This window comes from Onychostruthus taczanowskii, unplaced genomic scaffold (genome assembly GCF_017590055.1).
Source record: "Onychostruthus taczanowskii isolate IOZ18803 unplaced genomic scaffold, ASM1759005v1 scaffold75, whole genome shotgun sequence".
NCBI lineage: Eukaryota > Metazoa > Chordata > Aves > Passeriformes > Passeridae > Onychostruthus > Onychostruthus taczanowskii.
The window spans coordinates 2833677-3109510 of NW_024505339.1; the positions used below are offsets into that span (position 1 = coordinate 2833677).

The following is a 275834-nucleotide window of genomic DNA, read 5'->3' on the forward strand; positions in this document are numbered from 1 at the left end:
GGCCTCTTCCCAAGGAGACCCCATGCCCACAAGAGCCAGCTGGCATTGCCCTCTGCCCGCGCTCCTGCCTTGCTAATCTACCTTCTCAGCCTCCTGAGGCCACCTGTAAACCAAATAATTCCACATTTGGCAGTGTTCAACAAGCATCTGAATTACTGAGTTTTCTGTACATCCCCGCAGCTCTTGGGGAGAGAGAACAAGCACTGTCCTGGATCAGCTTTTTTGTGACTGGCAGTGGATTTGGGGAGCTGTATCCGCCTCAGTATTGTGCACGTTGGCCTGCACACATGCAGCAGGAGAAGAGAAAAGGTCTAGCACAGAGCTTATCAGCACATGGCAGGCATTTTAAGCCATCTTGCAAAGGAAAAAAAAAAAAAAAAAAAAACAAAACAAAACCCATGTTGTGCATGTAAGAGAAGGAAATCCCTAATTGGAAACACAATTGTCTCGTAAGAAGGGCTCCAAAATCAACAGCCACTCCAATTTATATGGTGTTTTATCAAGCCAAATAGCCCCCAAGGGCTTTGCAAGCCGAGCCTCTAATAAGGTTTATAAAACCAGCCCTCTGTTGTAGAGGCTGGGCAGGGAGGGGGAGTAAAAGGTCTTTTAGCATGTGAATTGTGACAGCAACGTCAGCCTGTCAAAGCTCCAGCTAATACAGGCTCCAGAAGGAGCTCCCAGGGGAGCTGCAGGAGTTTCCAGAGCCGAGGGTGATGGAGAACAGCTGGGATCCAGCCCCCGGAGTGGGCAGCCAGGGTGGGGTGTGGTGTGGGGCCAGGAGCACCCCTCACTGACATCCCTTCTCTGGGGCTCAGCCACACGTGCAGACACACTCTCAGAAGATGCCCCCCAGGTGAAGTGGGAAGCTCTCCTGTCACACCAACCCCACCCTTCCCCATGGTTTCTAAAAAGAAGCTGTGCCTTGATCCTGCCCATCGAGACATTGCACAGAAGAATGCAATTTTTAAATTACTTTGTCTTTTCCCCTTCACTGACAGGAGAGGAGAGAGCCTGAAGGAAAAACAGAGGGGACATTTTTATTCCGGCCTTTATGGTGTGTCTGGAAGGCAATACTGCAGCAATGAGTGTGTGACAAGAAACATGAACAGGACAGGGAGTGTGGCTGTAAAACGTGCCTTGACATCCCCTGCAGGAGCACATCCTCTGAGCACATCCTCTGAGCAGCACCCCTCCGTCATCACTGTCCTGCCCAAGTGATGATACACGAGGCAGGGAAAGCAGAGCCAGCCAGCACAGGTCACACTTCACTGCACAGTTTTGCAAACCACACTAAGAAACCCTCAGAGGAAAGAACCAACTAGTTTCAAGTCTATTTTGAGTTGCTCAGTGGGGTTGTAAATACCTTGTTTCTGGCAGTACTACAGTGGTTAAAAAATATATCAAGTAGTCATGGAAAACCCAAGACATAAATTTGTTGCAGAAAGAAAGGTCTCCCTTTTTTCTGCAACAAAGACAACAAGTGCTTTAATTTGGTTTCCATTTTCTGGCTGATGCTGTTTTGTGAGCAAGTCTGTGATGGCAGAGATGATTCCAGAAGGATGTGCCCTGCCCTGCTGGGAAGGTGCAAGGCTGCACATAGCCTGGCTTTAACCAGCACACACACACATCTACCAGTCAGCTGGCAGACTAAGGCTCTCACTAGTTTCAATGCCTTTAGGATTATTTTGCTGAAATTTGGGAGGAAAATATATGTTTTCCCATTTTCTTAGACTTATAAATAACTGATATGTGAAAACCACAGCGATTCCAAGGCTCCAAAGCCTGCCCATCCACAGGGAAAATGTGTCATTTAGGAGCCACACATCAGGGCCTTGAGTGCACCAAAGACCTTGCAATGTTCCCCACACAGGAATCTTTAGGATTCCTCCACAGATTTCTGTCACCGTGATATTTTCTGAAAAATCCCCTTGCCCAGGATTTTCTCCTGGGAAGCTGAGAAGCCTCAGTTTCTCCTGTGTTTTGCTGCTTTGGAATGCAATATGGAGATTGTTTATCCAGCATGTGAATTGTTTTAACTTAATGGACAATCACAGCCAGCTGTGTGGATTCTCTGCCTCAGTCACAAGTTTTTATTTTTCATTCTTGTTAAGCCTCCTGATGTATCCTTTTTGTATTCTTTAGTATAGTTTAGTATAGCATTCTTATAATATAATACCATAATATAATAAATCAGCCTTCTGAGAACATGGAGTCAGATTCATCCCTTCCCTCATCCTGGGGACCCTCACAGACCTCTGGGGGTTTCCAGATTTCCACACTTTGGCACAGACCTGTGGTCCTGCAGGCTCCTGCGGCACATCCCTGGGATGATGCCCTCCTTTCTCCTCTCTCCAAGCCTCCTCGGTCCAGCCACAGAAAAGGGATGAGCTGTCTTTGGTGCTTTGGGTGGCAAACACCCCACCCTGGCACAGCAGTGACCTGGCACCCCTGGGAAGGGACAAGCTGGCTGCCACCCCAGGGACGGCTGTGGTGCCACCACGGATGCAGCAGCAGCGCCTGTCCCTGGCCGTGTCCCTTGCTGGTGTCACTCCCCAGTGTGATCCTGTCTTTGAGATGGTCACAACAAAGAGAAGAACACCATGGATTTGAGAGGGCTTCTCTTTATTTTAGCAGCATGCTGTCTTTTTATACCCCTCACAAAGTTTACGCCTATTCATTGGCCACAATAAATCAACGTAATGTTCAGTGGAGCAAGGTGGTCTCCACCACTGTTTTCTGCCAAAATTCAACTGCAGGCCCATCATTTATCTCTTCATCTCCTCAGTTTCCACACCCACGGCCTTGGTAGAACTCCTTTCAGGGACAAAGCCAACTCTCATCAGCTTTTCTCCTTCATCTCACTCTTTCTGACTCCCAAATCAGCTGTGAGCCCCTTCCACAACCCAGACCTGTCCTGGCACTGTGCATTTGGAGAGTGATTTTGGGCCCTGGTTTTTGTCACTGGAGCCACTCTGCTCTTCTTGCTGGGGGCTGCTGTGGCACTGCAGCACTCATCAGCAAGGTCACAGCTCTGCTTGTTCTGTTGTCACTGTCACCTCCCTGCTATGATCCTGCAGTTCTGCCTGGAGTAAGGAAGTCCAGAGCCAGGCAGGCCTAAAGAGGAGTGTGGCATTCACATTCCCTGAAAAATCTCTTCGCCCGGCATTCTCTCCTGGGAAGCTGAGAGGCCTCAGAGAAAAGGAAAACAATTCTTATCTTATTTGCTTCTCCTGTGTTGTGCTCATGTGGAATGTGTTTGGAGATTGTTTACCCACAGGTGATTGTTTCACTGGATTCTGCTGTGAGTTGTTTTCACTCTTTGGCCAATTATGGCCAAGCTGTGTTGGGACTCTGGAAAGAGTCACGAGTTTTCATTATTATCTTTTTAGCATTGAGTAAGTATATTTTCTGTATTCTTTAGTACAATATTCTTTAATATAATATAGTATCATAAAATAATAAATGAGCCTTCTGACAACATGGAGTCAGATGCATCACTCCTGCCTTTGTCGGGGCATACCCAGCAAATACAATAGAGGAGAGCAGCTTCCTCTGAGAAACACAGCTCAGGTGTGACTGATGTGCCAGAAAGCTCACGGCTCAAGTAATCCCCTGCTCAAGACTTTATCAATAATGCACAATTGGATTGTGGAATACAAAACCCCTGGAACTTAATAAAAGGACTGGCTTAAGCACTGAGCTCACATCATTGGGATTGATGAGTGAGGACAGTTTCAAACAAATTACACCTTGCAGCCAGATAAGACCTATCTTCAGGGATGAACGCTCATAAATTGAAGGGGAGGTTTGTTTAATGATATTTTAAACATTCCAGTACTTGGTAAAAATTTGTTCAAACATGGGAGCTGGGGCCAACAAATGTGACTTATACCCAACCCAGTTTTTCCTGATATGTGAGGATGCCTGTGCTAAAGCCTTTGTGCCCAAAAAATGTCTCAGGACTTTCCCAGGACAAGGTTGTGCTCAGTGTTGTCCTGAGGCAGCAATAGGGTCAGCCCCAGCCCATTACTCTGATCCCAAACAGATGTAGCTTGGCCCTGGAGCAGGAGAAATCTCTACAGGAAAATAGAAAATATGGGAAATGGGACAAAATCAGCACAGAAAGGAAACCTCAGAGGCAGCAGACACATGGGCTGAGAGAACAGGGAACACACACTGGGTTTGGGACAAAGTGGAGCCAGGGCTTCTGGAGGGAATGGATCAAACTGCAGAATGTGCAGAAAGAAGGGAAGAAAAGTTAGAGGCAAACCTATGAAAAGGGGAGATTCTTCAAGGTGCACACACAATTAATTTGTGAGCTGCAGAGGTAAAGCATGCCCAAGACCTGCCAACCAAAATCCCAGCTTCTCAGGTTTATAGGAAGAGCCTGATCCATCCATATCCCAGACCCTGACTGGACTGAGGCTGTTCTGAATTCACTGCCACCATGTCTGTGAGATATCTCCAGTGAATACCCCCTCCCTGGCTGGCTGAAGACCAGGGCTGGCCTTTGGGTTGCATGTCCCTTTAGGATCCACCCTTTCCACTCACAGAGGCTCTCTGGGGGTTGTACAAACTCTCTGTGGTGTCCTCAGAAGCCAGAGCAGGATCAGCACTTCACTGACACCAGCCTGATGCCGCTGCACTCAGTGCCCACACCCAGCACATCCAGCAGAGACCAAGAGCCTGTCAGGAGGGATGAGTCCCACACGCCTCCCTCAACACCAGCACAAACTGACAGGACAGCATGGGAAGCAATTCCCAGGAACACTTTATTTATTGCAATCCAGGCTAAGCACAGAGGCTCTTTGGAGGTTGTACAAACTCTCTGTGGTGCCCTCAGAAGCCAGAGCAGGATCAGCACTTCACTGACACCAGCCTGATGCCGCTGCACTCAGTGCCCACACCCAGCACATCCAGCAGAGACCAAGAGCCTGTCAGGAGGGATGAGTCCCACACGCCTCCCTCAACACCAGCACAAACTGACAGGACAGCATGGGAAGCAATTCCCAGCGCCCACAGCCACACCCAGCAGAGACCAAGGAGCCTGTCAGGAGGGATGAGTCCCACACGCCTCCCTCAACACCAGCACAAACTGACAGGACAGCATGGGAAGCAATTCCCAGGAACACTTTATTTATTGCAATCCAGGCTAAGAACAGCTCATGTGGAGCCAGGCTCCAGCCCAGCTCTGATTGCCAGCTATGGGGAGATAGCTGAAATTACAGTAATGCAATTTCAATATCCTCATGGAGGTAAATGCACTCAGTTGCCTCAAGGCCTCTGTAAACATTAATTATTAACTTAATGTCTGGCTTCCCTGAGGTATCCATTATCCTGTGTATTAATGGCCCTTCCAAGAAGGCAGGGAGCAAACAGCTTGCAGATTACCTGATAGTATTAGTGAAAGTTTGCAAATTGATTTGGTTGGATTGGAAAGTGCTTGGCAGTTAACTGATCACAGAATTTGGAGAAAGAGCAGAGCACAATAAAAGATGTTTTCTTTCCTCACAGCTTTATCTGCTCAGAGAAGAAGAGGAGCCAAGCATGGCAACGCTGGCTGTTCTTTTGGATGCTTCTTTCCTGTCTCCCATCCAAAGCATAAAGAAGGAAAGCCTCAGGCACGGAACTCAGTTGTAGCAAGAGGTAACATTAATGCTGTTCTAAATGCCTCTTCACAAAAGTTATGTCACTCTTATTCCTAACACCCAGCTCTTCACTGTCAGGGGATTTCCACATCCTTATGGGATAGGCCTGAGGGGTCAGATTGACAAAAGGATTTCAGGGAAGAACCTCCAGTCCAGTCCAGTCCAGTCCATCACTGGTATCCTCAGAGCTGCCTAATCCTTTAAATACCCCCAGATCCACACACACAGCGAGGTAAGGGTGTCAGGCTGAGCCTGCAGACATGTACCATTGGCACTTCCTTCTTGCACAAAGCACTGCTCAGCTCATTTTCTCCTCCCAGAAAGCTGCTTTTACAACCCTCTGAAACAGCTCATTTAACTGCAGAAGTATTTGTTCATTAGCACTCCTTGCAGCAGGAAGCACATGTCAGCGTGGGAGTTCAATCCCCCAGGATATGACAGGAGAATTCATTCCACAGCCCAGGGACTCTGCAGACACTCCTCTTCTGGGGCTGCAGATCAGCTCTCGTCCCAGTTCCACCCTGCTCAAAGCACCACAGGCAGGACACACACCCTGCTCACCTCACAGGCACTCAACAAGCAGGACAAACACCCTGCTCAAAGCATCACAGACAGGACAAACACCCTGCTCAAAGCACCACAGGCAGGGCAAACACCCTGCTCAAAGCATCACAGGCAGGGCAAACGCCCTGCTCAAAGCACCACAGGCAGGACACACACCCTGCTCACCTCACAGGCACTCAAAAAGCAGGACTAACACCTTGCTCACAGCATCACAGGCAAGCCACAAGCCGGGCAAACACATCCATGGGCTGCTCCAGATAAGACCAACCAATATTAAAAGCCAGCATCTTCCCCTTGGAAAGATAAGGCAAACCTGGCAGATTCTCATTTTGATTTTTCATCTAGAATGCCACATTCTTTGAGCAGCCACACGCAAAACAAGCAGCAGTCACGTTTCCAATCTGTCGTGTGCTTTGCTGGGCCCCTTGTGCTTGGAGAGAAATCTGTATTCTCTGATTCTATCTGGATGTCAGGGAGTGATTTAAATGGAGGCCAAGTAACAGTCCTTGATAGATTTTAGGTTATGTTGCAGTTTGTTGTCAGGTAACTTGTGTTCTTCAAGCAGAAACACGATATTGCTCTTTCATGTAAATTTATGGAAGAAGTTATGATTTTATCCTATATACTAATAAGGATTCAGCCTTAGCTTTTAAAAGGAGAACCTTGTTTGTGCTGGAGTTTTGTGCCTGTTATTTTATCATAATTTAAAATCAAACTAGTCAGACACTAAATTATTTCCTGCTGAGAAATGTGCAAAAGCTCCCTTTATTCCTATATCCTCTTTACCGCTGGCATCTTGTATTTATGGAGTGTAGATGGAGAACTTAACATCCATGTTTTCTCCTTTAAAGTCTCTCCTTTGATCTAGTTATCCATCCAGGAGATTGCTTTGATCCTTGCAGTTTTGCTAATTCCAAATACTCAATTATGCTTATCTAGTCCTGGAGGATCCAAATGTTTCAAGCTGTCCCTCATCCACTGCTGGTTTACCAACACAGCCCAGCTTTCATCAAAAGGAACTTCTTGCCCAGAGCACTGCAGGCTACAAACTCATCTGCCAGCCTCAAAAACTCAGGAGAGCCTGTTTTTCCATCCTGGCCACATCCCAGGGAAGCATGAGAGAGGACAGGCTGTGGGAGAAGGGCATTTCATGTGCTGAGCAGTGAGGTCAGGGATCAAGTGTCCAGGAGGACAGGAGCAAATGTCCAGGACCTGGAGCAAGAAGTCCAGGAAGGAATGGCCACACAGAGGAACAGAGCTCAGGGCTCTCACACAGCTCCTGGGGCTGGGAGCCTGTCAGGTCACCCAGTCATGCTGCTCTTCTCTCTCTTCCTCCACATTTCAGTCATTCAGAAGCCAGGAACCAAGAGGATGGGAGAAACTGGACATCACAGGCCTTGAGGGAGCTGAACTGAGTAGGGAAAGCAGCAGAAATGGGGAGCAGTTCTCCAAAAACAGAACCATCCTCCCCACCCATCCGCACAAGGAGAGTGAGCTGAGCCTGATCCCAGGCCTGTCTGCTGCTTGTTTTAAAAATCTTCTCCCTTACAATATCATTATGCCACGTGGATGAAGGTTATCTAAATCCTGCATGATCTCTCCCCCAGGGAGCAGGGAGGGAGGCAGAAGAGGGAAATGCCATTATTTCATGATGGGATCTGAAGCAGTAGGGGATTTCCTTTCAGCTTCCAGAGGATTGAAACAAATTGAGATACATCCTCCTAATGCTTCACTGCTCAGTATTTTGACACCACATTACTGCTCAGCACCTGAAACTCATCTGATGAAAGATGTGCCCACAGCCCTGTTTTCCTCCCTGCTGCCAACTCCTTCTGTGCCATTCCTCATTCTCAGACTAACAAAGAAATTAAAATCTTCTCTAACACATTAAAGAGCAATAGGGAAAAAAATACAAAAGGAAGGAGATAAAATCTGAAGAGGCAGCAAGTGGCCACAACTGAAGTACAGCACTGAGATAATTATCTTGTTATAAGAGCCCAGGCAAGGCTGCTGGAGGGGCAAATTTCTCCCATCAGAAGGTGAGTGCAGGTTCCCTTTCCTCCTCATATAAAAGTTTTTATATACCTTATATAAAGGTATTTCTGTTCTTGCAAATTGAAAGCTCAAGTGGCAGATTCTTGCAAAAGCTTCTCCTACCACCAGCACAAGGAAGAAATAATGGCTGAGAATAATGGTTTAGCACCACTCTGGCACTTGCAGCAGCTTTCCAAGAGGCAGGTTACACAAGGAAGGCAGGAGACAAGCTGCTGAATTGTCCCTTTCTATCCTGCAGCCCCCTCAGCAGCAAAGCAAAGAACAATTTTTCACGTTTTGCTTCAAACAAGATTGACAACACCAGGGCAGCCCCAGCAACACGATGTCTGTAAGGTAGCTGAGAGGTGAGAGAGGATTTTATTTTGTCAATTTGCCCTAAGGAGAACTTTGCAGGAGCTCTCAGTAGTTCAGGCAAGTGGGTGACTGAGGTTCAGTGTCTGCCCTCGCAGGGTGAGCCAGGATGCCAAAAAGGGGTGCAAAAAAAAGCCCTGCAGTGAGAAAAGAGCCCTGTTAGTGCTGCTGTGTGCACAACCCTGATACACTGCTCCCCTGAAAACCCTGCCAGGAAAGTTGCAGCAGTGAAAAAAGAGAGTAGGTGGCAAGTGGAGGAGCTTTTCTGAAGCTGGCATTCTCTGCCACACTGCAAAGCTCTCGTGCAGGCAGAGTTTGCTCCCTGCAGAACTTCGGTGGGCACCAGTAGCTGAAGTTTCAGGCAGGGTCACTGAAATCTGCCAGCAGAGCTGTGTTTGGCACACTGACTCTGCTCAAAGCTGCAGCCTTCTGAACCAGCTTTTCCAAGCTGAATTACTCACCTGACATTTGATAAATCTCCGTGAACTCGTTTTTGTTGTATGGGAGAACCTGTGAAATGAATTCTTCTTTGTATTACAGAAATTCCCACCAAGCCCTCCTCTGGAAAAGCTGAGCACTGTGTTTATGCTGCAAGAGGGCAGCACAAACAGGGCACCTTCCTGCCCTGACAGATTTTGGACCATCAGTCCTAAATCTGAGATCTGCCTGTTGCATGTTTCTCAGCTTTACCTATCAGTGCTTTGCCTGGAAGAGATTAATCAAAAGATTGTTCCTAAACTCAGCATGGTGTGAGCTTAAGCTCCCAAAATCATCAAGCATTTAGAAAAGGGGTTTTTATAACATTTTAAGTAACAGGCCTGATATCAAAGTTACACTTTTTGTGACTGGCTTGCAGTGAACAACTCCCACTACTGTCTCAGCACTTCAGTATCCAAAATCTCAATGTTACTGTAACACCTGGCCCTGCTAGGTGAGCCAGATACATTCCAGATTGTTCACTAAAATCTCATCTTAATCTGACGAAAGACATCTCAGTAAGTGATTCTCCAGACATTGCACTGAATTCCATTTAAAATTGTGAATTACAGTACATCGCTTTTCTGTCCTTGAAACATTTGTCTGCACAGGTGGTGCACCTTTGGTGGAAGGGAGTGAAAACAGAGGGAAAATGGGAGTGTATAGAGGTCATGCATCTTGGAAAGAAAAGAGGGAGGAAAAGAAGGAATTGGGACGAGGTACCGTGGAAATACAAATGGTTCAAATCTCATTTCTTTGCATAAAATATAAGAATCAGACAAGTAACATATGTGGTCTGAACCAAATGCAAACACCCAACACGCTCCATCTGCACAAGCAAACAATCCAAGCATATTTGGGATGATAGATGCAGGACTGGCAGGTATTTATCACAGAACTGTCTGGAGATTTGACTAGCAGCTAAACAGGAGCACTGCTAAAAAGCACCTGCCTCAGAGCATGGAAATTTAGAAGCTCATACTCAGGAAGCCGCCCAGATTCAAAAGCTGCTGCATTTGATTTTCACGCCTGTTTTACCATTACTTAAAAGACAGCCAGTTCCAAGCCACTTGACATTTGCTCTGAGAAGCCTGAGCAAACAGCCAAGGCTGGATCAGGGCATCTCTGCAGGGTGAGCTAACAAAGAAATGGACAAACATGTCAAGCCAAAAGCCAGAAGCTCTGGGAAGTGTGCTGGGAGAGGCTGCAGCTGTTAATAGATGGAGGGAGAGAGGCTGTGAGAGTTTCACGTGGAGCACAGCCCTGGCACTGGGCTCCTTATCCTGACAGGCAGCTCGGGCTGGTGTTTAAGGCACCTCCCATGTGGGAGGGGTGGCTCTGCAGGAAAAGGATGTGGCAACAGGGGAAAATTGGAAATTTGGCTGTCTGTTGGGTTCTCTGGGTCTGGATTTAAGGCACTTGAGATGGTAGTTCATGTTGGGACTCAAGTGTTTATTATTTCATTTCAGTAAAACAGCCTCACTACTGTGAGTTCAGCTTTTCATCAGAAGGCACAAAATGGCCAACAATCTCTTGTTACAAGGTCTTTTAAGACTAAACTGTCCAATTAAGAACTGACACTAGATTATTTCCCTTTTAACCCAATAACTGATCCCAAAGAGCCCCAATGTGGACTTTTCCACCCAATTACAAAATGCCACCCAAACCCAAGAAGAAGAAGGAAGAAGAAGTGTGAAGAAGAAACCCAGGACAACACCCTGTGCCCTCCATCTTGCTTCCATCCACAACACACTAAAAATCCCCAAACCTAAATTTCTCACCATGAGAAGTGATACACCTACACTACTCTCTATAATCTATTTCACACTTTTGTGGAATCCAGTCTATCTTGAAGTCTAGGAAACTTTCTCCATGAATGAGGGTCAAAGTCAGTGCTCCCCTGGGGGTCAGGGCACCCCAGAGCAAACAGAGAAATATTCCCAGTGCTTTGGGTTTCCACAGCTTTCCAAAGCATATACCACTCCTATGAAGATGTGATGTGCACAGCTGCCACGTGCACATCCTCCCAAAGCTGCAGCTTCCAGCTGGATTTGGCTGTGGAGATGGAGAGTGTGGGGTTTATATTACAGAGCAGAGACTCCTCACAGCTCTGTTAGAAATGCAGCCTGACCTCTGTTCTAAAGCACTTTAGGGAATCTTTGTCCCAGAGCTTGAGAAAAAGGTAGAGCTGTAAATTAAAATTGCATTAGTAGTTTCTTTGGTGGTCTGCAGAGCAGGCAGGAGAGGGAGCTGGGAAATGTTCTTTGTATTTATAGGAGTTGTATCTCCAAATTATATACAATGCTTTAGCACGGAAACACAGATCCACTAAAAAAATTTAAAATAATGTTTACACACTGTATTGCTCAACAGAGAAAAAATGGAATTACTGAAGAACCTGGTGCATTAATTGCTCTTTCTAGCACTCTTGGAATCCTCTGTGTCTTTGATATCTACATAAAAGCATAAACCCCTCCTTCTTTCTGAAATAATTCTTTCAATGCCATTTCAGATACATGAAATGTACAAAATTTGGGCACTTTTCCTTCTAGCTGCACTATTTCCAGGTGATTTCTTGTTCGTGCTTAGAGAGCTTTGATCTACTTTTAGTTTAAAATCAAGTTATATTCCAGACATTGGTTTTATACTGAGAGGGTAGTCAGAAATTAATCCATAGACACACTATTTTATTGCTTTTGCACTGTATTTCCAGTTTTAATGCTAGATTGTTTTGATGGAAAGTAGCAATCATTTAAACATTAAGAACAGTCATCTTGGGGACACAGTTGTCAGATTTAAGGATCAGAAATTATATAGGCAGCTGTAAAAGGATAGGAAGTGAATAGATCAATATTACGAGGCCCAGTAATTCTTTGAAGTATTAAAGTGAAATGGGGGAACAGTTTGCAAGAACAATTGATGATTTCAGTTATGCAGCAGCTCCAGGGACAGGTGAGAAGCAGGTAGCAACCTCTGTAGGGTCCTAAAAGGGTAAAGGACACCTTGATCTAACAGGGTTTTGCCCTGAAGCAAGGACAGGCTGAGGAGGACTTGGAGAAGGATCCCATTGGGGCTGGAAAACAGAACAGCCCTGGCAGCCACTCCATCTGCAGGAGAGTCCCAGGATTTGTAGGGCAAGATCCCTGAAATTACCCAAGCCTTTGGAGGGTCCTGGCAGCACCCTCCACGTCTCTATTTACATGCAGGGAGCGAGCAATCCATCAGAGAATGAATCCTCCATTTCCAGCACACAGTTCAGCATGTTTATGAGCAAAGCCCTGAGCACACAGTGACATTCTGCTCCACGCCAGTCCTGAGAGAGCCTGGCAGTGTTTGGAAGCATTTGGTCGATGGCTTTTCAGGGCTCACTCTGCATGCAGAGGGGGAGGGAGCTGCCCAGCACAGTAACCACAACGTGGGAGAGAGAGAAATGGAGCTAGAAACGAGTTTCAAAGGATGGCCTTGCAAATCAGACTGGATACTTTGGAGAAATAGAACTGTGAAAGAGGCATTGTAGTGGGACCCACGAGGGGTAACTTTAGATGATTGGTTTAAGGCATCTAGAGCATGGTGTGGCTAAAGCTGACAGGCCAAGAAATGCTTATAATGTATTGTAGGTAATTTAAAAATAGCTTTTGATTGTGATAGTGTGAATTATAACATCTGTATTGTCTCACCCTTCACATGAGACTGAAAATAGAATAAAAGTTTTTAAAACACCTCTCAGTTGCCCCATCTCTGGGTCAGAAAATTACTTAATCCAACATGTGGATATCTGAAAGCAAGCCCAAGATGCCACAACTCCACCAGCTTGGAGATCTGCTGGGAATTCAAATTAATTCAGAAGGAAGACAACTCACAGAGAAATGCAGAGAGTCAGAGCAGACCAAAGCTCAGCTAAAAAAGTTTCCTTTTTTCCTTTTCTAAAGTTTCCCATTCCACTTTGAATTCCAAGCACAGACATGAGAGTGTCACTTGTTGTGTGGGAAGAGTGATCCAATCATTTCATTATTCATCCCAGCCAACTCTAAGCTCGCAGTACAGGTGAGTTAAATTCTTAATCTAAGCTGACTTTATGCATTTCACTGAGATTTCAAAATCCAGCCTGTAGACCTCAGCATTCCAAATGGGTCCAAAAAAAAGTTACTTGGTTTAGTGATTTTTCTAGGACACAGACACTTAAATATGCAGCATAAACGTTTAGAATCTTTAATCATCTTTTGGTTCTTGGAACATGACAAAGCAGCTCCCCCTCACTGTGGAAGTCCAAACCAACTATCCAGATTTCTCTCCCAGTCCCACTTGAGGATGAACTTGGCTAGGCACACTTTTTATCTGCCTTTGGAAAGGAACTTCTTATCAGAAAAAAAAAAAATCTAGTAAGATTATTTAATAAATTAATAGAACAACTGCTTTTTGTTGATTTTCTTGGTTCTGTTATTTCCCAACCAAGTCTTTGTTGACAGCCCATAGCAGGGTCTGCTAAAGCCCTGGATCCCAAAACCAAAGAAAGTTTCAGTTCAGAACACTCCTAAAAGAGATGGGAGTTTCCAAAGCTGGAATGGAGAGTAATGGAGATGTACACTGGGAGGTGGAGCTCACTTTGGGAACACACTCCTAGGGAAACAGCCATGCTGGTTATCCCAGAGAAGTACAAAGGCAGGCTCATTCACCTCACGTGCTGATGCGCTGCCTTCTGGTGCTCCAGAGCCTTGGGCACATCTGAAATTCAAATGGGAAGCCTCTGATTTGAAAGGTTTGTCAAAGCCTTGGTGTGGCTCTCAGCAGTGCCTTAGGCCCAACCAGATTTAAGGCAGCATTTGTAATTCAAAGCATCTCAAGGCAGCGACATAATCCTTACAGGGAGTAGAAACCTTCCTTTCCTGCGTTTCCTAGCAGAAAATGGTATCCTAAATTAGCAAAACCAAGGCAAAGTGTGGAAGGTCCCCGTGGGAGAGAGGTCACCCCGCTTGTTTCAGATTTCAGCTGAGAGGTTCCAGCAGCAGGTAACCTCAGCTCTGGTACTTTCTGTGGAGTGAGCACAGCTGCTTCCAGCGATGATAACTCTCCTCATTTTGCATAATGAGGTCCCATCTATAGCCCCAGAAGTTGTTTAACCCCCAACAGTGACTTATTCCAGGCTATCAGCCAAGTGAATGCTTAAGTGGAATATATGTACAATGATCATCACAGGCTGGCATTCATCTTGTCTCAGAAATTGTTTAGGGCAGAGAGGTTAAGAAGAATAGAGTACAGGCTTGGAAAAGATTTGTTTCTCAGAGACATTTCACTGGATTCATCCAATTTAGTGAAGAAACTAAGGTTAGGGGAGTGCCTTTTAGGAACTATTGTCTCTCTGTAATTTAACATATAGGTTTTCAAAAGAGGACAGCAGTTAAGCAAAGTTGCAGTTCAGTCAGATAAGAAACTCTCATTAGTATGGAATAGATCCAAGCACCTCAGCAGAGCTGTCAGCCCTTCACAAGGCAGATCCCATCCCCCTTCCCTCGAGGCTCTCCAAGCCAAGAGCTTTTCTGGGGTCCTGGCATAGCCCTGACTTACCAACTAGTCTAAAAATACCCCTGGAAGTGAGGAGGGAAAGATCCTGCTCTACATAAGACAATTAGAGCTGGCTTAGAGAAAACTCACTGATCAGACAGGCATGGTTCCACAACAGCACTACTCAGCATTCCCATCCTAAAGGTAAATATCTTCAGGAACAGAACTCCCAGTTCTGACCCTGAGCACAACCACACCCCTCTGTCCAGACAAGGAACCACCAGAGCTGCTTGTGGTGTTTAGAACAGCGTGAGGCCCTTAATTGGGTTAATTGGGTTTCACCTGCAGCAGGTGGGTCAGACAGGAAATGTGACCCTGTGTGTGGAGGGGATGGTTCCCCAAAACACCAACAGCAGATGCCAACCAAGGCACAAAAGCTCTTTAAAAAGGTGTTTTAAATGTGTTTGTTTCAATGTGCTGCTGTTTTCATTCATGTGCATTGCAATGGGAAGGGAAGGGAAGGGAAGGCCGGGTTTTGCCAAGGGGCCTCAGGTCTCTGGAGAAAGGGGCCAGCAGGAACCTCCTGAGTTCAGCAAAGCCCCTCTACTTGGAACAGCTGCACCCGGTGGACAGGGACAGGCTGGGCCCTGATTTTTCCTCCTGTAGGGAAGGATCTGGTAGTCCTGACAGCAATGCAGTGAATGTGGGGTTCTTTGGCTGGAGACACACAGAAGCTGATCCCCAAAACCCTTCAGAAAGAAAAAGGAGCTCCATTTCACTGAAAGGACAGGGATAAAATAACCCAGGCAGCAATAAATCGGCCTCCCCCAAGTGCTCTGAGGAATTACAGAAACAAATAGCCCCAGAAGAAACATTTGCAGATAGGTCAGAGGTTCTGCATTCACTTTGGCTTTGTTTATATCCCATTTCCAATGCCCCAGGGCGACACGGGTGAGGCAGAGGCGATGTGACAACCTCTGCACCCTCCAGAGAGGGAAAGGCAGCACTTTGCCATCATTAGGACTGGCTCCTGCAGGAACCCAAAGCCCTGGTTCCAGCACTGGCATGTCTTTGAGCAACAGCAACAGCAAATAGCCCGTCCCAGGGGAGCTATTCCCTGCATAAATAGCTGCATAAACAGCTCTGCAGAGGCACTCACGGGTGGGCTCTGGCGACTTTTATGTCTCCAGTTTCTAATGAGGACCGGTTTAATTTTTTTTTAACATCCAGTCTCCCCAATAAAAGTCATCTCCAATGTGGAATTGGCTCAGAGGATTGCAGTTCCTTGATCATAAGTGCTTTCAAGTGATGTGGCAGGGTGATCAACGTGAAGGTTGGATTAAGGTTTAGTCTGCAGCTTTTGGGAGTCATACCAGTCACTAATTACACATCCAGCCCTCAGCACAGCAATGGGGAACATCACAGAACTACTTCAGGGAAGATTCAAAGAGAAATAACACAGTTTAGCACTAAAGTAAGAAAGGTCCTGTGACATTAAAAAGCAGAATTTCCCTCCAAGCAGAGGTTTGTCTGTGCCTCCTGAGCTCTGTTAAAACCCAGAGATGACAAATCCTGAATGTGCTGAAGAGTCCAGGCCAAGAGCTGGGGTCTGCAGAAGTCACCATGTAACTGCATTTCCATTTGCCTTCCAAAACATGGTCTTGGGCTGTGGAAAGCCCAAGAAGTGCTAATATTTAATTTAGTTAATATTTCATTCAGCTAAAAAGATCCCTCAGCTTCCCTGGGCAGGAGCAAATGCAGCAGTGTCATTATTGCTCCTCAGGTATCGGGGTGAGATTAGATCTGCAATCAGGCACAGCTCAGCCCCACACCGCAGGCAGCAGGGCACAACCGATATTGGATTTGTTGAGGAGTTTCTTTCATTTCACTTTGGATGTGTGACACCAGGCCAGAGCAGCTGTGGAGTGCAGATATGACAGATGTGGCTTGAAAGAACCTGGGGAAAGTGCACAGCAGCCTGGGACTGCTTTGTACTGAAGAACAGAGATTCTCTGGGACACAAAAAAGTTAAAGCTGCTTGGCCCTGTCTGTTCTCCAGTCATACCCAGCTGCCACTTAGAACAAGGAATAAACAGAGAAGAGAAATTGGGAATTTGAAGCCTGCAAGGTTCCTGGCTGTTAAGAGAATAAACAGAGATTTGGACCCCACAAGCAAGCCCAGATCCGAGGGGACAATGCAAGGTAGGCACCAGTTAATTGCATCATTTTCTTCCTAGTCACAAGTGTTCCTTTGCAGGACTGAAAGTGTTTTAATAAAATGCTGTTTGCATTTAAAAATAGCCTTTTAATGGCCTTGAAGACTTTCCAAAATAAAAAAAAATAATACAAACCCTTTTACAGTCTGTCTTGAAGACATTGATGATTTTCTGAAATTATTTTGGATGTCTCAAAAACATCCAAAATAATTTCAGAATTGGTCTCTGGTTTTAGCAACAGTCATTGCCTGACAAGGTCACTTAAAAAAAAAATCAACTGTGGTTTCAATTTCATTCTAAAGTATTCACAGTTAAAATTTTCAATTAAAATTTTGAAAAAAGTCCTCTCCCGGCAAGCAGAAATGACAAATTAATTTGGGAAATGCTCTGAAACAAACTCCCCCAAAAAATATCTGCCAAGCTTTTATTTTAAATTTCCTTTGTTTCCCAAAATTAGGTGTCATCTTTCAATCAGCACCACCCCGGAGGATGAGATTTGTGTTCACTACCTGGCATGTGTAATGATGCCAGGATAATTCGCAGCAGATGTACATTTGGGGAGAAATTATTTTCCTGAGAATCTATTTGTGTGGGAGGATGAAGTATGGTTATAATGAAGGTGCTGTGGGAGCTGAATGACTTTGCATCTCAAGTACAGGTGCACTTGGGTGTAACTTAAACATAGTTTGCAATCTCTCTAAATGGAGCATTTATAGCCAATTACACTTGTCATTCACCTTGCAAATACCTCTATCTAATTTAACAGCATATGCAGCAAGCAGAAAAATAAAGGATCTTCTATTAGGTGCCAGCAGAATAGAGGTGGAGGTACCAGCTCTGTGTCTAACACACGTTTGGCAGATTTCTGAACTGAAATAGAATGGATTCAGAGCGTGGCCTCCAATGCCCTCCCTCTCCCTGCATCAGAAGCCTCCTGTCAAATGTAATTTCCTCCAGGAAGACACGTATCTAGCTGAGATTTTCCAAAACCTGTCCAAGTGATTTGGACACTCACTTCTCATTAGTATTAATAGCAAATGAGCATGAGCATCTCCTCAGTGCCTTTGGAAATATCTGACACATTTTTATTTTGGTGGCTGTTAAATGACTCCTTGGGCAATCTGCACTAGAAATGACAAATTTCCCATTTGTTTTTCTGCACTCTGATATTCCTAATGTCCATGTACCAAATGTCAAAATTTTCCCTCAAAAAGACAGCTGAGATGTGGTGAGAGGGAGGGCAGAGGCAGACTTTTGCTATGTTTGGATTAAAGGACAAAGTTCACATTCCAAAACTGTCTCCTCCGCAGAGGGCTGCACAGACCAATTTTAGGATAACACCACATTCATTGTCATCTTTTTGTCACTGCCCTAGGCAGGGATGTCACTGCAGTGGCAGCAGGGATGCAGAGGAGCTCTGTGGCTCTGTGTCACAGGCGCTGAATCACGGCAGGCCCTGCAGAACAGAACAGGAGGGAAGGAAAGGTGAATCTCTTTGGGAACACCTGGTCCGTGTCCTGCAGCAGGGAACAGCTGTTCCTCTGAAATTCTTCAAATTTTCACTGGTACACCTTAGATCACATCCAGTCCCTCTTACTGTTCCCAGAGCTGGGACCTGAAGAACAGCAAATTATTTTTTAAACTGACAACAGATTATATTCTCCCCTTTCCCCACCAAGCTGAGGGAGCAGAAAGAGGCTTGGGAGAGATTTCACTCCTGTTATACCCAGCTTCCACTTTTCACCCCCACACAAGGCAGAAGGAAGCCTTGCAAGCCATTTCTCCAAGGAAAACAATGCAAATCCCTTCAGACTGGACCATGGAACTTTTCCTTTCCAAGCCCTTCCTAAAGTCACACTTACCAATGAGCATAAATGCAAATAAGTGACTAATACTGAGCTCTGCAAATCCATTTTACATGGCTTCTTGATCTGTTATTTAACTGACAGATGCCTTCCCTTTTTGCCAAATGTATTTGGTGTCTATATGTCTGTTTCCTATAATCTTTTCCATTTCTCTTATCGCTTGTATTTTAATAAAACCACATGTACAGATTCAGTATCTTCTTTAGCAGCCAGAGAGGGAGATATATTTGTTCATTGGGGTTATTAAAATTCTAAATATCTCCCTCCTTTTATTTGATTTTAGTGAGATTCCAGACATTTTCTCAATACCAAGAAGATTGGATTCATTGGAATATAACTCTGACAGAAGTCTTGCAAGGAAACTTTAATTTTAGTTCAAACTCCATTAATTTAAGATATCCCTGGAAGATGTGGACAAGGTGAACCTTTTTTTATGAACTATTTTCAACCCTAGTTTAAGACGAAGCTACATTTGGTTTTTTGCTTCTTAACACTGAGGAAAAACCCTAAAAGCAAAACTTGAGACCATTATTTTGCTTTCATATATATCTTAATTCCTGACAGAACTCCTGATGGCCACTTGGCTTCAGCAAGGACAGACTTAAACATTTAAATCTGACTTTTTGAGCATCATCTTCTTGGTATTAGTGGAATGAAGTACTTTAAACAGAGTTCTGCTTTCCTGGGGGCCTCTCTGCTGCTCTGTCACTGCTGCCTTTTACAATGAGAGCACATTATGTTAAGAGGCTCAGCTCAGCAATTCCAGTATTTGCTACCAAGGGAGACTCCAGCTCTGATTTCTCCCTGGTTCTTTGCTAAGCAGCAGGGATTTGTCTCCTGGTTTTCCCTCAGTGCACTCAGTGTCCTGTGGTTTTGTGGATATATTCACTGGATTTATTGTTCTTCTCACAGCTGTTTGAAGGTACATCTGGCCAAAGAGGGAGCTGGAGGAGTTTATTTCAACAAGACTCTAAAACCCAAAGTAATTTTAATTATTCCCTTTGCAAACCTTCCCACCCACAATAAGAACAGTGGATTTACATTGCAATTTCAGGGGAAGAAAGTGCTTGCAGGGAACATTTAGGAGCAGTGACCAAAATCAGGGCCTGATAGACCACTTGAAACTTTCTTAGCACTTCTTAATGCCATCTCAGAGCTGTTAGCCACAAAAAAAGACTACAAGATCAAACTGAAAGAGGGTAGATTTACAGCAGATATTGGGAAGAAATTGTTCCCTGTGAGGGTGGGGAGGCCCTGGCACAGGGTGCCCACAGAAGCTGTGGCTGGCCTATCCCTGGAAGCATTCCAGGCTGGGTTGGACAGGGCTTGGAGCAGCCTGGGATAGTGGAAAGGAGTAGAACTCGGTGAGCTTTAAGGTCCTCTCCAACCCAAACCATTCTGTGATTCTATGAAGAAGCAAGTTTCAACTTTCCACCAATTCCTTTAGAGCCACAGTAGAAAATCAGCAGAATTAATGCTCCGGGCTGCAGAGTCTTCACCTCCTGCTCAAGAGGAGGAGAGCTGGCATTAAGAGTGCACCAGCTTTGCTGCTGTCGTTCCCAGGCCTCTCCAAAACAAGCAAACAGCAGTTGTGTGTGTTTCTCAGAGAGGAAATTTATCTAAAACTCCCAGTTTCTCGTGGCAGCCTTCTGCCACCTGCCTGTGCTCGCTGCATCTCTCACTGCCAGGCCATCAATCTCCAGTCCCTGCAGCACTCTGCAGAGGGGCAGCCTCGACTCCCCTCCTGTCCCTGCTGCCATCCAAACCCCTGCAGGCTGAAAGGAGCCAGGAGCAATTCATCTCACCCTCACTGAGGCCTCTGAAATGTTTCTCTGCTGACTGAAGGCAGCCTTTAGTCTGAAGGCTCTGCCTTTAGTCATTTGCTAAAATGAGTTTAGCTCATTTAGCTGACTTTTAGACAGTTAGGACAGCAGATCCCACCACTGCCAGGTTGCTCAGATGCCTTATTTATTATATATTATAATTTATTATATATTATTTAAAGCTGATCGTGATGTGCTGCAGTGTCAGCCTGTGCCTTTCCATTCCTTTTACCAGGCTCACAGTGAATCTCACCATGGTGCCATGAACTCTGTGCTCCCAGCAAGCTCTGTTGAACGCTGCACATCACAGCATCTGAACACCTCATCTCTACCTGGGTTTTGTTCTCTTCCCCTCTAAAATCCCAGTGTTCATACAAACTCTTGCACCCAGTCACTGCTGGTTCTGTAAATCATTTCTCAAAGCAATCTGAACTACTAAAAATCAAATCACATTAAACTCACACATTAAAATTTTAATCTAAGTTGGCCAAATGCATGGTTTTGGAGCTGAATGCACTCAGCCAAAAATCTGGAGCATGGTGGTGGTCTGGGTGCCTTCCACATAAAGTTCATAGCAGGAAAACCTCTCTGAATCCTTCTGCAATTCCTCTTCTGTGACTCAAAGCTCCCAGTTGGATTTGGCTGGGCGACATTGTTTCTCTCTTTGGTTTTGGGGTTTCCTTCACTCCTGGGCCATGAGGGACAGGAAGGTGCATTTCCATCCTGAGATCATGGATTGAATTAATGCCTTTCTGTGAGTAAACACAGCAATATAAAATATTGCAAATGAATGCAGACTCTGTGTTCGCAGCCAGATCCCAGTGATCAGAAATGCCTGTGTCACATTTCATCCCAGTTTTGTGACCGGCCACAATTGTTACACTCCCAGCTCCAAACAGTGTGGTTTGTTTGATGTGCTGGGAAGAAGAGAAGATTGCCTGTAGCTTGCTTTGCAACCAGCTGGAGGCCAACAAAAAGACAGATATGTGGCTGGGGAAGCAAATTCTGTACCTTATTTCTCATACTCTGCCTTTGAGATACAGCAAAGCAGGTCAGAGACTTGGCCATGTCAACCCACACAGCATCCTTTCCATGGCTGAAGGCAGCAATCCAGTGGAGCTGTGTACTGCATCCATTCCAGCCTCCTCAGCAGCCTCCTGGCACAGCACAACAGCACTTCCATCAGAGGAACAGGGGTGGCTGCCACCAGCAGAGAGCCAACAGCTGGACTGCAGGTGTGTGTTACCTGTACTGGGATGAAGGGCTGTCCTCAGGAGCCTGGGGGGTACAGCAGCACCTCAAACCCACACAAACACAGTGCAAAGGACAATTTCGGCAGGTTATAGGGCAGCACTTCAGGCCTGTGCAGGTACTGAGGGCCCAGGTGACATGGCAGCATCTCAAACCTGCACCAACATGGCAGAGCAATCCTGAAGGGGCAGCTTCATGAGGCTGGGGATAAGGCAGCGGCTCAGTGCACAGTGTTACAACTCTTGGAGGGACGGTTTCTACGGCCAGGTGATCCAACAGCACCTCAAAGCTGTGTTAACGCAGCACAGCACTCCTGGTGAGCCAGTGTGGTTCAGCCACGAGCAGGGCACCCCTCACACCTGCCTCAGCTTGGTGCAGTGCTCTGGAAAAGCCAACTTGGGGAGGTCGGGAATACATCATCACCTCAGGGCAGGGCACGCTGCTGCAGTGGAGCCACCCCTGCGGTGGGGACCAGCCATCGCCTCAGGACACAGACCGGGGGCTGCCTGAGGGCAGAGACCCTCCATGGCCTCAGGGTGCAGAACCCGCATCGCCCCATGGCACAGAACAGGCGCTGTCCCGCAGGGCAGTCCTTCCATCGGCTCATGGAGGAGGAACTCTCCATTGTCCCAGGGCGAGGACCCGGTGCCACCTCTGGTCCTGGTCCCGGTCCCGGTCCCGGTCCCGCCCCAGGGCACGAACCCGGTGCTGTCTCAGGGCACGGACCCTCCCTCGCCCCAGCTGCCGTCCCGGCGCCGCCTCAGAGCACGGATCCGGTGCCGCCTCAGGCACGGACCCTCCCTGGCCCCGGGCACGGATCCGGTGCCGCCTCAGGCACGGACCCTCCCTGGCCCCGGGCGCGCTCCCGGTGCCCCCTCAGCCGCGCCCGAGGCGGGAAAACGCTCCCGGCGCGTGCTGGGGGGTGGGGCTAGACGACCCTAGGGGGCGTGGCCTGCGCCCGCCCGCGCCCTCTGCAGCTGTTCGGGCAGGAAGGGGCGGGGCCCGGTGCGCCGCGCGCGCGCGCGCGTGGCTCTACGGAAGCCGGGCTGGCGCGCTCGTGTCCCGGCGGCGGCTGAGGCGGCGGCCCGGGCCTGAGGGGCTGGGGGGGTCCCGGTGGTCCGGACGGGGCAGTGGCCGGGATGGCGGCACCGTGAGGAGCTCGGTGAGCGGCGGCGGGGCGGCCTGGGGCCTGCAGCGGCGGCGGGAGCCGGTGGTTGGGCCGGGGCGGGCAGCGCGGGAAAGCGGCCTCGGGGAGAGGGCCTGGGAGCGAGGAGGGGCCGTGAGGGCTCGGGGTGCGGGGCAGCGGAGCGGAGGCGGTGAGGCGCGGCTGCCGGGCCGGGGGCTGGGGCCACCCTGGTGTCCCGGCGGGCAGAGGGTGCTCAGTGTCCCTGTGTCGCTCGCAGCACGCTCAGCACGGACTGGATGCCCACGGGCGGCAGGACGCTGTCACACGCTGCCCGCGCTCTCGGCAGGGGCACGGCGCTGTTCTGCCCTCACCCGCTGCTCCCCTTGGCCAGACCGTTCTCCCGCTCTGCCGGAGTCAGCCGCGGGTGCTGGTGCCAGCTGCTGTTGCAGCCTGTCCGTGTGCCATCCCCGCAGCAGCGCCGTGCTGCCGCGTTTCCCCTGTCCCTGCTGGTGGGCGGCTGGCTGCGCTCGGCCTGCGCGGCCGCCGGGGACATGGCGGAGCAGCGGTACTGCGTGGACTATGCCAAGCGAGGCACCGCGGGGTGCAAGAAGTGCAAGGAGAAGATCGTGAAGGGCATGGTCCGCATTGGGAAGATTGTTCCCAATCCTTTCACCGAGTCCGGAGGGGACATGAAGGAGTGGTACCATGTTAAGTGCATCTTTGAGAAGCTGGACAAGGCCCGGGCCACCACCAAGAGAATCGAAGACATCACAGACTTGGAGGGGTGGGAAGAGCTGCAGGATGAGGAGAAAGAAACAATCAACAAGTACATCTCAGGTGAGGCACGAGGCAGTGTCAGGGTCACTTTTCTCCTTATTTTCAAGTTATGCCAGAGGTTGTCACCCAGCTTTGCCTTTGCCATGAAATCCTCATGGATTTATTTGTGTGGCTTAGGGACAAAGTGCGTGGTGCTGCTCCAATCCCTGTCTCAGCCCTGCAGGAAAGGGAAGAAATGGTCACTTCTACAGTGACACTCCTTGATTCATTTGTCACAACTGATTGTGGACAAGGCCTAGATGATTTAACTCAAGGGCAAATAAAACCCATGAGGAAGCATCAGTTATTTTCCATTTCCACCTTTTTCTATGATCTTTACTAAATTACATATTCTTCTAACTTTAGGGTTTTTTTCTCCTCCAATTCCCACTTCTTTTAAGGCTTTTTGCTTTGTGAGCTACATACGATGGTGAGGGATGTATGAGATTATTCCTGACTGCCTCTTTGAACCTTTCTGCTTTCCAGAAGCCAATTCCAAGACTGGAGGTACCCCAAAGAAAAAGGTGATAGTGCAGGCAAAACTCACTCCCACAGGACAGCTGACCACAAAAGATCCACCAAAGAAGTTCTCTGGATTCTCTGGTAAAAATTAAGAAACTGGTTCTGGGAAATCAGTTTGTTTTAATCTCAACATCAAGAGGTGTTTTAGCTTGGCTCAGATCAGAAGGTTTTTATCTGTAGATGATTTAGGGGTTTTTAATTCTGGTTTGTCAGAAGCTGTCAGTGCTTTCCTTAGGCTGTCAGTCTCAAAAGAACATCTTGAAAGATATTTGGATTTCCAGTTTTCCCAAGAAAACAGAGGTTCTGCCATGATCCACATTGTCAGGCTGATTCCATCCCTCCATCCATTGGCTCATTCCAGCCAAACTGAAGGCTAAAGTTATCCCATGTGGAGCTCAAAATCTGGAAAAAACTGCTGAGGGATTCTCAGTTGTGTTCATGGAGAGGAAAACTTGTCCTGAGGAGCAGGTGCCTGCAGGACAGTCCATCTGTGAGCTCTGACTGACCTGACACCACCTGGAGCTCCAGACTGCCCAGAGCCAGAAATTACCTTGTGGAAATGTTTTGCTTTCAAGGGCAAAAGCCTATAAAGTAGAAAAAAAATTGATGAAGCAGAGGCATCTGGGAGGAGAAATTCATTTTCACTATGGTGTAGTCATATTTTTCTGGTAGAATTAAGATCTAGGAAATTCTGTTGTGATGTGAAGAGTAAAAATAGTTGGAAGGTTTCTATAAAAGTCCTAAATTTTAGCTCTGAAACTTTGCCAGCGCACTGGGATCGTTCCCACCTTGCCAGGCAGAGGTAACTTCAACGTTTGCTCCACGTGGTTACAAAAACAACCTGTGATGTGTCTGATGCAGCCAAGCCAAAGAGCTCAGAAGAGGCCCCTGCGCAGAGGCCCAGCCTGTCTGCAGCCAGGTGTGACCCCAAGCACAAGGACTGCCTGCTGCGGGAGTTCCGCAAGCTCTGCGCCATGGTGGCCGACAAGCCAAGCTACAACGTGAAAACTCAGATCATCCAGGAATTCCTCAGGAAGGGATCTGCAGGAGGTATGGCTCCAGCTGGGAATTCTCTGCTCCCTCAGGATCAGCTTTAAAGGCTGGACTCAGAAGGAAAGGGGAAATTCAAATCTGATTGTTGTGTGGTTCCAGCCTTGTGCTGTGGTGATTTCTGAGCTTCACTTTGAAAAGTGAACTCTACAAATACCGTATTCAGACAAAAATGTCTCACTAGGGTGTTGTAGATGCCCAATTTAGAGGCAAATTTTGGCTATTTTCCCTACAAATTCCAAGCCCCAATTGTGGGTTTTTTCCCCAGGATTATGCAAATGAACACAACCAACCAGAGCCTGCACATGAAACTAAATCCTCACTGTTCTAATGTGCTTTTTTTTTTTTCCAGATGGTTTTCATGGTGATGTATACCTGACCATTAAGATGCTGTTACCAGGTGTCATTAAAATAGTTTACAATTTGAATGATAAGCAGATTGTAAAGCTGTTCAGCAGGATTTTTAACTGCAACCAGGAAGAAATGGTCCGGGACCTGGAGCAGGTGAGTGCAGACAGCAGCTCTCTCAATTTCTGCTGTTCAGCTCTTAGCTTATGGAAATTCTGTAATGGTTTAGGTTTTTTACTCCTTAGCTTGACTGTTAGAATGGGAGCTGGTGATTTATTTTGGTTTTCCTTGGCTTTAGCAGTTTTCATAGCATTTTCTGCCATCTGGACCCTGTAGAAAATCATGTTTGATGGAAAGCAGGATAAGAATTCACCTGGCACAGCTTTAGAAAGCAAGACTAAAATTATCTAGGCGAGGTGGGCTGCATCTGTTTGTCTAAACTCCTTTGCCTTGCACATTCCTACAGAACCAAGTTATATTACTCTTTTTGTACCATCACATATCAAAACCTGAGATTCAATTAACAGACCTGTCACTGGCAGCTGCAGTTGGTTAATACAATTAAGCTGCTGCAATTGCAGGTGCTCAGTTGTGCACTGAGTCCCTGTGCACAGGAGCTGGTGATTGACTGTGCACCCTGTGATTCACTGCAAGGTGCAGGAATGGGCTGAATTGGGTAATAAAGGTAATTTTTTCATCTCTGTTCATTGCCTTGCTGTGTACTGCCTTCTAGTGACATCACTAGCCTGTCCCACATCCTTGGATTTACAAGTGGATATTCATCCTGAGGAAATAAAGGGTCTGTGCTGCTGCAGCAGTGAAAAATAGAGCCATGAGATGATGCTGGTACTCTTAATTACCTTTCTTGGCAAATTAAACAGCTGAGCAGCTTTATGTGTCGTGGCAGCTTCCTTAAGTGTTTGATTCCAATTTCTTCGTGCAATCCCAGCATCACTCCTGTCCTTTATCCTTACTGAAACCATGCAGAATCCCCAGTGGCACTGCCATTCTCTGGCCATGCCTCTCATCCACATCCTGCTTTTGTTTTTGGAGACAGGGAGATGTTTCTGAGACCATCCGGATCTTCTTCGAGCAGAGCAAGACGTGTCCTCCAGCACCCAAGAGCCTCCTGACCATCCAGGAGGTCGATGAGTTCCTCATCCAGCTGTCCAAGCTCACCAAGGAGGATGACCAGCAGAGTGTCCTGCAGCAGATCAGTCGCAGGTGAGGGAAGGAATCAGCCTCTGAAGGTTTGCCCAAACACTGGAGTGGTTCTCTACAAGCTGGAGTGGCTGAAAAATGAATCATGAGCCACCGAGACTGAACTTAATTAGCATCTGTAAGCTGCTGTTAGTGGTGTGATTGAGACACCTGGACAGCAGTGGAGAGCATTTATGGCTCTTGTTCATGCGAGAGAACTTGTCCCTGCCTGTCAGGACACTTCAATCTAACAACTGATTTGCAATGACACCCTAATGGTGCTTAGCTGTTAATTAAGTTGCTGTTCTTAAGCATGTTGGGAAAAGCCTTCAAGTAATTTAGACAAAGATTTTTGGTCTGGCTCAGTTTGTGTTGATGTGAGGCTGAGGATTTTCTGATCAGTTACTCTTGATGCATTAATTAAGTAAATTTTAGAAGGTGCATCAACACTGAGGCAGAGTTAATGTTGGCATAAAGATGCTGGAAAGCTTTTTGGGTAGTCCCTTGTGTCTCTGAGGTGCCACTATTAACATGATTGGTTAAACCCTCTGCAAAGGAAGGGCCTTTTTTTCAAGAGACCTGGATGATTTTCTTCTTTTCAGCTGGAAAGTTCAACTCACACCTTTGCTGAATCTTCTCTTCTTCAGGTGTACGGGCAACGACCTGAAGTGCATCATCAGGCTAATTAAGCATGACTTGAAAATGAATGCTGGAGCAAAGCACGTGTAAGTGACACGAACCCCGAAGTGCTCATTTCCTGAGGCAGCAGCAGCGCTGAGGCTGATCCATGTTCCCCCTCTCTCCGTGCCTTGCAGGTTGGATGCTCTGGATCCCAACGCCTACGAGGCGTTCAAGGCCTCGCGGAACCTGCAGGACGTGGTGGAGCGGGTGCTGCAGAACCAGCAGGAGGCTGAGAAGGTGCCAGGGCTCAAGAGGACCCTGAGCGTGCAGGCCTCACTCATGACCCCAGTGCAGCCCATGCTGGTAGGTTGGGCCCCTCCTGGCAGCCAGGCATGGACAGAGACTCCCAGCTGGGAGAGTCAGGAGCCATGGCAGTGGCTGTGTGCAGTGTGGGCTGGCTCTCAGGGCTCAGGGTTGTTTATCCCCCACATGAGAGGGTCAGGAGCCAGGGCAGTGGCTGTGCAGTGTGGGCTGGCTCTCAGGGCTCAGGGTTGTTTATCCCCCACATGAGAGGGTCAGGAGCCAGGGCAGTGGCTGTGCAGTGTGGGCTGGCTCTGCAGGGCTCAGGGTTGTTTAATGCCAGTTTAGAAAGCATCTCCTACCACCAGGTCAAGTATTTGATATACTCAGTACATGCACCTTTAGTGCCAAGCTAAAACCTTGCCTTGCTCTCAGACTTTAATATTTGTTTGCTGTCATTGCAGAAGTTGATCCTTCCTCTGGAAAGAGTGTAAGCTTTCCAGTGGATTAGAGATTCAAATAAGTCTGGCTTTTTGTGTGAACAAAGCAGAGTTAAATATTTACTTCTGGGCTGAGCACACTCCTACAGAAGGCACATTGCACATTTTAAAGCATTTGGAGAGGATAAGCACTGAAAAGCTGTAATTATCTGGGCATATGCAGATATTAGTAAGTGAATAATTAAGGCAAACTCGGACTCACTAACAGAGGTTCTGGACAAAAAGCTCTACCAGGGGGTTCACTGCAGCTCATTCATGAGCTTAGCTAAGAGTAGCTTTATGTTCCTCGTGTCACCGGGGTTTTGGCCCCCCTGTCCCCAGGCCGAGGCCTGCAAGTCCATCGAGTACGCCATGAAGAAGTGTCCCAACGGCATGTACGCCGAGATCAAGTACGACGGCGAGCGCGTGCAGGTGCACAAGAACGGCGACCGCTTCAGCTACTTCAGCAGGAGCCTCAAGCCCGTGCTCCCCCACAAAGTAAGCACCTGGGCACTGCCTCGCCCCCTGTGCCAGCTCCTCTGCATTCCCAGTAGTTTCCTTCTATAGGCAAGGAGGATTTCTTCTCATTCCTAATTTATATAGGCGTGTAGAATGTGGAAAAGCAGCACTTAAAGCTAATAATTTCATTCTGGTGCACGTTAAGAGCTTGGAATTAAATTTCGTGTCTGCTGTAGAATCCTCTCTTTGCCCTGCATTTTGGGAGCCTTGCTGCCAGCTGGGTGACTTGGTTCTGTTCATTAAAGCCTCATTTTTCTGTTTGTAGACTGCTGTGGGTACCATAGAAGTGCAGATGTGCCTCATATACTTGTGGAAAAACACCTGCATTGGACTGAATCCCTCAATCCCTCTCTTCAGCTAGTTATTTTTCTTTTTTTTTTTTTTTTTTTTTCCCAAGGTAGCCCATTTTAAGGATTTCATCCCCCAGGCTTTCCCTGGTGGGCAAAGTATGATTCTGGATTCAGAAGTTCTCCTGATTGACAATAAAACTGGCAAGCCACTTCCTTTTGGGACTCTTGGTGTGCACAAGGTAAAAAAAAAAAATAAATAAAAATGTTTTTTGTGTTTGGAGGCTATTACACTGCTGACTTAAACACAATCTGTTATCACAGGATAATTTCAGAGCTCTGGTGCTTGTTAGAGCATCTGGGGAAAAAAATAAGATTATTGAGAAGGCTGATATTGAAAAGCTACTGCTCTAATACAGTAGATTTGATATTAACCTGTTCCCTGGCAGGACATTAACAGAACTTAATTTCAATAATACTAAAAAAATATTTGGAAAACCTTACAATTCTGTCATTGTTTCTCATGGCTTGAGCAATGTATGGCAGCCTGGGGGACCACAGGGATGCAGTGATTATTCCATGCAAATGTTATGTAGTGCTTGTGTCTAGACTGAGTGGGGGTGAGGAAGAGGACAGGAAAATGAAAATTAAACTATAAGTGCTTAACTTAAAAGTAGCCATTAATCTGCTGTGTGTAGAATTGTGGTGGATTTTTTGCAGCAGTAGTGACAGATGTTGCATTGCCCAAAACCATTAATATTTTTAGCATTATTTTCCATTCCTAGCAAATGAACATTTTTTGTGTTCTTAGCTTGTGCTTGGACACATTCAGTGTAAATCCGAATTCTCAGAATGATTCTTTTAGAAGAGTCATAAGCTTATGATACCTAAAATATTACAGAGATAAAAATCCATCCCTTTATTACTTTGCTAAAACTGTTTGCTGTGACTGCAGAATGCTGTTAATTGTGTTTCAGAAAGCTGCTTTCCAGGATGCCAACGTTTGCCTGTTTGTGTTTGACTGCATCTACTTCAATGACGTCAGCCTGATGGACAGGTGTGGCTGCCAGGGGACAGTGGCTGGGCTGGTTTCCTGGGATGAACTGGAAAACCTGGGCTGGGAAACCCCACTAATGCAGGCAGACCAGTTCACCTGGGCTGTCAGACTGGCCACTCACTGGGAAATCAGGGCAGTGTGGGAGGGACCTTGCTGTGCCAAGGAGTTTTTCTGTGGAGCTCCTCTTGCTCTCCAAGCACTGGGATTAGCTGCATCTCAGCTGCTCATCTCACATCCTCTAAACACACTGTTAACATTGGAATTTCCATCCTATCACTTCCTGGAGGAAAGTAAGAGCTAGTTGTCCTCTCTGGAGCTCTCTGGGATGAGTGATTTAATGCCTTTAACAGCTTTTCTCAATGTTCCTGTTGGGATTGCTGCTTGTCCCTCACTGTCCCTGCCCTGCTCTAGGCCCCTGTGTGAACGGCGAAAGTTCCTCCACGACAACATGGTGGAGATCCCCAACAGGATCCTGTTCTCAGAGATGAAACATGTCACAGTGAGTCCAGTGTGCCCCTACAACCCTAACCCTGCTCCTCCAGCACTTGACTTTTTTATATTATTAACTCTTCAGATTCACCCTGGCAAAATGGTTCTCCTGCTCTGTGTGCAAGGCTTCTTGAGCCAACATTGTATTCCCATCTTCTCCTGGCCCCAACCCCTTCAGTATAATCCTGACTTGCATACCTCAGGTTTTCTGGCTTGTTAATGATTTAGCCATTGTCACTCTGATCCTCTTAGGAGGAGTTAAATTCTGCTGCCACTCAGTGTGTGCTGTGCAGTGCAGCCTGATTGAAGGGAGCCAGACTGCCACTTCCCAAACTGACAGCTTCAAGTGCCACACAGCCTTGAGACATCCTGGCTGCTAAAATCTGCTTTTAGGCAGCAGCATGCTGGGCTTTTCCTTTGATTGTGCACAAGCCTGATGTCCCATTATTTTTCCCCATTGCTGCTCATTTCTGTGGTACCTTGGCTTTGGTGGAGAATGCTTGGACATTTGGGGCAGAAGGTGGTTCTTGGTCCCAAGGCAGTTGGATGGAGAAGGAAGCAGACACTTCTGGCTGAGCAAATCTGACATGTGACATACTGGGACACAGCCAGTGGGGCAGCCACGTCTCTGAGGGGCATTTTTTAAGCTTCTCTTCTGGGGACATATTCCCAGCTTAGTCACTGGGTGTGCAGCAAAGAGAACATGTACAGGATCCTCTTTGGAGAACTGTTGTGAAAGTACCTCTTGCTTTCTCTGCAGCTGCTTTGGGTTTAGTGCACCACTGCTCCAAAGACAGAGCCTGAAGAGCTCAGCCCTTTTTCCAGTCCTGAGCTAACCATGATCCCTCTCCTTTGCAGAAAGCTTCAGATCTGGCAGACATGATCACCCGGGTCATCCGCGAGGGGCTGGAAGGGCTGGTGCTGAAGGATATAAAGGCAAGTTCCCTTTCACTCTGTACTGGTGTCAGCTGGGAATTTTGGGAATGACAACAGGGTCAGCTCTGAGGCAGGATCACACATGGAGCATTCCAGAAACATCGCTGGGTTCCTCTCAGTGCTGACACCCAGTCCAAGCTGCTCCTCCTGCTGTGCTCAGGGGCTGCTGAGCTGGGTAAAGGCCAGAGCTGTCTCAGGAGCTGTGCCCAGCAGGGGATCTCTCTGAGGGGGCTCTGCCTTCCTTTGCACAGGGTAATTATGAGCCAGGGAAACGCCACTGGCTGAAGGTGAAGAAGGATTATCTCAACGAGGGGGCAATGGCTGACACTGCTGACCTGGTGGTGCTGGGGGCTTTCTATGGACAAGGCAGTAAAGGTAGGTCTGGAGCTGGCTTAAGTCAGAGATCTGTGTGTACAAGGAACTCCCAAGGTTTTCCCATTCCAGGCCTCCAGGAGGGTGGCTGGAGCAGTGCTTACCTGCTGCAGCCCATCATGTCCTCGCTGTGGCTGTGCTGTGGGCTGGTTGGCTCAGCAGAGCTGGAGGTGTTGGGCTGGGCTGGTGCACAGTGCAGAGGCTCTGTTCAGCTTTCTGAGTGGCCCTGCAGCCATCACAAGCCCAGGCCCCGTGGACTCCCAAAGACACAAAACGGTTTTGGCTCAGAAGAGCCGTGGCTTGTCCTGTGCAAGGTGTGAGCCCTGCTGTCCCTGTGCAGGTGGGATGATGTCCATCTTCCTCATGGGCTGCTACGACCCCAAGACTGAGAAGTGGTGCACGGTGACCAAGTGCTCTGGTGGCCACGATGACGCCACCCTGGCACGTCTGCAGACAGAGCTGGACATGGTGAAGATCAGCAAGGTGAGAGGGGGAGCCAAGGGATGCTCAGCCAAGGGCTCAGCTGCCCTTGAGGTGCTGCTGCACTGCAGGGTGGAAATGCCCTGCCAGGAATGAATCAGAGTTAAAGCTCATCAACCACTTGACACAAGTGAGGTGTCAGAGCAGCCAGCTCCTGGAGGAGGCACTGCCTGGGATCTGTACCCAGACACTGAGTGGGAAGCCAGGCACCATCTGTTTCCTGCTAGGACAAGGTTTTGTTGGGAAGATCCCAATTTTTTATCTGGATTTTTGGGCACGTTGTGATTGGCAAAGGCAGTCACTAGATGGGGCTGTGGGAGGGAAGTGCTTGGTCAGGTTCTGGTCTGGTGGCTCCATAACCTGGGGTTGGAGTTAAGATTTCTGTCAGTGATTTATCTTGCTTTTCAAGACTGGGCAAATAAACAGCTAAATTTTAATATTACCTTGACATCCTGAAGGCCATTTGCATCAAGGTTGTAGAGCCCTAAAGAAAAGGAGTAGCTTTCCATTAATTACAATTGGATTAACTGTTCTTGTTTCACACACAGAATGACAGGAACTGAGGGCTGTGTTTCAGGCAATATTTGTGATTTTCCAGATGAGGCTGCAGATCAGTGCAAGTTCCATCCATGCCAAGGCACTGTTATACCTCTATGCTGATCTACTTCTAGGTTGTGTTTCAGCAGTTTCTGTTGTATAATTAGGTTTATATGTAATGATATGTGTCAATTATTTTAATTTTGTGCTTTTAATTAATAGGATCCTAGTAAAATTCCAAGGTGGCTAAAAATTAACAAAATCTACTACCCAGATTTCATTGTCCCAGATCCAAAGGTAAGTGCTCTCATAATCATTTCACATGTAACATTTCCCAGCCCTTATTCTGCAATCTTCTATAAATCTTTTAGAAGGACAACTTAGAAGTTGTCTCTGTTACAAAATAAATCCTCATACTTGGAATGGGAAATTAAGCACAAGTTTTTATCTCTCAATCTTGCAGGTGCATTTGAGGCTAAGAGCTTCATGAAGAAATCACACCTGCAGCAGTTTTGGGAAATATTCTTGTGCATTAAATCCCTTCCAGAAGTGAGCTTGCTTTAAATTTGAGATATGAGAAATCTGACTTTAAAGGGTTGAAACACAACTGCAACCCAAAAGTTGCTGTTGTTGTAGGGAATGTGTCAGTATGCTCTGTATGCCTGAAGGAGAAGGTGTTATTTAGAAACAGAATTTTGTGTTAGTGAACTATTGTCAAACAAAGGTGACTCCGATGTTGGTGAGGGAGAGAGAATGGTGCATCTGACTCCAACAAAACACAGGCGACTCCAGTGTTGGTGAGGGAGAGAGAATGGTGCATCTGACTCCAACTTTTCAGAAGGATAATTAATTACTTTATTATACCATACTAAATACATTTCATCTAAATTGAATCTGCCATGCACTCTTGCTCACAACTGCACAGAACTGCACTCAACTCTGATTCTCTCGTGACAGTCCTGACACACACTCAGCCCGAATAGGCCAAGGAAACAAAACATCCTCCCTCTGGATAAACAATCTCCATATTGCATTCTACCTTGCCACAGCACAGGCACAGCAAGTGATAAGAATTGTCTTTTCCCTTTCTCTGAGGTTCAGAGAATGTGGAACCAAAAATATTCTTGGGAAGAATTGTGCCTTGCTTTTCTCCATGAAGAGAATGTGGCAACAGTGAAGGGTCTCTGGCTTAGAGAAAAAGCCGGTTTTAACAACGAGGGTGACAGCAAGGTCACTTTGTGTTTACGGAGCTGCGCTGGGGTGGAGGGTGAGTGGGGGGGGACACTCTGAGCTGGCTCCTGAGGGAGCCCAGGGGTGTGACGTGGCTTCCTCGCTGTGTTTAGAAGGCCCCGGTGTGGGAGATCACGGGGGCCGAGTTCTCCAAGGCCGAGGCGCACACTGCGGACGGGATCTCCATCCGCTTCCCGCGCTGCACCCGCATCCGCGACGACAAGGACTGGCAGACGGCCACCAACCTGCAGCAGCTCAAGGTGGGTCAGCAGGGGCCCTGCAGCTTCACACTCGTCACAGCATGCGCTGAAGGCGCCTGCTGCCTTCGTGGCACCTTCCGTTTTCCCTTCATGCCAGACTCGGGCTGGGCTGTTCTGCTGGAGGCCTCTCAGGGCCCTGGAGCTGTTGTGTTGCTGTGCCTTGTCAGAGAGGTCTCTGTGGGCAGTTGGTTCCATCAGCTCTTGTGGCAGGGTGAGGAATTGCCTTCCTCAGAGGTGATCACAGAATGAATTCTGTTGGAAAAGACCTTTTGAGATCACCAAGCCCAACCTATGACCTAACAGCACCTCAGCAACTAAACCATGGCACTGAGTGCCACGTCCAGGCTTTTTTTAAACACGTCCAAGGACGGTGACTCCACCACCTCCTTGGGCAGACCTTTCCTCTCTCCGTGCTCACTCAGTTTCCCATCACTTGCTGAGACTGGGAGAGGCATTTGGGAAGTGCCCGTGGGTATCCTGGGGCACAGGGGCCAAGTGACACTGGCCAGAACCCCCAGGCTGCAGCCACCCCAGTGCCAGCCTTGGGGGAGCTCTGTGCTCAGGGGAGCTGCTGCAGTTTGGGGCTGGCAGCAGCTGCCAGGGCTGCAGTGCCATGGAAAGCAGGAGTGATGCAGCCCTCAGGGCCTGCCAGGATCCCCATGGGGAGGAGAGAGGAACAAATCCCTCTGCAGATGGGCCCTTCCCACAGTGAGCACTGGGCACTGCTCATCCTTCAGGCTCTTGCTCTGTAGGAGATGTGGATGTGGCTTTTTTGCTCCTCCCTCTGTGGCTTCCCTTAATGCAGGAGAGGGGTGGAATGCAGGGAGCTGGGACAGAGGTGACAGGAAAATGACTGCAGAGGGATGCAGGAAGAAAAGGCTTTAGAGCAAACACTTCAGGGGGGAGAACACCAGAGCAGTCTGTGCATCACAGCTCGTGTCCAGTGCCAGACATGATCAGTGCTGTTTCTCTGGCAGGAGCTGTACCAGCTCTCCAAGGAGAAGGCTGATTTCAGTGTTACAGCTGGGGAGGAAGATGAGTCCACAGCTGGCAGCAGTGGAGAGAATGATGGGAATTCCAGATCTTCCACACCTCACAGCAGTATTAAGAGCCCCCCAAGCAAGTCACCTGCAAAAGCCCAGAAGGCAGAAGGTAAGATGATGGTGCTTTCAGGAAGGAGCCTGGGGCTGTGTCCTCTGTGCTTGGGACAGGCTGGCTCTGGGCCCTTGCCTTCTGAGAGGCTTGATGATCCCACCTTTCATGTGGATCTCAGGGATAATGGGCAGAGCTGTTCAGATCCTTGGTTTGGCCTTGTATGAATTGAGTAGGCACAGCTCTGAGATGTCCTGGGAAAAGGGATGGAAAGAGGGATGGAAACAGCCCTGGTGATGCTGTTCAGGTTGGTGTGCACTGCTCCCATTTCTGCAGGTCACAGCCCTTTGGTGTGACACTGTTGGCCATGAGCCAGTGTTTAATTTGATTTGGATGGAATTCACGTGCATAAAGGGACATGTGGCTGGAGGTGATTCCCAGGTGAATTGAGCTGGAACGTGAAGCAGATTGCTGAGCAGTTTCACAGAGGACAGAGTGGTGACAGCATGGAGGGCAGGTGGCAGCAGCAGCCTGGGAATGGGGCAGGAGGCTGCCCCACACCATTTCCAATGAAAAATGTGTCTCACTAGCGAGAGTAGTTCATGGATTTTCCAGAAAGAGGGGAGGAAACTTTTCCCTTCTGCTCGTTACTCTTTCCCCCAACTAATACACAGCCAGTATCTGGACAGAGCACATGCATGAGTCAAATTTTTGTTTTTAGACAGCAAAGGAGTCACTGGATCCCCTCAAAAATCCGAGGAGAAACGAGGGGAGAAGAGAAAAGCATCTGAGATGGAGGACAACGGGAAGAAGGTACAGTCAGGGGGGCAGGACAGTGGCCACAGCAGGGTGGGGGAGGCTGGGGCAGCTGTGGCCTGTTCACCTCCATTCCAAGGAATGCCTGTTCCCCTCCATTCCAAGGAATGCCTGTTCCCCTCCATTCCAAGGAATGCCTGTTCCCCTCCATTCCAAGGAATGCCTGTTCCCCTCCATTCCAAGGAATGCCTGTTCCCCTCCATTCCAAGGAATGCCTGTTCCCCTCCATTCCAAGGAATGCCTGTTCCCCTCCATTCCAAGGAATGCCTGTTCCCCTCCATTCCAAGGAATGCCTGTTCCCCTCCATTCCAAGGAATGCCTGTTCCCCTCCATTCCAAGGAATGCCTGTTCCCCTCCATTCCAAGGAATGCCTGTTCCCCTCCATTCCAAGGAATGCCTGTTCCCCTCCATTCCAAGGAATGCCTGTTCCCCTCCATTCCAAGGAATGCCTGTTCCCCTCCATTCCAAGGAATGCCTGTTCCCCTCCATTCCAAGGAATGCCTGTTCCCCTCCATTCCAAGGAATGCCTGTTCCCCTCCATTCCAAGGAATGCCTGTTCCCCTCCATTCCAAGGAATGCCTGTTCCCCTCCATTCCAAGGAATGCCTGTTCCCCTCCATTCCAAGGAATGCCTGTTCCCCTCCATTCCAAGGAATGCCTGTTCCCCTCCATTCCAAGGAATGCCTGTTCCCCTCCATTCCAAGGAATGCCTGTTCCCCTCCATTCCAAGGAATGCCTGTTCCCCTCCATTCCAAGGAATGCCTGTTCCCCTCCATTCCAAGGAATGCCTGTTCCCCTCCATTCCAAGGAATGCCTGTTCACCTCCATTCCAAGGAATGCTTTGCCCAAGCTCTGTTTCTCCTTCCCCCCTCAGCAGCCACTGCTGGACATTTTCACGGGGGTGAGGCTGTACCTGGCGCCCTCCGTGAAGGACTTTGAGCGGATCCGCCGCTACTTCATCGCCTTCGACGGGGACCTGGTGGCAGAGTTCGACACGGCCTCGGCCACGCACGTGATTGGGGACATTGATGACAACCCCGGGGCGCAGCGGGTGACTCCCCGCTGGATCTGGGAGTGCATCCGGAAGCGCAGGCTGGTGGCGCCGTGCTAGCACAGACCAGCTGGGAACTGGGGGGTGGAGGGAAGGGAGATCCCTCCATGGAGGTGTGGGTAGACTGGAAGTGCCCTCAGAAGTAGCTACAGAGATCCAGAGCAGCCCTATGGAATGAATTTAAAAAGTCCTCTGACGAAATGTGACTGCTGAATCCTGGTTTTCTGCCCACACTGTAGACCACCAATCCTTATCCAGGTGCTGGTTTAGTCTCCTTGGGTTTTTAAAGTTTGGGTATTTTTATAGATAAATAAAACTGAAGCAGCTTCTCCTTTGCTGTCAGGACTTGTTTTCCAAAGGTTCTTCTCTTCCTGTTCAGGAGAACAGCAGCAGCTCCATGGGACTCTTGGCTGTGGTGCCAAGGTCATTTGTGTGTCAGGTAATTTTTTTCCCCTCCACCTCTTCTGTCCCCCTCCCACTGACAGCATTTCAGCAGCTGGGATCCCAATGTCTGGCTGAGGTTCAGCAGTAGCTGCAGGATCTCTGCTTGTAACAGATTCAGAAACAAAGTTAACTAAATCACAATTCAACTTTATTATAAAATTATAAACCAAACTTCTGTACCAAAACTAGTAAGTTGAACTGTCATAGTACCAGAGGATTTAATAGTGAATAACATGCCCTTTCAAGTAGAATATTAAGTTTTAACATCTTTAAACAATGTACAGTGTACATAAAGCACATAAATATTTCCATTTACTTTATTAGTTCAGAACATTATATTCCTTTGGATCATTAATCAGTTTCCTCCAGGTTTTGATTTTCCTTTAAAAGTAACTCACTCCTATCTCTAAGTAGAGAATCCATTTTTACAAGGGAAACAAGAAGAGTCCTCCCTTCACAAAGCACATTTTGGAGTTCAGGGTGGGTGGATCTTCTCATCCCTAAAATTTCAGGCATTGATCTGCAGCTTGATTTAACTGCTGTAGAAAATAAGCCTACCCTCTACAAGGAAAGTACATCTATCCATAGGGGAATCATCTTCTTCCTGCTAAATTCCCCCAGCCCTGAGTTTACTGAAAAATATGACAACATGAATTTTCACAGTGGATTTCCTAAATGAGGCTGTTCAGCACACTGTGTATTCCTGCAGCTCTCTGAGGTCCCAGTGCTCTCTCCAGAGCAAACAGAATCACTTCTCACCTGCCCTTTTCTCTGTCAGGATGCCCTGACTTGTTCACTTTGTTCTCCTGCTGGATCTGTTAAACCTTAAGATTAAAGAACAGCCTGACCTGGGACAGAGGTAGGACTCAGAATGCTGAGTTCAGTCAGTGCAGCAGCTGCTGCAGTTCTGTGGAATTCTGAGATCACCTCAGTGAGAAATCCCTGGCTCTCTCCTGCTGCCTCCTGAGCCATGGCTTTCTCATCCCAGGTGCTCTTTTGGCTGCAGCTCCCAGAGCAAAGACCCTGCACTCGCTGCAGCTGAGCTGCTGCTGGAACTGTCCCTGTGCAGAGCACACCAGGTGAACACACTGCTGCCATCACTGCCACTGCACAGGAGCAGCTGCACTTCAGTGCCCCAGGAGCTGAGGGCAGCCACTGCAGAGCCCCTTCTCTGCTGGCAGCCAGGCTGGCACACAGAGCCAGCCCCTGTCCCAGAGCAGCCAGGACAGCCTGTACAGTGAGGGCACAGTGCCATGCTGATGGACAGCGAGGGGAAAATACACCAGTTACAAGCACCTCCAGCAAGAACTGCCAGACTGCTCTAGCACTTCTCTTCCAGCTGAGCACACTGCCCAGCAGAGCTGTCAGGGATCAGGCCACAGCCTCTCTCCCCACCCTCACCAGCAGAAAGGACAAAACTGCTTTTGGTAAGCAGTGCAAGGTAACAGAACTGTAAAACTGAGCCCTGGGGAGGATGGGGGAAGCTGATCTGCAGTGGAGATTGCTCATGGATCCAATGGAGACAAAGGCTTTCTTCCATTATTCCCTTCTAAAAAAAGAAAAAGTCACCTGTACTTAAATATGATTGTGTAGCAATGCAGTCCTCACTACTCTGCAGCTCTGTGGTTCCTCACTAAAGCCTGGGCAAGACTCAAGCCCTGGATTTGTAGCTCCCTCAGCAAGTGGGGGCAGTTCAGCTTGAGCCCCACCCCTGGCACGTGCTGTGAAGTCAAAGTCCACAAAATCAAACCAGAAACCTCCCTCTGGCACAGAAACAAAAACCCAGCAGACAGGGCAAGGCTGAGCCTTCCCAGCCTCCCTCCCCAACAGTTTTCAATAATACAGAGACAACCTTGATACAAAATTACACGTTTTTCCACAATTGCACTAGGCTGGAATTAGGGAAAGCAGGGAGGGTCTGCCTGTCCTGCAAGCATAACAATTTTACATTAAATTAAAAATAAAAGTAAAATTAACAAGCACAGTGAGATTTTAATCTTCGAAAATCAAGTTGTTGCTGGGCAGAGCCTGAGCAGCAAAACAAAGGACACTTTTTGAGACCCCAGTTCACTTTTATTATTCAGAGGGAAATACAAAGCCTCTGGAGCTGATCTTCCTGGTGGAAAGCTGGGCATCCATCTGCCCTCAAATGATCCTAGGATGGAGGTGGTTAATGACTGCTGGCAATGAGCTCCAAGGAGTCCAGGCACTGTGGTGTAAAGCACAATGGTGGGATGAGCAGTCGGGCATGGCTTGAGCAGAGCACTTTCCCCAGGCTTCCTCTTTCCCTCTCTTGCAGCAGGGTCCGTGCTGATCAAGGTAGCTGTTGGCAGGGATGTTGGCCCTTTCCCTAAGAGCACGGAGGCTTTAAGGCACAGCAGCCCTGAGCCCAGAGCCACCTCTATGTCCTGAAGACGTGCACGGCCCTGATCACGTACTGGCGGCAGATGGGGCACTCGCTCATGCGCTTCCCGCACTTGGTGCACGTCACCATGTGCCCGCACTCCAGCAGCACGCAGTCGATGGCAGCATCCATGCAGATCCTGCACAGGTTGTCCTCGGTGCTGGGGGGCCCAGCACCACCTGAGGGGACAGGAGAGCACGGAGGGGTCAGACAAAGGGAGGTGTGGCGGGTTTGTGCATTCCCAGTTGGCTCTGCTGAAGGGATTCCCTAAGGGACAAGGTGTGCAAAGGAATTTCCCTTGTGGTTGCTCCATCAGCTGGCAAGGAGCAGAAGTTTTAGTTTTTACACAGTAATTTCTGTGAGATGGAAACAAATACCACTGAGATGAGGCAAGTGAAGCAACAGGGGTCTCTCTTCCCAGGTAATAACACAAGAGGAAATTACCTCAAGTTGTGACAAGGAGGTTTAGATAGTACCACTGAGATGAGGCAAGAGAGGAAATTACTTCAAGTTGTGACAAGGAGGTTTAGATAGAAATTTTTCCTGATAGCCATTTTCAAAAGGGTTGTCAAGCTCTGGAACAGATTGCTCAGGGCAGCGGTGGCATAAACAACCCTGAGGGGAGGTAAAAGCCATGTAAATGTGGCATTTGGGGACATGGTTTAGGGGTGGCCTTGGCAGTGCTGGCTGGACTGGATCTTGGGACGGTTTTTCCCAATAAACAACTCCATGATTAAGGATCTCACTCACCAGTTTGATCGTCAGTGTCCAAAACTGCAATAGAAGAAGAGAGAGATTTGGTGAGAATCTGAAAAGCTGGGAGAGAAGTGTTACCAGGCAGGGGCTGAAAACCCTGAGGGAGTTGCTAAACCAAAACTGCTTTGTGCTGATCACCATGGGAGGTTCAGGCTGGGCTCTGATCAGGACAGGTTCAACAACTGACAAGAACTTTCTCCGATACTGAGCTTGCAGAACAGTTAAAGCTTCCCAGAGATAAGGGATCCAAAGGGATGTCTCAATTTTTAAGACAGCCTTGGAATGTGTGCAGAGTTTGGTTTCCCAGTGCTGCACCTGCAGCAGCCCCTTGTGCCAGCTCCTCTGCTGTTACACAATCACCAAGTGATTGAACAGACACAGAGTGAGTGAAAGAAAAGGCTACATTGCATCAAAAGCACAAGGTAATGAAAGAATGTAACCCCAAAACTGCTGTCTTAAATCTTGCATCATCCATACAAGACAAAACCTAGAGAGATGCGTTTAAGAAAACAACACTCCTTTGGACAGCACTGAGAAACAAACATATGAAATCAAAGCGTTAAAGTAAGTTTCTCTTGTAAATAATTTACAAATATGTGGTTATTTTAAGAAATCCCCTCGAAGTGCAAACTGGCACCTGGAAAACCAAGCCAGATATATTCTCTACACACCCGTGTCCCCTCACAGCCACCTGAGCAGGCCCAGGAACACTGGTGGTAAGAGAGTGAAACCCCAGCTATCCACAGCTGGGCAGCCCTGGGAGCCACTGCTCTGAGCACATGCCCTGAATCTCCCAGCTGCTCTTTGGTGGCAGTTTCCTGCCTGGGCAGGGCATTTCCCTGCTGGCTTTGCCAGGTACCACAAGCCAAGAGATAAGAGCTCAGCATATCCAGTCGTGTACAGCCACCCACCAGCTGCTGTGAGGGTGAGGCGGTGCCCAGTGGGATCTGCTGGGGGCATGCACAACACCAAGTGTGAAGGATACACAGCCCTTGTGCTGCTGCTGCAGGGCTCCCACAACTCTCTCCTCAAACAGCACCAAGGAGTGGTGAGCAGAGCTCAGCCCCTTTCACTCTGCACAAACACTCCCCCCTCCTCCTCACTCTGCTGCACCAGAAACGTCAGCTAAGTTCCATTTCCTTGTCAGCTGTCTGTAACAAGGCTAAACCTGGGGAACAGGCCCCTGTTTGCCAAGCCTCTCACCTAGGTGTTGAAGGTCCTTCTCTCTGTAGAGGCGAGTGACCCTCTCCAGCAGCTCCCACTTCTCACAGCAGCCTTTGTAGTTGACGAAGTTGCGGGCGAGGATTTCCTTCAGCTGCCGCACGGAGAGCGCGCTGATGTCCCCGACGCTCGTCAGGTCAGACAGGGAGGCCTTCCTGCCCAGCACCAGGTTATCCTCGGAGTCACTGGACTGGGGGGAGCACACAGGGAATTATTCATGCCCTCAACACCTGGAACTATGATATCAATCAACTTCCAGCATGTGTTAGCAGGAATTCAGGTTTGGATGTACAGAGAAGTGGCTGCTCTGAATTCATCTACCAGAAACACAAATCTTGAGATAGAACTTAATCATTTCTGCCATGGTGCCCAAGTGGCATCAGTTCTTTCTGTATGTGGAGGACAAGATGATGCCACAGAAGGGGTCGATTTGGTTTGGTCATTCTCAGTTACTGTTCATGTCCAGTAGCAAATCCAGCCCAGGAAACCTGGTATTCCCTGCCATCCACTTCCAGGACACACAAACCTGTATCTCATCCTCTGCTGCTGCTTCTTCTGCTGCATTCTCAGCTGCTGTTCCACAGGCTGGGCTCGGAGGCACATGACCATTGGCCTGGAAGAGGAAATGAAGCTTTCACCATTTGTGGGTTTCTGAAGGGAAATCAAGTCCAGGACAGTGTCACTGCAGTCCCTGACCTCTGGAAGGACACAGGCAGGACAAGGCACAAGCCAGGCACACTCACAGAGCGTTTTCCCTGTGCAGCACTCACACAAAGTAACACTTACTGAAGCTGAAGCTTTAAAGCCCCAGTACAGAACTCCAGGCTGAATCAGGAGGAGACCAAATTTATACACCAAATTTGTAATGCATATGGGCAGTCCTTCCCTGAGGGTCACACTGTGCTGTGTGTGATGTCAGAGCTCTCAGTGCAAGGCTCTGCAGAACCCTCCTCTAACAGCTCAGATCTTCACAGGAACCCAGCAAACACCTCCTCAGATGGGGTCTGGAGAGGGCAAACAGGAGACAACGAGCGAGGGAGCAGCAGTGACAGGGCTGGAGGAGAAAAGCTGGGCAGTTGCTTTGAACACTTGATCAAATGAGCAGTGTAATTTCAGCTGACTCACCCCCAGCAGCCACTGCTCCCTCTGGTTTCCTACTGACAAAGAGACTGTAATGTTACCATCCCACTTATCCAAGTGGGGACTTGTTAATATTTACAGAGCCCAAGAGTAACAAACAGGATCAAAGAGCCTGAACTGCAGCACCACGTCATGCAAGTCAAGACAAGAAACTGAAATGTATCACGGGGCAGTGAGGGAAGACAGCAGAGCTGGTAAAAACTGGAATGGCAATATCCAGAAAACCAGGGAATGAAAATGCCTTTTAATGATTTGTAAGAAACATTCTCCCAGGAGAACTCTTCTTTTGAACTAAATAAATCTGCTGAGGAAGCAGAAGGTACACACATTTTCACAGCTCAGGCCCACAGGGAAGTGAATACACCCATTAACTTTGTAACCGGACAAGGAGCAGATGTCAAACACTGAGTAAACTTTCCTTAGCAGAGAGCAGAAAGACAAACAAAGCAAGGTCAATAAAAAATAATTAAACTCAAATGCCCCTGCTGAGGTTCATCAGAACTGCAGGTTCATCATAAACCAAGACTTGGCAACAGACTCAGGGTTTGTCTTCTATTGATCTGAGTGCAGGAGACAACAAAAACCTCACCCAGCCCCCATCACCTCAAGCTCCAAAACTGCTTTAGACTGCCCTTGTTATTTGGCACAGGAATTAAAGAACGGTATCAACTATTTAATTACACCCACAAACGCGTGCCAGAAGCCATCAGCAAGTACCAAAGGAAGCAGTCACGGGAGCATCTTGTGGCAAGGGAAGTGTGGACCAGAGCACCAGAGAAAACACAACCCAGAGCAGTGATGATGTTCTGAGAGCGAATGCTCGAGATATTCAGCACTGCCTGCCAAATTCAATTCCATCATGAACAGCACATCATAGTTAGTGACAGCAAGTCACAACTTTACACAGCAGAACCACATCCTAGCAGTTAATCCAAAAACAGAGGTGGATGAGTTTGCAAAAGATGGTTCTGGCCAGAGATTGTACCTGTTGGTGCTCCTGAGCTTCTGAACTTGAGATGGGATCTGCAGACACTGAGGACTCATCATGTGAGGTAGGAGAGGCCAGGTTGGTTGGGGGGTGACTCACAAAGTCCTGCTGTTCATGAGCACTGGTATTAAATGTGTTTGTTCTTATCTGATCTTCCTGGGTAATTGCAGGCTGCTGGCCAAGGATCAGGAATACCAGGTCCTCCTTTTCACGACAGAACTCTGTGGAAATCTCATGGAGGGCCAAGTAATCTCGCAGATCCTTCACCTTCATCTTGATCAGCTCCTCCCGCTGAAAGGCCGTGGCTCGGAAGCGCTGGCAGAGGTGGCAGAGCAGGGGCCCACCCTCGGGCTGGCTTGAGCACGACGTGCAGAAGTTCTTCTTACAGTCCAAGCAGATGTGCTGGGAGAGAGAGGGGAAGGAGTCAGAGGCAGCCCGTGCCCTGTGCCAGCAGCACGGCAGCGCAGCCGAAGGAAGCAGCAGCTGCTCCTAAAGCACAATCAAAACCCTGCAATCCACGAAAAAGTGCCAAGTGGTTACTCATGTTCCTAGAGGAGGAAAAGGATTGATCCCTGAGCAACCACCCAGTCTTAGAGAAGCCCCATTCCCACTCCATTTACCCAGAATGAAACGTGATATCCTGACAAGATTCCCTCACACGACAGGAATTTTCTGCACCTGCTCATGCAGTTTAAGCCAGAGGCAATCAGCAGATTGAGGCAGCAGACTTGTGAGTGAATTCCAGCTAGCTGTGCACATTGTGAATTCCAGCTAGTTGTGCACATTGCTCTGTGCATTAACAAGCTCCAGCATTGAAGGAACTACTTAAAAACATTTCTCTTTCATAAGCACCTGCTATGAATGATGTTCCTCCCTCCAATCTGCTGCAATCACAGAAGGAATCTTTCACCATAAGAGGGACAGGGAACAGCAAGGTCTCACAGACATCAAATAATCTGACATTTATTTACACAAAAATAGCTTATTTTGAAAACAGTACACACACTTTATACCAGTTAGTGCTAGACAGAAAGTGTTGGAAGTTTTGGAAATATTATGCCCCAGACAGTTAAAAACTTTACAGATTGAATTCTGTTGTTAAATGTTTCTGTCTGATACTGGTTCTGATCTTGTCACTCAGGGCTTGATTTTCAGAAGTTCCAAGCACTCACAGTCCATGCTGACTTCTGCAGAAACTTGACTGCTCGACCCTTTGGAAAGGCAAACTCTACATTTTCCAATAGGAATAGCACATTATGTGCCTGTTAAAAAGTCCTGAGGGAAGAAAGAAGTGGTTTCAGTGCTGTTAAAATGCCAATTCACCATCTCAGAGGAGCCAAGCACCTCTGTGAAATTCTGATATCCTGATCCTTCATAGCTGTGCAAGGAAAAACACACAAGTGAGTTGGAGAAGTAATAAATACAAACTCAAAGACAAAAAAGTGGTTTATGAACTGCTCCAGTGACTGAAGAACATCTCTGTCTTCCCAGCTGAAAGAAAGCAGATGTTTTACAGGGTGTAAATACACTACTTTCTTACAAAAGCTCTTTCTGATGCCCTTTTCAGCCTGAAACCCTCCCTGCTCCCCAGTTAACACCTCCAGGCCTCTCATTTAGAGCCTGCACTACACTCACAGTGACACTTACTGGAAAGAATCCCAATTTCCTGCGCAAGCATTTTAAGACATTAACATTTCTACCACAGAGAGAAACTCTTGAAACCTTATCTCAAAGCTGCTGTCTGGGGGCCTGCCAAGGAAAAGCAATTTGCACCAATCACAAAGCAAGGCAGGAAGGGCAATTTCCACAGAACATCCAGTTTGGAGGAGTTTTCCTTAACTTCATCACCATAAAAAAAATAATATGTAATTGACTTTTTGTGACCCTATGATTGCAAGAGCAATCCTGTTCCTTGGCGAATTTTCAGGGTAGAGACAGGAACTGATGGCTGTGCATGCCTAGAGCAGGGGAACAAAACAAATCCACAAAGGTACAGAAGTGGAAAATAACCCTGTTGGTAACACTTAACCTCTGAATCCCTCATCTCTGACATGGGAGCAATCAGATGAACTGAGATTTAAACACCCCAACAACACAAAAACTGCACAAAACAACCCAAAACCCCAAAGGAGCCCCATTTTTCTCTGGCAGGGGAAGCCTCCCCATGGCCTGCAGGTTCCCAAACTGGCTCCAAAGGGACCCCCTGTATTGCCAAGGGCCTTCCACCAGCCAGAAAACCCCTACTTGAGCACTCCCACCTTGAGGTATCACAAAGCAAACAGCACAAGGGCTGTTCTATCAAACATGTTCTTGCAATTAACAGCAATCCTGCCTCAGTTATCAAAGGACACATTTGGGAAGTGAAATAAAGCCAGGCATGTCTCTGACTTAGCAGCTCAGCACTAGGATTTATCTTCAGAGAAAAAAACAACCTCCCCAGCCTCTATCTGAGCAGCAAGTGTTTAAACATGGACATTTTGGCTACATCTCAGCATCAAGCAGCTCTTACAGCTTCACTGAACTCTGACTGAAAGGGCATTAATTCAAGGCACTGTGTTCTTCAGAAAGATTAGTTTCAAATGCTGTTCCACATTAAAACTTTCCTAAAAGGTCAGGCCACATCTGTCTGCTGCTCACTGACAGCACAGTCAGCATGGTCACATAGCCCTGAAATGCTTTATGTGGATGGGTTTTGTTGATTTGTTGGGTTTGGGCTTTTTTAAAGCCATCTAGGCTATCCTTATGGTCACCAGTGCAGAAGGAATTAATTTTTATCCCCTGTATTTTAGAAGAAACATAACTGGACACTGGAGTTCCAAGGTGCTGCCTCTCCCAGGAGAGAATGCAGTTTTCCATGCTGTCCTTGCAGCACTGTGAGATTTCATACACTGCTCCCTCCATAGCAACAGCACTGAGGAATTCCCATGGCTCACAAACACAGCAGTGTGTTCTAAGGGATGTTTTCACTCCCTCACACATGATGGGTGAGCTCTGGCAGCCCCTCCTGCTCCAGCATTCCCACCTGCAGCACGGGGCTCCAGTCACCCCCAGAGTCACAGCTCAGGAGCTGCACAGCAGGAAGGTGGGAGGAGGCTGGGGACCTCCTTTGGAATACAGAATATAAACTTCAATTTCCCTGACAGCCTGGAGCAGGAGCAGCTGGACACGAGCACAGGTACAGACAGCAGATCCCACAGGAAAAGGGGGAAGCTGCTGAGGGCAGGAATGTTTTCAACAGCCTTAGCAGCTCCTCTACAATTTGTGCACCTGAGCATTCCCTCTCCTGTGTGAGTCAGCTCAGCTGGAGCCACTGATGGCCCTGTCCAAGACTCTGCTCTAAGGGCAGCTCATACAGAACATGTATTTAGGAGATAAAACAGGGCTGTGCCTCTGCTGTTGTGCTCACAGCTGCCTGAAATGGTTCCATTTCAGAATTCTCTCCATCCACTATTCCCAATCATGCCCAACAGCAAGTGCTGGGTCCAGGGTAACTCTCTCCACAAGTATTTGTGAGGACATGTGGCTGAATGAGGAGAATGTCAAAGACAGCATTACAGAGTCACGAGCAGGGAGGGCCCCACTGCAGCTGACCCAGCACCAGGAGGAGCCTCAGCACACTCACACACCCCACAGTACATCACCAGAGTTTGACTCCTGAAGCAACTGCACTTCTCAGTGCAAAAATGCACCAACATCCCTGCTGCCCTGGGAGTAGAAAGCAGCAGCTTTGCCAAGACTTGCCATTCCTCAGATGTGTTTCCTCATGCATAAATAAAAAGTGCAAGGAAAACCAATTTATGAACTTTCCCATATAATCTAAAAGGGCTGTGGCCAGAATTCACCATTAGTTTTAAATTCTCACATACTTAAGTTCAGTAACTATAGATCAGACACTTCTTAAGCCACAGAGTGTGGACACAGAACAATTTTCCTCACTGGAACATTTTCAAGCAGCATTAAAGGACCCACCAAGTCCAAATAATGCCCCAGGCAGGGTTGCTGTCGAATTAAGTCTTGTGGTACCAATTATTTTGGCATTTATACACCCACAAATCAAGTTTACAAGTAAGATAAAATTGATCTGGGGCTATTTATGCTCAGCAGTTCTATACACACCCTCAAAAAACTTCATTGGCTTTTACTTTGAGCAACAATTGTTTGGAAAACAGGCAGGAAGATCTCCCTTTACTGAAAACACAAACATTATTAAACTTCTTGCCACAATATTTATTTTTAAAGGACATTAGTGCTTTTAAATAAGAAATTTAATACCTTATGCTCAAGTTAATGCTTTTTTAAGTGATTATCAGCAGTTTGGCCTTCTCATTGAGGAAGTCTGCTGAAGGATTTCCAGTCACATTAATTGTGCCAGAATGGCTGAAGATGCAGAGCCAAGGTGAGCTGTCTTCTGCCATACGGGACGCGCAGATCTGAGGATACGTGTTTAAAATGTGTGTCTGTAACTAAATGAAGCAGCTGGCCCTGGCAGGGCAGGCTCAGGACTCACCTTGCTGGAGGAGCTGTCGAAGTGCAGGCCACAGGCTTTGCAGCTGTGCTCAGAAGCAGTGGGAGAAGGGAAGGAGCTGTAGCCGGGGTTGGAATACGCCTGGGCTCGGGCTGCCGGCGGCGGCTGCATCTCCTCAGGGGAGCCATCCACACAGAACCAGTTACAGCAGCTCGCCCACATAGTGCCTGCCAGGGAAAACACCTGTCAGAGGGGCAGGGACAGCGCCTGCCAGCTGAGGGGACACAAAGCAGGACATGCAGGTCAGTGCCCTCCCGTGGTTCATTTTCAACAGCACGTTTGTCAGGTTTGATCCTTCCTCTGACACAAACCCCACACGGCCAGTCCAGCGTGATGCAGCTTTGGTGAGAAGGGACAAACAAAGATCAAGAGAACTTTATTACTGATACTTTATGGAGTTAAGAGACTACAATGAAGATAAGATAAAGTTTATGTTCCACTTGGCCGTATCAGATTCTGAGTTTGCTGTAACAGGCTGTTTCTATTTCACATAAGCTGCAATACTTATCAGGATGTAATAAGGCATCAGGAAAAGAACACAAAAGCTCAAATTATTTGGAACAGAACAGTTAAATAAAATCAGCAGCAGGATCATAGATGGCCATTCCTCAGCTTTATCCTAAATCCCCCTACAGATTTACAGCTACAAATCCAAAAAGATAAAATAAAAGCAAGGACAGCCGAGCCGCTGATTTCACACTGCAGTTCTCGGCTGAATTTACAGCATTACAAGGCTGAATCATCACACAGCAGGTCAATGTCAGTAATGTAAGTAAATCAAATATTGGCTTTGGTAACTTGCTTAGGAAAACAACTGCAGCTGAGACACAAAATCACTTGTTTATTTTTTCAAGTCAAATTTTATATGTATACACACATATACACACACACACTTACCAAAAATCCTAACACAGTCCAGTGCAAAATGCTCAGTTCCAAAGTCTTCTCAGACCACCTCTGCTGCAATATTCCAGAAATACACTGCTATAAACTTGCTTTTGGGAGTTTACAAAGAAATCTGAATTCATCTGGGCATTCAGTTTCTGGAGCACACACCATGTGTCATCACTTACGGGTAAACTGAATACAAATTGCCTCCTCTGCATTTCTGCTCTCACATGGGAGTTCCTGAACTGTTTCTTTTATGTCTTAAAAATCAGCTCCCTCACTGATAGTGTTCAGCAACTGCTTGATTTTATAAACTTCTGGAAATAAAACATCTCTCAGCTGTACAGCCAATTCATTGCTTGTTACTCAGTAAGTATTGCCACTGTGAAACTCCAGATTCCCAAGGGAACAGGGCTGTGAAGGGAATCCTAATGGTTATTGGGTGTAGTATGTTCTTTTTTTAAAGCTGTGCTGAAATTTTGGGGCTGATGTACTTGAACTGGGAAGTTTTTGCACTCTGGTGCTGCTCCAGTATCTGTTGCTTCAGTGTTATCTTTGATCCTTTCAGACCCTGGCTGAATTTGGCTGCTCAGAGTCCCTGCTGTCCTGGATGGATGCCTTTCAAAGGCCACAGTGTGAGCTCAGCCAGGAGCCCTCCCTGCAGGCTCAGCACATTGCAGAGTTAAATACAAATCTACACATTCACTCCATGGATTCGTGCTGGAGCTGATGTGCTCCTTGCTGCAGTGGGAATGACACCAGATCTCAATAAACAGTGTGGACTGCACTTAGGCTGGCAATGAGATCCCAATAAATACAAGGAGGAAAGCACTGCATGAACAGAAATAATCTATCATCCATCTCTATTAGCTTTGCCCTGCAATCAAACACGCACTTCAGATGGCACAGATGAAAGAAACAATTACCCTTTTCTTCTCTGCACGTTAATTTCCAAGCTCTCTGTCCCACTCAGAAGTTAACAGAGATTTTCTTTTGCAAAAATACAGAATTTCTACTGGAAATCACATTCTTTGGGAGGTTTAATTTGTTCCTAGGAATCACAAATCTAAACAACACAAAGCTGCACAGTCCAAGAAGCATTCACAGCCTCCACAGCAGTGGAAAACTGCATCCAGAGTTCAGCTCCCTTCCTGTTTCAAGGACCCCTGCAAGCTGAAGGCCACCCACGATAACAGAATACACAAATGCTACTGCCTGCCCCCAAAAACTTTGTTTTCCTAGAAAAAGACAGCCTACTAATTCACTCTGGAACGTTGCAACATGTCAAACATTGGGAAGAAAAACACAAGGCAGTGCACAAACTGGGATAAAATAAGACAGAGCTCAGCATTCAGCTGGGGTTGTAGCTCTGTGATTGCCAGGAATTAAAAGGCCAACAAAAAGCTCAGATGTTGCTTTAGAAGAGCCTTAATCCTGCTCAGCTACAAAAGCATAGAAGGGAAATGCCCATAAACAAACAACAACCAGGACTGTCCTCTGATCCGTAACATTTTTCCAAAGGTATAAAAAGGAGCACACATGTAAAACACCTCTGTAGCTGCCTACAGCTGCACTAAGGCAGCAGCAAGCAATACAGGTAATATTCAGCAGCTGCTTCAAGAGGGATTTTCCATTGTTCTGGACAGGATCAGCTTTAGAGCCAAGGAAATGAACACTGCCACTGATAGAGGACTCCAAGTTACAAGCAGAATGCCTCAGTGGAATTTCAGGATGACAATTTCCTTGATAGCTCTACAATGTTTGCAACAGCAAAATTATTCCCTTATTTATTCTCTTACCCATCTGGAGGTACGTGGTCAGCACAGTCCAGGAACTGCTCATTTCCTGGATGGATGGATGGATGGATGGATGGATGGATGGATGGATGTTACAGATGTGGCAGTCTGAAGGTCAGAACCACAGATCCTGTCAATTCCCTGCAAAGGAGCTGCTGTTCTGCACCCAAGGAGCTCCACAGCTACACCAAAGTGACAAATTAATGCCCAGACAAAAGAACTCCCAGTGGAAAGAGCTACTTCTGTGTTGTGCTCCAGGGTTGGGAAAATACTTACAGTAACTTGGCTAATAACAGTGTGAAAAATAACAGCTTGGAAAACTTAATGACAGCATGGATTTCAGGAACATCTTGAATAAAAGATGCGGACTTACTGGCATAGCTGACACTACAGGCACTACTGATAGCAGCATTATCCTTGGACAAGGTGTCTCTACAGCCTCCTGGAGCCACAGAAACAACTGCGTGAGCCACACACAAACCCAGCTGAGCTGGGTTTGGCAAACTGGAAGCTCCATGGCAGGCACCCAGCAGTGTCTGCTGGCAGCCAAAAAACACCTGCCCTAAATCCTAAGTGCACGTTGTGCTTAGAGCATCTGCCAGGGCAAAGGGAGAGGGAGTTTCATCAAGGGTGGAGACACAAGATCAAACAGTCTATCCTGGACCTGCAAACACATCCACCCACATGGCAATCAGCACCCTGGGAAGGGGCTGTTTCATCTTCTTTCCTCAGCTGCTTCAAGGAAAACCAGAAGAAATCCAATAAATGGCAGGGAGGATGCTTGCCATGGATAAAGTGGTGCCAGCACTCCACCATGCTCTGCTGGACTGCTTTTATTGATTATTTATTTTTCCAGTATGAAGCTGTACATGCCATGAATCTCTTGACTGGATTTAAACAGGAGACTTAAATTCAATTCATCACCAGTTCATTAACACGTTCTATACAACGCCAAAAGTTCTGTATTGATTTAATTCTGAATGAAATGCCAGTGATGTCAAAGTTTTCCTCCCATACATAGTTGAAGAAGGATTCATAATACAGGCCTGGATTCTTTTACTTCCTATCTTCATTTAGAAAAGTGTTTGAACTCAGGTTCTCACTCCATATGCAGTATCACTGCCATAACCTTGCTAGCTGGAGTACCAGGGATCACAGCCTCCACACAGGATTTATTACACATGCTGTTTGGATTTCATCAAAGGCTAGGCTGTGGCTGCAGAGGGAAACTGTGGTTTGTGTTTGAATATAAAATCTGCCTTAATTTTCCTAAGGGTACAAACAACAAGGGACTAGAGCAAGCAAATGAACATCTCAGAATCAATGAGCTTCCAGCTCTGTATAATAAAGCTCTCCAGGACTGGGTCTGGCTCCTTTTCATGACTGCTCAGGAATTCAGCAGCTGGAATGCAGCAGCATCAAGGAGACACTTGAATCAAGGGATCAAAAGGAAATGAGCTCCCAGAAGCAGCTGATTCTACTCCCACACGAGAAGAAACCACAGCAGCAAGTAGTTCTGCTCCTGAGAGGCCTTCAACCACTGGAGCAGCAGGGCTGATGACCCTCGAGGCTACTGCAGATGGAGCTGGGTGCCAAAAAGGGAGGGAGATGCAAGAGAGCAGCTCTGCCAGGGCCAGCATCCCGCAGTGCTGTTTGCCCATCAGCCCCAAGAGCTGCCTCACACCTCCTGAGCTCAGCACAGTGAGCTGCTTCTCCATCAGCTCCCTGAACCAGCCAGCTCCTCTCTGCCCCCATCCACTGAGGAACACCCTCCTTCCTTCCCATTCAGAACCTTCCTCCAGCCTTCAGGACTGCAGTGAGCAGCTACAGATGTCCTACACCAACACAGACCGTGTGTCCTGCACAACACCAGTAAGACAACTCTCAACACAACACACCAACCCTGGCATAATGCTGAGCACAAAATCATTAGTTCCTGCCACTTCTAGTAGCTTGAAGACCAAGGAAATTGTTCAGGAGGCCAGAAAAAGGCAGTGTGGCTTTAAAATACTCATGTAATGATAGGTCTTTTTAAAAATTACTATTTTTGTTATTAATCCATGCTGTAGCCCCTGCAAAATGGATCAGATCTCACTTTGACAAATGCTGTTTGAAATGGTTGAAGCATTTAATGAGTTAATCACCATGGTGTCCCATTAATAGTGTTGCACAATTGCTCATTGTTACAATTTACTACTTTTTTTTTTAATTATTTCAACAAACCTGCACTGATAAGAAATGCCTTGCTAAAATTAGTTTCACTAATGACCTACCACTTCCAAACTGAATTCAAAGTAAGGTCAAAAAAGCAGTATTTGCTTGATAACAGAGCTATAGAATAATCTGCTCAAATACCACTTATGCACAAAGTATTATTTTTATCAGCCTTTGTTCCAGGCACAGACCTGAATTATGATAAATGGGAGCAGCCATATGTTGGGACAGCTGGAAAAGTCAGCTAATGAGCCACTTGCAGAAGGGACAAGGAAAGGAAGCGGGTTGCCAGTCTGAGCATGACATTTGCAGACATGGTGTCTCAACCAGTACAGAGCAGGAGAAAAGGAAGAGATGGGACACAAACCTGTCACAAGGAATGTACATCTAATTTACTGGATAAAATAACTGCACTGAAACTGTCAGATTTTTATGTAGGGATAGGAAAAAATATGAGTAAAGCTACTACTTCACCTGCCCACGGTGACAGTATGCACACCTTGAAAAAAATGAGTAAATAAATACCAGCACTGGATCACAGCTAGAAACAGAAGTGTTCAGGTGGGGGAGGCACAAGAAATTGTGTTATGGAAGGAGGAAAGAAACACTTTTCCATTTTGTTCTGTGCCCTCCAAAAGCCTGGAGACATTTCCCATCTCTAATCATCTAACATCATGCAACAAAGACAAATATTTAATTGCTCACCAGTCTGATCAGCAACTTTGATGTCAGTTTAAAACTCTTCAGGTGAGGCCCTGGTCAGCTACAAAGGCAGAGAGCTCAGGTCAGTCCACACAGAACAGGGTGTCCAGGACTTCTGTGTCCCTTTGGTTGTGATCCTGTGCATCCAGGAGTGCCTGTACTGCCGGGCACATCAGGGGATGCCCTTGAACAGCACCCACATCCTCATGTCCAGAGGCTGGCCAGAGCAGGCTGGCACTGGCACCCCATTCCAAACGCTGCCTACACCTTCCCCACGGGACGCGCACAGTCCCTGGCTGGAAGGGACTGCACCCACCAGCAATAATCCATCTTCAGCCCCTCTTCAACACAGCTGCACCTGTGCTTCTCCACGCTGGAGATGCCTCCAAAAGCCTCCTCTGTGTGTGGGCTCGGCAGCCTCGGCAGATCCCAACAACGCAGGCAGGAGCAGATCCCGGAGCGTGGCACACAGCTGGATGCGGCAGCGCCGCTGCTGCGAGCGTGCGAGCCCGAAGGAAGGGAACCTGGCCGCGCACCAGCATTTTAATGAAGGAAGTGACATCCATTTAGCACAGAGCAGAGAGTAAACAGGGCAGCCCGCTGGGGCAGGGTGCAAGGCAGAGCAGGAAAAAGCTGGAATGGGGCCACAGGCGTTCAGCACAGCCACACACGGCTCTGCTGAAACGCCAGCGCCTTCAACTGCTGCTGAGCCCAGAGAAGCACCAAAAATCACTTCCCACTTGCGTGGTACAGAGGAAACCATCGTGCAGACAAAGCCCCTTTTATGCTGCTGTAACCTGGTTTACATTGAGCAGACCATTTGCCAGGTAAGCCCATGGAAAATTGGCTTAGCTGAGAGGAAAATTACGAGTTCTTATACACACGACAAAAATCCAGCAAGTATTCCAAGAGCATTTTGCAGCTGTACCAGTATTATCAGTACTGCCAGCAACACCTGATGATGTTCAGGAGGTTTACAGACAGATCTCCACCTGAAATCCCACCAGCACTGTTACAAGCACAAAGGATCTCAGCTTCAAGCACCTCTTTGAAACTAGAGAGCTGCAATTCCCATTTGAAATGGAGAAAACCGTTTTAGAAAGCTGTGGGATTTATGGAGCATTGAGAGAAAGCTAATTCCAAAACAGACGCTTTCTTACTTGACTCCTAGCTTTGCACCTGGAATTGCAAACTCAACTCTCACCCATCTTCCCTCTCCTCTGTAGCACAAGTAACACCAAATTCCCCCCCACTTCAACATGAGAAGCTTGGAAATCCTGTTTTGTAAGGAATTGGATACCTGGGATGAGTATTATTTTAATATAAACTGTTTACTTTGAGCCAAAGTTGCATTTTATATACTGAAAAATATTTAGATAAAAAGTTCTTTTTGCTATTAACTGTAATTAGGTCTCGAGACATCTGCCAAGATGGAAAGTCAACTGTCTTTTTCTTTTGCAAATCAGTGACATTCTCCCAGCAAGTTAACAGAAACCAAAACAAAGTGATTAATGAAATCATGTGATTTTAGAAAATTATTTTTCTTACCCAGTCTGTCTCAACTCCTTAGTCCCATACCTGTTCCCAAGGGACAAACTGTGACCTCGAGCTTATCTCCCTTCCGCTCTCCTGTTACGCCGAAAAACAATTCAAAAACCTGCTGTGCTCTTTCACACTGCTTTGATATTCATCAGCAAGGCTGAATTAAGTCAGTTGTAATTATAGCATGAACCAAGTCAGGAGGAGAAGAAAGGACACTCTGGAGAAGCAAGATTCCAGAGTACTGTTTTGTTACCATTCCCAGAATCCTGCATGGCTGGATGTGTCTCTATCCTTAGTCTCACACCCAAAAGTGTCACTGAAAGTGGAATTTCTCCACCAAAATGTCAGCAAGGAGCAGTCCAGGAATCCTGGACTATCTCCTCCCAACTCAACCAGTCCTTTTCATGATGGAGAAGAAGCTCCACGCTGGATTTTTCTCTCACAGGTTTTCACCATTCCTCACAGGTTTTCTTGGATTCAGCTGCATAGGTCACTGCTAAAACTGTAATTCTAATAGACAGCAATAAATTCTCAATGAAAACCTGAACATTTAAATTACTGTGCAGCTTCCCTAACCAGCCCTACTCCAGGAAGAGTCCATCCCATCCAGATTTCATCTCAAAACCCACCTCAACCACTCTTCCATGACAGCCACGTGGCAACAGCTGGGGGAGGTTTCCTGGATCTGTGCCCACCTGGAAGTCAGAAAGAGGCTCCAAAGGCATAGCAGGAGCTTTTCAGGGAGTCCTCCTCCTCTCCACACTACAAATACCTCCCTCTCTCAGCACATTTTACAATGCCCAGAATAGAACCTTGCTGAAAATAAGTTTCTGCTGTGCTGCAAAACACTGCTGTGGACCCAGTGACTTCAGTGTTTGGGTATTGCAAACAAACAGGAGCAGATCCACAGTTTAACCAGGGAACAGCCTGGAATTCCCTCTGCTGGAAGGTGATTTCACCACGGGAGAAGGTAACCACTGTCAGATGGTGTAATGATACCCTTCTCCTAAATGGAGAAAAAAAGGGGAGGAGAAAGGATATCAACCGGGGGAATTCAGGGAGCTGGAGAAAAAAGGGGAGGAGAAAGGATATCAACTTTTATTTTCATCATATCTCAAGTTCCCTACTTCAGGTAAAAAGAGATCAAGCTATTTCCATTGGAAACCCTTGCACAATTACACATCTTGTTTCATTATGACAACTGCATAAATTACATATTCACCAACAGTTTAGCTTTGGAATGAAGCACAAGCATATGGGGGCAGTTGAAAGGAGAAGAGAGAGGTGCATTATCCCAGATACAGCTCATCAAATTTGGAAATGGACAAGACTAGCCAGAATTACATTAAGTTTCCCTGAAACTGGGATTACAATTGGCCCTAAAGCTCCACAGACTCAGGGTTATCACTGTGTCTCAGGCATCCAGAATTGAGAGTGTTTGCTGATAAATTACAACATCAGTTGGAAATCCTGGAAATTATTTGTCATGCCAAGCTATGGGTTTATTTTTAACCAGTAAACTTCTAAATTTCACCCCTCTAAAATCAAAATATAGTCTCAAAATTCCTCACATGCTAAACCTACTCTTCTCCCGACCTTATTCCAGGAGCTGCTGGTAGAAAATGAACCTAAATTCCATGGAATTTATACAAGTGGAAAAGTGTACGTGCAGTAGGACTGGATGCACCACAGCTCTGTGCAGACTGGCAGGCAACCTCTAACCTATTTAACTGCAGCCTGAAAAAAGATAATTTTTATTTGGCTAGACTGAAACAGATCTGGATGTATATAACTGAGGCACATCATAACAAGTACAAACACTGCAGACTCATTTCATAGCTATGCCTATTCCAAATTAATCTGAATTCAAATCCAAACTAGGTGCTGAAATAGAAGAAAATGCAGCTGCAGATCTTCTCCTTCAGCACACACGTACAAAGACCAGCTCACACGTCACATCTGACACAATGTGGGAAGTTCTGCCCTCCCAGGCTGCAGAAATACTTAGAAATTAGTCAGCAGTTAAAAAAAGGTCCAGGATGTTGAATACAAACCTGATGACTGGTTTTGTTCCTGAGATAACAAAAGATAGCACGATAAAAAAGTGAGTTTGTTTATGGTTTAGTCACCTTATCTGTGGACAAGGGAAAATACCCCACTCTCATCTGAAGGAAGTGAATACAGGTGGAACTTTGAGAGGGACTTTGAAGTTGTTCTCTTAAAGCATTTCCATAAATACTATTATTGTGCCAATCTCCATTTAGCACGGAAGCATTTGAAATTCAGAATTGCTTACATGCAGCCCTGGAGAAGAGCTTGGAAACTGAGGGAAAGTTCAAGCCTTAGCACCCAATGTGTGCCAGCAGGACAAGCATGAACTCTCTACAGCATTCATGGGACAGATGTTGTGGAAAAGTCCATTTCCAACCACCTGCAGTGTTTGTTTCTAGAGCTGGAAGGTTCTACATGGGCTCCTTCACCACCATCCTTGTCTGACTGCTGTGCCTCTCTCCCTCCAGCCTCAATTTCTGCAGAACATTAAGGACTCAGAAATCCAAAACAAAGCAGCCCGAAATCTGGCCTTTATACAAACACAAACATGAACAAACACAACAGCCATCTGGTCCCATGGTTTGCTGACTTGAGGGGGCACATCTTGAGGAGATTCTGCAAGAGCTCACACAGGGACTCACCAACCATTCAAGTAAACATTGGTCTCTGGGAACTAAAGCCATGATCCAAAAAAAGGTAATTCTTCCTTATTGCCACATCTCTATACATCAATTATGGCAGAACATTTCAGTTCTTTGTCAAGCCTTTTAATCACCTGTGTGCAGCACCAACAGAGGCAGGATGGGCATCCTTTGATGGCAGAGATCACCTAAACCCATCCAATTCATGGGATCAAACAAAGTGCTGAACGTGGAACCCCAGTGGGATCCAACCCAGAGAATGCATTTTCACAGAAGACTGAGAGGACAGCAGGTAAGGAAAGCTTCAGCCAGGGACCTGCACCTCCTGGATTCCCACCTTTGTCACACAGGGAAATGTCCCATATATGGCCCAAGCCAGCAGGGTCACATTTCAGTGCAGGCTTCTGGCAAGCCCAGACATTCAGACATCGTGAGTCAGTGCTCCAGAAACCACTGGAGTTTAGATACCAATAAATCTACTTCATTTTGGCTGGGTTTTTAAATTCACCTTCTGTTGGGGATTTTTCTTCAACCTCTGCAGTACTCAGGCACCATCACACTTTCATTTTGCTTCTCTGTAACTGGCAGAAGCATTTCTTTCCATTCTGGGGGCTTTCTGCTTTGTAAAATGACAGACAAGATTTTCATATTAGACTAAATCCTGGCATTGGGGCATGAAGAATAAAACCAGACCAGCTACCATGGAGGCTGGGAACATACTAAGTATTCTTGTAATTTCACACAGCCCTCTAGCAACAAAGAATACTTATTTTTTAAATAAAACCTCAAAACATCTTCACTTCTGTCCTCAGATCCCAAACAAACAACAACCTATCTGACATTTCAGCACAACCAGACAGGACTGCTGCCAGTAAGAAGCTCCCTATGACACAATCTTTTCCACCACTGACCTGATAACATCAGCATGACCTTTCTTCTCTTTTAAACTCTACTTTTCTCAGTTCAATAGTTCAGCAGAAACGGATCCATTTTTGATTACACAAACAAAATCAGATACCACATATTCCTATTAAAAAAAAAATTAAACTCCAAATTTCAAAAAATATAATTGGCTAGTTATTTTCAGATTAGTAATGAAATAAATGTGGGTCAATTCAACGTGAGGATTTTTTGTTTCAGTTTCCAGCTCTGTGAGTCTGGGCCACTTCAGTTCTCTGTGTTTGAGTTTTCCATAAGCAAAATACAGATACTGCCCCATCAGGGAATGGAATCAATATTTCATTTCTTTAAAGCAGTACTGCATTCATAATGGAATAAATACTTTCAGAGAACTACAGAGCTCATAGAAATGAAGCACTTAAGGGAAGAAATGTGAGTGAACAACCTCCTTGCAATTCTGCAGAGCATACTAACAGTTTTACAACACAGAATATAAAAGAAAAACAGGACAAAACAAGATGATTTTGAGGCCAAATTAATGTTTGACACAAGTGCAACAGACAATGCAAGTCCTGTTCATTTTTGGTGGCTTTTTTGTTTGTTTGTTTGAACTCTTTCCCAGTTCACAATGAAAATTATGGCCAATGTGCAGAATAAAGAAGCTTGTTTTTAATTAAAGGGGCATTTCAACTTAAAAGTTTTACTTACAAATGTGGCCTTAAAAAAAACAAAATACAAAACAAAAAAGACAAACGTTCTTGGGACTTAAGGTGTGAAGAAGGCAGCATGCTGTCAAACTGCAGGCTACAAAAACATCAAGGATTTTTGATCTCAGATCTTTTGTACATGTTGTAAAAAACCCTTTTCCTTAGAGGTTTAGAAGGTTTTGTCAATACCTTTAGATTGTTTCCTCCATTATCAAGGATTAAGGCTGATCAGTCAAGCACACAGTGGGCAGTAACAGTTTACACCCTTTTCTTCACATTTTCTTTCATTAGGGGAATTTTTAGGAAATACTACCATATATTAGATTTAATGTCAAACCTGCATCTCTTATTCCTGCCAGAGCACTGACAGCTGTAGTTCATGTTATTAAGAGCCACATCCAGAAGTCAAAAAGCAAGCTCAGGCCTCCAGAACAATGTCTCACCAAGTGAGTTTGGCTTTGGGCAGAGCAGCACTGAGGGAGACAGGCCTCATTCCAAGAACGATCATCTTACTTCCCTCAGCCAAAGTAAAGCCTTTCACGACCCAGGCTGGGCTCTGGCCTACATTCTGCTGGATGAAAAGGCTTCATTATATGCAGTTGAACACATTGTTTGAAAACCTGACAGAAATGGCCTTTAGCACAGCAAGAGCTGAACAAACTGAGATCATGCAACGTTAAGGGTTCCAAGGGACCAAAATAGCAAACCTGTATTAAATGTGTTGTGTGTTCTCTCTAAAACACACAACTGAAACCCTGAAATAGGTTTTCACCCACGGCAGAGTTCAGAGATGGTATCAGGGTGATCAGATAAGGTTATTTGCAGATTTAAGGTGCCTCTTTAGGCAGATAAAAAGAAATGCTGCAAATGTTTTGTTTCTAAGTGTGTTATTTTGCCATACACAAGCAGTCATTTACAGGTGCTTTGAATTCCAGCTGCACTCTCCCTGCACAGCTTGTAGGCATTCCAAGTTACTCCTGAAGCCTGGCAGTGAGCTGAACAACATATTTCAGTTCTTTCCAGGAATTCCTTCACTCACAACAAAGAATGAATTCCTTAGGTATTTCCATTGCAAAAATCTGTCTCTGATTTGTATTCAGGTCAAAGGAAAAAGTAACAAATAGTATAAATAACAGCAGGAATAGAAAAGTATTTTGCCAAAAAGGACAGTGATGGTTTGGGCTTTATTTTTATTAAATTCACGTTTCAACTCCCTCCTGTTTCTCTGGTGCATAAGAGAAATCTTGCTCCTCCTACCCCAGAGCCCTCTGCACAGTGACAGATAGGTCTGACTGAGCTGACAAGGAATTCCATGATCCCCTCCAACTGATGGATCAGCCTTTCCATCTGAGAGACATAAGGCATGGATTATGCAATGTCAGCCTCTGTCTGACTGGCAGGAACCCGGGCCCTGAGCTCCAAGAGCAGGAAACAGCCCCTACATAAAAACCAGCTGAGATTTCTACTCTTTGCATTATACAGTCAAAGGGGACTTGGAAATCTACATTTTCCTTGGAATCTGAAAAATAAACTGTTTCCAAACTCTCCTGCAATGCTTGTGCAAGGGCCTCAGGACAGGCAGGGATCTGGCCAGCTGTGCCACCAGCCACAGAAGCTGCATTTTAGAACTCGCCCTTCTGTGGAACAATTGGAACTTTCTCCAGGCTGAAGTCTGCACACAGAGCTCAGTGTTTCCCTGCAAGCACACAACAGCTCCATTATTGTTTAACTACCAAAAACCAGCTCCAACAATCTATCAGGCTTGACATTCTATCCATCTCTGCTGCTAGCCCAGACTGCTGGGCATACATATAGGAAAAGGTTCATGGATTCAGTAATAAAAAAGTTATTTTATTAATCTAAACAGAGATTTCCCCCTTTTTAACCATTAATTTGTCATTTTAAAAACCATTCAGGAACAGAGGCCTGTTTTTCCTCAGATTATCAAATTCAAGTGTCTATAAAGAAATCTATTCCAGCAGATGAATAAAAGCTCCTTTTTAAGACACATACAAAACAAATTCAAAGGCAATCCCACAGAGAAGGAGTTGCTCACTGCCTCAGAGCTGCAGCACCAGTTGTGCTCCCAGCCTGGCAACGATTATTTTAACACCAAACTACAGCAGAGCAGGAAGCTGCTGCTTATCACTCTCCATGCCCAGGGACAGCACTGCTGGGCAGCTTTCCAGGTAATCATGGCCCAGGCAAAGTCCTGGGAAGCACCAACACTTCCATGGAAGCAAACTTACTAATGCATGATGCAACCCCTTGGAGGATGACCTCAAACACAGGAACTGCTCATCTGAGTGATGCCAGCAAGCCAAGTCTCTGGGGGAAGGACATCCTCTGGTGCCAGCAGTCATTTTGCTCTGAGCAAGGTATTTTGACATCAACAAAAAGTAGCATCACATCAGTTTCGGTCTGGAATTCTGTGGGATGCAGTTCCTGACTCATTTGGGTGATAGCCAAAGCAATAAAAGCTCAAGTGGTGTGGATTCAGTGATGCCACTTGTGACAATGCAATTTGAAATCATCCACGTGTATATATAGAATATATAAAGCCCAAAGGAACCATCCTTCTTGCAGCAGAGGTTACCACGCAACAAGCTACTCCCAAAAGAGAGTATTTTAAATTCAAATTACATTTAATGAGTTTCAAATCTCACTTAACATCAGCCTAAACTAAAAGATTCAAAGCATATGCTCCTTAAGTATATTCTTATAAGCACATCCCACAACCATCTGAATATAAATAAAAAGGTGGCAGCATTAAAAAAAGCTGATGTTTAATGAATATTTTAGTCTCCACCGAAATAAAATGTGGAAATTCCTATTCCAAGACTATTTGGCAAAGGAGCCAGAGGGCATCAGAGAAAGAAGCCTGGTTAATATTTTTGAGTAAACTGAAAACCTCAAGAGCAATTAATGTGAAGAAGTTGTAGATTTTACAGACACTGAGAAGAATTAACAGCATCTCAGAACAACAATTCTTTCTAAAGAAAGCCCCTTATGGGAGCATAAATTGAACAAGCCAAAAAGGCCTTTCAGAGGTTAGAATGAGCCATCTCAGTTCTGGGAAAACCAGCTGAGAGAGAAGGAAAAACCTAATACAAAATCTGAATTCTTGATTTGACAGTCATACTCTTGGTTTCTTAAAGAAAAGAGTAGTTTTTCAACCTTGTAATGTTGCTTGAACACTAAATAATCAACTTTAGAGGCACCTACCAGCAGGGGGTTTGAAACCTTTGCATGCAGGTGAGTCCTGGTCCTGACATCAGCCCAGCAGTGACACGACTGGATTGTCCCCCTGTGAAACAGAGATTCCACTCACTCACCCCTGCAAAGCATTCCCTGCTCCCTCAATGCCAGCTCAGGGAAGCTCACACTCCCAAGCCTGGCTTTTGTAAGGACAGTCCCTGGGAAGGGGAGGAAAGCAGGCTTGGGAAACCACAGAGGGATTGCCAGGGACAATGACTGGAATCACTCTGGGGAGCAGGAGCCAGGCTGGGGTTTCACAGTGGGCAGTCAGGGGAGGGCTGGGGGAACATCCAGGTAAATCCATGGAAGTGCAGAGCACAAGGCACAGGCAGTGAAGCAGAGAGCTCAGCAGGGCTCTGGCTGCGCCACTTCCAGAGCTCAGTCCAGACTCCAGCACCCACACTGCCAGCAACATCCAGGTAAAGCTGGGCTGTGTCTGTAGCCAGAGCTGGGACTAGAGGGAAGAATCAACTTCTCTTAACTGCCAGGTACCCAGAGGCTCCCTCTCCCTGCTCAGCAGCAGGTCACACACAGCTGTGTCCAAAAAAGGGCCACGTGCACACGCCTTTCTGCAGCTCTCACTATCCTGCTGCCCACGGTGTGTTTCATCAAGCTCAAGTACTTGGTTCAATGTATATTGATTTCTTATCTTCAGATCAGGACTGATCAGAAAGTTTAGAGAAGAGATAGAGCCAGGGGATCTTTAATTAGGAGCTCAAGTACTTGGTTCAATGTATTTTGATTTCTTATCTTCAGGACTGGTCAGAAAGTTTAGAGAAGAGATAGAGCCAGGGGATCTTTAATTAGGTGAACTTTAAGAGCCTTCCACCCAATCCACTCTGTGATCCCCTATCCTGGGAAAACCCACTAGAAGGGACAGGAAAGCAGCCTAACCCTAATTAAACACCATTTTTCCTACAGCAAAACCAACGCAGCCTAGGTGAGGAGAGCATTTTACCAGCCAGACCTGAGGACACAAACTGCAGTGCTGGGTCAGACAGCCTGCCCAGCCCCACTGCCCCTCTGGGCTGGCCCAGGAGAGGCACACAGAGCAGACACACCATGGACATCTGCTTCCACCCCTCCAGGCAAAAACTGGTTCAAAGTCCAAACTACAGGGTTAATAACAGCACTGGCAGCTCAGCTCAGCTCATGCTCCAGCCTAATTGAAGAGTTCACAATCTCAGTTGTTACTAACAACAAACCGTGGTGCAAAGTTGCACAAGAAGTGAAAATTACACCATTTAACAAGCAAACAAAACAACACAAACCCACACTGAAGTCAACAACAGCAAACAGAAAACTGAAAATGTGAAGAAGACAGATTTCAGTCATAAACTCAACTAGTGACCACTAACCTCCCAAAAACTCACATTTTGATTCCTCTGTACTCTCAGTGCAGAGCAGGGCATTCAGCTCTGATTTTAGGAGCCAAATCACATGGTACCTGCCAGTGAGAAAGACTGAGCCTCACTGGAGGCCATCCTACTTTTCCTACCCTACAATTAAACACAATACTTCTGTGATGACTTCAAAACTATCCCAATTCAGCAAAAACTTGAGCAATTAAGCATTAACCCATGAGCACCACTGCCAAGGCACTCAGCCTTTAATTAAAGCTTCAGTTGCTACAGCTGAGTGGATGTGCAGTCACAGAGTCCTGCAGCTCCAGGATTCCCAGCCCCCAATGGGAAACACAACAGCCAAAGGTGATTGTTTTGGTTCATTAGAGCCAATTGTGCCACCAAAACCAATTGTGATCACAGAGAAGGACTACAAGATCCCCCTCTCCATCACTGTGGGCACTAAGGAGTTAAGGAGATTCAGTATTCGATGGGTGGAGGTAGATAAACCAGGATCTGGGATTGTAGGAAACATTTAAAGCTCATCACAGCTTTCTGCTTCACTCCTCAGGTCTGGAAAAATGAGGGAACAGTGGGAAAACAAAGCATTAAAACTCTTTTTGTTGATACAATCATGTACATGCCTTAATGATAATCTGTCTTAAAATCTGAGCTTCGAAGTGTTGAAATACAGCCCAGAGTGTAAACACAATAAATTACCAACTTAAAATGCACCCATCATCTCCCATCCTAATGATATGGAGAGCTAAAAAAGCTCCTTGCAGATCTGCTAAGCTTTTCACCAACTCCACAGTGAGGCTGGAAAGGACAGAAGTCCCATCCTAACGATATGGAGAGCTAAAAAAATCTCCTTGTAGATCTGCTAAGCTTTTCACCAACTCCACAGTGAGGCTGGAAAGGACAGAAAAGTGCCACAGGTCCCTGCACTGCTGTGGAGGAGTTCTCCCCAACCAACATCTGAGCTGACATCCTGTGCTCCCCACAGAAGACATGCTGTGTCAGAGAGGAGGAAGTGAGCTCAAATGAAACACACAAATAAACCCCTTCTGCCTCAGCCAATTAAACACTACCCTGAGCACAGCTTAATCCAAGAAGAATAAAATTAAACCCTTCCTATCCACCTTTAATGCTGCACTTGACTAAGCACGCCCAGCTGTCATTCCTTGCAGGGCTGGAAAACTCCCGAGTTTTTTCTGCAGTGTGACTGCTTCTCAAACACTGAGCCCGTCCATCCTCAGCCTTTCCACCTGAGGAGACTCAGGCAGGACTCTGCTCTCACTGCAGAGCTGACATTTATTAACCTGCAGACACCAAAACACTGCTAAGAAACCTGAGAATGAGTCAATACTTTCCCCACAGGAAACACCTTGACCTGCTTACAGGAACAAACTGCTCGGAAGGACACTCGAGGACTTTTATTTTCTCAACAACTTTTGCCTTCTGCAGCAAAGGAAGGACTTGCTCAGCTCTCACTTTGCACTACGCCCCCAGTTTTTGAGCAGAGAAGGAAATTTTTTAGGTCCTTAACGTCAAATTACACTTTGGACATGCTAAAATGCAAAGAGACAATAATTTAAGCAGAGAGCTCTACAGAAGGCTGGTGCTTATCCAGAATTCCTCAGCTCTCATAGCAATTTGAGCAGAACAACCTACTGAACCACAGAGGCCCTTTGGGAGCAGAACTCAGAGAGGGAAGAGTTACTCATCACCCTCTTAACATAAAAAAGAGGCTGCACCAGGGTCCCACTCCCCCTCATTAGGGAAAGCCTGTGAGGGAGCCCTTTGACCCCATCAGCCCAAACCAAAACCCAGGTGCTGCAGCTGCCCCAAGCCGAGCAGCCCCATTCCCCGTGCCCTGTGCCCTCAAGTCCTGGCAGCCCCTGTGCCCTGTGTCCCCCTACACTTGCCAACCCCCCACCCCAGAGCCACGGAGCTCCTGGCTAGCCCTCAGTGACAGCTCCACGGCCTCACGGACTTCACCTGCCCCCCTCCCCTGCGCCATCCCCCTTCCCTACCCTGGCAGCCTCCTGACTGCCCCACACCCCCAAACCCTGCCAGCTTCTCCAAAACCCTCAAACGCTCCCCCCAGAGCCCCACACACGTCCCCAAACCCGCCAGCCCCCTCTGCGCCCCAGCGCTGCACGCTCCCGAACCTGCCAGCTCCCCTCAGCGCTCCACCCCTGTCAGCCTCGCCAGACCCGCACACAGCCCTCACACCTGGCAGCCCCCCGAGCCCAGCCGAGCCGCAGCCGCCTCACCTTCCCCCTGAGGAGCCGCGTCCCGGGTGGCGGCGGGGCCGGCGGGCCTGGAACGGGCGGTCCCGTCCCGGTGCCTGCGCTCGGCGGCGGCGGCGCTATGGCAACTGCCCGCGGGGCCCGGCGGCCGGAGCGGCCCCAGGGCAGCCGGGCGGGGCAGCAGCGACTCCTGGCGGACAGGAGGACTCCGCGGGGGCTCCGATATCCGCAGGTTCGAGACCCGCCGTGGGCAGGTGGGAGGAGGAGGAGGAGGAGGAGGAGGAGGAAGAGGGGGTACTACGGGGTTCCTGTGCGCTGGGGGAGTCCCTGGGTGCGCACGGCATTGCACGGGAAGGGAGCATACAATGAGAGATCACAGAATCAATCGGCATGGAATACATCTCATCGGCCAGCCATCCACGAGCACCCCACGGATGGTGACCCCACCACCGCCCGGGGCAGCCCATTCCCATGTTTAATCACCCTTCCTTCCTCCTCGTGTCCAGCCTGAACCTGCCCCGGCACGGCGTGAGACTCCTGTCCTCTTATACTGAGATACAGAGACACGGACACACAGCCCGTACATACACACACAAATGTGCACACTATTCGTGTAAACACACATTTATATGTGAATTTTATATGTAAAAATATATATACAAATAAATATACAAATATATATAATATGTTTATATATATATATATATATATATATGTTTTTATATATTAAAAAATATGTACAAAAGGACAAATAAGCCCTTAGTGCCAAAAGGCATCCCTGATGCTCAGAGAGGTGCCCTGCCTGCCCTGGCATGGGATTCACTGCCCTGCTCCAAGCCTTTCCAGAGGTTTTCCAGCTGTTTTGGGCATTGGGAAGAGGCAGGGAAAAAGAACATCCTGAACTCTGCATTAGAGAGCTGCAGGAGTGCCTGACTGAGCATGGAGGGGAAAGGCTGAATGAGGATATTTAGGTCAGAAACTCCTTTAAGCCTGATTTTACTATACAAATTTAGGGCAAATCAGCTTGAGCAGGAAGTCAAGTTTTTCCAGATGGGGTAAGAGATTCCCTGAACACTCCTGCTGTCCCCACACTGTGAAACAGCCAGCAGCCAGAGCTTCCCTGCAGCAACACAGCCAGAAATTCAGCCCTGTGAGCTCAGAGCACACCTGGGAGCAGAAGAGCTGCCACACAAAACCCAGCCAGACCCAAATCACACCACCCTCCCCAGATGTTTCCCAAAAGGGAAAAAACTCCCACAGCAGCAATGAGCTGAATGCCGAGGAGAGAAAATCCCCCCCAGTCACCATTATGCCAATGAAAGCTGGGGTGGGAAGCTCTGAAGGAGCCCAGAGCTCACACCATCACCTTTCCTGACAGACTGGCAGTGTCCCTGTTGAGTCACCACCCCGTGACTCCCTGGGGACTGAGCGCAAGGCTGGAATTTCTCCTGTCATTTCTCAGGGATCACACATGGTTGGTCTCACGCTGACTCTAACATTTTGTTCCTCTTCTCGTCCTGTTGGTTAGGGGAAGGAAACATCTGGAAAGCCCTCTTGGTTCAAATATAACCCCAGAGGTTTCTGCTTGGCTCTTCCCTGCTCCACACTCCCCCACAAGAGCTTTGCTTCCCCTGCAGAACCTGAGGCAGAGAGATAAATCAGAAATTAAAATGTGTGTGCACCACCCCTTTATCCACAGCTCCAAGAGAGGAGCTAGCAAGGAATTAACTAACAAGAAATTGGCTAATAAGGTAAATTTCTGCTTGTAAATTCCAGCCACGTCAGCACAGGTCTCCAGCAGACAGGAAAACCATCCTCTTCCTCACAACCCCAACAACCAGGCTGCAACCCCTAGAGCCAAACCTCCCCTCCTGAGCCTGGAGAGCCCAGAAATGCAAATAAATACACAGCTTTAGAAAGTTTTCAGTAAAAAATATGTATTTAATGTGTCAAGCACAGCCTTAGAGGGCTCCAGCAGCTGTGGTGCTGTGTCATTAGTTTAATGAGCATGCCCTAATTAGTCCCAGCCCCCAAATTCTCCATCAGCTGCCTTGAAGTGCAAGCCATGGCTCAGCTCACCTGCCAAGGAGGTCTCTTAAACTGAGGGCATCTGAGACATCTGGGATCAAGAGGAAACTCCACATCCAAGCCTCCCTCTCCTCAGGAGGTTGCCAAGAGCACACAAGAGCAGCTGGAAAGCACTGGAGCAGGGCAAGATTATTTTAAACATCACCACATGCAATTGAACAGGTCCTTGAGCATCCAGCAGGGCCAGCTGGTGCCAGCCAGGACCCATCTGCCCCAGCTAATCCAGACCAGAACCTCCATCAGTCAGCAGCAAGGCTTTACACAGCCCAGCTGTGCCCCAAAACCACCAGCAGGTCCCCACAGCGCCTGGTGTTCCTCTGGGGAGAAGGGAAGATCAAGGATCTCATTGTGTCCCTGCTCATCAGCAGCCTGTCCCACCCCAGGCCTGCTCAACATTTTAATTAAGTTCAGAGCAGCTGTCATTAACTGAATTCCAGCTCTCAACAACCACAGCCATGTGAAACAGCTTTTTTGTTTGTTTTATTTCTGAACCAAGCCCACTGTGGGCCCAAGGATGATCAGAACTCCAGAGGTCAAGGAGCCATGGGGGAACAGAACCAGCACAGGGGATTTGTGGGGTTGTGCTGATCCCAAACCTGAGCACAGGGCTGGCTCTGGGGGGTGAAGACAGCAGAGGACAGGACCTGGCTGCCCTCACAGCCCAGCCACTGCAGGCACAGAGGTCTCCAGGGAACCCACATTTAGTGTTCCCACAAGAGATTTTTCTTGTTGGTCCTTCCCAGGGCTGCAGGACTCTCAGTCAGTTTGCAAAACCTTCAGTGCTTGCCTGCTTTTGTGCAGCTCTCTTGAACCTTGTGACATTTGCTTCTCCATCCCATCAGAGTCCCTGTGTGGCTGTCACCAGGCTGGGTTCCAACACGTCACCATTTCCAATGTCCAGCTCCACCTGGATCCCTGTTGGCTGCAAGGAGGAACAGAGCAAAGCTTATCCTCACACTGCTGGGCTCTTCATCTTTCCATCTCCTGTCTCAGAGCCAAAAGTCCCAGTTAATCCCCCTCAGGATTTCCTGCTGCTGGTGCCCCTGTTTTAACTGGGACTGCTGAATGCAGAGACACAAATAGACAATGCAATTTAGCAAAGAAAGAACATCTTGCTCTGAGACCTCCCCAGACACACCACCATTTAGCACATCCAGGATCCATTTCACTGCCTAGCACACCACCAGACCCAAATCTGTCTGGATCAAGCAGCAGAGAAGGCTCAGAGCCAGAAGGCTCAGGCAGGGCTGAATGGGGAATTCAGTAGGAATGTGCCCTCTGTTGACTGAGTGACCAAACTATCCTTTGTCTCCTTAAAAAGGAAAAAATGCCCAGAAGTTTCTCTCCTCAATTAGGTAAAAAGACATCTCATAGGACCTTGGGGACTTCACCTCAAACTTAAGGATAGCCAGTTGGACAGAAGACAGAAAGTCCTGCCTGAGCAATTCACTAGAAAAAGAAGAGAACAAAGGAAAAAATTGCTTTTGTGAGGTGTTTTACCAGGAGCAAGAGCCTCTTGCTCCTGGCTCTGGTTTTCTCTGTAAAAAGCTTTGTTATTTTGCCTTTTAATGAAACTTTTCTGTTTCCAACACTACCACAAAAGCCATCCTGTCGATTTTATGCCATCTGAGGTGGCTGAGCTATCTCAGGTGTGAAATAGATCTCCAAGAGCTCATAACACCTGGCTCGAGGAGACCAATATATCATGCTGCCTGTGCACAGGCAGGCCTCAAGCTGAAGTCACCTTTGGAGGTGTCAGAGCCATTTCCACAGGACCCTCACTGCCCACACACCATCAGGAGAGTGAAACCAGCACCAGGAACACAGCGACCTGGATTGGAAGTGGTTGCCATGTGGCATTCACATTCTCTGAAAAAATCCCTTCACCCAGGATTTTTCTCCTGAGAGGCCTCAGAGAAAAGGAAAACAATTCTTATCTCATTTGTTTCTCCTGTGCTGTGCTCATGTGGAATGTGTTTGGAGATTGTTTACCCACAGGTGATTGTTTCACTGCACTCTGCTGTGAGTTGATTTGACTAATTTTGATTTGGCCAATTAGGGCCAAACTGTGTTGGGACTCTGGAAAGAGTCACAAGTTTTCATTATTATCTTTTTAGCATTCAGTAAGTATATTTTCTGTATTCTTTAGTATAGTATTATTTAATATAATATAGTATTATAAAGTAATAAATTAGCCTTCTGAGAACATGGAGTCAGATTCATAATTCCTGCCTTCATTGGGACATTCCCTGTAAATACAATAGTGCCACTCATTTATCCTCCCTAAAAACACCAGCCCAGGCTGCTGGGAACAGATGCTCTGCTCTTCTCCTCTACAGCACCCAGCCAGGCTGCACAAGCTGCTCTCCCACTGCCAGGCTGGGGAAGGAGGGAGGGAGGGAGGGAGGGAGGGATGGATGGATGGATGGATGGATGGATGGATGGATGGATGGATGGAGGGATGCTCACCTGCCGGGGTGACTTGGCCAGGGAAGCTGCACGTTGTGTGCTGGGTCTCTCCCAGGAGCCTTCTCTGCTCTCCAGCAGCACCCGGGTGCTGGGCACGAAACTCCAGGAGCGGCCAAGGGCTGGCTTCAGTGGGCCACTGCTGCTGTCCCTTGTCACCTGGTTGGTCACCTGCAGCACAAACAGACCTAGCAGTGCCACTCGGTGTAGTGACACACTGGAGGTCACCAGGAAATCCTGGCCGTGCTGCTGCTTCTAGGAAGGTTTTCCCTTCTCCTTCATCTCCTCTGCTATCCCCTCCGAGCACAGCCCAGGTAATTGCCCAGAGCAATGTCAGGGAGTTCTCTGATATCTGCAAGCTGCATCTCTCCTGGTGCTGAAATCACCACAAAGTTTAACTTGGGGCCTCCAAGTGTCCTTCCAGACACACTGTCCTTGTCACTCTACCAGAAGGAAAGGCAGGACTGTCTCAACACCCTCCAGAGCCAGGCTCAGCAGACCACCATCCTCTGGTGTGACACTCCCTGCTCAGACACATTAACTGTGGTCCCACCCACCTGCCTGGTGCACTGGCCAAAAGCTGGCAAGGCTAGAGCAGGCCCTTTGCAGCTCCTGTGGGGTGATACAATGCCCTGCAGCTCCTGCAAGGTGACCAAGAGGTCACCCAGGAAGCTGGCCAGCCCCTCAAATGAACGGTGTTGTATAAAAAATAAACACAACCAGCCTTTCAACCTGCCTGGACTTAACTCTGCCTTGCTCAACCCAGTGAACGGCTGAGGACAGCAAGGGCAGGAGGCAGCACATCAGCCCAGGTCCTGCCCCATGCTTGGAACAAGACATCTGCAGGCTGCAGAGATGTCAGGGAGCAGGGCACTGTGGGGCTCAGGCCTCTGGCTCCCTCTCCCACAGGCTCCAGAGCCTCCCTGTGGCTCCTTGCCACACACCAGCACACGAAGGACAAAGCACAGCAACACTCACCACAACAGCAAGGCTGAACTCCCTAGCCAGGGTCTTCAGCTCCTTGGAGAGCTGCATCATGAGGGCCAGACCTGGAGCAGGACAAAGCATCTGGCTGTCTGGGGATCAGCCCCCAAAGTGCACCCTGGAAGCAGCTGACATCTGGATTTGCATGAGCATTGGATTCAGGGCCAGCACTAGTGCAGTTCATGGACACCTTCACTGGACCATTCCCCATCCTTTCTTATCTTACAAGGCCCAAAAAATCCTACAAAAGCATCAGGAGCTCCAGACAAAGCTGGCCAGCATGATTTAGCAGGCACAGGACCCATCCCTCCAGCTCACAGCTTAATTTCCTACAGCCCACAGCTGTGAGGGGACCTCCTGTGACAGCACTGGCTGCCACTCAGCTGTGCAAGAGCCTCTGGAAGGTGTTTGAGAGGGCTCCTTGGCATCCTCATTTCTGATTTATGGTCCTTTCTAGCATAAAGGGCCTCAGAGGAGCCATGCAAACTGTGCCATGATGTATTTCTGACACTCTGAGAGAAGTTTTCATTTATGGGCAAAGAGTCCAGTGCCTCCCCTGGATGGGTTTCAGACCAGGAGTGGCCACAACCAGCTGGAGTGTTTGCTGCTAACACTGCAAACACTCCCCTTTTATCCAATCCTAAGGGAAAAGCTGGGAGCACTCACATCCAGATCCGTCCTGCCCCAGCCCCATTGCAAGCACAGCACACACGGTGCCCCAGCTCACCCTCTGACTGCCTGCCACCCAGCAGAGGGTAAATCACAGCCGACACCGAGTCCAGCACCACCACCTTGAGAGGTCCCACGGAGCTCACGACCTGCAAGGAGGCACCAGGAGCAACGTGGAGTCACAAATCCAGCAGTTCTGGAGGCTGTGAGCTGCACAGAGGCTCCAGCATCCCCAGCATGAGGCAATCTGGAGCCACCTGTCAGGCACACAAGCCCTGCAGCTCTGGGCAGGGGAGAGGGGCCCCAAGGCTCGCTCCTACCTGCTGGGAGAGGCGATCCCGCAGCTCCTGCAGGGCACTCAGCACCTCGTAGATGTTGAACACACGTTCCACCTGCACCCTCTGCAGAGCCTCCAGCTGCAGCACAAAACCAGCCTCAGTGTCCCCAGGACCTGGCCTATTCCTCCTGCCCCAGGACTTGGCCTATTCCTCCTGCCCCAGGAATTCTCCTATTCCTCCTGAGTTCCTCCTGCCCCAGGATTTGTCCTGTTCCTCCTGACCCAGGATTTCTCCTGTTCCTCCTGCCCCAGGGTTTGTCCTATTCCTCCTGCCCCAGGAATTCTCCTATTCCTCCTGACCCAGGGTTTGTCCTATTGCACCTACCCCAGGATTTCTCCTATTCCTCCTGCCCCAGGACTTGTCCTATTCCTCCTGCCCCAGGGTTTGTCCTATTCCTCCTGCCCAGGTGCCACCAGCTCTCTGCACTCACACCATGCCACAGACCCTTATTCTTCCACATTTGCCTCCACCCCATTAACACCATTGCCCCTAGGACACTGATGGAAAAGCAACATGGATTGAGCTTAGGGAGCAAAGTCCTGCTAGTCCTGTAAGTCCTTCCCTTCTCCCAAGACAAACAACAAATAACAGAGTCTGTCCTGAGCATGGCACCCACTGGGCCATGGAAGGTTTGGACTCAAAAAAGAAGTCCTGTAAGTCCCTCCCTTCTCCCAAGACAAACAACAAACAGAATCTGTCCTGAGCATGGCACCCACTGGGCCATGGAAGGAAAGGTTTGGACTCAAAAAAGTCCATGAGGGCAAAGGCAGAGCTGGAAAGACAAACCATCTCTGGGGTTTCTTGCAGGCAAATGAGCAAAATGAGTTTCAGAGTAAGCAGAGGGACCAGCTCCAGGGGAACTTGCCTGCTCTTCCTCATCCTCTGTCTGGGCTTGGAGCATCTGGCAGAGACGGGAGGCAGTGAAACCCCCCGTGGAGTCGAGAAACAGGACGTGCTGCTTGAGCCCCAGGGACACACTGGCTGCAATGCCCAGGCACACCTGGGGGGACAGGGACAGGGTGTCAGCCAGCCCTCACATGTCCCTCTGTGGGACATCTTCGCCCTACCTGTCCTCTCCCCTGTCCTCCACCCCACTCACCTGTGTCTTCCCAGTGCCTGGTGCTCCCATGAGCTCTGTCACTTCTCCCGTGTACAGCCCTGAGTCCAGCAGCTGGTCCAGGCTGTGGGATGGACACAAGGGGGGATTATCAACACCCCTTTAGCCAGAATGGCAGGGGCACCAGGAGGCAGCAGTCCCCAGATATTTGTCCTTAAATTTCCCTTCCCGAATGCACACAATTGCATGGGGATGGTTTGGAGAATGAAATTCACAGCTTGTGCTGGCATGCACAGCCTTGTGCAGCAAACCCAGCCCCAGACAGAGCTGGTGGGGGGGTGAGGTCCCCACCTTGGGCTGCCAGTGGGCAGGATGGCAGTGGAGCTCTTGAGCTCCTCGTAGAGGTCAGCTCCATTGGCAGGGAAGGCAGAGAACTGGGCCAGGAGCACACGTCTGACTGCAACCAGCGCCTGGGGGCAGAGGCACGTCTGGAAATGGGACTGATAACAGCCAGCAGCTGCTGCAGAAGGGCCCCCCAGACAAGCCCATCCTTGTCCCTGAGCCCAACATGAGCTCTGAGCTCCCTGGTTAGTGTACCAGGAGTTAGGAGTAGAAGCTTCTACCTTGTAAGACAGGGAACACTTTTGGGCAACATCCTCCAGGTCTGAAGACACAAAGTCCACAACTGCAAATAACATGAGGGACAAGAGGTTGGAAGCCAAACACGGTCACACCACAAACACCAGAAGACAACCAGCTTAGACAAAACCTGCACCAACAAGCAAAGTGGCTGTGACCTCTGTCAACACTGTGAGTGGAGGAGTGTGTCCTCTGAGATGGCCCCATCACTCATCACAGAACAAACTGTTTCTTACAAAACAGAGTAGGGAGAAAAGCTGGTAAAAATTTTCCCTGTTTTGCTCAAGAGCTGCCCAGCACCTTTTCCTTCCCCTGTAAGGGCAGGAGGTGCCCAGGGAGCAGCATTCCAAGAAGTTGGGCATTTTTCAGAGGGAAAACTGTACAAACCCTCCTGAAATACCATTAAAAGCCAGAATTGATCCATCCTCAATGAGCCTCTGCAGGGATCTCTTACCACATCCTTACACTCTCCTGCTCCTTTGGAGAAGTCCTTACTCACAGTATCCACCCAGAAGGACCCAGAAGAAATCCAGCAAGGAGGACACAGAAGGATATTGCACCACCACCACCCTCCCAGGATGTGGGATGACACAGGTCCACCAAACACACGGGGGATGATGTTCCCCAAGCCCAGACCCCGATGCCACCCTGTCACCCGTCCTGATGCCATTGGCCCTGAGGAGCTGGATCATGTCTTCAGTGAGACCAGGGCAGAGCCCAGCCCGCAGGACCACCATCTCCACAGCGAGGGAGAAGAGCAGAGACCTGCAAAGGAGACGGGAGAGTGGGATTCATGGAATCGTTAAGTTTGGAAAAGACATCCAAGATCATCAATTCCAATCCTCCACCCTGCACTGCCAGGTCCAACACTGAGCCACGGATGGGGCCTGAAGCCGGGGAGAAGCCACCCAAGCTGTGTTTGGGATGGGTGGGTAACTAATTCTTCTTTGGGGTCAAACAGCCCAAAATCCTGCAAGGGGGCACCGCTGCGCTGGGGATGGGGGAGCACAGCGGGCGGGGGGACTCCCTCCCGGGGCAAGGGGACCCTCCATCCCGAGCCACCTCCATCCCGAGCCACCTCCATCCATCAGCCCCACGATGGTCACCCACCGCCCGGGCTCCCCGCAGCCCTGCCCGCTCCCTTCCTGCTTCCTGCCGCCGGCGGAAGGGACGGGGCCGCTCCTCTTCCCCGGCCCGCCTGTCCCATCCCGCTGGGGTTCCCAATCCCCATCCCGACTGTCCCATCCTGCAGGGGTTCCCTTTCCCATCCCGACTGTCCTATCCCGCTGGGGTTTGCCTTCCCCATCCCGCTCGAGTTTCCTTTCCCCGGCCCGGCTGTCCGGCCGTCCCATCCCGCTTGGATTCCCTTTCCCTATCTCTGTTTTCCCATCCCGCTTGGGTTCCCCATCCCCGTCCCGACTGTCATATCCCGCTTGGATTCCCCTTCCACATCTCGGTTTTCCCATCCCGCGGGGGTTCCCCATCCCCGTCCCGCCTGTCCCATCCCGCTGGGGTTTCCTTCCCCCATTTCGGTTTTCCCATCCCCCTGGGGTTCCCCATCCCCGGTCCGGCTGTCCCATCCCGCTGGGGTTTCCCATCCCCGTCCCGCATGTCCCATCCCGCTGGGGTTCCCCATCCCCGGTCCGGCTGTCCCATCCCGCTGGTGTTCCCCATCCCCGGCCGCTCGCCGGGATGAGCACAGCGCTAAGGTCCCTTCCCACCCAAACCATGCCGGATCTGTGACATTCCCCGGGCTGGCTTTGTCCGGGCTCATCAGCCAGGGCTGCCCGCTGGGAAGTGAAAGCGCACGAAGGGCTGGGCGCCTTTGCTGCCCTACAGGTGTTGGGAACTATGTGTCCCTTCTTAGCTGCCTTGGAGGCTTCTCCTGGGAAAGCTATTTTTGCGGGTATTTGTTATTATTATGTTTTTCTTTCCAGCCGAGGCCTGAAGAGGGCTCTCGGCACTCGCTGCTGAGCCTGCCCTGCCCTGCGCTCTCAGCTCTCAGCAGCAGCACCTTTGGGTTTTGAAACTCAGTTACCTGCAGTGCTGCCGCTGTGACAATGGAGCTGTACTCAGCTCAGGCTGACGTGAGAAAGGCAGTGCTATAGCCCGAGTGCTGATATTTCAGCCAGATGAGCCCTGCTGAGTACCTAGGATTTAGGAACTGGAAGGAATGTTGAAGGAATTTCTGGTGTGTTAATCCAAATGAATGCTGGAAAAGCCGCTGCACTGAGTCTGTCCAAGGCAGGGACAGCATCTTGCACTTTCCACAGCTGTTGTCCTGCTGCCTTGGACCTATTCTCCAGCAGGTATAGATGTGGGAGCTGCTCTTGATGGAGCTGCCTGCAGCTGTGGTGTTGATTTGCTGTGAAGGGATTTGCTGGGATTTACAAATTGACTTGGAATTGCCTCCTGCCCAGATACCAGGGACAAGGTAGTGCTGCTGCTGGTCGGTGAATAAAACAGAAGCCCTGGACAGGGAAGTTCTGTGCTCATTCTTGCTGCATAAGAGCCACAAGCCACAAAATAGATCACACAATTAAAGGCAATGATATTTTTGCTCCTGGCAATGTCTTGGTCAGCCCATGCTCTCCTCAGTCATTTCCCCATCCTGCCAGTCCCTGCTTTGCTTTATAGCTGGGATGCTGGTAGGTACACTGGGGAAGGCAAGGCCTGTGTTGCGGGGAGATAAATCAAAAAGCAGAATTGATTGTGACTGCTGGGTTGAAAGGCTCAGTTGTCTTGGAGCGGGGGAGATAAATCAAAAAGCAGAATTGGTGATTGTGACTGCTGGGTTGAAAGGCTCACTTCTCTTGGAGCTCAGTGCTGCTCTGTCTCCTGGTGCCACTCAAACTGAGCCACTCATCACAGCACTTCCAGTACATTCCAGCCCAGACCTCTGTGTTAGCCCATGTCAGAGTGTTGCTGAATAACCACATGTGGGGTGGGTGGCAGCACCAGACTGGGGTGGGATTTCAGTGGGATGGGCTCCCAAAGGCCCTGCAAGGAGGAGGCAGTGCTAGGTGTCAGTCAGCTTTCCATCCCAGGGAATTCTGGAAGGTGCTGGGCACTGCTGCAGCTGCTGGCCTGGGGCCACTTGTTCCCGAGGCTCAGCTGTCTCATGCTTCCCTAAATAGAAAGGGAAAAGGGTCTGAGCACTGTGACAGGGGTCAGCCATCCCAGCCGTGGGCTTTTTTGGCATGAACCTCCCCCTTCCTGCTCCCCACACCCTTTGCAGCTCTGCAGGCAGCAGGGAGCTGGGATTTGCCCTGGCAGGTGGGAGAGGATTCCCTCTTGCTGCAGAGGGGTGCTGCCTGCCTGCAGCCAGGTGCCCCCCGAGCTGGCCCTGGGTCCCAGCCCTCACCAGGCGTATAAAGCACCAGGGGACAAGGAGGGGACAGGCTGTGGTGACAGGTGACGCTGACAGGCAGCAGGAGCTGCCAGGTCCTGCCCAAACTTGGAGTGGGAAATGAGCTCTTTCCTGAGCCACACAGACTCTCTGTAGTGCTGGCAGATTTCTTTAATTCCTTTTTTTTTTTGTTGGTTGACTCCTAAGGATCTACATTGGTGGGAAAAGCTGAGAAGTCACAGCCTGGAGGAGCAATTTAGGTCTTCATTTTCGAAACTCTTTGGCCTGGTAAGCTGCTTTTATTAATGTGTGTTAATTATATGTCAGTCTCATGGTGGAACTCAGCTTGGGGGAGTAGGCAGGTGACCCAGGCAGTTGAAAATGGGTCACAAATTGATGTTTTTCCTTCAAGCTCTCCAGATGGAGGACCCCATTCAGCTGAAAGAGGAGGGCAATAAATATTTTCAGGCCAGTGACTATGAGAAAGCCCTTCAAAACTACACTCAAGCCATAAAGCTCAACAAGGACAAGGCGCTGCAGGCGGTGCTGTACAGGAACAGGGCAGCCTGTTTCCTCAAAAAGGTGAGAACAGCTCTCCTCACCTGGGCAGTGCTCAAGGGGAGAAGAGCAGGAGGGCAGCCACGGGCACTCACTGGCTGTTGCCTGGGTGGTTTGTCCATTTATTGAATAGGGTGTTTCCAGCTGGTCTGAAATGAAATGTTCTGGGCTTGTGCTGGAGCTTCGCTGGGGCATCCCCCTGGGAAATGGAAACAGAGAGGTCCCAATGTCCATCACTAATGGGGACATGCCTTGCTATTCCATGGCTAACAAATCTCTCCTTTCTGGTTTAACAGGAGGAATACGCCAAGGCAGCCTCGGATGCATCTAGAGGTAAGGAGGTGGATACACTTGCTCAGCCTGCTCTCACATCTGCTTTTGGGACACTGTGGCCTTATTCCTTGATGTCCACTAACACCCAAGTGCTGAGGCCACAAGGGAATTCCTGGAAGTTCAAGTGATGTTCCAATTTGTTGTGCTGGTGCAATCAGTGCTAATCAAGCACTGCTTGATGCTAGTAACAAAGCAAATCACAGTTTGCACAGGCCACTTCCAAGCAGCAAGCTCTGATGCCTGCTGTTTTGGATCCCTTTCCCAGCTATTGACATCAATGCTTCGGATATCAAAGCCTTGTACCGGCGCAGCCAAGCCCTGGAAAAACTGGGCAAGTTAGACCAAGCATTCAAAGATGCTCAGAAATGTGCCACCCTTGAACCCCGCAACAAAAACTTCCAGGAGACCCTGAGGAGACTGGGGGCCAACATCCAGGAGAAGGTAAATGCCAGGGGAACAGTGCTGGATTCACAGACCAGGGGTGGGAAATCCTTGCTGTGGGTTACATCAATGGATTGTTGGTCATATTGGAAACTCGTGGCAATATAGGGGGATAAATAGGCTCCATTGACTGGAAGTTCATACTTGATGTGTGTAAATCTGAGGATTGGGTTGATTGGTTAAATTAAAAAGTGTGGCAGCTTCCTCCTGAGGCTGGCCTGGTCCTGAGTGTCTTGGAAAGATCTTGGCAAGGGTCTGGACCAGTTTTGGGCTGGGTCTGGCAGTTGCCACATTGCTACAGTTGCCTTTGAAGAAATCCTTGCACCACTACCTACTGTGAAGTCTCAGAAATCAAGGTTTAGAGCTGGTTCTGCCTGTGCCCATGAGATTGGTAATGGATGCTGATTGCTGAGAAATTCTATCTCCTGTTATTCAGCTTAAACTGCCTGTGGTTTGAAGGGAGGGAGTATTCTTGAAGCAAAAAAGGAAAGCTGCTCCTCAGTTTTCTCCTCCTGATGCTCTGTGCTCTCTCTTGGCACAGCTGCGCATTCAGTTCTCCACAGACTCGAGGGTGCAGAAGATGTTTGAGATCCTGCTGGATGAGAACAGTGACAAAGAAAAGCGAGAAAAGGTGAGAACTGCCCTGGACTTGGCAAAATGGCTGTGTGATGTCAGAGGCTGCTCCAGGGAGCAGAGCCCTGTGTTCCCTTCCCCACCTCCCCCGGATGGAGGATGAGGGAAGGACTGGAAGGGGAACTGCACTCAGAGAGAGGGAAAATCACCCCTGTGCTGAGGGAAGGTGGCCCAACCTCCCAAAATACCAAAGGTGGGATCAGCCTGGACTTCTGCTCAGGTCCTGCCACCCTCCAGATGTTCTTTCCAAGTAGTGACCCACTCTTCTTGGGCAGAGCTGAGCTGATCCATAAATGCATCTGCATTAACTGTCTGGTGGGGTCTGAGCTGATCCGCTGTATCTGTCAGGAGATGGTTCCCACCAGGATCTCCCAGAGCTGCATGGGGATGTTCTGGAGGCTGGGCTGTGCCACTGACCCCTGGTTCTTCTGCCTCCCCACTAGGCTGCAAACAACCTCATAGTCCTGGGAAGGGAGGAAGCAGGTGCTGAGAGGATTTTCCAGAATAATGGGGTCAACTTGCTGCTGCAGCTGATAGAAACCAAAAATCCTGAGCTGATCCTGGCAGCCGTGAGGACACTTTCAGGAATGTGCACAGGACATAAGGCTCGGGTAAGGACAAGGTGCTTGGACCTTCACTGCTATTGCCTTTTGCACCTGGGGAGAGGGAAATTGAAAATTGAAATTTGTGTTGTTTGTGGGCAGTCGGAGAAGATTAAAACTCTGACTTCAGGATTCACTGAGGAAAATAATTTCTTTGTCCTAGCTGAGCTGAGAGGACACAGGGAGGAAAGGCCTTTGCTAACACTGTCCTGCTCTCTCCTTCCTGGGGCCAGGCCACTGCCATTCTCCATTACCTGGGCATCGACAGCATTTGCATGTGGATGTCGGTGGACAATGAAGAAATCTCCCTGGCTGTCTGCAACCTCCTGCAGACCATCACCGACTGCCTGCTGGGCCAGGGGAAGGAGGAGCACCACGGCAAGGAGGAGGCTCTAGTGCTAGGTAACAGCACATCACCTGCTCTTCATTCCCTCTGCCCGCAGGAGGAGCGGGCCCAGCAGGGAGGGCTCTGCTCCTGGGATTCCTCCTTATTCCTTGTTCTGTGCTGAAGTGGGGACTTTACCCTTCAGCTGTACAGGAGGACAACCTGCACACAGCTCTTCTCCTCATGGATGGCTTAATACTTCTGTTCCAGCCACACAATGGCTTTGAATGGTTTTGACTGAGCTCACATGCTTTCAGAGGTAACTTCTTGTAACTGGCTGCTACTGTTTTGCTTCTGTGTAGACACCAAGAAGGATTTGAGGATGATCACGATGCGTTTGCTGGATATGCTGGTCAGTAAGAAAGTGTCTGGGCAAGGGCGAGACCGAGCCCTCAACCTCCTCAACAAGAACATACCAAGGAAGGACCTGAAAGACCATGACAACAGCAGGAGCATCTTTGTCATTGACAATGGTGAGTCCTTGCCCACCGTCCTGTTCTGATTTGGGAGATGTGGAGCTGTGTGTTCTTGCCTGAGTACTTGTAGAATTGGTCCTTCCTATAAAATAAATCCTCTCTGGCTTTTTTTTGGTGCATGCAAGCCTGGAGGAAAGTTAGACTTATCAGCAGTGAAGAGTACTAAGAGGAAATAAACTGTGTATGAGAACAAGAATTTTTGAGTTTCTAAGGGACTGCCTAATATCTCTGGCTAGTTTCTTCAATGTATTTGCTAATGTTAGGAGGATTTGGATTGGATAAATTGTCTGCTTTAGACAGGATGAGATGAGCACCTGCTGAACTTGGTGGACCCATAAATTGATCAATTGTAAAACTAAACGAGGGTGAGGAAAATGTGTGCTGTGTGTTTTTATAGTAATTCCAATGCATGTGTGTGTTACCATTTTGATGGAAGTTATTTAATAATAATTCAGCAAAAGGAGAGTTAAGTCATCCAGAATCACTTGAAAGTGGCTGGGTTTTCCTCAGCCAGAGTCTCCAGCCTTGGAGGTAGGTAGGTTTAATGTCTCCTGACAAAAATAATAAATCCAGCCAGGGACCTAATGCAGTTCTTCTTATCTCACTCTGAGAACTGGAAAAAAGCCTGATGCTGCAAACCTGCAGAATCACCTCCAAGTAATCTCACCAGCAGAAGCTCCTCCCCAGTAAATATCTGAATGTCTTTTTTACTTAAGACTGATGTGATTAGGCTCCAAAATAATTGAAAACCATCCCAGCTTTCTTTCCACAGCAATAAAGTAACAAATGGTATCTTGAATTTTGCACAGACACTCTCCCCTCTGACAGCCATATCATGCTATCGTTTCCAGGCTTAAAAAAGATACTGAAAGTGGTGGGCCAGATTCCTGAGATGCCTGACTGCCTGCCACTGACAGAGAACACCCAGCTGACTGCCTCTGTCCTCCTAAATAAGCTCTACGATGACCTGCGCTGCGACCCGGAGCGGGACAACTACCGGCTGATCTGCGAGGAATACATCAAGTGAGTCAGGGCTGGGCTGGCCCAGAGGGCAGGAGCAGGGCTTCTTGAGGGTGAGATCAGGCACTTGAAGTCAGCTTGGGTTCAGAACTGGGGCTCTGGGAGATTATGTCTTGCTTGAGATCCTGCTGGATCACAGTTTTGCAGGAATTTGCACACCCAAATATCCAGTGTGATTCAGCAGCACATCTGAGGGAGGACATTCTCTTCCCACTACTGTTCAATATCCTACTCCCTCTATCCCATACAGGAGTAAAATCGACCCACAAGACATGGATAAGACACTCCATGCTGTCCAGATTGTGTCTGGTGTTCTGCAAGGGCCCTTTGACTTGGGCAACAAGCTGCTTGGCATGAAGGGAGTGATGGAGATGATGGTTGCCCTGTGTGGGTCCGAGAGGGAGATTGACCAGCTGGTGGCTGTGGAAGCTCTCATCCACGCTTCCACCAAGCTGAGCCGAGCCACCTTCATCATCACCAACGGGGTGACACTCCTGAAGGAGATCTACAAGAAGACCAAGAATGAGAAGATCAAAATCCGAGCTCTGGTGGTAAGGATGCAGTCCCACCTCTATTGCCTGCCAAACTCGGCAGCTTAATCCAGACTTGGGAAAGGAGGGAGGTTCTGGGGATGAGAGATGGGCTTAGGCTGTTTTGGGGCAGCAGCACAAGAGGATTAGTGAGCCTTTCTCTCTGGTACATCCTTTTTGTCCTCCTCAGGGTCTCTGCAAGCTGGGCTCAGCAGGAGGCACGGACTATGGCCTGCGGCAGTTCGCTGAGGGCTCCACTGAGAAGTTAGCCAAGCAGTGCCGAAAGTGAGTGACTTCACTTCTTCCTTCAGTTATTCCAATCTTTGCAAAGCACAATATGTTCCTCTCCCACGAGATCCTGCCCACACATTGCCTTCATTTCCTATGCTGCCTGCCAGCTGACAGTGCCCCCAGAGCCATTGCACTGGGACGTGGAGCTCCTCTGTGCCTGAAGCAGCCATGTGCTCCTCCTGCCTCAATATCCAGAGGAGCCTTCTCCCTCCCTCACTGCCCATGGGAGACACCAGGCCTGGTGCCTCCCTCTTTGCCAGAGTGGCACTGCCTAATTAATGCTTATCTTGAATATGCACAAATCCCCTCTGAAGGTGAATTTGCCAAGTGGAGTAACCAAGGAGGTGGGATCAAGTTAGGAAGTGACTGAATGGGTGGTCATTCCTGCAGGCATCTCATGTTTTGTGGGATGGAAAAGGCAAAGCAGTGCTGAGCAGCATATAGATCCCACAAGTTGGGCCATGGAGGGGAAGGTCATGTCTCAAGGGGAAGCATCCCCAGTGTCAGGAGCTGCAGCAGCACCTGAGGAAATATTTGGGCCTGAATCAGCCTCAATATCTGTTTTTCCTCTGTCTTTTTCCAGATAAGTTAGTTCTGGCTCCCGAGATAGAAATGTGAGTGTTTTTCTCTCTTCCAGGTGGTTGTGCAACACCAGCATTGATGCCCGCACCAGGAAATGGGCGGTGGAAGGGCTCTCCTACCTCACCCTCGATGCAGACGTGAAAGATGACTTTGTTGAAGATGAGCCAGCCCTGAAAGCTATGTTTGATTTAGCCAAGGTCCATCTCCTTTCCTCGTTCCCTCATTCCTCTGGTAGCATCAAGTTCTCCCAACTCTCCAGCCCTACACTGTGCCCCAGTCAGAAGGAGCTGTGACCCCAACCTCTCACCTCTGGTTCAGCAGAACCTCAGTTTTGCCTGTGCCCCAGAGACATCTCAGGGCTGCCACCATCCTGTTCCTCTCCCTAGACTGAGGGAGATTGCTCCTACCTTCACTGTCAGCAACTGCATGAAAACCAAAGGCACCGAGGTGTTGACAGCACCTGATGATGTCCAGCACCTTATTTGACCATGAAAACTTTTCCACTAATGAAAACATCATCATGGCAGTCCTAAGGGACCTGTTTCCTTGCTGTGCCCTCTCACCCTCACACAAGCTTTATTTTCCTGTGCAGGCAAGTGACAAAACAATCTTGTATTCTGTGGCTTCTGCGCTGGTGAACTGTACCAACAGCTATGACACCAAGGAGCTGGTCCCAGAGCTGGTGCAGCTGGCAAAATTCTCCAAGCAGCACGTGCCTGAGGAGCATCCAAAGGTGGGTTGTGTCCAGCTGGAGATGCTGTTCAGAAAGACTTTGTTTGGTGTATCCATTGTCACAGACTTCAGGTCTCCTGTCTCCAGACTGAAGTTGTTTGCTCTCCAGCCAGGTTTGGCTGTTAGGTGTCTGGATGGCCAAATGGCAGCTGCTAAGGGCTAATCCTTTCCCAATATTTCCTCCTCAGGACAAGAAGGATTTTGTGGTGAAGCGGGTGAAGCGGTTGCTGAAGGCTGGAGTTGTCTCTGCCTTGGCCTGTATGGTGAAGGCTGACAGTGCCATTTTGACTGACCAGAGCAAGGAGCTCATTGCCAGGTGCCTTCACTGCAGTTCTGGGAGCTGGGAGTGCTGGGCAGCCCCTGTGCCATGGGGATGGACACCTGGGGTGGGGCATTCTGCCTGTGGGGGAGCGTGTGAAGCAAAGATTTAAAACCAAAGGTTTTGTTCAGAGTTGTCATAAAAATTCATGTCCTGACCTTCAAGCTGTCTTGCTGGAATGCATTTTTGAGTTCTCTGCGTTGGTTCTGGCTGGAATAGAGTTCATTTTACAGACCTGAAAACCTCTTCCTATGCTGTTTGTTGCCTCCTCATAGAGTGCTGTATGCATGGGGTTAAGCACCTGGAATTTACCTGGTGGCTCTGGCACTCCTGCAAAACCTCAGCCCCCTTCCATGAGGGCTGTTGGCTGCTGCTGTGCCCTGTGGCTGTTTCACTGAGTGTTCTGTGCCCCTGCAGGGTGTTTCTTGCCTTGTGTGAAGACCCCAAGGACCGCGGGACCATTGTTGCTCAAGGTGGTGGGAAGGTGATTACTTTCATGTTCACAGTTCCTGATGTGCTGTTAATGTCTGCTGGGAGCCTGGGGTGCTCTCCCGTGAGAGAAGAGCACAGGTTGTCCCCCCTGGGGCCATACTGACACTGCAGTCCCATCTCTGCAAGGCTCCAAAGAAGTGATGTTCTTGGAGTGACTGTGTGAGCTACAAGCTCTGGCAGTGCCTATTTAATAAAAAAAGCAAGACATCACAGAGGGCTATGGGATATTTTTAACTTGCTTTAGTCTGTTAAGGCCGTCCTGTAAATCTTCTTAGAACACTGAATGCTTTTTCCTGTGTGTCTCCAGGCCCTGATACCTCTGGCTGTGGAAGGCACAGATGTTGGCAAGATAAAAGCTTCTCATGCTCTGGCAAAAATTGCTGCTATCTCCAATCCAGACATTGCATTCCCAGGGGAGAGGGTAAGCTTAAAAAATAATAAAAACAAAAACAGTGATCCTTCCTTTAGCAAATGAAAGTTGCTAATACAGGCCTTCTCTTCCAGGTGTACGAGGTGGTGAGGCCCCTTGTCAGCCTGCTGAACACAGAGAGAGATGGCCTCCAGAACTACGAGGCTCTGTTAGGTCTCACAAACTTTTCAGGAAGAAGTGATAAACTTAGGTGAGCTTTACTGCTTTTTAACCTTCCTTCTTCCCCAGGAGTGAATGTGAGTTACTTGTTGGACTATGAAGACTGGACAGTGTGAGCTACCTTTGGCAGAGCTACAAAGGTCTCAGAGCTAAAAGACTGATGAGATAGGAAAAGGAGAGTGGCATATTTTCCTCTAGAAACAGCAAAGACATGAACTTCGTCTGCATTAAACAGGGAATGAACCACATCTTTAGCTCCAGACACTGATTTGTTTCAAGGCCTTCCCTGCAGTTAATATTTGATAAGTTGATTACTGCTTGACCTATAGTGTGGGGTTTTTACTGCTCTTTACCACAGGTTGAAGATAGTCAAAGAGAAGGCCCTGCCAGATATCGAAAACTACATGTTTGAGAACCACGACCAACTTCGACAGGCAGCCACTGAGTGCATGTGCAACTTGGTGGTGAACAAGGAGGTAAAATCCCCCCTGGGCATGTCCAACCTCACTGCATGCACCTGGTCTTGTGAGGAGCTGTCCCTAACTGTGCTGCCTCTGGGTATCTCTGGTTTTTTAGGTTCAGGAGCGGTTTGTGGCTGATGGCAATGACCGGCTGAAGCTGGTGGTGTTGCTGTGTGGTGAGGATGATGAGAAGGTTCAGGTGGCAGCAGCAGGAGCCCTGGCCATGCTTACAGCAGCACAAAAGAAGCTCTGCTTGAAGATGACTCAAGTGGTGAGGCCATAACTCTTGACTGTGGGCAGTGTGTGGGATGTACCCTGCAAGGGTCCTGGCTCAGATGTGAAGGAGTCTCTCCAAAAGAATATGCAGTTTACTAGTTCAATACTGAGGAATCTAGAGAAGCTGGGACCTGGGTGTGCATCCTTTGATAAATAACCTGAAATCCAAACCTTGTTACACCAGAAATGAGAAGAGCTTGACTGATAACCTACTGAGCTTTAGAGATCCCAAAGGATGTCCCTTCCCTGCACAGATCTGTAGGCTCTGAGAACCCAGAGCCTGCATGGCTGAGTGTCTGAAGAGCTGTTAAGAACTCCTGAACCCTATCTTGCTGCACATGTGATTGGACTCTGGAGCTCATTAAGATAACATGATTAATCAAGCCAACAGAGAAGCTCAAGAAGGTTGGGGTGGGGGAGTGTCCTGGTCATCTCAGCTGTGTCAAGACTCTGGTCAGATTCTTCTCACAGAGATTCTCTGTGAGAAGAATCTGACCAGAGTCAGATTCTTCATTATATTCAGCCTGAATATGAAAAATGTTCCATGTTGTCCCAGTGCTGTGGAAGATTCTGACTTAGGTGTAAGAAAAATTGGGTTAAAATGTTTGGAGTCAGGTTTCCTTAGTTAAAAAATTAAATAACGATAAGTGACATGAGTACTGCTCTTCCTTCTGCTGAAGGAAGCCAAAGTCATGCTCTTGGTTGACATCTTCAGATCAGTACTAATGATCTCTCTTCCCCTTGCAGACCACCCAGTGGCTGGAAATCCTGCAGAGGCTCTGCTTGCATGACAACATGGAGGTCCAGCACCGAGGACTGGTCATTGCTTTCAATTTAATCAGCTCTGACAAAGAGCTGGCGAAGAAGCTGGTGGAGTCAGAGCTCCTGGAGATCCTGACGTACGTCGGGAAGCAGGAGGATCACCCCAAGAAACAGCACATCATTAGTGTGGCACGTGATTGCCTCACCAAGTGCATGGATTACAAGCTGATCAAACCTCTCTCTCAGGCGTGAGGGAATGAAAAGCACCAAAAAAAGGCTGAGCGTGGGGGGAAAAAATGGAGAAATATGGAAAAGTGAGAGCCATGAGGAGAAGCTAGTGCCATTGTCAAGGCACTGAACAGTTTGGGGACAGCTTTGGAGGATCATAAGCTGTATGAGGAAAAGTAGGGAATTTGCCTGGGAAATTTGGGACGTGTCCATCTGAGTAATTCCCAGATGGTGTAAATCCTTTCTCTGCCCCCATTCAGCTGATAATGATGAAAGCTTCAGCTCTAAAAGACTCGGTTGTGTTGGAGACGTGTCAGGAGGCTGTTGGAAGGAAACTCAACAAAGATAAAATTGGTTCTGCATCCACTTCCAGCTCCTGGTACTTCTGGAATTCCCTGCAATGGTGGAACAGGGAGAGTTAAGTGCCTTCTATTCTGTAGTCAGAAAATAGGATTTTAGTTGTGTGCCTTTTTGTTCATTTATTGGAAGCTGTGTGCCCAAGTGTGAGGATGGTGGGTGAACTCTTAATAAATTCACTACTTTGTTCCATGTGGAATTCCTGTTCTGATTTTATTAAGCAAAAGGAGAATTTAAGGCAAGTCTTGCATCACACCTGGAAAAGTGGAATAATTAGTAACACAGGTTGAATTCTCACTCCTTGAAAACCATCCCGTGCTCCCAAATGTAGCAGAGTCACAAAGGTGTCACACCAAGGCACAGGGAATGTTGAAAATATCCCATTTATTAAAAAAAACCAAACAGAATGAGAAGCAATCCACCAGTCATCATCACATTAAACTTCATTACATAAATATTTTCATTCAAGCATAGGTTCTTAATGCAGGCTATGGACAACACAAAAATCACAGACTGTTGGTTTAGTTCCTGGGGGAAAGTCCCTAAACATGTAATAAATATAATCTTACTCAATAATTTAAATATTAATTCAAACACATTAAAATATTTCTGATAATACTAAATATTGGTGATGTTCACAATAGGCATAGCATGATGAAAGGCTGAAATTTTGGAAAAAAAAAAAAAAAAGAACCATGAGGATAGTTTTCTCTTGCATGCTAAGGGAAAAAAAAAGAAAGTGTCTCTAGTGTCCTGAATTTGGAAAAGAGTGAAAATTTTAAGCTAATAGGTTTGATAACCTGAAGGCAAATTTATTTGGAAGGTGATTCCAGCTGTATTGAATGAACGTAATAACTTTCAGTTAAATCGCTGGTGCTTTATAATAAATCACAGCTGGGGGATATCAGGCCATTGTTCCAAATCGAGGGAACCACAGTCTGTGGTGGGAAATATGGTTTGTTTTCTACCATCCTTCAATTTTGTATACCCATTTTTAGGGCTTTTGAACCTGGCTTTCAAAAGTACTTTACCTCTGTGCACGTTTACCTAACCAGGATCTCTGACACCAAGACAAAATGCCATTGGTATTGAAGGGCAAAGTTTCCCTTCTCCCAAAGTTCCTCTTTGGAGCAACCGCGTTCTACTAACTGACTGTTGCTGAAGTTGAGTGGGGAAATACCTTCTGTAAAAGCCATTTATTGGCATTTATTTTAGCTAAACATGGGCGGAACACGAGTTTTACGCTACCAGGGACCACCCGCTCCCTCAGGCTTCCTCAGGGCGGGAAACGCTCGCACCGCCCCCAGCTCCTCTAACGCGCCTTCCTATTGGCTGCCAGCGGTAGAATCGCGCGCTGTGATTGGTTATTATCAGCGGAGGGGTGGGGCGAAGAGGGCGGCTCTGTCCCGGTGCTGCCGGGCCTGCGGGAGCGGAGCGGCGTGAGGGGTGCGGGACCGGGGACACGGGACACCGGGGGATCCGGGGTACCGGGGGATCCAGGACCGCGGTGGGGCAGCTGAGGGCTCGGAGTGTGCGGGGATGGGGACAGGGAGGGTGAGGGGACGCGGAAGCGGCTCTGGGGGCTGGTTGAGGAGCGTGCAGCCGGCCGAGGTGTAGGGTTTACTGAGGTGCGGGGAGGATATCTGGGAGCTCCGGGGATGTTGGATGGGGTAGGGCGGGCACGGCGGAGGAACTGGGACTGAAGAGCTGCAGGGACCTGGTGAGGAGAATACAGGGAAGGAGATGGGGAGAGAGTGTAAACGTGTGGCATGAGGGAAGGGAGGGGTGCAAACAGGCCTCTGGAGCCTTGGAGAGACGCTGACTGCAGCAGCGTTTATAGGTATGACACGTTTTTTCCCTCTTGGGTTTGTCTGGTACTGCTCTGCTGACCTTGGAGTGCCAGTCTGTGACCCAGCTTCTGCTCGGCTGTAGGAGGGGTGTCTCCTCCGTCCCTGTGCTCCCTGCTCCACGTGCTTCATCCTCCTCGGGAGGAGGAAACCTCCCAGGCCCCGGCTTGGGAGCGAGCTCCTTATTGAAGGCAAACAGATTTGCCCAGAAGCAATGATGAGCGAAGTATAGTCTGAACTGGTATTGCCGAGACTCCGTGTCTCGGCTCTGACCAGGGCATGATCACTTAATCTTCTCTCTGAGCTACTTCAGGCTAAGCTCGTCTGCAGGGAACAGCTTTGCTGTTCTTGAAACTTTGATGCACCCTAAAAAAAAATACTGAGAATTTTTAGCAATTTAACGTCAGAAAAAGTTTTGATTTGAAAAGGAACCCAAATACTCGTTGCTGCAGCATTGTGTGAGCCTGCAGTGAGGGGGGATGTGGGTTTATCTCCTGTGTGTGCCATGGATCACAAACTCCAGATACTCTGCCACTGTCTCCTCTGTAAGTGCAATGCAGACTCTGAGTTGTCTGTCCTGTAGAAGCTCATTAGCAGTTAATTCAGCTGCATTCTCATTTAGTGCTTGCCAGCAGGGAGCCAGGAGTATGAAGTGCAACCACTTTGGGGTTGAAAGAAGGGCCCAGGAAAAAAGATGGGGCTATTCTCTAATTCACTTTTTTTTTTTTTTTTTTGTTCTTTTCCAGATTCTGATGACATCTTTGTATTGATTTCTCTATCCCTGTGGAGAAGGAAGCATCTGTGAGGAATATACCTAGGAGAATATTTCAGTGGTTTTCCCTTAACAGGAGAAGTCACTTTGTTTCTGTTGAGGAAATAGCAAAAACTTGGTTGCTTCATGCTCTGATTTTTCAACACTGCCGAGATGAGCTGTGTATGTGCCTTAGCTTCACTAAAGAATTTTTAAAAGACTTGCAAAGTCAAGTCCTTGCAGTGGATACTGAACAACTCCAAAGCTGCTGTTAATGTTGATGAAATTGTATTGAGCAACACCAAAGCATCCTGAGGGATTATGTGGTACATGATTCTGTAGTAGAAATCACAAATTAGTATCTAAGTCCAAAGGTTGGTTTAATAAAGTTGGTGCTCCCTGGAAAAACTGCTCTTGTCAATCTTTAGCCCATTGTGGTTTTAAGAATACAGTTAAAAAGCAGATAAATTGGAATTTTTCTGTGATCCAAACTGGTTTTGTAGCTTAGTTTTAGAGCAAGAAACATGACAAATGAGTATTAATGGGTTGCTAAGGACAGGAGGTTTCAAAGGAGTCAAATCCAAGTTGACATCCTGCAGCCATCTCCAGGAACAGACAAAATCTGCCAGGTAACTGCTGAGCCTGTCACCAAGGTGGGTTTGATGCTTGTCACTCAGCTAAGCTTTACAGGATAATTTATAATTTATAATTTGTAAAAGAGTAATTACAGCTGCTCAGAACTGGGAGGCTTCAGTGTGGGTGGTTCTGTGCAGGTGCTGGAGTTGGCCAAACCCGAGTTTGGCAGGGACAGGGGGGTTGTGCAGGAGTGGAAAGCAGCCAGGGCCTGGCAGGTGGGCATCTGCTGGGCATTCTGGGGAGAGGAACAGGCATTAACCCTGGGAGAAGGAGCTGGAGAGGCCCTGGAGCAGTGTGGTAACTGTTGTGTGTTAGTGAATCCTGCATCAGAGGGAGGATGAACCTCCCCAAGAGCTCTGCAGTGCTGGGGGTCAGTGTTCCACGCCTGCCCAGCTTCTCCCTGAGCAGCAGATAAGTAATTTGGAAAGTATAGGAAGGATTAAAGGAAAATAAACCTATCCTGAAAAGCAATCATCAGTCAAATGCTTATTTCAGTCAGCTGTTGCACTGGAGTCACCAGGACATTAACAAAAAGTAAAAAGTGATTGGGAACCTCAGAAAACCTCACACCTTGGTGTGATTTGTCTCCCAGTAAGATGTGTGTGTTCTTACTGCTCTCTAAAGGAAAAGAAGTATCTTCATGGACCCCATTGCAACTGGAGAAGGAAATGAGACAGTTTTTTATTATGATTCCATAGTGGCACAGATAGAAGGGTCAGGGAGGTGTACAGAGATAATAAAGCATCAGGAACAAATCTCATTTATTAGGTGTTTGGGGAAGATGCAAATTACTGCATTTTCCCACATTATTCAATAACCTTACTCTCTTGCTTACAAGTGAAGGAGGATATTGGAGATTTTTATCTTCTGAAGCAGAGCTAAAGTGGAGGGAAAATGAGATGCCTGGTTCAGTGGATTAAATGTTAGAAGAATCTGGAAAGACCAGAGTGGGGTCTGGACTTTGTGCAGAAACTTTGCTCTGGTATTCTCTAAGCACTGTCACTGTGATATCTGGAGCACTGCTGCTCCCTAGAGTCAGGAAAACAACCTTCCATCCTGAAAAATCAGGTGTCAAGCAAGAGCCAGCCATGTCACACAGCTTTTCTTTCCTCCTCTGTTCAGTGGAAGGATGTTTTGTTCTGATATGAATGTGCTACATGGCTGGGATTGGAATAATTGCATTGTAATGCTCAGACATGAAAGATCCTCAGCCTACAAAATGCTAATCTTACATCCACTACCATCACATGGAAAGATGAAAGCAGCTTTAGTCTTGTCTCCCTTATGTAAATAGAGCCCCCAGAGGAGCAAACTGTTTTTCCAATAACCAGAAAAGAATTAAATTAGGTTCTCAATCAAGAAAGAATTTTGCTTTATAAAAGCAGATAATAATGAATGCAAAGACTTATTTGACAATAAACCACTCTCATCAGTTGGGAGTTTCTTTTAATCTGGTTTGTCATTTTCTCTCTTGTGCAGAAAACATCACACTCCTCTTGTCTATCTTGTTCCTTTAAAGAGTCAAAAGTCTTCATTTAGAACCGTTGATAAGAATTAGGAGGGTGATGTTCTCAATTCCAAGGTGAAGAGCAGAGGTTTAAGCCTCTCTGACAAAGCCAGAGCTCACCCTGGGCAGCACAAGGGAATGGGAAGCTGCCCAGGGAAGAAAAACCTGCCTAGAAAATTTCCCTACCTCTTTAATTTGCTGGCTCATGCCCTCAAACAGCACCAGTGCTGCTCTTTGATCCTCACATCTGCATTCCTCTTACCCAAATCCATGTTTCCTCTCTTTCAGCTGGTCTTTTAAGGCATTTCTGTGCTGGCTGACAGGCTGGAGCTGTGATACCTCTGCAACTGCCAGGATGTTTGAACAGCTTCTCAGCAAAGGGCAGAGCATTGCCAGAACGTGCAAAGGCAGCAAAGCTGACGAACCACCGAGTTCAAGGGCGCTGCAGAGCCCACCGAGGAGCTGCGGCAGCCTGAAGCCTTCCACGGGATGCACAAAGAGCTGCTGGAGGCTCCTGGCAGCCCTTTCAGCTCTCAGGGGAGTAGAGTTTGACCAGGTGCTGCAGCTCTGTGGCGTAGCCCGTGACTGGGCAGCGCTGGTGAGCCTTCACATAGGCGTGGGCGCAGCGGTAGCAGAACACGAAGCCGGAGGTGGCCAGCGCCGTGGCGTTGACGCGGACCTTGCGGCACAGAGGGCACACGGTCTTCAGGCTGGGCAGGAGAGCTGAGCCGGGCTCGTGCTCCAGGTGCACAGGGGGTGGGGGCGTGGGGAGGGCTGTCAGGGACTTGATGGTCTCCTGGTTTTCTGAGGAGTACCACCAGTCCAGGAACTGGAGGAAGAACACGCTGACGGACAGGCCGGTGGACAGCGAGAAGGCGATGGCACCCAGAGCTCTCCTCAGGGCCGACTGCACTCCAGAGGTAAAGCTGCAGCAGAGGGAAGCAGGAGAGATGGTTACTGCTGCACGTTTATCCACCTGGAAACCATGGGAAACAGCACCTGGGGAGTGGCTGCTTCACACAGCTCCTTAATGCTAAGTTAGTTGGTCAGTGTGTCCTATGTTTGCACTTACTAGGATGTTTCAGATTCTTTTTTTATTTTAAGGAAGAGCCAAATCCTGGGTTTTTTTTCAGAAGTCTAAATCAGAAGATTTTGGATTAAAGGATCCTGGACCACAGAGTGTTTCACTCCTGGATCACCATTTCACAGGGTATTCAGTGTGCCCATGACTAGCTGCTGCTTAGGAAAATCAAATAAATAAGTTTCAATCCTTTCAGCAACATTGCTGCAGCTGCTGCCTCTCCTTTGCTGGAAAAGTGCAGGGGAAGACTGAAGAGAATGAAGGTTTGCATGCCCAAAAACAGCCCTAAACTCTGAAATTTTATTACCACAAAATCGTTTCAAGCTAATCCCTGCTACTGGTTTGTTATTTTCACTTACAACACATACACCCTTTTGGAGCACATTTTGTCAGTGTGAACTTTCATCTTGAATTTTTAGAGAACAGGGCACTTTTACTTGCAGCATCACCTCTAAATTTACACAGCCTGGTGGGCAACACCTGAGCCAGGCTCTGCCATACCTGTGTGTTTGACTTGAGGTGCTTTCAGCCCATTTCTTCTCCAGGGCCTGGATGTCCTCTGCAGTCAGCCTAACCAGGCGGACACCAGCCAGCTTCAGCAAGGGGGAATGATGCTCAGCCTTGCCCAGGATGTAGCACATCTGCTGGATAAGAAACCAGCCCTCCCAGGTCATGTTTACATAGGGGTAGGCAGCTAGAAAGGCTCTGTAGAAGCGCTTCCAGGATGATGAAGGAGGGTGGATGGAGTACTCATCCTCTTCCCTCAGGCTGGACACCAGTTTCTCCAGCTTTCCTTTCAGGTAAGGAACAAGAACCAGCAGGAGCAGAGATTTCCAGTGCTGCCTCTTTGGCAGGCCAGCTGTGGCCAGAGGTTGCTGTCTGCCATCTCCCATGGGGATCCTTTTCATGCTGTAGAAGTTCTCAGAGAAGGAGGCGCTGCACCTGGCCAGGTAGTGCTGCTGGAGCAGCAAATCCAGAAGGACGTAAATCTCATCAAACCACTGCCAGAGGAAACCATACCGGGCAGGATTGGACTCAGCAAGCACCTGTTGCAAAAAGGACACAAAACAGGAGGAATCCGAGCGGTTTGGGTTGGAAGGAGCATTAAAGATCATGTTGTAAAGATCATTCCACCTTGCACTATCCCAGGCTGCTCCAAGCCCCGTCCAGCCTGGATTTGATCACTCTTACGGATGGGGCAGCCACAGCCTGTGCCAGGGCCTCCCCACCCTCACAGGGAAGGGCCTGAAAGCGGATAAAGTTCTAAATTATAAATCACAGCAGCTATAAACGACGCCTCTAATTCTCCACACAAGCCAGGCGGCTCACAACTGTCCCGCTGCCGGCGAGTGCGGCCGGAGTTACACGCCGGCTCCCCTCCTCTCCCTTCACCCGCGGCCCGCCTGGCCCTCACCTTGACCAGGTGCTGCAGGGCGGGTTTCACGGCGGCCATCAGGCTGTCCTGGGCCACCGCCTCGAACACGGACGGCCGCTCCTCGCCGGCCGGGGCGGCCGTGAGGTGAGCGCCCACCTCCGCCATGACACCGCCACACCGCCCCGCCGCCGGGGGGCGCCTCGGCCCCGCCCAGCCGAACGCCCCTCCGCCACGCCCTCCGGAAGCGCGGGCCGCCGGCGCTCCGCCCGCTGCCGCCGCTCTATGGTGGCGGGGCGCGGCCGCTCTGGGCGGGGGAGGGTTTGATCTCGCTGCTCGCGAGTCCGCCCGGCCCCTCCGCTTCCGGTTCCGCCGCCGCCCCCGCAGCGGTGAGTCCGGTCCGTGAGTGGGGCCGGGGCTGAGGGCGCGGGGAGCGGGTCCGGGAGGGCTGAGGGGCACCGGCGGGACACTGCGACAGGGCGGGTAGGGGCACTGCTGGGGAGTCAGGAGGGGCTGAGGGGGCGCTGGGAGGGCATATTGGTGAGGTGAGGGCAGGGGTGGGGTGTTGGGAGGAGGTGTGAGGTACTGGGGGGAACTGGGATAAGGCGGGGAGAGAAGCTGCTCAGGGAAGGGCTGGGGGATGATGGGAGGGCGCTGGGAGGGGATAGCGGGGGGGAGACCAGTAGATGGAGCACATGACTGCAGAGGTACAGGGTGGGAAGGGATACTGGGAGAGGTGGGGGGCACTGGGAGGGACACCTGGGATAGGGTGGGAGGGGGCACCGGGGGTACTGGGAGGGGGAACTGGAATGGGGTGGGGAGAGTCGCTGGTGAGGCTCTGGGAGTGGCTCTGGTGATGAACTGGAAGAGGATGGGGGCACTGGGAGGACTGGGCAGGTGTTTGCAGAGGAGACGGAGGGGTGGGAGTGAGGAGTGGGGCCAGTGGGTCCTGGAAGGAAACACTGGTCTGGGGGGAGGATTGGACTGGGATGGGCCTTGGTGGGATGGGAATGAGCACGGCAAGATACTGGGATACTGGTGGGAGCAGGCAGGGATAAGGGCTGGGTGCTGAGAGGGACTGGGAGTGCTGGGGAGGGGAACTGGGATTTGTGGGGAATGCTCCTGTGACTGGGGGGAACTGGGAGAGAGCTGGGGAATGGTGCTGATCTGGGGGCTCGAGGGGGTACTGGGATGCCAGGCTGGAGTGTGGGTGGGTGCTGGGAGTGCTGCTGGAGCTGTGGGAGGGGCTGCCAGCAAAGCTGGGATGGGGCTTCCTGGGAATGGGGACCACCAAGGGGCTGTTTGGTCCCCAGGATGGGAACAAAATCCTTGTGCCAGCACAAGTTCAGGGCTGCAGGCACAGCTCTCCCTCTGCCATCCATGTTCCATTGTTCTGTTTATCTTCCTGGCACTCCAGTGACCCTGGGCCACGCTTGGGCTGTCACACAGCTCCTTGAGAGGCTTTCCAGGAAAAATGGGTGGCACCACTTCCACTGGAGTTAAACCAGGGATCACTTGAGAGATTTAGGGATTGATGGTTTCAATGCCCAGGAGCTTGCCTTAATCCCAAGGCCCTTAAACCTGCCACCCTCCTGTGTGGGATCAGTGCTGGGGGGCAGGTCAGGCTGACTGCAGTCATGTGTGGGGTCAGGCAGGTGTTGGTCGGGTTTTCTGTGTGGGTTTGGGCTGAGGAGGCTTATCCTGCTTTGGTTCAGTCTGCACTGAAATGTCAAGCCACTGTTGGTAGCATTGAGCATTACTGGAGCTTTCTGGAGCCATTCCTCCCTCTCATCTCTTCTCACTTGCTGGGGTTGGATCAGGAGGAGCTTTTGCTGTCAGCTTTGAACACCTCTTACCTGTTTCCATCTCAGCAAGTGCTGGGCACAGAACATTAGTGAGGAGGGGGCAGTCTAAAGTGGATATTTCTTCTGAAAATACAAGGCTCTTCATGACGTTCCAATTTACCTTGGCTCTCCGGGTTTGGATTTGTGTACAAGGAGCTGGCATTTTCTGCAGTCACACAAACAGCAGTGTTTTAAATATCTGCCTCCATTTGCTGTAAAGCATGCTGAGGTTGTTAGTGATGAGATAATACCCAGTGCTGCTGGCAGGCTGTCTCTGAGCAGTGTGCAAAGCAAGCTCTGGCACACACGAAGCAGCAATCTGTGTGCTCCTGAGAAAAGGAGCTTTATCCTGTGCTGCACGTGGAGTAGGGCAGGTTGGTTATTGACCTAAGGCAGCTCTCTTTACATCCATCAAAGCAGGCTGGAAAGGCATGAGCTGTGCTTGGCTCTGTCTGAGTGTTTCTAGGATTTTTCATGTTTCCAGGTGTATGAAAGGAGAAAAACAACAATATCTGAAAGGAGAAAAACAAAATATGCTGCACTTGGGGTTTAATGACCATCTCTGAAATCCAGCAGGGTTCCTTTCTCTCTGTGTGTAGCTTTATTGAATTGGGCTGATGTTTGCAGTGTTTGGGTTGGGGTTTTTTTTCCTCCCCCCTCAGTTTTCTCTTTAATCTGCTGCTCTGGCCCCAGTTAAAGCTGCATTAGAGTAGCTCAGCTGAGATGTGACCCTGGATGACAAATCCCCACATAATGCAAACAAAGAACATCAAGGCCACGTTCAGTGCTTTTTTGCATGGCACTGGGCCAAATACTCTGGCAGAGAAAAACATTTTAAGTTTTCCTTTTAAGCTGAGCTCAAACCTGAAGGACTCTGTCAGCAATAATATTGCAGCTGAACACAGACTCTGCTTTTAATTACAAAACAAGCTCCACAGCAGCCTCTGCTTTCAGGAGGGGTGTGAGATTTTTGCTGGAAAAATTGCACTCATTGTGGCTTTCCCAACCCAGCCTCTGTTTTGGAAGGAGGTTAAACCTCCTCTGCATGAGGAATGTGTTTCCAGAGCTGTCTCCAGGCTTGGCAGGAGCAGAAAGGGAGGGAAATCAAACCAAACCCAGTAATTCGGCCTAATTGGATGAGGTGGAAACCAGGCAGGCACAGGGCAGGCAGCAGCTCCAGGAAACTGGGAAAAGCAACAGGTTGATCCTCATCCAGATGTTTAGCAACTGGACAGGATGATCCCATGAAAAAAGGGTGGAAATTGGGGCATTGTCCCTCAGCAACTGCTGGGAATTCAACTGCTGGAGTGTTCAGGTGGATGGGGGGAAGTGGAAAGGTGCTGGCATTGGGGTTGGTGAAGGGGTGAGGGAGGAAAGGGTTAAGGAAGAGCAATCTGCACTGCTGGGCACTCCTGGAGTCAAAGCTGTGCTGGTCCTTTTGCTGCTGAGCCAGCAAGACCTGCAGGGTTTAGAGGCAAGACAGGCAGCATTTAGGGAACAGATGATTTACTGCTTTGCTGGCAGCCTTTAAGGTCATGGAAGGATGTGTAAGTGAAGGGGAATTGGGGCCAAAAAGATAGAAAAAGGAGGAAAGAAATGATAAAATCCTTTTTGAGATGGTTTTAGGGTCATAGTTCCTAGCATTGATACAGACTTCCATCAAAAGCAGTAAAAGTGCCCACTCCTCTGCTTGTTTTGAAAATTACTTCATATTTGTCCCAGAGCTAGCAATTGTAAGAATAAAATGATGGATATCCACATATGTTTGGGCAATCCCTGTATTCCAAGGCATTCATTTAGTTTTGTGGAGCAAGAGAAGTGCTGGTGAGACCACACTCATGGCTCTGCTGAGCATTTGCTGCTCCAACAGCATTTTTCCATCCTGTCCACAGGGAAAAAAAAACCCAAAAAAACAGAGCAGCACTGAAATGATGAGCTTTGTGTGTGTGTCTCAGAGGTGGGATGTCAGATCTTGGCAGAGAAATATTTCAATTTCAGGCTTGAGAGAACTGAAAAGTAATGGCTTTTCTTTTCAAAAAAAAACCACTGTTTTGCATCTGCTGGGAACAAAAGGAGGGGAAGGAATGAAAGGCCTGAGGGTGGGTGTTGCAAGTGGGGTTAATTGTGCCTTCCATCAGATGCAGCACAGGCAGATATCGTTAGGGGGAGATGAGATGACAGTTTCCTTTGTCTGAAACGTGGACTTCTCCCTGCCAGGCGAGACACTGGATGTGCTTTTCCTTGGAAAATGAATCTGTGTACCCAAGAAAGACAGCTGCAGAGCATACCAGCATCTGCTGGTTTTAAGGAGTTCAAAAAATGCCTTTTGCCTGCTGAGACTGAGAATTTAGGAAGCTGGGCTGAGCACCACTGTTGTGTTTTTACCAAGCCCTTTAAATCCCTGGCTTTGCCAAGTACAACCAGCAGCAGGTGCAGGATGAAGATTGGGGAACTCGTGCCTGTGGATGTGAAGCTTTTGCTTCCTCCTTCACTCACCAACCGTCCTTGCTCAAGTTCCTGCCTCACAAACTGGCTGTTGCCACCAAACAGCATTTGGAGCTGACTTGTTCTTTTTTTATTCTTCATGTTCTCAGGTGTTTTAAGGAGCTGGAACCATGACGGACTCCAAATACTTCACGACCAATAAAAAAGGTTGGTGTTGAGCTGGTGCAGTGGATTGGAGGTGGTGGGTGGCTATTTTTACACAGCTTTTTTAACTGCATGCAGGAGAACTTGTGCTTTTCTCGTAGCTCTGTCCCTGTTTCTCTTCTTAATCATCCAGGGAGAAACTTCCAAAGTAGGTCACATGGTGACAAAAGACAAAACTGGGGTATTATACGTTTTTATGATTCACAAAATGACCGCTGCTCTTTCAAGGATCAGAAAGCAAAGCAATGGGATTTGAGTCCAGATCTGGCCAAAGTTTTGGTTATGGGCTAACAAGTGTCATACTAGGGATGGTTGTTCATTTGGGCATCACAGGATTAAGCTGATTTGAGTAATTTAATATTTTGGATATATACATCAAGCAAACATGATGGGTTTTCCTGCTGCCATTTTCTCCAAAGCTGCAGGTGCTCTGTTGGACTTTCCTCTGCCTTTACTGCAGGTGTGGTGGTTACCTCACCTCAGGACAAGCTGCTGCCCTTAACAATGGGAAGCCTGGAAAGGCTCTTTGAGATCACTTTACTCATTCAGCTGTTTCAGGGCAGGGCTTGTTCTGCTGAGACTGTCCCAGGCAGATTTTCTAACCTGTTCTTGAACAAAACACTGTTGCTGAGTGCAGTTTAAGCCTGATCATTCTCCAGCAGATGTGGAAAATGGTGTGCATTAAATTCTCCTTTGCAGAATGGCTGAGTGCTTCCTCTGAATGCCTGCCAGTGAAAAAACCCACACTGTTGATGTATTTATGTGTCATTAAGCTTCACAATGAGCTCATAAATGAACCTAATACAGTTGACATCTTTTGAAGGAGCAGCTCTGAAAGTTCAGAGCTGAAGGCAGGTTTTTGTGGGCTGGCTGCAGGGAGCCAGCCTGGGCTGGGTGAGAGCTGGAGCTGTCTCAGCTCTGCTCCAGGGCAGGAGCTCTGGGTGAGTAATGCCAGGCTCTTCCTCAGGCAGGAGGGATGACGAGTGGTCTCTGCACTGCAGCAGCTTCTCTTCTTTTTTGGAGTCCCTGGCAGTCTCTCTGTGTCAGATTTTAATTAGTGCTGCTGCTCTGAGCAAGTGTAGGAATGGAAAGTTGGTGCTAGAACTTGTCAGGGATATTTGGATATTTGTAATGTGTGCTCAGGCTGTGGCTCCCAGTGGGAATGCTGCTGGCTGTCCTTCCTGAGGGAAGCTGTCTGTCTGTCTGTTGGGAGCATTATCCTTGTCATACCACTGGCTCTGTCTGGAACAGGCCTGATAAACAGCCTTTTGCACATGTTTTATAACTTGATTGCTACTTTGGTGACCCAGCCTGAACTGGCTTTCTACACAGTCATCTCTGGAGGAATTAATGCTGTGGAAAAGGCTGCTTTGGGAGCCTTGGAATCCAGACAAGCTGTGTTACATGCAGCTTTCGTTAGTGGTAGCTCTGTCTTTTTAGCTTTTTTCCACTGGACTAAACACATGCTGTCCTGTTCAGGAACCACAGCATTTGGGCTCCACTCCAGCTTTCTCAGGAAGCTTTCAATGATGAGCAAAACTTTAAAAAGTCTGGGCAAAATTCCTAGCTTAGTTTGTTTCTTGCAGGCACGAATCTGGCATCTCCAAGTATCTTTTCATGCTGGTTATGTAATGGTTGCCTCAGAGAAACAGATGCTCCAGGGATGTGATTTGGTGTCCTGGAGGTGGGAGAGCTGCCACACGCAGCATGGTTCTTGTTTGTGGCATTTTCCTCTGCAAGGTGGAGTCACATCAGTCCCTTGAGTGTTGCAGCTTTGCTTCTCAGTGAACCATGTTCTGCACAAGGTCTGACAGCTTCCAAGTGCAGCTGGGCCAGTTTTATGGGAATAAAGACAAGAAAGCAAAAATTCACTCTTGAATTACCCTCTAAAACAAGACCCTTTTCTTCTCCTGAGATTTTATCTGGTTTTTTTTTGTCTTCTGCCAGGAGAGATTTTTGAGCTGAAGGCTGAACTCAACAATGAAAAGAAAGAGAAGAGGAAAGAAGCTGTAAAGAAGGTTATTGCAGCCATGACTGTGGGGAAGGATGTCAGGTAAAAGCAGTTTGCACCTGTGGCAGCTCAGGTTGTCCTGGGGCTCAGGTGGGGTGACACGTGTCCATGGAACAGCTGGGGATGGCTGTGTCTCTGTCTGTGCTGTGCCTGAGTCACAGGTTTCTCAAACTCCTTGCTGTCACTGAGACAAGAGAAACAACTGTTTTCAGTGTGGGTTTATCTCAGTGCCAAGAGCCCTTTTTGTTTAAAGCATATCCAGAATTCAGCCATTTTTTATGTCACTTTAGGTGATGTTTTCTTGCTGCTTGCTGTCCTGGGTTTTAGTGTTACAAAGATAATTCCAAGTTTTTCTTAGCCTTATCTGGCACAGCATAAATTTAAGCTGCATTTTAAAATGGCTGATGTTAAAATGGAACCTGTGTCTTACTGCAGCCGAAGGACACTGGCATTTACTGTCCCCAGTACTGTTTTCTAAGAGAACCAGAAAAACCTGTTGGGATGAATGCTTTCTCCCTTTCTCCCTGCTGTTCTTGGAGCCTAACAGAGAGTCAGGAATTCTGGATTCACAGCAGCCTGGTCTGTTGCCACGGAAATCAATATCAGCTTGCAAATTCAGCATCATGACTTCATCACAGAGTGAAGGAACATGTAAACTGAAAGGGAAAAAATCCCCTAATCTTTTCTGCCAGCAGCATTTACCCATCACCTTTAGATCCCCACAGCAAACCTGGGAGCTGCAGAATCTTTGTGTAACTTCCTGTGTTATTCTGCAGTGCTGTTTACAGATGGCTGCTTGACATTTGAGTGAAACCCAGCTTGCAGTGTTTAAGCTTCTAATCACTCTGGACTTTGCTGGTCTGAAATCTAGCAGGTTCTTCATAGGTGTCCTGCATGACCAGAACATTTTAAAGCAACATTTTTCCTCTTGTGGTTCATTTCCAGGCCTGGCATGGTAGAATTTCCTTTTTTGGTGAACTCCCCAGTTGAAACACATTTAGGAAATTATAATAGTTTTCACCTCCTCCTATGTTATAGCCATAGAAGAGATAAATGATTATTATAAAAGCCATTTCAAACTGCTTTGAAAGGGAAGGTGACCTTTCATTAAACAGCAGGATGCTTAAAGTGGAACTCCTGCTTTTCTGGCTTCCTTGATATTGTTACTATCCCCTTTGCATGCCATGCAACCTCTGTTTTTTATTTTGTGGGTGGGAGTGTGGATCTGCTGGAGGTCAAGAATGCTCTGCAGGGAGATCTGGGCAGGCTGAGGCCAGAGGTGTGAGGCTGGGTCACAACAACCCATGGAACACTCCAGGCATGGGGAAGAGCAGCTGGAAAGATGGCAAAGGACCAGGGTGCTGGTCAGATGTGGCTGAACATGAGCTGCTGAGTGCCCAGCTGGCCAAGGGAGCCAATGGCAGCTGGCCTGTATCAGGAGCAGTGTGGCCAGCAGGAGCAGGGCCGTGATTGTCCCTCTGTGCTGGGCACTGGTGAGGCCACACCTCAAATCCTGGGGTCAGTTTGGGGCCCCTCATGACAAGAAGGACATTGAGGGGCTGGAGCATGTCCAGAGGAGGGGATGGGCTGGAGCACAAGTGGTAAGGAGCAGCTGGGGGGGCTCAGTCTGGACAAAAGGAGGCTCAGGGGGGATGTTCTCACTCTCTGAACCCCCTGCCAGGAGGGTGCAGTTGGGGTCAGTCCCTTCCCCCAGGTGACGAGTTACAGGATGAGAGGAAATAACCTCAGGTTGTGCCAGGGAGATTCAGATGGGATTGAAACAGGCAGTGGTGGAGTCACCATCCCTGGAAGAGTTTCAGAAGTGTTTAGTGTGGCACTTGGGGACGTGGTTGTGGCAGTGCTGGGGGAACTGCTGGCATTTCCTAACCTAAACAATTCTCTGATTCCATCCTTGCTTGTCCTTGTGTTGTGTGTCCAGCTCTCTGTTCCCTGATGTTGTCAACTGCATGCAGACTGACAACCTGGAGCTGAAGAAGCTGGTCTACCTGTACCTGATGAATTATGCCAAAAGCCAGCCAGACATGGCCATCATGGCTGTCAACAGCTTTGTGAAGGTAACCTGCTCCCCTGGCACATCAGGAAAGGGTCCAGCACAGTGGCTGCCAGCACATCTCTTTGTCCACCAGCCTTTGGGGGCTTTATCTCTGCTTTGGGGCTGGGCTCATAGAGGAGGGTACTGAATCCACTAGATCTGGGTCCTTTCTCTCAGTTGTTCCTTCTGGTTATTGCAGAGGAGGTGACTTCAGCAGCCCTGTGAGTGGCTGTGAGAGAGCCTGCTCCAGGGAAAGCTGCTACTGCTGTTTTACCAACTTCTGGTACTGGAAAACAGATTTTATCTGTTTCATCTTTCAGCCTTTGTAGTATCTGAGACATGGATATCAAACTTCCTGTTTGAATGTTCCAGCTGTGCTCTGTGTGGAAAACCTTTATCTCTGGTGAAACTGAGAGACAGTTCACTGGAAAAACAACAGCCTGGTTGCTGGGTTGCCTTTAGTTCTCTTGTCAGGTTGCCTCTCCTTATCTAGGAAATGTTATTTCAGTCCCATGTTGTGCAAGATAAAACCCAGTGCTTAGAAGTTTGAGACTCCTTGCAGAGTGTTGTAAAATATGAGACACTGGGGAATGGGATTGAGTTCCAAGTTTCTTTTGTGGTCCTTGAGGAAGGAGGTGAGAAGATCTAAGCTGAGAGATCTGCTCTTCTGGTCAGAGAGGATGTCCCTGTCTTCCTCTCTGGGAAGAATATTGTCAGTCTTTAAAGTGCAATTCTGTTAGAATGGACTAACAAAATGATATTTTCCATCTCACACCCTGCAGAGGAAAGCCTGGTGTCCCTTTTGGCAGCTTGAGGGACAGGTGTTAGTGAAGGGCAAGTGTTGACACTGGTCTGCACTAACCCAGCACTTTCCAGTTCAGGGTGGGGAATGCACTGGTAGGATGTGTCACTTCTCTTGCAGACTTTAAATTAGTTTTTCAGCTGCAGGAAATTTGAACAGTGAAAGCTAAATGCTTTTGTAGGTAGCCATCCTTTTACAGGCTGATTTTGGAGGAGCTCAGAGATGTATTGGATGCATGGAAAATTATATAGGCTTGGAGTAGGAAATGTATTCCTGTCTGTCTTTCCTTTTTCCTCTTTAGGAAAGCACCTCTAGAGTAGCCTTTTGCTTAGTGCTTCATGTGTTGTAACTTAAGGGATGTTTGTGTTTGGCCTTTAAGAAACAGACCTTGATGACTGTTGCATTGTGTTTAGTTTTCCCCATTTTATTTCTTGCTCCTTGAAACCAGGAAGGTTGGAAATCAGTAAATTACTTTGTCTGTGGTGAGATTTTGGATGCTGAGAGCTGCCTCTCTGGCTTAGCTGTTGGATCATGTTGAAAGCAGCTTTGCTGGGAGAACGAAGGGATGCAAAACATCTCGAGGCAGTGTAAAATATTTCTGCGAAGCAGCAAGCGCCCTTTTATCCCTGATCTGAAACAGTTGCCTGGCTCTTAGCATGCAATCAGAGAGATGCTGCTTAGGTAAGAACAGCCTGGCTGCAGGGAATGCTGGTGCAGGTGTGTTTGTGCTCTGGTGCAGGACTGCGAGGATCCCAACCCGCTGATCCGCGCCCTGGCCGTGCGCACCATGGGCTGCATCCGCGTGGACAAGATCACCGAGTACCTGTGCGAGCCCCTGCGCAAGTGCCTGAAGGACGAGGACCCCTACGTGAGGAAAACTGCGGCCGTCTGCGTGGCCAAGCTGCACGACATCAACGCCCAGATGGTGGAGGATCAAGGGTTCCTGGATTCCCTGCGGGATCTGATTGCAGACTCCAATCCCATGGTAAGGTGTTCCCAGCATGCTGCTTTATTGTAAATTCACGGCGAGCCCCGTGGCAGGGAAGAAGGATGCATCTGACTCCATGTTGTCAGAAGGATAATTTATTACTTTGTTATACTATATTATATTAAAGAATACTATACTAAAAAATACAGAAAAGATACTTACTCAATGCTGAAAAGATAATAATGAAAACTCGTGACTCTTTCCAGAGTCCCAACACAGCTTGGCCCTGATTGGCCAAAGAGTCAAAACAACTCACAGCAGAATCCAATGAAACAATCAGCTGTGGGTAAACAATCTCCAAACACATTCCACTTGAGCACAACACAGAAGAAGGAAATGAGATAAGAATTGTTTTTCTTTTCTCTGAGGTCTCTCTCTACCTTTCAGCTTCCCAGGAGAGAACCCTGGGTGAAGGAATCATGTTCAGAGAATGTGAATGCCACATGCTTGAGTTTATGTTGTTTGGAAATCACAAACGTGAAAGGTTCTCGGATGATTTTGATTAGGGAACACTTGTTGCCTCATAAAACAAGGAGTATCTTCTGTTGTTAGTTCTCTTTGGGCTTTTGCCTGTTCTGAATGCTGCAGAAGTGTAACTTGCTGGCCAGGTGAGTCAGAAGAGCAAGAAATATGTGATGCTGCTGCCTTGGTGACAGCATGTAGCTCTTGCTTCCCTGCAGGCTTTGGCTGTTCTTGGAATAAGAGTTTGGATGAATTAATTTGCTAATGTAGATAAATCCACTGGCTTGTAATGAGTGGAGAAAATCAATGCTAATGTTTTTAATAAAGTTAAATGAGTTGTCAGAGTAGAGGTGGAGATCATGACCAAGAATTTCACAGGAGTAAATTACTTACTAAATCAGCATTTAATTATGCTTGATGAAGGGTCCACTTCCAAGCCAGGTGTCTCCTGCTATTATCTTGTAACTAAAAGGTGGTGGCCAAGGAATTGAAGTGTCCCACTGCATCATCCTTTCATTTAGTACTGTTCCCTGCTGGAATCCAGGGAGCATACCAATATCAGCCTGACCCTTAGCAGGGAAGAAAACTTCTGCAGCTCAGTTTAACTCAGAGTTTAAGAATGTGACTGCTACTTTTTTAGCTCTTTTAGAGAATGGACTCTGCTTAAAGAAATAATCTCCTGTTACTAGGGCAGGTTTAACAGCTCTTTCTGTGGTGCATGAGTCAAACCACAGAATTTCTGTCCTGCTGTAGTCTTTGGGCACCTGAGATAAACCAAGTGCAGGTGATAAGGTGCCATCCCCTTTAGCAGGAGAGTGAAGGCTGCTGATTGCTCTTTGTAAGACTTTGTAGAGACAGTAAAACTCGAGGTGTCTGACTGTCACAGGCAGCAGTCTGAGTGGTGGTGTCTCTCAGGAGATACAGACACCTCTTTTCTCTGATATCCAGCTCTTTTACAACTTGTTGTTTTTATCTGCCTCCCTGATTTTTTTTTTCTTAAAAAAAGGCTTCGTGAATATTGATGACTACTTGAAGGTGCTTTCTTTGTCTAGGCAACTCTGAGGCTGGTAGAGAAACACCTGCTGTTCCAGTTCAGTGTGGAGGGTGTGCCTTGCAGCCTCTGAAGGACTTGCTTGGGATTCTTTAGTTCCACTTCAGTGCTGGCCCTGGTGTTCAGCAGCTCCCAGGCAGCAGTGGAGGTCAGGGACAGAACCTCCTCTTCTCCCAGCCTTGGTTCCAACTCTTGATTTTGTTCTGATTGCAGCCACATGGATATAAGGTGAAGAGTTCTGGCTGAAAATATATGGTACTTCAGGACAAATAACATGGTTTTGCTTGCCCTTTGTGCTTGTTGATCTCTGTGGGACTCAGTGGTTTGGCAAATGAGCCACCGGCTGACAGGAGAGCACAGATATGTATTTAAAAAGTGCATTAACTTAATATAGACTTAAATGAATGGTGAGAAGAAAAATACCAAAGGGCAGTGTGTGTTCCATTTGCTAAATAAACCTCCAAAAGTAGCACAGGGCTTCCTAATAAAACATCAGGAAAACTCATGAGCTCCTGGGTGGTGATGAGGGTGGGCTGGGACAGCTCTCCTGAAGCTGTACCTGCCTCATGTTGTACTCACTGCTCTTTCCAAAACTGAGGATTCACATCTGGAAAATGGACTTTGGGGGAGTGGTGGCGATGAAGGAGAGCCTGGGGTGTGTTTTCAGGTCTGCAGGCTTTGAGAGGATTCTGTAGCTGGTGTTCTATGTACTGGTTTCCCAGCTTTTACTGTAGATGGGGCATAATATTGCTGCTTTTTAAGGGTGCATGGGGAGAGGTTTTATCAAAGGCTTGATGCTCTTAGAGCTGATGATTTAATACAATATTTAATCTGGTTACAAGTTTAGTAGAAAAGGAAAAGAAATCTTAGACAAAAGAAAGACATTTTAGCAGTTAAATCAACTAACCTTTTAGTTAAGTTGATCCTCTTTGAAATTCCTTCCTGTGTGGCACAGTGGCTCCCTCAAAAGTACAGGAGTTATCCACCCCTAATTAAGGTTAATCTTCCTGGTCAAACCATCCACTTAATTGCTGCTTTCTCCATGTGAAACTTCCTGATTACCTTGAATTGTGTTTGCCAAATAAGTTATATTTGTGTGCAAGTTGATATTTATGAAGGTATTTTTCCTTGGAATGCAGTCCTGCCTGGAAGGTCTTTTTAAGTAGAATGTGTCTATCAGTATTGGCCATCAAAAAGAAAAGATTGCTGGAAGCAATGGTACAGATGGATCTGTTCTGATGGCCTATTCCTCTTAAATGCTGCATCTCAATCATTGCAACCTGTTAGCCAGCTCATTCATATTTATATTATAAATGTTTCTCCTCTTTTGATGGCTTGTGGAAATGGGCAACATTAGATACTTAATGAAGCAAAATTTTTGAGATGGGAAATCCACACTTATTCTCTCTTCTGAGAAATGAGGATTTTGAGCAGGAGCTAAAAAAGACTGCAGCTGAAAAATAGTCTTCAAGAAGGGTTTTATTATGGCTTTGTAATTGGTTGCCTCTAGCACATGAGCAAGCTCTAAGCATTTTATCTGGGTGTTGGTAGAGGAACATCTCCATCTGTGGTTCACTAATTGCCTCATAAGTGTGCAGGGATCAGGGTGCATATTTCTCTGGGCTCAGATCACCTTCATTGTAAGGATGTCTAAGCTGGAGGTGACCATGTCAGAAACATTTTGGGTTTGTTCATTTTTTTTCCTTATATTTTTGGATTAATGGCATTATTCTGTGTTAATAAAGCAGCAGCCTTTGGGGATGTTCAGGGTGTTGAGGTGCTGTAGGTGCACAGCCAAGGTCCTTTCCCCTTTATCTGGGTTTTTTTTGGTCAGGACATGGCTTTAGGTCACATGAAGTGATCTTCTGTGCAGGTGCACCCCCTGGGTGAATTAATTCAAACTTCTAATTGAGATATCTTGATAGGGATGTATCTGGTGAGGTGGGTATCTGGTGGCTTTTGGCATGACAGCAGAGTTATCTGAGTTGTGTTGTGCAGGCCGTGGCCCAAAACCTTTCACAAGGGCAAGGTTTAGTTGCCCTGCAGATGTTAGATTGTGAAGAAGTCTTTAATCTCAATTTACAAATGGCTCTGAAGTGCCTGTGGCTGCCCTTTTTCACTTGGGATCCTGCTGAAGAGGATCCTTCCATAGAGGGATCCCTCATTTCTTCCCAAAGCTGTCTTAAGGCAAATCCTTCTTTTTTCACCCTGCACTTTGCAGATGAAGCTCAGCAGAAGCAGGACTGGAGCAATATAAAGCTGGGGCCTGGCTCCCTTGGGCTGCTGCACTTGCTCAGCCCTCAGCACCTCTTTTGCTGTTAACCTGGGTGAAATGCAACTCAGAAGCCTGTTCTCCCATAATCCTCATGTTGTAACAAAAATGTGGTTCCAAAATGAGATTTCTGTGCACTGCTACTGCAGAACGCTGTTCACAGCCAGCATAGGTAACAGTGAGGGGAGTGAGGTGGGACTGTTTCACACCTACTGGTGGCCAGAGCTTCTCTGAACTCATGGAAAAACCTTCTTTTGTTATTTTTTTCCTGCTATTGTCTTGTTCTGGCCTTGCAATGACTGCTCCTCCTTGGAGCATTGGAGGTGCTGAGCCCAGGAGAAGGAGAGCAGACCACGAGATGGCAGCAGCTGAAAGCAGAACCAAAGCTGACTATCTTTAGACACTTTATTTTGTAACTACTTCCCTCCTGGTTTTTATCCCTGCACTTGGTTTTCTTCAGGAATGTAAATATTAGCAGAAAAACATGAGAGGAAATCCATCTAAAACCTTACTGGTCTTTTAATATTTGAATGGAACAACCTTTCTCTTCAAATATTTTCAATCCTTGACCTTCTAAGGTAACTTTTAACCCATGGAATAGATTACCTGCCAATCTCTCTGTTATCTGCATGGCTTAAGTTAACTGATGTCACCTTCTCCCTGCTATTTTCTAGCTTTATCCTGTTCAGGAAATTCCTTCCTGTAGCATTTCTCCTTCCTCATGCTGGATCCAGGGTTTTTCAGGTGTGGCTGTTCTGTGTTTTTGTGGACTGTACAGACTTTTTGTGCTGTGTTTTACACCCTCTACATCACAATTTATTGTGAGAAACATTCTTGGGACTCAGCACAGAGTAAGCTGAGATCACATAACTGATTAGTAAATGCACCAAGTGTGTGGAGTGTAATTAAACTCTCTTGTAGCTGGGAGTTTTTTGCCTTTAGCATTAACCAGACTAAGAGAGGAATCTGAGATCTGACAGCTGGAGGTGGTGAGGTCCAGCTTGATCTGATCCAAATTCCCTCCAGCAATATTGAGTTTCCACAGCTCACAGATGAGACTAAAAAGGTGTAGAGATAAATCAGAGTGTTCTCATGCTGTGCCTGCAAGGGATGTGGGTTCCCTCTCTGCCAGAACTTGAGTGTGTGTGGGAGCTTCCTGGATGACCCTATGGAGGAAGATGATCTTCCTTTTATTTTTCCTACTAGCTAGCAAGCAGAATGTCTCTGAGCTGATGTCCTGAGGAATGAGCCTGTTTAGAAACAAAAGGAGCTTTTGCCTCCCGGGCCTGTCTCCTGCAGGAATTTTATCCTTCTGTTTCTATTAAAGCTGAGAAAAGAACCCCTTGGTGAGAAACTGGTGATCCCCTGAGTCCCAAAAGGACTTTGTGGGAGGCAGTCAGGGATGTGGGAATTGTCTTATCCAGCGTGGAGTGGAACACCACCTTCTCCCTGGGCACAGGACATCACTTGTTCCTCGTGGGGACTCTCCCAGCCCTGTGTTTTCCCTCTACAGTTGGTGGTTTTTTCTGGTGGGAGGAGTGAGCTGTCACTGCTGGATGAATTCATGATTCCTGCTCATGAAGGTTGTAAGGACTTGAAAATCCACATTGCAGTGTGGAGCTGAATATTGCTGGAAGCTGTGGGTTCTGCAGCATCTCATCAGCCCGGGGCTGCTCCAGGATACCCTTTCTGTCCTGTGGGCAAAAAAATATCCCTCTTCTTTTCAAGCCAAGTACTGCAGATGTAGGCTGGATCTTGAAGTCCTCCAGCCATGTCTGAATTTGTCCTGTGTGTGGTTTGGGGTTTTTTTTGTAGTGTTTGTGTGAAAGTGGAGATAATGTTTCCTTCTGGGAGACACTTGATGGCATTTGTGGGTGGAATTTCTTTTACCCAGTGATGGATATGTTGCAGTGAATGAGAACATTGCTTGGGGCTGTTGAAGAGTGGTGGTGCCACTTTGGAGCTCTCTAATGGATGCTAGTGCTGTTTCCATGAGGCTGTCCAGAAGGAAAAGCAACACTTTTGGTAAACTGTGCAGTCAAAAGCAGCAACAAGCTGGGAGAGAGATGGGGAGAAGCTGTGGAGGAGCCTGTCTGAACAGTGGCTGTGTTCATGTGTGGTGGGATGCTAGAGAGTGGAAATGTGGGGGATTGCCTGGCACTGCAGAAACCAGCTGTGTGTGTGGCAGCAGGCACAGCAAAGACCTAAAGTAGGGAGGAAGGGAGAGCTGCCACCTGTGACTGCTGGCACAGCTTCTGGTTCCCCACTCTGATCCCTTGTTCTGCTGCTGAAACCAGCTTTGGCTTTGGAATGAGCTCCTGCAGGGGAATTTCACTTAATGAGCAGGTATTTTTATCCTAAAGGGGTCTGAGGGAGTTTCAAGCATGCGTGTGGGACTTGAGTTTTTGTTTGGTTGGGTTTTGGTATGAAGGATACAGCTCTTGAGCATCTTCCCTCAAAGCTGTGTGTTTTCCCTGTGTTTTCAGTACTGGCAGAGAGGTGAGGAGTTGGATAATTTGTGAATTTCCATGGCTCCAGAGTTTGTCTTACCAGATCCCTCATTTATAAAGCTTAATTGACAAATTCATCCATCAGAGACTTGTCTCCTTCCAATTACAGCCACCACTATGTGCCTAATTTCTTAAGCATTAGTCTTGCTGAACAGATCATTCCAGGATCTCTAACATCAATCAGTGTGCTGGGAATTTTGTTGACATGTGTCTACATGTTATTTTCCATTAGAACAGACACTTCTAGCTATTGACAAGTACCATTTGTCAGGTAATGTTGTGGGTGTGATGTTTTGTAAGTCTGCACCCCCCTTTTTAGGGCTCTGTAAGGTATTTGGTGCTTAGCTGGTCCTTTTTTCTCAGCTCAGAATTTGCCACTGGATGGTGCCAGCGAGAACCTCTGCAAGGAAAATAGCAAAAAATAAAGCAAACCCTTTCTGATATGTCTGGTAGGTGCCTGATCCAGACTGGGATCACACCACAGTGATTTATGGAAGGGGAACAGTGAGTTGCAGACCCTCTGTGGCTTCCCATGGAGTTTAATTTCCTGCACTGAGGGCTCAGCTGTGCCAAGAAGCCCCTTGTGATGGAGCCATCCCTGAGCAGCTTCTTGCCCACCTACCACAAGAGTTTCAGCAGCTGGGGGAAGCTTGTTTTCCTGCCTTACAGCTCACACATCCTGATTTTTGCAAGGATATGAGAGCAGGAGTGATGTTCCAGTCTGCCACAAAGTGCCATTTTTCTGCAGGGAAGTGCAGAAAAAAAAACCCAGTTAGGGCAAGCACACTGTGGGAAGTATAACACTTAACTTCCCTCTCATTGCCACCTTCATAAAAATTCAGCCCACTTGCAAAAAGCGAGCCAGGAGGTCTTCCCCACCCAGGCAGTTTTTGGGATGTGATCAGGAACTGGGAATGTGTGAATCTCCCAGAGCTTTAATTTATATCTGTACATATAAACAAGCCTTGGCAGTGTGAGAGGCTCGTGAGGGCTCTCTGACTTGCATGGTTGAGCCATTTCATAGAATCATTGACTCACAGAAGGGTTTGGGTTGGGAGGGACCTTAATGCTCAATTTGTTCCATCCCCTGCCATGATCAGGGACACCTTCCACTATCCCATATTGCCTCATTCAGCACTTCCAGGGATGGGGCAGCCACAGCTTCTCTGGGCAACCTGTGCCAGGGCCTCACCATCCTTACAGGGAAGAATTACTTTGGTAAAGTAAGAAATGTTAATGGTTCCTGGGCTAGGGAATGGTTCCTGTTTCTAGGGAAGCAAAATAAGGAGGGCTTGGAGATGAAAGTGGTGATGTGAACAGGATGAGGGGTCGTGTTCTCTGGAGAGCCCCTGTTAGGGACCTTCTGGGCACACAGTGTGGTCATAAAAATGAGTGGCCCTGTGAAATACCCATCCCTGGATGCTCTGAATCTCCCACCTGGGAGCCAGGGGAGCCTGTGCTTGTGGACGTACCCTGCAGGCCCAGAGGGCTCTTTGAAATGTCAGCACCTCTCCACTCTCAGAATCATCTCCTGCAGCCTTGAGGCTCCCTTGAGAGCAGGAGCCTCCAGCTGTGGAGGGAGCACTGCCTTCCCCCTCAGCACCTTCTCCGAGCCCATTCATTTTTCCCCCTTTTCTTCATTTTCGCTTCACTTCAGCGGCATGGCGAGCCAGAGGTTCCTGTTTCAAGCAGCAGAACATTGTATTTCATTAGCTCCATTACACACTTGGTTTAATTTCCAATTAGCTTGGGATGCTAGGGAAATAATCTGATTGCTTTGACTGGTTGGCGTTCTGGATGTGCCGAGCTTCCCTCCTGTCCCCCCAGCCCCTGCAAAGCTTTTCTGTGTGGGCTGCCAGGCAGACATGCAGGTTTTCAGCCACCCCCTTCCCTCCCTGGAGCTGTTTGATACCATTTGCTCTGAGCTGAAGGTTTGAGCTGCCAGAAGGAATCACTTGGAAATCACTGAGCTCCTACCTCTGCAGCTTCCCTTGAGGTCAGGTCTGGTCTGCCTGGCTGCAGAGGGAGTTTGTCTGGAGGTGGATTTAAAACTGTTGGGCTCTTCTTAAAGCTGGGATGTAGATTTAAGTGTAGAGGTTTGGGCTTGGTTTCTTTTTGGTTTTTGGTTTGTTTTTTTAATTTTTTAATAAGAGCCTGGGAGATTTGTTTATCCTCATCCCAACCACGCTTCTCCAAGAGCCTACATTTATTGGGAAATTCCAATAAATTCCTCCAAATTTGTCAATAAATTCCAATAAATTTCCTCCAATAAATTCCTCCAAATTTGTCAAAATTCCTCCAGCCAAGAGGAGGTTTATTGTCATTCAGCTCATCCATGCTCCAAAGGGATGTTGCTGTGGCTGCATTTGAATAATGTCATTGTGTACCCAGGGTAAACTGATTTACATCAGCCAGCCAGGGACCTGTTATTGTTATTAAGTATTATTAATTCTTCAATCTGTTCTGCATTTTCATTTTCTGGGGGATTTTTAAGCAGATATAATTTGGTAGCTCTTAGCTTAAAGTTAGTATTATTAATTGTGAGTCAAATGAGGCATTTTCCAGTGGAGTTAGCTTGGAATTTTAAAAGATTTTCTGTTCATTAGCTGTTTATGCTTCCATATCTGTGGCTACTGGGTTGACTTCTGTTTTTTCATTATTTTTGAGAACTCAAGACTACACCAGGTGTTAGTTTTATGTACTTTAAGTCTGCTTCTTCCAGTCTGTGGAATAAAGTGTACAACTCATCAAAATTAACGTGGGGCATGTTTTGAAAAGCAGAGAACACTTTGTTTGCTAAAGAAACTTAGGGGTTTTTGCAATCAGCCTGTGAAACTTGTCTAGTTCCTTGGTCCTATACCACTTGTAAAGCTTTAGCTTACTTCTATGTCCCCCAGCAATTCCCTAATTTTTTATTTTGAAGAGAAAATAACTTCTTGTAACTGATCACTTTGTTCTTGCTGTTTAATGTAGTTGGGCTTCCTGATGTTGTGTTGCTGTGTTAAGGGAGAAGTGTTAACCGAGCTGAAGACTTAAGGTTCAGCTTTGATGTTGCAGACTTTTTTTAATTTTTTTTTTTTTTGGGCCAAAACCCATCTTTCTAAATGTTTCCCGTGGCACTTCCTTGGGTGCCAAAGCACACAGTGGATTAGCAGGTGATGTAACACCAGAATTGGTCTTGAGTGGTTCTTTATGGACTTTTTGCCATACCTGAGTGAGAACTCTTCGTGGGGGGTGCTTCAGTCCCTGGCCTGACCTCTCACTTGGTGGGAGCAGTTGGCAGAGCAGGAGCTGTGTGCTGGAATTGTGCAGTGCTGTGTTCCTGGTGCTGCCTGAGGCACTGGCAGTGCCAGGGAAGAGGTGAGGCTGTGCTCCAGCCAGTGTTTGTGTTGGACTGTTTCCTGAGAGCTGTTTGCCTTTCAGCTGTGCTGGGGCTGTGTGAAAAGCCTTGAAGATGCTGATTGTTTTTGTTGGCATAGCACAACACCATAACACATCAATATGTTCAGTGCAAATCGCCAGCAAGTCCTTTTTTTAATAAATATTGTTTGAAGTTTGCATTTATTCCCCACCCTTTCCCTTATCCCCTTTGCTTCAATTATCTCCTTGTCACTGGTGCTGAGGTGGGAGGTGAGGACCAGCTTTAATTGTGGGCTGTAGATTGTAGATTCCAGCTCCTCTGGCAGGACTGAGCTGCCACCAGCTGTTTCCCAACCCCTCCCAGTCCTTTTCTAACACTCAAGGAGACCACAGCCCACGTCCCTAAGCCCATCTGACCTTCTGCCACTTCCTCATGGATTCTTTGAATGGAATGATGAGAGGATTGCCACGTGCTGTCCCATCCTCAGCTTTGAGCTGGACACTTGCATTTTCGCTGTCGGGAACCCAAAAGATGCTGAGAGCAAAAGTTCATTCTCAGTTTGGTCTCTGGGTTGGAGCTGCTGCTCTCCACCCATGGGAGCAGCATTTCTGTGCATCCTCTGCCCTTGGCAAACACGGAGATGGACTCCATGGACCCTACAAGGAAGGGAACACGAGCACAGGGTTTAGGATATCCTGGAAGTGCCCAAAAACATCTGAATATGGCACCTGAGGATATGATTCAGTGGTGGGCTTGGCAGTACTGGGTTAATGGTTGGATTCAGTGATTTTGGAGTTCTCCAGTCTGTTTTATTCTAAAATTCCCTATTAGTTACTAATTTATCAATTACTGCAACAAAGTGTCTGGCAGTGTGAGTGCAGTTGCCAGAGCTCCTGTCCCTCTATGTGACTGACAGGTCCCTTTCTCTGATGTTTTGGCTGTGTAATTTTTTTTTTGTCAATTCAAAATTTTTTCCCCAAAGTACTGTCATTTTATAAGCACTTTTTCATAAGGGTTTTGAACTTTTCAGTGGCTTTTATGATTTGTCTTCACTGGTAACTTCAAAAATACAATGATATTAAAAATCTTTTACTTCAGTTTTATGCTGTGTCACATTAACCATTCAGGAATTAGGCAAATTAAATAATGAGGAGGATAAGCAGGCTATCTTAACAAGTTCCTCATTAAAACAGTACAAGAAGACAGCAGCACTGATTGCTAATGATTTTGGTGACAGAAGGCTCATTCAACTAATGAAATTCATAAAATCTTGGATCTAAATCCTATCTCTGACCTCTAGGTGTGAAATGCAGAACAATCAACATTACTGTGCCTGTGCAATGACTTTGGAATATATTGGTTTAATGACAAGCAGGCATGGGAACAAGGCAGGGAAGGTTCTGGTTGTGCTGTTCTTGTTTTCATTGTACTGCATCAAAAGCATCTTTAGCCATCCAGACAATCAGATGATTTTAGATAAGATGTTTCTTTGCCTTAATCTTATAGAAAATAACACCATAAATCTTCATTTGAGCAGGTATTTACTGGGAGTTGGGCTGGACATGACGTACATTGTAAAATGTCCTGAAAATACATTTTCATAGGGGATTTCATTTTCTGTGTCAAACTCTGCTTAAATCCCCTTTCCTGTTAGTTTAACAAATAAGACTTTAGTCTCATCTGCAAATTTTCTATTTTCTCTCTATGTTCTGCAGTTCTTCTATTTAAAAAAAAAGTCTTCCCATGGAGTCTGTTGGAATAACTGTTGAATTTGGGTATGGAATTAAGAGTTAGAAATTTATGCTGCACTCCCACTTCTGTTTGTGTCAATCTGGACCCTGGACCTCCTCTCTGTGTGCTTCATTTCATCTGTGCTTAAAAAAGAGAAGACCTTATATAGTCCTAAATGCAGCAGGAATATTTTCAGGGATGAGTTGTGCTGGAGTGCTTGCTTTACCATGGCTCCATAAAGCAAAAGGATGTTCTGGAGACTGAAACTGAAATATAGGTTATTAAAAATTTAGCAGGAGTTGCCCATTTTAGAGAAATGGTTTGTTTGCTCTCAAACTGTGTGACCTGCCAGTGCTGCTGCAGAGCTGGAGCCTGCCAGGCACCTGCCAGCTCATTTCTGGATCACTGCTAAGCCATGTGCCATGGGGAAATTGGGCAGGAGGCACACATTCCTGAACAAATAGGGCAACTGGAGGTTTGGGCATCTTGATTGTAAAGCTGAGCATCCCCTGGAACTTGGGGAGGATGTGGAGCCTGCAGGGAGGCAGGGTGGTGGCGTTCCCTGTGGATGCCACAAAGTCTCTTGTCCTTGTCCTGGGTTCCTGTTCCTCCCAGTGAAGCTTTGGGCTCTGCAGGTTGGTTATGAGGTTGTGCTGCATCCCAGAAGGCTCAGATAATTGCTGTGGCAGCTGAGGGAGCTCCAGTTTGCTCCCTGTGTGTTCCCAGCCCTGGCTCAATCCCTGCCAGCCCCTCCTGCTCTGCTAACAAGGAGCTCTTCTTCCCCCAGGTGGTTGCGAACGCCGTGGCCGCCCTGTCAGAGATCAGTGAGTCCCACCCCAACAGCAACCTGCTGGATCTGAACCCTCAGAACATCAACAAGCTGCTGACAGCTTTAAATGAGTGCACAGAGTGGGGGCAGATCTTCATCCTGGACTGTCTGTCCAACTACAACCCCAAGGATGACCGGGAAGCTCAGAGGTGCGGTGGCTTTTTGGTGGCGCTTGGGGGCTGCTGGGGGTGGTACAGCTCTGAAAGGATTTCTGGTAACAGGCCACTGTGGCAGCACAACTAAGACTTGATAAACTAGATCTAAAAGCAAAGCTACTTTTGGTAGCTGGGATTGATGTTGGAATCCTGCCCCTTCCCTCTGCAGAGCAATTTTCTCTGTTTATCTTTATTTTCTATTTAAAAGCCTGGTTCTAGTGTGGACTGGCACTACTAAGAAGGGATCAGCCCAAGACCAAACCTGTATCAGTGGAAGCACTGTTTGGAGGATTTTCTGGTTTAAAGCAGACCAGTGGCTTCCTATTTGGTTTTGCTGCTTTGAGAGGCAAGAAGCCTTTATAGGTTTGTGAGTTTCCAAAGTACTGCAGGTCTGGAATATTTTCCAACTGAAAACTAGTCTGTGATATGATAGAAGTGAAAACAAAGGTAAGAAATTATCTTTCTTACTGTTCCAAATTCACCTTTGTGCTTTTACCTTTAACTGTGATGACTAAACCTAAATAGAATGACTTTGGGGTTTGAGTAGTGGGCTGTTGGTTTGTGCACTTCAAAGCTCTTCCTCATCTGTCTCCAGAATCACAAAAAGCCAGATTGTGTTCCCAAGAAAACAAGGATTCAGCCAGAAAAGTAACTTGGAACAGGGAGACTCTGAGATGATGTATTTAATGCAGCTGATGTGGGGATGGAGGGGGAGGAAGGATCACAAGCCCACGTACAAAATCCTGGCCAGGCCAGTTGGAATTTGATGGGTTTCTTCATTGACTCTTTTTTTGATGCACTGTTTCTAAGAAGCTTCCCTGTAGTCTTGCTGTTTTTTTTTATTATTATTCTCTTGTATTCTGTTTCTGTGCCAGAAGCAGCTCTTAATGAGTGCTAGAAACCTGCAGAGATCTCCAGGCTGTGAGCCTGGTGTTATCCCAGCTCTGTCAGAGGAACCACTGGTCTGAGCACCTGTGAACATGTCCCAGTTTCTCAGCTGCAATTCCTCTGAAGAGTGATTTCTCCTTTTGCTCCTTTGTGTGGAGTTTATTCCCTGGAATCAGACAGCACTGGGAAAGCCACCCTCCTTTCCAGCAAAGTGGCACTCCTCTGTGCATGGGGAAACTGAGGCACAGAGAGAGGAAGCAGCTGGCACATGCAGGTGACCTTGGGCAGAGGCAGCTGGGGTTGCCCTAACCCTGACTTGGGTTTCTCTGCTCTTCACTGAGCTGTGCTGCTTCCTTTCCAGCATGGCTGAAAGCAAATCTTGCAGGAAAAGAAACTTGAGGAGGCACAGATGGGAATAAGATTGTTCTGGGTTAGCAATATGCAGGAGGGAGTGGGAAGAAACTTGACAGATGCTCTAAGAAAGACCATATGAACCCCAACTTCCTTTCTTTTTGGGATGGGCTGTTTAGGATGCTGTTTGACTACAGGATCCATTATGGCAAGTGGGATTTGGGAGGATATTTAGGTCACTCTTTTCTTGTGTATTCAGAGGAACAGAAATCTTTTTCTGTTGAAGTGACAGCAGCCCCCCAGCAAGTCAGAAGCGTGTATCACTTCTGAATGGTTATATGGAGGCTAAAGTGTTTTCCAGTAGCTGTTTTTGTTAAATTTATGTTTGTAAGCGACAGACAAGATCACACAAATAGAAAATACCACCAGGAAAAAACAGGAAGTGTGGAATTGTTCCTGAGCTGACTGTGGCAGGAGAGAAACTTGAAACTGTGAGAGAAGTCCCTGTTTGTTTCCTGCTGCTTTCAGGAAAACAGGACTTTGCCCGTTCATTGTGAACAAAACCAAATCCAAGCAGTGTCTGAGAAGCTATGTGCGGTCTCCTAAGTTTAGATTTGAAATATTTGGCACTCTGAAATCCATTTGAACCCTTTGTTGTGCCTCTGTCCCCAGCATCTGTGAGCGGGTGACCCCCCGGCTGTCTCACGCCAACTCAGCAGTGGTGCTGTCAGCAGTCAAGGTCCTGATGAAGTTCCTGGAGCTCCTTCCCAAGGACTCTGACTATTACAACATGCTGCTGAAGAAACTTGCCCCTCCTCTGGTGACTCTGCTGTCTGGAGAGCCTGAAGTTCAGTATGTTGCCCTGAGGAACATCAACTTGATTGTGCAGAAGAGGTAAAGGCTCGGGGGGTTTAATTCCTGTGTTGTCAAAGGCCATGTGGTTATCTCAACTCTTCAGATACTGCCACATGCACAGAATTTCTTTTAATCCAGGCTCGGATCCCTTGAGAGCCAGGTTAAACACTCTCATGACTCTGGTAGCCTGAACTGATTTCCTTTACAGCACACTTGGAATACCAGTTTCATGCAGTATTTCTTTACATGCCTCTCTTCACCTTCTCTTTATGAGTAGTCAGAATTGGCCTCTATAAATCAAAATGGCAAGCAGGAACAATTCACAGTGACCTGCAGGATCTCCCTGTGCCTGTATTACTGTGTTCAGCACAGAGCCACAAGGCTGGTGACATCCTGGTGCACAGTGGGTTGGGGTTTTTCTCACCACTTTATTCCCATGTTCATGTTTTATTGCTGCTGATCCTTGCTGGAAAGGTGAGATAGCTTGGATAGCTCTTTGTGATTATATTAGGGCAGAGTTACTGTGCACTGGCGTCTTGCAAGTGAAAATGAATTTGTGGGTTTTGCATTGAGATAAGGATGTTTCTGTTATTCTTTCACTGAAAATATTGTTGTTCACTGCCTGTTGTGGTTGGTTCAGCAGCTCAAATAGAGGAAGCAGAGATGTGGCTGTAGAAAGACTTGAATTATGCATTTTTGCATCTAAATAATCTTTTTGACCAGACTTCTTTCTTCAGATTGGTGTTTGCACATCCTAGGCATAAAATCAGAGTCAGAGAATGGTTTGGGTTGAAAGGGACCTTAAAGATCATCCAGCTCCAACCTCCTCTGCAGGTTTCACATTCCACATTACTGAGAGTCCTGTCCAGCCTGGTCTTGAACACTTCCAGGGATGGGGAGTCCATGACCTCCCTGGTCAACCAGGGCAAAATGACATCATTTGCTTCTCAGTGGATATTTGGGGAGATTTCTGAAGAAAAGATGCCTGTTGTTAAAATAGTTCGGGTTTCTTACCACTGTTGTGTGACAACACTATGTTCCCTGCAGGCCTGAAATCCTGAAGCAGGAGATCAAAGTGTTCTTTGTGAAGTACAACGACCCCATCTATGTCAAACTGGAGAAACTGGACATCATGATCCGCCTGGCCTCCCAAGCAAACATTGCCCAGGTCAGCTGGGGCACTCCTGCTGTGCTCTGGGAGGGGAAAGCCCTGCCCTGCTCCTTGTGTGAGGGTGTTTGCAGCTGCTCCTGGAGTTGGCATCACTTTTAGGCATCACTGTGCCTGGTGGAGTGCTCTGTGAGTTCTCTAATGGGAGGTGGTGGAGTTTCCCCCAGAATTTAAATGCTAAGAGCGTGGCATGGATGCATCGTGACCGTGAGGTGGATCTTGTTTCACTGATGACAATTCCAGGAGGAGAACTCATGGATCCTGTCAAATGAGTCACTGCCAGTGCTGAGGTTGGAATGAGAGCCTTGTTTCAAGTGAGAGGGGTGTGCCTGTAAGGGAGACATTCAGAAAGGCCAAACATTATTGAAGTGTGAATTTCAAGTTAGTGAAATTGTTATAACGCTTGCACAGGCACTCTTCAGAGCTAAAAAAATCCTGCTTTTGCTTAACTTGCTTCCAGAGTGGGAATAGCACAAAACTGAAGCTGAACTGAATTGAGATTGACTTTACAGTGTAGATTCTTCTTGTATTTGATGTTGGTTTAATGCAGACCCCTTCCTTGGAGGAGGTGTTCTTGAGTACATCCCTGGCCATGAGGCCTAACACTAATGCAGAATGATTAATGCCTCTGGTTAGTGCTATTATTGTCCTATCCTAATTGTCACAGAACAATTTCATTTCATGTGACATTTTGAAGCAGCTCCTTCAGCTCTCTCCTGATGGTTTTTAGAACTGAGCAAAGTAATTCATGCCCTTTTTGTGCTGGGGGCATAAAAATCAGTTTCTATGTGAACATATTCAGAATTTTCTCTTTACTTTTGGTAGACTCCACACCAATTTGAATTTATAATGTTCCAATAATATGGGCTGTTTGCATGAAAGGCAGTGGTGTCTGGAGGGCAGTCTGAGATCTGCAGACTAATGAATGAATCTTTCCAGCTTCTGAGAAGGCATTCATAAAACAACACAAGCATTAGCAGGAATATGTCCTGGAATGAGACCTGAGAGCAGCTTCCACCCACGTCCTCCTGTGCTGCTGGTGGAGATTCTCCACCCCTGTGCCCACCCTGGACCAAGGCACCAGGGTGGATCCAGCCCAGGCCTTGGGCAGTGTTTGGGAAGCATCAGCTGCTAAAGGCAGGTGCTCCAAGTGCTGTGCAATGTAGATCATCCAAGGAAATAATAAAACTTCAAAACACAGATGTCCTGTCTCCTCCTTGCAGATTTATCTGTCTGCAGTCTGGCCCTTCATGGCCTCTTTATCTTGTCATTCTTCTGAGCAATTTGCTTGGATGAGAGATTTTTCAAAGGACTGTCTGGCTTTGTGCTGCTCCTCTCTCCCTCACCATCTATTTGTGACATCACGATTAAATCCCTGATGTCATGTTTGGCATGAGAAACTGAAATAAATTGAGCTTTTGAGGGAATATAAATTATATATGGTCTTTTCTTGAAATAATTTTATGTAAGCTAAGTGATTTAAGACAAAGCTTTTTAGTTAAAGGTCTGTAAGATCCCAGCAGATCCTGGGTTTAGCCCTTCATCGGTTTCCATTAGCAAAAACACTGAGACAAAATAATAAATCTTAGTTTTACAAGGGGAAGTATCTTCATGCTGTTATTAATCTGTGTATAGATGTTCCAGGATGTCCTCAGATCTCCTCTGCATCTTCTGTCTGGATTCACCAGGGATCCAAAGGTTCATCTCAGCACAGAAAAGGAGAAATCAGAAACGGTTGTTGCCGAGAGCTTTGCACACAGCAAATGTCTTTTCAGTGTAGGAAGGACTAGAAACCTTGTAGTTTGGTAGGGCTGATTTTTCCTCAGCTCTTGTTCAGCGGGGTTGAAAATAATCAAGACCAAGCCACCTTTTGACTTTGTCCAGCCTACACCAAGTGTAACCCACACCAGTTTGGATTACACACCGGTGTAACCAAACCAGGGGGCTGATGGCAGAGTTTGGCTGGATGTGTGTGGCAGCTGTGAAAGAATATCCTGCTCATCTTCTGGTGCCCAAGCAGCATCACCTGTGAGGGTGGGCTGCTCTCTGAGCATCCCCAGGGGCTGACATTGGTGTGGTGTCCCCACAGGTCCTGGCAGAGCTCAAGGAATACGCCACCGAGGTGGACGTCGACTTCGTGCGCAAGGCCGTGCGAGCCATCGGCCGCTGTGCCATCAAGGTGGAGGCAAGTATCTCACCCTGGAGGTTCTCTGTGGTTCCCTGTCTTCAGAAACAATGATGGGCTTTGCCACCTCATTTCCATGGTGCTGCAGTTTCGGTGGTGGCCCTCAAGTGGCCTGGATGCATCCTGGTTATGGGCAGGGCAGCACTGAGCAGGGTGTGAGCTGTGAGGACATCATGGGAGGGGTGGGGTGCTCCTCTCATCTTGGAGGCAGAGCAAGGCAGGTCATTCATCCTTGATGGAGTATTTTACTGCATTTGCGTTAGTGGAGCAATGACCACTTATCCATCCAAATCCTTTGATAGCTGTGGCCTGACCTTTTGAAGGGAGAAGAAGAAGATGTTGTATAGAGAAACTCAGTATTATGAAGCATTTTGTGTCATCCCTCCCTTCTATATCAGAAGAACAGAAGACAGAGGCAGAGAATTGCAGAGATTTGGGGCACTTAAATGCAATTTTTACAAACAGAGTGACTACTTACGTAAATCCATATAACTTGTGGCTTCATTTGGAGTGTGCTCTCTTTTACCTCAGTGCTTATGCAAACAAGTTCCCAGGAACCTCTGCAGTTATCCAAAACAAGTCTGAAATGTCCTCTGCCAGTGGAACATCCACCTAAGTGCTCATAATAGAATATTGTTTTTTTAGTGATGTCTGTTAATTTTGCTGTAAGTGAATCTGAAATGCCTGTCAGGAGCACAGAAATCCTGTGAAGAGGGGGAAGATTTGTGCTGTGGTGTTGGTACTTTTCAGTAAACTGATGACTGAGTGCAAAATGTCACATAAAGTGCTCTAATTTCAGCTGAGCTCATTTAGCTTTTGCTCAAGTGTGTTCCCATGAGCATTGCCTGACAGCAGATTTAAATAATAACCTAATCATGCCTGGCTTAGTGTGGTGTCAGTGCACAGGATTCTCTTGTTTCAGCTAAACCACTGCAAGCCTGTGCACAGGGGACACCAACTTCTGTCCTCTGGAGAGAATCAACTGCCCTTCTGTGCAGCTCTCTCTCCCTTCCTTCAGCTCTCAAAGGTTTGTCACTGCCAGGGGCTGTCTTTGAAGCATGGCCCCATGGAGCAGGGGCTGCTGCTTCTATTTCATATCTGCACTTCAAAATACCAGAGCACTCCTTCCATGCTGCATCCAGGCAGGAACCTGTCTGGATGGAGCCACAGCTGTGACTGTAGAAAACCCCCCTGAGCATGGAAAAGGGATACAGAGAAGTTTAAAAGGAGCTGGTGACAGTGCTTTTTGTAGCAGTGCTGTGCTGGCAGGGTGGGAATTTGTTTTAGTTCTCAGCAGGGACTTTCTCACTAGGATTTGGCCCTGTGCCTGTCCTAGTTGCACATGGAAGGTGGTGTATTCCTGCAGCATCAAGGTGTTTCTAGAAGTTTTTACCCTTTCCTGCCCTCATCTCCCACATTTTTCCCCATCCCTGATACCACAACAGTCACATTTGATAAGCAAAGGACTAGTTATAATGCCCCAATGACCCTCAATTGTAATTGTGCCTCTCCACTAGTAATTTTAACCTTGATTTTTGGCACTGCTCCACTGAAGATGCTGCTGCTAAGGGTGAGGTCTGTTTCCTGCTCTGACAAGAACTAGATTTAAAGAGATACCATGATAGTTGTTCTTCATCCCTAGGTTAATCCCTGTCCTCAGTGCATCTGTGTTTACTAGAGGCTGTTTACACTGTGAGTTATGACTAATGGGAGAGCATCCTCACAGCCATCAGTGTCCAAGTTCCCAAAGCTCAGAAATCTCATTTTTGACAGGGGACACAGCCAGTGGGAGCTGTTGATGAATGAGGATTCACAGAGCACCTCAGCTCTGCCTTCAGGGATCCTATCTTTTTTCTAATTGTCACTCCTAGGAGAGTGAGACAGAAATAAATTTGTCTGCTGAGAGGTGCACTGCAAAGCAAATGTGGTGTTCCCTTTGCTCCAGGTGCTGGTTTGGAACATGGAACCAACACCCACACTGAGTAGCAAGATTTTGCCCAGGCTTGAGCAGTCACATTGTTTGGGGGGATGTCAAAACATTTTGCATGGGTAGGGCTGGGTTATTGATAGCTGAGCTCAGAGGTAGCTTGGGTTTTTCTACAGCAAACTGTGGTGCAGCTACACTTGTCTGCCTTGTGGATTGGTTTGCTCCAGTGGCAGCATCACGAGAAGCCATCATGCCATGCTTTGGTTTTCAGGAAAACAAGCAGCACTCCTGTGGGAAAAGGAAATGAAGTGGATGCAGTAAAGATAGGGATTCCTCTGGAGCAAAGGAGAAGCAGAAAGAGCCATCTTACAGGGATATTTGTCTCGTTTCCAAGAGATTCTGCCAGCAGCCTGGTTCTTAGAAATCATTGAGGCTTATGGCTGAATGTGCTATGTGCTACTTCAATAATCTTGTGGGCTTTCATTTGGTTTCTGCAGAAAAATAAAGCAATTTTGACATTGGTTGCTTGTCCTTCCTCACTCCAACTTAAAAGCTGTTTGAGTTGAGGCACTCTTTCATCAGTTTGCAGAGCTCTGCTGTCCCCAAGGATGTTCACCTTCACAAAGCAGTGTGTTTACAAGGAATGGGGTGAGCTGAGATGGGTTTGGTTAGAGGGACTGCTCTTCTGGGCTTGTGCCCACCACTGCTCACTTTCCAAGGGACTCTTTGGCTAAAAATCATGGCTGTGTGTTTCAAAGTGGATGTTTTGCTTTTCCTGGAAGAAATTATTCTTCAAAGCATCTAAAGAAAAGAAAGCTAAAGTTTAATTTGCTTTTTCTTGAATTGTACAGTTCTTAAAGCTCTGTTAGTTGCAGGCTCTGACAGGGCTGCACTGCTTGTTGCCAGCAGTGACTGGTGCTGTAGATTCTGCAGAATTGATGTGGCACAGATTTACCCCCATCAGGTCACTTGTTAAAATATCAGATGAAAGCTACTGAGATGAAGAGCTGAAATTTGAAGCTCTGAAGCATCTCTCTTGCAAGGACTTTGAGCAGGGCTCCCACTGTGAGCCAGGTCAGTGTGTGGAGCCAGGTCCATGGTCAGTCCTCATGAAGTGCAAGTGTCTTCCAGGTCACAGCCTCAAATCCCTTCTGGAGCAGAAGGGATCAGAGCAGGACATGGTCAGGTTGCCATTCAGTGCCCCTGTAGTGCCATAGTACCCATAAAGCAGAGCTAAGGAGGGAGAGGTATCATAAAAGAATATTACAGCAATCACCCATTTTTATGTGATGCCTCTCTGACACCAATTGTATTGGATTTTTTTTTCTGTTTGATGTGAATTTCAGGGGAGAGTTTTATGACTTTTGCCAGTTTGCAAAGTGTTGGTTTGTGGTGATCCTCCCTTGGCTGATCATCATGTCAGCCTGTTTGTGCTGACAAGCCCTGTGTGAGATACCCAGAAGGGCAGGAAACTGCCAGAAGGTTTTAGTCTCTGACCCAAATTTCTGAGGTTTGTCCTTGAGATTTTTGCCCATTCTCAAAGAACCGATTCCTCTGACTAAAATGCCATTTCACTCCTCCTCCTCCTCCTGCCCAGCCTTTAAGTGCTCTGTAAGTCAAGGGAGCTGTTAACTCACTGGAATTGAAAAATCCACCTACACTGCTGTTGTTTGTGCCCCACAGTGTTTGTCTCCAGCCTGAATCCTTTATGAGTGTTCCAAAGGCAGTGTTGGGAGCAGTCTGCTTCTCACATTAATCACCAGCTGTGTAATGAGGCTTCATGTGTGCTCTGCTAATAACCAAATCACTGCCCTTATTTGAGACTCTGCTGCTGGAGTTGGTTGCTCCTGTGTTGTCCTGCCTCGCTGTGCTGTTTGGGAATAGACCTCCCTGAATTATCTGCCTCTAACTCCACTCCTGGTTCCTGGAGCATGACAGTGTCTAGTCCTTGTTGTCTTGCAGTGCCTGTGAATTCAACTAATTAATTGAAAGCTGCATTAGGAGCAGCTGAATTTCTATTTTTAGCTGTACATTTCACATGTTGTTAGTGACCTCACCCCAAAAATACTGAACTGTTGCTGCTGGGAGCTGCTTTTTGCTGCTGGTTTTGACAGCACTGTTTTCTTTTGGCTTTGCTAGAAACTTTCCTGTAGTCCCTGTCAGAGCTTTGCCAGCTCTGATTGTCTGGCATGGGAGGGCCCAGAGAGCTCATTCAGTGGCCTGTACCAGCCCCAGAGTGGTACAAATAGCAGTGTAGATGATGTTCTCAAGCTTTCTCGTGTGGTGACCCAACTTTCTGCTGGCACAGTTGCTTCTCTTATTTTCTAGAGGAGCTGGAGCCAGCTGGTGTCCCCACTGTAACAACCTTTTGTTCCCCTGTAGTTCATTTCTGGACAGAGTTTGTAGCTCTTGTCCTCTGGGCCTTTTCTCATACACATACCCTGTTCCTCAGCATGTGCTGTGGGAGCAAGAGTGTTTCTTCAGCTTTTTTAATTGTGTTTTTCTGCTGTCTTCAGCAATCTGCAGAGCGCTGTGTGAGCACACTGCTGGACCTCATCCAGACCAAGGTGAACTACGTGGTGCAGGAGGCCATCGTGGTCATCAGGGACATCTTCCGCAAGTACCCCAACAAGTAGGTGGAAGTAGCCTTAAGTTTTTTGGGAAGCACTTGACTGCCATCATCAGAATAGAGCAGACCTCAGCTCAGCAGGGCTCTGAAGCAAAGGTGGAAGCGGTGATCCCACTCCTAGTTGGTAGGATTCAGGTTTTGGCTCTAAATGAGGTGTCAGCTTGTGTTGTTGTTAGTTTGAATTGAAAGGTTTTCCTTCCCCACCACTCTATACTGAAGCCTGGATCAAAAGCCAGTAAAGTTCTGGCAGAGGATGCCAGAAGGAAAATGTGGCCAGATTTACAGCATCAGGCTATTCTGGTTTTAATCCCCTCTAGAAATCCATGAAGTGTACAAGTCTCCTCATACAGGGCTGTGAAAGTTCATGGCTCCCATGGTCTGAGATCCAGTCAGGTTGTGCTGAACTAATCAGTGCTGGCTTTTCCCACCAAGTGTTCCCTCTGGCTTGGGCAGAACTCAGCTTGTCTTGGTTCTGCAGTAAGGTTTTGTCTCCTCAGCCACAGAACTGCAACAGTGTTTTTCAGCAGTGACTTCATGATCACCTAAAAAAATAATATAGGACATCTGCATGCTTCCCTGGCAATTTCTGCTGTCAGTCTCTGCTTGTGGGGCTACCCTCACATGGGAATAGGGGAAGCTAAATTAGTGTGGGATATGGTGTGGTTTACAATAAAGCCTTGGGGGGAATGGAGTACCCAGTTTAGAGTTACCAGGCTGGAGCCTCCAGCAAGGCTGCAGGATCTGATTCAGACTCGTGGTTTGAACTGTTGGATCAAATATTCCCATTAGCAGACAGAGCAGAACAGGCAGCTTTATCTTGAACTCCACATCTGGGTGGTCTTGCTGATGGATTAAACTGCAGTGACCCTGTGAGATCTCAGTGCTCAGCTTTGGGAGGAAAAAAAAGTTGAATGAAATGCTGCTTGTTGTGTGGAAACACAAGACATTACTTCAAAGCAGAATTCTCTGCAGAATGATGTGGGCAGAAATGGAGTGAAACAAGTCCAGTTCACCCCAGTGATCCACCTGTACTCTGACAAACCAGGTATGAGAGCATCATTGCTACTCTGTGTGAGAACCTGGATTCCCTGGATGAGCCAGATGCCAGAGCTGCCATGATCTGGATAGTGGGTGAATATGCTGAAAGAATTGACAATGCAGATGAGCTGCTGGAGAGTTTCCTGGAGGGTTTCCATGATGAAAGCACTCAGGTAAAAGTTGCAATGTGCATTTTATCTGTAGTGTTTCGTGCAGTGTGTTTATGGGATGGACAGTAAATGTTATTGCAGTAGTCAGACAATACTTGTGAATAAAAGCTGCAATTTTGGGCTAAAATCAAACTCTTGGGAATATGCAGTTTTGCTTTGTTGTCTGTATCTCCAGAAATTCCCATCTTGGAAGGACAAGAGGGGGTTCCAGAGGTTGCATATGTCTTGGGGGAATGGCTGTCCTGGGGACCAGAACTTAGACAGTGATGGGGTATGACACAAACCTCAGCCTGCTGCTCAGGGACTTCTCTGTGAAAGTGTTTTGCAACGGACAAGAGTCAGTCTCATTCTGCTGGGTTTCACTGGCAAAGAGCAGTGTCATGCTGTGAGGAAACCGAAGAAGCCATGTTTAATATCAGTAAAGGAATTTCTAATCTCTCCTGTGCCACTCTCTCTTAGGTGCAGCTCACCCTCCTGACTGCAATAGTGAAGCTGTTCTTGAAAAAGCCTTCTGAGACACAGGAGCTGGTGCAGCAGGTCCTCAGCCTGGCCACACAGGTGAGCCAAGGTATCCAGTGACCCAGAGCCCTGCAGACACTCTGCTGGCCTGCTGTGTGGTGTCTCCCAGCTGCCAGGCCAGGCAGCTTTGCAGCAGATCAGATTCAAGGGTGTTCCTTCTCTCCCAAAGAGACTCTATTTAAAAACTGCTCTGTGCCTGTTACCATCTGGAATCTGCTTTCTTCTTCTTAGCTCTTGCTTTATCTTTATTTTATTCCTTCCCCATTCACTCACTGAATGGCAAGTTAGGGACAGTGTAGAATTATGAAGAAACCAAAATTCCTTCTCCTTGAAGGTGGCTTCCAGTTAAACATCTGGAGCTATAACAGAGGCGAAGAGCCTGGCAGAGACTTTGTTCTGTGAACAGCAAACTTTAAGCAGTGCTATGAAAAAGAAAGAACTGAGGTTTGGGTTTTTGCCTTTGTACTTGGATGCTGTCAGCCAATGTGGCAGCTTTGCTGGAGGCTGTAGCAGTGGGTTAAGATCATGGATTCATTATGCATGAGATGCTGAGTTATGAGCTCAGATCACTGCAGGCAAGGCTGGGCTCGAGCTGGCAGACACAGCTGCTGTAGTTCTAGAGGACAGAGGTGATGTCCTGGTGGCAGGGCTGGGTAAGAGCTCAGCTGATCTTCCTACGCTCCTGGGCTGCAGTGACTGGGGTAAAGTGCCCAAAAAAGCCAGCTCCTCTCCAGACCTGCTGTGTCAAGTGATAAAAATAGTCTGCCAGCTGAATGGGCTGTGATTGTTTCTGAGCAGAAAACCTGGAGTCAATCATCAGCTGGCCTTTTTGATCCTCTGCTGCAAGAAATCATGGCTGTGGATTTACTGCACTTAAAATTTTTATTCATTCGTTTGTGGAGTTGCATTGGTCAGCAGCAACAAACCCATGACCTGCTTTTTTTGTTCAAAACCTGCTATTAGGCAGGATCTGAGCTGCTTTTCAGGGAGGAGTGGGCCAAGGGCATGCTGTATCATTTGCCTGAGCCAACAGAAGAAAGGTACTAAGTGCTAAAACCCACTGTGCTGACTCACAAAACATTTAATGGCAACCTCAGAATATAACAGGCGTCTGGGTTTGTTTCTCTGTTTGTCACAAATGTTGATTCAGTCTGGCTTTTTGTATTTTATATGAATAATAAGTCAGTGTAGGATAACTGGCTGTAAAACATTGAAAAACCTTGTGCTTCAAGGTCTGATTTCTAGGTAGAGATGGTGTTTTTCACTTGAGTGGGAGAGTAATTACACGTGTGTTTCTTTCCCCAGCTTAGGTATTGTGGCACTTTGAGTGTCTCGGGGCTTGTCTGCACAGCAGACTGCAGGTGGGATTGTAGCAGGAGCCAGCTTCATCCAGCCAGCTCTGGTAAAAATAGCAGTGGAGCAGCTGGGGCTGGCAGAAACACAGGAATTGAGGTCTCAGACCTCTGCATCCCTATTGCTGATGCTTGTGTGGGGAGCTGGGCTAGCCAGGGTTCATTGTGTTGCTCCACAGGTGTGCATGCAGACCCTGGAGAGGAGAGAAATTGAGAGAGATTTGAGCCTCTTTTTTCAGTAGGTTTACGAGTTTCCAGTGTGTTTTTTTGGCTGTGAGAAGAAACAGTCAGCCTTGAACCTGTAGGTGCCTGCAAGTAGGAGAGTGTAGCCTTTCATGTGTACCCTTGCAGAAGCCCTGCCTGATCCTGAGTGCAGAGTCTGGGAGGGATTGTTAAAGTGTAAAGAGTCCACAATTCTACCACCAAACCAAACCAGCTCTGCAGAGATAATGTGTGAGACAACAGAGAGATTAATTTAGGTCCTTACGAGCAAAATGAGCTGAGCTCAGTCTCATTCCAAGACGAGGTTTGAGAATGTCTTGAGGCAGATGGCAGATGCAGATTCTAACAGGGCAGCAGTGAGAGCACAGAAGAGAAAAGGAAATGCCAAGAGAAAGGCTAGTGAGGTGTACAATATTTTGCTGGAATTTTATCAGTGGGAAAAAAACCTCTAACATTTCTCCTGCTGTTCTGCTGATATGAAGATTAAAAATCTGAGCTCTTGTTTCCATGAACAATTCACTACAACATAAAACCACAGCACCTCCCTCTCCCTAGAACATTATCAGCAAACCATCCCCAGTCACTTTGCTGCTCTGGGCAGAGCTGCTCAAAGACGAGAGAAATAATTAGCACTTCATGCAGAGGCAAAAGTATCTGCAATAAAACAAGGGTATTATTGACAGCTGGAGAACTGATGAAGTACCCTAAGTGTGTATCATTAGCATCTCTCCATACTTCATTAGATAACTAAAAGGCAGGATAAATTAAGATCTCTTTTGCTATAAAGAATATGGCTTATTAAGATGTGGCTCTGCAGCATCTTTTTTGTCCAGCAGTGCCTTGGGTAAGTCATATTTCCAGGAATCTTGGATCATTATGCAGTTTTGTGTGTCTGCTCTTAGTGTGCACCAGTCATTGCCAGTCATGCTCTTTTCTCTGGATTTCTCCTAACACTTAGTGGCAGTAAAGTTTGGAAGGAGTTGCCAGCTCTGTGGTTTGGGCCAATTGTGGGGTGTAAATCCTGGGATTTCTCGTCCCTGGCCAGCTGAGCAGGAAGCCAGGCATTAATACTTTAGTTCTCATTTTTAATTTTAAGATGTTCATCTCAACAAGCAGTTTGTAACATCATTTTGAAATTGGTAGCTGTGACTGCTGGCTGGTTGGGGATTTTTAATCCAGAAGAATAAAGTGATTACAGATTTAGTTGCCTTGAGACCTGTGAGTGATGCATTGCTTTGTCTCAGGATTCTGACAACCCAGACCTGCGGGATCGTGGCTACATCTACTGGCGCCTTCTTTCCACGGATCCAGTGACTGCCAAGGAAGTGGTGCTCTCAGAAAAGCCACTGATTTCTGAGGAGACTGATCTGATTGAGCCAACTCTGCTGGATGAGCTGATCTGCCACATTGGGTCTCTGGCTTCTGTGTACCACAAACCACCCAACGCTTTCGTGGAGGGCAGCCACGGCATCCACCGCAAGCACCTGCCAATCCACCCTGGGAGGTGAGCTCAGGCAGCCCTGGGGATCATGGGCAGGGCTGGTTGTTTCTTTCTACCAAACAGTCCAAAAGATGCCAAGATCTTCTTCTAAAAGATCCTAGAGGAGTTTTGTTGATAGTTTGCATAGGGGCTGTTTCATTGAAGAATGTAATCCTGGCTATGGAGTGTCCAAGTTCCTGGGTCAGAAGACACAGGAAGTATCAAAGTTCCTGGGTGAGGAGCAGCTGGGATGTTTATTGAGAAGACATGTGGTCTTGACATGAATTTGAGTGCAAAAGCAGAAGCTTTGGATGACTGGTGCAAGGAGGACTAGAGTGAGAGCAGGCATCTTTCAGAAGAAGATTTTGTAGGAGCTTTGCTTCAGCAGCAGCTCAGCTGTATGAGCCTGTCTCCTGGAATGCAGCATCACTTTCCTGGAACAGAAATTACAGGGCTCCTTCACTGCTGCAACATGCAATGGAGAAGGATTGGTAAAACTCCCTTTCCCACTTGGTGCCTGTAAAGCAAAGGAAGTGCAAAAACCATCTAAGCCCCATCACTGTTAGGGCTCAAAAAAGATGGGTAGACTGACATGGTCTGTCTGACCTTTGTGAGGTGGGGGAAATGCTTTGGCTCATTGCCTGGTGCTTCAGTGTCTCTCTGGGATCACAGTTCTGGCAGCAGGTCAGCTCTGCAAGAGCAGGCAGTGCCTCAGTCCCAGCTGGGCTGTGGTGCTGTTGGGCCTGTTCCCATGGTCCTTCATTCAGGTGAACAGTTTGCTATTTGCACTAATGGTATTAATTACAAAAATGAGTGTATTTTCCAGCAAGAGGCAGAGTAGCCTGGCTTACCTCTTAATAATATTCCCAAAGTGACATTTGGAGTGCTATTTTTTGCTGTTGCACTGATAAATCAGTGCGATGCTGCTTCTTTTCTATTTTCTGACACCACTTCTCTGCTATTCTTAGCAACTAAAGCTATTTCTGTGGTGGCTGGCTTTGGGAAGCTGAGTTGTTTTCTCCCTGCCTGAAATCAAGTCTGGCTGCACTGACCTAGAATCAGCAAGTACAAATGTACCAGTTGGGCAGGAAAAGCAGTGGCCACTTTCCTACCTTTCCTAATCAAAGATTTATCTCAAAAATCAGCTGGTTTTTGGTGTTACCAGCCTTCCTGTACACTGTTGTTCCAGGTCACTATAGAAAATAGCATTTTAGGGGATTTAGCTCAGAGAATTCAGCTTTTTGAAGGAGCAGTTTATTATCTTCTTGCGTGTAGTGTCTCTGTGCTGGACTCTCGTGGCTCATGCTCAGTCTGCTGACCTTAAGTATTTTCTGACTTTGGCAGAACCATTGCTTCCAAAAACCTCAGAAAACAAACCTCCAGGCCTCAGGCAGCAGTGCAAGCTGGGGGAAGGTCTGAGGGATGCTCAGCAGAGCGTGCTGCACACTGATCATACTGATGCAGTGATAAATTTAAAAATGAGTGGGGTTAGTTAATGGCACACCAGGCTTCTCTGGTGGGAGCTCACCTCAAGAGGCCCCAATATTGAGGTTTTCTGCATCAGTTTAAAGCAAGTTAAGGGTGCCCAGTGAAAGATAATTACAAACAGTGAAATGATTTTCTGTACAACTCCTGCACTCCAGTGACCCTTCTGGTGGCTGATCCTTGTGGTAGAGACTGATGGGAATGGGGAGATGTCCACAATGAATGTGGTTTAAGAGGGTCAAGACAGCACTGCCTTGAGTGGTGCTTCCCTGGGTATAAACCCAGCAGGAGTTCTGGTTGGCAGAATACACTACATGGCATTTTCATTGATTCATTTTCCATTCAGAGCACTGTAGGGCAGGTTTCTTGCAGCTCTCAGCTGATGGGAAGACCCATTGAACAGCTCCCAGATGGTGAAATGTTCCTGCCTCTCCAGCGAGCCCAAGTGTCACAGAGCTGCAGATGTATCCTGAGGGTGGGGAGAAATCTGATGGCTTGGCAGTGTTTCCTCCTGTGGTGGCTCCCACCACCCCTGCTCAGCCATAATTCAGCTGGAAATTTGGGGAGATGTTAACAGGGCTCCTGGAAGAAGCAATTCTGATTAGACTTGGGCAGGAGTCACTATTTCCCTGTTTCACAGGTGGCTGCAGAAAATTTTTGATTCTGGTTCAGGCTGTGCATCCCTTGTGACTCCAACAGCTGGGAACTGCTGGAAGCTGAACTCACGGGGCCAAATCTCCAATTCCCATGGCCAAACCCAAGACTGTAAGGGGGAAAGCTTATATCAAGTCTTTTTGCCCTTTTTAACCCACATATTTATTAATTTATTTTCTTTCAAAGACAATCCAGAGTTGTTTATAGGAATCTCCTTAAAGAGATTCTTTACAAATGGAAGTCTGGGGTTTTGCTTTTTTCAAACAAACCAACTGAGCTTTGTCCTTTCCTAATTTCTTGTTGGGCTTTGGGGCAGCAGCAGTTACACAAGACATGGAGGGACTTCTGTGTCTCCATCAGGAGAAGGATGAGTAAGTGTTGAAGGGGTGGAGTGTTGGAGGGATTATATCCTGGGAAGGAGCTGAGTGGTTTGTGATGTGCCTCTCTGAGAGAGACTGTTCCTGTTCCAGCCTGGGGGTGGGAGTGGATCACAGCCACCACCTCTCCTCAGGAATGCTTCATGAGCACTTCAGCACACTCAGCACTCTCCCTGCTGAAGGCAGCAGCAGAAAGGACAGCTAATATTGGTGCTACTGGGGCTCTGAAGCTTTTAATGCAAAGAAGCTTTCAAGCCTTCCTGCTGCTGCCTGGTAACTAATTCACTCTGCACTCCTTATGCTCCATCTTTTCCTCCTGGCACTGGCATTGGGAGCAGCTTATACTCTGTCACTGAATCTTTCCCCTCAATAGCTGAATGAGGATAAGAGAATTTTGGCTACTCGGAATCAGAAGCTGCAGTGCTTGCAGAACAGCCCCAGTGTTAAACACCTTGTCAGGACACTAATTCCCTCAGCAATTGGGGGCACTTACCTGCTGGCTGCAGTAACAGCTGTGAGCTAGAAATCATTTTCTCAGTTACTGCTGGAAACAGGGTATAAAATAGATTTTAATTATCTAAAATATGAGCATCTCTGGAGTTAAAGAATAAATACATTGTAGTGAGTTCTCCAGGAGCTACAGTTATTTTTTACCCTCTCCTTGTTATCAAATTCAGTGACAAATGGATATAGAAGATATAAAAGGTAGCCAGACTGCATATGATGATAAATTTTGGAAGCTGTATAATGAGTGTTTCTAGACTAGTAATTAGCATGCCTGCTAACTCAGAGGAAAGGAAATTATTGATAGAAGGGAGGAATCAATTTTGGATTGAGTTTTTCAATTAGGAAAGACTCATGGACCTTGCTGCTGGTCAGGAGAAGGTGATTAATCTAGATCTGAGGGAAGTGGTGGACTTTGCACTGGTTAGAGTAAGGGCTCAAGGGTTTTATCAGTGTTAGATCTCTGAGAAAATCTGGATTATTTATTTTTCCCTGTGTTTTCATGTCATTCTCATTCCCAGTGGGCTGGAAATAATCTCTTTAGGTTTATTCTGAGGTAGGAAATGCTTCTTTTCAGTTCTGTAGCCCATGTGGTACCCATGGCTCTGTTTTGGAGGGGGTCTCTGATTCTCAGGTGGGTAGTATTCACCCCTTGCAAGATTCCATTTGCTGGGCTGAAAACCACATCCAATGCAGGGAAAACCTTTGTGCTCAAAGTGCTGAAGAGCCACGTGCCATAGCCCTGCCTGGTGCAGGACAGTGGCCACAGCAGCTGCTGGCATCACCTTCTGCTGCTGAGCCACCTCTTGCTGTGTTTCCCCGTGCTGGGAGCCTGGAGATGGAGACCAGAGGTGACTGATATTTGTCTTTTCTGCTTCTTCTTCTCCCCCCCACAGCAGCGATGCTGGTGACAGCCCCGTGGGCGCCACGGCCGCCACAAACCTGGAGCAGACACAGGTCATCCCATTCCAGGGTGATCTCCTGGGTGACCTCCTCAACCTGGACCTGGGGCCCCCTGTCAATGTGCCCCAAGTGACCACCATACAGATGGGTGCTGTGGACCTCCTGGGAGGAGGGCTGGACAGCTTGGTAAGCAACACATCCTCTCTAGCTGATGGGAGATAATTGGAGCTGTGCTTATCTCTGCAAAGCCTTGATCATTTGTGCTTTTAATGCTCAGGGAGCTGAGCTCCCAGTGCTGAGTCCTGAAACTCCAGGAGGATTTAACCAGAGTTATTGTACCAACTTGCAGCAGGCTTTTCCTGCTCTACAATGAATGTTGCTGCATGCTGTAGGATCCCCATGGTCAGTGGATATATTTGTTTTGTGCTTTTTCTCTCTGTAGAAGAAAACCACAAAGTTGCTTTAAGGATGTAAAAGTGTTTTGCTGCTTTCTATTTGAATCAGGCTCCCTTTCAAGAAGACATTTATTCCACCCAATTTCCAGCCCTCCTGAATTTCAGTGCTAAAGCTCTCAGGCTGTAACCCTGTGTCTTCCCATTTATGTATTCTCCAGAGCATGCCATGGTTTAATATCAGTGACATTTTAATTGCAGTGAGGTCAAGAGGGAGCTCTCTGTGCACTCCTCCCTGTGCCAGAGCTGCTCACCAGGCACCTGCCCTGGCACTAACAGGGTCATGCTCCAGTGGGAGCAATCCCACCTCCCCTCTGCTCTGGGGAGGGAGCTGAGCATGAGCTGCAGTGAGAAATCACTTAGCAGGGAGCAGGAGCAGGGCAGTGCTGTGGTTTGAGGCAGTGAGGAGTGCTGACTGCAAGGGTCAGCCTGGGAGCACAGCACACACATGCCCAGCTCCCTGCTGGCTTCCCCACAGGGGGAAGCTTCCCTGGGTGTATTTGCACCATGTAAATCAAGAAAGACTGCTCCAGGGGACATAGTTGGGTGTTTTTCAGACTTAGAGTGGGTTTGTGTTGCTTGAGGTTTGGTTTGTGGTGGTTTGGGCTGGGTTATCTCTGCCTGGTTCAGGTGCACTTTTCAGTTCTGAGTCAAGCTCTGAATCACAGAGGTATGAGGCAGCTGGATGAACCAATCCTCCAATTCAACAAATCCTTATTAGTCAAATACGTAATTTTTTAAACCACCATAAGCTTACTAAAGCAAATGTTAAACATTTCCAGCTCCAGTGCTTCAAGGCATAATGAGCTGGAAACAATTTAACCCTTAATGGCACTGGCCCTCACAAAGGGCAGAGGTGCTGTGGGCTCTGCACTCTCTAACCACAGGTGTTTGGCTAGCAGGGACACTGCTCTTACTGGGAATTAGCAAAATGGTCAGGCTGGACTTGCTGGGAAAGCAGGCAGTGAGAGCAGAGCAGTGAGCTCTGCAGCCTTTCCCTGCACTGCAAGCTGTGCCTCTAAAAGCCTGGCACTGGGAGTTAAGGAATGAAGGCATTGCAGAAGGTGGTGCTGCCTGTGGTACCACAGCATGGTTTGCACATAAATTCCTCTCTGCTGCCTTCCAGGCCTCTCACTGTAACCCTTTGTTCCTCATTAGTGTCACACAAATAAATGGACACAGTAGAAGTAAAACTCGGTTTTGGGAGAAGAGCTGTCTCACAGCTGGCATTAATGGGCTTAATTTAGTGACCTGCTCTGACAGTGGAGCTGTTAGTTGAAATGGTAGCAGGCTTTTACTTAATATTTTTCTCAAGCCTTAAGCTCATCCATGGTGTTATGGAGTGTGATCTGACAAAATGATCCTGTCTGGATGGGGAGTAGCTGTGCCTGGGACTGCATGGCCAGTGTCCTTTCAGCTGAGTAGATGGGGAAGCACTAAAAAAAAATCTGAATCCTGGGGTGGTTTTTGAAGGTGGATGCTTTCTGTTGGAGGGCTGTTGCATCAATGCTCCAGCTTTTCCTTCCTTTGGTCAGTCTCTTTTCTCAGATAACAAGTGACAGGATAAGAGGGAATGGCCTCTACTTGTGCCAAGGGAAGTTTAAATTGAATATTGGGAAATTTGTCTTCACCAAAAGGGTTTTCAAGCACTGGAATGGGCACTAGGGCAGTGCTGGGGTCACTTCAAAATCGTGTAGATGTGGTACTTGGGGACATGGTTTAGTGGTGGCCTTGGCAGTGCTGGTGGAATGCTGTGGAGGTCTTTTGCAACCTAAATGAGCCTAGGATAATAAGCTTAATTAGTGAGTGAATGTGATCTGTGCGTGTGTTTGTTGCTGTGGGCATGTGTTTAACACGTCCCAAGCTGGGTTAACCCTAACCTGGTATTACCCAAATTGCTGGGAAGTGCCCTGGGCTGCAGGGCTTGCCAAGAGGATTGGCATTTGGATCTCAGGCTAATATTAAACCACATTTGTGCCATGCCAAAACCACTCTCAAACTGCAGATCCCACAGGCCTGATTTCTGTGTGTGGGAAGGAGGTGAGACACATCCCAGTGTGCCCCTTAAAGAAGGGCTGAGATCTTCACCCTTGACCAGGGATCAAAAACACCTGGGGGCCAGCAAGGCCTGAATTGTTCTGCTTTGAAATTTCCCTTTTTGTTACTCCTTAAAGTTTTTTGGTTTTTTTAATGCATTTCTTCCCCTGCTTTGTTGGGCAGACTGACACACACTGTGATGGGGACATTGCCTCAGTCCTGTGAGTGCCTCAAAGGCAGCTGGAGGTCTGCAAGAGGCCAGTTTGTCACACCCACTCAGTGTCATCTGCTGATCCCCTCTTCTGCCCCCTTGTCTTTGGAGGGGCTGTCTCATCAGAGGGATGTTCTTGCAGTGAAAGTCCCAATGGGACTGACCCAGAAAGACCAACAGTCTTAACTTCCATGGAAAGTGCCATTCTACTTCCATTCCTTAAACTGTGCTTTTATTTTTCTTCCTAGCATTTAAATAGAGATTGAATGGTGTAAAACTGCACAAACACCAAATTAATATTGTTCATTTGAATTGTCCTCAGCACTGCCAGATATTTATGTCCATGACTAGTGAGACTCCAGCTGCTTGCTAGGTTAATTTCTTTAGTGAGTAAATCTTATTTTATCTCCATAGTGAGTTCTGTAATTGGCATTAAATGTAACATGCATGCACAGATGCTGAGCATGTGTTAACAATTAAAAAGAAGAGAAAAAAGACCTTTGGTACAAGAGCATTGCTTGTAAGCAGAGCAGACTTGCTGTAGGACTTCTGGAGAGCTTTTTTCTAGGGAACAGGTTGGGCCCTTGTTTGCCACCATGGGCAGATCTTGTTCTTCTCTGCTCAATTTCCTTTTTCTATAAAATGGTGACTAAGCCCACTTTACAAAACAACCTGGGATCTCCAGCTCCACAAGGGAGAAATAAAACATGTGGGAGAGCAGATTGCTAGGTGCAGAGCTGTTCATCCCAAGAACTGGAGTTTGATGCTTTTTTCCCTCAAGTGGCTGAATTTAATGCAGGTTACAGTCACTCTCCCAACTCCTGTGCAATGGTGCAGTGCTTTGCAGGGTGCCTATCGGTGCTGACATGACATTTCTGCCTTTAAACCTTTTTTGTGTTGTTCAATTGTTCTGCAAATCCACAGAGCCCAAGAGCCCTGTGTGCACACTGTGCTTCCTGGGAGCCCCTGCACTGTCTGGGAGCAGGGCACTGTGGCCAGGAGCCAGGAAGGCTGGCTTGAAACCCGGGGGCAGAGCAGTAAATCTGCAGCAATGGACAGCCTTGGATTGTCTGTTATGTAAGGATTTTATTTAATGCTCCAGCCACTCATCTACAAGAATATTATTGATTCGAGACTGGCAGCTGGTCAGGTTGATTTATGTCCTAAACTGAAAAGCTGTTTGATAAACACTGAATATTCACAGTTTTCTGTAATGCCTGCACTGGTTTGGGCTGTCACAGGTGGGGCTGTGCCCCTCTGTGCGATCTGGCTGGAATTAGGGGGGTCTGACCCCAAAATCCCAAGGGTCTGTTCCACACCATTCAGGGCTGTGTCCCATCACTGCAGTGGGATGGAGGGTGGGAGCTGAGCACCAGCTCACCCTGAGCTCTGGGCACCACAGGCTCAGCAGTCTGGGGGGAAATCCCTATTCCAGCAGTCTGAAGTGCCTGCCTCATCCACAAGGCTGTGAGCAGGGGCTGCTGGTGTCCCTTCCTCCCTGACTGACTGCTTTCAAGTGGAGAATTCAAGGTCTGGCCTCAAGGGACAACACCCTGGAGTGTTGGGGTTGATTAGGGACTCACCAACGTTTTATAAAAAAGCCCCAAAGTGACCTTCAGTCTGCCCTGGGGTGCCACATTCCTCTCCTGGCTCTGCAAGTGATTTGCTGTGTATAATCTTAGGAAAGTTACTTCATTTACCTTTTCCTGGCACTACAGTGTGAGAGTGGCTGTGCCAGGTCAGCCCCAACATCCATTTATGCAGTGGGTGTGATGTTCCTTTCCCAGAGTGCTCCTCCAGCCTTTGACAAGAAGCTGAGTGACTCCTTTCATCTGGGCTGTGGAGGTTTGATGAGCTATAAAGGAATCTGTTAAGATTTCTGACAAGGGACACAAATCCATTGCTGGGGCAGGGCTGGTGTGGCAAAGGAGCTATTTTGGTGGATCACTCATTCATATCTGATTCAAAGCTGTTGTAGCAGTCATAGGACTGCTAGAGCTTCGTGAGCAGCTTGTTTTTTACACTTTGGAGAATGAAAATGGTTAGGACGCAGTTTTGGTTGCTGGTGGAAATCTCTCAGCAGGACAAAGCATTAGCAGCAAGTGCATGAAACTGGTGACTGTGGTATTGGCAGGGTGACCTGTCCTCTAGCAGCTTTGACACAGCTATCTCTGGTTTGGAGAGCAGCCCTTGTGCTCTGCCACCCTGGCTTGGTGTGCAAACAGACACAAAACAGGCAGCAAACAAGGCACGGAGCTGCCTCTGTGTGAGCCACAGCGGTGTCTGCAGTGAGATCCCTGCAGCCCAGGCACGGTCTGGCTGCAGCTCAGGGCTCTCACAGGGTTAGCCTGCACCAAGGGGGCTGCCAGCAGCTCTGCTCTCAGCATCTCACCCCATTCCTCTTGGGGAGATGCCTTGTGTTCCTTGCTGCTGTCTTACTGAGTGCAGGCAGCACCTTGAGCTGGTGCTTGACTCCTGCTTTGTGGTGTGAGGCAGTGAGAAGGCAATTGTCCCCTGTTAAGCCATGAACTGTGGTCCAGGAAATGCACAGCTGCACTGGAAGCCCTGATTATGCTGTGGGCACAAGGCAAGGCAGTTGCTGAGCAGTAATTGTTGATGCTTCTGTCCCTGGCTCCACCCTCCCTGTTATTTTTTGGTGCTCCAAAAGCCTCACGTCATTTTGCAGAAGTGATTGTAGCCCCTCAGGATCACATGAACACTTCAGCAGAGTCACTTCATTACAAGCTGCTCTTAAGATGCAAATAAACCCTCCTAATGCAGTAACTCCAGCACTGCTACACTTCATAAGTCAGCATAACTGCTTCCACAGGGCTGGAATTGCAGGGCAGAGGCTCTCCAACTGCAGAGCAGCTGCGGCACCGTCCAAGCCAACTTGGGCAAAGTAAAGGTGCTGATACAGTTTGGGAAAAGGTGCTGGCACTGCTTTTATTGATGCAGCCTCTTCTTTAGACCCATGTGGCTGCTTGGGTGCTGTTATGGCAGGATAGGTCTGGAGGGAATAAAGGGAATTCCTCTTTGAAGAACTTTTATGTCTCTGGGGGCTGAGACTCCCTGTCCATCCTCTGCTCATCTGCTGAAGCTGGCAGCTCTTCATCCTGAAGCAGAGGCTTTGTGTTCTTCATCAGGAGGAAAAGCTGCCAACTTTAGGATCAGGATCAGGGGTTTGCAGTGCCATGAACTCCCTTGGACCATCAAGAGCCAGCCCTTGTCCACCACACCTTCACAGTGAGTGGGGCTGGCAGCTGTAACATGGTCCTCTCCTCTGGGGGGCTGTTCCTGACTCTCCTGTAAGGCAGATCCAGGTTGGCCTCCTGGCAGAAGTGTCTGTCTGCCCATGAGACAAATGGAAATGGTTAACCAGAGCTGCCAGTCCTGGGGAATTGCTTCAGCAGCACTTCATGCCTGACTAATATCTGTTTCTTTCCTTCTGCACTCTGCCTGTCACTCCAGATGGGAGAGGACACTCTGTGGGTAATTGGTTCCTGTTCCCTCTCTCTTCCTCCTTCCCTCTTACTCACACACATCACTGTTACAGTCTCTTCCATCACTGAGTTTGGAATAAAGTTATGATTTGGGCATCCCACAGGAGGAAAACCAGACCTGAAGTTCCTGAACGGGGAAAGCATCAGTGCCATGGGAGGGTGACAGGCAAGAAAAACAGAAAAAGAGACTTTATGCTGCTGCAATGGGAAGTGCAGCCCAAATCTGATGTGGAATTGATCAGTTCTTTATTAACTTCCCCCCTGTAACTTCTGGTGCAGTAGAAATGCTGCTTCTCTCTTCAGTCAGGGCAGAGCCAGCTCTGCCTGTAGGGACCTGGAGGAGCTGCAGCTCCTTGGCACTGGCTCTGCAGCTCTGGAGCATGTCTGCAGTGCTTGGGCCCAAGCACAGGATCCAGGAGAGGCTCAGGCTGTGCTCTGCAGAGCCCTCCAGCCACTAAAGAGGGGCTGCAGCAGCTCAGAGCTTCCTGCCGTGGAAAAGAGATGTTGGGTCCAGTCTGAAAACACACAGAGTCTCCTGGTAAAATCTCTGAGCCAGTCAGGGTTTTTCTCTCCTTTTTATGAGAACTGGAGTCTTAACTAAAGCAATAGATCCACATTCTACTTTTCCCCCCAAAGGCCTGACATTTAGGGAAAATGGAAGGCTTGTGGATAGCTCAAGGAACCCCAATATGTCATTCCCTGTCCCTTGCAGCCAACATCAGTGTAAGAGCTGCTTCGAGGTTGGGTTCCTGCCCTGCAGCTCCTTCTGATGAGTGTAGTAGGAAATGGTAGAATAGTTAACATCTGGCTTGATTATGCAGAATTATTCAGTCATTTCCATAATACCCTTTGTAAAATGCTTGCTGCTTGATAAACCAGCCTTTCTGCTGCTGCAGACAACAGAACCAGAAATCCTCTGTGCATACAATAATACCTGGGAATGAACTGGATTCTTTCTTTTCCTCCAGACTTCGCTGCCTGTCAATATTAAGCTTGAAGTTCATCTGCATGCAAGACTATGAATAGGGATGAGGTGTAATAGTTGCATTTATTACTCCTCAGTGAGCCAGTAACAAGATGTAAATGATCTGATATATTAATCTAAACCATGGCTTGGCTTAGAGAGCAGTCAATAGAACAAAACTCTGCTCTGTCAGGCTGTTTCAGCGGGGGAGACTTGACAGTGTAATAAGCCTTATTTTATAAGCTCAATATTAATTGGATTTGCATCCTCTAGCTGGCTTCCTTTGGTCTCTGACTGAGCCTTCTTTTGACTGTGGAATCACTCACTTTTATCTGTTATTTCTTAAGTCAGCTAAGCAAAACTGGACAGCCAAAGCCTGGGCTGCTGCATGGAGAGGCGGCTGTTGAAAAAGATCAGGAATCTCCTCAGCTTCTACCATGGCCTCAAGTAGGGATAAACTGAGTCCCACACAGGAAAAAAGCTCTTAAGGCCTCTTAACAAAAAGCAAATTGTGTGTGATTTGTTCTTTCCTAACACCTACTTAGAGTGGTTAATGTTGCTCCTGTGAGGACTAGAGGAGGGAGATGTGCCTGGGAATAGGAGAGATCCAGGGAAGCACAGGGATTTGTCACATTCTACAGGTTTTATGGAGGCTAGTTATCATCTGGTAAGTCACTGTCTTACACCTTTGCTGCTCTTCTCAGGGCAATTTATCCTTTTTATCTGTGCTCTGATGGAGAGAGGTATGAAGTTTTATGGTATCTCTTGACCAGCATAAAACACATTTGCTGTGAGATCTCTCAGGGAACAGGCTGGAGGGGATCACAGCAAAGTTAATTTCCAAGTTTTTTGTGCAGAGGGAAAAGGTCAGAGCCTTTTTGGCTCTAAGCACAGGCAATCTTGGAAGCTTTTGCTTCAGCTATGTGGTGCATTTGTTCAATATTCTGACACACCAGCACTTATTTGAGCAACATCTCCAGAGCCCTTGTTGACCCAGTTTGTCTCATGCTTTTTTAAAAGCAAACTAACTCCAAACTAACTCCCCAAACCCTAATCAAATGGAAAGGCAAAACCATCTCTGGTGAGCTGTGATGTAATGGTCTGCCAGTCCAGCCTTTTCCTAATGGGGCTGGCTCTTAACTCACCCCTACATCATCCTCTGTGGATGTTGTTAGGTCATGTTCCTTGTCTGAATGTGACCCCAAAAAAACCCTGTTCTAGGCAAAATAAAATTACCCTGGTCTTCAGAAGAAAAGCCTGGGACACAGATAAGCCTGGAGATGTCTCTGCAGTGAATTAACCACTGCAGATCTGTGCTTGTTTCCTCCTGGTTATCTGTTAAGTGCATTTTAAATGTTCACAGGAGTGATGTTGTACTTGCAAACAGTGCTTGTAGCCAAGCCTTGGAGCCTGTCCTGACCTCTGAATTCTCCTGAGCATGTAGAGTCATGTGGAGGTTTCAAAAATGGGTTTTGTCACTGGGAATGTGGTCTGGGTGTTTTGTGAAGGGAACTTGTGAGGGCAGAGCTTCTAGGTGGGCTGCAGAGGGGCCCCAGAGAGGATTTAGTGTTTCTGGAGGGCTGTTTGGGTCACTTCAGATGTGACTGTGCCACTTGGCAGAAAATGGTACTGAAATAGCCTGGTGCATTGTGAGGTCTCTTTGCTGTTGGAGTGCATATTAGATGATGAAGCTGTTTTTTCCCTGTCTGAGGGAGGGGAGCATCTTCAAAGCCCCCCTCTCTGAGCTGTTGTCAGAGGCAGCACAGATCCCATTCTCTTTCTTCCTCGTTGCTGGAGGGAGCCGCGTGTCGGAGGAGCACAGCCAAGATGCATTGTGTTTGCCGTGGTTCATAGCTGTTCCCTAGAAAACCAAAGCTTTCAGGAAGTGAGCCTCCCTGTCAGTTTTATTTTTATGCCATTTCACAGTTACCCCACTGAGTTTTGTGGAGCTGCTTGGGACCTGCTGGCAGCAGCAGGGCTGAGGGAAAAGCACCAATGCATGAAATGTGAAGAAGGGAGGTTTTGGTGCAGACAACAGGCACAAGAAGGGATGGATTTTTGTTCTTATTAACAGTGAAGGCATGTGGTAGTTCTCCAGGTAGCTCTGCTCCCACAGCAGCAAGCAGCCCCTCTGTTCCCTGTGCTTTCCCAGCACTGCATTTCCTTCTGTCCTGTGCAGGAGCGATCCGTGCTCGCCGTCTGACACTTGGCTGAAATGATCTCGGTCTTCCTCTCCTCTCTCTCCTTCTCTCTTTCAGCTTGGCAGTGACCTTGGCGGGGGCGTTGGAGGAAGCCCGGCAGTAAGTGCCATTCCGTTTTTTTCCCCAATTTCCAAAGCTGCTCAAAGCTCAGGGTTTTTCAGTGTAAGCTCACCCGTTGCGTGCTGGAAGGTGCTTTTTAATGCCCTGAAGATGTTTGAAAATGGATAAATGCAACTGGAACACACAGGTCCCCACCTATGTTGATTTGGGTCCAGCTGCCACCTGGGCTTTCCTGAGAGCAGCCAGGGCCAGAGCTGTTCACTCTCTCTGCTTAGCTCTTCTTCCTCAGAGCTTTTAGTTGGAGCAGCAGCGTTAACCCTGGCAGTGCCTCATCCTTGTGCAACTGTTTTAGCAGCTGAAAGGCCAAGGATGCTTATCCCTACTCACAAAGCCTGCTCTGTAACCCTAACCCAATGTCACCATACACTTGCCTGAACTCTCAGTGCTTTCTCCTCCCAAACTCCACATAAATTTTTGCCTGGACATCAGGGTCAGGTGCTCTGAGCTTTCCTACTACATGTGGTCAGTGCTGCCACTGGCCACCTCCTCTGTGCCTGTGCTTTGGGGATGTCCTCCTGCCTACAGCTCTTGCCAGGACATGGGACAGTTTCAACCTGCTCTTAAAGCAGCCTTGGCTTCAAGTTCATTGCAGCTTCTTCCAGAGAAGTGTGGAAAGGGAATGAAACATGGCTTGGAGATGCAGTGGACATGAAGGGAGTGTGCTTCCAACCCACAGCCAGAAGTGGTGTCCCCTAGAAAGCTGCAATCCCTCTTCCCATAACCCTGTATCCAGTAATTCAGTGAGGAAAGCATACTCAGTTCTGGAGGGAGGGCTTTTCAGAGACCCTTGTTAAGGCTGCAGTCATTCTCTCTCCTCCTTTCCCTGCCAATCTGGCATTCCTTCCTTCCTTCAGCACAAGGGCAGAGGAGAGCTGGTGGCACAGAACACCTTTACACCCATGCAGCTCACAGCAAGACGTGGGAGATGGTTCCCTGTGGTGAACATACCTACAAAGCCAGGTCTCTGTCCTCCTGGGCCAGCAAAAACCCACCAGGCAGTTCTGTCCTGGTCACTCTGCCTGTTTCTGGGCTGCTGGCTGGGGAATCCTGTTCTTAAGCACAGAATTCATCCTGCTAGGAAGAGAATTTGGGAGTGTAACTTGAGTGCAACTGTCCCATCTGAAGCTGGGCACCGAAAGGTTAATATTCCAGCTTTGGTGCCCTCATTTAAATCCTAGGAGGGAATGATTGCCCTTCTTGCAGGAAGGTTGTCCTCTGGCAGACTCTGCTTCATGTAATGAACCTTTAGGGCCCAAGTGCTGGGAATGCAGAGCTCTGGCTTTGGGTGGGAGTAGACAACATGGTCATGACTCCCTTGCTGTCTCTGGATATGCAAAATCTTGCAGATTCCTGAAGACTGACGTAGTTGGGGGAAGATTTGAAGCATTTTGCTCTTTTGCCTGGGTTTTGTGTAGGGTAGATCCACAAAGCATATTGTCTTATGAGAAGGAGATGTGGAGAAGAAAGATTCCTCTACAGTGGGAATAGATAACTGGAGCTATAAAAAATGATCTGGAAGCTTGGTTGAGGTGACAGCCGAGTGTAGGGATTAGCTGCCAAGAGCTTTGGAATTCAAATGCATAATTTAGCACTATTGATAAATCAGTGGGGAAGCTGCAAATGGCTTTAAAATATTTAGGATATTGCCCGAGTTCATGGTTTATTTAATAAGCAGTGCTCACACGTGTTGTTAATGATTGCCTGTTCTTTCTGACTCCTCCAGGTGGGACAGACCTACATTCCCGCCTGTGTGCCAGCCACCTTTGCCCCTTCTCCCACCCCTGCAGTGGTCACCGCTGGACTCAACGATCTCTTTGAGCTCTCACCTGGCATAGGGATGGCTCCTGGAGGATATGTGGCTCCCAAGTCTGTACGTAAGCAGACACAAGTCATCCCCAGTTTCTTGCCTTCTCTTGAGCTAGAAATCTCACATTGCTCACTTGTCCCATTTATTGTGGGTTTCTGGTGCTAAAACTTCAACTCAGTCCCATTAGGGGTGCCCTGGGCTTTTCCCAAGTAGAGTAACCACATGTTGGAAACCATGTTAGTTATTAGTTACAGACTTCTGGCATTTTAGCAGTTCCTTCATTTTACCTGTGACAGCATTTCTCTAAAGAATGGCTTAGATAAGGTCCCAGACTTTCAGTTGTGTGAGAGCAGCTTTCCTGCAGTCCTGCTTCTTAACAAGCTTCCCCAGAAAACTGAGGGCAAGACAGAATTTGCAACAACTTTCCCAGCAGGTTTGTTTGTTTATGTGGAGGAATCCAACGTGACAATGGAGATAAAATCATGTGGTTGGGATGATGGTACTGCAGTGGAATGCAGAGAAATGTTCTGGTAGTGACAGAGATCACAGAGGCTTTGGCTGAAGCACGGAGTTGGGAGGGAACATGAGACACAGAACATGGTTCTGGAAACTGGCTGTGGAGCAGCCACAGGGAGCTCAGGCTCCTGAAATTGAATAAACAAAAATTAGCACTCAATTAGCACTCCATGGGTGGATAATTTTAAATCATCCTCTGAAACTGAGGATCTCAAGGTACTGCAGATAGTACTCAAAGTTTTTGGTCCTTGCAATTATTGCACCTTATATTGAAAAAAAAAAAAAGGTCCACAGTAATTTTGAGCTAATTACTGGCTCGTTTTGCACCACTCAGATGTGGGTCTAGGTTTTTCCCACTGAGGTGATTTGGGAATCCAGAACCCAACAGATAATAGTATCAGCCCTGTGATTTTATTTGGTTCAAACTTTAGTGTTGTCCTGCCTCTAATAGCCCAACCAGGCCTTGGAGAAGTCCAGCAGCAGACTGGGTGAGTCTCACGTTGCTGTGATGGACACAAGCTGTCCCTGCCCTTGTGCACACTAATGCTGTAGTAATTTGATTTCTTCTGTGGGTGCTGTGAACAAATATGGATTAGGAGCAGCAAGCTTATTCCTCAGTGGTGAGCTCCATCCTTTCAACACCCCGTGTCCCATCTTCCCTGCAGTGTTTCTTTAGCCTTTGTGGGCTCAGTGTGCCAATCTAAGTGGATTTCTGAGCTCAGGACTTGTGTTTATTGGAAAACTCTGCTTGTTTGTTATCTTCAGGCCAGGCTGCTCACGCTGAATGACATCTCTTGTGTTCAAGGTTTGGCTGCCTGCAGTGAAAGCTAAAGGACTGGAGATCTCAGGCACATTCAGCCACAGGCAGGGACACATCTACATGGAGATGAACTTTACCAATAAGGCTTTGCAGCACATGACTGACTTTGCCATTCAGTTCAATAAGAACAGGTAAGAAGTAATTAGCAATGTTCAACAGATTGAACACTCCTGGGAAAGGAGTTTGTGCCCACACTGTTAAATTTAAGGAGGGCTTGTGCTTAGGTGTATAACGCAGTCTTGGAAATAGCTTGGATGATACAGCCTGACCTCTCTATAACACCAAAATTGTGTGAAAGGGCTGAAAACACAGACTGATAAATCTGAGAGGAAACAGGCAGCAGACATTGCCATCCTTCTCCCAGCTCTGAAACAGCATCTGCCCCATTTAACCTCAGTGGAGTTTTCCAGCAGCCTCATGAGCTGTTAGGCAGGTTGGTGGGTTTATAGCCAGTAAGTGCCCTGGGCAAAGCAAGAGCACAAAGGGCAGGATCTGAGCTGCACAAGTATCAACCCATGGTGCCTCTGCCTCCTGACTTAATTGCTCTGCTGCCCCTCAGACTGTCTGGAAGCACAGGACTCTTTAATAAAGCTGCTTGTCACTGAAGGAGCTGCAAGTTAGGAGCCTGTGGCACATGTTCTCCCTGTAACAGGCAGCAGAACAATTTTGTCAGAAGCAGCAGCCACTTGAAGATTCAGAGCTTGGATGGTAGAATTCAGATTGTTCTTGGAAACCCATCTCAGCCAAAGGACATGACATGGCAGCACAGCCACAGTGTCTTCCCACAAATACCCTTTCCAGAGAGCTTATTCTGTGGTTTGCTGTGTGTTATCTTCAGCAGGGACCAGGCTACTTCTTATCAAGACTGCAAAGAGTATCTTGTGACTGACATGTTCTCCATATTCCTTAATATCACTTCACTGGAAAAGGCTTCTCTCTGCTGAAGATCCACTGAAACCATCTCTTTAATCTCACTGCTGCAAATTCAGGATTTCTTGGGACGAATAAGATTTACTTAGAAAAGTCATTATGCTAAATAAGTCTTAGTAAATGTTCTCCCTGGACTGCCATCTTTTCTGGAGAGTTTTGCTAAGCTGCTGTATGCGAATGTTTCATGCAAATTAACCTGGAACAAAAGGCATTTTATGATTTTTTTCCCCCCATACATCAAGCTATATTTTAGCCACACCTGCTTTGAGGATGTAGAAAGTTTAAATGCTGTACAATAAACCAGCAGTTTTTCATCTTGCAGCACAAGCTCCATATACAACCTACTACTATTTATTTACTCTCTTACAAATGTTGTTCTGCCAATGCTTTCCACTATGCCTGCTGCATTAGAAAGAGCTTCAGAAAGGGCTAGTTCTTTTAAGTGTAAATATTAAGGTTTGTGATTGGGAAGTTTCTATTGCTTTTCCCTCCTTTCCTGCTGCTGCTAATGATATTCACTGCAGTCTTGGGATAAAACATTAAAAAAAAAAAAAAAAAGCTAAAGCTGTGGTGTGCTGTAATACCACAGCCTCTTAGTAACCAACTGCAAGTTTGGTTCCCCTCTGAGTCCTAGAGAAAACACGAGGGTTTGTGTCCAAGGTGAAATGGCTGCAGAAGGCAAATCATGTGGCTACGCCCTTGCTAGGAATATTCCTGTTTCAGCTTCCTAGAGCTGAAAACTAATGAGAAGTCTAAGAATGGGGCATTTATTGGTTTCTGAAAGAATGACAAACCTGATAAATGTGGCTGACTGTGCAGAGACAGCATCAGGCTTTTAGTGAATAAAATAAAAATACACACCTGTCCATCCTGCAAACACCCCGAGACCTCTGAGCTAATGTGAATTCTGCTAAAGAGAAATGCATTTATGAGTGGACACCAAAACACCTGGGCTTCCATCTGCCTTTGGAAAGCAGCTGGTCCATAGTCCAGGAGTGCTGTGTACAGTGTGAGATGCTTTCCCTCTTCTCCATGCTAAGCAGAGGTGCCTGTGGAATTCAGTGTTCCTTGGACTGAGCAGGCAAGTAAACATTGCTGGGACACATCTCCAGTGAAGGAGCCTCCAAGCAGGCAGCTGGGCCAGGTGCTGTCATTCAGGACCAGGCAGCTGCATGTGTTGATTCATTTGTTCTGCTGTGCTGTTCCAAGCCACATGTTCCTCCTTGGCTGGCTGTTTGTTCTGTGCTGGCTCCAGGTCCCTCTGCCACTGCAGCAGCCATGCAGTGAGTGATGCACCCTGCCTGCAGTACTCTGCAGCTCAGGAGCAGAGAAACCACACCTGGCTCTGAGTCCAGGTCATTCCTTGCTGGGCAGGCTGGTGCTCAGCACACAGACCTGTGCCACGTGGGTAATGGCAGAGCTCCCAGGAGCTGGGCCCTGGGGCAGGGTGGTGAATTTATCAGCAAATGAGTGAGTTTGCCATGCCTTGTCCTACTTTGTCTACTCATTTGAGCTGTGTTCCTCCCAGGAGCAGCAGCAGGGGCAGCTCAGGAGTAGTGGGAAGATGAGGCAGGTGGTGCTTCACAAAAGGAACATTATATTTTGGACTTACTTTGGACAATGCAGGGCTGCTCTCATCACCCCTGTTTTTCTCTTCCCCAGCTTTGGAGTCATCCCAAGCACCCCCCTGGCCATTCACACACCTCTGATGCCAAACCAAAGTATTGATGTCTCCCTGCCCCTCAACACTCTGGGACCAGTCATGAAAATGGAGCCTCTGAACAACCTCCAGGTAAGGATTGTCTCATTCTGGGCAGGGGGGAGCTCAGCAGGTGCCCAACACAATGTGGTGGGGCTCTAATCACACAACAGCATGTGTAAACAGTCAAACCTCACGGATTTAGGCCTTGAGTCTGGCCAAAACTTAGTCTTCTTCCTTTTCCAAGCTTCTCCCAGAAAAAGTGAAATGGAAACGTGTTGAATTTTATGACTTTTCAAACACCTCAAACCAACTGCTTGCAACTGTGTAGATTAAGGGCTTTGTTGCAGTAGCACTGCTCTGTAAACTGGGCATGAGGTTTGGCTGGACTTAAGAAGTGGAGCAGATCTGAACTGAGAAAACACCCGTGGTGGAGCAGGCAGAGCTTGTCAGTAAGAATTAAGGCAATTAAAGGAATTGCAGGGAAGATGGCAACTGCTGAGTGATTAATATTTCTCTAGTGCTCTTATATTCCAGGGTGTTTCACAAAGGCACATCCCTGCCCCAGATAGCTTAATCCAAGGTAAACTGTGTGTTCCAGGAAAGGCAGAGGAGAAATGATGTGAGCAGCTAATGTTTCATTAATGAGGGTGTTGGTGCATAGCAGGGACAGCACTCCCTGGGGGAGCCTCTTTATCAGATTGGGCTGTCAATCTGATAAAGACAGGACAGACCCAGGGAGATGTTCCCCTCTGCTTTGGACCAGAGACTGTCTCCAGTGGTCTGGAAATCATCAGGCAGACAATTCTCCCTGGAAGGAGGCTGTTCCCACTGCTGCCATGCTGTGGAGTGGAGGTCAGCAACTCCTACTTCTGCTCTGGAGTTAAATACTACTAAGTATTTATAACCTTTGGGTCCTCCAGGGTGATTTTCCCAGTATCCCAAAATGCAGTTAACTTGCACTGCAGCTGCTTCTCTCACCTCAGGTGTCCTGGAGGTGGAACTGGGCTGGGTTCCTGCAGTAGCAGCCCATAGAGAGGAATATTTTGAAGCAGCTCATTCTCTTTTTAGTTTAAGAGAATGCAATGGAGGTTACTATTTATTCTGCCTCAGCAACTGTTTTTTCCCCTTCTTTTGACTTCCATTCTGGGCCTTATGACTTATTGATGAGTCTTTGGGCTAACAGCTTGAAATAGTTTCTCTGGCACTCAAAGGAGCAGTCCCACACTCGGGCTCCCAGCGCAGTCATGCAGCAGAGGAACACAGACAGTGAATGAATTCCATGGCCTGCCTTCCACCCTCTTGGGCCCTTCCAGCCTCTGGCAGAGCTGCCTTCCCTCTGCAACCAGGTCATGAAGCTGAGGTGGCATTTGGGTCAGCTGTGGTAAAATCTGGCTCCTGCTCTGAGGGGAATGTGGAGGTGACAGTCCCAGTCAGCCTCCACAGCACTGGGGACTCTTAACAAGGCACTCTCAAGTAGCTGCTTCCTTTGATCAGGAGGGAAGTGAAGTATTTGGGTTATTAAATCTCTGAAGGGCTTGGAACACAGTTTGTTTCTTGTAGCATCTCCTGCTAGAACAAAGCTAAGAGGAAAACATGTGAGGAAACCTCCAGCTACCTTCTATTGAGACAGTGGAGCATTCATTAGTGCCAGACTCAGTTGTTAATTTGCTAACGCTCTCATTGCCATAGAAGTTGGCTGCCCTTTTACAATTGGGGAAGCTGCCATATGGAGTAATAGTATATTTCTCTGCAAAGAGTTGAATCATGATAGCAGATGCCAAGTTAAAAAGAGCACTCCCCTTACTTTTTTGACAGCAGTGGGCTTGATGGAGATCTATCAATGCCCTGACAGCCAAGGCTCTGGTTTTGTTTTGTGGCTTCATGTAGAAAGGATTTGTCTTGAAATGTTCAGAAATCGCCTTGGTGACCTACTTAGGGAACAATTTATAGCATAATATAGGATAGAGAATACAAATGTTCCTGGATTCGTTGAAGAACCAAAACACTCATCAGGTTGAATTTATTTAATGTGTTTTTTTCCTCATCTAGGGAACGTTGAAGCAGATGTAGGGCTGGTTTGAACCCGAGGACCTTATGTTCATCTCCTATTCTGATGGGAGTTTTTTGTTTTTAGTAACAAGAAAAATAAGTCCTGAAGTAACCAAACTGATAGCTTTCAACTTTTTGTCATGTTAATTATACACTTCAAAGACTAGTTGTACATTCCTTAGGCAACTATTTCAGAAGTGATGAATTCATGTCTTGTTCAGGTTATTTTTATTACCATTTCTAATCTTTCACCCAATACAGCTTACTTAATCTTGACATTTGTAATCATGGAGAGAAACTAAAATATTTGACAAGGTAACAAAAAAGACATTTTTGCAAGAAGATGAGGAGGGCTGAAATATTTTCAGAGGCTTACTTAGGTAAAATATAGCTGAAGAGTCTTGTGTTTGCTAGTCACCTTGTATCTTGTGATACTGAATGCCAGGCTTCTCCCCTGCATCCCAAAATAATCATGATCATTTTCATGACTTGTTGACTCAGCTTTAACCCCCAGTCAAGCAGAGATTTATCCACAGGGTAGAGCTAGACTGGACACAGCACTGTAGGGCTTAACAAACCCCAATCCCTGCTCTCTGGTTCATCTTTTTAACTTCTGTCAGATTAAAAAGCTGCCTTTGGAGTGTGCCTGTTGCTAAAGAAAATCTGACTTAGTTATTTGTGTGCTTTTGATTTCTGGTGGAGAACACCCTTGCAGTGCCTTGTCAGCATTTTTGTCTGGTGCTGTAGTCAGAGCATGGCACCAGTAAATAACAACAATCCCTTGCCCAAAGGTCTGTGAGAGGCTGTGTTCACCTTCCTGGGTGTTTGATAGCCGTGGAGACATCTCTGGGAGTTGCTCAGGTCTCCCTGGCTCCTGCAGTGTTGCCTTTTCACAGTCAAAGCAGTGGTGACACTGCTGGTGACATGTGGGCTGCCAGGGCCATGCCAGGTGGGACAGGTGGGATGGGTGAGGTATCTTTGGCACCATGTGTGTGAGACCTTGAGCCCTCAAAGAGGAAGGTGCCTCCTAAAACAGGGATTTGCAGTGGTGGGAGTATTAAGTCTTTCCAAATAGTTCTTCAAGTCAAATTTGGAATTAGAAAATGCCTGGGCTGAGAGCCTTTCTATGCTAAAGAGAGCCACTGTTCCTAATAATTGGCATTTTAATAGCTAGGAAATGCTGTGAAATTGGAATACCCACTGCAGCACATGAGAATTGCTCCCCTGATCCTGGAAATGGGTGAAGTGGAGCCAACCTGCAGCCAGAGTTTCAGAGTTCAGGCCTGCCTGTCATGGCACAAATATGATCATCTCTTCTGTGAAATTATAGCCCCTTGCAGGAGACAGTGCAGGTGAAAATGAGCTGTAGGCACTGCTGGAGCAGCAGCAAGTCTGCCTGAGGCTGGAGCCACTCTCCTGGGATCCACGTTCAGATTGCACCATCAATGTGTCACATCCTGCTGTCAGCTGCCAGCCCTGCTTGCTGCAGCTACAGAGCATGCAGCTGAAAAAAACTGGAATGTTTCAAACTGGTTTTTTTAATTTAATTCAGTAAAATTATCTGAGTGTGGAAAGGGAAGGATCTGCCAGCTGCATTTCTCCCCGAGGAGGGGCACTTGGAAACACAGACTTGCTGCTGGGCAGCGTGAGGTGCAGGACACTGTCAAAACCTTTTTATAGAGACAGAGGAGGAAGGTGCAGCTTCTTCACTGAGGAAATATCAGTGTTCTAATGCAGTGGATGATGCTTATCCTTCCAGTCTCAGCTCTGCTGTAACTCATCACCTGTGCTCCTCCACCTCTCGCGGTGCAGAACCGCTGGAGCTCTCATTCATCAGAGCTGTTAATGTATCTCAGGTTACAAACACAGCACTCAGAACTTGCAGACAGATTTCACACATCCAGCTCTCTGTGGGAATCGTTGTGAGCAGCAATTCCAGCCAACAGATGTTCACCCTCCAGAGCCTGCTTGATAAATGACACAATATCTGCCTGTGTGTGAGAATCCCTGACCAGCCACCACACAACACCTGTGGGTAGCTAGATGGGGAAGATGCTGCTTGGGTTTGTTGCCTGGGATTCTTCAACAGTCTCTGCTTGTGAGAGTCTTATTTCAGCAAAGAACGCTCCTGGGAACACTCTGAATTAAGGGCTTGGATCACAGCTTGGCATCTGTGGCCAGTTCCTCACTCAGCTGTGGAAAGCTGTTGGTTTGGAGGTTAAGAGCACGTCTGCCACATGGTACAGCACATTTATAAATTGGACATTTTGAACTTGAAGTGCAGCAAGGCACAGGAGAGCACAACCCTCCCAGTAACTCTGTGTTCCCTGACATTGATGTAACCCTTGCTGTGCCTGCACAGCTCCAGGCTCAGCCCTGTGGGAAGAGCACATGGCTGGCAGAGGCTGCAGGCACCCCTGGGATCCTGAGAGCCCTTCCTGTCACACAGAATGAAGTGGAGGAGCAGCATTCCCTGGGGGCAGAGCAGCAGACTGTCACAGAGCAAGCCATGACCTGGTGAGGTAAAAAAAGGCTCTGCAGAGGAGAGCTGTTCTTGCCTTAACAGTTTGGCTGTTAGCAGGCTCCAAAGCAAAACCCAACTTAAGTAAATCCTTAATTTAGTGTAGGTGCTAATGGGATTCCAAGTGGGTATGTTGTGTACTTGCTGCTGATGGAAAGCATCTGTGTTGCTTTCAGACTTGACTTTGAAAGTCAATTCTGTTGCTCAAGTCTGAGATTTAAAGCATCAGAAACCTACACTACTGAAGAAAATAACTTGACATTGTTCCTATGAGGTACTTCTTCCCCAAAATATCATGTTTGGGCTGTCAGAGAGCTGGACTGCAAGAACGCCCTTCAGAAGGGTGTTCATGCTGGAAGGTGAGCAAATATATTCCAGGGGTTATTTCTAGAGGTGCTGCTTCCTCTAGTCAGATCATGAGCAAGACATAAGTGATTTGTAACCCTGAGCCAATTTTTAGTGGACTCACACCTTTTCAACAGTCAAGCACCACACGAAAATCTGACACCTTTGACTTCTATCCCTCAGAGCTTTGTAAGCTTCTTGATTAAATTCACAAGGTACTAATATTTTTTTTCCCTTTCTAAAAGATCACAGATGGAAAACCATTTTTATTAAAAATGCTTCTGTTTCAACTCTGAAATGTCTGAAGCTAAAGGTCTAGCTAGAGATTTAATAGTTCATGTCCAGGTCAGCAGGTTAAAACAGAGCTGTGAGCAAAGTTAGTCTGGACTGGAGGATTTGTTGAATGCAAGCAGAGGTTCCTTTACAGGCATGTCAAGCCTGGAGAGGCTTCTCAGCTCCTGCTATCACATCAGATGTCATTGTCTCAGGACAATGTTCCACCTGAGGAGCACTGGAATTTTTTGGAAAGTTGCTGTTATTACCTGCTCAGCTTCTTGCAGGTGCTGCTGTGGATCTGCTCTCTGCCTGTGGCTGCTTTTGTAGCCTGTCAGATGGCACTGGGTGCTCCTGATGTGGAGCATGACCTTGGGAAGCTGTTACCAGCTCAGGGGGGCCTCTTCTTGGTGTGAGTTTTCCCATCCAGGTGTCTGCAGGTGCCTTTTAATGGACCAGATCTTGTGGAGCACAGTTTGGGGAAAGTGTGTGGTGGTGAGCAATGGAAGCTCCTTTTGAGGAGCTCCCCAGTCGTGTCCCAGTGCTGTAGGTTAAGGAGAGCTTTTTCCACCCTGTGTGCAGAAGTTATTTGTGACAGCTGATTCCTGCATGATTACAGCTGCTTGCAAGGTGACGTGTGATGTCATTCCTGAACCCAGTGATGCAGTTTGGGAGGAAGGCTTCCATGTGGCTTGGTTTTTCTTTACTGGGAAGAAATTGCACTTCAGAGCATCTTAATTGGGTGGCTCTCCAGAGATAGCCAAAGCAGCTTACTCAGTGTGTTTCTGCAGAGTTGAGAAGCAGGTCAGCAGATACCTTTTTATAGCATCCTTATAACTACAGGGACAGGGCTGGCATATTAATTTGGAGTGTGCCTCTAGAACCGTGACTGGAGAGAAGGAGCTGCTTTCCAGCCCCTCTTGTAAGAAACTGCTGTTGTATGGCAACAACAATTAGCTACAAAAGCTAAGTAATCTCTGTTGTTCTAAGGCAAGGCAATTAATCATTAAATCAGACTTGGAAAAGATCTTGGGTCGTGCAGTGTAGTCCCTGCAATGCTTTGTTGTTTTCCTACAGTTCCTCTTATTGAGAGCATTGTCAAGGCTGATTTTAAGTATAAGTCCAAGTACTGAAGCTTCTCTCTTCCTCAGAGGAATTTAGTGCTGCTTAATAATTCTCACTGTTGGTTTTCCCAGACATTTAGCCTAAATTTTCCCTCTTCTGGCTCATCTCCATGACTTATATCCAAGCACAGCATCTGGAATGGCTGCACTGCTGTCCCTCCCCCAGCTCTCCCCTCCCAGACTCCAAGGTGCATTTTTGGCTGCTCACCCAATGTGTTCCATCATATTTTGCAATGGTGAATCACTGAAGTCCACCCACCAATCTGCTTTTACCCCTCTGGTTCAAACATTGAACACTCCAACTCGTGAGCATGATGCCAGCAGTCAGAGCATGTAACAACTCCCTGTTACAGAGAACCAATCCCAATTTTTTCCTCAGTTGCACCATCATTTACGTGTTTTTAGTGGGCTTTAGCCTAATCCCTTCTTAAGCTGGTTTGCACTGTGGGAATTAAATATAAGCTGCTATCTTTAGTGATGGCTGAAAAGTAGAAACACCACAATTGTCACATTAACCTTTCTGCAGTTCTTTGCATTTCTGGGACCTTGCAATTGCCAGAAGAGTTTGTCTGGGAGCTTGATCTCCTTCCATTTATCTCTGTCTTGCATGCATGTTTGATCAGCTGACTGCTTTCTTCCCCTTCCTTTTCTATCCACAGCTGGTTTTTACCAACATTTGTGGGTGTCCTTCTCAACTTGCCCCTATGGGACAATAGATTTTCCTAGTAGGACATCAATATATGTAATTATTAATGTCAATGAAGTTAGTCTTGCCACAAATCTTTGTAGCAGCAAATTTATTCCTTTGGCTCAGCATTTAGCATGGTCTGCTTTGTGTTTCAGGGTGACAAATGGGAGAACTCTCTCTGAGATTTTTCAAACAAAGTAAGAGCTCAAATGGCTCCTGAAATTCCCCACACAAGCCCAATTGTGGCTCTTTCTTACAAGGCTTAAGATTCCTTCCTTGCAGCAATGGCAGGTGTCTGCTGAGCTGTGCTCCCATGACAGCCTCTCACTGTGTGGGCTGACATGGGGAGAGCACGAGAGGCATGGAAATAAAGCCCAGAGCTGCCTTTTCCTGAGCTGTGTTGTGACAGTGCACCTCTCAGACCTCCTGCTTGCTCCTGCTTGTCCCAGCAGCTCTCAGCCTGGGGAAAACTGTTAGCAGAGATTAGTGGGGAACATGGCAAGTGTGTGTGATAAAGGCAAACCAGATAAGGGCAAACTCCCTGGCTGGTGGAGTTTAATGACACTGAGAATTAAGTCTTTTGTCAAGTGATGTTTTGTTTACCTGATTGCTCTCTGGCAGGGCTCTCTTCTTCCAGGAATCAATACCCTGCACATATTCCCTATTTTTATTTTACTGAGGGAAAGGGAGGAATCTTGGGAGATGCTGCAAGGAAGATGCAGGCAATGGACCTACTTGAAGCTTTCTAGAAAGTGTCTGGACTGAGACAGGACTAATCAAAGAGGTGAAAAATAAGGAAATGAAGGTGAAAATGAAGAATACTACACAGGCATTTGGAGCTGGGGAATTACAGGAGTGGGTGATGAAGCAGCTGATGGGCAATGTGACAGACATGATAGCAGGTGTGGCAACCAAGAGGTTGGGATGTAGCTGTAAGAAATGAGGAGAGGGAGAGACTGGACAAGAGCAGGAAAGAGCCAGGATGCTGCTGTGAGCCCCTGAGTGGAACTGGCTCTGAAGCAGCACAATTAAAGGTTCACAGGAGAAGTTTGGGCAGCTTTCAGTGAAGATGGAGCAGGGAACTGGTCCTTTCTGAAACTGCCCAGGAGCTCAATACCATCCCATTCAGAGCTGGCCTCTGCTCAGAGAGAGCACTCCAGCATGATGAGACTGTGTGTGATCCCTTTGGTTTTCCAGCTGAGAGAGACTCTTTAACCTCCCTGTTTTTTTCTGTGACAGGTGGCTGTGAAAAACAACATTGATGTCTTTTACTTCAGCTGCCTAATCCCCCTCAACGTGCTTTTCGTGGAGGATGGCAAAATGGGTGAGTGCTCTGGGGTGTGTGCTGAGCCTCCTGCAGGCAGGCTGTGCTCCCAGTGCCCAGCTGGCTGCAGGTGTCTCCTGGCTCTGTTTCACCTGTGCCATTGCACCTCAGCTGCTCTGGTCTGGTGGCCTGTCCCTGTTGTCCTCCAGCTTCAGTACTTGCCAGAACTCAAGTCCCCTCCTCATTCTCTCAGCCAGACATTCTTCTCATTCTCTTATCCAGGTGGATCTGTTTTCTTTGAAGCTGATTTTTTTTTGTATTTGTTTGGGTTGGGGTTGTTGTAGTTTTGGGGTTTTTTGATGGTTTGATTCACTTGACTGGGTCTAGGATTTTTCCCCATACCATTTTCACTGGAATTTTTGTGTTCCTAGTCACTTTTATTAAAGTTTTGTTTGAGTTGGCTGGAAGTTGCTAGAAAAGCAGCTTTCACTAACATAATCCTAAATGTGTGGATCTCCTTCCTTCTTGTGAAGTCCTGCATGTTCTTGGCTTGTAAACAACTCATATGGCACAGACTATCTCTCTTTTGGGGGAGGCCCAAATCCCTCAAAGCTTCCTGCTTTTACAAAGAGACTGAGGTTGTTACAGGAGTAAATCCTGGATCTGTTCCCAGCAGGGTAAAAAGTTACCAAAAGCCCATTTGTGTGTCTACTTTGGAATATTCTGTGTGTGTTAATTAATGCTGGGTCCTGTGAGGATCCCACAGTGCTGAGGGGTTTTTTTCTTTCTAGAGCGCCAGGTCTTCCTTGCAACATGGAAGGATATTCCAAATGAAAATGAGCTTCAGTTCCAGATTAAAGACTGCCACCTGAATGCTGGTGAGTAGCTTCATTCTGCCATGCTGAGAGCACTTTGGATGTATTGCCATTAAAAATCACCTTATTAATATCACCTTAGTAAAATAAGCTGATGGCTGATGAAGATGTAAGTATTGCACTTCTGAATAGCACAGCCTGGGATCCTAGGGCTTGTTTCAGTCAAAAACTTCAGCTGGGTCCCCATAAAAGCACATCTAAAATCCCAAGTCTTTGATTTGACCCATCTGTTTCTTCCTTTCATTCTGGACCTTGTATTCTTGTTTTCCCTTTTATACTTTGCTTCCCTGCAAAGCTGCTCTTTAAATGCAGCTGAATATGGTGTTGGGGCTGTTCAGCAACTCTGTCCTGCTGCTGTGAGTTCTGATCAAAGTGTTCCAGCCCTACTGCATCACCCTGGGCCACTCACTTCACCTTTTGGCAGCTTCTTTCTTCTTCCTTTATGAAAGATTTAACCCTACAGACACTGCAGGGTGTTGGGTGTTTGAGGAGGACAGGCCATATGGGAAGGGTGTGCTGTGTTAGCTGAAGTCTTGATGCATTTTGATCATGTTTGGTCCAGTTCAGTTTGTTTGGCTGTAGAGTTGCCTCTGTGAGCATCTTGTACGTGTGACCTTACTACTGCTGAAGGATAAGGGAGTGTAGAAGAGTGGAATGGGGCCAGCTCAGCAGCTCTGCTCCTGTTCTGGAGGTTCTGGACAGGAGCCAAGTGATTCTACCAAAAGCTGCTCTGTTTCACAGATGAAAGAAGTGTCCCTATTGATTACCAACCCTGTAACCTTTTTATTCTCTCATGCCTGCTATTACACAATGAACACCCTCGTGCTTCAATAGCAGACAGAAACCATGGGTCTCTTTGTACTCATAATTATTACTATTTTGGAATATAAAAGCTGGAGCACGCAAGAGGAGGGGAAAAATAGCAGCTGTTGGACCTCATGACTTGATTTCACTGTGGGGTTTCAAATGAGAACAACCTCTGTGCCTCCCCCAGTCCTCCCTCTGCTCCTGACTGAGCTTGGCATTGCCTCTCCCCCTGCACTGCAGAGCTGCTGCTGCCTTCTGCCCTGGCCGTGCCCTGGCTGCATCCAGGGCTCTTTATCTCCAATCAGAAACACTGGGAGCTGCTCATTTTGGTGTTGAGGGGCTGCCTGGAAGGGGATGTGGCTGGGAAAATTGGCAGTCCTGCAGCCTGGTCTCCCCCTCCTCCCTCTGGACGATGATGTTATGAAACATGGAGTGACAGAATGCTCCCCATTCCAAAAGGGTTTGCCAGCTCAGGGCCAGACTGCTCACCCAGGCCTGGGATGCTCAGGGGAGAACAAGTTACCAGCTCTCAGGGAGAGCAGGGAACACCAGGCAGTTCCTCTCAGTGGGATCTACAGCCTTTCCCAGAGAGGAACGTGGCTGCAGAGCCTCTCCAGAGCACAACCCATCCCTGGGGGTGCTCAGGGGAGTGCAGGACCTGCCAGGACCTGCCAGCCTCTTTGGCTGAAAGTGGGTCTCACCTCATAAACAGATTCCAAACACTTCTAGCCACTGAGGCTTCTCTTTCTGTGTTTCTGCGGCCCTCACCTCCTCCCTCTTGCAACTCCTCCTTGACCAGGGCTTGGGCACAGGGCAGGCCAAGAGCTTGCAGGAGGGAAAACCAGGGAAATCTTGTGTGCTTGCCTGAGCCCCTTGTATTCCTTCTGCCAGTGCAGCCCTGACTCAGCCTGCTCACCTTGACTTCCTACAGGCAGTAAGCTCCTCCAGCTCAGACTGTCCTAAGAGGTCCAAGCCTTGCTTGCACAAGGATCAGCCAAATCCAAAACCCATGGATGCTGGGGTTCCAGCATCCTCAGGGGTGCAGATCTCCCACAGCATGGCAAGTGAGACACCAGGGCAGAGGCAGAATAGGCTGGGTGAAATCTGGCAGGAGCTGAGTCCATCTTCTAGCTTACACCAGAGCAAGGGTGTGTGCCTGGCCATGTGCCTCAGTAGGGTGATAATTTTTAAAGATTCACAATTTTGATTGTTTAAATCCAGTGAAAATAGGCTTAAGACTATCCATTTTCCAGGAAGAGCAAGTCTGCATATGAAATCCTTAGGAACTCGATCCTTGTGGAGGAAGGGCTGGTTCCTGTTCCAAAGGCTCTCCTATAGGAGATGTGTAACCACAATAAAGCTCTCACTTTGGGCTATCAGTGGTTGTGGTGTTTTTGCAGGTTTGCAATGCACTCTTGGCAGAGCTGCACAAAACTCCGCAGATCCCAACAGCTCCTCACCAAACCTGGGGAGAGGCTGAGTTTGTGCAGCCCTCCAGCACAGAGAACAGCACTGCTGGCTCCTTGGAGTGAGCTGTTATCCCTGCTGGGATCTGCTGGGATCAGTCATTCATCCCTAGGCTGAGCCCACCCACCAGGTGGTGAGTGCTCAGAGCCACCATTCATGCCTCAGCTCACTGATCCCAGCCCAGTGACGCGAGTGCAGCTGGAGCTAAAAATACTCAGCTCCCAGAGCTGTGCCCTAGCACAGCTCCAGCAGCCACTCAGAGCTGTGTGGAGCAGCTGGGCTGGGAGAGGCTGGTCAGGAGTGTGATCCCTGCACCTCGGAGCCTGGCTGTCCTGCTCCCAGCTCTCCTGCTCCCAGCTGCAAACAGCCTTTGCTTTCCCGAGTTCTCACATCTGTGCTGTGTGAGGAGCAGGGCTGAAGTTCTGTGCAGACATCCTGGAGGCCCTGCAGAGCAGTCAAGCAGGGAGTGCTGCTCTTCCTCAGTGGAGAAACTGAAATTTGAATTTCTTTCTCTCTAAACACCCAGCACTTATTCCCTATTTAGATTTTACTGAGGAAAAGGCAGGAATCTTGGGAGATGCTTCAAGGAAGATGCAGGTAATGGGCTGACTTGAGGCTTTCTAGAAATTGTCTGGACTGAGACAGGACTAATCAAAGAGGTGAAAAATAAGGAAATGAAGGTGAAAATGAAGAATACTACACAGGCATTTGGAGCTGGGGAATTACAGGAGTGGGTGATGAAGCAGCTGATGGGCAATGTGACAGACATGATAGCAGGTGTGGCAACCAAGAGGTTGGGATGTAGCTGTAAGAAATGAGGAGAGGGAGAGACTGGACAAGAGCAGGAAAGAGCCAGGATGCTGCTGTGAGCTCAGGAACTGGCTCTGAGGTGATTTAGGCTTGGAACAGGGATTTGTTGGGGGCTGGGATTTGATCTGTCAGAAAAGCAGTGTGTGAGTTTCTTGTACATCCAGAGCTGTCTGTCACAGTGCAACAGTCACCTTACAGCACCTCCTGTGCAAACTGCAGACTTCTCTCCAGGTTATTGCTTTTCTTCTTTCAAACAAAAAGGAGATAAACACAGACAGCAGAGAACCTTCTGGGGGAATCTGTGCTCCCAGGCCTTTGTAGGTAAAAGATCCATCCTGTGCCCACAAAGCAAGCAAAATAGGATTGGTTTGAGCTTTGGTGGCTTGCAACAGGGATGGCAAAAAAAGTTCTTGTCTCTGGCAGCTCATCCTAAAGCACTGAGCAACCAGAAAGTCTTGGCTGCTGCAGGTAGCCCAGAGCATGGCAAGTGAAGGCAAGGATAAGGTGCCAGGCTGTGGGATGGAGGAGCAGGTCCCTCTCAGTGGGAAGTGGGGTCTAATCTGTGAGCTGATCTGTGTCTCCACCATCTTTGCTTTCAAAAAAAGCAAATTCTGGACATTTGAAGGTATTCCCACCATTCCCCAGTCACTCAGGGAGAAATGAGTGCTTAATTCTGGATTTGGGGCTCAGGTTCCCAGTGGTGAGAGATGGACCTGGCCTGAGGCTGTTCCTGAGGGGTGTGGAGGAACAAATCCCTCTGGAGCTGTATCATGGAGCCAAGGTGTGCTTGGGATGCCCTGCACATCTTGAATTCCTCAGAGCTGTTCCATGCATCAGCCTCTTAGGAAGAGGTTGGGAAAGTTCCCTGGAGAAAACCTCATTCAGAAATAATGAAGACACAAGGTCATGGTTATAGCCCAGCATTCTCATCTCTTATTAATCCAGTGCTAAATTAATTGATTTGGGTTTTTTTTTAATGAAAATACACTAATCTAGTGCATGAAAATAGATTCCTTAACTGTTATAGCTCAAATATTCTGGGTGCTGTTGGTGCAGCTGAGGTTTCCCCTGTAACTGAGCGTGCACTGAAGCTCAGTTTGCCTTGTTTACACTTTTTTTTTTCAACATGCTAAGTTTGACTAAATTCTAAAGGATCACTACATTAGGATATACAAATCAGATGAGCTAAATGTTTTTCTTTTTCCTAAACACTGCTTACCCAAACCCACAGAGTGAAAGAGGATGAGCTGACTTGCACATGGAGATTTCCTCCCATTTAATGGTACTCCGTCAGTTGCTGTGCTGTTCAGCACAGGAATTTTGGTTTTACTTGTTTATCACTGCTCCACAATTTGGTGTGAAACAGCAGCTTTCATGTTTGGAGTTGAACATGGCTTTATTGGTATGCAGTGGTCACTTTGTTTTTCTCCCCCAAATAATTTGCTAATGCCAAAACAAAGAGAAATTGGATTTTTTTTGATGAAAAAACCTGGGGGAAAATCATAACACAAGCTTGCATGGTGTGTTGTTTTTTTCTGTATGTGCAAATCTTGTAGCTGATAGTTTAATAAATTACAGAACTGGTGCATATTACATGTCTTGGAAATGAATGTAGTGTCAGAACATTGCCCCAAGTGCCTCCCCACTGGATCAGCCTGTGCTTGGTATTTGAATGCAGCTCTTGGCTGGATGCTCAGAACCATTCAGGTGCTGCTAGAAATGGCACAGGGATGTTCTGGGCTAACACAGCGTAAAATATAAGCATTAAATTGTACTTTCTGCTACAGAGTGCTTGGAGCAGATTGCCACAAAGGTCAGACAAGGTGTATGGTCAGTGGTGGCTCTGAGTTGTGCCTGTCCTTTGTGCAAACCCCCTGCCAGGTGCTCATCTTGGCTCTCTGAGTTCAGATGTGAAGTTTTTCAGCTGGTAGGCAGAAGATTTAAGCTCATCCTTTGCTTTACCCAGGAGAAGAGTGCTGTTAAAAAAGTATTGGGTCCCTTCAGGGCAAAGGGGGAGACCCTGTGAGCTGTTCCTCCCTGTGTCCCTGTCTCCGTGTGCACTGCTTGGCTGTGGGACTGAGGGAAAGAATTCTGTTTAGGAAGGAAAAGACAAGGAAAACAAACCAAACAAACCAACCCTGAAAGCTGGGCTGGTGTCAGAGGCTTCCCTGGCCTTGGTGTGGACCAAACCTCTCTGTGTCCTTCCCTTGTGCTTCAGGAGGGTTCTGAGAAGAAACCTTGAGACAAAAGAAAGTTGCTGTGCAAGGCCAGCTGTGGCCTGTGCTGCTTTGCTGAAGGACTTGTGTGCCCTGCTTTGCAGAGTCCCCAGAGTCACCCAGCCCTGCTCCTGCCTCCCTGGGCTCTGGGGGCCCAGGCTCAGCTCCCTGCTCCCAGCAAGATCTGCCTGGGTTTATTTTATTATTTTTTTAAGGCTGTGCTGTCACATGGCATTAGCGGTCCTGCCTTCAGCCAGCCACAGCCTGCCACTGTTGCTTAGCAACTCTGATGATCTCCAAAATCCAAATTGCTGATACTCCAGAGCACAGGAGGGATGAGAGCTGCTACCTGGGGGGAGAGGGGCTCAGCTCTCCCCAGGCCTCAAATCTATGCTCAGAGAGGGGGCAGGAGGGTCAGGCAAGCCAAGCATCAGCTCCAGCCTGCTCACCATTGCTCTGGCTGAGGCAGGACATCTTTTGGTGGGGCTTTTTGTGCTCTTCGCAGGATAACTGAGGTCAGGGGAGCAGAAAATAGGCTTCCTAGGGTTTGCCCTGCCTCACTTTCCCTCCCTGTATCCCCCTACAAGCAAATTCCTGCTCTGAAATCTGCCCCTCAGCAGAGGCTGGGGATGTTTCCATGGCAAGAGGAGCCATCATATGAAGATTTTGGTGTAAGAGCAGCTCCTTTGTGGCTGTGTCTCACCTGCTGAGCTCCCTAGACACAGCTCTGCCATCACACCCTGTGCTGGGGTAGCAGCCAGAATTGCAGCTTCTCATTCCAATCCTGCATCCCTGCTCCCCAGGGAATTCCTTTACTCCAACAGCACCTCCCAGCAGAGGGGAGGCTGCTGTGGCAGGTGTCAGGGTTGCTGGAGAAAGTCCTTGCCAGTAGTTCCACCTTCAGGGTGCACATCCAGAGAGGTGAGGTTTAACCACAGCCTGTCCAAATGGGGCAAACAAAATCCCATTTAATACCAGCAACCCTCTCAGACAAGGATGTCCTGTCTGAGCCTGTGCTTGTGTTGGACACTGTGCCTTCACAAAGGCCTGCCTGGGGGCTCCTCGTGATGGCTTGGGAGCATGAGAATATGGGAACTGGGGCTTCATTGCTGGTGGTGATGTCCTTTCAGCATGGATTAACCCCAGCCTCGCTCCCTGTGAGCAGGGGACTGCTCTGCACTGCCTGTTTCCCAAGTCTGGCTGAGTTTATTGTGGAGAGGAGGAGTATGGGTGGGAGGAGGAGACAGGCAATGAGGGGTTTTAAGCAAAAGATCTCATTAGTAACATATATCAGCCAGTTTCCATAGTAACTGGGGAAGAGAGGATGCCTAAATCTGAGTGTGTCTGGGTAGCTGCATGCCTGAACCATCCTGGACCTGCAGGGAGCTGCTCTGGAGCACAGGGGTGCAGCAAAGGGTCCAGGCTGCCCTGGGGAGAGGCAGTGCATCCAAGTGTCTGCATCAGGGTGAGGATTTGCCTTTTGCTTCCTCCTCCCACCATTCCCTGGTGCATGAACAGGCTCTGCTGTCCTCTCTCCAGTCCCTCAGCACAGACTGGTGTCCCTTCTCGGATCTGGCACCCTGTGGATCTCTGTGTCTGTAGGTGCAGGGATGGGTTAGAGCTGCATGGTCACTTTGTGCTGCTCCTCTGCTGCTGTCCTGCTCCCTGTGCTCCTTAGATGGATCCCACATTTCCTGTCTCTGACCTTTCAGTGCAAGTTGGTTTAAGGCTGTTTCTCTCCCTCACTTTTGGTCAGTAGTGCCCAGCCTGCTCTGAATGACCCAGCATAGATAAAGTGTTAAGTTTCTCCTGCTGGGCACCGGGAATGGGAATTTGCCAATGATGCTTTGGGATCTTCCACCCAAAGTGTGACTGTGCCTCTTTACAGGCATCCACAGCCTGATGTTTGCTCTGTGCTGAGGAATCCCTTGGCATCCAGGGCTGCTGGTTTGGATCCTGGTGTTGTATATTTGTCTGTTTTGCTTTCCTCAAAAAGTCCCTGAGAAATAACGTGTGTGACAATGACACCCATCCAGGTGTGCAGATGAAATCACACCTCACCTGCAAGGGCTGAGGTCAGGCTGTGTGTTAAAACTGTACCACAGCCCTGTGATGTCTAGAGACAGTGTCTGAGGGGTGGTTTACCCTTTCAAGTAATTGCTTTTTTAAAAAGGGAAAGGATTTTTACTACCTTGTAGGACATTGATATGGCCAGAAGTGTCTGTGTGTGAGTGAAGTAGGAGGGAGCTCTTGTGGCTGGGACAGGACCTCAGAACCTGAGCAAGCCTCAGGCTGTGATCTCTGTTCTTTTCCACTGTGATCTTTGTTCTTTTCCACCGTCATCTTCTGACTTTTTGGCTGCCTGGAGGTGGGTGGGGGTTGTAGAGAAGGCAGAGTCCTCTTCCCCTCTGAGCAGCTTTTAAAGTCTCACCTTGATCAAGTCCTGAGTGATCCATGGCAGTGAGAGCCCTGTAAAATGGGCAAATACTTACCAAGAGATCGCCTTGATCAAGTCTGAGTGACCCAGGGCAGTGAGAGCCCTGTAAAATGGGCAAATACTTACCAAGAGATCACAGCCTGAAGGGAATGAGGTGGGTCCATGGAGAGAACTGGATTTTTTTTCTCCTTGTGTCATATGTGCTCCTGTCCCCAGGGAAGGAGCCAGCATTTCCCTGTGCCCTTGCATCCTGGGAATGCTCCCCAGGGCCCTCCTGTCTCTGCAGATGATGGATCTGAACTAACAGATGTCTTTTTTTCTCCCTTCCCTCCAAAGACACTGTCTCCAGCAAGCTGCAGAACAACAATGTCTACACCATTGCCAAGAGGAACGTGGAGGGCCAGGACATGCTCTACCAGTCCCTGAAGCTCACCAACGGCATCTGGATCCTGGCCGAGCTGCGCATCCAGCCCGGGAACCCCAACTACACGGTGAGGGCTCACAGCAGAGGGCACAGCCTGGCCTCCTGCTGCCTCACCCACACACTCAGCTCTTCCTCCCTGCCCTTCCTCCCTCCCTGCTCACTCTGTGTTGAGGGAGATGCTGTTAATTTGGCTGGAGGGGTGAGGAATGCTTAACACGGGAAGAGTGAGGAGCAACAGAATTGCCCTGCTCTGTCACCAGTGAGCTGGGACAGTGCCTGCTCAGCAATGAGCAGTGACTTGCCAAGGTTACCCAGAGATAAAGCCAAGAGATATTAGCAAGGAAGCATTGCCAGGGTGCCCTTCCCCCTCTTATAGACAAGGGGAAATTTATGCCCCGCCGTGTTCCCGGCTGTCTGTGGCCCTGTGCTGGCACCAGCCCGGGACTGGTGGGAAGCTGCTGTCTGTCCTGCTTCATGCACCCCTGTGACTCTTCTCTTTGACTTCACTGCCCTTCTGAGGGACCTGTGTGTCTCTGGTATTAGAGGATTTATCTCCTGTTGGAAGCTGTGCCAGGAGTTCCAAGAGAAATCTGTGGTCTGGGGAGCTGCGGAGTGAATGTGAGCGTTGGAAGGTGATTTAAAGTGTTTGCACAAGGTTTGATGCTGCAAGCCTGGTCTCAGCCTGATCTTTGCTTTAGAGAGGAGTGACAGCCAAGTTTGTGTCCATCAGGACTGAGCAGCAGCTCTTTAGAAGCCCTTGGGTTTAGTGCTGGGATTTGCAGCCTGAGGACAAGCACAGGTCCCTTGTCTCAGTTTGGGACCATGTCCCCTTTTTCCTCCTGCCTGTGGGGCTGCCTACATTTGCTGATAATTTGGGAACCCCACAGTGGGAGTCTGCTTTTATTTTCCTCCTGCTTTCAGCAAGCTCTGAAAGGGCAGTTTGAGGTTGATGATGAAGAAAGCAGGAAAAATATTCTGTGTGATTGTCAGCAGCCACGTCCTGCCCATTCCCAGCTGCCCCTGTGGCCGTGGCAGGAAGCTCCAGCACTAACCTCTCCTTTTCCTCTCCTCTCCACAGCTCTCCCTGAAATGCCGAGCTCCAGAAGTGTCCCAGTACATCTACCAGGCCTACGATGCCATCTTGAAAAATTAACAGGAGGTGGAGCCTGTGCCTCACCCTGCAGAAGGAGGGGGGGAAAAGGGGTCCCCAGAGCCTCCTTCACCGCCAGCGCAGGGAAAAGCACTCGCAACTGGAAGCAGCTGTATTCATGTGTAGGATTTCAGTCAAAGGCACTGATTCAACAAGGTAGCAATTAGTATCCACGTGCTAACGATGATAGGGAACAAGCCCCTTTGGTATTTTTAGTGTCCATGGAGTTTGTAACCACTGCTTCAAACTACTCCCATGTGCCCCTCGCCCCTCACTCATCCGTTCTCGTGGGCTTCTCTCCATTTTGTGCCAATGTTCAGTGTTTTCTAAATGGCTTTAGGTGTAGTTTGGATTTTGTAAAATAACTGCTCATTGGAAAAACAGAAAAACACCGAGCAAAAACCACACATCTGCTCATTAAAACAAGGCAAAAGTGTCGAAAACATAACACTGCACTTTATTTTATATTTTTATACTTTTTTTTTGAGGTTTTCTATAGTAATTGGCTTAAAGAGAAGGTGATTGCAAGGAAGTCTTGGGAGCCCTGCAGGGACATTGGGCTCTAGCAGGGTGAGCACAGCCTCTGGGAATTAGGAACAGAGCCATCAGTGGGGTCCTAGGAGGGGGATGGAGCCCTAAGGAGGGGTTTTTATTACTCTTGTGCTGGCTTCAATGGTGTTTTCACTGCAGCCATCTCCCTGCCTCATGAGCTGGTGATTTGAGGAGTGAGGCTGCTTTTGTGTGGGGAGGAGTTGCAGGCCTGGATGGGAACAGGACAGGGGTGGATGAAATGAAAGAGCTGAGCCTGCTGTTAGAGCAAAAGGCTCATGCCAGAGCTCCTGGTGTGGTCTCTGCATCCTCACCCATGTGCAGCTCCTCTTCCTCCCATTTTTTCTGTGCCTGCTGAGGCCAAGCTGCCTCCTCAGCCATCCCTGAGCTGTGCCCCCCTGTCCCAGTGCTGGCCCTGGCAATTCCCAGGCTCGTGGTGGCACATCCAGATGTGGCACTGCCACTTCCCCAGTGGAGCTGCAGTGTCAGCCAGGCCCCCACAGAGAGGGGCTGCTGCTGGCAGTGCCCCAGGATGCCAGGGGAGTGGAATGGCTCTCCCTGTTGCCATGCTGCCCCCAAACCCCAGGCTGGGCATGGTGGGAGGTGTTTTGGGCTTGGCAGTGTTTGCTCCCTGCCTGCCTGGGGCACTCAGCTTCCAGCTGGGCTGGGTGGAGCAGCTCATGGAAGGGTTTCTCCCGTTGGCAGCTCCACTCTTTGTGCCCAGAGCCAGCCAGGTTCCTGCTCTGAGTCCCTGTCCCAAGCAGCCCCATGCCCTGGCCCCTCTTTTCCAAGCTGTCCCTTAGAGCCAGGAGTGTTTCCCTTCCATTCCACAGCTGTGGAGTCACCCCGTTGCAACCACTCAGTGCTGCAGCAACAGCAGTGAAAGCAAAGCCTCCTGCATGTCCCTGCTCCATCCATAGCTTGTCCTGCTTAATGCAAGCCCCAGTCCAGATCAGCCTCTCCCTCCCCAGCATGCTTGGGCATCTCCACCCCAGCTAACAAAGCTCTTGCGTGTCGCAACCCCCCTGTCGTCCTTTTAGATGCCACTTTCAAAGTCAGTAAATGTTTCACGGTGGGAGATCGTCCATCAGGGCTTTGGCACTGGCTGCAGCCAAGAAACCAGTGCTGGGAAAAGGTCACAGTGTCCTGGGAGAGGCTCCAGCAGGACCCAGGAGCTGCACGACCCTGAGGAAGGTGGTGTCCCTGTGTAGGAACCCCTGTGCTCTGCCTGGGGGGAAGAAAGTGGGGCAGAGCTGGAACAACCCAGCCCTTGAGCCTTGCCCACGTGTGCTGGGAGGCGATTTGCTCCAAGCCCTGCGGGTTTAGTGTAAAAATCATTAACGGAGCAATTAAGGAAGCGCCAGTGGCACTGATGCTGTGTGGGGCAGGGAGGAGAGCGCAGCCTCGGCGTGGGGAGGGGTCGCTGAGCCCCCCCCTTCTCTGGCCAAATTCCTTCCCAGCCTTTGGGATGGGTGTCTCAGCCCGGGGCGGAGCCGGGGCTCATCGGTGGCGTTCCCTCCGCCCCTGCTCGTTCGAGTGTTCCCGTTCGTGTTGCTCTTCAGGCTTTCCCTGCCCTCCGTGTCAATAAAGTCATTTCCACGAGGCTCTGGCTGCGTGTGGCTCTGTGGGAATGGGGAGAGGAGCCATTCCCCTGATGCTGGCTCTGCCCAGGGGAGCAGCAGGGCTGAAGGCTGCATTTGGTGGGAAGGAGACTGTTTGCTCACCAGGCCCTTCTGCAGCACAGCACCCCTAAATTTGGGGCTTGCAGGAGGAGGAGGCAGCAAGTTTCCTTGGTGCTCCAACAGCTGCTTCTCCTCATCTCAAAGGGCAGCAGGGACAGATTGAGATGTGGAGCAGGAGATGGATGTACCCATTTAGCCCTTTTGGGGCTCCAGGGGGGCTGTGTGTAGTGTGACCTGTTTTCCCCGTGGTGAAATGGTAAAATCCTGGGAGTCAGTGATGTGTTTGGGTTGCTTTGCACTGGTGCTGCTGTTTCTCAGAGGGCTTTGCCATCTCTGGTCCCATCTCAAGCAGGATGGGTTGGGCTGCAAAACCTCTGTGCCAGGCCAGAGCCGAGCTCAGTACCTGAAGTGGTCAGAAATCCAATAGAACAAGCAGCAGGTTTGGGGGGTGTTGCTCTGAAGCAGGGTAACCTTTTCCCTCACTCTGCCCAGCCTTGGCTGAGCAGCACCTGGATTTTTGGGAACTTCCACCCTCTGTGAAGGGCAGGTACCATATCCACAAGTGTTGCCCTGCACTGGATGGTTTTGTGTTGGAAGCAGGTGTACGTGTCAGGTAACAAAAATGACAGGCTGGCTTGGGGTCCCTGATCTTGCTGTTGTGTCCCTTCCTGCATCCCTGGTGTGCCTGGGATGGGATCATCATTCCCTGCTGGAGATGGGCCTGGAGCAGCATTTGGCCCCACAGGAACCAAAGCTGCTGTGGGATGCTCGGGGCTCTGCCCTGTGTGCTGCTGTCCCTTCCTGTCCTGTGGCAAAGGAAAAGGTTTCATCCTCCCTCCCTGCTCTGCCAGAGGCTCCTGGAAAACAAACTGGTCTTTGCTGCTGCTGTGGATTTGCAGACACTCTGTGCCCTGTCAGCAGGGACACCCAACCCCCTGGGAGCTGGCTTTGTCACCCGTGGGGCTCAGGGGACACAGGTGGTGCTCCCTGAGCTGGGAACTGCCGGGGGGGATTGGTCCCCAGAGCCTTCCCTGTTCCCACGCTGTGGGACAGGGACCTCTGAGCTGTGCCCTGCTGCTCTGGCTGGAGCTGGGGCAAATCCCACTGTGCTGGGTGGGCTCCCCAAAATCCTGCTGCTCCCGCCGGCCTCACACCCATCCTGCTCCGTGCCAGTGCCAGCAGCTCCCTGAGCCCATGAAGGGCTGTGGGGGAGACAGGGACTCAGGGGAGGAGGCAGGAGCTGACCACAGCCACCAGCTCTGCCCATCCCCTTGCTGCCACCTGCACATCAGGACGCAGGAACTCTTGGATGGATGATTTTAGGTTTGCCTTGCGCTTGTGTCGCTGAGACTGGGATAAACCTCCCAACCAGCAGGGACATGCCGGGATCCAGCCCCACTCCCCTCCCCCCCGTCCTCGTGTATTAAATTTCACACATAAAACTGCAACTGAAGAGCATCTCGGAGGGAACTTCTAAAAATAGCCCCGAGGCTGGAGCCTGAATTGTGCAGGAGAGTTCATGTGCAGCCCGATCCCTGCGCTCTCCCGGCAACATTCCCGGGCTCGGCGCTGCTTTATGGCCATGCGGGGATGGGAGCAGCGTCTCGGGCTGCCGATAACCCCAGGGACACACAAATACTGCCCTGCTGCGAGCATCGGGCAGCTCTGCAGGGAAATAACGCCCCGATCTCTGCCAGCCCGGGTGCAAGGCGGGACACGGCGAAGGGGCTGTGACCGCCTCTGCCTGCCGCTGCTGCCAGGGTGGCACAAAGGCTGTCCTTGTGCCCCCCAGCCGTGGGGCTGTGTCTGCCGTCCCCTTGTCCCCCAGGAGGGATGTGGCATTGTGTTTCCCCCTGCACCCCCTCCTCCCCCTGGAGAGGAGCCCCCGGAGATGATGTTTTTTCCCAGCCGAAGGTGCTGACGAGGCTGGGGGGAGCCCGGCCGAGCTGCCGGAGCTCGGGCTCAGCCAAGCCCGTGTGTGATCGCCGCCAGACCTGTGCAGACACCTCGGTGCTCGCCGGTGTCACAGGCAGCCGGAGTGGGGTCTGGGGGCTGTTCCGAGGAGCAGAGGGGTGCAGGGATTCCATCAGCAGCGTGTCCCGGGGGCCTGGACCATGGTCCTGGAGGTGCAGGCAGCATCTTCCCTCTGTCCAGCACGCAGGTAAAAGCTCCGTGCGGGGTGACCCAAAAATGCAGACACTGCAACAGGAATGTCCCTCCTTTGGTGGGGCCTGCGGCCAGCCTGGGCTCAGGGTCCCCCCGGGCACAGAGAAGCCCCCAGCCCCTCCAGGGGCCGGCACGGCAGGAGGTGAAGCGATGTGCCCCAGAGCACAGCGAGCAGCGGTGTCGGAGGAGGGAAAGACGCCCTGGGAGGGCTCCTGCCCACCTCCCCCGAGGGAGTCCGGCCCGTGGGACTCGTCCGGGGTGGGCATGAGAGCCCAGATGCCGCCGGGCGAGGGAAGGGGTGACGCCGCTGCACCCAGCACACTGCAGGGGGGACATGGGAGGGTCTTTTCCCATCGGCGCCTCCCCAGAGCCCCGGGAGAAGCCGGTGTCTCTGCTGGATTCCTGCGGCTCGCTCTGTGCATTCCCTGCCCCCTTTCCCGGGTGCTGCCTCCTTCCCTCCAGGGCACTGCCCGCATCCTTCCCGGGCATCCTCCGCATCCCTGCCTGGGCAGAGCCTCCTTCCCTCCCCGGGCGCTGCCTGCATCCCTTCCTTAGCTCTGCCTCCCTCCCTCCATCCCTCCCTCCATCCCTCCCCAGGCGCTGCCCGCCTCCCGCCTGGGCATCCCCGCCATCCCACCGGGCTCCGCCGCCTCCATCCGTGCCCGGACACCGCCGGCCCCCGCCGGGGCTCGCCGCATGGCTCCGCCGCCCGCCGGGGCGCCGCCGGCCCGGGCCGCCGCTGCCAGGTACGGGGGATCCGCCGGGAAGGGAAGGGAAGGGCAGGACGGGGGGGCAAAGTTACCGCTGGGCAGGGCCGGGGGTGGCTGGGATGAGGGGACGAGGGGGAAAGTTGAGCGCCGGTGCTCTCCGCTCCCTTCTCCAGCCGGCACGGCGGGTGCGGGTGTCGTCTCCCCTCGGCATTCCCCGATCCCCTCCAGCCCCAGCGACCCCGCGGGCCGGGGGTGCTGCGCTGCCCAGCGGGGCCGGAGCATCCCCGGGAGGGTCTGGATGCGGGGGGTGAGGGGAACGGGGGGTGCGGGATGTGGGGGGGAGGGATGTGGGGTGAGGGACTCTGCTCCCGTCCTACGGAGCTCAGGGGTTGCTCCTTCCAGTGCCCCAGGCGTGGCAGCGTGGCCAAGGTCGCAGCGGGGGCCGGATCCACCTTTCCCGGAGCCCCCTGCGAGCCCCCGCCCGGCCCTGCAGCCCGCGGAGCCCGGCCTGGTGCTGAGCGCCCGAGGAGCCGCCAATGGTCCCTGCCCCACCGCCCCACCGTGGGGTGCCCCGAAGGCTCCCCCCGCTGTGCCTCAGTTTCCCACAGTGGCTGCTTGTAGGGCCGGGGACCATCAGGTCGGGCTGTGATGCTTTTGGGGTGCAGCGTCCCCGTGTGCCAGCACAGAGGGCGGTGAGGCTCTGGCGGAGGCAGAGCGGGGCTCAGCCCGTGCCCCAGTTCCAGCGAGCCCTGCGGGCACTGGTTTCCAGTTGTGTCGCTCCATCACGCTCCGGCCCCGCAGAGGAGCTGGGGCCGCTGCTGGAGGAGGAAGGGTCCGTGGGGACGGGGCTGTCCCTGCAGCAGAGTGGCCCCTGGGACCTGCAGTGACAGTGCTGTCTGCTGGCGGATAAAGGCCCTGGCAGGGTCGGGACTGGGGGCTCCTGCAACCCCCATTTCCCTGCATCTGGCACAGAAACATTCCCACTGCGGGGCTGGGGACAGCCAGCACCCCGGGGGACAGTGCCAGCAGCACGGGGGGACAGGGTCCCCGGTCCTGGCGTGAGGGGGGTGATGGTGGTGTGAGCCATGGCCCAGGGAAGGGATCCCGGGAAGCTTGGCCACTCCAGCACCCAGCAGTGGGAACCGCTGTGCCCAGGCTCCCCCCGGGGTAAATAATCTCCATCAAACAGGCACAACAGGGTGTTTGAACCTGACACTTTCAGCTGCTGCCCTGCACTTCGGGGGTGGTTTTTAGGGAAAATGGGCCAGAGCATCAGAAATTGGTCAAATCATCCACATTTTGGGATAAAGCACGAACTGCTTCCTGGGGATGAGAGCCAGTGGAAGCGGGACCCATCCCCTCGCCCGTGCCGTGCCCATCCCAGCTCCTGGTCGGGAGCCCGGTGCCAGCGGGTGTTGGGACTCCTCAGGCTCAGCTCCCACATCCCTGTGTGTGGGTTATCCCCCCGTGTCCCCCCCACACGTGGGCCCGGCCCCGGGGCCCTCCGGCCCCAGCACAGCGGCGGCTCTGGGCTCACCCTGTCAGCTGGCTCGCAAATGATTCCCCATCAAGTTAATTGCCCAGGCGCTCAAAGCCTGAAACGAAACGTTCAAGCTGTCGCTCGCAGGCGCACGGCGATCTCCCCCCGCCCGCAAAAGGCAATTCCGGCTGTCCAAGGCGAGGGAAGATGGATTCCCCGCCTTGGGAAGCACTGGGAAGGAGCAGCTGGGGACGGTGGCCGTGGGTTGAGTGCCCAGCACAGCCTGGGACCCTGAGCAAATCCTGAGCTGCAGACAGAGCCTTTCCTTGTTCTGCTACTGAAAGGGCTGAATGTGCCTGGGAGAACCTTCCTGGAACAAAGTTCACCCAAATCCTGCCTCTCCTTGGCCGCTGGGCTGGGAGGTTGAAGGGAGACCCTGAGGTCCTGCAGTGCCAAGACCGCCGGGTGCATCGTCAGCTCCTGCTCCAAAAAAACACCCCCTGAAGCACCACCAGTGCAACTCCGGGGTGTCTCTGACCAGCTTCCCCTTGGCCTTGCAGTGACAGGGAGCCCCGGAGGGGAAATGCATCCTGAATGGGGCTGAGGCCCCCTGCTCGGGAATATGCAGCCTCGGCACCGCGGAGGCAGCACCAGGGCAGCGGCCGGCGCGCAGCGGGATGGTGGCAACCTTCAAGATCGCCGTGCTGGGAGCCCAGGGCGTGGGCAAGAGCGCCATAGTCCGGCAGTTCCTGTACAACGAGTTCAGCGAGGTCTGCGTGCCCACCACGGCCCGCCGCGTCTACCTGCCCGCCGTGGTCATGAACGGCCACGTCCACGACCTGCAGATCATGGACTTTCCCCCCATCACCGCCTTCCCTGTCAACACCCTGCAGGTAGGGGGGCACCCGAGGGTGCCTCCATCTCTGGGGGTCTGTGCTGACCCCCCCTGTGGTGGGGTTTTGCTGTTAAACTCTGTGGGGTTCCAGTTCTGTCTTTTTGGGGGATGCTTCTCCCTCCGTGGCAGGGTTTGGCTGGTGATTGAGGGGTTGTGTGCTCATGGATCCTGCTGAGCAGGTCCAGGATGAAGTGTGTTCTGAAGTTTGGTGACAGCAAACACAAGAGAGGTGGCATCCCACTCCAAGGAGCGTGGCTCTGGCACTGCCCACAGCTGGGATCCAGCTGGGTCCTGCAGCACTGGGATCCAGGCCCGTGGCTGTCAGAGCCAACAGAACATTTGGGTGAAACCCAGGGGTTCCTGGAGAGCCACAGCCCCGAGGCACACACTGCCCAAGCCAGGCAGAGCCTGTCCCCTCCTGGGAGTGGCCATCACCCTCTCCAGCACTGCCTGGGCTTGTTCCTGGAGCTCTGAGCCCACCAGCTCCTCCTCTGCCCCCTCAGGTGCGTCCAAAGCACCCCCAAAAGGCAGTGTGGGGTTGGAAAGTGTTGCCACCAGTGCCAACAACTTCTGGGTGGAGTTAATGGGGAAAAGGGGATGTTAAGCTCACGCCATAGCCCCAGTCCCAGGGGCACAAGTGGTGTCCCCACTGTGGGGAAAGGAGCTGTGCCACCAGTGGGGCCAACTCAATTAGCCAGTGTCCCTGTCCCCAGCAGGGATGGGGTGACAGGGGCTGTGTAGTGCTCCAAGAGTCCCTGTGCCATCAGGCAGGAGGTGAAATGAGCACTCCAGGGGCGAGGAGAAGGTTTAAAAATTAATGGGTGAGTGCAGGGAAGGAAAGGTCAGCATGAGAAGCAGCCTGAAATAGCAAAGGGTAATTTATTGACACGGCAGCCGATGCTCACACACTCCATTAACTCCCTGCCTTGCTGCTCTCCAGAGGAGGTGGCCAGTGGGAACAGATGGAGGTTTCCAGGGAAGAGAGGGTGATCAGAGGGATGGCTCTGAGGAGAAGGAGAGGCCCTTGGTGAGGGATACAGCTCTGTCTGCTGGGAAACATCGCGGGCTCAGCTCCGTGCCAGGAGAAGCATCCCTGCAGTGCTGTCCTGGAAGGGGAGCAGGAGCCAGTGGCTCTCCGACATGCTGCTCCTGCAGTGCAACACTTCTCCAGCTCAAGCATCCCAGAAAACCTGCACTGCTGAGGAAAACCACCCTGACATGGCAGAGCTGGAGCAAGCTGCCCCCAGCACGGTGAAATAGCTGCAGTTCCTTGTCTCCTTGATTTATCAGTACTCAGAGGAGCCCAGAGGCTGCTGCTCCACTCCTGCATCCCAGACCCGAGGGTCTCCCCAGCATCTCCCCTCGGTGGGCAGGGAGAGGCTGTGTCCCTCTGCTCCCTGCCAGCTCCTTCCCCTGCTGCCCTCTGTGACAGGGATCAACCACATCCCAAAACTCCCCTTTCCCCACCTCATTCTGATGATAAACTTGGGAAGGGCTGATTCATGGCTCTGAAGGGGTTTGCTGAGGGAGAATGATGCCTTTCCCCCCTGGAGAGCCTTTCTCCTTTCCAGAGGCACCCAGGAGGGATTTGCAGTGCTGCCTGCAGGGACTGCCATTCCCAGTCCCACTGCTGGGATGGGAAAGTGCCTGAAGTGAGGCAGACTTTCACTCATAGCATGGAAAAAAGAAAAAAAAAAAAAATCATCCAGTTGTTCCCTGAAACCCAACGGTTTCCTAAGAGTATTAATTTCTTCCAGCTCCAGATTTTGGCTGTAGAGAGGCCTCTCCTGCCTGCCTCTGCCCTGGATCCACATCTTGCTCTCACAGACTCAGTTCCTGAGCAGCCTCTGCTCCTCTTCTGTCCCCATGTCCCCCGGACAGACTGGCTGTCACCTTCCCCCTCTGACCCACAGAGCTGCTGGTGCATCACCCTCAGAGCTCAGATGGGGCTCAGCATCCTCCTCACCTGCCCTGCCCCAAAAACCAGGGTGCATCCTCATTAACACAGCTAATTAGCAGCTCTGGAGGATGAAGCTCTTACACCCAGAGCAGGGGGCTGCATTCAGCCCCATGCCCAGCTCAGCTCTGTGCTGTAATTAGGCTGCAATCCTCCCTCAGGAGTGGAATTGGGGCTGACAGATCCTGTTACCTGTCCCCTGGATTGTCGGGGGGGTGAGGGGTCTCTGGAGGTGGGGGGTGGCTGCAGAGCTGTGGGGGCACACACAGAGGGGTCAGGGCAGGGCAGAGGTGGGTGCTGCCTGTTGGGGCTGGGGGATTGCACAGCCCCCTGCTGCCACAGCATCCTCCTTGGGATGCCCACCCCAGAACAGGGCAGGGCACCCCAGGCACAGCAGCTGAGCCAGGATTGATCCCTCTGTGCTCCTTGCAGGAGTGGGCAGACGTGTGCTGCCGGGGGCTCCGGAGTGTCCATGCCTACATCCTGGTCTATGACATCTGCTGCTTTGACAGCTTCGAGTACATCAAAACCATCCGCCAGCAGATCCTGGAAACAAGGTAGGGAGGGGTGGCTTTGGGATGGTGCATCCCCACGGTGGCAGAGCCCCTGGCTCCTGGCAAGGGAGTTCAGCACCGAGGGGGTACACCTTGGCATCAGAGATGAGATATCAGACTGGCACAGAGCCCCTTTGCAGGGATGGGAGCCCAAAAACCAAGAGAGCAGCAGGACCCCAGGCAGGCTGCTCTGAGCCAAGGGTGGGCTGGAGGATTCTCTGCTGTCAGCCCCAAAAATGAGCTGCAAAATGCCCAGCAAAGGCTCTGAGCAGAGGGTCACAGCTCCTGCCTCATTCCTGACAGAATTCCCAGGATAACAGGATTGGCTGCCCTCTGTAAGATTCCACACCAGCAGCACATCCAGCACCCTTCACTTCACATGCACACCTCTCACTCTTACTCCAAGAGAGAAAAACAGGGTCAAGGTTGGCAGAGCTTTGAGGAGCCTGACTGGGAACTGCCTTTAATTCTGGCTGTTGATTGTGCATTAAGGTGCCAGGCGGGTGTCCCCTGTGGGTGAGCAGCTGCAGGTGGCATGAGGGGTGGCCGGACACAGAGAGGGACAGGGGGACAAGGCAAGCCTTAGCCAGGAGCCCGTTTGGGTCGGGTTGAGCTCTGTGGGCTGTCCCTGTGTGCTCCGTCCCCTGCCGCCCTGCCTCACCGCCCGCCCTCCCCAGGGTCATCGGCACCTCGGAGACGCCCATCATCATCGTGGGCAACAAGCGCGACCTGCAGCGGGGCCGGGTGATCCCGCGCTGGAACGTCTCCAACCTGGTGAAAAAGACGTGGAAGTGCGGCTACATCGAGTGCTCGGCCAAGTACAACTGGCACATCCTGCTGCTCTTCAGCGAGCTCCTCAAGAGCGTGGGCTGTGCCCGCTGCAAGCACGTCCACACCACCATCCGCTTCCAGGGCGCGCTGCGCAGGAACCGCTGCACCATCATGTGAGCCCCTGCCCGGGCTGCCCAAACCCGGGGGTGGTTCTGCTCCCCGGGCAGTGGGAGCTGTGCTGGAGGCACCTCCGGGGTTGCTGAGGTGACATGTGGGGACGGGGCACCTTGGGCAGGGTGGTGCAGGGGGTGGCCAGGCTGCCTGGGGATAGTGAGGGGTGAGGGATGTCCCTGAGCTCTCTCCAAGCCTCCAGAGCCTGAGGCCAAAGCCACCCCAGGGGGTTGTACACGGCACTGGAGGGTGGAGGAGGTGCCACCTCTGAGGTACCCTCGGAGTGTGTCCGGATTTTGGCTGCCAGTTCATCCTTGCCAGTCCCTGCCCTGGCAGCACGGGGGCAATGCCTGCCTGCCATCGCCTGCTCCTGGAAGGGAATTATCCAGCCCCTGTATCCCGCTGTTCTGGGGGTGTTCTCTCTCTAGGGCATAGGGAAACAGGAGTTCTGCTTTTCCCCTTGTGGAGCTGGGATTTCTCCCTGTGGAGAAATCCGGGTTACACGGGCTGTCTCTTGGCTCGGTCGGGTCAGACTTCCAGGTGGAATTTCTGGATGAAAGCAAGAAAGGGGGAAAAAAGTAAGTTGCAATCCTGCTCCTGATATCCCCAGGAGCCGGGTTCTGCCTTCGCAGGGCTCTGAGCTCCCCTCTGCCCCAGCTCAGCCCCGGCACAGGAAGGCTTCTCCTCCCCCCAGCCCGTGAACACCAAATAATCTGGGAACACTCCTTGCCGGGCAGGTCACCCCTCTGCTACCTCTCGTCCTGGGCTCAGCAGGTGACCGGCTTTGCACGGCTTCACCCCAGCCCCCGGGGTGTCCCCTGTGTCCCCCTGTGCCACCGGCAGTGCCACCAGGTCCGACCCCGCCGGGTTTCCCCACAGGGATTTGCCTCGGCAGCAACAGGGAGCTGGAGCAGCACTTCCAGCTGCATTCTTGAGTTTTTGTTTTGTTTTGTTGTTTGGTTTTTTTTAATCTCTCTGCACATCCCTAATAGGAAAGTGAGCCCTCCATTTTTTTTTTAATTATTATTTTTTAATCTTGTGGTTTGTGTTTGCAGCAGAGCTGCATCCTGCCCTGCAGGGTGGGTTGGCAAAGGGCAGCCCCTGTTAGGAAACGATGATGGGGTGGTGAAGGGAGAGCAAGAGGCTGAGAGGAGCGTGGTTTCTCCATGGCTGGTCCCTGTGAGACACAGGGAAACACCATCCTCATCTCCTGAGGCAGGATCTGTGTCTGATCCATCCTCCAGCAAAACCATCTCCATGATTCCTGCTGTCACAAGGAGCTGGAGGGGCTCAGCACTGCTCTGGGCAGCAAAACAGGACACCCAGCCCTCCCTGCCAACTGCAGCCAGGTGTCCACGGCCCAGCAGCTCCCCTGTGCTCTTGGAATTGCTTCCCATTAAAGGCAGCTCCAGCTGAGCTCCAGTGCCTCTGACCACCCTTTCCCTGGGCCAGGGCTGGGGGTACATCCTGCTCCCCCCTCCCTGCTTGGGGAATCAAACTCCTTGCTCCAAAATTATTAAAAAAAAAAAAAGAAAAAAAAAAAAAAAAAGGGAAAAAATTAGGAAAGGCAATGGGGGGACATGGGTCCATCTCAGCCAGGAAGGGCCGTGGCACTTGTCACCATCCCCTGCCTTCATGGCAAACCTGGCTCCCCTGTCCAAGCTCATCCTGTCAGGATTTATTAACACATGTAAGTCCACTTATCGATCTCTGGCTAGAGCTTTATCCCTCCAAATTGTCTGAGAAGGAAATTCCTTGGTAAATGCTAATAAAAAAGCATTTATAAAGTGCTCCGACGTACACATATCAACAACTAAGCCAATACATTGTTTGTTATAACCCTGTAGCCTGCAGTTTATAGCACAATTAGTTACAGGTTTTTATAGCATCTATTTAGTATTTTGAAGAAAAAAAAAAGAAAAAAAAAGGTTATAAATATAATTGTTATATTCTATTGTACTTTATAGACAGAGGAAGTTATATTAGTAATAATAACAACTCTCACTGCTTTGACAGCATTTCCCAGCTCCCAGGAAAACCAGGGCTACAAAGAGCTACTTTCCCAAGAGCCCAGGAAGGGGTGGGTGGTGGTGGTGGCACCCTGGGTGCAGGCAGGGGACCCCAGGCAGGAAGATCCGAGGTGTCCAGGCGCAGGGATCGGAGCACACGGCAGCAGCCACGAGCGCCCCGCGGCCCTACTCACACCTTACCACAGATTTACCACTCACCCAGCACCACCCTGGTCCTGCTGAGAGCAGCCTGGGCCTGCCACAGCCCGGGATGTCCCCACTGCTGTGCCCAGGGCAGTGCCAGGGCTCTGTCCCCGTGCTCGTGGAGGTGATGCCTGGCTTTGGATCGGCCCCACCAAGGATGCTTCCCTCTCCCCCTCCTCCTCCTCCTGCCCCACTGAGCATCCCAGTTGCCTGGACTTGGCTTCCCTTTCCCCCCTGGACTCCTTGTTGGAGATTCCCGAGGTGTCTATACAGCCTGTGATGCCCTGCACCTCCTTCTTTGAAATTGAATTAAAAATCAGGTCTGTCCCCCTTGTTCTGTACCAGCCTCAGGAGTGTTTTTGCTGGCAGGTTTTGCATTCCCCGAGTCCCAGAACTCACATTTGCAGCTCCTCTGCAGGGAAGTGGGGCTGACTTCATCCTCTCACAGAAAATGAGACTCTCCTGGGCATTGTGGTGTTCTCAGAGGGGCGTTTGCTGTGCCCACATCAGGATTTTCCTCTCTCCCTCCCCACCCACGCAGAAAAGACGTGGAAATAGAGGAGCTTTGGCACAACTCTATTGCACAAACAGCATTGCTGGGGGCTCGGGTGCAGCACTGTGACCCTCGGTGTACAGCACTGTACAGCAGCACTGTGACCCTCGGTGACATCCAGCATGCCAGAGGGGACCACGGCCACCACAGGGGTCAGCAAGGGTCCCCTCGTGTGACCCCCCAGCTGAGTGAGCCAGGCACTCACGGAGGCTCTTGGAGCTGTCAGACCCGAGCTCGCTGGTCCCGTGGTGCAGATGTGGAACACTGAGGTGCGAGATGGTTTTTATGGACGTCAGGGATGGGGTGTCCCCTCTTCAGGGGGGCTAAACCCTTCCTCCTGCAGAAAACATCCCGCTCTCTCAATCTGGGGCTGGATTTTTCCACCCAAACCAGTGCAAAAAGCGCCTGCTTAGCAGGATTACAGTACAGAAAAAATCCATTGGGAAGAGGGAGGTGCGGCTGAACCCCCCGGGCTGTCTGGGAGCAATCCCACCGCGCTGCCCGGGGACACCTGGGACATTGCAGCTCCACCTTCAGCTCCAGCCCCGCTCCCGCCTGTGGAGGGACGGGTCCGTCCGTCTGTCCGTCCATCCGTCCGTCCCCACGGGCTCAGACCCACGACTCCTCATCATCCTCGGTCAGCCAGGTGCCGCTGTCAGCCAGGGGCGGCTTGGCCGTGGGGCGTGTGCTGCCGGCCTGGGGGGCTCGGGGGGGCGCCGGGGGTCGGTGCTGGCCCCGGGGGGCAGGGGGGCGATGCCCCAGCGGGGTGGGGATGCGGGAGGGCCGCTTGCCCGGCCTGTGGTCCCGCCGGGGACGCACCTTGGGCCGCAGCTTGAGCTTGTAGATGGAGGGCACACGCTCGGGCTTCTTCAGGCACCGCCGGGGCTTGGCGGCGTTGTTGGCCCGGGGTGCCCGCGGGGTCTGGCCCCCCACCCCCGGCCGCTCTGCCTCCCCCGGGGCTGCGAGCTGCGGGGCCGCTCCTGCGGGGCTTTTGGGGACCTGGCTCCACATCCCCGCAGGGCGCAGCGGCTGCGGCCCGCGGGAGAGCTCCTCCAGCACCCTGTCATAGCCGGGGGGCTGCGTGTTCCCGCAGCACCCCCGGAGCCCCCCGGCCCCATCGCCAGGGCCACAGGCTCCCCCGGCTTCATCCTCGGGGGCCCGAGGTCCCTCAGCGCCCACAGCCCTTGTATTCGGGGCTGGGTGGCACTGCCGTGTCCCCTGGGGACCGTCCCCCGCGGCACAGACCTTGCACCCCCCTGCAGAGCGCCCCAGGGGGGTGGGGGGCCGGGGGGCGGCCGGGCTGGCTTTGGTGGGGGATTTAACGCCGCTGTCCGGTTTCGGGGGTTGGCTGCAGGAATTTCGGGGTGAGGGCTGTCGGCCCCGGCCAAGGGCTCCCTGCCGCCCTTCCCGTGGGCTCTTCAGGCTCTGGGAGTCTCCCGGAGCATCCCGGTGCGAGGAGGGGGCGCAGACCTTTAGGGGACTGGGGGCACGGACCTTTAAGGGGCTGGGGGCTCGGTGTGTCGCTGTGGTGGGTGTCCCCGTTTCCTGTGGCCTGGCAGCCAGCCCAGATGATTTTCCTCCTTGCTGGGCGCTTCTCGGAGGTGCCGGTGCCGTCCGTGGGCCGGGCGCCGCGGACCCGCCCCGTGCCGGTGCCGCAGGGATGGGTTTCCCCGGGCCGGTGCCCTGCGGTGCCCGGGGCACCCCCGCGCCGTTCGGGAGGCTCAGCCGGGAAGGGGTGGCTGCCCGGCCCCTCGCCCCGTGCCCAGGGGAGCTGGACCGAGCAGGTGAGCGGGATGGTGGCGGCTGCCTCCCCAAAGCGACAGCGGGTGGCTCCCGCATCCTGCAGGGAGAGACAGGAGAGGGGCCAGGGAGCTGCTGCATCCCCCCCGTCTCGCCTGGTGCTGGGCACATCCAGAAGAGAGGGGGGAAAAATTCCAAGGATGCTCCAAAACCTGCTCTGAAGCCAGGCATTTTGGGGCACGAAGCATCTCTGCAGCACTCACCTGCCCGAAGGGACCCTCCGGGGCTCCGGGTGAGGGCTGGCAGCCGGCTGGCGACCTGGCGAGGGGGTGGCAGGGCACCGGGGGCCAGGGGGGACACGGGCCCCCCAGGTGACAGGGGGCAGGGGGCTCTGGGAGCGGCTGACCAGCAGTGCGGGCTGGGGGCTGCGGGCGGCCGGGCACAGCCGCACCTCGTGCTGCACTTGCTGCTGCGGGCTCCGGGCTTTCCAGGCTTGTTTGTGAGCTGTGGGGACAACGAGGGGGGCTCGGCAGTCCTGTTCCCTTCACCCACCCCAGAGAAGCCCACCCAGCCGTGGCTCAGCATCCAGCCCCCCGCGGGTGCCGGCAGAAAGCTGCGCTCCCTGCAAAGCGGCTTTTGGGGTCCGGCTCCATCCAAAAGTCTTCCATGACCTCTAGTGGCCACCAAAGCCAAAGAAAGTCCCCAAAACCCGACATTCCCCTGCAAAACAAGTAGGCATGGCAGTACCAAAGCCTCCTGCTAATGAAAACATCCCCGAGAAGCATCGAGACCGGCCACAGACCGCCCCCCCCCGCCCTCAGCCAGCCGCGGGGTTTGGGGAGCGGGGACTCACAGAGCGAGGTGCAGCGACACGGGTCGTGCTTGTCCAGGTAGTGCTCCAGCGTGTCCCAGCCGCCCCCGACCCGCACCATGACGTGCTCCCGCAGGACCTGCACGGGAATGTCCATGCCAGGGGACAGCAGCAGCCTGGGGGTGGCACGCTCGGCCGGGCCTCCAGAGCTGTGGCTTGCCCTAAGTGCCACCAGGTGTCCCAAAGGACGGCCGCGTCCCTGGCCCAGCTGTTGCGGCCGTCCCGACAGGTTTATTTTGTCACCACAAAGAGGGTGAGGGACCCTTATGGAAAGTCCCTTTGTCGTGTGCTGAGTTCTTTGGCCTGGCTTGGGGATGGATTCAGAGCATCCCAGTGCTCCCGTTGCTGGGTGAGAGCAGGCTGTGGCTCTGTGGGATGTCAGGTTTTGTCCCACACACATGGATGGTTAAATCCATACCAACATCTGTCACAGGGCTGAGCTCCCCTGCTGCCCTGCTTTGGGAATAATGATCAGAACTCCCACATGGGCCCCTTTTGGGGGATTGTGGAAAAGGGGTCATGGCAGCAGAGCAGAATTCCTGATGCTTTTCCCCTAAAATCAGGGGTGAAGCAGACTCACCCGGACAAAGATGAGGGTGTCAGAGTCCCCCACTTGGTATTTCCCTTCGGAGATCTTGATCATGGGGAACTGCACAGGGCAGGTACAGCGGCTCACCAGGTGCTGCACCTGTGGGTGGCAGGGATGGATCCTCACCAGGGCTGCTGGGAAAGGTCCTGGGGTGGCCATACCCACCCTCATCCATCTCCATGCCACCCCATCCATGCCCATCCCCATCCAATCCACCCCATCCATCTCCATGCCCATGCAATCCATCTCTATGCCCATCTCCATCCGCATGACTCTCCACATCCATCCCTCTCCATGCCCATCCCCATCCCCATTCGTCTCCATGCCCACTCCTATCCATCCCCATGCAATCCATCCCCATGCCCATCCCCATCCATCTCCATCCCCATCCATCTCCATGCCCCTCCAATCCACCTTCATCTCCATCCCCATCCCTCTCCATGTCCATCCATCTCCATGCCCACTCCTATCCATCCCCATCCATCTCCATCTAATCCATCTCCATCCCCATCCATCTCCATGCCCATCCAATCCATCTCCAAGCCCTCTCCATGCCCCCATGCCCCCTGGTACCATCTGGTCGAGGTTGTTGAGGTCCCGTGCTCTCCTGGGGGCCCGGGGCAGGGTGGGCTCAGTGGGAGGCAGGTCCAGCCCCTGCCGAAGCTCCTCCTCGATCTCCTCCTCCATCTGCACCAGGGTCGGGGCGCGCATTCCGAAGCGGGAAGCGTGGCGCGCCAGCTCCAGCAGGCACAGCACGAAGTTCTTCTCGTTCTTCCTCAGCACCAGGTCCTCTGTCTCGAACATCAGGACATCTGGGCAGGGCAGGGCAGGGCTGAGCCAGGGCTGGCACGTGGGGATGGGGGGCACAGATGGAGGAGGCAAGACCCACCCAAAAGGGTGTTCTTCACTGGAGCCATCCCACCAGGAGTATGGCGGGGTTCAACAGGAGTTGGGGTAAGTGATAAAGGGGGAAGAGCCTTTCCTTTTGGGCATCTACAGCTGTTTCATGGCATCCCAAAGCCACAAAACTCAGTGTCTGAGTGCCCTGAGGATGTCTTGCTCTGTGCCACTCCCCTTCCTGGGCATCCATGGTGGTAGGACAGGGTGGCAGATGCTTTGCTCAGAGCCAGAACTTCTCCTGCTGTCCTTAGGGCTGGGATCATGCCGTGCTGGCAGGGACACACTGTGCCATCCACCCTTTCCTTTGCCATTCTTCCTGTGCATATTTGCACCCAACTGCAATGGTGCCAGCACTCTGCAAAGCTGCTGCCAAGCCTGGAGGACCTTGTACAAGGGATGCCAGCTCAGTGATGCTGGCACACAGTGCTGTCCCATGCGCTGGCTTTGGGGGACACATGGCAAAACACGGAGTGGCTGGAGGGGACTTGAGCACAGAGACATGGGACAGCTGGAGCCTGGCATCCTACCTTTGATATCCATCTCCTTCCTGCACCACTGGATGAAGTTGGAGACGTTGTCCCTGGCCTGGAAGGTGCCTGGCTGTGCTGTGAGGTTGCAGGGGACACCGGCCATGGGCAGGTGGAGGCGCTGGGCCACCTCGGGGCAGGCACGGGCGAACTCCCCGGCCACCTGGGTGACGTGGTTGGCGTGGGAGCACAGCACAGCCCCCGTCTCCAGCACCTCCAGGAAGGTGCCCACCTCGATGTCAAGGTCGTAGAGCTCCTTCAGCCACTCTGCCAGGTCCTCCTTCATGGCATACAGGTACTGCCCGCTGGACTGGTAGGGACGGATGCTCCGTGCCCGCTGTCCCCCACATTCTGCCATAAGACTGGGAGGAGGTCGAGGGAAAGGGATGATGGAGACAGGGGGAGCTGCCCCAGCCCTGTCCCCAGCACACCTCCGGGCAGCCACACTCACCTGGTGCCACACGGGCTGGTGGCAGTGTCCCGGGGGTGCCCAGAGCCCTGCTGGGGTCCCAGGGCTGCAGTGCTGCTGGGGAGAGGAAACCACCCTCCTGGGCAGTGGGTGTTTTGTTTCCTTCCCAAGTGCTGATCGCTTCTCCTTGGTGACAAGGGACTGGCTGCAAACACTCCCTGTTAACCCTTCAGCACCTGCTCCTCTCCCACAGCCCTGCTCCTCCCCAGCCGTGCCAGGGGTGGATTTTCCCCCCAAGGGCCCTGACTCCGGGGCAGGAAGGAGTCAGAGAGCAGCTCCTCAGCGCCCAGGTGGCTCCCAACCACACGAGGGGGATTTTCCCCCTTCCCCAAACCCCCACACCCACCTCCACCACAGGTGAGGTGACCTGGGGGTCACAAGGTGCATCCTCAGGGCAGCCTCAAGGTGAGGAGGGTTTATTTTCACACCCACCTTTGGGCTTGCTCTGCTCTGTGCTCCTTTCCAAACTCCTTCCCTCACTACCCACAGCAGTGAGGTCTTTGGGAAAAGCCAAGCTCCTGCAGGGATGGAGTGACTCCAGGAGTTGGGGCTTTAAGGAAAGAGCTGCACATGAGTGGGCACCTCTGGGAATGTGGGATACTCCCTCCCTAAGCCAGGCCTTGCAGAGCTGCCCCAGCACCCAGGTACTTCTGCAAAAAACAAACCTGCCAGGGAAGTGTTCACGCCTCGGGGCCAAACCAGAGCCTCTCCTGGGCTTTGAGGGGTTCCCTGCTGTGGTGGGGGACCCATCCTGTCCCTGCAGCCAGCTGCTGATGTCACTGCAACTCAGTGTCCAGCCAGGGTCATTTTGGGGGAGGGAATGCAAGAATCCCAGCTATTCTGTTTGGGGAATGTGTGGCAGGCCAGAGGAATCTGAGTCTGATGTGCCCAGCCAGGGAGCCCAGCAGGAGAAAAGAACCCTTGAGAAGCTGGATTTCCATCCAGGGCACCCAGGGGGGTGGATTGAAAGACTCAGGGTGTGAGTTCACCTCCCCCAGACCCCCCGGACTGATGGGGTACAGGGGACACAGTAGAGTGACCCCAGCTGCCCCTGCCAGCAGTGCTGAGCTCAGCCCAGCCCTGGCAGCATCACAGGGCCCCAAAACATCCCACAGGACACAGCCCCAGGAAACACATGGCAGCAAGCCAGGGAAGAGATGGAAAACCCAAAAAGGGGAGAGGATTTGAGGCGGTCCCACCCTCAGCCTCCAGTCACACAGCAGATGGGATGCCTGGCTTTCTGCTAAGGGGACAGGAAAAGGGATAATGAATGAATTCAGCCTGGGCAAAATACCTATTAACACATCCCAAAGTGTGGAAAAATCCTCAGTAATTCGGGGATGAAGTAAGAAAGAGAATTCCCATGTTTCCATGGCCATCAGTGAGTTTTCATTGGGATCCATCTCCCCTCTTTGCCAGCATGAAAGCTGAGGCCAGATTCAGCAACCCCCCTTCCAACCCCAAACACCCACAGGCATCTTAAACACAGCCCTGTCAGGAAACTGGAGATTTGCTTAAAAAAACCAACCCAACCCCAAAGCGTGACATGAAAACAAGCACAAACCCCAATGCCACAAATCCAGAGGTTGGTTTTATTTGCTGTCAGGTCTCCAAGCCCTTGGGACTCCCTGCAGGCCACGTCACCTCAGTGTCATTCAACTCCTATGACAATGTGTGTTTCTCTGGCAACGTGGAAAGTCCCCTGAGGTTTTGGGCAGATGAAGACCCTGTGTCTGTGTCTGCACATGAAAGGCTCACTCACAAGGTTCTGGAGAATGGGAGGAGTGCTGGCTCCCCACCCACAGCTCAGCTGGCATCGGGCAGCACCGAAAGCCCTCGGAAGTACCAGCCCTGGCACCCTGCTTAGGGCAAGCCCTGCTCTGCAGGGAAGGTCTGGAAAGGGCAAAGATGAGGGAAAGAGGAATCCTGGAAGCTGCTGGCATCAGGAGGGCACCGCAGCACAGCACCCTGACAGTGCAGCAGGACCAGAGCAGTGCTGGGCTCTGAGTCAGGCAGAACCACCGCATAAATGGTTCCAATAAATCATTTCATAAAGCTGAGCCCCGTCTTGCTCAGCACCAATGCCTCAGAATTCCAGCCCTGGGAAGCTGAGGTCCATCCCCAGCCCTGGGACACAATGGCCCTTTGCAGATATGGCTGGGGACCCTGCCCAGGAGCCAGCAGCGTTTCCAGGTGGGGAGTCTGCCTTGGGAAAGGAATGAGGAATATGCAGCCACACAGTCCCCGGGAGCCTGCATGCACAGACATGTCCCTCTGTCCTGCTCACCCTCTCCTCTTCCCCTCCTCCCCCAGTTATTTGTCACCCCCGTTCATCCGGGTGGGGCCCAGGGAGTCAGGAATTCCCTGATCCCGTGCAGAGGCAGCGGAGCACAGGCACCTTCTGTGCACACAGTGAGGGCTGCCAGGTGAGCACAGCTCTTGTCAGACATGGGAGACCCCACCCAGGCACCCCAAACCCATCCAAGGCAATTCTCCTGCTGCCTGTGAGCTGCAGCTCAGCTGAGGCCCCCCTTTCTCTCCACCCCAAAGAGGCTCCTGCACCAAACCCCGCTGCTTTCAGCCCAAAATCCCACTGTGGTTGTGTCTCCAGCTGGTGCCTCAGCAGAGCACTGGGATGTGAGCACAGCCCAGCAAACATCCCCAACCCTCCATAGCCCGGGGTCTGAACACACAGCAGGGGCAAAGCTCCACACCGACCCAAATTTTTGTCCAAATGTCTCCTTTCTTTTGGTTTTAAGCAGGAGACATTTTCAGTCTGTTACTGAAAACCATCCGAACCCCAAAGCAAGCAGCAGCGAGACACTTCTGCCTGATCGTGGGAAAATGACAGGTATCAACAAGTATCAACAAAGATATCAAACAGCATCACCAAACCCCAGTCCTGGCTTGAAAAACGTGTAACAATATCCTGAAAGTAAACAGAAATGGGTGTGTTTGCAGTCCCCGTGGCTGATACATTTTTCTGCAGTCTGTTATAAAAAAAACCACTGTCCCAAAGGCAGCAGCCACCTGGCTGTGCCACACCTGTCCCAGCTGCAGCCGAGCTCTGCTGGGTCGCTGCTCCACGCCTCCAACAGGCAGCCAGTCCCTGCCCCAGCATCCCGACAGGAACCCGGAGTCACACCGGAGGGATGCAGAGCCCCGCTCCATCCCATCCCATCCCACCGCGCTCAGAACAGGACCTGCTCACTGTTGGCATCCCAGCAGCCCATCCAGGCGAGCTGCGTGGCCCATTTGCCGGTGGCCACCACCTGCAGCTTCGCCTGGTCGAATTTCCAGTAGCGGTCATCCCGAAAGAAGTAGACGGCGCGGTCGCGGTGGGCGAGCGCCCCGGCCGTGCCCGGGGGCAGCCCGGCCCAGTCCCGCAGGCTGCGCGGGTAGTAGGGCTCCACGCCCAGCGGCTCCTCGCCCACCACGAAGTACTTGGGGCCTTTGAAGAGGACGAGCCGCCGGAGCTGCTGGAAGTAGAGCGCGGTGTCCGGGTGCCGGGGGAGCCCCAGGGCGCTGCATTTGCGGGGGAATCCTGCCTCCAGCGAGGAGCCCGCGTAGCGCCAGCAGCGGCCGCCTGCGGGGAACGGGAGGGTTAGAGCCCCACGGGACCCTGGCAGGATGAGCTCCAGGAGATGGGGACAGGCTCGGCCACGAGACTCGGGACCAGCCTTGTGAAGTGTCAGTGACAGCCATCCCACTGGTGACCCAACCGGAACCACTGCGGGGCTGCCCCAAGGACCAGGCTGGGGGGAAACTGAGGCACGGCAGCTCAGGGGCTTGAAGGAATTGGAAAGGGACCACCAGGGACAGAGCAAGGCCACCACCATGCTGCTTCTGGCAAACCTCCCCCTGACGCTGCACAGCGAATGGGACAGACAGAAACAGATCCAGCCGAGGCTGGGGCATCCAAAACCAGCACTGCAGCAGGAATTGCGATGGGGACTGGTGGCTTGGCTGTCCCCACAGCACCCTGTCCCCACAGCAGGGCAGACAAAAGCCCCTTTCTGCTCACAAGGCACAGCCTGACGCAGCTCTGGGGAGGATGGAGGGAGTGGAGAGGGCTGGGGAGGCAGAGGGGCTCTGGCTCTCAGCCAGCTGCAGCACAAAGCCCCTTTTCTGAGCCACCAGCCACTGCTTGCCTTTAAAAGCTGTGGCTGACCCTGGCAGCCAGGCTGCCTGGTGTGACCTTCCTGTCCCCATCTGGCTGCTGGGCAGCTCAGGGATGGTATCCCAGCTCCTGGAGCAGTTCATGGATGGTATCCCAGCTCCTGGGGCTGCTCAGGCTCCAGGAACAGCACAGGGATCCATGTGCACTGTGAAACTCCCATGCACCCCCCTGCACCTCGTGTTTTGGGGAGCAGGTTCTCCCCAAGACCCACCACTGCACCTGGATTTGCTTTGACACTCCTGATGGGGAAACTGAGGCACAAGGAGGTGATGTGGCTGCCAGGGCCATGCGGTTCACCCCTGACAGGGCACCGAGCCCAGGGTTTTGCACACCCAGGACGCAGCAATGCCCCAGCTCTGCACTGGGAGGGGACCAGCGGGAGGGGACACAAACAGGAGTGGTGTGGCTCCAGCCAGACCTGCACAGCCACACCGGCAGGAGCAGTGGCAGCCCCGAGGGGGGTCCCCTGCCCGGGCCTCACCCACCTTTGAAGAAGTAGAACTTTCCAGTGAGCTGGGACCAGGCGCAGGCGTCGATGCCGGCGGGGAGGCCGGGCCAGCGTGGCTGCAGTGGCCGCGGGTCGCTGGCATTGCCACTGGCTGACACCACCCAGTAGTGGCTGCCCTTGAAGATGTAGAGGTTGTGGTCCCCGTCTGTGCGGCAGAGGGAGGGTGCCCCAAGTGAGAAATGTTATTGAACCACCCTCCACTGCTACCCAGACCCCCTCTCCTCCCCGTGCAGCCCCCTGGTGTTCTGGGGATCCTCAGGGTTTGGATGCTTCCTCCTGCCCTTCCAGCCACCCCCTCAGCTTCCAGAATCCATTGCCTGCCCTCCAGGCGTGAGAGGATAAATGCTGGCCACAGATCAAGGCTTATCTTGCACAGCTGAACTCCTGCAGTGATTAATCCTTGCCATGGCTCAAGTTTTAGGGCATTTTCCCTATTCCTGACACATTGCTGTGCTCTCAAGGTGCACTGTGCTTCAGTGATGCCACCAGTGCCAGCAGCTGTGGACCAGTCAAACCCACCTTTCCCTCCACTGGGAGCTGCAGCAGCACTGGGACAAGGGCTAGGGGTGCACGTTTTGGGAGGGGGTCACACTGGCCAGCACCCACCGGCGGTTATGGCGTCGAAGAAGGAGTGGCAGTAATAGGTGCTGAGGCTCCTCTGCTGTCGGTCCCTGCCGTAAAGGTCTGTGTTCCAGTCCTGGAAGTGAGTGAAGACCTTTCCTGGGAGCTGGACGGCCGAGCCCTTGGAGGGCTTTCCTGGGATGGAACAAGGGGTGATGAGTCTGGAGAAGGGACAGAGAAACAACTTTTCCCAAAGCACAGGGCTGGGACTCCCAAGACACCAAAGACTCCGAGTCCCAATATCTGGCTCCTACCCCACTCTACATGATGGTGGCAAAAATCCCTTGGTACCTCATAAAACATGCACAAGCAGACAAGTGGGTAGCAAATCCAGCCTTCCCTGCCCTGGAGGCCCTGGCACTGTCCCACCTCTCCTGCATTTTCCTCCCCAGCCACACAGAGGAACGGAGCCCACGTGACTGCAGTCCTCTCCCTGCTCCCATCCCTCCTGCTCGCTCTCCACCCCAGAGAACCATCCTGGAGGAACCAAGGAATGCTCAGGGAAGCCAGGCTCACCATACAAATTCTGGATGGCCAAGATGTCATCCCAGCTGAGGACAAAATCCTTGCTGAGCTTCTTGTAGTAGGGGGACATCAGGGCGCTCTTGACGGGCGAGTGCTGCAGCCCCAGCGTGTGCCCGACCTCGTGGGCCACCACGATGAAGAGGTTGCGGCCCTTGCCGCTGTGCAGGGACCAGCGCTCGGCGCTGTCAAAGTGGGCTTCTCCTCGCCGGGGGAAGAAGGCGTGGGCCAGGGCACCTCCTGGGGACACGAGAGCCATCAGGGACCGCGGCACAAGCACCTCTGGTTTGCCCGAGTGCGCGTCAGTTTTGGGTCTTTTCGGAGGAGCTCGTGCTTGGAGGGTGGTGTGGGGCTCCTTGAGGAACATCTCAGCCGCCTTGCTGGCGGCCCTTAGTTGCAGAGTTTGGAGGGGAGACCCCAAATCAGACAGCAAGCTGGTGCAAACTGGGCTGGAGAGGCTGCAGAGCCTCCATCACCCCCAGCCCACCACACCCCAGCCCTCCTCCCTGCGGGGGAAGAGCCCACGTTGTAAAAGAGAAGCTTACGAGGGGGAAGCGACCAGCACCTGGCCCGTCGAAGGCGTTGTTGAGCCCGTCGTTGTGGTCCCCGTGGAAGAAGGTGAGGCGGATGTCGGCGGGGCCCTCCTGGGCCTCCCAGAAGAGCAGGGAGGACACGTTGCTCCAGAGCTGGAAGGCGGCTCTGACGGCCAGGCGCACCTCGTGCTGCGGCAGGTAGGACGGCCAGTTCACCACGCGGTACCGCAGCTGCCGCTTCGGCCAGCGCCCTCCTGCACCCCAACAAGGCCGCCCCCCAGAAATTATATGATGAGGAGGACTCCATCTCATCAGAAGGCTAATTAATTGCTTTATTATACTGTATTATTGTCCCAGATTGCATGGCAAGGTGTGTTCTATTTGCCGTCTGTATGGCAGCTGTTTTCTGTTCATTGGGCAGTTTTCCTTATCTCTTCCACAGTCAGTCCTCCCTCGGGGGACATCTGCTGATAACAGGCTATGGAATGTCACTGCATGGCTGATAAGAACTACAGCATCCCATTGTGGGATGCTCCACCCAGAGGGAGGAGCCAAGCATTCCTAACTGGATATAATCTGAGATTCTGGAACACCAGCACGGCTTCTCCACTGGATTTCCCTTCCCCTGGATCTTCAGAGGAAGACTCCACCCTTCTACAGGACCCCTGCTCCAGCAGAACCACACCTGACACTCCAGGAGGGCTGAGCCACAATTCCAATGGGACTGCTGCCAGCACCCTGACCCACAGGGTGTCAGGCTGTGCTCTGACTCTGTCATTGTTGTTTGAAATTGCTGCATTGTTTATTTTATCCTTTTATTTTCTTCCCTATTAAAGAACTGTTATTTCCTGCTCCTATATTTTTTGCCTGAGAGCCCCTTAATTTCAAATTTATAGCAATTCAGAAGTGGGGAGAGGTTTTTATTCTCCATTTCAGGGGAGGCTCCTGCCTTCTTTAGCAGTCACCTGTCTTTCCAAACCAAGACAATTATTCCATCTTATATTACATCTAAACTGAATCTGCCAAGCACCCAAGTGCACTGAACTGCACAGCATCTCGTGACTGTCAGCTGACAGTCCTGACACACACACATGGATTCAACTGGTCAGTGAATCAAACACTCACACCAGAATCCCTTCAGGTAAACAATCTTCCACAATGCATTCCACTTTTGAACAACAAATGGGACAAGAATTGTTTTGATCATTCTTTTCTCTGCTTCTCTCAGGTTCAGAGAATGCGAATCCCACACACCTACCACAGGATGGGCTCAGAGTGGCAACTTGGGCTCATCCTTCCACCCAGGGGCTGCCTGAGTGGAAGAAAACTTCATGGAAATGTCATGGTTGGGCCAAGGCAAAGCTGGAAGTTGAGGCAGCTGCAGCACCACGATTAAATCTTTCTGAAGGTGCCACCACTAGAGCCCACCCGAGGCTGGAAACCCTGAAACCTCTCTGAGGAGATGAGAAGTTGTGGCACCAAGTTTGAACTCAGCCTTTGGCTCACAGAGCCAAATCCAGCACGGGTCCCTGCTAGGAGTCTGCTGCCTGATGCCAGCCTCAAGGTCAGGGCTGGATTTCAGGGAGAGCAATCAAAGCCACCTCTGAAAAGATGGGAAAAGGCAAAGGAGTGGGAAGGGCTCTCAGCAGCACCTTGGGGGCACAGCTTAGTGCCCAAGGCTTCCTGAAAAGCTGTCAGGGGAGACAGAGCCCTGATGCTACAAGGACAGCTGGGGACCAGCATGAAGGGAACAAGCACTGTGACTCCCCCTAAGCTCCCCAACCCCCCTACCACACAGGAGGGCAAAGATGAGAGTTCACATAGTTGCTGAGCAGCATTACAGCCCCTTCCTCCTCCTCCTCCCCCTCCAGCACCCCTCGGCAGCTGTGGGACCCCAGAGCCCTGGGATTACATTTATCTGGAGGCATCTGGGAGCAGGACAAAAGCCGTGGGGCCCTGGGGGGATGTGGGTGCCAGAGCTGGTGCTGAGGCGTGGGAGTGGGGCCAGACCACCAGCATCTGCCTCTGCTCCAGATGTGCAGGCAAACAGGGGGAACAGAGCCGGCAGCACACGAGGGCTCACTGCCCTGGCTCTGAGCTGAGCCTCCCTGGCACACATCCCACCCCAGCTCTGCCTCCTTCTCCCCACGGCTGGGGGCACTCTGGGCTAGCTGGTCACACTCCTGGGGACAGCATCAGCTCCCACTGCTTGTCAGGGCAGTCATGGCCTCCAGCTCCAAAGGGATACAGAGCTTCCACTCTGCACAGCAAAAGCTAAAAGCAGCCCTAAAACAAAGCCTGGCATCCCATCCTTCCCTCCACAGGAGCAGAGCATCCACCACCAGAGGAGGATGGGCAAGGCTGGCTTAGCAAGGCTGGCTCTTGGGAAGAGGAGGGCTTGGCTTTGCCCCCATGCTGGGCTCTGAAAGCCAAGCAGGGTGAGGGACACAGGGACTGCCCAGGGGAGATCCCACTGGGAAAGGGTGGATAACAAAGCACAGCTGCCAGGGTTTCCTGCTTCAAGCAGGATAAACAGCACAAAGCCCTCCCCAGCCTTCCTGGCCGGTGCCACCAGCCCTGCAGCACCCCTGGTGCCATCCAGCCCGTGGGTACAGATGTGGTGCTGTCCCATCCCTGCTGCCTGTGGCATCAGATCACCAGAGCAACAACCAGTGCCACACTGAGCCCTTTCTGCCCTTTCCTTGAGCCATTGGGCATCTCTTGCCACCCACCCACTTTTTGTGGTGCCCAAAAAGGAGCCCCATGAGCCACAGGGCACTGGCTGCTTCTGCCTGCCCACCTCCTGCTGTATGTCCTCGCTGCTCTGCTCACTGCCCACGTGTCCTGGGCTCCTGCAAGGGACGCATGTTGGGGCTTTGGAAGGAAATCCAGAGGCTGGAGGAGGATAACAGGGCTCTCCTGGGGCTGTCCATGGCCAGCCCTGCCAGATGCACAGACAGCCTGACACGGCACAGAGCCTTTTCTTAATCTCCCCTTCGTTTTTCCCATGTCCTAAGCACAGCTGGCCCTGGCCCTCTTGCTCTCTAGGAATCCAGTTACTCATCTGCAAGCCCAAAGAGAGCTCACAAGGGACGAGAGGCTCAGTCCTGGACACACAGGAGCACAGAAGGATGCTTGGAGCAGAGTTAAACCCCTCAACATGGGTGAAATGACTCTCGGGTCAGGCAGCCAAGTGCTGGCAGGTTTTTGGTTACTGCTGTGTCCCTAATATGCATGACAAGTCCCAAAGGTCAGCAAAACCTGGAGATCACTGTGTGCCTTCCCCTGCCCTCCAGATCATGCCAGCCCAGCTGGGTGTGGGGCCACGGTGACCTGAGTGCTCTCTGGGAGATCTCCTGGCTCCCACAACAGCAGTAAAACCACTCCAGAGTGCTGAATTCCCCAAAACTGGGAGTGGAATCTCTAACCACAGCTGCCATCAAGCCACACTGACCAACTGAAAATAAAAGAGCTTTAAAAATAAAACCTCCAGGCGTGTCCTGGGCTGGACGCTGCACCAGCAGGGCTGCACCTCCCACCCACAGCAGCTTCCCCACGAGTGCAGCACGGGAGAGCCGAGCCCCCAGACCCCAAAGGCCCCCGGGAGCCCCGGTGCCCACCGTGCTGTGCCGTGCGCCTGCGGCGCCGGGCGGGCGGCGCCCCGGCGGCGCGGCTGTGCCCGTCATCCGTGCCACACCTGGGCAGAGCCATCTGATGGAGCGTGGCGGCATCCAGCACCCCGCTGGGCGGCAGGTGGCTCACCCGCTGGAAACCCCTGCAGGAGGAAGGGAGATATCAGCAGCCACATCCAGGCCCCCCGCGGGGGGTTTGGGTGTTTTTGTTCGTGCCGGGGGTTTGACCCGAGCCAGGATTTTCACCCTGCAAGCGTCACACCCCGGCGGCAGAACTTCATCCAGGTGGCAAAACAAGAAGGATTTGGCTCTGCAACCACAGCTGACCTGTAAGTCACCTCCTAGCAGGGCAAAGGAGCCTAAAAATGGAGCCTAAGAATCACCTTTTCCAGTTTTTAACCCGTTATTTGACTTCGCATTTAATTTTGCATTTGGCTTTGCACAAGGACGCTCCCAGAGCCGAGGTGATGTCCTTAGGAGAAGCCCAGGCAGGAGCTGGCAGCTCGCCCCCCCTGACATCTCCCAGCCGTCCCCAAGCTCGGCCTCCCCGCAGATTTTATTGCAGGCGAGCTCCGGGCCATAAAAGGCAAATAAAGCAGCGAGAGCCCGGTGCCAGCAGCCGGCACCCAGCTGCGGGACCGGGCCCGGACCCGCCTCTGCAAAAAGGACTGCCTGTGCTTTAGCATCAGACCGTGAGGCACAGAGCCTCCAGCTGCGAAAAGACCCCTCTGGCTGCAAAAAAAGCCCCTCGGGGTGCTGGCAGCATCCCTGCAGCTGGAGCTGGCGAGTTCGGAGCGCAGCGTTGGATGAAAGGCTCCTACCTCAGCGCCCTGGTGAACTCGGCGGGGCTGTGTGTGCCGGGCCCCCGCTCCCTGAAGTAGCCGTATTTCTCCAGGAAGAGCTGCAAGAAAAAATGGGAAAGGTGCAGCTCAGAGCACGTGTTGGCTTGGGAAGGGGGGGAAAAAGGAGATGAGGCGGCAAACAGTGCTGCAAACCCAAACTGCTCCTGGGAGTTCTGCACCTCAAGCAGCCGTGCCCGTACAGTTCCTGTGTCTCCTCCCCATCATTTCGGATGGCTCTGGGGGTTTTTGGCCACGACACAGGAGGGAACGAGAGGCATCAAAACCCTCTGCTGCCATCTCATCCTCAGCCAGAGGCGGCCAAAGGCACAGCTCTGATGGCCCCGCTCAAGGCAGGGACTCAAACAAAGGCCGAAGAGCCGTGCGGGGTGAGATGGGGTCAGGCTCAGCCTCCCCCGTCCCCTCGCAGGATGCGCTGCTGCAAAGTGGGGACTCTCCGGGCGCAATTTGCTTTGCCAAACCATTCTTCTTCTTATCGGCCGCTGACACGGACGGAGATTGCCTCTCTGAACTTGCTCCAGCACTTAAATTGTATGTTAAAGAAAATAAACGGCTCGGGCTGCTGGCCGGCTTTTGGAGGAGTTAATAGCCGGGTCACAGGAATGCTCCACGCCCGCCTGCCCCGCCGCCAGGGATGTCTGCGGGAGACAAACAAGCTGCCCAGCATCCTGTTAGTGCAGCAGAGCCGCAGTTACAGCAATGAATAACAACCAGAATAAAAAGTGAAAGTGGCGGCTTCCCCTCCCCGCATCCCAAAGGAGAGGTGTGCTGAGCACCAGGAATGCCGCGGCTGGCCCAGATAGCACGGCTGGTGCCCTCGGGGTGCTTTTAAAGCTGTTTCCCTTCCGGCTCATCTCGGGGGCTGGAAAAAGAAGGGGTTGGAGTGATGACCTCCTCTCAGTGCTGCTCCTGGCTGTGGGTGACCCAGCTCTCCTTTATGTCCCTGCAGAGGAGGCAGCAGCGCTTCCTCCTTGTCACCTGGCAAGGAGCAGGAATGGTTTGTGGATGTGGCAGTCCCGAGCCGTGCCAGGGCCTCTCCCTCTCCTCCTCCTGCCCAAACCTTCTGCTTGCCATGAACAGTCATCCTCATGTCATCCCCAAACACGTCACTCCTGCGTGGGCAGGCACACCCACGTGTGCTCTGCAGCCCTCACCTCCTCCAGTTTCACCTCCTCCACTTTCATCTCCTCCTTTACACCCCTTCCACCTGGAGCATCCCCCTCCAGCAGAGGACCAGCACAGATTCCTGCCTGGACACGCTCTCTACCCAGCCCCACACAAAGGATTTGGCTGGTTTTCCCACCAAAGCTGCCTGTCTCAGCTGGAGGCACCAGCAGCTCATCCCAGCAGTGCCAGGCTGCAGCAGCAAGAGCCTGAGCATGGCCAGAGCCTCCCAGACACCTCACAGTGGTCAGTGAGTCAGGATAAATCAGGCAAGTGCCACCCTGGCAGGGAGGGCATTGGTTTGTTTGTCAGGAGAAGCCACAACACCTCTGCCCAGGGTTTAGCATCCAGCCTGGGCTTGCCACTCCCCAGCCACACCGGGATAACCCCACCCTCCCAGGGGTACCAGGAGGCCAAACCCAGCAGCAGCTGGATGGGCATGCAGGGATGGAGGAGCATCCTGGGTGGCTTGGAGCTCTCTGAGAGTACCTGGAGAGGAGAAGGGATCTCATCCTTTTCCCCTGTGCTTGTATTTTTATAAAGTTCTCTTCCAGAAGCACACAATCAAAAGTTACATGGTGAATCACCAGTTGGTAAAGATGCCAGTGGTGACATCACTGCAGGTAAATGTGAGCTGAGAACACCTGGGTGGAAAGTCCTGGCTCTCACATCACGGTCTGAGCCTTTTCTAACACGATTTTGCATTCGCTCAGCACAACCTGAAGCTCTTTCCTCGCCTGTAACCCAACACAATCCTGTCATTAAAGCGTGAAAATGGTTTCTCCTCACCATGATCTCATGAAGGCTTGAAACCCCATCTGGACACGTCAGGGTGCACAGTGAAAAAAGGAACCCCTGTCCCAGCAGCTGCTCTTGAGCAGCACCAGAAGGCACAGAGGCCACTGGCTTTATCATTCCTGCCCAGAGCTCCTTGAGCTTTGCAAGTCCAAGCAAAGCAGCATTTTCTCTGTGGTTTCTGACCTGTGTCAGATTGAGGTTCTCACACACAGGCACTAACTCTCCAGCTGCAAAACCATCAGGAGAATTTCTATTACATTTTCTAGACACACCTGCTGTTAGCTAAGAGTGGTGGTGGTCCCGGAAACACAGAGCTGCAGGAGAGGGATGTGCTGATCCCTGTCAGGTATTTATCCAAGCACAGAGCATACAAACCCAGGGACTTTTTGGGGTCCAGGGGAACCCAAGAACCCCATGCCACAGTGTCCTGTGCCCAAACCAGTGCTCAAACCAGCACTGCACAACCCCCCTGAGCCCAGCCAGGCTCTGGCAGGGCTGGCTGGAATCTGGCACCAGCCCATTAAACCTCTCCAGAGGCTGCAATGCAAAGTCTGGCTGTGCTGGGAAACCCCCTCCCTCCTGCCCCAGACGGGAAAAATGCTCTTTTCCATACAATGGGAAAAGAAAAACAGCAGGAAACCAAGAGAAACATTAATATGAAATATGCCCAGCTCCTCCTCTGCACGAGGGAGGGAGAGGAGCGCGGCTGTGGCTGCAGGGGAGCCGGGGCTGGGGCAGAGAACCCGCGGGGCTGCAGCAGGGACAGCAGCAGGAGGCTGCGGGACACAGAGGGGCCCTCCCCACCTCAGAGCTCTGATGTGGAGCCTGTTACAACGCTGGAAATCATCTCTGCCTTGGCTAAAGCCAAGGAAACACCTTGCCCTCCACCACAGGCATCCCGGGTGGAAGGCAGCCAGCGGCAAACACAATCAGCGCTCCCAGCCTGGAAGCCGGGATAAGGAGAGTGCGAGACAGCAGGCTCCGCTCCTGCCCGCCCTCCCCTCCAGACACAGCGCTGCTGCTGGCTCCTTTCCACCAGCTGAGTGCAGGGCAAGCCTCGCACAGCTCCTGCTGGCCGTGGTCCCTCTGCTCTGCCGGGTACAAACCCCATCCCTCCCCTCCATCCCCGGCAGCGCAGGGAAGGGATCCCATCCTGCCAAAGGCCAGGCCAAGAAGTGCTTATAATGTATTGTAATTAAGAAATAGTTGGCTTCTGACTGTGATGGTGTGGATTATAACATCTGTGTTGTCTCACCCTTCGCATGAGACTGAAAATAGAATAAAAACACCCCTCAGTTGCTCCATCTCTGGGTCAGAAAAGGGTTTAATCTGACACAGGTGTTTTGTATCATGATTACAGGCAGTGCCACCACAAGCTGCACCATTAAGGGCTTTTGTTTGAAACCACGAGACAGCCCAGGTGGATCCTAAACCCTGGTTCCAGCATCCCCAGGCTCATCCCACATCATCTCACCGCCTAAATGGGCACAGTGGCTCCTGCTTTCAGCCTCAGTTTCCCCCAGCACACACACACGAGCAGAGCCGGCCCGGGGCGTGTTTTGGCGTGGTCACAGAGGGAGCAGCGGCTCCTCCTGCCCATCGGGTCCCTGCCGCCTGCGAGCTGCCTCCAGGAGATGTCACAGCAATTAAAAACGCTCATTTGCTTCCGCTCATCCCTGCAAAGCCTCAGGCAGAGCCCCCGCGCCGCTTTTGTTTAAGTGTGTGTGTAAGTATGTCTATAAATATTCCGGCTATGGACACGGGGAGACACACGAGAAGGGGCATTAGCGAGCACAGAGCCTGGCTGTCCTCCCCTGGGAAAGGCAGGGGAGCCTCAGATTCTCCGCCGGGGATGGAATGGTTAAAGCCCCAAGCACCGCCTGGATGCTGGGATTGCCCTGCTGCGCCCAGCCCGGCCCTGGAGCCACCTCCAGTCCCGCCTACCACTCCCAAAATCGACTTTAGCAGCAAATAACCCACCTGGCACTAAAGATGTGGAGTTGGGGTCTTCTAAACTCCTTTTATTTTCACACTCCATCTTCTAAAGCTGAGAAGCAGTAAGCCTGGTCTACCTAAAACCCCTCCTGGTTTCACCAGCCCTTTGGATGTGCCTTGGAGCAACTTGGGCTGGTGGAAGTTGTCCCTCCCTGTGGCAGGGGGTGGAATGAGATGAACTTTAAGGTCCTTCCAACCCAAACCAATCCATGAATCAGCGCTAACTCGTTGGGAAGCAGCTGGCAGCTTTAGGCACCCCCAGCACCCACACCCGAGGGGCTGCAGCACCAAAACTGCTGAACGCCACCCAAAGCTCTCGGGGAAAGCAGGGAAGATGATGGGCTTGGCCAAACCTTCCCTGCGAATAGCAGAGCGGCTGACAAACCAGTTTGGTCACGCAGACCGGCTGTGCTGCCGTGTCTAAGGGGAGAAAGGAAACGAGTCCTGCCCTCCAAAAAGGGAGGCTGCGAGGGGGGAAGGCGCCGTCCCCGCTGCCCTTGCCCGGCGGGAGAGATTTGCCCTAACAAACAAGGGGGGATTGTTTTGGGGCAGAAGCAGGAAGAAAGCCGGGCTGTTTGTGCTGCGGTGACTCACGGGGTGTAAATCACACCGCGGATCGCGGGGCACATCCGCGCCGGCGGCTCAGAGACGCGGTCTCGGGGGTGATGCAGAGCCCGGCGATGCCTCAGAGTGAGGATTCCCCCTCCTCTCCACCTCTCCTTCCATCGTGCTGAGGCTGAACAGCGGGAGCTTTTTGCAGGAAGGAGGATTTCTCCGCCTTGTTTCAGAAGGAAAATGTGGGATGCTCTGTGCCCCGGCTGAGCTCCGAGCCCCACCGGGTCTGCGTGGAGCCTCCCTCCACCCAGCTGTGCTCAGCATCCTGCATCCATCCCAACAGCGTCCTGCTCCTAAAGCACCTCAGAAACGCTGGAGCATTTCCCAGCCCAGAGCCCGAAATGTTTTGATAAGGGGAAGAAATCAGTGTGCACCAGATACTGCAAAACGGGAAGGAGAAGGGCAGGACAGGGGGGAAAACATTGATAAAAAAATCCAAAATGAGAATTATTCCATCAGCTCTCTGTTCCCATTCCCTGTTTTTCTCAAATTTCTCCTCAGTTTTTATGTCACCAAAACAGACCTGGAGCTTCTCACACAAATCCCTGCACGGACTTCATTGTCCTTTGTCCAGCACCTCACCGTGCTCCTCACTCCCACCGCGGGCTGAGATCTCATGCCCCGGGTATTTTACACAATTCCCTCGGGATCAGGGAATTTCGGGCATTACCAGCCCCCAGCTGCTGTCTGAGCACAGCCCAGCCAGACACACTCTGAAAACAATGTGCTCTCTTACACTGGGCCCTCTCCTGTCTGTAGATGATAAGATGATTTCACATACAAATGTTTCAAATTAAATTTTCGAATTTTCCTTATTTTTTAATGTGGTTTTGGGCTTTTTTTTTTTTTTTTAACTGCAATTTGTACAGATGCAGTGAAAACATGGACACCAGCCAGGAAAAGCACACAACTGGACATTTGACAGTCTCATGCATCTAAGTTTACACAATATATTGTTGCTAACTATGGCTTTTTAAAAAGAATAATAAAAAAAATTAAAAAAAAAAAAAAAAAACACTTTAGAAGCAAAGCCTGGAAGTGCTCTGAAAGCCACAAATCACCAGAACTATTTGATGTTATGTGAGAATTTCAGCTTCCTCCTAAAAGAAAATTAACTGCTCAGTTTATTTAGATAAGTTCCACACCCCAGTCTCTGCATTTCCATTGTGTGTGTGTTGTCCCAAAGTCCCTGAGCAGCACAGCACATCCCCTTGGGGAAACTGAAGCAGGGAGACAGGAAAGTCCCTTGCCCAGCACCCCCTCAGGAGGGATCTGCCACAATCCTGGGATCTGTTCTGAAACTTCAAGGGAAAAGAGCTCAGAAGTCAGTAGTGAGGGGTGGAAAGGCAGTTTGGGTTGTTAAACCAGTTCTCAATCAGTTGGTTTTCTTTTAAAGTGAATTTTAAATTATTGGTTTTCTGAGCATTAAAATCTGTGCAGATTTATTTTCTCCAGGTGGCAGGAGGGGCTGGGCTGAGGTTTGTGCACAGTGGGAAAAGCACAACTATTAATGACCTCTCTGAAGAAGCATCTCCCCGCAGAAAGAGCCTGCACATCAAAACAAGCCTCTGAGCATTCCTGTGTCCTTCTCCTCTCAGAGCATGTGTCCAAAATCCCAATTAATTCACCAGGACTTTCTGCTGGGGTTGAAAAATTAAGCGTTTGTACAAATGTACACTGGATCGATGCCTAAACAAGAAAAAATCCCCAGTATGAACCTTTGTTCACCAGCCAGATCTCACACCTCGTCCTTCCAAAACAAACAGAATGGATGGTGGCACGGGGTGACAATGACAGCAGGACAAACAGAAGCAATCCCAGCACAGGTGATGGGGAGAGGCAGCCAGGGGAAGGACTGGCTTTTGTCCCCTCCTGGGATGCTGGGAGATGGGAAGGTGTGCAGGTGAACATCACCTGTGGGCACACCTGGACACGGGCTGGGAGAGCTGGGGTTGTTCATCCTGGAGAAGGCTCCAGGGACACACAGAGCCCATCCAGTGCCTAAAGGGCTCCCAGAGAGCTGGAGAGGGACTTTGGACACAGACAGGAGAGACAGGACAAGGAGGAATGGCTTTAGGCTGAAATAGGACAGACTTAGATTAGATATTGGGATGGGATTGTTCCCTGTGAGGGTGGGGAGGGCCTGGCACAGGGTGCCCAGAGCAGCTGTGGCTGCCCCATCCCTGGAGGTGCCCAAGGCCAGGGCATGGAGCAACCTGGGGTAGTGGAAGTGTCCCTGCCCATGGCAGGGGGTGGGATGGGATGAGTTTTAGGTCCATTCTAACCCAAACCAGTCTGTGATTCTCTGCCACAGCTCCACACAGCACAAGTGGCCACACACCCTGGCATTCCAACACAAGCCTATGGCACAGCCCTGTCCATCTCCAGCTGGCACTGCCACACACCCGTGCCACACACACTGTACCCAGGGCACACGTGCCAGGAGCTCAGGGGCACTCACTTGTGCTGGGGAGGTACCTTGGGGACACACTCATACCCATGGCACAGACACACCAGGGACATGGTGACACCTGGGGCACAGACACACCTATGGCACAGACACACCAGGGACATAGTGACACCTGGGGCACGGACACACCTATGGCACAGACACACCAGGGACATGGTGACACCTGGGGCATGGCCACACCTGGGGCACAGACACACCAGGGACATGCACACCCAGGCCAAAGCCACACCCACGGCATGGGCACACAGGGATATGCACACACCTGGCAGGACATGGGCACACCAGGGACAGGCACATCTAGAGCGTGGGCACACCTATGGCACAAGCAGAGGGACATGGGCACACCTAGGGCATGGACTCAGTGGGGACATGGGCACAGCTGGGGCACGGGGATGTGGGCACACCGGGGACACACACACACACAGCAGGGACACGCACACCGGGGACACAGCAGGGCAGACACACCGGGGACATACACACCGGGGACACACACACCAGGGACACAGCAGGGACACGCACACCGGGGACACGCACACCGGGGACACGCACACCGGGGACATACACACCGGGGACACACACTCCAGGGACACAGCAGGGACACACACACCGGGGACACAGCAGGGACACGCACACCGGGGACACACACACCGGGGACACGGCTACACGGGACGCGCGCACACGCGGGGGACGCGCAGCCAGGACACGCTCCCGCCCTCCCCGCCGCTGCCGGTGCCCGTGCCGGTGCCCGTGCCGGTGCGGCGGCCCCAGCCCCGGCTCCGGCCGAGGGCCGGGCTCCGCCAGCAGCCCCGAGCGGAGGGGCTGTCCCTGCTCGGCACCCCCCGTGCCACCCACCGGGGATGACCCCGGGCGTGCCCTGTCCCCCGGGAGCATCCCCGGCCGGTGCGCGTCCCCTTCCGCCAGGTGGGAGAGTGGCTCTGCCCGGTTTGAAGCTGTGGAAACCGGGAGAAAGCATTCCCAGCTTTTCCTAACCCTGTGCTCATCCGTGGCCCAGAGGATGCAGGGCTTGGAGGTCGGGACCAGCGCTTGCCATGAGCTCAGCAGCACAGAATATGGGCAGCAGTGCAGCCCCTCTTCAGGGGCTCTGGCAAAATCCACACATCAGAGCAGTGCCCTCTCAAGCTTTACACAATAACCACACACTCCGGGTTGTGATTTGCACCCTCAGAGTTGTGATTTACACTCTTTCTGCTTAAATTTCCCTCCCAGGCATGGGATGTGGTGGCCCATGGGCAAGGAGGAGCTGCTTGCTGTCAGTGGCAGAGCTCTCCTGCAGCTCACACACAGCTGATGATGTCGAGGGTTGCAGTGACAAGTCAACAGCTCTGTTTACTCACAGCAGTATTTTGTTTGACTGTTTTGTTTTAATTTGACTAAAGCAAAAGGATGTTTTGATTCTGCTTTAGTTCAAGGGGAAAAAAAATAGGATGTGACTTGTATCTGCTTTTGTTTTCATGCCAGCTTCAACCCCACACCTATTTTAAAGCTCCCAGGCTCCTTCCTCCACTTTTTAATCATGCCAAAACCTGAAGTAACCGAAGCATCTGTTGAGTTCAGCTTGAAGAGAGTTGCAGAGAGTCTGTGACACTTTGCTGCACAGCTGGACAGGGATGCAGGGAAGGGAAGCAGAATTTGAAGGAGAGTAAAAGCGATCCACATAACATAGTAAAATAGAGAAGTCGCTAAGCTTTGGGATAAAAAACATGGGAGAAATGAAGGTTTTGTGGCTGGGCCAGTAAGAACAGACTGAGGAGCTGCTGGAGAGCACAGTGGGCAGTCGGCACAGCCTGAGGAATGGTGTGAGGGGAATACTCGGCCCTGGCAGGAGGGAGAGCCAAGGGACGGCCGCTCCTCACACAGGTCAGCCTCACGCTTCCTTTCAAAACAAGAGCAGCTCTGTCTGCAAACGCATCCGTGTTTGCGTCGTATCTAGGAAGCAACTGATCCATCTGCTCTTCCACTTAAGAATATGGATGATGAGAAAGTGACTGGCTGGGCTCCAGCAGGAGCAGGAAACTCCCTCCTCTGCTCATTGTAATGTGGGGAAGCGTCTGGGAGGGCACCTGCAGCCCCCGGAGCCGCCAGCTTTCCGACCGGGCATTTCCCGGGGCTGCTGCCTCGGGCCTCGGGGGCTTTGGCATTCGGATGGAGAAGAATTCAGCCCAGCCCTGGGGATGCCAAATCATAGTTCTGTGCAGACTTTTGGCTGGGAGTATAAAGATGTTTATGCAGCTGCTGTGATCAGAGAGGTATCAGGAACAGATATTCTGTCATCTCATGGAAAGATGAACAGATGTCCGTCTTTTACGGTGTTAGGTGGAAGATCAGAAATGGGGAAAAAAATAAAGTTTCAATCCGTGTATCTTCTACCCCAAAACTGAAACCTGACAAGTCAAGGCTGTGGCAGAGAACTAATGAATTATTTTAGTAAAACATTCACTAAGAGCATGATAAATAGATCCCTACAAGGTCTGGTTGCCTAATCATTCCTGATTTCTTGGGTTTCTAGAGAAAATCCCTCCTCCCTTGAGTTTAACTCAAAAGATCTCAGTGTACTCACTGAGCTCAATTTCCAAACCCTTTCCTAAAAACACCTCCCAGCTCAGAGATCCTGTGTTCCTAATTTAATACCATTTGCATATTGACCTGTGAACATCAGAGAACTAAATGCCATTACCACAGGCGTGGGGTCTGCAGTGGGGAAGGCTGGTTTGTCCACAGGGGCACACCAAGAGCAGCTGAGCACTGCAGAGAGAAGAGCTGAAGCACCAGTGGATCCCTGTCTGAGGTGAGATCCAAGAGCTCATAAACCAACATTATGAAACAGCTCTTGTGACGTGAGCTTTCTCAGAGCAGCTCTGAGTGTTTATCATAACAGATAAGCAAATAGCAACCCCATTACTCCTCTGTGGCAGCTCCTACCCAAGATGGATGTGATGCACAAGAACCTACCATCAAAAACCTTTAAAGCTCTGCACTGAGAACAGGTTCAAGTTGTTCCCTTTCTTCCTCTCCAGAACAGCCATGCTTCAGATGTTTGCTGCTGTACAGCAGCAGGATGGCTCAGTGTGTGCTGTGCCAGGCAATGTCCAAAATCCTCATCTGCTGCTGGAAAGTGGCCAGAGCCAGGACTTTGGTCAGACAGGCACAGTCATTGCTTTCCCTCCCAACCCCAGGCTGCAAGAGTCAAATTCTTTACCAAGGCATGAGCAGCTTAACGTTCCTTGGGCTGTCACAAGAGTGAAGCTTTTCTGCTCAGACACTGTTTTCTGGGTACTTCATTCGTGCACAGTAACTTCTCACAGGTCAAAGGACTTTCCTGTGTCCTTTAAATGTGTTAGAAAGCCTGCTTTGCCCAGTATCCTGTCTCAAACAGAGCCAAGAACAGACACTTACCACAAGGATGTTAAAGAGAAAATGCAAAGTCTGCACAGACTTCCCTTGGCTTTACCTTTTGTGTGTGGAGTTCCTGGAAGTCGATGAGGTCAAGAAGCTGCATCCAGCTGATGAGGCCTCCCACAAACACACCAATTTGCTGGAGCAGTTTGAGTCTCACTGTTGTTTGCTTGGCTAACAGCCAAAACCATGCATCTCTTTCTAGGATCAGGGTGGCACCTGAGTTCCAGCAAACATCATCACCTTGTTATGAAATTTGAGTTTTAAGCAGTTTTGAGTGCATTGTGGCAGCTGTATTTTATTACAACAGCTTTACAAGCAACTGCTACAGCAGCATTAGCAACATCATCTACTGGGACACCATCACACAGGCTCTGTTACCCTGGATATGGGAATTATCAGTTCTAGATTAGGCAAAGCAGTGCTGGCTGGATCCTGGCCTCAAACCCCTGGAGACTTGAGAGATTGGCTTCAGTCACTGCCTCCCCCCATATCTCTCTTTAGGACTTTGGTATTTGAGCAACTTAAAGTTGCATTTCTTCTCAGGGTGAGGTGGGTTTGGCTGCAGAGGCTCAGCATGGAAACTATTTGTCTGTCTCTGAAAATGTTTAGCTGTTATTTTATAGAGGAGTGGCATTTCAGCTCTCTAAGGATCACGTGCCACTCCTTCATTGGCATCTCTCTTTTCTCCACCAAGTCCTTGTTGAGCTTGGCAAGTGCTAGACCTGTTTTTATAAATAAACCACCAGCATTCCACACAGGACGGATTTCCAAAATGAAACCCTTGCCACTAAGAAAATGTATTATTGGAAGATGGAACACAAATAGAGATGCAGGCAGCAGAGCAGAGCTGCTCCCAGCTATGCTGAGAACCCAAACTGCTCCTTTCTGCTGAGATAGATTCTCCTGGCTTTCCACTTCCTGACAGGACATATGTACTGTCCTATCTCTCCTTAGTCTGCAATTTTTTGTAGAAAATCCTACCAAATCCTCACACTGCAGTGAGAAGAACTACAATTCATTCAATCCTTAATATACTGTATTTTAAAAGTTTTTTACTTTCCTTTTAACCTCAGTTAAAGCTTGTCCTGGCAAACTTTAGGCAGCTCTGGAGAAAACCTGCAGAACCCAAGGACTTGGCAGAAGCAGTTGGAGGGCAATGACATAGTTAAACCAGCATAGTTAAATCAGCTGGGTTTGTATTTTTTAGAGAGCATCTTCCCAGGCCTCTCTGAGCTAATTTAACTCTCACTGCACCAAAGGCAAGTGAAACAACCCATCAAGCCAGTACAGTTTCTCTGTCCTGCTGATTTTCTGAAAGACCAAGCAGCTGCTGAAGACGTCTTAAAAACCATGCAAGAACTCAGGTGGTTTTGCCCCAGTGCAGAACAGAACATAAACAAGAAGTGCTCAGCATCACTGCCAGGCTGGAAAAGCTGAGAAGGTGGTGCCAGCTCCAGCTTTGTGGCTCACTCGAAGACTCATCTACTTGGTAATCCTGGGCAGTGACTGGAGAGGAAGGTGCTTTTAGCCTGGGGGAGAAAGCAGGGCTGGAAGCTGGGTTGGCATTAAAGGCAGCTGGAACTGTTGCTCCCAATGCTGGAAGCACCAGCTGCTTGAACCAGGCCCTTCTCCAGGAGGGAAAAGCCACAGCCCCACCAGGGAACTGCAGGGAGCAGAAGGGCAACGCTGCACCAGCCCTTCCTGGGCTTTGCTCAGCTGAGCTCAGCTCAGCCATTCCCAGCTCTGTGCTCACCTCTGAGGGCTCCAGCTGCACCCTCAGGAGCTGTTTGTGCAGTGCAAGGTGTCAGCTCTGCTGGGGAGCAAACCTCAGCAGGGACACTGAGGCTGCTCTCAGTGGCTGATTCCTGCTTTCCTTCCATCCCATCCAGCTGGCACCATTCCTGCATCTACCAGCACAGCAGTGGCAAGAGCACCCTCTAGCCTCTTCCCTCCAAACAGTAATTCCAGCTTCAAACCATCAGCATCCAACTTTTCTAGGCCAGCAAAACAACAGATGCTGAATTCATCAACTTTCTGAACCCTCACATGCCCTACATTGGATTTTATACTGTCACTAGTACATATATACCTCAAATTCCACTGTTTTAAGAGGAACAAGCTGTCCATAATCTGTGATAAATGTCTTTTCTAACACAGCAGATGCTTTCCAGGAGAAACCTGAAGACGGCCCAGCAATCACATTTACAACCCTGGGTAATGCTGGCTTGAACTTTGTTACCATGACCATCAATGCACACCAAGCTGGGGAGGTGGCTCATAAACCTCCACAAAAGCCATTTCTGCTCATTTCCCAGTGAATATGGCCCAGCTCCATGCCCAGTTGTAACCACAGCCCCCAAGGACCTGTATTTAAAGTGCTGCCCACTGGAATACTGGACAGCCAGAGGTTCTCTCTCTAAGGCCTGTGATGCAGAGGCAGCACTGCCATGACCTGAGTGGGGCAGTGCCACCCTCTCACACTGCTCACCTCTGCAGTGACCTGTCTGAGCAGCAGGGATAATTAATCAGGGATAATTAACCTCCCTTCTTTCCTCTCCCCTGGCTGCAGAGCTCAATCCCAAATGCTCACAATGCACCTACTGAACCTCACCTGCATCTGAACTCCAGGATGAAGCAGCTGCACACGCTTGTTTCCATCACCCACATTCCAAAGGCAGCAAGTACAGCAGGATGTAGCAAATCACTTTTTTTAAAGCTATCCCACCTCGGATTTTGAGCTGTTCTGCCCCCTGGCAGCAGCAGAACACACTCACATTGCTTCTGCCTGCTCCCCTCAGGGTGCAGGGCAACCAAAGCAGGTTTGCAGGCACTACAGGAGGGAAAAAGGAAAGGAGAAGGGGACAAGTCTGCAAATCCAGGACAGAGGGTATGGATAGCAAGGAGGTTCATCACTGACCTGCCTGCAGATTCTGTGAACACACGGAGTTCAGGTCAGAGCTGCAGTGCCATTCCAAACAAGTGCCTATTTACTCCTTAAGCCATACCACAGGAACACTGGGAATAGGTAAGGAAATGCATGCAACTCAAGTAATTGTGAAACAGTAGGATTTCACAAATAAAACAATCAGCATTTATTGTTGTATTACAAAACACTTCATATTTTGGCAATATTTTACAGTTTATCTTTTCCTTCTTAGGGCCGGTTGAAAAGGTATGGGGAGGGGGGAAGAAAAGAGGAGAATGTGGAAATCAGGATTAAATTTCAATGTCTTGCTTAAAAAAAAATCCTCCCAAACCACCCCAGTCCCTCCCACCAAAATAAAAATCTAGTTTCACTCAATTCCACTATCGAAAGAGGCCATGGGTGAAGCTGCAGGCAATTTCACTATCAAACGCATCGAGAAGACAAACAAAACATTCACAGTGGTCTTCAGTATGGTCTGTTGCGTTGATCATTTCTGAAATCGTTTCTGGAAAGGGAAAGAAAAGGTTCTAAGCAAGTAATAAATGAAGCAAATAACAAACAGTCCCTCCAGTCAAACATTTCTGACGTCTGTGTGCTGCTCTGTGTTTATAGAGAGCCTCATCCAGAAACATTCACAAAACTCAACAGACTGAGTGGCTCTCTCTGGAAGCTCCTGTCTGCAGTCAATATTTTCATGGCAGTTGTACTTGCACATATAAACAACACTTTTCCCACAGTTCCTATCAATCCCAGAGCCAAGCAAGGGCAGAGGCTCCTCTTACCTTCCTCCCATCTTGCCCCCATAGCCACCTCCCCGGTCTCCGCCTCGGCCGCCGCGCCCTCGATAGCCCCGCTCTCCTCCGTAGCCACCTCTACCACGGAAATCTGGGGAAAAACATGGAAATCCATCAGTTTTTTCAGAAAGATGGAGATGATATGAACACTTGAAACATTTAAGAGGTGTAGCTGGTTTTGCACACCTCCTGATGGACGTGAATCTTCTGGTCTCGGCTCCCCACACTGGTTGCAGGAATTCCTGCGAGCGAAGTTCATGTTGCCACAGGACCTGGAATAGACAAGGATTCCCCAGACTGAGCTGTGAAGGTGAAGCACACATGAAACATCCCATCCCAATTAAAATGACACTTACGGGTTAGGACAAACCCAGTCACCATTTTTGGGTTCCCCACTTCTACCCTGGAAGCCCCCACCTCTTCCATAGCCACCTCGTGAACCTGCAGACAAAATGACAATCAGAATAAAGTTGTATGAACTGCACGTGACAAACAGGTATCAAAGATTGTCACTGCCTTCAGACCCTCACTGACAGACTTTTCAGGTGGAAGGAGTGTTTAATATATTCCCACTATTTATTATAAATTCTTTTTCAGCAGTAAAAGGAAACCTGATCTGCTTGAATTGCCACTGGGTAAATACAAACCCACTACATGCATTAATAAAATTTCTGAAAGATTTAACAAGGTGTAAGATCAGTCACTTATGGCCACACTTAGGCACAGAACAAAAATTTAACAATAAAAGAAGTCTGTATTAATCCCAGGATGCCTCTGACAACAGGGACAACATTCTTGCTTTCTGCATCACAAAATTAAGAACTTTTATACCACGTGAAGTTGTTGAAGAATCCTTTCCCATCAGCCTACAGAACTGCCTGATTTCAGAACCAGAACTGGTTGACAGTCACTGCCCAAAGCATGATTCCTGGAAAATGGTAATGAATACCCAGTGCATTACTGACAAAACTGTATATGCAGATAACCAGGGAGATTGATACAGCCTTGATTAAAGGAATCAGAAATCTAACTGCTGCTCCAAGTCAGCAGCAGCTGAATTATGAACCCTGCTTAATCCCAGCTGGAAAGAGAGCATCTCAGAGCTTTGCTGTAACAAGCAAATACTCACTGGGAATTCCTCCTATATATATGGGGATGGTACAGCTCAACATCCCTGTTGCACTTTCTCTTTAAAAGTAAGGATGAGACAAGATCTGGAGACTTTCCAGGTCTAAAGGAAAGCATAAATTCTGTGCTGTGCAGAAGAGATTACAGATTTCAGTTTACTTAACTGGGTTCAATCCTTATTACTCCCTTTCCTGGCAGAATCCCAAAGGCTCATATATTTGATGAATCACTGCTTCAAAGTCAACTTCTCTTTAATAAATCAATCATAGTGAAAAAGCATGTAACTGTGCAAAAAACAAGGATTCTACAGACTTCAGTCCCACCTCGACGCCCGCCACCTCCACCTCCTCTCATGAATTCAGGTCTTCTGGTTGCAAAAGAAACTTTGATAACATTGCCATTGAATTCCTTTCCTGTGGGAGGAGAGAAAGGATCACTACAGCTCCCAACAACACAGCAGCAAACCCAGCAGAGCAGAAGTGCTTTGCACACCCAGACTGAACACAAAACTCTTGAGACACAGGGAAGCTGCAGAAATCTCTTGGCTTTGAAAGCACTGGTCCAAAGGTGAGATGGAAACCCTGCTCTACTTGCTAAACTCTCCACAAACCCACAGATATTTTAGTTTAAATGAGATCTGTAAGTGGCAACATAAAGACTTAAGAATGTAAAAAAAATTTTTGGCCATGCTCATGGGGAAGTAGTTTGGATGTTTGAACTGTCTGTAATTCCAGCAAGGCAACAAGGCTTTTGTACCACTCAATAGCCAGCCCAAAGCCTAACTCCCAAGAGTATTTAAATAAAGTTCGTGATTTTCAGTGACTGGATTCTTCATAGATGCAATGTTTATCACACACAAACAGCACTGCACATGTGCCTAATACAGTCATATTTGCCTTACCCTCTTAAACAAAAGTAAATTTGCATTTTATTAGCAAATACAAACATCAGACAAGCACGCCATGCCAATTTTTTAAAGCAGTAACATTTCCCACCAGATGCATAGCATGACCTTTTGTTTCTACTCATTACTAAAATTCTGTGAACACACAAGGTGCCAGGAGAAGGTACTTTTCCCTCACCCCCTTGAGTTTATTACTACAAGAGTGTCACTGTATTTCCTGCAGTCTGAGGAGTTTTACATCAATATACTTCTGAGATAAATCCATAATTTTAAAACCTTGTTTTTCACTGTATATATACAGAGCACTCAGCACAAGATTGCCACAATCATTCCCAAATTCTAAGAAAACTACCACAACACTAAAAATATCAATGGCACCCTGTAGGGAATCCCTCCAGCTGCTAACACAGATTACAGCCCTGTTGGTCTAAACAAGAAGTGACACAAACACCACCTCTCGTACCTTTGCATGACTGGGGCAGCAAACCCTCAGTTTCACTGCACATTTTCGGTCTAAATCACTATCTGCTGTTTAATGAAATGAGAGAAATCCAATACACACAAAAAACCTATGAAATACAGGTCTTTGTTTAAGGAAAAAAAACCCCAACTATAACCCTAATCAAAAACCCCAAGCCAAAATCTACATAAATAGCAGCATTAGGCCTCCAAAAAGGTAACTGATTTGCTTCTTCCACTGCATGTTGATTAAAAAATGGCCAAAGGAACAGGTAACTCTCACCCACCATCAAACCAGTCGATTGCTGCTTTAGCAGAAGGAGGGTCATCAAAAGATACCGTGGCTTCTCCCTTTGGCTTGCCAGTATCCTTGTCTGTGTACAGATTTATCATGGGTTTGCCAGTCTTTTTGTTGGTCTGAAAAGAAAGGTTGTACACTTGGCATAGCAGGAACAGTGGTGACATCAGCTCAGAGCATAAACTGTAACACTAAGTATCTTTAGTGAGAATATTCTCCTGGAGCTGGCCTGCAGAAACAGAGGGATTTGACTGAAGGACACTGACTGGCTGTTCTCCATTAAGTAACGATGGTCCAGCTTTAACAAAAAAATGAGGTCAAGTGCACCAAATCCTAATTTAGAATTGCAGAACCAGAAGCAGCAGGCACAGAACAGAGGCACACGTGCTGCAGTACGAGGGTGGCACAATGGATAAAGTGTCAGGACTACAAAGACTAAAGAAGAGACACAATGCAATCTAAATGTCACTAGGAGAAAGGTGCCAGCTTACAAATGAGCTGTCAGCTGGGAACCCAGATAAAATATTATCTACAACTGCTGGGGAGTCAGAGAGAACTCTGCCTTGAATGATACCAGTACATTTCCAGTACACCAGCTCCACCAGTTCCCTTCCTTCTGACCCACGATTTCTCATTTCACATACCTTTATGATACCAATCTGTTTGAAATAGTCTGCCACCTGATCTGTTGAAACATCCTCTCCGAGTCCTTGCACAAAGATGGTGTTGTTATCAGAGTTGTCAGACTCTGAATCTGTGGAAAATTAAGCTACATTTACCCTGTGTTTTTGAGGGAGCAACCACAGCAATACTTTGAGCTCAGTTCTGTGCTAACCAGTAGCACACCCTTAAAATCCCAGAAGCATTTTATGTCAAATAAAAGAGGAGCAGGGAGTTTAATTTTGAGGTTAACACCATCAACTGAGTACACTGGACAGCTGACCTGCCTTCCACCCAACATTCATGAAGCTGGGCATCCCAACCCACCAGAGCAGTGTGTTTTAAATAACACAAGCTTAGCAGAAGTGTGATGGCAGTGAAAGCAGCTGCTTGGCTCAAGCACATTCAGAATTTAACAGGAAATTCTTACTTGCTGCATTAACATCCAAAAATTCACATGCACTTTAATTAAATATCTTTCTTTCAAGGAAGGCATGCTTTAGCTAGGTTTCTCTTGGGTCATGGGAACTGCAGCCATATCCATCTTTCCAGACAAACATTTTAAAAGCAATGACCTAAGAGCTACAATCCACTCCCACTCACTACTTGTTTCCTTACCAGCATCTGATCTCGGTCCATAATCCCTTTGACCTATGATACGGGTTTGACCAAAAAAAAAAAAAAGAAAGAAAGAAAGAAAGAAGACTATTTTTTCTACAACACATTCAAGTGACTTTTTTAGCAACAAGAAAATATACAAAGAATGTATGCAATGCATCTAAGATCTAAGACATTCACCAGAGATTTAGAGAATATTTAATTTAAACGTTCAACAGAAGGTGTCTGTAGGACGTTAACGTGTTCTTTAACTTGCAGCACGTGGCAGCTGCCACACTGATGCTGTGCTGGTGTTTGCTTGCAAATGCTGGTTGTCACATCACCAAGCAGTTTCCCACTTTTTTTTTTTTCTACCTCTAGTACCTTTCTAAGAAGCATTTGTAACAAAAATTAAAAAAAGAAAAGAAAAAATAATCCGGTGAACGTCACTGTCTCCACAAATTCTCTCATGCAATTTGACAAAGCAGAAATCCAGTTTATTGCTACAAGTTTGGCTATTAAAACTCATGAACACACCAGCCTCACCAAAACTCTATAATGCTTCTACTAGATAGTAACAAGATATTGGTGGCTTTTAGATTTATAAAGAATTTCCACTGAAACATTTTTGGATACTCGGCACTTACCACCGTAATTTTTGAAGCCACCACGGTCACCACCACTGCAGAGGAAAAATTGAAGAAATGATTTCTTCCTTAAGTCTCTACGTGCTGAGCCCAAGGCTCAATCTACAGTTAACTGATGACAAGTTGAGAATTACTGTCTGGCAGCTAAAGCACCATGTCTATGTTCTCCTCACTACCCATTCATGTTCAAAGATTAAATTACAAAAAAAAGAAAAATCTCTCAGGGTGTTGCAATGGAGAAGACAAGCCCTAAGGAGTATTTTAAACTAACCCATACACATGTGGTTGGTTCAATACTTTCTCCCATCCCATCAGCCAAAATAACAGCTATTCAAAACTGGGGTTTAAAACAAAAATGGTATTTTCATGAAGATTAATGTGGGCTTTAATTGTAGATGTAATTGCTACTTTGGAATAATTAGTACTTTAGTACTTTCCTAGAAGTCAAAAGAGCTAAAATTAATCTCTATTGTTATGCATTCATAATAGTGGGGATAAATTAGCAGAATGAGCCATTCTCTGAGCAAGGGTCTGTGGGGACCTACTGTACTACAGCACTTGGCATTACAGAGAAGGTGTGTGTGTATGTGAGCTTCAAAAGCAGAGGCCGTGAAGTTTTATTTCATTCATTCTGAAACCTGTGGCACAAAATGTAGACCAAGTTAAGAGAATACACACATCAATTTTCAAAGGTCAGAAGGGGATTTAAAACAGGTTGTTATGCCTGCAATTATGTGCATGAAAATAAACCCTCACTCTTTTTTCACTGGATAGGTTTGTACTGCAAGGATTTTTCACAGCAGCATTTTTAATTGCATCCATGTTATGAACACAATAATCAGTACTCGGAGCTGTCAGAAAAAAAACACTGGGTTTTTTAGAAAGTCAATAACCAAATGTCAGAAGGACTTTCATACTTCCATGTACAACTGCCTGCTTGTCCTCCTTGTCCTGAGGGACACAGCTGCCACCTCAAAATCAGGCAGGATCACCTAATCCCAAGAGCTTTCTCCCATGATAAAGCCAGTGTGAGCTCAAACCCTGCTGCAGAGAAGTATCTCCAGCCTCTGGAGCTATCGTGCCTCTTCACCAAAGGACTCTGTGACCAGAATTCACTGCAGGTGTTAATTCCATCTGTCTGCTCACACATCAGTCCAAACAGGGCACACAAGCACTCACCAAAAGGCAATGGAGTAAAATTAGGAGTCATTTCTTTGGCACTCTGTCCATCTGTTACAGCAAATGGAAAGTCATAAATGGAAGGTGCTGATACTTAACATTTATGAGAGAAAATCTGCTCAAAGTGAAAACCAAATAAGGTTTCAACAGGTTATTATCAAACCTGGATTAGCAGACACTCCCTGGAGGGTGACTGACATCTGGGACTGTTTGGCACACCAGACAACATCACTTTTATTGGGACTTTTCTTAAAATAAATTTTTGCTGCAGATTTTATTGCTGTTCCACAGAAGAAATTGGAATGCTAAACTGCACTGTCATTTATTCATTAATTCACTCTGCTCATTAAAGATTTTGCATGCAGCATCAGTGCTGGTCTTTACTCAAGGCTGTTTTCAAGGACTGATGATTAAAAACACAATGGTGACAAAATTTACTGTAAATACCTTTCTGCCACCTCCAATTCACTTCAGCTAAAAAAAAAACTTAATTACGACATAATTTTTAGTAGGGCGCCTGTTTTTCTGGGATTTTAACTCAGAAACATCAACAGTAAATAATATCAACCATCTAAATGTTATGAAAATTTTCCAACTCCAGATTATCAGGACACCAACATCCAGAACAAACATACTTTCTGATGTGGAAGTGTATGGCAGTTAGAAAACCCAACAATCTAAAAACCACACAAAGTAAGTTTGCTGGAAGTGAGGGTTTTGTAGGATGCTGGGGTAAAAATGTGTGCACCATAATCCTGAAAAGGAGGAGTTGAATACATAAAATGTAAAGGAAGTCACAGTCCAATGCCTTAATTCTGTGATACAGCAGTTCTGCACTCTGCACTAATGAGTGCAATCAATAATTTTTATTAGTTTTTTAATTAATGTCCACAGAAATACATTTTTGCCCAAGTATGCCTCAGCATGTTGTCTTCTGCTTAGTCACACATGACCAACCCAACAAAAATCTGGAACAATCTCCTGACAGACACCTTTGACATGGATTAATGCTTTCCTACATGTTTATGTGGCATTTGATGTGTGATTTAGGAAGCTGCAGTTTGTTACCTTCCTGTAATTGCTGGGCAAAACCAGCCAAGATTCCCTGGGATCAGGCAGATATCCTGCAGCAAGTCAAACACAGAAACTGCAAGCAGCTGATGCCACAGTCTCAGATTTGCCCCTCACTGAGACCCAAAATTCAACCTCAGCAACTGAATTAGCTCCCACATTGCCATAAAACATGTGGAAAATAGAACTGCAGCATTTCACAGCCCACTGCTTTACCAGGCCTGCACACAGACCTCAGAGATGTGCGACCAGATGGATTTTGGGTCTTAATGTCCTGTGTTAGAAACATGAACAGGCAGTTAAAATTCAGCAGTGCCACCACTAAGATAATAATTAAGAGGCTGAACTGCAGGCAGCCAGAACATGACAAGGCACCACTCAGTGTGTCAACTTGGTGCCTCAAGTCCTCAGTTGTTATTTTCTCCCATATTCAATCATAGATTTATCATCCCTTACTAGACTGTAACTGGACTTCATCTGGATATTGCTTAATGCAGCTAGGAACAGCTCTTTAATTTAAAGTACAGGTGCTACAGGGAGCTCAACATACAAGAAATGCATTTTATAAATAACAGATACTGGCAGAAGCAGCACTAAGAATTCAGGGACCAAATTTCAGCCTGCAACGTGTATCTGTCTCACCAAGTGTGTCCCTAACACTTAAAAGTGTATTTTACAAACAAGGAAGGAATATTTAGTGCACCAACAGTCACTGACAGATGGGTTTTTTCCCTTGCTTATATTTATTGCCTCTGTTCACATTTTTCCAAAGTCTCCATAAGGCTAAGCTCAATCAAATCTGTCACAAGTCAAAATATCAATTCTGAACACAAACCACACTTGTAAAATACATCTGCACTATGCTGCAGTTTCTCTATATCACACTAATTCCCACTCCTAATAGCTGATAAATTAAGCTGCACAGGTAGCTTGTATTTATAGTAGATCACCACAAATCTGCACAAGAGAGAAAAAGTAATCTCTGCTGAGCAAAGTCAGGATTTCTGTGACAATTCCTAACACAATGGCAAATCCTTTCTGAACTGCATCTCTGTGGCTCCCCCAGCACAGTCTGTGTGAGGAGAGCCAAAAGCAAAGCTCCTCTCACCTGCTTTGTTTGCTCCTGGGTTTCCCACTTACAGCCTTAGCCAAAACAATCCAGTCCCCAGCCACAACAACCATTAAGTCCTTGTTTTTTTTCAGATGGGGACTCTAAAAATTGGGGGAATTTCTTAAAGTAAAACTCTGCATTCTCAAGACCTGCTGTTCTTACTTTCTAACCAAAAGATGACACTCTTCTACTATGAAGAAAAGGGAAATATTTTACTTGTTAGCCAGAATAATAATTAGTGAGATCATCAATTTTTCAAGCTTCAGAACAATAGGGTGGGGAAATTCTACTAAAATCCCAAAAGATGCAATTCAAGACCATAAAAAAAAATCTCAAGAATCATTCTGAAACCCTAAGTTATTAAAACTAAAATGAGAACTTCTGACACATGACAAAATGAGTGTTCTTCCCTGGACTAATATCAGCTAAGAAATCTGAACAGGAATTTCTCCAAAGACATTTTCTTCTCAGTGCTGGGTGATTTTGCAGAGGCACTAAAGAAAAATGAGTGTTGAAAGCATTCAGTCCAGGACATGTCCAAGTCCTTCTGGTTCTCAGAACAAAACTACACCTCTAAAGCTTCTCCCTGTGTCTAAATGTCAGTCAAGGAAGAATTATTATTAGCTAAGAACACACAAGAGATCCATTCATTGTGGTCTCACATTTGATACTGATGTGTTTGCAAAGTCAAGGAGCAATTTTTACATGTTATTTTCTAAGCACTGTCAAAGTCAAAGCCTGTTATTATTCCATCCCCTGTTCAAGGCCAGGCTGGATGGAGCTCTGAGCACCCTGGGATAGTGGAAGGTGTCCCTGACCAGGACAGAGGGTGGGAAAAGTTGATTTTTGGGGTCCCTTCCAACCCAAAAGCATTCTGGAATTCTGTGATTACAGCATCATTGAAGTATCTGTGCAGACAAGATTTTTAGATTATCTCCTAATGGATATGGAATTTTCATGGTTTAGCATTAAAAAGGGATCAGAACAACTGAAAATGGTGGCTACTGAAGATCAACCTGATATTCCTACACATATTCTCCCCAAGAAATAAACATCTAAGTAAGAGAAACCCAGGAACATAACTCCCCCCAAAGAACCCCTACCCTTAAACCCCACATTTTCACAGGACTAAACATGATTTCTTACCTTATTACAAGTTATTTCCCCTTCATTATAGAGTTTGTTATTTAATTTAACCTTTTAGACTTCTCTAATAAGCATGTCTTGTAAAATACATATGCCAGAAGGAGAATCCTCTGTCACAATTATGTAAAAAGACTGAATAAAGATATATGACACTGCAGATCCAGAACATTTCCACAAAAATACCATTAAAGCCAACATCACTTAACAGAAGCAGACAGAATTCCTAACAAATGCCTTCCCACTTCCCTGAATTTTCCTCCACTTCTTCACTCACTTCCCCTCTTTCCCTTCTTTTGGCTTCCCAGTTCAGTGAAGCTCCATGATCTACATGGATGTGTGAGCAAAAGTTTCCTTACATTTTGGAAAAATATGGCAAGAGGCTTTATTTTCACAGACATTAATACATTTGACTTCATCTTGCAAAGACCCAAGTTTGTTTCAAAGTGAAAAACTCTATCAGCAGTGTGTTTTTTGAAGCTCACATTCATTGCTATTATTGGAAAGGGCTAAGCTATGAAATTTTTTTAAAAAACAGTTTTTATCACAGGAATGTGGAAAGTCCTCATTCACAAAGAAAATCTAATTTAAAAAATCAGTTTTAACTGAAAATTAAAATAAACTTATAAATTATTTGAATTATTTTTGTTTTATGTGAGGTACTATATATTAGAGAATTCTTTGTTATATATATTTATGCTTATTTATAGTATATACATTTGTGTTTATTATAAAAAATATTATGGAAAAATGCATTAAGTTTCTATTATATAAAACCCCAGCAAACATGAAATAACACTAACATGATTTTCTAACTGTGCTACCACACCTAATTAGAAGTAAGATCCTCCTACATCATTATAAACAAGCCATTAAGTACAATTTAGGAGCAACTCAGAAACAGACAGCTTTTAAATACAATTTAAAACAAAATACCTTTAAAAGTAACCAAGCAGTGGATTATTTTATTTAAATCAGATCAGTTCCAGATGAAAACACTGTATAATTATAGTTTTTCATCTGGAGTTTAGGAATAAGCCAGAGCTGTGCAGCCTTTTGAAGGGTAAGTGGTGCTGACAAGCAACACCTCAAAGCTCTCTGGAAGCTTCAACATTCCTGCATCAGTGAGCCCTCTGCACCTCCAACCACCCAGAGGGACACAAAGGGGAGCCAGTTGTGTGAGTTATTAATAAATAATATGTCATATGTTTAATTCAGTAGGCTTTAAAGCCAAGATCCCAATTGCAGACCTCGGCATGAGATCATCTGCAAGCACAGAATTAAATATGTGCATAAATTTTCTTGACAGTGCAGGGCCTAAGGCAATGGGGAAAGGGATGACAGCATTGTTAGTATTTCAGATCTACCCAAAATAAACGTGTTCAGACTGACAAATAAATCAATAATAAAAGATGTGTATTTTAACAGAAGTTTATAACTGAAAAAAAAAAGCAATAAAGAACACATAATGTTACTACTAAATTATTCAAGGCCAAAATACTTTCCTGGTAAAATGTGAGCTACCTTAGGTATGAATTTCATAATTTTTTCTCAGTCACTGGCTGTTGGTTTTCTCATCACTGAAAACAAGTGATGGACTGGGGCAGTTTTTGTATTGCAACTCATGCAAATAAAATGCAGCTGTGTGTCAAAACAATCAAATGCCTGGTCTCAGTCTATGCGAATCTAAAAGCTGTTCCCCTAGGCAAAACCCATTTCTGTGCAGTGCAGAAAGGTTTAATTTTAGAAACCTTCCAGTTTTGGAAATCTAAACCTGAACCACCTTAGGAATAGACACATAATAAACAAAAATGAAAACCAGCTAAATAGTAGGAAACAAGGGAAAGGAGCTGCAGGCACTGGAATGAGATCACTTACCTATATCCAGACATATGACCTCTTCCATCCATGTCATATCCCCCTCTACCTCCTCCCTGTGACCCGCCATATCCTCTATTATCTTCTCCATACCTGCTCTTTTCACGGCGATCATCTGGGAGGAGTCAAACCAAACACAGTCAATTGTAGTGCAAAGTGCAGCACAGTGAAAATTCACACCCTGGAATTCCCACCTCCTCTTCATTAACTGTGCCATTTACATCTGAAATGTATCAACTCCTAAATCTCTCTGGCATTCTCTGAGCCAAAAAGGGAAAGAAAAAACCAACCAAACTTTGCTCCATTATCTCCAGGGTCACTGAGTTTATCAAAATGTAAAAACCACTCTGTAATTTCACTCCGCTTTCCAAACATTAAACACATATTGTCTAAAATACAATTTCCATTTGATTTCCATGCAGTCCTCCCAGCTTGCAAAAGACATCACTGAAGACAGAACAAGGATAAATAGAGTGGGTTGTGCTGCTGGTGTGAAGTTAATGTAAAAAAAAGGTTTCATCTTAAACTTCTCCTTCTATCTCACAATTCACCTACACAGCATAAAGCTGGAATGTGAAGTGCAGAAGCTCTTCATGACTGATCAAGACATGTCACCCTCGTGCAGGAAAAGGGTTCAAAATAGCTTGGGAAAAAAAAAATCCATCTACAATTTGCAGAACTCAGAGACAGAGTCTCTGCATTGCTGTTCCAACATATCTAAATGCAACCATTTTGGGGTCCCGAGAGATTTTATTCTCCCTACAATGTTTTGAAAGTCTTAACAAATAAAACATCCCCCAAGAATATCAACATGGAAAAGAATTTAAGTATCCATCAAATCAGCTGCTTGCAGAAGGAAAACCAACCATTTCACAGAGCTGCTGGTCAATTTTATTAGCCATCACTGAATTCAAGGTGTCAATTTTACCTTGGCTGTTGTGGCTATAGCTTCCCTTCTGAGACTGGTAGGATTGCTGGGAGTGCCCATATGAGCTTTGGTGCTGGTTATAGCCTGACTTTTGGTCATAAGAACTCTGGTGGCCATAGCCCGACTGCTGGTCATAGGAGCCCTGGTGGCCATAGCCCGACTGCTGGTCATAGGAGCTTGACTGCTGGTCATAAGAGTCTTGGTTTTGTCCATAGCTTGACTGCTGGTCATAAGAGCTTTGGTGCTGACCATAGTTTGATTTTTGTTCATAAGAGCCTCTTCCACTTAAAACAAACAGAATTTGAATTAATAGCTAAATGTTCAGAGAACAGAGAGCAAAGTAAGGGCTGAAAATGCACGACATTGTTAAATTTCCTAATTGCAGTTACATCATTACATAACTCAGCAGCATCACTCCTCTCACGTGTCCCAGTCCAACAGCTGCTTTCCCCCCTCTCCCCAGTACCATCAGTGGCTGATGGAGAGCCTGTGACCTGCTGGACCCAAATCCTCCCTCTGGACCTGCAGGGCAGAGCCCCAGTGCAGCTGAGACTTGCTGCCTAAAAAATCCCAACATTTTGCTTTCACTGAATTGTGACCTCTCTTCTTCTGGGCATTCTAAAATTTATCAAGAATTTTTCTAACTGTTCTGGTCGTCTGTAACATACCTGTGGTTCTTCTCATTTCAGTGCCATCTACACTATCCCAGCAGCCCTCATCAGAAACACTGACCAGCATCACACCCAGGATACTCCAACACAGTGCAGCTCTACATTCCAAGAGGGAGTCATAAATCTTCTCTAAGATTAAGATTAATAACTTTACAGCAACCACAAGGGAATCTCACCTACACCACGCTTGCCTAAGCTACATCAGCATCTGAAGCAGAAACTGAAATATTTTGAAAATCTAGATATATGAGACAATAGTTCTCTTAGCCTTTCATGACAAGGCATAATACAGATTTATGAGAAATAAATTGCATCCAGGGAACACTGGCTGTTACTCATTCCTTTGTTTCCCCCAGGTACTTAGTTGTGCCTTAGCTGTCTTATTTTTTCAGTAACTGAAAAGAATTTCTGACCTCTACCACCTTTTCTTCCCTTCCCCCTCCCTGCTTCCACTCTTTTTTGAAGGATGAGGCACTAGATCTGCTCTCTCCAGTCTTTGGCAATTCTACTTGCTAGTGAAGGTTATCTCAAAAAAGGGGAAAAAAACCACAAGAGCCTCCAGGAAGTTTCCACCAGCTTTCCAAAGCACTTTCAGATGTAGTGCATTGGGTCTAACCAATCCCAAAATATCCCATCTGTGTAAATACCATTTAATCTGCTCTCTCCCACTTCTAGCCTAGATCTCAGATTTAACCTTGCTAATCCCAGTGCTAAACAGCTTGTGAAGATTTTTGTTATTATCTTCACTTCAAAAAAGTCAGCTCTGCTTTAGCCTTTGCACCTTTACCACCAAAGCATCCACTATTTGCTGTCTTCCCTTCTCCAGGATGTGACAGCTACAGTTTTGTGGCCACCCTCTTCAAAGCTGCAACCATTTAATTTCTCAGTTTCTCCTTATTTGTTACAACCCTACACTTCCCTTCAAGGCTTTTTCTTCATTTGCTAGATCACAAACTTGCTGGAGAACCTATGTGCTGTATTTTTCTTCTACTGGACATCAAAAGAGTTAAAAACTACATTATTACTTCAGTACAGTCCTAATAAATACTCAGAAGACAAAGCAGAACAGAACTTAACTGTGTACCTGCCTTTGTTACAGAAGTAAAAGTGACATCTGAGTGAAAGCACCTATTGCTGGCAGATTAAGATTTTTTTTAATATTAAAACGTTTTATAGTAAGAACTACAAAACCAGAAACCAAGTAGAGGTTTGCTCAAGTCCAGATTGTTTTATCACCTTGCAAAAAACACAAAGCCATTTGGACCTTGGACACAAGAATGAGGGCTAGTACTCAACAGAGTATTTCAGAGAGGTCACATGATCCTCAGTAAAGCTCCACCACAGGCAGTGACCTGGGGTGGGGGCACAAAGCCTGTAAAGCAGACAGCAGAGGTATTCTAGCATTAAATGGCCTTTTTAGTCATTCTGGGAAGTTGGGTTGTATTTACCAACATACTTTCAAAGCTGTATCATTAATCCTTCTGAAACTGAATCCAATACAACATCACAAGTAAAATACATTTGCAATAGCACAGAGTGCAGCATGCATGTGCACATTTAATTTCCTGATGAGGATATAAACCCACCATGTTCTGAGAACTCTACTTAGTTGGAAAACCAAAATATATTTCTTACATGACATTTCTGAATCCCTTCTCTTTCAAGAAAAGGTATTCTAAGCCTGATAAGCAGTCTGCAATCTGAGAGCAGCTAAGAGTTCCCTTGCTAAGAGCTTATTTGAAGTTAATAAAAGAGCACTGTAAGTTTATACAAAAGAATGTGATTGGAGAGGGATTTGATAGGTTTTTCTCCCAACCAAAACACTCTGCCAAGTCCATTCTTCATTGTAGCCATGATCCAAACACTTTCTAAAGTGCATGTCCCCCTACAGCCTGACTTCAAAACAACTACACCCATCCTTCTCACATAAAGAAATATTCTTCCTGTACCTCCTACCAGACATTAAACATGTTTCAAGGATGTGGAACTTCAAACATTTGTCTTTTTCTCAGCAACGTTAGCAAAAAATATGTTACAGCTCTAGTTAAGAATGTACAACTACTAGACAATACTCCAAATAGATACTGATAAGCTCTGCTTCCTTACCCTCTGGATGACCCTTTCTGCTGCCCCTGGCTGCCATAGGACTGCTGGTTGTAGGAGCTCTGATTCTGATTTTCATAATTGGATTCATCATCGTATCCCTGGGAATCTTGTCCATAACCTGGAAATGGAGGAAGAAAATTTTTAGTCAATATTCACCTTTTAAATCCTGCCAATGAATGTAACAAGCTAGCCAAACCTGATTGATTCTGTCCATAGTTCCCATGATAGCTTCCATAGTTCTGTCCATAGGAGGAATTGTCTCCACTCTGCCCATAACCAGAATATCCCTGTAATTTCAAGAATGTACTCAAATAAGTGTAATTTCCACAGCAGTAAATTACAGTTTTCCTTGGCTAGACACAACTGCAAACATCAAGCTGGAATTCTTCCTGGCCCAGGAACAATTTTTTTTCACTCAAGGAACATCTGCTTTGAAAGCCACAATGTTTTTTTTTTTAACATACCTGTCCTTGTCCATAATTCTGACTGCTCTGATTGCCATAGGACGAGTAGCTGGAAGAGAAAAATGCATTTAGGAAATGCTTACAGGGCCCTCCACACAGGCTGGAAAGTAAAAGTATTTTTGGTGTCTCCAAGTTTCTCTTCATTCCAAAACAGGTGTTTAATCCAAGTACTGCAGTTCCAGGCATATTAAAACTGCATCAATGAATTAATGTTGACTGCCAGAAGCCAGAAGAGCTTATTTTAATTTCTGCTGTGTTTCAAATATAAATTTTAAGTACACGAAAGCTGGGTTTGCTGTAATTTTATGTTATACTTACTCATTATTCTGCCACTTTAAGCCTTCATGAACTGACAGAAGCAGCATATGCTGAAATTCATCATACTTTGATACAAACCCAAACTCAGGCAGTGCTACAAGCACAAAACCTCATGATCTTCATTAGCACAGGCAGCATTAGCCATGATTTTCATACTTCCATAAAAACACTTGTCTCATTGATTAAAACATGCCCTGCAGCCTTGGGCCATATAACAAATACCATAACCTTTGGCTAAAATCTTAGTGAACAGCTTAAGGCAATCACATGAAAAGTATTGCTCTACATTCATGTCATTTCAAAAGTTCTCACTATTCCAATTTACATCCATTTACATCACATGACTATTGTCTCCTTTTCAGGAATACAGACTGATTTCTCTTTGTTTTATAAGACATCTAGAGAAAGGCCCAGGTGCAAGCTTTCTGCATCCTTAATTCCAAAAACCTATCAATACTCTATCCTGAACAGTCAGTCATCATGCTGGGAATACTAAATGGTCTTTTAGTTTGCAGCAAAACAAAAATCCTCACATACCTCTGCTGGCCCCCAGACTGACTGTAACTTCCAGAATCTAGAAAAAGAAATAAGTCATATTGAGAATTTCCAATGAACATTTTAGTCTCTACTTACCAGAGGAGAAAATTTGGGGAGAGGGAGAAAGGTTCAAGTACACTGGATATTACACCTACTATCCCTGCAGAATGCAGCTTCCTCTTCATTAACAAAAGTGAAAATATGAAGACTGGAATGACAGGAGCAGAGGGTGTGGAGGACACAACACGTTTGGAAATGTCCCATTTGAAGGATGTGAATTCTGTTTTCGAGGAGTCTTTTCAAATACTCAGAACTGTACCACCCCTCTAATGGCTGTTGAGTACAGTGCCATCACCAATGAGCAGAATGCAGCAGCTTAATTAATCAGGCAAAGCTAAGTAGGTCAGTGCAGCTGAACCCCTCTTTGGGATGCTCTAAGAAAGCTCTGCCCAGCTAAAGGGCACAAACACAGGCAGAATGGGAGATTAAAATCCAGGGATGGAGGAGCCACCACACTTCCCTTTATTGCAAGAGGAAAATGCCAGCTGAGAGCTCAGCAGCACACAGGACACACACACACTGCTCCACCAGGCTCACATCCACCCAGCCCCAGCTCTGCAGAGGTTCCTCACTCTGCTCCCAGGTTCATCCATCTCCCTTCCCAGGCAGGAGTAAATCTGCTTCAAATTCTCACCTTCTTGTCAAAACCCAAACATTCTGGATAAGCCCTGCAATTTTTCCCTTCCAATCACTTCAAGAATTTACAGAAATGCTCTTGTGCCATGGTGTAATGAAATCTATCGGGAACTGCTCATCCCCAGTTTCACCCTTCCCCCCACACTCTCTCTCCAGCCTCTTTCCCCAGAAGTGCCTAAAACGCTGACACTGAGAATGAATTACAAGGCAGGGTAGAAGTCATAAATGAGTGCGACCGTTTTCCAATCAAAACACTCATCAGAGTGCTGAATCTGCTCATTACACCTCCCCCAGCAGCTCCTAAATCCAACCCTGCCAGTGGGACAGACACTCAAGCAGAGCTTTGATGAGGGCATCACCTCAGGTGATGGATGTGGGATGGGGGCATCACCCCACACAGTCACACAGAAAACAGCATTTTTCAGCATTTTTAATGGTAACCTGTCTCCTCAGAGCAACAAAAAGTACCCAATTTCATATTTTCTAACAGAAACATTTACCAAACCCTAACATGAGATGAAAGGAGGTTAAATTTCACGTCCTATAAAGCAGTTTCACTTAGATGTGAATTTCTCCTCCTTTTGAACTGCTACATAAATATTTAATTGCTTTTTCGTATTAAAAAGCAATTAAAAACCCAATGTAGAGGTGCAATTCAAGTTTGTTTTTAAGGAGTAAGATAAAATTTTTACAGCTTCCATTTAAATGATCACAAAGATTACTATTAAATAGATAACACCGTGAAACATGGTTCTGGTTTAACTCTAACATTTCTATGCCACTAATATTAATAGTTAAATAATATTAATAGTAGTATCAGAAAATTCTTGAGTAGGGATGTAACTAGCTGTAAATTTAAGAACTGCATCTCATCTCCTTAGCTTCTCCTTAACAAACTTCCATCAAACCACAACATTTTGGAAAAAAAAAAATTGAAAGCTACCAGACAAGGAGCCTGTAAAATATGAAAACAAGTAATCAGAGGAATTTCCTTTATTTATACACTTTTCTACATCCTCTGCTGGACCTCTTACAGACTTCTGATCAATTTATTTTCGTGGGCTCAATGGGGACAAGAGTCTGTAAGGATTTTTAGAAATAACAGTTTATTCTGGAAATTCCTACACTGACTTTTTTTTTTTTTTGAATGTTTAAAAAGTTCATGGAAAGATTTCCTGTTAATGAAGTGGGATGCAGCAGTCCAATCACCTTGCACTGCTCAGGGGGTTTATTCCTCTCAAGACAGAAAAATCTGCTGTGTACATCTGAAAACTGAGATTTTCTTCTTAAGGAATTCATATAAAGAAGCGGCAGTGCCTCTCAGTATCCTCCAAAGAAAAAGATCCTCATGTTTGAACATCATTAAAAACAGAGGAGACACTCAGGTGCTTGACCGGTCAGTAGATGACAGATGGGGGGAAAAGTGGATGCAATTTACTGCCGAGCTTTACTCATCTAGTAGAACAATTCGTGATTTGGACTCATTTTAGCACCTTTGGACAAATGTGCCTTTCCAGGTTCACAGCTGATCCTCGAATGAAAGGATTCCCGGACCAGCCCTCGCTTTGTTTGTATTGTCTATCACTCACAGCAGCACGAGACGACGCCAAAATGGCTCGACCACAACAAAACATGGCTCGCTCCACAAAGCACGGGCAGCTCTGGAATTCCTCCTCCCTCTCTGGGACACACCAGTACCCACACCTAGGCAAGGGGGAGCAACCATCCGCACCTCCAAGGGGATGAAGAACGGCACATTGTGCTCGGAGAGGCCCCGGGGGAAGCTGGGCTGTGCCAGGTCAGCCGGGAGAGCAGATCCTGCCCCCGTGCTCAGCTAAAGCCCCGCTGGAAAACAATCCCAGCCAGGGCGGGCTGAAGCCCAGAGGAGGGGGTGTGAAGCCCCCACAGCAGGGTGTGAAGCCCCCCCACTTCACGCTGTGTGGAGAGCACAGAGTGCAGAGCAGAGGCAGCACACACCCGGACACAAAGGTGGCTCCCCCGCTGCCGGGTGGGGAGGGCATTTCCCATGCTAAAGAGCCAAGGGAGGAGGTGCCTGCGTTCCATGGGGGTGCTGATCCAAAGGGGGAGCACACAAAGCGTGTTATGGAGAGGGGCACGACCCAACGGTGATCCCCATCTCACACCGGGATGGGGTGTGGGGGGAACCACAACCCAAAGTCAGGGTCTACACAGGAGAAGGGCTGTGACCCAGAAGGGGGAGCTTCCCACTCACACCGGGGGGAAGGATACACAACCCAAAAGTGGGGGACATGAACCAAAACAGGGCCCACATCCCACACGTGGGGGGATACACGAGCCAAGGCGGGAGGACCTACACTGGGAAGTGTGAACCAAAATGGGGTCCACACTCACACGGGGGGGCTGTGGCACAGCCCAGAGTGGGGGCTCACACATGCGGTGGGGGGCCTAGACCCCAAAAGGAGGGTGCACCCCACGCATGATCGGAGCACAGACCCCAAGGGACGCTGTCCCCACGGCTCCCCCATCGCGACACGGGTGGGGGCGCGCCCGCCAGGCCACGCCCCCGCGCCCAAAGGGGCGTGACCCGAGCGGCTCGCACAGCGGGGCTCCCCGGGGAGGGGGCGTGGCCTCGGCTGAGGGGGCGTGTCCACGGGGCCACCGGCGGGGGCGTGGCTCCCCTCCCCCTCACCGAGCGCAGGGGTGGGGGGGGGGGGGCGTGAGGGAAAAAGCGGGCGCGTCCCCCGCAACATGGCCGCGGCCTTTCCCACATGCGCCACATGGCGCTCGCTCCGCCCGCCCTCCCGCGCCCCACCGCGCCCGCGCTCGGCGGCGGGAAGCGGAGCCGCCGCTGCCCGCTGAGCCCGGCGGGGCTGGCGGCACCTACCCGAAGCCATGGCGGCGGCGCTGAGGGGCGGAGGGAGCGGAAGGAGCGCAGGGACCGACCCGCCCGCCGCGCCGGCCGCGCGCACACTGAGGCACCCGCAGCTCGCGCGGACTGCGGGGCCGGGCGGCCAATCAGAGAGCGCGGCGCCTACCACTCGCTGGGGAAGTGGGGGGGGGGGAGGGGGGAGGTGAGCTGGACCGTGCCAAGGTACAGCGGGGGGGGTGTACTGAGGTGAGAGGGTGCGAGGCTGTGCGAGCTCAGCGTCAAAGGATTAAATTAATTAAATTAATAAAATGAATAAACGCGGAGGGCATGGTCAGGGTGCGCAGAGGGAAATTAGGGGTTTGCACGCCTGGCTTTCCACACCAGCAGCCCCCCTATTTCCCTCGGTACCCCACTTGTGCATCACCATTTGTAGCAGATGCTAAATGGGGTTAGAGAAAACATCCAAAATCTGGGTCCTAAAGGAAAAATAAGAAAGGGTTGCCAGCGTTTCTGAGTATCCTAAAAAGCCAAATATCAACTTGGAGAATGGTTTTCCAAAGAAAAGGACGGGTCATGATATTGGGAGCCACTTGTGTGAAACGTGAGGGTTTGCTTCAGAGAGTAAGAGTGATGAAATGAGAAGACAGCAAAAATGACATTGATTCTTTAATCTGATTATTTTTAGAAGTTGTATTTCTTGTTTCACATCAGACTACCTTCTTGTGAGAGTTGGTAAGTTAACAGTTGCACCTTTCTGTCTAAGGGCAGTCTGCACATGCACCCAGAGAACAGTGAGGTTTTACCCTGGCTTGGTTTGTTTGTTTTTTAATTTTAAAGGCAGTCAGGAGCTTTCCCTGATTTCAGCTGAAAGGTTTGAGCAGATTTGCAGAGAAGTTGGGCTGTTTCTTTCCCCCCTGGGCGTAGCAGCAGGAGGCAAATCCCACTGCCACAGCCGAAAATAAGTTTCTGCAAAACAAGCAGTGACTGGAATGATTAATTAAAGGGAAAAAAAAAAAAAAAAAAAAAAGAAAAGGGGGTTGAGCTCCCTGCCTGTCTTTTGGCTTCTCCTTGAGAAACTTCATCTCCTCCAGCCATGATGTCTTCTACTGCTCCACGAGCCTTTCTGTGACAGCCTGGCACCTCACAAAGGTGCCCGTGCCATGCTGGGGTTAGAGCAGATCCCAAACAATTTTCCCAGCCAGGGGATGTGGGGGGTCAGGCTCTCAGTAGAGCCTCTCGGTGTTTGTGCATTCCTCAGGGGCTGAAGGCTTCTCAGAAGTGGAAAATTGAATTAATTCAGAGAGAGTTTCAGGCTTATGTGTCTGCCTGCCTGCTGATAGAGCTGTGCTGTGGTCCTAAACAAAAACTTTGAAGCTGAGATGTGGGGAAAACGTCGGCCCTTCAACCCTCTGCTCTTTCCCCTGGGCTGGAAATGATCCCAGCTGCTTCAAATCCTTCTCCACGTTGCAAAATCAGAGGTGGTGTGGGAAGGTGGCTTTCTCCTGATCCTTCTTTAAGGTCCCTTCCAGTCCAAGCCCTTCTGGGGTTCTGTGTGGGCACACAGCAGAGTTCACAGGGGCACTTGGGCTTAGAAGTGACCTCTGCAATCGCCCAGTCCAACCCCCTGCCAGGGCACCTGGAGCACAGGTGACACAGGAACACGTCCAGGTGGGATGTACAATTTTCTCCTTTTGTGCAAATATACTCTTTTCCTGCTACAGTATCCACGGCCACGTCCCCAACTACAAGCTCAAGAGGTGCAATTGTGGTTAGTGCTAACTGTGCATAAAGCCAGCTAAATATCCACGGCCATGTCCCCAACTACAAGCTCAAGAAGAGGTGCAATTGTGGTTAGTGCTAACTGTGCATAAAGCCAGCTAATGGTCATGATCACAGGGAAGCTTTACCCTGAAGGAATCAGATTAAGTTCTGCCTACCTCATTGTTTGGAGGTTTTTATCACAAACAGACAGCACTGCTGGGGTACATTCCTCCAGGTTTTATTGCAGCACCAGCCTCATTGCATGGTTGAGACAATAGAAAGATGGAAAAACCTCACGTACAACCAGCAGCAGCCAAACTTACCTTTACTATTTCCCACATTTCATCATCTCCTTTTGTCCACAAGACCTGCAAGAAGTTTGGTATCTTCATTTTTGAGCTGCTGATTCCTCTCCTAGATCTGACTAGAACTGGCCAAACGACGAAGCCAACATTCTGGGGAATTGGAGGCAGACAATACAAACCTCCCTCACGTTTTTCTAAGAGTATGGCAGGAGCTGTGGTGTGGATGCTCCTCTCCACCTGAAGGGAAACACTCAGCCTTATGTCCAGTGTCCAGTTCTGGGGCTCTCACTTCAGGAAGGACATCGAGGGGCTGGAGCAGAGAAGGGAACAGAGCTGAGGAAAGCTCTGGAGCACCAGGAGTGGCTGAAGGAGCTGGGAGGGCTCAGCCTGGAGAAGAGGAGGCTCAGAAGGGACCTTCTTGTGCTCTACAATTGTCTTACAGGAGGTGGTAGCCAGGTGGGGGTTGGGCTCTGCTCCAAGGAACAGGGTGAGAGGATTTAGTCATAAATTGCATCACAGCAGATTCAGGCTGAGCATGAGGAGGAATTCCTTCATAGAAAGGGTGATTAGACAGTGGAAGTGGTGGAGTCCCCATGGCTGGAGGTGTTTACAGAAACACTCAGTGTGGCACACAGTGCTCTGGGCTAATTGGCATGGTGGTGTTCATTGGTCACAGGTTGGACTCGATGATCCCAGAGATCTCTTCCAGGCTGATTGATTCTCTGCTTCCCAGCAGCCAGCCCCCGTGGCTCGGGGGGTGGGTGGTGGCTGCACGGGTCTGGAGGGGCCTCGCACACGCTGGGCCGGCCCGTGTGGGAGCACCCGGCTCTAACCCAGCCCTGAGCGGGCTCCCAGCGAGACCTCACACCTGTCGCTGGGATAGTTCCCCTTCTGAACAGGTAAAATATAACAAGAATTAAATAAAAATTCAAAAGGGGGGGTGGAGAGAGAGAGAACGAGAAAGACCCCCCAGTCTCCATGGTAACGACCCCATAGCGCCTCCTGTTGCCATGGTAACGGTCAGGCCTTCCGGCGGCGCCCGGAAGCGGCGGGCGCGCGGGGCAGCAATGGCGGCGCCCTCGGCCCCGCCGGCCGCCGCCGCCCTCACGGTGCTGCTGTCGCTCGGTGCCTCCGCGCCCGGGCTGCTGCGGGGTGTCCCCGCTGCCCGCTCCGCCGCCGCGCTGCGCCCCGCAGCCCTGCAGGACGGGGAAGGTGAGCGGGGCCGCCCGCGGGCGCAGCCGCTGCCTCCTTGGTCCCTCTGCCCGCCCCATTCCGCTCCTGCTCCAAACCCCAGCGGAGCCTTTGTGCCCCCTCTCTCCGGCCTGCTCCAAACCCCAGCAGAGCCTTGGTGTCCCCTCTCTCTGTCTCTTCTCCTTGTCCTGCCCTGGAGCCCGTGGTACCCCCCCAGCCCCCATTTCTGTGCCCGTCTCCCACTCCGCTGCTCCCCCGTCCCGCTCTCCGTGTCTCTTTTCTTCCCGCTTTCCGTGCCCTTCCCCTGAGCTGCACCGAGCCTGCCGGGCACCCATCTCAGCCCCTCGATGTCAGGCTGCTCCCCTGCACCCTCATCCCTGTCCTTTGACAGTCAGCACAGGGGATAGCACTACTGGGAGCTTGAGGGATTTGCGTTCCTCAGTCCCTGTGGTAATTCCAGAATGATTTTTATCGCACTTTTAATCCCCCGTGCAGTGATTTCCTTTATCAGTCCAGGGCTCTGAGCTGATGGGTGGATTCCACCATCTCCTCACGTGTCTCCAGGGGTTGCACTGCTTTGTTTTGTTTCTCACTGGTGTTTTTCTGGCTGTGGAACTGAGGTTGATGGGAGGGAGGTGGAGAAGTCTGTCTCAGTCCTTGCTGTGTGCCATGGGGAACACCTAAACAGAGGGCCCAGAAGCACTTCTGAGGTGTGATAACCTCCAGACATTTTTGGTGATGAAAATCAACCTGCCAACAGTTTAAGAAGTGTTTATCTTTTTGCCAAAATCGTCAGTACCGTAACAGTTATTTTTATGTCTCTTGCCTTCTCTGTTAATGAGACTGAAATTTACTACAGATGCTGTTGCTTTTTTCCAGGCAGCTTCCCAGGAAGCAGCAGGAGCCAGCCCATATGTTTGTGGCACCCAAGATAGCACTTGTTTTCACTCTATCTGGCTATTTATGCCTGGTTTTAAAGGCCTCGGGTTCTCTTCTACACCAGGATAGAAATGGAAGCTATTAATTAATCCTGTGGGCTCACTCTCCCTCTGCTCAAGCCTGTAATTGTTTCCTAGCAGCCCCAGTGCTGTCTGTGCTGTCTGAGGTGCTGCTGTGCTCAGTTCACAGGTTGATCACCTACATCTTCATCTACGAGGACCTGATCTCCCTGGCCTGTGGTGCTGTTATCACCTGGTACTTTGCTGGCAGCTTTGAGAAGAACGTGGGCACAGTGAAGCACTGCATCCTCACTGCCACTTTCTCTGTGCTCTCTGCCCTCCTCTACCTCTTCCTCGAGCCCCTTGTCTCCAGGCTGCTGGAAGTGGGAGATGCCAAAGGGTTCATGCCAGTGGTTTTTGCCATGCTGGGGGTTTCCACCACCCGCTCACGCATGAAGAGGACTCTGCTTTTTGGGTGCAGAGTTCCTGTGGTGCTGGTGCCGTGGTTTGGGCTCTGCCTGGCGTGGTTTGTCCCCCACTCTTCTCTCCTGGGGAACCTGTGTGGGCTCCTGGTTGGGGAAGCCTGTATCCTTTCTGAGTGGGAAGCCCTGGGCCAGAGCGGGATCCTGGTGGGAAGGAAGTGCTCTACTTCTCATTGCTGCCTTTCCCTGGACTCTTGCCCTGCACTGAACCCTCACTGGCTTTTCTCATGCACATCCCATCCCATTCTGCATTTGTGTTTCACCCCACACTGCCCCTTCTCAGTGCCTGCAGAGGACGTGGGGCTGAGGAGGGCGATGGTCTCTGAGGGTGGTGCTGGGTAGGGCTGGGAGAATTCTCCAGAGAAAATGGTTTGGGAACAGAGGGGACTCTGTGGCTGTGTCAGAAATGAGTGTGTTGTCCTCAGCTTTCCTTAACAAGCTGATTTCAGATGGTCTTGGCTACTGTTTCTGCTTGGATTTTCCAGAGTCTGTGGGCTCTAAGCTGGACCGGGTGTTCCCTTTCACTCTGCTGAAGAGGATACCAGGGCTGAAATACATCCCAGGGTCCTCAGCAGAGAGAAGAGCCTCTGGAAACAGCATGTAAGTACAGGAGTTCCTGTGAAACATCCTGTAGGAGAATTTTGAGGTGTGAGTAGAGGCCTTAAATAATCTCTGAAAGCTGTATTGTGCCTCTCCTGCTCACATTGTGGGTGCCATGGGGAGCAGAGCCACCCACTGATGTTACACTGGTGACATTAGTGTGACTAATGAATCACCACACGTTAACTCAGCCAGGTTTTTAGTGAAATGGAGGTTATAGACCTCTCCTTTGCTGCATGTGCACATGGGAATATTGCAGCTCTGGCTGACAGGAAAGCTGAGTTGTGTAACTCTGCCCCAGCTTTAGGCAGTTGTTCCTGGCTATATGGCTCCCTGGGCCATGATCCTTATCTTTATTTGCCCCACCTTTCCTGCCAGGAATGCTGTGAAGTGAGTTGTGTCCAAACCTACTTAGGACCAGAGCATTATAAATTAAGGATGGCACTTACAAAGTTCAGTGCAGACCTTTTGGTGTCTTTTGACCTTTCAGCAGGTTTTCAGTGTCAAGGCAATGTTGCTTTACAGAAAAGAAACCTTGGGGCCCACAGCTGATGTGCAGGAAAGGTTTTAAGTTTAACACAAACCATGAGAATTCACTTGTACTCTAAAAAGCTTCAAAATGCAGGTCAAATATTTACTTATTCTAAGGTGTCCTTTCAGTTTCACAGAGGAAAAACAGTTTTCTATTCAGGGTTGCATTCTGTGCATTGTTTAAGCCATCAGCTTGCTGTAAAGTTTTATTTGAAGTGGAAGCATTCCCAGGTGTTTGCACTGCCCTCACCCATGGGAAACCATAAAAGCAACCCTTGGCTCAGCAGGAGTGTCACCAGGTCCATCAGGACACTCAAAACGTGTGAGTGCTTGCAGGGGAGGCCAGACAGACCCAGAATTTGTGTTTTCCCTCTCTCCCTCCTGTGCAAGAGCAGCTTTTGGGAGGAGAGGGAGCCTGGCTCCGTGCTGAGCCTGTGTCAGCACCAGTCCCATCCTGCTGTGCACAGCACCTCAGTGTCTCAACCTGCCTCCTTTGGTGAGGTGACACAGAGAGTTGTGACACAAAGGTATTTACGTGAACATTTGACTATCAAGCAGGGCGTGGGAAGGTGTTTCTAGGATGCTTCCACTGCTGCAGCTGAATTTGCATGTCTGTGTCTTAGATACAACTTCTGTAAGTGCTTCTGGAGTATAATTTTTATTATTTTGATGCTTATTTCCAAGCAAGAGATCTTAATAGTTTGGGATTTGTTTTAATTTTAAATTTTCATAAGGTTCAGGCATTAAATGGCTGCAAGACAGGAGATATTTCTTTGAAGCCCAGGCCTTGGCATCGTGTTTGTGTCCACAAATAAAAAAAAAAAAATCCAAACTCAAACCCACACCTCAAATAATTAAGAAGAAATCTCCAAGCCTGAAAATCCCAGCTTGAGCCAGTCTCTTCTTCTTGCTGGGAACTTGGCACTCATGGCTTCATGAATATTGCCTGGATTCTCAGCTCTCATCCTCATGTGCGTGGGCTGAGCAGCACTCCTGAAGTCCCAGAGGCTGAGGCTTCCAGGCAGATTGCCTCTCTGCTGATAGGTTTTGGCAGGATGAGTCATGCTTTCTGCTGGCAAACACTTCCTAGCCTTTGCTTCTGAATGATTAATTTTATTTCTAACTCTCTCTTTTATTTCTAACTCTTCCTCCTTCCTTTTTTTTTCTTTTCCTTTGCTCTGTACTCTGGGCTCTTACTCGCACCAAAGGCCTTTGTGTTTTCTTGATAAATAACACTTGGCAGCTGTAACTTCTCCTGATTAATGACTTGGCAGATGTGTCACTCACAGGGCAGGGAGGATGTGCACAGGGATCTCAAAGTGTGTTGAAATTTGGCTTTGGGTACTCCTTGCACAAAGAGTCTGGAGCCAAGAGCCACACTTGTTCAGTGGGTGTGGAGTGAGAGTGGGAACAGCTGTCCTGGGAGGCCACTAAAGCCATCTTTTACTCAAGTGCTGCTTACAAAAAGAGCTTCTGTTGTAGTGAATCCCTCTGATGGATTGCAGTGACCTCTCTGAGCACTGGTCAGGAGGAAATCTGCCCCCAGGGCATTTGCAGCACTAATTAGGCAATGTCAGTTCTGAGCACAGTGTAACCTTCTGTTTTCTTCCTGCCCAGGATTAAGGCCGTGCCTGGCACTTACCCCACCCAGAGCCACCACTGCCCTTCGCCTCTGGCTCTTCCTGCTGGCCCCAGGGCTCAGAGCCAGGGCTTTCATCACAGCCACGCTCTGGGACACCAGCTACCTCAGCAGGGCCCTGCTGCAGGACACAGCCTCAGTTCTTCCCTCTGCCAAGCCAGAGGTGCCTTTGGAGAGTGCCCTGGGCAGGCCCACGCTGGAGCCTCACCAGGACAGTGCTGCCAGCTGGGCAAATCCTCTGTGCCACAGCGTGTGTGCCCGGCTCAGCCACAGCCACCCACAGCCACGGGCCTTCTGGCTGGTGCCCAGCAAGCACCAGGGTGTCCAGCAGCCCCAGTGGCCCCTGTTTCAGCTGAATTTACCAGGGTCCAGGTGTACTGATCCTCCAGAGAGGCAGGACTGCTGTGTGAGGCTTGCACAGCAGTGCATTGCTGGGATCTGTGCTGTGTCTGGGGGAGTGTTGGTACCTCCAGTAAAGGCCATTCCCCTGCTCCCTGGCACAGTCTACTTGAATTATATTTCCTTCATAATTTTTTTTTTTTTACTTTTTGATGTGGCTGGAGGATGGGAACTATATCACCTCTGTGAACTTCTCATCCTTTTTCTTCTTTGCTGCATTTAGCAGCTGCCTTTTGCCACAAGTCCACTGGAATTCCAGTGCACCAGCTCCCCAGGCCAAGGTGGGAACCTCACTGGCAAAACACTGAGCAAATCTGGGGTTTAGCTAAGCTGCAGGAATAAGCACTTCCCATTTACATTCCTGTCTTTTTTTACAGGTGTGATGTAGCTAGAACCTGAAAGAGTGGGAATCATATGAGCCTTAGTTTGTAACTTAAAATTAAATGGAGGAGGACAATGTCTGTTGTACTGGTGACTTGTCCACTTGAGAGGGTGCTTTGAAGTGGGCTTGTTACACCAACCTGGGGCAAGAGGATAGAATACAGAGTACCTTCTGCTCCAAAGCACAGCTCTAAAATGCTGAAGGTCCTATGCCTGCATCAATGGATTGCCCTCATTTTTTGAGAGCATTGCACCAGCTCAGCCTCTATCACCTAGCACCTGGCAACCTCACTACCTGTAAAGTAGTGAGAGACTTTTCAGTAAGGGATTTTGGCCCTTTGTGGAGCAAATATTTATAAATCCAAGGAGCTGGGAGGGACCTTAACAATGGGTTAGAAGAATTAAGTGGAATGTAGCAGTGCTGCTGGGGGTGTTCACACTGCTCAGCTTTAGAAATCTCACCCACCAATATTAGCACAATCTCTCTGTTTTTTTCAGAGCTGTGGGCAGGTGTGTGGGAGAGGGGAGTTTTCAGCCAGGGATTTACAATAGGATTCACTGTGTGGTGCCTGAGGCTGTAATGAAGGAGTTTGGTCCAGTTGCTGGGATTTGAGCTTTATTCCCAGCTGTGTAGCCCACTGTACAGTGCCCAGGAGGAATCTGCTGTCTCTGTGTCTGTAAATCAGCCAGGATCTCAACAATTGCCCTTGACTCTACCGGGAGTTTTGCTGTGCTCCATAAAAAAGTGCTCCATGAAGCACAGAGTGCCATTCCTGCTCTTGGAGGTGTTCCTGCAGTGCCTCACCCATCCCCAGAAACTCAGCAGCCTCGGGGCTCCTCCCTCCTCTCCGGTGAGCCTGGCCAGAGGCAGCTCTGGCACATTCCAAACCACATCCCTGCCTCTTTCATTTTTCCATATCAGGGTGTGAACAAACCCTGTGTTGTCATCCAGCTGCTTTGCTTCTCCAGCAGCCCCTCTGGAATGACTGCCATGGTCCAATGCGAGATCCAGGGGCTTCCTTCTGGAGGAGACCAAAGTCAGTGCTGAGGACTTGCACCTCACAGAAGTAAGACATGAGTAAGAAGCTCTTCTTGTGAAGGTGAGCACCCCAGGCAGGGCTTTCAGCAGGAGGATGCAGCAACTTGGGAACCAACTTGGAGTTGGGGGACAACTCTGTTTCATACCTGATCATCTCCTCTGTGGGATCACAAATGGACTTGATTTCATGGTGCTGTTTTTGCTGCTGACAGCAATTGCATTTTTATACTTTTAGTGTGGATCAAGAGCAGGATAAGGAGCTTGTTTGGAATTCAAAAGCATGTTTTTAATACCAGGAAAGAAATGCTAGAGATAACATTGAAATGTTGACACTCCACTCCTGTTAGTGCCTTGATTTTTCCTTGTGAAATCCTTGTCTGTAAACTTAGGAATTTGACTACTGATTTTTTTCAGAAGGGTGATGAGGATCAATTGCAATCACAAACGTTGTGTGTCTCCAAACTGTAAACTTGAAATAGAATCTGAAAGACAGATTGGTTTTCTCTGGGTTTATTTGTAAGTGGGGAGCTGGAGCGTTTATTTGTAAGTGGGAATGGGTGGGGTGGGATCAGGGGGATGGGATCGGTGGGATCCCTGGGGTGGGATCAGGGGGATCCTGGAGCGGGATGGACGCAGCTGAGTGTCAGGCCGGTGGCTTTGGACGCGCACTGAGGACGAGCGCTGGGGACACGCGGTACTGCACGCTGGGAAACGCTGGGATCCGCTTGTTGTTCCTTGTCCATCAGTCGAGCTGTGAGAGTCGCTCTCCCTCTGAGAGCTGTCAGAGGGATGGGTGTTTCCAGGGAGCACTTTCCTGGCTTTACTTCCAGGAAGCCACCGCGGGAACAGCCCCGGTCCCAGCTGGTGCAAACCTCCCTCCAGGAGGGAAGGAGCAGGTCCCAGCCACGAACCTTTCTGTGCTGGGACAAGACAACTGCCACAGCCTTCCAGGTGAGCCCTGAGGACAGGACTGAGCACAAAAACCCGGGATGGATTTTTTTTTTCTTTCTGCTCCCAGATCTTTTGGGAGCTTCTTGGTGGCCATGGCAGATCACTTGGTCTCTCTGATTCTACAGCTTCCACCGTGTCCCCAAGAGTGTTCCAAGTCCAGCTGCACCTCTGGGTCATGTGCAATGTGTCAGACCTGTCTTCAGTGTCCTTCAGATGGATGTTTGTGGAGATTCCTTTTCTGTTCCCTGCTTTTCTGAGGGCATCCATTCCACAGTGAAATGCTCTTAGAAAGTGGAGTCCAAGAAGTCCCAGTTCCTCAGGGCTGGGGGGGTATTCAGAACTCATCACCCAGGGAAGTGAAGTTGCTGAGAGGGAGGAAACAGGTTGGGACGAGAATTTACAAACGTGTCTAAGGCCAAGAAGGGGATTTAAATTTGGAAGACAGGGAGGTAAAAGTCATCAGCTCACTGGGCTTTGGCATCTATCTAAGCTCACAGTAATGTTACTCATCACACGTTGCAGTACCCTCTCATTTCCTTGGTGGGGAGACAGAGAATTGAAGTTCCTAAAGCAGGAAAAAAAATAAAAAAAGAAGAAAAACAAAATCAATAACCTCCCAGTTCAGCCTGGGATGGCTGCCCCTGGGGTGACTGCCCCTGGGAACGTGCTGTCCCTGGGGCTTTGTTATTCTGTGCCTCTGGCTCATTCCTAGTAAAACTGCCACTTCATTCCATGCCAGGATTGTGTTTGTCCACAGGGTGTGCAGAGAGTCCAGAAAGCCCCTTGGGTTGCTCCCATGTGCTCAGAGGGTCACTGCAGAGTGACAGTCTGGGGACAGTGCTGGGAGCAGAGCCAGCTGTTCCCTGTCCTTGGAGTAGTTGTCCTGCCATGGGAAGGATGCTCTGCAAGTCCAAGTCCATCCCCTCTGCATGGTGCAAGGGAAAAGGAGTCAGGGATACATGGGGAAAGCAGAACTGACTTGGCCTTCATGGCTGCCCCACGCAGGAGTGAGAGGGGACCCACAAAGCGGGGAGGCCTGGCAGGGGACACTGATGCTGGAAGGAGAACAGGTCTGTGTTTCTTTGCTTTCCTGTCATTAACTTTTGGCCAAGCACACCCTTGCAGACACCCTGACTGGCGGCCAAGCTCCCTGTGCCAGGGCCAGGACACTGCCAAACACCACCTCCATGGCTGCCCCGTGGTGTCCCCTGTTTGCTGGCACGGTGAGGGTTCTGTGGCCAAAAGTTCAGCCTCAAACTGTGCTGGGAACAGAGGAGAGCTGAGAGGTGAGAGAAATAGGCAGAGAGACAAAGCACTGACCAAGGAGGTCTCTGTGGGCTGCAGGACTCTGCTGCTTGGGCTGGGTGTGATGAGCCCCAGCCCCTTCCCTGTGGGGACAGGATGGGACAGGCTGTGCCATAATGCAAGTCCAGGCACCTGATGGGATGACCCCAGCCGTGGACCTGCTCAGTCCTGCCATCCCCTCAGGGCCACTGGGATCTTTAACCCGTGTCCATTCACCCCACGGGGTATGGTCACAGACCAGCCACCCCAGGGAGCTCCCACGGGGTCAGTCCCAAAACTGATGTCAGTGGCACCAGTGCTCAGGTGATCTCACAGCCCTCAACCCTCTGCTCAACTGCTGTCAGGAAACAGGCTGTCCCTGCAGCCCTGGGCTGGAGTTCTTCGGGTCTGTGCCCCCTCCTCACACCTCTTCAGGTGCCTGCCAGGCCCAGCTCGAACTTTGGACCTTCCCCAGGTCTTTTATTGACTCTGGAGCGAGCGTCAACACAGCGATGGCGTCAGGATGGTGACTTTGGATGTGCCAGTGCCCAGCAGGCAAAGGGAGGGGACCCAGCCCGGGGTGATCCCACACAGCTGTGGGGCTGCTCAGTGGCATCAGGGCAAGCTGTGCCTCTGGCTTTGGCCAAGCTGGAAACAGCAGAGTTGTAACCCAGCTTCCACCCCCAAAAAAAGCCAACAGGGAGGAGAGCAGCAGTCCCTGCAGGACCCGAGGTCTGGGTTGTGAAATGTCCCACTGATTTCACTGGGGATGCTTCCAGAGCTGCTTGAGCAACTTCCTGGTGTGGCAGCGAGAGAAAGACCACCCCAAAACATCCGAATCAGCTGGGCTGTGGTTAAATCAGGAGCATGTGCTTGTCCCGGGTGAAGCAGCCCCCTGGCTCCCACGGAGGATGGCAGTGACTGGGTGTCAGCCTCCGCTGCAGGGTCCCCTTGTCCCCCCACGGGGCCCTGGTCTGGGCAATAACTGTGCGGGAACTGGGAGTCCCACACCATGGGCACCCAGGAGCGCCCACAGACAGGGTCCTGGCTCTGCAGATCCGGCCCAGCCCAGAGTTAGTGTCCAACACTGACCTCAGCACGCTGACCCCAGTTCATGACCCCAGACACGACTCCACAGTGCCCCAAGCCCTGCTCCCACTGTCACCCCATCTCTGACCCCGCCATGACCCCAACGCTCGCCCCCATACTGACCCCCGAACAACAATGTGCACCCCAGCCTGCCTCCCCTCTTGAGCCTGCCCCCCAGACCGAGCCCCTGCCTGCACCCATTGTGGCTCTGGGCCCTGTTCTGCACCCTGACCCACCCGTGACCACCCCAATCCTGACCGACCCCTCACCCCGCCTTGCCCCGGCCCCTCCCGTCGCTCCTGTCCCTTTAAGACCCCCGTCCTCGGGCTGTACCATACGCCGCCGCAGAGGGGTGATCTCCACAAGCAGGCGCGCTCGCCATCTATTGGCGGGTGGCGAGGGCGGAGCGTATTCCCCCGCGCGTGTGCCCGGATGGTGCGGTCCGCTGTACGTGCCGGCCGCGCCGGGGCCGCGGGAGCCGCCAGCGCCAGACGGGCCGGAGCTGCGGTGGGTGCGGGGAGCCGCGGCACAGCGGGCTGGTGGCTGAGGAGGGTGCGGGACCGGGACCGGGGGGCCTCTGGGGCTGAGCTCCGCCGCCGGGGCCCTCTGTGCTGGGGAGGGGCGGCCCGGCATCCCCCGGGCGGGTTGGCGTGGGATGGGGGCTCTTTCTGTGTCGGGGGGACTGGTGTGGCTGGCTGCCTGCCACGGGCGGGACTGGGGTGCCCTGCGTGGGGGGTGAGTGGCACTGTCTCTGGCGGGGACATGGATGTGAGTGGATCTCTTCTAGGGGGGATTGGGATGAGCAGAGCCCCCTGTTCCCTGGGAGGTGTGGTGTGAGTGGGCATCCTCTTAGTGGGGGTTACTGAGGTGTTTAGAGATCCTTCTCACTGGGGGGGTCGGGGAGGGCTGGGTGACCCCTCTTATCTGGGCAGTGTGGTGTGGCTGTCCCCCTGTTATCTGGGGGGAACCGGGATGGCCCGAGCTCCCTGTTATTTGGACAGTCTGATTGACTGGTCCCCTGTTACCTGCTGGAATTGGGATGACCAGAGCCCGTCTTATTTGGGAGCTCTCCTGGGGGGAACCGGGATGGCCAGAGCTCCCTGTTATCTGGGCAGTCTGATTGACTGTTCCCCTGTTACCTGCTGGAATTGGGATGACCAGAGCCCGTCTTATTTGGGAGCTCTGGTGGTGCTGAGCCCCTGTTGCTGGCGGGACTGGCGTGCCCGAATGTGCCCTATCAAGGGCTGGCCTCTATGGACCCCCTGTTCTTTGGGGGTGCCCCATCACGCCCGTCACCCGGGGGCTGTGGGGCAGGGGACAGAGCAGCACCCCTGGCAGGGTGGGCAGCCTGGGAGCGGGGTGATGCCTGCCCTGCCGTGCTTCCACAGCACCCAAGGGTTGCTCAGTCTTACCCCATCCCAGGCTGTTGTTGGTTAAAAGCCTTTAACGAGCTTAATTTTCTGGCACTTCCCTGGAGAACCTTATTCCCAGTGTTTAATTGATACCTTTGCTGCAGGCTGGGCTGTTCCGCTGTTGCTCCATCTATTTCACTTTATAAACTGCTGGGGTGTGGGAAGCCTGTTTGCTCCTGACTTTTCCTGGTGCAGTTTGTTAGAAGAGTGAAATTACTCACCTAGGGAGTGTGCTTGTCAAAGGAAATAATGGGAATCCCCTTGTTTAGGGAATATTGAGGCTGGAGGGGGTGAAGGTACCTGGATGATGGTGTTGGGAGTTAGTCATGAGTGTGGAATTGGTTCTTGGGGAGTTGTCTTAGTTGCAGGAGTAAGCATTGCTGGTGCAGCTTGGAGTGTGCTTTGTTCTTTGGGGTTAGCTTTTGGAGTGTGAAAGGAAATGGGAACGCTTAGTGGAACGTGTACAGAGAAGAGGGATCACTGAGGCTCTCTGATGTGAGTCTGGAAAAGTGAAATGGGTTTGTGTTTTTACAGCTCTTTTTAAAAAGTAGAAACATATATCCGGCTGAGAAGCTGGAAAAGTGCAAGGAAGGAGTCGTGTGTGTGTTTCTGAGTAGTGGAAGTGAATCAGTGATAGCGTTGGTGGGGACATCCCCTCCACAACAGAACTCTACACTTCGTGTGGGCTGTCAGGGGGAGCTGTGGAGTGTCATCATTTTTTTTTCTTAGTGGGGTGCAGTGGTGTACACATCCCTTTTGCTAGATAGAAGGGAATGGGCTTTCTTCCAATATTTCTGTAATTCTCTGAGAAATCCCAAGGAGCTGTTGCACACACGCAGAGCAGCTTGCTGATTAATCTACTGCAAATGAGGAAATCAGTGTTTTGTCTGGGAGGGCTGCTGAGCCAGACCCTTCCTGGAAAACCCAGCATTGTCTCAGTACAGGCTTTTCTTGGGCTGGTTGAGAGCACTGAGGCAGGGTGTGCATGGCATGGAGTGTGTCCTGGTTTTGCACATGGGTGTGATGGTGCACAAGAGCTGTATTTGCAGAACACTGAGCAGGGAGGATGCAGAGCTACAGGAAGAAACACCAGCTGAGTGTTTTCTTTTAATCTTTGAGTGTGAAAGCCTTGGCGAGTGGGCAGGAAGGAGGGTGTAGTGTCATAAATCTGGCTTAATCCCTTCTTAATTAGTCCTGCTCTAATTGTGACAGAGAAGAACCTCTTGCTTGTCATCACTTTGCAGTTGCCTCCTGTTCAGTCAGTAATTTCTGGGTTTGTGCCTCCTGGACAGCCAAGTGCCTTCTGCAACTTTCCTTTTGTTTCTTGCAGAGCAGCTGGAGGAGCTCAACAGGGCCATACAACCAAGACTCTTTGAGCTGTCTCAAGGGAGACTTTCCCTTCTGCTCACCACCCTCCGTGCTGGAGCTCACAGGCCCCACCAGCTCTTGTTTGCAGGCCCATAGGTGCAAGGTAACCCCTTTCTTTTGAGTGTCACAGGTTCTGGAGCATCTCTGGGTGCAGCTGGGTTTGGGGAGGGTGGCTGGCACTGGGTGCTGGGAGTGACAGTTTCTTTAGCTGCAGCAAAAGCAAAGTGTGGAACTGTCTGACTGAAATCCTGTTTGGTCTTTGCTCTCTCCTTTGCCTGTTGGGATACAGCAAAGTTTGTGTTTGCTCAGTTCTGAAGGACTGGGGAAAAGGCTTCCCTGCTCAGGTTGGTGCTCCTGCCATCTCCTTCCCTGGTATAAAAGAAAATCACCTGCAGTTACCTCTGTGGCCGCTGAACTTTGTTCTGTTTCCTGACGTCCACTCTCCTGCCTCAAAAACCACAATTCTTAGAACTTGCATAATTTGCTTTCCCAATGTGATCATTTGATCCTGGTGATGAGATTACTTTGTGCACGCTGCTGTGGAGAGTGAATCACCAGCCCTGCAGTGACAGGTGCACCTCTGCCAAGATTGCTTTTTTACAGGCTTGGAAATTTCATCGGTCAGAACAAATAATAATTGCAGGCTGCTCATAATCTCTTGCTGTTTGTCCCCAAGTAAACATTTCAAGTTAATTGCGTGTTGCTATCACTCATGGAATCCAGACAGAGAGATCAGAAGCCATGTCTGGTGGCTTCTGGAGGGCCACAAGTCCAAAGAGTGGCTGAGTTTGACCCAGGGTGGCAGATTATTGTAGTATTTTTGCTCAGTAATCAGCCACGTCCGTGCCTCCAGTCACTCCTTTGCAAGGAACTGAGGTATTGATTTATTTACCCTCCTTTCTTGCTGTGTGGAGTAGGAGATGGTGAGGTTTGGAGTTTGAGATGGGGTTGGATTTTTCTCCTTGGTAAAATCTGGCTCTGGCAGTGCAAGGGAAGTCTGCTGGGAAGGTTTAACAACCAGCCTGGGGAGTTGGTGGTTTTGTGGTGCTGGATCTTGCTGTGTGCTTGTGAAACATGTCAATTGACTCTCTTTCACGGGTCATTGCTGCATCTCCTCTCTAACTCCAAGCTTTGGAGGAGCAAGTTGATAAAACACCTGCAAGGATTGTGCAAGTCCTGGTTGTGTAACAGGACTCAATGCATAACTGCTGGAGGTAAGAGGAGCAGCTCCTTTTACAGAGGAACAAAAAACCCCTGTGTCAAGTATCTTCTCTTTGTGTTGATTCTGCTGGGGCATTGGAGAGCTGTGGTTTTTGCAGCTTGGGACCAGCCTTTCAGCCTGTGACCCCTGAGTTCTCTGCTGTCTTGTGGCCTGTGTCATGTTTTGGGTATGGAATTGATGTCCTGGGGTCTGCTGTGGCCGTGGCTGTGTGTGATTGCAAGGGGCTGGGCTGGGAAGTGGTCTGTGTTTCCCAAATAATTTCAAAAAGGTGAAGTCCAGGTCAGATTGCTGACCCATGGCAGGCAGGGAGGTTCTGCAGGGTGATAGCACACCCTCCTGATAGGGCAGCCAGAGCAGGACAGCTGTAGTGCTGTTTCCAAGAGGTGCAGGAATCATGCAGTAACACCTCCAAACCCTACAGCAATGCAGGAGATGGCCTTGTGATGTCTGAAAAGCTCTTCCATTCTCAGAGGAAACCGGGCTGATAAATACAAAATATCCTGGCTCATTACAAACAGTGCTTGGTTCTCTAGACATAAATAAATAAATCCCCAAAACACACTGTTCTGATCAAAAGTCTTGACAATTTTGAAAACTTTTGAAGATCTGTTTAACCCTGTCCCTCTGGTGCTCTTTCAGCTGATGGTTTCGGAGGAAGCCTCTCAAAAGAGACCAGCATTAGAGGCTTTTGCTGTTTAGATTTCTCCTGGTGGAAGAGGTCAAAGTCTCTGGCTACTGACCCCATCCATAGGGCTCCTTTCCCAGTGGTGGCATAAGGCAAAGCCACAGCCTGTCACACCAGCCCTCCACAAACTCAGGCAGAGGGTGAGCAAACAGCTTGTGGGGAGGAGAGGAGCTTCCAGCTGTGGCTGTGGCAGCACTCACAGAAGAGGCTGCTGAAAAAACATTGTTTTCCCTCTTGATCTTAGAAAAAACATCTTCAGCAGGACCTGAACCACGCAAAGTCCATGCCTGGGTGGGTTGCTGCTGGTGGAGTTGGCAACAGCGTGGTTTAAAACTCCTGCAGGCTTGTTCCTGCTCCTGAATATTGGTGCTGGCAAGGCCCCTGTTCCTCTTCCAAGCAGTTCCTGAGGTGTGGTGCTCTGGATTTGTCCCTCACTGGGAGGGGAGGCTGGGGAGCAGTGTTGGTTCACAGGGGGTCAGCTACCTGCCATTCTCAGGTTGTGTTTATCCTGTAACCCTGAACTCCTGTTTTTCTATGCTGGCTCACATTAATCTGGGAAGGAAGGTGTCCAAGTGCCTAAGCTGGGGAGATCCCCCATGTTTAAAGGTTCAGAGTCAGGCTTTTATCTCATAAAAGGAAATGTACAAGTTCAGTAATTCTAGCTTGCTTTAAGGCAGCTTGGCAAGTTTGATTTCATTTTTGTTTGGACAATGCCTTAAATCCTTTGGTTCAGTGCACTGGGCTCACTGCACAGCCCCACCTGAGCATACCCATAGCATAGATTTCCTTTCTGCCTCAGTAAAACAGTTCTTGTTCTCTTCCTTGCTTTTGCAGCTGCTCTGCTGTCCTTGAATAAGACCCAGGGGCCAGAAAACATGCAAGTGTGACACAGTGGAAGCTCAAATATGCAGTATTTCAAGATCCAGACTGACTGATGCACACTCTGTATCTGTCCTGTGTCTAAAATAGTAGCTTTGCTGATGTCTGATCTGGTGTGTCAGGGTCTGGGTAGAAGACACCTTTCACAGTGAGAGTAATTTTTGTTTCATTAAAAAACCCCAGCAGTTTTTGTGTTCCCTTCCCTGCTTGAGGTGCTGCTGCAGCCAGCTCCTCAGATTGGATTGGGATTTCTGAGCTGGTGGAAGTGTGCAGAAGCACTTCCCTGGTTTTGTGTGAGGCTTTGCTACTTTCTGCCCTTCTTTACTGAGCTGGTTATTGGGAAGCTGTGGGAAATATGTTGGAAGAAAGTGATAGGGAAGCTGTAGGTGTAGAATCCTTCACACCAGGACGTGTGGTCCAACGGAGGCTGAAGGGGCAGGGAAAGCTCTGAGGTTTCTCACTGTGCCTGCCTTCCCCACGAGCCCAGGGACTCACCTGTGTGAGGATTCCCACCCAAGGCATGGAGCCTGTGCAGACCAGGCCAAACAGGGCCACTTGTCTGGCCAGATCAGCATCCTCTTGTTGATGGGAAATGCAGTCTGTGTGGCAGAGCTGTGGAGAAAAGGCTGATCCAGGGCACTTGTTAAATAACCTGGATCTGAGCACCTGCTTCCATGAACTGCTTTTGTTTCGAAAGGCCAACTTTTCCTGCCAGGTCTCCCTTTACTAAAAGAGAAAGTAAAAAGAGCTCATTTGAGGCTGGCACAGGCTGATGTAAACAGAATTTCTTAGTCTAATTGGTTGCATTTCTAAGAGGAATAAGAGAATATCTGGTTTTGTCCTGAGGGTCTGCTGGCTCAATATCACACATTAAAATGCAGGAAGTCTTGGCTGCAGTGGGGCTCAGAGGAGACCAGGCACGGGAGTCTGGGGAGGAATGCCACCTCCACCATGGCCCCTCTGTCTCTGCTGCTGCTTCTCCTCCTTCCTCCTGGGATTGTGTCTGTGGGGCTCCTCTTCCTGAGAGCCTGATGTCATTAATGGGTGAAAGAAGAAAGCCCTTGGCTGGTCACAAGACTGCATTCCTGTTTGTGGGCAAGTCTCTTCCTTCTTCTGCACTGCTGGGAGGAGTGATGGGATCTCAATGCAGCTTCCTTTTGGTGCTGCAGTCTCTGTGAGCTCTCCACAAACTTTGCAGACCTGTGAGAGGGCCGTCCAGTGGTTTTTGTTTTTTCCTACCAGATGTTTCAGTTGTTTAATTTCTATTTACAGCCTTCCTGTTTTGCCATTGTACCTAAATCTCAGGCTGCAGGTCGGTGCTGTACAAAGAATTGGAGTTTGCACTTGCTTTGGTTGCTTATCGTTTATGTGTCTGTTCTGAGGTTGAATTTTGGGGCTGTGCCATGATGCTGGTGGAAAAAATTCGTCTCTGATTTAAAAGTGGGCTTTTTAAAGGCTTCTTCTCAAGGCTGATTGTGCCCTTAATCTGTGTTGTGCCATGATCAGCACAAAACGAAGAGCAATCCCTGGGGCAGACAAGGTGGGAAGGGAAATCTGGTCACACACACCTTCCTCTGCCCTGGGTATTGAGGATGGTCCTTCCTGGTCAGAAAGAGGGGCCTGGCAGATCTGGTGGCAATGGTGACATCCCCAGCCACGCAGAGCTCCCAGCTGGAAATCCTGACAGCTGCACTTCCTCTCTGCTCCCTAACGTGATGCCTGTGCTGAGTCAGGGACATGAGGGTCACTGTCACGAGGCTGCAGGGAGCACGAGTGCCCTCCCTGCCAGCAGTACCCCCTTGTCCCCTGCCCTCTGTGGCTGTGCAGGCCTTCAGTGGGAGTCTGAACTGGAGAAGGTCAGTCTGAAGGAGCTTTTTGAGTGTGTGTTGCTGTTATATCTGCAGTTAGGCTTGCATGGACTCCTGTTTATGAGAATCTGGAAAGCAGCGCTTTGATAAGTGTTGGGTGGGCTGGTGGAGAGGGGATGGGTGCTCCAGAGCTCCAGCTGGGACTGTGATGTGAGAAACGAGGGGATCTCATTGCTGCAGGGGTGGTTTGGGTCCAAACCCTGCTGCTGTTCAGCTGAGACAGCCTGGACCTTGCTGTGGGCTGGGAAGGCTCCTCTGCCTGCACCCTGCTGAGCTCCCTTTGAATGGAGCCTGGCACCGGTGCCAGCGTCGGGCAGAGGGTGGCTGGCGGCATTGCACGTCTGTCACGCAGTTCCTCTTTGACTCCATCACCACTGATTCTGCACATGTTGCAGAACACTGGTTCCACCTGCAGCTCCTGTGCTTATCTGCAGGTGTCCAAAGGGTGCTGATGCTTGGGAAAACCCGGGGTGTTTTGATAGCTCTGGGGGTGCAACCCCTGTGCCAGCCGTGCCAGGGCAGGCAGTGTCTGCAGGGCATGTGGGCGTTGTGGGGATCCCTCTGGAGTGCTGGGCTGCAATCAGGGCCTCCTTGGTGCTCCAGCTGCTGCTGGGGATCGATTATCAGAGGTGGGGGCAGTGAGCAGCCTGGGCTGTGCTTGCTCAGCAGTTTTCCTTCTCCTTCCCCTCTCGGCGAGGCTGACGCTGCACATCAGGGTGTGCTGATGGTGGCACGGGGCAGAATCAAGCACAGAACTTGGCCACTCATTTTTTGGGGCAAGAGTCACAGGCTGCAGTCTTGGTCTGGGAAGTCCAGCTGAGGTACTTGAAACTGATCACAGATACTACATTAAGAAAAAGGCTACTTCAGTCTCAAGAGAGACAACTTCCTGCCCACATTGCCAGTTCAGCTTCAGAGCCAAGGCTTTTGGTCACCAGGAGATACCACAGGGTGACTTCCACAAGGAGAAACCTCCAGCCACGTTTTGTGCTTTTGGTTCTGTGTCCCAGGGTGCTTTTGGTCACCAGGAGATGCCACAGGGTGACTTCCACAAGGGGAAACCTCCCAGCCACGTTTTGTGATTGTGGTGCTGTGTCCCAGGGAACATCTGATGTACCATGTCCTGATGCAAGGAAGGAGAATAAATCTCTTCAGGTTGCTGACCACTTGGCCTTCATCACTCCTGTCTTGTTTGTTGTAATACTGTTTCTATATGTATTTAAGTATTTTTAACCCTGTGACCTTATAGACCCTTTACTCTGTATGGAAATCATGGGGAATTTGAGGATGGCACTGAGAGTGCTTCCAGTCCTTTTTTTTTAAAGGTGTGCATGAGAATGAGGAATACATTTAATTTAATATGAAGATGAAGTGTTTGCTAGCACAGAGATGTGCAGAGAAGGTCCCTGGTGATTTGAATTATTGTGAGCTGCCATGTATCAAGAAAATTCTCACATTCAGGGGCTGAAAAGCTGTGCTAAAACACAGCATTGCTTGATAGCAATCTTTCAAAATGTTGTGACTTTTCTGTGTGATGTAAATGCTCACATTTTGCTGAGACTGATGGCTTTGCTGTGTGCGCAAGCAGGGATCCAGGAACTGGAGCCACCATTAGAAAAAGCCCCAGGGATATGGACATCTTGTCTTACTTTGATTGAAGATATAATAAACACTGTGGATAAAATGACCACCCTTGATACTGCTGTCAGGGAAAGTTTTACTTCTGCATCATAAATTTCCTTTTCCTTTTAAAAACCTATTTTGATTCTACCAAGGCCCTTCCAGAGACTGTAGGATTCCCAGGATAGCTAAATTTCAAGTCAGAGACAGGTTTCTTTTCACTGGAAGTTAGTAAAGGACATGTATTTGAAAATTACATGAAAATGTCTTTTGAAAATGACAAATTTGCTGTGAACTTCTGGAAAAAAATTGTTACAGCCAGCTAGGTAAGACTCAGATAAACTGAGCAATAATCTTCCTGTGCTGGGTGAAGTGAGTTCAATAGTTACTGAGTTAAGACAAGCCTTTAAAAAAGAGAAATGAGACCTATTTGACATCTTTGCTTTTCCTGAAGGTAGGGGTGGTGAAGGGAAAGCAAGAAGAAGAATCTGTAGCTGGGATATAGGTCTTGAATAACCAAATGTCCACGACCAGAGGGAGCCCAGCATCAAAATTCAAGCAGCTTTTGTCACTAGGCCATGACCATGTTTCCTCCCAGGGTTAGAGGTCGGTGTGGAAACTTTGTGGTGTGGAGATTGTGAATGAAGAGAGGAGAGCAAGGAGCTCTGCTCCATGCACCAGAGCCATGAGCCTCCTGGAATGCTCCCTTCCCTGGCTGTGGGCAGTGGGTGGGTGGCCTGGCTGCAGCTGCTGGGCTCCCCTTTGAAGCCCTGGAGAGCTGCAGCATGGTCAAGGCAAGGAGATAGCACAGCTTCCACCCCCACATCCCCCCGGGCAGCATTCCTGGGAGCTGCCTCCCCAAGGATGCCTCTCCAGGGCAGCCCTGCCTGGGAGAGCAGACCACCTCTGGAGGCTTGAGAAAGCCAAACCCCTCTGCTCTGGGAGCTGAAGCTCTGCTGCTTGGAGCACACCAATGAATTTTGGCTGGAGACAAAGCCCTCACCTGGCTGAGGAGAGCACAGGCTCATTCTTGCCCTCATTCTTTGCCCACACAGGGCAGCTCATGAATATCCATGTCTGAGCTGTCTGGAGCTGGGAATTGCTGTGGGCCAGGTGTTGCTCACCACAAACATGGCTGGTTTGGAGCTCTCTCCACGTGCAGTTGGTGACAAGGGAGGCTGCTGTGTCCTGTGCAAGGAGTCTTTGCCAGGGCTCAGCTGCTGCTGGCTTTGGTGCTCAGAAGGGAAAGAGCTGCAGCTCCTGCCCCAAACCAGCTCAATGTGGTCTCCATCAGCCCTGTGTTTATTCATGGCTTCCTCTGAGCAAAGGTTTGTCATTGCCTTATATGCCTTGGGATTTTCAGGAAAAGTGAGTGAAAGACAGGCTGTTCTGAGGATATTTTACTGACATGGTCATCCCCTGTATGAGGGGAATTGTCCACCCTTGTGTAATTTGGGCAGTGAAACTGCTGCTGAAAAAACCAAGCCACCTTGCAGAGTTGGAGATATTTACTCCTGCCTATGTCTGGGCACTGATTCCTCCTTCTCTTTGCAGAGCTGGGCTGTGCTGTGCATAGGCAGCAGCTGAGGCTCCCTAAGAATCATGGACCACTCAGGGCTTCTTTGCCCTGAGATGTAATGAGAGTTCAAGTGATGAGTGAGATGGCAAGAACCAAAACCCCAAAACTCTGTGAAATGAAGACTGGCAGGTTTTGGCTGAAATTCCTACAGGTTGGGTGGCAGAGGGGAAGAGGAGAAGAGCTTGTAATTAAAATTTCTGAGCTTTCATCAGGAATAAAAGTAATAAATCAGCAACATTTTCCCCCCACCAGCATATTCCCCTGGTGCTGATTGCCAGAGCAGCTCCTTGGTGATTTACTGGAAGCAGATAAGGAGGAGGAGAGGGATCCTCCTGGGAGCTGTGCCTTTTTGGCAACTAAGCCCCAGTTGTAGAGGCTTTAACTAACAGTTTAGTCTACAGTTGTACAGAAGTAACATCCAGCTCTTGCTTGGCTCCAAGATCCAGCCATGGAAAGTCTGTTTTCAGGGAGGGAGGACAGGGTGACCTGTCTGGTGGAGAGGAATGTGCAATTTGCTTGTCTGCAGTCACATCACTCTTATTTTTCCTCCAGCACCCTGCCTCGGTGTCTTCTGTGGGAACCTAACGGGAAGCTTTGCAGTGGTGTTTTAGTGCTCTTTGTAATGCAGTTACTTGCCAAGTTCTCCACCAAATGAAACTTCTTGTGGGGTTAAGCACTAATTGGGTTGCCAGAGTACCTGCCCAGGGTCACTGCCAGGTGGCTGTGGACTTCTCCCTGTGCTCCACAGCGTGCTTTTTATGGCTGGTGCCCTGTGGCACAGGGCTGTGTGTTGTCTGGAGCTGACTGCCCTTGTGGGGGTAACAACAAGGGGTTGACCTTTGCTGAAGGCTGTACCTAGTCTCCCTCATTAGTGCTCCCTAATTGTCACCTTCCCTTCTCTTCCCAGCTCCTGAATGTATTAGCATAACCTTCAACTTCAGTCACTTTTGTTTCTCAGCCATGGCTGAGAAATCCTCTCCCTCCTGTGACACACCACGGCTGAGTCACTTTTCTGCAAGTTCAAATGTCCATGGTCTCCTGGGCTGGCAGGATGCCCAAGTACAAAGAGAAAGTCACTTTGCCCTTCCACATCAGGTTTAGAGTTAATTATCTGTTTATTTGGACAGAGTGTGTCCTTGCATGTAGGGAAGATAATCTTGCCATCTGGATTAGGGTCAGAGGAGTTCAGAGGTTTGGCACAGCAGAGGGAGGGAGGGAGGGAGGGGTGGCTCCCCAGGGGAAGGACAGGGGCCATAGGGCTGCCTGATTATTTGAGGGCTGGGTGTTCACCCTCCTGCTACCACAGACTCTGGGTATGGCTGTGGGCAAGTCCCAAATTGCTTAAACTCTGCCTTGGTAAGTGTAAAGGAACAATTCAAGGAGATGGAAGTTAAACATTTGGAGATCATGGAGGGGGCTGGGAAGCCAAAGGGAAGCCAGGGAGAGATGGATAGTAAATCCAATCTGCAACGGAGTAAATCAGAAATACTCATCATTTGTGTTGTAACAACCTATTGTGAGGATGCTCAGTGGGGTTGGTGCCACAGTCCTGCTCTGTGGTTTATTGGCACAGAAGTGGGGCCAGGGCATCCTGTCACCTTGTGGGAAGGAGGGAGGAAGCCCCAGATCTGTGGGGTGGCTGAAGAGTGGGGTCATCCCTCAGTAACACCCCAGGGGTTGTGTGGTGAGTAAGGCTTTAGTAAAGGCTGGCCATGAGTCCCTGTTGGGTACTGCTGGGGTGTCAGTAGGAGCCTGGTTTGGCTCCTTGGCTGGAGTGTGGGGCTGCTCTGATGCTGCTGGCAGAAGGAAAGCACAAACAGCTTTCCCTCAGCTGGATCAGCACGGATACAACAGGAAGGAAAAGCTTGGTGGGACACCTTGGGGCACAGAAGAACCTTGCAGAGCTGTGATGCAAGGGCTCTATCCAAAGAGTTGTTGGGCAGCCTTGTGCTCCTAAGACTAAGTGTAAAGCAAAACTCATTTTCTGTGTGTGCTTTAATGCTGTCCCATGTGGCTGCCTGGTGCTCACTGTTTTTCCTTGCTCACAGTGCCTCTGACTGCCATGGGGGAGCCCAGCATGGACCCAACCATGTCTGCTGCTGACAGCACTGCACAGCAGGACTCTCTCTTCAGCATGACAGACGTGTTCCTCATCTCCCTCATCACTGGACTGTTTACCTACTGGTTCTTCTTCCGCAAGAAAAAGGAGGAAGTGCCTGAGCTCCCCAAAATGCAGTCAGTGTAAGTAACAACTCCCAGGCTGCGTGGCTCTAGTGGAGCTTTTCTCTCATGCTTGTGGTGGGTTCTGGGAGGCTCAGCTGGATTGTGGGAGGTCGGTGAGAGGGCGTTTCTGTGCCCTCAGCTGCTGTGGGTTCTGCTCACAGTGCAGAAATCCTGGTGGAAGAGCCAGGCTGCAGTTCTGCCTTACCCCACCGTGTGGCCCAAATTGGGAATTGGCCTTTCCCAAGCAAGGCAGGAAAGCCTCTGGTTGTACTTCAAAACTCTTTAAGGATTTAATTCTCAGTGTTTTCTAATAAAATCTGGAGAAAGTTTGCTTGCTCTTCAACAGGTTTCCTACTGGAGATTTTATCAACCCGTGGCTGTGAAGGAAGGGAATAGTCTTGGGGAGCTGGGAGATAGTTCCTGAGATGAGCTGTTTGGCAGCTCCTGTAAAACATGTTTGGCTTTTGGTACCGGGTTACCCATGGAGTGAGAGACTTGATTTGGAGAGGGAGAGCTTTATTCCACCCTGTCTTCTGCAAAGGGCTTGGGGCCAGGAACAAGCCACACAGGTGGAGATCTGGGTGCATTTCGTTCCTTGTCTCAGTCACATTCCAAACTTAACATCAGTTTTCTGCTGGATTTTTTAGCTCATTCTTTGTTTCTGGCGTAGCAGGAGGTTGGAAAGTACCTTTTCTGACTGGGAGGGTTTTAAAGGGCAGCAGTGGCCCTGGCTGTGCTGCCATGGGTGCACACATGGCTGGCAGCAGCCCAGCTGCCTGTGCCAGCCCAGCCTTACCTTGGGAATGTGTTCTGTTGGATTGCTGGGATGCTTTCCCTGCCGTGCCTGCCAGCCAGGGCTGTGTGTGTCAGTGCATGTGGTTGCCTCTGGAGATTGTAAGAATGGCTGTGCTGCAGTGAGAGCTGAGCTGGCTGGGGAAAGGGCACTATCCATCTGAAATTGGATCCTGCCATGGCACAGCCTGGGCTCCCGTGCTCCCCATCCTTGTGACTGATTCCACCTACAGCCCATCATGTGCAGCTCTTCCAGAGGCTGTGGTGACCTTGCAGGGAAGCTTTGACTTCTGGTTGTGTGTTACCACCTTGTTCTGCTGCAGGGCCTCAGCACATGGGCTTCCATCCCAGCCTGGCTGCAAGTCCTGGCTCTGAGCTGCCTCATGCCTTTGTTTCCTCTGTGGGGTCTGTGCTGCCTTCTCTGTCCCTGCGAGCAGAGGGAGCAGCTGCTCCTAGTGGGAGATGTGAAACAGCAGCACCTCCTGTTGCTGATAACCAGAGAGGTGAGGTTGTTCAGCAAGTTGTCTGACACAGCTGCACTTTGGAAAAGTGTCAGCAGGCAGGTGCAGAGTGAGAGGAGGCTGTGGAGTGGTTTTTCCCTGTACCCTGCTGCAGCCCTGCTGTGGTCATCAAGCTGGTCTGAGGGCAGTGTGACCCTAAAGCCAAGGCTGTGGCTGGTGGCACATCCATCCTTCAGGACAGAGACAGTGACTTCCTGCAGCTTTTGCACTGGGATTTATGGGATGCCTGGAACTGGGAGGAAAATGAGTGGGAAAACAAACTTGGTCAGCCTTGGGTTTCCTTCCCCCCTGTAATCCTTCAATTTGGGGTGGAGTTTCCTTTCTGATGAACAAGCAAATCAGGGTCCCACTGTCAGCCTCTGCCTGTGGCTGGCTGGGATGGGGGGGCAGGGAAGCTGTCCCAGACTCATGAAGGCAGAGAGGCCTCAGTGGGGCTGTCTCTGGCTGGAGTGGAGAGCCTTGACCTTTAGAGGGGTTGCATTTCTTCAGCTCGTTCTCTGCAGCTCTGCCAAAGTGTCCTGAACTGCTTTATCTGATGGCATTGGGTGATGGTTTCAGTTGTGTCACTTTTGCCCCCGAGTTTCAGCCTCAGAACTCTGGAGAATGAAGGTGCTAAATAGCAATTCAGACACATCACAGTGGCTGCTGCTTTAGCAATGTGTTTGCAATGCTGAAGAGTGCAAGCAGAGTCTCTGACCTAAACACAGCATCCAGCACCTCAGTGCCCTTCTGGGGTTTTTGGGAGCAGCACACCTTCATAAAACCCTGTCAGCTCAGCAGGGTCTGCAAAGGAAGTGCCACTGTTGTTACTGCCCTTGATTGTGGGAGAGCAGATGTGAGGCTGAGATGCCCTGGTCTGGATGGCAGCTGGGCTGGGTTCTCTCTGCGTGGCCTGGGAATCATCATGATCTTGCCCCAGCAATGCATCTCCAGGTTCAGCCACAGCTCAGAGAGGGATCAGGCTGCTGGTCTTCACCCTTAAGGCAAGTGGAGCTGTTTTCCTCCCCTGAAGTTCCACAGAACCCAGCACATGCAGTGTTTCCTGCATACGCGGTGTCCTGTACCTGTGACATGGAACACGTGTGTGTGGGCCAGGCTGGGATCCCACTGACTGAGCATTGCTTGTGTTTTGACCATTTTCAGACTTAATTAAAACCACCAGAGCAGCCCTCCCTGCAGCCTGCTCTGCAGATGTCGTTAGGGAGAGCAGCTCTGGATCAGCAGCAGCCACGGCCACCATGGCACTTCCTCGCAGGGCCATTGCCGGGGAATGCAGGAATTTATTTTTGCTCTTTGGCTGCTCCTCCTCTGCAAGTTTCTCAATCACAGATTTCTTTCCCTTCTCCTGTCCCCACTCTGCAGACAGTCATCCTGGGGAGATGCAGGTGGGACAGGCATTGGTATGCTGAGTGTCACCCTCTCCCTTCTCCGCCCCTCTTTAACATTGTTTGGCACAGAAACTGGCTTATCTCTGTTCTGCAGCTATGCAGAAATCCATTCCCTGGTACTTGTAGGGCTTCCTGTGGCAGGAATTGCTCCAAGTCCTCAGCCTGATTAGCTCTCTGCTGCCTGTGTGTGAGAGAGACCATCTCTAATTTAATTTAATAGGATCCTGAGGAAAACAAACTCCTTTGAGCTGCCTCCGTAATGGCACTGCCATAGTTACCCGAAGCGTTGCTCACGCAGTGTCTGGAATCGTTTCATTCAGCTGCAGCATCAAGCTTTTTTTTTTCTTTTTTTTCTTTTTTTTTTTTTATAAAAGAGTATATAAAAGCAGCTGTGATATAAACAGTTTCCAAGGGAACGAGGCTGGGGGAGGGTTTTGTGTCCCGTCCCCTGCTCCGTGCGGATGGGAGAGGGACGTGTGCTGCGGAGGATCCTGGGAGGTTTCATTCTCCACTCCTAATTCCTTTCTGCCACTGCTGCCAGATGTTGCAGTTTCTCAGGACTGCGCAGATCCACTCAGTAACTTCCAAAGCCCCACCACGAGGATCGGAGTGGACGGCACCACTCCTGCTATGACCCGTGCCGGGACCTTTTGTGCCGGCTCTCTTCTCCTCAACAAAAGGCTGATGCTTGGTTTTAACGCCCGGGAGGAGCAGAATGGAAAGGCCTGTGTGCCTGTGGCTCCAGAGCTAAGTTAGATCCGTCCCCCCACAGCTCCCTTTGCAGACACAGCTGCCCTGGACTCTTTGTCTGCCTCCTCCCTGCCCTGCCATGGGCTGTGTGTACTCGGCCCCGCGGGAAGAGCCGGCCGTGGCCAGGTGAGTTCCTCTGCCTGGTGGGCTGGTGGGGTCCTTCCAGCTCCAAAGCTGGGTGCAGTGGGTGCCTCCTCCCTCTGCAACAGGAGGAGAAGGAAGGGGAGAGGCTCTGCTTGGAAGCAGGCTGCTCCAGTGGAGACCCTGCTGTCGGTGCTCAGTTTCTGTGCAGCATCCAGGCTGCCTCCTCACTTCTGGATGTGTCTGTGCTTTCAGCAGGAAAGCCATGGGAACAGGAGCATTCTGAAGGAGAGATGTTCAGCTGAGACAGACTTTGGTATTCTTGCTGAGCTATTGGAAGCTTTCTCCCATCCTTTCTTTCTCCTGAAACCAAAGTGACAGAGAGCCCTGGGAATTCTTTTTGCTGTGGGCTCTCACCAGGGGTGGGAGAGCTGTACAAGTTACAGGCTCACTCTGACAATGGGGTTAATTCCCTTCCTTCCACCCAGTGCTTCTTCTAGTGCTTGTGTAGCTGCTACCTTGAGCTGTCTAAGCTGTAAGAGCAGTCCTTGCTGAGGACAAACTTTCTCTTCCAAGTTTCCCTGGCAGAGCAGTGAAAATGTGTGTAGTTTCTGCTTTTGGTGCCTGTGTGTTTTCATTGCTCAGATTTTCAGGCCACCCTGATGAAGCAATTTCAGGGAGTTGTGTAGCCTTTTTTCCAAAGCCAGGGTCATTATTTCTTCTGTATCTGAGCCACAGCCTGTTCTCCAGCACTCACTTCAGTGCAGGGTTGCCTCCTTTGAAAACGGACGAGCTCCATGTGCTGCTCCCTTTTCTTTCCCAAAGGGAGCTTGTTGAAAGGATCTAAAAACTTTTCTTTTTCTCCTTCTTTAAAAGCATTTTGTTTAGTAGTTAAACCAACAGTTGTTTTAATTTGATCTCATTTGCAGAGGGCAGGAATTAAAGAAGTTCACCAAGGAGACAAAAACTAAGTGAGAGCTGTGTCTTGAGAGCTCTCCCAAGCCCTGTCCTGGCTGCAGCGTGGGCAGGGCTGAGGCTGCTCCCTTAAGATATTTGTGATATCCCAGTTCCCAACAGGGGACAAATGACAGCATGGGGGGACTGTTAACTTCTGAGAGAGCCAAGCAGGGGTGTGAAGCAGCTCTCCTCGGAGCACGGCTGCCTTGGGGAGCTTTTTGGGGTCAGCTTTGCTTGTCCTTTGTGTGTGCTTTGTCTTTTGTATGAGACTGTTGGTGCTCAGAGCTGTCAGGCCCAGTTATGGAGCTCCTTGATCCCTTTGGGTAGCAAGGGGTGCTGGAAGGGATGTTTGATGAACGTCCCCCACCCTGCTGCTCTGCGTGTGTGTGCTCTCCGCAAATGCCTCGGCACATCCGCAGGATCCCTCCCTCTGGGCTACAGAGTTGAGGAAACTGTTAGCAAGCTCTTCACATTCTCTCATGGGCTGGAGCCAAAACCGTTTGTTTTTTGCCTGGAGGCTTCTCTCTTCCCACAGGAGACCCGGCCTTGCATTCTTCCATTGTGGAACAGGAACGGGTCCCACGTTCATCTTCCCTGCTAGCAAAGTTGGGGGGAGGACAGCAGGGGAGCTTCTGTCCTGGCCTGCTCTGAAAAGCTCCCAGCACCTAATCTGACTGTAGTTATGGTCACCTCTGCTTGTGAGGTTCTCAGGGTCCCCAGGGCTGGGCTGTTTTCACTCCATGACACTGAAAATCCAAAGATGTGCTAAGGATATCAAAGCTCTTCTGGCTCCGTCCCTAACGGGGCAGCCACAGCAGTGTGAATCCCCACCTCCATGTTTCTGGCTCTGCGGGGGTTTCTCCCCCTTCCAAGCTAGGGAAGGCCACATCTATACAGTAATGCAAATGTTTTGTGCAGGAGATCCATCCTGGGAACAGGAACCCAGTGTGGCATGAGCTCCACAGGACCTTGGCTGGCAGTGGGGGCCTTGCTGGGAGCTCTGTGGGTCTGATCAGCTGTGTGTGCCTGCTCCACAGGGCTCCCCAGCTCTGGGGCTCATGGCTGGCATGCTGTTTGGAGGTAGAAACAGATGATTTTTAGCCCTGTTTGACCTCAGGTTTGGGGGATGTGCCCTGGGGAGCATGGCTTAGGACTGATCCTGCCTGCCCATGGTGGTGTGGGGAGGAGGGAGTTTTCCATTCCCTTCTTTCAAACCATGGCTCGGCCTCTGAGACTTATCTGCAGACCTGCTCCTGTGAGATCCTTTAGCCTGCTCAGCTGTGAAACCTCTCAGAGCAGTTGATAAGGGTTTCCTGGTGGGCAGGGCTGTGTGCCTGGGCTTTTCCCATGGGAGGATTCACTGATGGGGGCCAGGGAGGAGCTCAGCTTTTCCCCTGTGCTCCAAGTCCCTGCTGCATGGCTGTGTGCAGAAGCCCTGTGGCTGAGCAATAGGCATCCCTGGGACAAGGTGAATAACAGTGGTCAGTGGAGATTCACACCCTTTTGGGCAACTTCCCTGGGGTCTGGAGGCCACTTTTCTCCCACTTGCTTATTCCTGACCTCAAAAATGAATGTGCTCATCTGAAAAGAGGTTCCTCCTGTCTTTCAGAGCAGCTCCAGTGAGAGACAGCAGCTTCATTGAGAAGATGAAGAAGACGGTAAGCTGCTTGTTCTGCCTCCACGGGGTGCTGGGAAGGTGGGGGAGCTCGTGTCCATCCCAGTTTCCTCTGGAAACTGTCAGCAGGAGGAGCTGGTTTGGATACAGACACATGGCTGCTGCAGAGAGGAAAGCTGTATGAGCAGCCAGGAATAGCTCTCTTAGTCTGTGCCTGAGAGTTGTTCTTAGAGAAGAAATTAAAGTGAAAATTCAGTGGTGGAAAAAAATAATGTAATACGAGATCAAAGTCAGAAGGGAAATGGCAGACACTTTGAAGTCATTGGCTGGCAGTTATTTGTCTGTGTGGTTGATTCCCAAACTGGCTGGCTGTGCAATGGGAATTGTACACAGAACTGTCAGCTTTTGACTCTGCTGGTCTGGACACAAGAGGAAGCAAGGGCTGGATGCATTTTCCGTTCTACTTCAAAGTAGCTGGCTTGCAGCAGAGCAGGAGCTCTGGTGCTTAGGCACTTGCCCAGAGCCTTTGGCAAGTTCTGCATTCTCATCCAGGGTGTTCCCTGTTTCCAGGAGTCACGCTGCAGCCTCGGAGTTGAGAATAAATCTGGAAAGTTTATTCTTTGCTTTGGGTTTTAGTCTGACCTGAATCTCCCCTCTGAGAGTGGCAAGAGTCATGTTCTCATTAACAGCTCAGCCCTGAGGTTTCTGCCAAGCTCTGGACTCCTGCACAAGTGCAGACTCCTGCTTGCCTTCAGGTTGCAGTCCAGGATTCCTCATCTCAGGCATTTCCTTTGTGCTTCATCCATGCATTTGCCAAATGACTAATCACCATTTAAAAGAGATTTTTCTTTCTCTCCAGGGCCGAAATATAGTGGTTTTCTATGGTTCCCAGACGGGCACAGCAGAGGAGTTTGCCAATCGCCTCGCCAAAGATGCCCATCGCTATGGCCTCCGGGGCATGGCAGCAGATCCAGAGGAGTATGACCTGGTAATTTAGCCCTGAACAGCCTTGGGATAGTCACAACCTTTCAGTGCCCCCTAAAAAAATCCAGTGACCCTGCCAAGGGACAGTTGTGTCATTTAGGGGAGAAAAGATCAGCCTGAGAGATGGAGGTACGGGCTTGGTCCTTGCTATTCTACATTCTCCTAGTCCTTTAAAGCCCTGCATGAAAAATCCCATTGCTTTTCTTGCTGGTGGAGCAGAAATATTGACTTGCAATCCAGTGAGGGTGGTTTCCTTTTATTTTCCCAGCCATTTTGGGTGGGTTTGGCCTTTCCCAACCCCTTCTGTAAACGTGTGGTGCTGTTTGCACACCTACGCTGTGGGAATAGGAGCTGCCCAACAGCCACAGTGTGGCATCCTTGAAGATTCCTCCTTTCCTCTGCTTGCAGTCAGACCTGAGTCGCCTCTCTGAGATTGACAAGTCCTTGGCAGTGTTCTGCATGGCCACCTATGGAGAGGGGGATCCCACAGATAATGCCCAGGATTTCTACGACTGGCTGCAGGAGGCTGATGCCGACCTGTCGGGTCTCCGCTTTGCAGTAAGTGGCCCCTTTCCAGTTCTTGAGTTGCATTTGGGCAGGAAGGTCAAGAGCCCTCCAGAGTGGCTTGGGGAAAGGCCCAACACGATGTTTGTGTCTTGTACACCTTGTCTGGGATGAGGTCCCTGCTGTCTTCCTGCTCAGGCTTGTGGACACCTGCAAATGTACTTCTGGAGGCCTTAAATGCAAATGTCAAAGTCTCCACTCCCTAAGTCATCAGGGTTTCCTGCTATAAACAGCCCCAAACAGCCCTGCAGGCACTGAATACAGGTTTGTAAATGAGCTACAGGCTGCTGCTGTTCTTCAGAAGCTAATTGAGCTGCCTGGGGCCAGATCTTCTCCCTTGAATTAAATCACTTGGATTTAGTGTAGCTCTCTTCCAGTGCTGAGCTGAATAACTGGCTGAGAAACAACCACCTCACCTAAACCCTGGCCAAATTCCTTAGGCAGCATAATATTGCAAATGAGAGTAAAATCCTCTGGTGGAGATGTGAGGCTGCTCTGTGTGAAGAGCAAGATTTTACTGTGTGGTTTGTGGGAGGCAAAGGCCAGCAATGGGCCTCCAGGCAGTCCAGGTTCTTACTGGTCCCACGAGGAGATGTGCAGGAGTTCTTGGAAAAGCATCCAGGCTCAGGGGAGGTGCTGGTGCCTCCTGATCACACGCTCTTAGTAGTAGATTCTTACGGGAGAGCTGATGGGGGAGCTGGGAGAGGTCTCACTGTCTTTGTTCTTCATCCTTTGTGGGCTGATACCTGGCCAGAGGTTGTCAAATGGATGGGGAAAGTCCACCTCCTGCTTCTCCATGCTCATGAGTGTTCCCTTCCAGGTGTTTGGGCTGGGGAACAAAACTTATGAGCACTTCAATGCCATGGGGAAGTACGTGGACAAGAGGCTGGAGGAGCTTGGAGCACAGCGCATCTTCGAGCTGGGGCTGGGAGATGACGATGGCAAGTGAGTGCCTTGGGCTGAGGGGCTGGTCAGAGGTGGCTGAAAGCATCTTGGAAGGGACCTTGGCAGGGAATTGGCTCCACTACCAAGCCAGAAATAAGCTCCACAGGGCTTGTTGACGTGTTTGTGAGTGTGTGTGTCTGCTGTGTCTCCCACAATCAGCTCCCGGTGCACAGGGAGTGTCCTGAGGGTTCCTGTGTCTGGGAAATCCCATCTCAGCTTTGAATGTCCATGGGTACAACTGGAGCAGGCTTTGCAGCCTCCTCTGCCTTTGCCCTGCTGCATCCTGTGTGAATAAACTCACCCATCCCAGTGAAGGAGGCAGGTTAATCTCCTTGGGAGGTGTTTTATGGTGGGAGGCAGCAATTTTCCAACTTGGACAATGATATTTTCTTTTTTTTTTTTTCTTTTTTTACCTCTCTCTGTTCATCTGAGCACTTGGGGACATTACATCAACCTGTGGCTCTACCTCTAAGGTCTGCAGGACCTTGTGGGAGGGATGTGCCCTGTGTGGAAGGCTCTGAGCCTGGAGAAATAAGCAGTGCCATGGGGAATAATGACCTCTTAGCAAGGTCCCCTCATGCCAGGGGTGGACAGCAGGGAGCTGTGTTTTTTAAAGACTGAGCCTAAATAACAAAGCCTTCCTTGGCAGAGCTGGGGAAGGGAGGGGTGTCTGGTGTAGCAGCAGTTCCCACTCAGTGCTCTGCAGGTGCTTTCCTGGTGATCTGTGGGCATGTGGAGGTACCAAAGGTGCCTGGCTCTAAGGCAAATGCCTTTTCTCACAGTGTTGGGAGGAGGGCATAGGGATCTCAGGTGGCTTCTCTGGGAATGGGGCTGGGTTATTGACTCTCTCTTCTGCCCTGGCTAGCCTGGAAGAAGACTTCATCACCTGGAGAGAGCAGTTCTGGCCAGCAGTGTGTGAGCACTTTGGGGTGGAGGCTACAGGAGAAGAGTCCAGGTGGGTTTGGGAGCAGCTCCTCTTGGGTATTAGAGACTGGCCACCTTGACTGGTGGCTGTGCCATCAGCCCTGGGCTGCTCTTCCTTTCCTCTGCACTGTCTCCCCTTCCAGACTCAAGTATAGCAGTGAGTGAAGTATAGCAGTGACTGGGGTTGTTTGGCCTGAGCCTGTCCTGGTGTGAGTCTGAGCCCAGCTCTGGGTTCCTGTTCTGAGTGGGGAGATGATGGCTTTGGTTCCTTTGGGGCTGGCTGTGCTGGTTGTGAGGCTCCAGGGAGGCTGAGGGTTGCCCTTGCTTTGGGCTTTCTGCAGAGTCTGCCTGCTCCCTCACGTCTCCAGAGGGGCAAAGGGGTGGAATTTGCATTTGTTTTTGAGTTGCAGCAAATCCAGCAGAGGAGATGATGGTTCCAGCTGTACCCTGTGGGATCAGTTTAACTTTTTTCTCTTTTCTCTCCCCTTTCTCCCCCAGCATCCGGCAGTACGAGCTGGTGGTGCACACAGATGTGAACATGAACAAAGTCTACACGGGGGAGATGGGCAGGCTCAAGAGCTACGAGAACCAGAAGCCGTGAGTGCCAAGCCCCCTGGGCAGGCTGTACCTGGGGCAGGTCTTGGCTGGTGGCTCCTTGATGTTTGTAACAGCACCTGCTCTGCAGGCAGTGCCACTCCTGCAGCACAGCAGATCTCTGCCCGAGAGAAATGGGCTCAGAGCTCCACTGGGACTCTGAGATTTCCCAATTAATGAATCATTGGTGGTGAGGAGATGGCTGTGGTCACGTGTGCTGTTTGGCTGGTACATCCACAGCATCTGTCCTGAGCCTTTCCTTGCCTGCAGTGGCCAATGCGTGATGGCTGCTGGCAGTGTTGCTGGGGGAGATGAGCTTTAAACATTAATTGCAGCCTGAAATATTTCTTTGAAATGTGACAGTGCCTCCAATCCAGTTTTCTGTCATGTGTCCTTAATGGGACAGAAGCTGTTGACTGCTAGGCTGTGCAGAGAAGGAAAAGGATCTGTTTCTGTGCCAGTGTGGGGAGCAGCAGATCGTAATTTGGTTTGTGCTGTGGTGCAGTGTGCTTTGGAACAGGAAGCAAATCATGGGAGCCTGCTCTGGAGTCAGAGGGAGCATGCCTGGGTACAAGGAGCTCCATGAGCCTGCAGGAGGGAATCCCTGAATGCCTTTGTCTTTCCTTGCAGCCCGTTTGATGCCAAGAACCCCTTCCTGGCTCAGGTCACGGAGAACCGCAAGCTGAACGAGGGTGGGGAGCGACACTTGATGCACCTGGAGCTGGATATCTCCAATTCCAAAATCAGGTACTTCCCTGGGGGAGACTGCTCCTCTGTTTTGTCAGGAGCAAAGAACAAGGATGTGGCACCAGCCTCATCCAGCCCTTAGCAGGGGACCTTGCTCCTTAACACTGCCCCTTTGGGCTTCTGTACGAGGTACCTCCTGTCAGGACTTGCTCCCAGCTCTTGCAGTGCTTGGGGTCCATCCTGTCCTACCTGAGCATTCCCAGTAGCAGGAATTCTCCAGAAGTCACTCAGTAAATGAGGGGGCAGCTGAGCTGTGAGAGAAGGGAGAGCTGGGGATTGCTCTTGCCTGTATTTGCCTGGTTTAGGTCTATGAGCATAGGAGGCATAAAGCCCTGTTCTTAAGACCCTCTCACTGGCTTAAATTCCTTAAATTGTTAGGAAGTCATGAATCCAGGTGGCTTAACATAACAGCTGCAGAGGTTTTGAGGAGCTTTGCTCTGTTTTGTTGGGAAATTGACCTGTCCTTGCTGGAATTCTGGCAAAACTGCTGTTAACCTGGGAGATGCCTTGTAAAAACGCTGGGAAACCATTATCCCACAATGTCACTGCTGCTGTCACTGCTGGCTCTGTGGATCCTGGTGGTGCAGGTCCTGTGCATCAGACCTCAGTGTTGTCCTGCTGCCTCTTGCACCAGCCCCCTTGTCTTCTGGCAGAGCAGCTGGGGGTGGTCGAGAAGTGGTGCAGGTGTTCCATGTGCTCTCCTCCTGCTCTGTGCCAGGTATGAGTCTGGGGACCACGTGGCTGTGTACCCAGCCAACGACTCCTCCCTGGTGAACCAGATTGGTGAGATCCTGGGCACGGACCTGGACACTGTCATGTCCCTAAACAACTTGGATGGTGAGTAGGGATGACCCCTGAGGGTCTCCAGTTCTCCAGCTGCGGCCTCTGTCCTTCACCCTCAGATCCCATGGGGCACCTCCAGATGTCCCACAGCCCCTCTCAGTGTTGTGCTGTTTTAGAGGGGCTCAGAGCCTGCGTGCTGAGATAAGCTGAAGTGGGTCACTTGTGAAATGTGCTTGGTGAGCCCATTCAACAACAAATTATGTAACAGCACACTCCTAATTACAGAGCATCAGCCCACCAGAGCATCCTTCAGCAGCCCCGGAGCTCCTCAGGGCCCTGAGTGTGTGAGATGCTCTTATTCAGTCCTGGGAGGAGGCACAGGCTTGGGGACCGAACTGCCAGCAGGGAGCACTTGTGTTGATCCAAAGAGCTCTTCCTGGGTAGCATTCCCAGCAGAGCCAGCCTCTGGCAGGAGGGAGATGGCAGCTGCTGCCCATCACAGTCCTAGAATAGCACAGCCAGTCCTGGGCAGCAGATGTGCTGGCCCAGAAGCCTGAGAGAGCTCCTGGTTCCTAGAGACAAAGTGGATTTAAGGCATTGCTGGAGCCTGTGGCCCCCTGTGCAGTGTCCTGTGCTGTGGTTCCTGTCCCTTACAGACCTCTCAAGGCTGAACAGAATGGCTCCAGCCTTGACTGCTGGCACAGCTGTATGTGGCTGACAGAGCCTAAGGACACTCTTGAGGCCAGATCTGATGGAGGTGTGAGTGCCTGTGGCCAAATTAGCTGTGGAGGGCAGCCCCCTGCTTAGCCTGGGGGGTTGCTGGACTGTGCATGCACATCTCAGGGCAGGGAGCCCTTGGGGAGCACAGGGTGTATTTTTTGCTGCTAAACTGTCAGGCAGCATCTATGAAACACAAAATGGGCTGCTGGGAGATGGAGCTGCCTGGGGAGGGTGGTTATTCACTGTGGAGCTGGGGCTCTGACCCACAGGCTGTCTCTCCTCCCTGAAACCCAGTGTGCTCTGTCTCCAGCCCTCACCGTGTGTGTGGCAGCCTGCACAAAACCTCTTAACACAACAGCATGAGGTGGACGATTTTTAATTTTTCTTTCTCTCCCACTTCTCCAGAGGAATCCAACAAGAAGCATCCCTTCCCCTGCCCCACGTCGTACCGCACAGCCCTGACCTACTACCTGGACATCACCAACCCTCCCCGCACCAACGTCCTCTACGAGCTGGCCCAGTACGCCTCGGACGCCGGCGAGCAGGAGCGCCTCCGCAAAATGGCCTCATCTGCTGCTGAGGGCAAGGTGGGAGCCCTGCCCTTCCCACCTGGGCTGGGCTGGGCTGGGGGATCCCCAAAAGGCACCCAGAGAGCCGAGGGGGGTGTTTGCCAGCCCTTGTGATGCCTGTGCTCTCCTTGCCTGCAGGCGCTGTACCTCAGCTGGGTGGTGGAGGCCCGCAGGAACATCCTGGCCATCCTGCAGGACATGCCCTCCCTGCGCCCCCCCATCGACCACCTGTGCGAGCTCCTGCCCCGCCTGCAGGCCCGCTACTACTCCATTGCCTCCTCCTCCAAGGTGGGTGTGCTTCCAGCAGGGAATGTGGCTGTGGAGGGACCTCTTCAGCTGCAGCTCCCCTCAGCTGGGAGCTGGGCATGGGGGGCTTCTCCTGGTGACATTTGCTATGAGAGGGCAGATTTACTGCTCCCCATGCATGGAGTTAGCCCAGGTTCCCACAGGGTCTGTGAGAGTGCCATGCTGCAGCCAGCTGATGCCCTGATACCACCACACTCTCTGGAGCCCTGCTCCTCTTTGCCTGTTTGCCTGGCAAGGGGGCATTTTAGGGGCTGGTCAAAAGTCCCTCTTGGCAACCTCCAGGGAAGCTCAGTGGTCCCTGATGAGTTCAGGACAAGACAGAAGCCCCATGAGGAGCACACAGGGAGGAATAGCTGTCCCAACATTAACATGAGGTTAAACTTCTCCCACATTCCTGAGCACAAGGACGCAGTGTGGGCTTGCTGGGGCTCCTTCTCTGCCTGGTTCCAGCATCTCTCCCCTGCAGGTCCATCCCAACTCCATCCACATCTGTGCCGTGACGGTGGAGTACGAGACCAAGACGGGCCGCCTGAACAAAGGGGTGGCCACCAACTGGCTCAGGAGCAAGGTGCCTGCCCGGGACGGGAGCAGCTCCCTGGTGCCCATGTACGTGCGCAAGTCGCAGTTCCGGCTGCCCTTCAAGCCCAGCACGCCCGTGATCATGATCGGGCCGGGCACCGGCATCGCCCCCTTCGTCGGCTTCATCCAGGAGCGGGCCTGGCTCAAGCAGCAGGGTGAGTGCCCAGGGGCTGGAGCTCTGCAGGACTCTGGGGGGGCACTGGTGCCTCCGGGGTGCAGCTTTGCTGCTCCTGTTGCTGGTGGGCCCAGCCAAAAGCAGAGTGCTAGGGCGGGGTGAATGGGGATGAGTGGTTTTGTTCACACAAAGGTTCTTTGTCCTTCTCTTGAGCCACAGATAATGTTTGGGGTGGACAGACCTAGGGCACTTCTCTGACCTCTGCCACCACCACACCTCCAAATAATCAGTCTGGTCACTCAGACTCAATTCTAAAGCTTGTGGCCATTACTGGGAATCAGTCCTGGGCTTCCCTTTGTAACCATCGTGCAGCTCTGCAAGCCCAGGGTGGGGGAGAGCACAGGGCTGGGGGCTGCTGGAGGTGTCAGGACAAGGGGAGGTTGGGAAGGGGCAGGGCTGGGGCTGGCAGGGCCCAGCTGATGGGGGCTGTGTGACCCTGCAGGCAAGGAGGTGGGTGAGACAGTGCTTTACTACGGCTGCCGCCACGAGCACGAGGACTACCTGTACCGGGAGGAGCTGGCCCGCTTCCAGAAGGAGGGAGTCCTCACCCAGCTCAACGTGGCCTTCTCCAGGGACCAGGCTGAGAAGGTACCACACTGTTGCTCCTACCAGCTGCCCACCATCACTCCCATGGCAGGCAGGAGCACCCAGCACTTGCCCTGTCTCCCAGAGCCATGAGCACAGCCTTGCTTTCCCTCCCTCTCAAAGGTTTGTGGTGTGGGGGCTCTGCTCCCCTCTCCTCACTCCCACCTTGTTTCCTGCCAGGTTTATGTCCAGCACTTACTGAAGAAGAACAAGGAGAACGTCTGGAAGCTGGTTAATGAGGGGATGGCTCACATCTATGTGTGTGGGTGAGTTGGGGACAGGATGGGGATTTGAGGGCAATTCTCAGGAAAAGGAGTGTGACTCAGTTTCCCCAGCTGTGCATTACAAGCCCTGGGAGGGTCGTGCTGTCCTGGTTCTGAGGAGGGCAGGGTGCTGGGCTGTGTGTGTGGGAGGTGGCAGGGCTCTGTGGCTGTGCTCTGGTGTCTCACTCACTCCCTGTTTGCAGCGATGCCCGGAACATGGCCCGGGATGTGCAGAACACCTTCTACGAGATCGTGTCCGAGTTTGGGAACATGAGCCAGCCCCAGGCCGTGGACTATGTAAAGAAACTGATGACAAAGGGCCGCTACTCCCTGGATGTGTGGAGCTAAGAGCGGGGCTGGCGGGGCCAGGGAGAGAACAGGTCCCCAGGCGTGGGCCAGGGGAGCTGGCAGGTGCCTGCTCGCTCACTGCTGCTGTGGGTGACGGTCTTGTCCCCAGCCCACGGCTACCCCGGTGTCACTCCCAACCCTTCCTGGGCCTCTGCAGCCCCTGGGCTGTGCACCCAGGGGGTGGAAAGGGTTGAGAGGGGCAGGGGGGTAGCTCAGGCTGCTGTCCAGGAGCTGCGGTGTCACCGGCACCTCAGGGTGCACCCCATGGCACCAGCGTTTGCCTTGAGGCCAGGGCCAGCAGGGACACAGCCACTGTGGGGCAGGAGGGACAGACACTGCCAGGGAGTCCTTCCCTGCACACGAGGTGTTGCCTTATCCCCGGGGCTGGAGCCCACCCTGGCCTGCAGGGACAGCAGAGGGGTGGAGGGGCTGTGCTGAGGCTGGGATTGCAGCTTTGCCTCCCTCCTGTTTGCCCAGCTCTGGGATGTGGGGCTGGCAGCTGGCTCTGGGCACAGAGCTGTCCCATGGCCCCACCAGCATATCCTGCTCCATTCCTGCTGCCCGCCCTCGCTCCAGCACCAGCGGGAAGCTCCTCTCCCTGTGGATACACCCGGGTTGG

At 49.5% G+C, this 275834-nt stretch overlaps 12 protein-coding genes, 1 long non-coding RNA gene and 1 other non-coding gene across 31 annotated transcripts in view; 8 read left to right on the plus strand and 6 right to left on the minus strand.

Annotated features, from left to right (window-relative positions):
• Positions 1 to 14692: 14692 nt before the first annotated feature.
• Positions 14693 to 20954, plus strand: LOC121345866. The gene is made up of 4 exons (XR_005954015.1): positions 14693 to 14798; positions 16654 to 16796; positions 18959 to 19094; positions 20734 to 20954. It is a non-coding gene; the product is annotated as an uncharacterized LOC121345866 (long non-coding RNA).
• Positions 20955 to 22770: 1816 nt separating this feature from the next.
• LIG3 (DNA ligase 3) lies at positions 22771 to 37667 on the plus strand. Of its 2 annotated transcripts, none has more exons than XM_041422887.1 (20): positions 22771 to 22911; positions 23153 to 23712; positions 24178 to 24294; positions 25075 to 25263; positions 25616 to 25767; positions 26669 to 26835; positions 27459 to 27536; positions 27627 to 27795; positions 28554 to 28709; positions 29128 to 29259; positions 29995 to 30074; positions 30486 to 30573; positions 31422 to 31499; positions 31751 to 31874; positions 32212 to 32354; positions 33111 to 33185; positions 34232 to 34378; positions 35356 to 35530; positions 36192 to 36283; positions 37160 to 37667. In XM_041422887.1, the coding sequence occupies exons 2-20, from the start codon at positions 23172 to 23174 to the stop codon at positions 37394 to 37396; spliced, it is 2940 nt and encodes a 979-aa protein (XP_041278821.1). In that variant the 5' UTR covers positions 22771 to 22911; positions 23153 to 23171; the 3' UTR covers positions 37397 to 37667. The 2 variants fall into 2 exon arrangements, with proteins under 2 accessions (XP_041278821.1, XP_041278822.1); XM_041422888.1 differs by having other exon boundaries at positions 37163 to 37667.
• A 239-nt stretch (positions 37668 to 37906) lies between these two features.
• RFFL (ring finger and FYVE like domain containing E3 ubiquitin protein ligase) lies at positions 37907 to 67427 on the minus strand. 4 transcript variants are annotated; one of them, XM_041422893.1, is made up of 7 exons: positions 67137 to 67427; positions 48797 to 48981; positions 44287 to 44691; positions 42688 to 42774; positions 42144 to 42351; positions 40935 to 41000; positions 37907 to 40363 (listed from the first exon to the last, which is right to left on the minus strand). In XM_041422893.1, exons 2-7 carry the CDS (start codon positions 48974 to 48976, stop codon positions 40182 to 40184), a joined length of 1128 nt encoding a protein of 375 aa, XP_041278827.1. In that variant the 5' UTR covers positions 48977 to 48981; positions 67137 to 67427; the 3' UTR covers positions 37907 to 40181. The 4 variants fall into 4 exon arrangements, with proteins under 4 accessions (XP_041278827.1, XP_041278828.1, XP_041278825.1 ...); XM_041422894.1 differs by having other exon boundaries at positions 40935 to 40958; positions 67137 to 67416; XM_041422891.1 differs by lacking the exon at positions 67137 to 67427 and adding an exon at positions 54418 to 55162.
• On the minus strand, positions 49728 to 76729 carry RAD51D (RAD51 paralog D). Of its 3 annotated transcripts, XR_005953996.1 has the most exons (15): positions 76464 to 76729; positions 76009 to 76118; positions 75338 to 75399; positions 75066 to 75184; positions 74757 to 74838; positions 74523 to 74657; positions 73640 to 73735; positions 73378 to 73468; positions 72645 to 72715; positions 71670 to 71837; positions 69988 to 70122; positions 69192 to 69313; positions 68610 to 68752; positions 63482 to 63563; positions 49728 to 49774 (listed from the first exon to the last, which is right to left on the minus strand). XR_005953996.1 is itself a non-coding variant. In XM_041422889.1 (11 exons), exons 1-11 carry the CDS (start codon positions 76703 to 76705, stop codon positions 70039 to 70041), a joined length of 1260 nt encoding a protein of 419 aa, XP_041278823.1. In that variant the 5' UTR covers positions 76706 to 76726; the 3' UTR covers positions 69340 to 70038. The 3 variants fall into 3 exon arrangements, 1 of the variants encoding a protein (XP_041278823.1); XR_005953997.1 differs by lacking the exons at positions 49728 to 49774; positions 63482 to 63563; positions 68610 to 68752 and having other exon boundaries at positions 69037 to 69313; XM_041422889.1 differs by lacking the exons at positions 49728 to 49774; positions 63482 to 63563; positions 68610 to 68752; positions 69192 to 69313 and having other exon boundaries at positions 69340 to 70122; positions 76464 to 76726.
• A 1814-nt stretch (positions 76730 to 78543) lies between these two features.
• Positions 78544 to 88961, plus strand: UNC45B (unc-45 myosin chaperone B). Of its 3 annotated transcripts, none has more exons than XM_041423050.1 (21): positions 78544 to 78767; positions 78910 to 78990; positions 79115 to 79284; positions 79557 to 79593; positions 79859 to 80034; positions 80576 to 80665; positions 81111 to 81278; positions 81503 to 81671; positions 81957 to 82127; positions 82982 to 83153; positions 83401 to 83701; positions 83871 to 83965; positions 84609 to 84750; positions 85146 to 85286; positions 85474 to 85601; positions 86022 to 86088; positions 86404 to 86517; positions 86601 to 86716; positions 87044 to 87161; positions 87262 to 87417; positions 88170 to 88961. In XM_041423050.1, the coding sequence occupies exons 3-21, from the start codon at positions 79123 to 79125 to the stop codon at positions 88434 to 88436; spliced, it is 2790 nt and encodes a 929-aa protein (XP_041278984.1). In that variant the 5' UTR covers positions 78544 to 78767; positions 78910 to 78990; positions 79115 to 79122; the 3' UTR covers positions 88437 to 88961. The 3 variants fall into 3 exon arrangements, with proteins under 3 accessions (XP_041278984.1, XP_041278982.1, XP_041278985.1); XM_041423051.1 differs by lacking the exon at positions 78544 to 78767 and adding an exon at positions 78779 to 78797; XM_041423048.1 differs by lacking the exon at positions 78544 to 78767 and having other exon boundaries at positions 78774 to 78990.
• A 1864-nt stretch (positions 88962 to 90825) lies between these two features.
• Positions 90826 to 90923, plus strand: LOC121345906. Its single transcript, XR_005954026.1, has one exon. It is a non-coding gene; the product is annotated as a Z30 small nucleolar RNA (small nucleolar RNA).
• A 1735-nt stretch (positions 90924 to 92658) lies between these two features.
• Positions 92659 to 96174, minus strand: PEX12 (peroxisomal biogenesis factor 12). Its single transcript, XM_041423155.1, has 3 exons — positions 96006 to 96174; positions 95093 to 95637; positions 92659 to 94436 (listed from the first exon to the last, which is right to left on the minus strand). Exons 1-3 carry the CDS (start codon positions 96129 to 96131, stop codon positions 94037 to 94039), a joined length of 1071 nt encoding a protein of 356 aa, XP_041279089.1. The 5' UTR covers positions 96132 to 96174; the 3' UTR covers positions 92659 to 94036.
• A 47-nt stretch (positions 96175 to 96221) lies between these two features.
• On the plus strand, positions 96222 to 173253 carry AP2B1 (adaptor related protein complex 2 subunit beta 1). Of its 5 annotated transcripts, none has more exons than XM_041422944.1 (22): positions 96222 to 96352; positions 100402 to 100459; positions 102404 to 102509; positions 104407 to 104542; positions 106062 to 106307; positions 118485 to 118675; positions 120593 to 120814; positions 121823 to 121943; positions 124033 to 124128; positions 128572 to 128687; positions 129730 to 129895; positions 130352 to 130450; positions 133230 to 133489; positions 137382 to 137574; positions 146814 to 146855; positions 148600 to 148746; positions 150005 to 150150; positions 152612 to 152741; positions 160891 to 160975; positions 161707 to 161793; positions 169864 to 170018; positions 171030 to 173253. In XM_041422944.1, the coding sequence occupies exons 2-22, from the start codon at positions 100423 to 100425 to the stop codon at positions 171102 to 171104; spliced, it is 2856 nt and encodes a 951-aa protein (XP_041278878.1). In that variant the 5' UTR covers positions 96222 to 96352; positions 100402 to 100422; the 3' UTR covers positions 171105 to 173253. The 5 variants fall into 5 exon arrangements, with proteins under 5 accessions (XP_041278878.1, XP_041278881.1, XP_041278882.1 ...); XM_041422947.1 differs by having other exon boundaries at positions 137385 to 137574; XM_041422946.1 differs by having other exon boundaries at positions 96276 to 96361.
• A 2934-nt stretch (positions 173254 to 176187) lies between these two features.
• On the plus strand, positions 176188 to 182042 carry RASL10B (RAS like family 10 member B). The gene is made up of 4 exons (XM_041423069.1): positions 176188 to 176244; positions 178249 to 178581; positions 180973 to 181097; positions 181772 to 182042. Exons 2-4 carry the CDS (start codon positions 178366 to 178368, stop codon positions 182040 to 182042), a joined length of 612 nt encoding a protein of 203 aa, XP_041279003.1. The 5' UTR covers positions 176188 to 176244; positions 178249 to 178365.
• A 3369-nt stretch (positions 182043 to 185411) lies between these two features.
• On the minus strand, positions 185412 to 189787 carry GAS2L2 (growth arrest specific 2 like 2). Its single transcript, XM_041422854.1, has 6 exons — positions 189430 to 189787; positions 188576 to 188814; positions 187994 to 188101; positions 187396 to 187492; positions 186806 to 187046; positions 185412 to 186642 (listed from the first exon to the last, which is right to left on the minus strand). Exons 1-6 carry the CDS (start codon positions 189785 to 189787, stop codon positions 185412 to 185414), a joined length of 2274 nt encoding a protein of 757 aa, XP_041278788.1.
• Positions 189788 to 191472: 1685 nt separating this feature from the next.
• On the minus strand, positions 191473 to 201938 carry MMP28 (matrix metallopeptidase 28). The gene is made up of 8 exons (XM_041422855.1): positions 201909 to 201938; positions 200716 to 200795; positions 199883 to 200037; positions 196295 to 196516; positions 195724 to 195969; positions 195193 to 195342; positions 194564 to 194731; positions 191473 to 193484 (listed from the first exon to the last, which is right to left on the minus strand). The coding sequence occupies exons 1-8, from the start codon at positions 201936 to 201938 to the stop codon at positions 193090 to 193092; spliced, it is 1446 nt and encodes a 481-aa protein (XP_041278789.1). The 3' UTR covers positions 191473 to 193089.
• A 12343-nt stretch (positions 201939 to 214281) lies between these two features.
• TAF15 (TATA-box binding protein associated factor 15) lies at positions 214282 to 234712 on the minus strand. Of its 2 annotated transcripts, XM_041422938.1 has the most exons (16): positions 234595 to 234712; positions 231033 to 231069; positions 230178 to 230226; positions 229910 to 230000; positions 229714 to 229831; positions 226937 to 227220; positions 226009 to 226123; positions 219627 to 219661; positions 219001 to 219033; positions 218367 to 218476; positions 217712 to 217841; positions 216385 to 216474; positions 215290 to 215374; positions 215120 to 215205; positions 214922 to 215024; positions 214282 to 214644 (listed from the first exon to the last, which is right to left on the minus strand). In XM_041422938.1, the coding sequence occupies exons 1-16, from the start codon at positions 234602 to 234604 to the stop codon at positions 214605 to 214607; spliced, it is 1416 nt and encodes a 471-aa protein (XP_041278872.1). In that variant the 5' UTR covers positions 234605 to 234712; the 3' UTR covers positions 214282 to 214604. The 2 variants fall into 2 exon arrangements, with proteins under 2 accessions (XP_041278872.1, XP_041278873.1); XM_041422939.1 differs by lacking the exons at positions 219627 to 219661; positions 231033 to 231069; positions 234595 to 234712 and having other exon boundaries at positions 229714 to 230000; positions 230178 to 230228.
• A 3000-nt stretch (positions 234713 to 237712) lies between these two features.
• RHBDD2 (rhomboid domain containing 2) lies at positions 237713 to 244315 on the plus strand. The gene is made up of 4 exons (XM_041422982.1): positions 237713 to 237857; positions 238958 to 239359; positions 239706 to 239856; positions 242005 to 244315. The coding sequence occupies exons 1-4, from the start codon at positions 237713 to 237715 to the stop codon at positions 242405 to 242407; spliced, it is 1101 nt and encodes a 366-aa protein (XP_041278916.1). The 3' UTR covers positions 242408 to 244315.
• Positions 244316 to 247609: 3294 nt separating this feature from the next.
• Positions 247610 to 275834, plus strand: part of LOC121345892 (NADPH--cytochrome P450 reductase) — a 28446-nt gene continuing 221 nt past the window's right edge. The window contains exons 1-17 of one of the 5 annotated variants that reach the window (XM_041423200.1): positions 247610 to 247676; positions 249912 to 250052; positions 259851 to 260043; positions 266124 to 266172; positions 266989 to 267117; positions 267522 to 267671; positions 268498 to 268622; positions 269488 to 269577; positions 270045 to 270143; positions 270771 to 270887; positions 271606 to 271724; positions 272796 to 272977; positions 273098 to 273247; positions 273732 to 273999; positions 274462 to 274607; positions 274785 to 274870; positions 275071 to 275834. The exon at positions 275071 to 275834 is cut by the window's right edge and continues 221 nt beyond it. In XM_041423200.1, coding sequence (XP_041279134.1) covers positions 259865 to 260043; positions 266124 to 266172; positions 266989 to 267117; positions 267522 to 267671; positions 268498 to 268622; positions 269488 to 269577; positions 270045 to 270143; positions 270771 to 270887; positions 271606 to 271724; positions 272796 to 272977; positions 273098 to 273247; positions 273732 to 273999; positions 274462 to 274607; positions 274785 to 274870; positions 275071 to 275215 — 2034 coding nt within the window. In that variant the 5' untranslated portion in view covers positions 247610 to 247676; positions 249912 to 250052; positions 259851 to 259864 and the 3' untranslated portion in view covers positions 275216 to 275834. Of the gene's footprint in view, positions 247722 to 249911; positions 250053 to 259139; positions 259159 to 259850; positions 260044 to 266123; positions 266173 to 266988; positions 267118 to 267521; positions 267672 to 268497; positions 268623 to 269487; positions 269578 to 270044; positions 270144 to 270770; positions 270888 to 271605; positions 271725 to 272795; positions 272978 to 273097; positions 273248 to 273731; positions 274000 to 274461; positions 274608 to 274784; positions 274871 to 275070 lie in introns of those variants that run through there. The other 4 variants (XM_041423201.1, XM_041423202.1, XM_041423203.1 and 1 more) reach the window with 4 other exon arrangements.

Bases quoted from the DNA above. Each gene is read 5' to 3' on its own strand.
- TAF15 (XM_041422938.1), bottom strand. The intron at 215,375-216,384 runs GTGGGACTGAAG...TTTTGTCTGCAG, and splicing joins TGGAGGTGGCGGGCGTCGAG to GTTCACGAGGTGGCTATGGA. The intron at 214,645-214,921 runs GTAAGAGGAGCC...TTCCCTTTCCAG, and splicing joins GGGGGCAAGATGGGAGGAAG to AAACGATTTCAGAAATGATC.
- RHBDD2 (XM_041422982.1), top strand. From the start codon at position 237,713: ATGGCGGCGCCCTCGGCCCCGCCGGCCGCCGCCGCCCTCACGGTGCTG. The intron at 239,360-239,705 runs GTATCCTTTCTG...AGCTGATTTCAG, and splicing joins GCTCCTGGTTGGGGAAGCCT to ATGGTCTTGGCTACTGTTTC. The intron at 239,857-242,004 runs GTAAGTACAGGA...CTTCCTGCCCAG, and splicing joins AGAGCCTCTGGAAACAGCAT to GATTAAGGCCGTGCCTGGCA.
- RASL10B (XM_041423069.1), top strand. From the start codon at position 178,366: ATGGTGGCAACCTTCAAGATCGCCGTGCTGGGAGCCCAGGGCGTGGGC. The intron at 178,582-180,972 runs GTAGGGGGGCAC...TGCTCCTTGCAG, and splicing joins TCCCTGTCAACACCCTGCAG to GAGTGGGCAGACGTGTGCTG. The intron at 181,098-181,771 runs GTAGGGAGGGGT...CGCCCTCCCCAG, and splicing joins CAGCAGATCCTGGAAACAAG to GGTCATCGGCACCTCGGAGA.
- PEX12 (XM_041423155.1), bottom strand. From the start codon at position 96,131: ATGGCGGAGGTGGGCGCTCACCTCACGGCCGCCCCGGCCGGCGAGGAG. The intron at 95,638-96,005 runs GTGAGGGCCAGG...TTTTTGCAACAG, and splicing joins CCCTGCAGCACCTGGTCAAG to GTGCTTGCTGAGTCCAATCC. The intron at 94,437-95,092 runs GTATGGCAGAGC...CCTCTGCTGCAG, and splicing joins ACCTCAAGTCAAACACACAG to CTTTACCTCTGGAGTGCAGT.
- UNC45B (XM_041423050.1), top strand. From the start codon at position 79,123: ATGGAGGACCCCATTCAGCTGAAAGAGGAGGGCAATAAATATTTTCAG. The intron at 81,672-81,956 runs GTAACAGCACAT...GCTTCTGTGTAG, and splicing joins GGAGGAGGCTCTAGTGCTAG to ACACCAAGAAGGATTTGAGG. The intron at 87,162-87,261 runs GTAAAATCCCCC...CTGGTTTTTTAG, and splicing joins ACTTGGTGGTGAACAAGGAG to GTTCAGGAGCGGTTTGTGGC.
- LIG3 (XM_041422887.1), top strand. From the start codon at position 23,172: ATGCCCACGGGCGGCAGGACGCTGTCACACGCTGCCCGCGCTCTCGGC. The intron at 32,355-33,110 runs GTGAGAGGGGGA...TTTAATTAATAG, and splicing joins ACATGGTGAAGATCAGCAAG to GATCCTAGTAAAATTCCAAG. The intron at 35,531-36,191 runs GTAAGATGATGG...TTTTGTTTTTAG, and splicing joins AAAAGCCCAGAAGGCAGAAG to ACAGCAAAGGAGTCACTGGA.
- RAD51D (XM_041422889.1), bottom strand. From the start codon at position 76,705: ATGGGACGGCCGGACAGCCGGGCCGGGGAAAGGAAACTCGAGCGGGAT. The intron at 74,839-75,065 runs GTGGGGACCTCA...TCCATCCCACAG, and splicing joins CTGCCCACTGGCAGCCCAAG to CCTGGACCAGCTGCTGGACT. The intron at 73,469-73,639 runs GTAGGAGCGAGC...GCCTCCTTGCAG, and splicing joins GGGATCGCCTCTCCCAGCAG to GTCGTGAGCTCCGTGGGACC.
- GAS2L2 (XM_041422854.1), bottom strand. From the start codon at position 189,787: ATGGCAGAATGTGGGGGACAGCGGGCACGGAGCATCCGTCCCTACCAG. The intron at 188,815-189,429 runs GTAGGATGCCAG...TGCCCTGCCCAG, and splicing joins GAAGGAGATGGATATCAAAG to ATGTCCTGATGTTCGAGACA. The intron at 188,102-188,575 runs GTACCAGGGGGC...TGCCACCCACAG, and splicing joins TCAACAACCTCGACCAGATG to GTGCAGCACCTGGTGAGCCG.
- MMP28 (XM_041422855.1), bottom strand. From the start codon at position 201,938: ATGAAAGTGGAGGAGGTGAAACTGGAGGAG. The intron at 200,038-200,715 runs GTAGGAGCCTTT...TTCCTCCTGCAG, and splicing joins GAGTTCACCAGGGCGCTGAG to GGGTTTCCAGCGGGTGAGCC. The intron at 193,485-194,563 runs GTGGGTGAGGCC...CGTTCCCCGCAG, and splicing joins AAAGTTCTACTTCTTCAAAG to GCGGCCGCTGCTGGCGCTAC.
- AP2B1 (XM_041422944.1), top strand. From the start codon at position 100,423: ATGACGGACTCCAAATACTTCACGACCAATAAAAAAG. The intron at 100,460-102,403 runs GTTGGTGTTGAG...GTCTTCTGCCAG, and splicing joins CTTCACGACCAATAAAAAAG to GAGAGATTTTTGAGCTGAAG. The intron at 118,676-120,592 runs GTGCGGTGGCTT...CTCTGTCCCCAG, and splicing joins GATGACCGGGAAGCTCAGAG to CATCTGTGAGCGGGTGACCC.
- RFFL (XM_041422893.1), bottom strand. From the start codon at position 48,976: ATGTGGGCGAGCTGCTGTAACTGGTTCTGTGTGGATGGCTCCCCTGAG. The intron at 42,775-44,286 runs GTACAATCTCTG...TTCCTCTTCCAG, and splicing joins AAGCTCAGGAGCACCAACAG to GCCAATGGTCATGTGCCTCC. The intron at 42,352-42,687 runs GTTTGTGTGTCC...TGCTCCCCCCAG, and splicing joins CAGCAGAGGATGAGATACAG to TCCAGTGACTCCGAGGATAA.